At 38.5% G+C, this 288,358-nt stretch overlaps 3 protein-coding genes and 1 long non-coding RNA gene across 9 annotated transcripts in view; 3 read left to right on the top strand and 1 right to left on the bottom strand.

The window, feature by feature from the left end:
* The window catches only part of CNTNAP2 (contactin associated protein 2), a 1,166,415-nt gene extending 1,036,039 nt beyond the window's left edge, over positions 1 to 130,376 (top strand). For all 3 annotated transcript variants that reach the window (XM_040547669.1, XM_040547670.1, XM_040547671.1), the window contains 9 exons: positions 6,244 to 6,414; positions 28,224 to 28,442; positions 31,011 to 31,247; positions 42,397 to 42,642; positions 44,190 to 44,323; positions 57,556 to 57,649; positions 103,827 to 104,057; positions 122,257 to 122,328; positions 123,479 to 130,376. In XM_040547669.1, coding sequence (XP_040403603.1) covers positions 6,244 to 6,414; positions 28,224 to 28,442; positions 31,011 to 31,247; positions 42,397 to 42,642; positions 44,190 to 44,323; positions 57,556 to 57,649; positions 103,827 to 104,057; positions 122,257 to 122,328; positions 123,479 to 123,678 — 1,604 coding nt within the window. In that variant the 3' untranslated portion in view covers positions 123,679 to 130,376. The remainder of the gene's footprint in view (positions 1 to 6,243; positions 6,415 to 28,223; positions 28,443 to 31,010; positions 31,248 to 42,396; positions 42,643 to 44,189; positions 44,324 to 57,555; positions 57,650 to 103,826; positions 104,058 to 122,256; positions 122,329 to 123,478) is intronic.
* Positions 130,377 to 164,776: 34,400 nt separating this feature from the next.
* LOC121066084 lies at positions 164,777 to 169,197 on the top strand. The gene is made up of 3 exons (XR_005817496.1): positions 164,777 to 164,799; positions 165,670 to 165,736; positions 169,160 to 169,197. It is a non-coding gene; the product is annotated as an uncharacterized LOC121066084 (long non-coding RNA).
* Positions 169,198 to 179,243: 10,046 nt separating this feature from the next.
* Positions 179,244 to 229,914, top strand: CUL1 (cullin 1). 4 transcript variants are annotated; one of them, XM_040550375.1, is made up of 23 exons: positions 182,099 to 182,198; positions 184,293 to 184,340; positions 193,323 to 193,613; positions 204,412 to 204,586; positions 205,611 to 205,778; positions 206,847 to 206,897; positions 207,999 to 208,089; positions 208,733 to 208,896; positions 211,786 to 211,948; positions 215,421 to 215,551; positions 218,516 to 218,623; positions 218,710 to 218,816; positions 220,003 to 220,051; positions 220,554 to 220,685; positions 221,220 to 221,337; positions 222,188 to 222,264; positions 223,010 to 223,141; positions 224,467 to 224,559; positions 225,892 to 225,939; positions 226,022 to 226,104; positions 227,293 to 227,398; positions 228,258 to 228,371; positions 229,286 to 229,914. In XM_040550375.1, the coding sequence occupies exons 3-23, from the start codon at positions 193,474 to 193,476 to the stop codon at positions 229,364 to 229,366; spliced, it is 2,331 nt and encodes a 776-aa protein (XP_040406309.1). In that variant the 5' UTR covers positions 182,099 to 182,198; positions 184,293 to 184,340; positions 193,323 to 193,473; the 3' UTR covers positions 229,367 to 229,914. The 4 variants fall into 4 exon arrangements, with proteins under 4 accessions (XP_040406311.1, XP_040406308.1, XP_040406309.1 ...); XM_040550377.1 differs by lacking the exons at positions 182,099 to 182,198; positions 184,293 to 184,340 and adding an exon at positions 179,244 to 179,259; XM_040550374.1 differs by lacking the exons at positions 182,099 to 182,198; positions 184,293 to 184,340 and adding an exon at positions 179,368 to 179,487.
* A 2,472-nt stretch (positions 229,915 to 232,386) lies between these two features.
* Positions 232,387 to 267,118, bottom strand: EZH2 (enhancer of zeste 2 polycomb repressive complex 2 subunit). The gene is given in 21 exon segments (XM_040550378.1): positions 232,387 to 232,709; positions 233,479 to 233,563; positions 233,676 to 233,756; positions 234,541 to 234,622; positions 235,225 to 235,320; positions 236,014 to 236,192; positions 236,590 to 236,715; positions 237,807 to 237,847; positions 243,346 to 243,440; positions 243,806 to 243,975; positions 244,365 to 244,605; positions 245,594 to 245,685; positions 254,668 to 254,831; positions 255,382 to 255,484; positions 256,035 to 256,178; positions 258,761 to 258,881; positions 263,480 to 263,596; positions 266,361 to 266,443; positions 266,446 to 266,488; positions 266,997 to 267,042; positions 267,044 to 267,118. Coding segments are annotated over 21 exon segments (2,238 nt in total). The 5' UTR covers positions 267,112 to 267,118; the 3' UTR covers positions 232,387 to 232,648.
* Between the last annotated feature and the right edge of the window lie 21,240 nt (positions 267,119 to 288,358).

Below are 288,358 nucleotides of genomic sequence, written 5' to 3'. Positions count from 1 at the left end.
AATGTATAAAAACATGATTTTATCTTTATAGAAATTTGTTGTGAATAGACTTTGAAAATGTCTCTCTCAAGCTGCAGGTTTTCCCGTTCAGTCTGAACAGTTTGTATTTATGCTCTCACCACTAGCATCCCCAACTAAGGCTTTCTGCAGAGTCAAATCACAGCATTTCAAATGAAATGTAAAATACTTAGTGATAGACCTCCTCAGTAGACTAGATACAGCACTAAATAAAAATTGGTGGGTTTTGTTTCAACAAAACAGAGACATACATTTTAATATGAATCCATCAACATGTCTGGTTCTGTGTTGTAATTGGTGATGGTAGTCCTACTTGTAGATGCACTGCAGTGATGTTTTGAAGTCTTTGCCATGTGGCTAGAACTTCTTAGATAAATTCACAACTAACATCAGCCTTAAAGACCTTGCAGTCTAAATTTTACTTTAAAAACAATGAAAGTGAAATCTTCTCTTCTAATTATACAAAGAGGAATGGCCAGATACAACTGAAGATTAACTTCATGTAATGGCAAACCTGCACTTTAGTTATGAGCCCTCTTGGTTACGGAGTTAACCCAGAGTGTCTCAGCAATGAAGGTTGAATCTGTATTAAAGTACATGTAATACTTTGAGGGTTGGAAGTTAATTAAAAATATATAAATAAAATATTACAAAATAAATTGTTGTTTCATATAGCAGTTCCTGCTCTTATTTATTTAATTGCAATATTAACGATAACGTTATATTGTTATATAAGGGGGATGGGGCTGAAAGAAGGCCTGTTGGAGCTGTGCCGGGGGGAACAATGGCAGAGCTGGGGAGGATGGCAATGGCCCAGCTGAAGTGCATCTACACTAATGCACGCAGCATGGGCAACAAACAGGACGAGCTGGAAGCCATCGTGCAGCGGGAAGGCTATGACTTGGTTGCCATCACGGAAACGTGGTGGGACCACTCTCATGACTGGAGTGCTGCAATGTCTGGCTATAGGCTCTTCAGAAGGGACAGGCAGCACAGAAGGGGTGGTGGTGTGGCTCTCTATATTAGAGAGTGTTTAGATGTTGAGGAACTTGAGGCTGGGAATGATAAGGTTGAGTCCCTATGGGTTAGGATCAGAGGGAAGGCCAACAAGGCAAGCATCCTGGTGGGGGTCTGTTATAGACCGCCGAACCAGGATGAGGAGATGGATGAGGAGTTCTACAGGCAGCTGGCAGAAGCCACGAAATCGTCAGCGCTTGTTCTCGTGGGGGACTTCAACTTCCCAGACATATCCTGGAAGCACAACACAGCCCAGAGAAAGCAGTCTAGGAGGTTTCTGGAGAGCGTGGAAGATAGCTTCCTGATGCAGCTGGTTAGAGAACCTACCAGGGGAGGTGCCCCCCTAGACCTTCTGTTCACGAACAGTGACGGTCTGGTGGGAGATGTGGTGGTTGGGAGCTGTCTTGGGCAGAGTGACCACGAAATGGTAGAGTTCTCTATTCTTGGCGAAGTCAGGAAGGGGACCAGTAAAACCGCTGTCATGGACTTCCGGAGGGCTGACTTTAAGCTGTTCAGGTCACTGGTTGGCAGAGTCCCTTGGGAGGAGGTTCTGAAGGGCAAAGGAGTCCAGGAAGGCTGGGCACTCTTCAAGAAGGAAATCTTAATGGCTCAGGAGCGGTCTGTCCCCACGTGCCCAAAGACGAGCCGACGCGGAACTAGACCGGCCTGGCTGAGCAGAGAGTTGTGGCTCGAGCTTAGGAGAAAAAGGAGGGTTTATAATCTTTGGAAAAGAGGGCGGGCTACTCAGGAGGACTATAAGGATGTTGCGAGGCTGTGCAGGGACAAAATTAGAAAGGGCAAAACTCATCTGGAGCTCAATCTGGCTACTGCCGTTAAAGATAACAAAAAACGTTTTTACAAATACATCAACGCAAAAAGGAGGACTAAGGAGAATCTCCATCCTTTACTGGATGCGGGGGGAAACTTAGTTACAAAAGATGAGGAAAAGGCTGAGGTGCTCAATGCTTTCTTTGCCTCAGTCTTTAGTGGCAAGACCGGTTGTTCTCTGGATACCTGGTACCCTGAGCTGGTGGAAGGGGATGGGGAGCAGGATGTGGCCCTCGCTATCCATGAAGAAATGGTTGGCGACCTGCTACGACACTTGGATGTACGCAAGTCGATGGGGCCGGATGGGATCCACCCGAGGGTACTGAGCGAACTGGCGGAGGAGCTGGCCAAGACGCTTTCCATTATTTATCGGCAGTCCTGGCTATCAGGGGAGGTTCCAGTTGACTGGCGGCTAGCAAACGTGACGCCCATCTACAAGAAGGGCCAGAGGGTAGACCCGGGGAACTATAGGCCTGTTAGTTTGACCTCGGTGCCAGGGAAGCTCATGGAGCAGATTATCCTGAGTGTCATCACGCGGCACTTGCAGGGCAACCAGGCGATCAGGCCCAGTCAGCATGGGTTTATGAAAGGTAGGTCCTGCTTGACGAACCTGATCTCCTTCTATGACCAAGTGACGCGCTTGGTGGATGAGGGGAAGGCTGTGGATGTGGTCTACCTTGACTTCAGTAAGGCTTTTGACACCGTTTCCCACAACATTCTCTTCGAGAAACTGTCTGCTCGTGGCTTGGACTGGCGTACGCTTTGTTGGGTTAAAAACTGGCTGGATGGCCGGGCCCAAAGAGTTGTGGTGAATGGAGTTAAATCCAGTTGGAGGCTGGTCACTAGTGGAGTCCCCCAGGGCTCAGTGCTGGGGCCGGTCCTCTTTAATATCTTTATCGATGACCTGGATGAGGGGATCGAGAGCACCCTCAGTAAGTTTGCAGATGACACCAAGTTAGGTGCGTGTGTCGATCTGCTCGAGGGAAAGAAGGCTCTGCAGGAGGATCTGGATAGGCTGGACCGATGGGCTGAGGTCAACTGTATGAAGTTCAACAAGGCCAAGTGCCGGGTCCTGCACCTGGAGCGCAACAACCCCAAGCAGCGTTACAGGCTGGGAGATGAGTGGCTGGAAAGCTGCCTGGCCGAGAAGGACCTGGGAGTACTGGTTGATAGTTGGCTGAATATGAGCCAGCAGTGTGCTCAGGTGGCCAAGAAGGCCAATAGCATCCTGGCTTGTATAAGAAGCAGTGTGGCCAGCAGGTCTAAGGAGGTGATTGTCCCCCTGTACTTGGCTCTGGTGAGGCCGCACCTCGAGTACTGTGTTCAGTTTTGGGCCCCTCGCTACAAGAAGGACATGGAGGTGCTCAGGAGAGTCCAGAGAAGGGCAACGAAGCTGGTGAGGGGTCTGGAGAACAAGTCTTACGAGGAGCGGCTGAGGGAGCTGGGGTTGTTTAGCCTGGAGAAGAGGAGGCTCAGGGGAGACCTCGTCGCTCTCTATAGGTACCTTAAAGGAGGCTGTAGAGAGGTGGGGGTTGGTCTATTCTCCCATGTGCCTGGTGACAGGACGAGGGGGAATGGGCTAAAGTTGCACCAGGGGAGGTTTAGGTTGGATATTAGGAAGAACTTCTTTACCGAAAGGGTTGTTAGGCATTGGAATGGGCTGCCCAGGGAGGTGGTTGAGTCGCCATCCCTGGAGGTCTTTAAAAGACGTTTAGATGTAGCCCTTAGTGATATGGTTTAGTGGAGGACTTGTTAGTGTTAGGGCAGAGGTTGGACTAGATGATCTTGGAGGTCTCTTCCAACCTAGACGATTCTGTGATTCTGTGATTCTGTGATTCTGTATCATAGTGGAGGCTACAGCTAAGGAAGCAGGGTCCCATTTTGAGTGGACTTGACACAATAAAACAAAAATATGATCCCTTCAACAAAACCATTGTCAATTCATTAGTGGAAATGATTAGTTAAGACAGGTTTCCAACCTGTAGTTCTTGAGCTGTGTCAGACTCACAGAAGATGTAAGCATGGTACAAACAATGGATTTACATACAGTGGCTGATGGCAGGATGACACTGGCAAGAAAGCTGGTCTATTAGCAGCATCCTGGGCTAGAGGAGGAACCCTGACAGTAGACTCCATTGCAGCTGTGCTGCTTGGCTGCATGGTGATGCAGCTGCATATTCACCTCAGCCTCATTTTGGGATAGTGAGATGACTGGGGAGCCTATCCCTCTGAACAGGTATTTGTCTCTATTAGTATTTGTATATTTTTGGTAGAACCCTTGCAGCTCTCACAAGTCTTTTGTTTGTCATATGTTCTATGTGTTTTAGGCTTATAACTTAGTCAACATTCAGAGTACGTAAAGCTAGAAATCTAAAATACTTATTTGATTTATGAAAACTTGAAAGCATTTCTACAAGGTTATACAGGGCAGCTAAATTATCTCCTTAACAAGGATTGCATATATTCCTGACTTTTTAAGTCCTGTTTACATCATGTGAGTTTATTCAGCAAGTGGAATAAAACCTATCCAAACAGTGTGCCAGCATCTGGCATGTCTTGATCTCCCATGAGAAAGAAATGTAGATGTCCAGGTACATCTGCAAGTTGGAAAGCATATATGGTGTTCCATCTGGATCCTGTACTAAGAACGAGATAATTGCCAAAGCACTCCTTCACCTATATCCTCAGCAACTCTAATATTTAGGAAGTACACTGAAAGGTAAGAGATTGGAAGAAGCCTGGGACCATGAATGAAAATTAAATTCTAGACATTTTTATGTATTGCTTTATCACTACATGTTTTCACAAAGACTTTGCATTTAATTAGCAGACTTTTCTTGCCCAAGCCTGTTTATGATATAAATATTGTTGATATTTCTATAGAAATCATTAATAATATTTAATCTGGAACTTGCCAGTTTGTATAAATGTGGTAAGTAGTAATAGACAAGAAATGTTATTTTTGGCGAAAAACAGGTAATGTTAAAAGTGAACTGGTTAATTCACAAAATATATATACATATGTGTTATGAATGTACATTTACACTGTACCAAAACCATTTGGTCCCCTTTTCACTGCTCACATAAAAAATCTCATATGCAACTTTCTTCCTGGGATTGATTAAAGTAGAATAGAAAGCTGCTTCTTTTTTCAAAGCCACTCATTCTGCATTCTTGAGAGAGGTAGAATTTAGAATTAAATGGAGGAGATGGGATAGAAATATGAAAAAGAAGAGTATGCATAGAATGCTTAAACAGTCTTCTTCCGTTAATTCAAATGTTCAATTTAATTTTGAATAGAGATTAATAAATTACACAAATTATAACACTTCTGACTTGGGTCTGTGCTGGTGGTATTACAAAACCAGTGTTAAGCTTCTGGCGCTTCAGCATGCTCATTCACATGCATCCAGTGCTAACCAGAAAAATAATAGTGTTATCACATAGTTCAGTAATCAAATGATGGAGAACCAATCTCTGGGAGCTATGTCTGGAATAGAAAGTGGTTTCTTACTGTGTTTATTAGCCAGAATACTAAGCACTGGGCTGGACTGAGTTAATGATTGATATCTTAATAATTTCTGAATCTGGACACATATGCATCCTGGTGAAGTAACAGTCTCTCACTGTGACTTATGAAATTTTTTTCTGTTTCAGTCTCTCACTGTATCTTATGAAATTTTTTGTCTTTGGAACATAATGCTACCTTGCATGGAATGTTGACTGCGTTGCTAGCTAAGTACTGTTATAGTTCTTGAATATTGTTAATGATGATGTTTCTCCAGGAAAAATGTGTTAGGGAATGGATACGGGCATATGTTAATTATGTCTGTATTGCTTAGCTTCATTTATTGGATTCTTCCTGTGATATGCATTAACAGACTCTTAATAGACCTGGCTAGGTTTTCAGAAGAAATGGGCATCGTTGTGTAGAGTAAATTTGAAAGTAGGTATGTTACATGAGACAATATATAAATGCAAAACGTGCACCTGAGGTACAACTATATGTTAAGTGTAGTAACTGTACTGTATTGAAGACTTATCTCAGCAATACGTTTGTATGACTATCATAAATTGGGAACTTTTTATATAAATATTAAAAAAAAAAAATTAAGTATAAGTAGTGTGTTCCACTTTCCAGGAAAAAAAAAAAAAAAAAAAAAAAAAAAGGACATTCGGCATTCAATTTATCCAAAAAAGCAAAAAGGAGATAGTAGAAGCAAGGTGGGGTTTTTTTGTTTTGTTTTGTTTTGTTTTTTTGTTTTGTTTTTCAATGTAAACAACATTGTAGCATATATTAACATTAAAAGCTTCAAATTTTCATACCGCTTCCAGGGAGCACTCAAATGTGTGTATTTCCTGTCTGTCCCATCCCTGCAGGAAATTACTGGAATGCAGCTTCTTTCATCACATCATCATCCTATCTTCACTTCTCTACCTTCCAAGGGGAAACAAGTGCAGATATCTCTTTTTATTTCAAAACATCGGCCTCAGATGGGGTGTTTCTTGAGAATCTGGGGAACACTGACTTCATCAAACTGGAGCTGAAATGTAAGTATGTGCTTTCCACTACTCTTTTTGGAACCTGACACAGGTTCATGTCAGGTAACAGGTTTCAAGAAACGTGTATTATTCGGTAAAATGTGTAACCTTGGTTAAGTCAGGAAAAAAAAAAATCACACTACTTGACTTCTTCTCAGATTGTGTTACATAGGAAGAACTAGTGAAGTCTCTTTGGTTTGTTTATCAAAGGAAAAAATAGAAAGAAGTATAGAACAGGTACCACCAGTTAAAAAAAAAATGGCACAGACCTTAAAAGATTTTTCAAAATTGCATGCCAAAGTTTATTTCTTTAAAATGCATGTCTGCAGCTGTGTAGGAGCACTGTAAGGAGCCTGAGCTGATAACTTACCTACAATATCTAAAATATCTTTAAAAATCATGTAGAAATAATTCTTTATTGGCATTATCTGCTAGTGAAATTGCTGATCAAAAGTTAATTTTATTATTAAACCACTTTAAATGGCACAAGAGCAAACTTCGAAGCAAGGTGCTGAAATCCTCAGCTGTACACGAATTCTGCTTAGTGAAATTGAAGCAGTTGAATTAGGGGGAAACAATGTTTTATGTCTCCTGTGTTCTCCCTCGACCCAGTTTACCCTGCCATAAACAGGAGTGGTGACAGACCTGCTATGCTATGTGTGATGACTATTACAGACTCTAGTGGCACATTACAGCAGCATAGTTACATGAGTGCAGCAAACTCCCCGTCCGCACTCCAGTACCAAGGAAAGCATTTTTTCTTCCGTTTGCTGCAGAAGCTACTCACAGAGGTCAAGAACCTGGTTCTAAATATATATTTACAAAAGTCAGCGGCAAAACTCACTAATGCTGAAAGAGATTAATTTATGTATCCCAAATAATCTATTTTTTATGCAGGTTCAATGAGATTTACATGAACGCATCTAATTTATAGAATCATAGACTATCCCGAGTTGGAAGGGACCCATAAGGATCATCAAGTCCAACTCCTGGCACCGCACAGGTCTGCCCAAAAGTTTAGACCATGTGACTAAGTACACAGTCCAATCTCTTCTTAAATTCAGACAGGCTTGGTGCAGTGACTACTTCCCTGGGGAGCCTGTTCCAGCGTGCGACCACCCTCTCGGTGAAGAACCTCTTCCTGATGTCCAGCCTAAACTTCCCCTGCCTCAGCTTAACACCGTTCCCACGGGTTCTGTCACTGATGATAATGGAGAATAGGTCACCTGCCTCTCCACTCCCCCTCGCGAGGAAGTTGTAGACTGCCATGAGGTCCCCCCTCAGCCTCCTCTTCTCCAGGCTGAACAGGCCAAGTGACCTCAGCCGCTCCTCATATGTCTTCCCCTCTAGGCCCTTCACCATCTTCGTCACCCTCCTCTGGACACTATCCAACAGTTTAATGTCCTTTTTGTATTGTGGTGCCCAGAACTGCACACAGTACTCAAGGTGAGGCCGCACCAGCGCAGAGTAGAGCAGGACAATCACTTCCCTCGACCGACTAGCAATGCCGTGCTTGATGCATCCCAGGATACAGGAATTACATCCCAGGAATTTAAAAATATAAAGCCCTTTTTGACAATTCCTGAAGTCTAAACACACAAACAAGAGTGTGGAAATTTAGAAATGACCAGGGAGGTCTTTAAAAAGTAATTAAATTTCCCCTCCAGATAGGAATAAGGTGCCAAGTTCCAAGCAGGTGACAGATTTTTTTCACTCTTTCTACAAGGAATTTAGTTGATGTTCCTTAATCCCAATTTTCTGTATGTTCCAACTGGTGAGAAACAAAATAGTTGCTGTTGAGTCAGATGAAATATATTCATTTGTATTAACAATGGGCATGGCCCTTTTATAATAAAGTGGCAGATACTTCTAATTTCACTTTGAATTTAAGTAGTACTTACTGTCATTTGAGGAGGGTATTTCCAGAGCTTCTTGCTCTTCTAACACATGAAACATGATAGTGTTTCATCCTTAGCCATTATCAGACCAATCTTGCTGTTCACTTAGCTTAAAAGTGACAATAGCAATGAATAAAGGTGACCTGACAGTGACTACAATTATTATGAACTCAACACAGTTTAAATACTAATGACATTGAAGTGGCTCACTGAACAGATGCACCAGTTAAATAAAGCATGTGGCAGTGTAGCCAGAATGCAGTTAAACAGGAGTTTTACTTGAGGCCCTACACTTGGGGCCCACTGACTGCTGTGGCTTGGTATGTGCCTGAATTCAACCACTGCCTCCTGTCCCTGAATCTAAGACTTGGATAACAAATTCTTGATGGCAGAAGTTGAAATATCACCTGTAGAAACAGCTTGTAAGGTCAAATGTAGTATTGCAGTTTAAGGTAGTAAAAAAACCCTTGATTAAACCTATCCTGACTGTATTTGCTAAATGGTACAGAGAACAGTTCATTTGAACATAATTGCATTCAGTCTACCTTTTCTTTCCTGGAAACTAGTCTTGAAATTTTCAAATCCCAGAAAATATTTCTTTCTGTGACTTCAAAGTTATACTAGTCACAGTACAAAATGAGTTAAATGCTGTGGGTTTAGTAACAAAAAGATATTCATTCTCTTTTCTGAATTGCATGTTTATTGCATGGACATTTTTTTATCCAGTTTTCAGTAGTTTGTTTCATTCTAGTCTGCATTTACATTTTGTTGGAATTCAATCAATTTAAAAACAAAGTTTCAGAATTTCAGAAGTTCCTTGCATGGCTTACAATAGATTCTTCTGCTTCTTAAAAGAGTTTGCTTCCCCTTTACAGAAGTCCCGTAAAATTGATAAATGAATTTGTTTCTTAATGGAAACATAAAATTAAGTCAGTAAGATAATTACAGTATTATCTTTAAACCCTGAAGTTTTCCTTTAGCAAACTGTTTTCTAGCTAATGCATCAAATTCTTTCACAGAACTGCTATTTTGTATTAAAAGTTTTTGTGTAACGTCAGTTGTGACATATCTGCGGCAAGCTGCTGCACTTCAAATAATGGCTACATTGTCTTTTCATTGCTTTCTTGTACAGGTGCAAATTTCATTGAAGAGCAATCACTTCATAAGGGGGAAAAAAAAAAAAAAAAAAAAAAAAAAAAACTTCTGTCAATTTCTTTACTTCCTGCAATTCCAAAAGGAAAATATTGAAATCAGTGTCCTCTGCCAACAGACAGTACATGTTCTTTCTTCTTCTTCCCTTATATTTGAAACAGCTGTATATATCTGTAATATACAGTTAGCATAAGCTTTGTTCTACAGACGAGGAAATCAGGAAATGAGAGGTTCTAAAACATCCAGTATTTCAATCAGCTTAATGAACTTGCTAAATATATTAGGAGAACAAATCATTTGGTCTGTAAAGATTCTTAGATTCAAGTCTTTGGAAAGAAGTTTGCTATTGCGTTTTTTATTCTGAGCACAATAGATATCGCTACAAAGTCTCATTAAATTATTTTATTGGTGTGCTGTCTTAAGGTCTAATAACTGCACAGCTTATTTTCCTACTCTCTAGAACTATAAGAAAAAGAGGTGCAATCTTGTAGTATGTAACTTCATGTGTCTTCAGCTCCATATTAACATCTCTGAGGAGAGGGATGAAGGAGGGGAAGAATGTGTTTCTCTGATTTAAGAAACAGCTTTTCCAAACAGGCAAGGAAGACTGTCATGAAAAAAAAAAAAAAAAAAGTGATAAAATGTTACTGTGACTATGGTGGAAATCTTTGGGTATTCCATTTATCAAGCAGATCCCCTGGCAGGCTCTTACTTGTCACCATTCAAGGAACAGTAGGCAGAGAGAAATGTAGAATTATCTTAAAACTCAGTTTTTACATAGATCAGTAAATCTACATATTATTTTTACAGGTGACTGGTCAGCTGACAATGACTGGCTTAGATAGGAGGTAGTTTGATAGGGTGTAAATTTTTCTGTAAATCAGTGCTTCAGGAAACCACACATCTTTGGTCAAATTTTCTAGATGTGTTTTTAAACTAAAAATATTTTTAGGGAAAGAAAAATGTTTTCTCCTTTAGAGATATCCTATACAGTTTTGGGCAGGTTTAATGCTAAATCCAGTCCTCATATGAAGACACCACTAAGAACACCACTTATTCCTTTATTCTAAGGCCCTCTGCCATGGTCATTTTCTTCCTTTAGCCTTGACCTACCTTTTAGGACCCAGAGGAATGTAACCTGACCTGTTCCTTGTCCGTGCTTTTCATAAATGCAATCCACAAAATAGTTTGAAAAAGAGGAACAGTTTGGCAACAGCAAATATCTTTCTCATAACCCCTCATCCTTTCCCCCAGTGTGTACCTAACGTCATAATTAAAAATTAGTATACACTCTCTATATATTTATTGTGTGTACGTGCAACACAGCTGGCACTTGTTCTGCAACATGATAGGGAGTTGCTTACAGTATGCAGTACTTCTGCGAACTGAAATAAACTGAGTGGCCCATCAGCTACACAGATCTACCATAAGAGACCTACTACTACACTGAACCAGTTCAGCTGGCCATTGCCCTGATTAATCCTCTGCCTTTACCTCCACTTCCCTTGGTGCTGAGGTTGGAAGCAGACCTAGCATGATGAAACAGACTAAACAGCAGTCTGTATATCAGACAACAGTGATAGGGATCCTTGAGCTCTTCACAAGATATCTTAATGCTCTTATTTTTTGTAAGCACTCTACTGTCAAATGTTGCCATAAAAAACATGCCAAGAATTTCACTTTGAATTCTTGAAGACTTTCAGTTCGCCTCCCTGCTCAATTCTTCTTTGTAGCCACTCCTTCCTGGAAATGGTAGCTTTGTGCAACTGAGCCTGGCTTGAGCTTCTTGAAAGGAGAGCCATCAGGGTAGAGGGAAATAGGTCTCCAGGATCCTTGTTCAAAACTTTGCAGCAAACAGGAGGCTACCTAAAGTCTGGTTGAATGTCAACAAATCTGACTAGGATAAAATGAGGAAAAGTATGGTTTTGTACATTTAGGAGGTGTTTGTTGAAGACTGCAGAGAGTTATGAATATGAAAATCCAGCTACTGTATACCTGTGAGGTGTTTGTCAAATAAACTGAACAAGAGAAATCCCATGTTTTGGAGAGATGTATTCCTGAAAGCAAGTTTTGAAAGGGACCTATTCTTGATAATCTGGGAGGAAGCATCTACCAATGCTGTTTTGTATTAGATTCCCAGGATCATTGCTCTAAAAAGCCAGTAGTGAGTTAAATTGTTTTCAGAAAACTCTCTTAATGCCACTGTCATAATATTGTAATGAAAAAGATATTCTGTGCATTTCTGTAGCTCCTCTCATCCCAGCACCTCCAAGCAATTTACAGACACTAATGAATTGTATCCCACTGTTATTATTCTGAAATAAGCAAACAGTAAGACAGTTTTACAGCAGGGGAAAAAAAGAAAAGATGAGGCTTAGAAAAAGAAAGGTCAACTTGTGTTTGATCCTGGCATGAACTTGTAAGAGAGGAAGGAGTTTTCTTATTAATTTATTGTAGACAGCTAGAAATATTTACAGCCCCTATATTCAGAGACATCACTTGGCTGCAATGCTAGCCACCCTAAAAGTCTCCCCAAGGAGTGATCAGTGAACTTAGCTGCTGTGAAAAGGATTGCATGGGGTAGCTTGCTAATGAGAGCAGCAGGATGTCTCCAGGATGAGTCTGCTTGCTCTGTGGGCGAGGGATACAAACAGCACTTTGATATCTAACATTTACACTTGAAGAGAAAAGTGCCATACTGCTTCTTGTGCTAGGCTGTTTCTAGGCTACTTAGCTGAGATGTAAGTAACTTTTCCAAAATCAGACAAAGCAGTGATAGGCCAGGGAACATGATTTGCATTGCTGTTTGATTCTTCCTAGACAGCATTAATTCCTCCAGACTTAATGCTCTAAAACATGACTGATTAATCTATATGTTTTACAGATTTTAATAACTTCATCACTTCTTTCTCCAAAGGCATCCTAAAATGGAATTCTACCATATCAATGAATTTTCTTCATCATACTCTAAATTGCCTTATGTTAATGTAAATAATTTATTTTTGTAGCTTTATCTTTGTAGCTGAGTAGGGAAACTGGTGTGACCTTCATTGTTGTGGTTTATTTGTGGTGGTTTTTCTTTTTTTTTTTTTTTTTTTTTGCTTTCCTAGCAGCAGGTCTTTTTTTTGAAAAACAGCCCCATAGGAGAACATGTTGCATAGCCACACATCAAAGAATGCATAGCACACTTAGGAATCCCTTCATCCCAGGGGCCAGTAGGAAGCTATCAAATTAAACGGAAAAAAAAAAAAAAAAAAAAAAAACACATTAAATTTCTTCAGGGAAATTTTTGATCCAAACGTTTTTACAACATTTGCAAACTCTCATCCTAAGACTGAAAAAACTGCAAGCATCATTCTTTTCAACGTAAGATTTCTTTTCAGCTGAGGCAAGTGGTGCAGAAAAGCTTGATATTTAAAAAGGGCAGTTTATGACCCTTCTGAAAACACCAGTTCCACCTTTATATCTAATTTGCAGATGGGGATAGGTGCTCTGGTGTTTGGGAGCAAGCCAAAGGTAGCAAATAAACAACTTGGATGGAGAATGGCTAAAACTGACTGGAACTGGAAATGACTTTCTCCAAAGTCTGCCCTTCTGAAATCAGGGGTTGCGATCTCCCTTTTCCCCCTCCTCCCTGCTTTCAGGATACTGAAATCCACCATTTCATGGTCATTGCAGGCAAAGTTGTCTTTAACCTTAACACTTCTAACAGGCCCCTCCTTGTTTGTGAATATGAGGTCCAGCAGAGCATCTCTCTTTGTTGGCATCTGTATGATCTAGGTCAGGAAGTAGTCATCAACACTTTACAGGAACCTTCTTGATTGCTTATGCCCTGCCATGTTGTCCTTCCAACAGATGTTGGTGTGACCCAAGTATCCCATGAGGACCAGGGCCTGTCAACATGAGGCTGCTTCTAGCTGTCTGTACAATGCCTCATGCATGTGTTCTAGTCAGGTGGCCTATAGCAGACACTCACTGCAATGTCACCCATAGTGGTTTGCTCTTTAATCCTTACCTTTATTACTAATCCTCAATATCATCCCATACTTTGAAACACTATGAGTGACAAAATCTGAAATGGTCCAACCAAACTGCATTGCTTCCTATAACCTGAATCCAGTTGGACTTCTGGTCCTAATTCATTTAGATGCTTTTGGGAATCTTTCTCCTCAGTGTTTAAATAGGGTTTTGGTACCTTGCAATCTACTTCTTTTTCTTTTCTTCTTTTTTTTTTTTTTTTTTCTTTCGGTTGGCCTTTAAACATAAAGTGTTGGAAATTGCTTAGTTAGTCTATTAAAAGTCTAAATATTTTTTTATTGCTTTCACCAAAGGAATACAGTTTTAAAGTAGAAAAATATTTAATGTGATAAGATACAATGAAAGAGGAGGTATTTTTACTAATGATACAATTGTATCCATGATACTTCAAATCTTTATGCACACGATTAATTCAAACTATGTCGACAAATTGATTCAAGTGAATATAATCATTTTTGGATTAAGTGTTTGCAAGAACATCATAAAGTGGTAAATTTTAAATTATCATCTAAAGTTTTGGCCACAGATTTTCCTAACAATTTTATTAAAAATCTAATAAAAGAATGAAATTATTTTTTTAAGAAAATCATAAAAGCAGTTACTATCACCAGACTGCTATTACATAATTTTATGTAATTTAGGTATTTTATATCCTCTTGATCTAAACATCTTGACTTTGTTTATAAAATAGAGTCTGGATCACGGTAGAGCATTTTGTGTCTACTCAAGTACTATAGACGGCTCTCTATCAATATGATTTAGAAATAGCAAATGTTTTTTACAGATATAAATCCTTTCACTCACCCTTTTATGTTTTTACTACTACAGCAGGAAACAGGAATGGGTGTCCTGTTGGCATTACATTTCATGAGACTCATGCATACAGTGAAGCAAGGTAGTTAGGGAAAGGTGTCTGAAACAGGCAGGTCCCTCACTCAAATAGCATTCAAAAATGAGTACATACACCATGACTGTGGCCTTTATCCTCCACCACTGTGTTACAGGAGTTTTCTACCTCTAATTACCACGATGTCAGGGCACATATTTTTACCTCCAACATGTCAGTTCAGTCTCTATGTCTCCACACCAGTCCATGATAGTCCTTATTTTCATATTTTTAGATATATTTTCCTCATGCAGAATAAAAAAAAAATAATAATAATAAACAATACCAAAGACTTCATCTCCATTTTGGGGGGTCCACCCTGAACATTGTCAACAGTAAATAATTATAACCATAGTTTTCAGAGAAAACCTTTGTTTAAATTAAAAAAAAAAAAAAAGAATAAAAAGAAGTCACACTTACCAGGGTCCATCTACCCTGCCCCTACCCTCTTCATATACAGAGTAACTACACTAAAAGTAAACTTATGTCATAGTTTTTGGATGGACTTTACTGTTTTGTTAGTACAGCGCAACAGGGTCCTTACCCTGATGGAGACCCCTGCACAGGCACAGAGGAATAAATAACAGCAGTGAAAAATTGCTTATAAACCAGCCACTACAAATGACAAAAAGCTACATGTCCAGGCAGAAAAATCAATCAACTCATATCACCTTGAGCACCTGGCCAGATTTTAAAAGTTTTCTGGCAGCTACAACCCAGGCATCTGAATACCTTTACAAGTCTTAACCACAATCTCCAGCAGAACTTATACCCATTCCACAAACTATGGAATAAGAAAAACACCACAAGAGGAAGAAAAGCACATAGGCAATGTGGTTTTTCTCAAAATCACACCATAAAAAAATGACAGTCTTGATGTCTACTTTTCAGGCTTGCACAAGGCTATTACAACTTTTAGTATGATGCATGGTTTACAAATGTGACTGATTTTTGTGAGATTCAAATGCAACGTATTTGAGGAGGAGGAGTTGATAAGCACCCAGTCCCATCGCTCAGCAATTTTAGAACCATGCAAACTTCCTAGCAATTTTTCTTATGGAGACTCTTTCTCCTCTTCTCTTAAAAATCTCTGATATTTTACCATGCTCCTACTGTAATCGTATTTCACAAATGTTAGCACATACTTTTGGACACTTCAAGTGTCCAAAGGAGGGCTATGAAGGTGGTGAAGGGTCTAGAAGAGAAGAGGTGTGAGGAGCAGCTGAAGTCCCTTGGTTTGTTCAGCCTGGAGCAGTGCAGGCTGAGGGGAGGCCTCATGGCGGCCTGCAGCTCCCTCACAAGGGGAGCAGAGGGGCAGATACTGAGCTCTGCTCTCTGGGGACAGCGACAGGATCCGAGGGAACATCATGGAGCTGGGACAGGGGAAGGTCGGGCTGGGTGTTATGAAAAGGTTCTGCACCCAGAGGGTGGCTGGGCACTGGGACAGGCTCCCCAGGGCAGTGGTCACAGCACTGAGCCTGTCAGAGCTCAAGAAGCATTTGGACAATGCTCTTAGACACATGGTCAGGTTTTTGGGTGGTCCTTTGTGAACCCAGGAGTTGAACTTGAAGATCCTTGTGGGTCCCTTCCAACTCACGATATTGTGTGATTTTATGACTTTTATTTTGCCTTTTATCCAACAAAAAATAACTGTTACACAAAACCCTTAGAACGCTACATGAGAGAGCTCTGTTTTGATATCTGTGCATTCCCCTTGTTGTGGTGTCTTTTGTTGCATGGAACCAGTGCAGTTCTATGGTAAAGCACTGCAGTTTAAAAAGTTTAATGAAGTATATTAGTACCCACTACAGATAGGAAAGCATACTCCTCCTCTCCTTTTATATTCAGCATACTGACTGCAGTTCCCTTTTTGTGAATCATCTCTCACAAACAAGACCAGAAGACGTTGCTGCTATATTTTTTTTAAGCTTTAGTACTTTCATGAGATCAACAACACCTTCAACTGAGTCACCTTTCCTTTCTTTCTTCCAAGCTGCTAAGTAGTTATTGGAAGAGGGATGTATGGATGGGAGGTAACATCATCTATCTGAAATTGTATTGCCTTAGAAGTAAAGCAAGTAGGTATCTTTTCATACCCTGTTCTGGTCATCTGTTTTTTGACCTTAAACAAGTTCTTTCACGTATCTTTGATTTGGTTCCCTGTTTATGCAGGACTGGTAATGTCATTTTTCATTCTTGATATCTACAGCTGAAAATTGCTATACAAACTAAAATATAACCATAAAAAATATAAGAGTTGTTTCCAAGTGCTTATCTACAAGACAGCTGGAGTGCAGTTAGCATAACTGAAGTAATTAATAAATAATGATAATAAATAATTCTGAGGGCATGTTTGGCCTTTGCATGATAATTCATGAGAAAATTTGGTACTTTCATTTTAATGTAATATTTTTGTCCACCAAAGCAATTTAATCTATTATGTAGGAAGGCTGATATTTTTGTTTGATTGGTTGTTTGATAGATGTGTTTATTCTAAAATTAAATAAAAATATCTGATTCTTAGTCATTACCAAAATCAAACCCCTCCTTATAATAGTCCTCTCATAGATACTTACTCATGAGGAAGGCACACTATCCAGTTCTGTTTTCCCTTCATATTGAGCTCAAGTAGACTTACTGCTTTCCAAAATACTGCTAATTGCATGTGTAAGTGGTTGTCTGCCAGTAGCAAGTCATAGAATTAGTGTCCCTCCACAAGCTCAGAGAAGCCAGGAACATTCTTTCTTACTACCTTGCACCTGGAGAGCATTTAGCCAGTTGCAGGTAGCCTGTGTATTTTGGAAAACGTAAAGACACATTTCCAGTAGTTAAAAATTCCCCCTCAGCTGCAGTCAGACAGCAGGTTAGGCCACCCTATGGAAAATTCAGGGAAGGACTGTAAGTCTGCACTGTTCTGTACTCCAGCTTCTGCTCCAAAGGAGTAATCTAGTCTTGCATATGTGTAGAAACACGTCTCACTGACATAATGGCTTTTGACCAGAAACAAGCTGTAACTGAGAAGTGCTGCATCTAACAGATGTTCTTCTTTATATAACCAACTTCTCAACCTTTTGAGGGCAGGCTACAATACTGAATAGCCCACTTTTAATAGCAGTATTGAAGCATTGCAATTATAATCGTGCACTTGAGGAGATGACTACACAGCATTGTAGTCTGTTACTCCCTTCAATATTGAAAGACAGTGAGGGGAAAAAAGTGTTACTAGCTGAACTCCATGTAAAATAGCAATAAAGAAGCACTGAAATATGTCTGCAAATCTTTTGGATTATATACACAAGCATGCATATTTGCGCAAGTGGCATGTGTACAACAGAACTAAGCTTGATGCTGCAGACTAACCAACAGACTAGCAGAATAATGACCTGCATTTATTTATGTATTTGTTTATTAATTTAGTTATGTCTGTAATTTCTTTGACTTTGCTAGTGAGACCCAAGAGGACTAAACATGCAATAGAGAAAAATGGAAAATGTAGAACTTTGTGATTAGTTTTTTTGGAACTGAAGCATACATGACACAGAAATAACTTGCACTTTTAACCATCACAAAAGGCAGGTCCCAATAGCAAAATCTGTATTTGGTAGACACAAAATCATCTATCCATCTGAAGACAGAAAACCATCCTCTTGCCGTGCTCCAGAAATACGCTTTTACTGCAAGTGATATACTGATATTTGCTATGCTTTTTAGCTTCTTCCTTCCACCTCCTAGGATCACTGTAGCCTTATCTAGCATGAGCTTCAGAAAACAAGTTCACAGTTATGTTCTAATTCCATCCAGAGAAGCAAGCATTCATCATTAAAATGTTAATCGAGAGAAACAGAAAAAAAAACAAACTGATATCACAGGCAAAATACTAGTGCTACAGTGCATCAGCCTTCTTTTCCACTTAAGCTGGTGAAACAATGACAGTGGACTTCAACTAAATCCCAATAGAGAGCTCAGTCATTCTCAGAGTAAAGACGTTTCCAGATGTTCAGACAGAGCCTCCTGTGTTTCAGTTTGTACCTATAGCCACTGCTCTTGCCACTGGGCAACACTGAAAAGTAGCTCCATCTTTGCAGCCTCCCTTCAGGTATTTCTATACGTTGATAGGGTCCCCCCTTGATCCTTCTCTTCTCCAGACAGAACAGCCCCAAGCTCTCTCAGCCTTTCCTCGGAGGAAAGATTCTCCCTCCCTTAATCATCCTCATGGCCCTCTGTCGAACTCTCTCTGGGACATCCACGTCTCTCTTGTATTGAGGTGTCCAGAACTGGGCACACCTCTTCAGATGTGGCCTCTCCAAGGCTGAGTAGAGGGGAAGGATCACCTCCCTCAAGCTGCTGGTAATGGTTTGCCTAATGCAGCCCAGGAGACCATTTCACCTTCTTTGCCACAAGGACACACACATTTCTGTCTCACATTCAACTTGGTGTCCACCAGGGCCTCCAGAGACTTTTCTGCAAAGCTGCTTTCCAGCACATCCTGGTGCTTGGGGTTGTTCCTCCGCAGGTGCAGGACTTTATACTTTTCCCTGTTGAATTGTATGAGGTTCCTGTCAGCTTGTTTCTCCAGCCTGCTGAAGTCCCTCTGGTTTTCAGCATGAACAAACAGAGTGTTTCAGCCTCACAGTTTTATGTGACCAGCAAACCAACCACTCTGTCCCCATCATCCAGGGGCAGATGACAGATTGGATTCTGAACAAGACTGGACCCAATTTTGACTCCAGGGGTACTCCTGGAGCCTAGTTTCTTGGTTTAGTTGATAGTTATCTGCGCTAGTCACTATCTTGTCTACCTTCCATCTTCATTTACTATACTGACTGGGTAAGATTCAAGAAAGTGTAAAGCTGCATGACTTTTCTTGTTTGGCTTCTCAATCTGTAGGCAAACACAGAATGTGTTGTCTGTGCAATGAACCACCATATTAGAGAGATATCTGCACTAATTCTGGAAAGATAGCATGTCCACATAGATCAAGACTCAGCAATGCTGTGTTTGATCCTAGCTGCGGTAGAGCCTCTCATTAGGACTAATTACTTTTGGCACAGCATCATGCTAATGCAGCTGTGCAGCTTCCAGAGCTAGTTCATTTGGCACTTAGCTCAGGGATGACTGCAGTCATGGTCTTAGATGTCCATTGTCATTTGATCAAATGAGTGAAGCTTTTGCTCATTAGTTCAAACAACCATTTCATTTGGGAATTTGATAAATGATGAAATCTTCCAGATGCTTAGTTCAATTGCTGTAAATATGGCCATGATTTTTGACAACTATCCAATTATTAACAGTCAGTCAAGCTACACAGAAATTCCTGCATTACAATCCAGCAAGTTGTATCAGCAATTTCTTTCTGAGATGTTCTTTTGGTGGTTTTAATTTTTAGTTGAGAAGTGAGATGCCATGATGCCATGAGATGTGGCATCCTCAAAGCAGATACTGTGTTCCAATACAGCACTTCAGGGTAGCATCAGCAGCCCTTTCTATGTATTTTCGGCAACCAGGAACAAGCTATCAGCGCTGTTTCAATGTCAGCATTGGAACAGCTGTCTCTCACCCCTGTGCAAATGAAGGTAGCAGGCCAGGTAATTTATAGATGACTTTGTAAGACTACTCAGATTCCAGAGTGTAAGTGAGAAAGGTGGACAAGATAGTTTTCCATGCTATCAAAGCCTGGAAAGTCTTCCTTTCCTATCCAGAGTCTATTAAGTCAATTGGAAGAATTTCAGTGAATCATTTCATTGAATTCTGTCTTCTGGTTTAGTCAGTGAGCCCTTTGTCAAAGGTGTATTTAAAAATAAACTGCCTAAAAAGTTTGGCAGATGTTGCTCTTCCAGAGGTAGAGTATTTACAAGCTGCTGTTTTCATGGAACAAGCAAGCGAGGTGGAGGGAGACAATATCTGTCTGGCACTTTTTAGTCTACAATTCATAGCTTATTGTTGTATGCTGATTTACAGCTAGTAAGTGAGCTCTGAATCTAGCCATAACAAGGCATTTATGTTCTAAGAATGGAATTTCAAAAGGATCCTAAGGAAGCTAGGTTTTCCCTTTGATATAAGTCAACTAAAACATCAATGAGTCTCATTGAAGGTTATAAAAATACATCAGGAGAGTTAAGAGAAACAAAGTACAAGGGAGGGGATGAAAGTATTTCAGAGAAAAGATAACAAGAAAGAGGAAGAGAAATGGAGAGACAGGCATAGAAAACTGACTCTAAGGGGGGTTGTAATTCCTACCCTCCACCCCTCTTTTTTTTTTTCCACAGTTTTTGTGTCTTAAGAACCTCCACCCAGTACCTAGCATTTTGTGAGCACCCATCTGTCTGTCAGCATCTTTTTCTTTGCTGGTAGCCTCGTTATAGGTAGAAATTCTGGCCCATAATTTATCAGCAAGCATCAATCTAGGAAAATAGGAGGAAAAAAAAAAAGAGAGAGAGAAAAAAAAGAGAGAGAGAGAGAAAGAGACTTGAAACACAAAGATTTCTAGGGAAATGGGAAACTTAGCTATTCGTAGATCTTAAGTGACAGAAAAGACTGTTAGATCATTTAGTCTGGCCTCCTGCATAGCAAAGGACATAGAAGTGCATACTACTTCCCATTCTGTTGAGCCTCAGATCCTTCATTTAACTAAAACATATCTGCCAAAAAGCCTTGTAAGGAGGGATCCAAAGAATCCAGAATCCCACAGATGATGTATGTGTCCTTTACTTTTATGGACAAATGCTTCACAGGTTTAAGATAAGGAAACGGTGGGATCTGAACACAACCCAAATAAAAAATAAAAAAATATTAAAAAAAACAAAACAGTAAGGACAGTAGGAAGATCATTTCATTTGCCAAAGTCACACTTCTACATTCTGAAATGATGGCTGACAAAAACCTAAGACCATAGAAAAATGAATTGATGAAAGAAACATGTTAAGATTTAATTATATATAATTGCACAAATGTCCTGGTTTCGGCTATTATAATCTTTTCCTGGTACCTGGTATGGTGCTGTGTTTTGGATTTAAGATGAGAATCATGTTGATAACACACCAACGTTTTAATTATTGTTTGGGGTGGCTGGCCGGGGTTAGGCGGATCGCTGCTTGGGGATGGGCAGGATGTCAGTCAACAGGTGGTGAGCAGTTGCACTGTGCATCATTTGTTGTGTACACGTTATTATTATTGTTTTATTATTATTATTATTATTACTATTATTATTATTATTATTATTTATTTTCTGTCCTGATAAACTGTCTTTATTTCAGCCCACAAGCTTTTACTTTTTTTTCTGATTCTCACCCCTATCCCACTGTGGGGGGAGGTTGAGAAGACAGCTTTGTGGTGCTTAGCTGCCAGCCAAGTTAAAACACAACAAGGCACAGAAATGCTAAAACTAAGTGTAGCCACAAGCCTCCCTTTATTAAGTGAATATATGTGGCAGGAGTACATAAAAATTTGCCTCTGTTCAGTTTTATGGAATTTCCATCACAAAACCTTGTACAAACTGAATATACTGAAAATACTTTTATTTTCTTTTTTTAATTTCTTAATTAAGCAATTTCAGACATTTGTTCAAAGTCTGATCTCCATTCTCTTTTCTTAGAGTTTTGTAGCATTTGGTAGGATAGAAAATAAAATTGTCATTAGGGATGCTCACTTCCTGAGCTACAAATTTACTGGCCAGTAGAAATCTTGGGGATCTGTGTTGCTCATTATGTACATGTTTCTGAAAAATCCAGCTCTGGTCCAGCTGATCAACGATCAGCTTAGATGTTAGATGCTTTTAATCCTTCTTTTTAAAAGTTTGTCAGAATAATACCACTGTTGTGGTTTTATTTCCTAGGATGAAATTGCACCAAAGATGTATTTGTGTTCAAAGGGTTGTATACGTAGACACAGAGAGGTTGAAAAGTAAACCATACTTAGGAAAATAAATAAATAAATAAATAAATAAATAAGCAATACCTTTCCACATAAGTAGTTACACTGAACTTCTGAATAAATTTTATATTATTCTGGATCTGGCTGGGATAGAGTTATCTTTCTTCACAGCAACCAAGTGCTTTGTTTTGTATTTATGCCTACAACAGTCTTGACAACACACCAATGTTTTGGCTATTGCTGAACACTGCTGAAAAGGATAAAGGATTTGTCTTTTTCCAACTTTCTCCCCACACCCCTCCAATGTGTAGGCTAAGGGCAGTCGAGAAGTTGGAAGGGCACACAAGTGACCATTGGCCAAAGGGATACTCTACACTGCCCAACATCATGCTCAGCAGTAAAGCTGGGGTGGAGGAAGAAGGTGAGGGTTTGGGCTTCCAAGGGTTCCCTTGTTTGGAGACTGGCCAGACATCAGTCTGCTTGTGGGATTTAGTGATCCATTTCCTTTGCTTTACTTTGTTTGTTGTTCTTGTTGTTTTTCCTCTTTTCCTTCACCTGCTAAACTGTCTTTATCTTAACACATGAGTTTTCTCACTTTCATTCTTCCTGTTTTCTCCTGCAACTTGCTGGGGGGGGGGGGGGGGGGGGGGGGGGAGTGTGTAAGCAGCTGTTTAAGTGCTTAGCTGCAGACTGGAGTCAACCCACCACAGATGTTCATCCATTTCTGATAAAATGCCAATATGAAGTATTTTATGTAGACATATGTGCAAGTATTTATGTAGACTTTTGTCTCATCCCTGGATGTGTTTAAAGCAAGATGTGATGTGGCTTTGAGCAACCTGGCCTAGTGGAAGGTGTTCCTGACCGTGGCAGGGAGTTGGAATTAGATGATCTTCGAGGTCCCTTTCAACCCAAACTATTCTATGATTCTATTATTCCCCTGGTTGGAGAATATATTTACACTGTAGACTGAAGAATTCATTCAAATGGAAACTGAGACTGAAGAGTCAGAACCAGTAACAGAACTCACGTGAGATGATGCCATGCAGCCTGTGCCTCTGCAAAGATCTTTTCACTGATGTCCTTCATGTTTTTTTTCAGTCTAGCAAATAAGCCTCCCCCCCTTCGGTTTGTAAGAGTCACATTTTTAGGTTGCCTAGGGACAGATCAGCACAGTCCATAGAACCTTATAAATTTCTAACTTTGAGCAAGTCAGAAGGTACATGCACTGATAACAAACCTTTAATGAGAAGATAGTTCTGGAAAGCTTTTCCTTCCTAAACCTTAACTTTCATTATAAAAATATAATGTGAATTTATACAAATGGTACTTTTACTTTCACATCAGAGCTAATAATTTTTTTCAATAAGTATGGATTTCATTATAAAACAAGTCTTTAGACTGTGATACAGTCAGTCTAAAGCCATGCATAAAGCTGGACTCTGCAGGCATAAAAAATTCTACCTGAAATATCTCTATTTGCCAGTTCTCTGCACTTCACTTTCTCTTTTAAAAGAAGAATAATCTTCCCTTATAAAACAAAAAATAGAACTGCTTCCATCCAGAAGTCCAAAAGCTTGCAAATCAAGAAGCATTCTTGCAGAAGTTTTCAAAATCCTGGATGGGTTCACCTTCAAGGCATCCATGTGCAATATCAACGGTGCCATCAGTTGCCTCAGAATAAGAGGAATTTCTACTAAGGAGTTCTCATTTTACAGTCCTTCAGACAGACAGCTTTTGGGAGCAAGTCAAGCCTGGCAGTGAAGAGATTTGAAGGGTTTCTTCAAAGTAAAAATTAATGGACAAATGCACATCCTCTTGAAAATAGACATGGATGTAACATACAACTTAAGTACTGGAGAAAGTATTCTAATTCGTAGCTTATTGGCAGGCCCCCTGAAATTATAAAGCATGATAACACTACAACAAAAGCTTTATTTCTTGAATGGTGAGTTTTGGCACATACATTTTTTCTGTCTTGTAAAGTGCAGAAGGCCAAATAGGCTAAATTCATGGTGCGTGAAAGGCAGTTCATTCAACAAATGAAATTATTTCATTCAGCACAGAACAGGGAGTAAATCAGCAATTAAGTATGCTTTTGTCGTGTTGTGGTTTAACCTGTTCAGCAGCTAAACACCACGCAGCCGTTCGCTCACCCTCCCCCCTCTCTCTCTGGGATGGGGGAGAGAAATGGGAAAGTGAAGCCTGTGAGTTGAGATAAAGACAGTTTATTAAGACAGGAAAATAATAATAATAATAATAGTAATAGTAATAGTACTACTAATAATAATGTGTACGAAACAAGTGATGCACAATGCAATTGCTCACCACCCGCTGACCAATGCCCAGCCTATCCCTGAGCAGCTGGCCCCCCCACCCCAGCAAGCCACCCCTATATATTGTTCAGCATGACGTCAGATGGTATGGAATACCCCTTTGGCCAGTTTGGGTCAGCTGTCCTGGGTCTGTCCCCTCCCAGCTCCTGCTGCACCCCCAGCCTGCCCGCTGGCGAGACAGAGCAAGAAGCTGAAAAGTCCTTGGCTTAGTGTAAGCACTGCTCTACAACGATTAAAACATCAGCATGTTATCAGCGCTCTTCTCATCCTAATCCAAAACATAGCACCCTACCAGCTACTAGGAGGAAAATTAACTCTGTCCTAACTGAAACCAGGATATGTTGTTTCTTTTAATGAAATAAAAAAGGTGCTGTTTGTATAACAAATTTTGATTGAAATAACATTATCTGTGAAACATTTATTCCAGTCTTTCCAGATTGCTTAAAAATGTGCATAGTTTAATTTAATCTGTGAAAATCATGTGGAAATCTACTAGGCCATGTACAAAAATACTCACTGTTTATCAGTGTTCTTAATGACAATGATAATGGAGTGTTGCTTCTACCACGATTTATCAGATGTGCTGATAGATTTTGTATAAGACTTCTGGTAATTTAACCATACAAGAAATTACAACTCTACCACTGAGAACACGATTGGTCACCAGGGATTTTTCAGAAAAATGAAATGGCACTACAGCTTTATTTTATATTTCAAAAACAAACAAACAAACAAACAAAACACACACACAAATAAATAAATAAATAAATGGAAGTCTTAGTTGTCTTTATTTCTGTCTGATATGCTCCTTTGTGAATGCTATCATTGATTACCCATTTTCTAGTAATCATAGAATCATAGAACAGCTTAGGTTGGAAGGGACGGTAAGGATCATCTAATTCCAACCCCGCTGCCATGGGCAAGGATGCCACCCACTGGATGACATTGCCCAGTGTCTTGTTCAACCTGGTCTTGAACACCTCCAGGGATGGGGCATCCACGACTTCTCTGGGCAACCAGTTCCAGTGTCTCACCACCCTCTGATCAACTTAGTAGCCCTCCTCTGGACCTGTTTTAACAGATTAACACCCTTCTTTTGCTGGGGGCCTCAGACGTGGATACAGTACTCCAAGTGAGGCCTCACAAGGGCAGAGCAGAGGAGGACAATCACCTCCCTCAATCTGCCAGTCCTCTTTTGATTCAGCCCAGGATGCAGTTGGCCTTCTGGGCAGCAAGTGTACACTGCTTGCTCATGTCAAGTTTTTTGTCCACTAAAATCCCATGATTTTAGATCAGTGTAATCAAAATGTAGTCTTTCTCTACAGGGCTGGTCTCAATAAGTCCTTCTCCCAGTCTGTACTCATGTCTGGAATTGCCCCGATCCTGGCGCAACACCTTGCACTTGGACTTGTTGAACCTCATTAAGGTTCACATGGGCCCACTTCTCAAGCTTGTCCAGGTCCCTTTGGATGGTGTCCCTTCCTTCTGGTGTATCAACTGCACCACTCAGCTTGGTGTCATCTGCAAACTTGCGAAGAGTGCACTTGATCCCACTGTCTTTATCGTTGATAAACATACGAAACAGTACCAGTCCCAAGACAGACCCCCAGGGGACACCACTCATCACAGGCCTCCACCTGGACATAGAGCCATAGACCACCACTCTCTGGGTGCAGCCTTCAAGCCAATTCCTTATCCACTAAATGGTCCACCCTTCAAATCCATCTCTGTCCAATATGGAGCTTAGGATGTCATGTGGGACTGTGTCAAAGGCCTTACAGAAGTCCAGGTAGATGACATCGGTTTGTCTTCCCGTGTCAACTGATGCAGTCACTCCATCATAGAAGGCCACCAGATTGGTCAGGCACGATTTGCCCTTGGTGAAGCCAAGCTGGCTCTCTTGGATCACCTTCTTGTGTTGCATGTGCCTTGACAGTGCTTCCAGAAGGATCTGTTCCATGATCTTTCCAGGCACAGAGGTGACCAGTCTGCAGTTCCCTGGGTCCTCCTTTCTACCCGTTTTAAAAATGGGAGTGATGTTTTCCTTTCTTCCAGTCACCAGGAACTTCACCTGACTGCCAGAACTTTTCAAATATGATGGAGAGAGGCTTGGCAACTACATCAGCCATTTCCCTCAGGACGCTGGGATGCATGTCATCAGGCCCCACAGCCTTGTACCTGTTCAGTTTCATCAGGTGGTCTCAAACTTGCTCTTTGCTTACAGTGGGAGGGACTTTGTTTCCCCAGCCCTCATCTTCAGGTTCAGGGAAATGATAGACATGGGATTGCCTGTCTGACAGTGGAGACTGAGGCTGATTACCTCAGCCTTCTCCATATCTGTCATTACCAATTCACCCTTCTCATCCATCGGAAGGGGTACACTCTCCTTGACCTTTCTTTTCTGAGCACTGTACCTACAGAATCCCTTCTTGTTATTCTTTGCATCCCTTGCCAAACTCAGTTCCATTCATTCCTTGTCTTTCCTGATCCCATCCCTGCACATCTGGACAGCAGCCATGTACTCTTTCCAGGGCACATGTCCCTGCTTCCACTGCCTGTGCATTTCCTTCTTGTGCCTCTGTTTGACCAAAAGGTCCTTGCTCAGCCATGCTGGTTTTCTGCTCTCCCTGCTCTTTCTTACACAAGGAGATGGGGAGTTCTTGTACTCTGAGGAAAACATCCTTAAATAGTTGCTAACTCTGTTCAGCTCATTTGTCCCTAAGGACAGTGTTCCTAAGGATCTTGCTCCCTAGGTCTTTAAATAGCTTGAAGTTTGCTCTTCAAGGTAACGCTTTCATCTAATGTTTTGCCACTATAAAATAATTTTGAGCCCCTAGTTTTTATAAAATAAATTTCAGCGGGAAACTCAAATAGTATTTCTTAAGTCAAAAATCTATGTATAATCACTTATAGTGATTAATTAGTCACTAATAAGTAATTAGCTAATTAAGCACTTATTAGTCCTTGCATAACCACTAGTATCAATTATATAGTTTGCTGAATATAACATGGAGGAATATCTAGTAGAGGCTAATGGTCATTTGTAAAATTTCTAAACATTCTTTGAATCATCCACTATAAATAGAGTACTATAAATATAAATAAGAAACCATTCTTTTCCAGACATAAATTTTCACACAGTTCTTTACCACTGCTTCATGCATTTTTTAGCTCATTGTAGAAATTAACTGCCACTCAGAAGAAAAAATATAAATTTCATCTGTACCACTTTTTATCAAAAGACATACTCCCTAAAAAAAAAATAATAATAATAATAATAAAAATACAATTCAGAAATGAACTTATTGGTGTTTTCTTCTAAAAGTTTGTGATATTCTAAAACTTTTTGTGATATTATTGAAATTATTAGTAGAAATAAAAAATCGTCTTTGAGGATATAATTTGCTCTGGTTTAATTTTACAAGTCAAACTGATTTAATTTCCATCACATGCTGTAGAATCATTCCATTTCTTGGAAATGTTTTAAGTTCTGTTCAAGTTAAGAGGAATTAAATATGCTTAGAAATTCTGAAAGGTGTCTGAGCAGTACGTATTTCTATTAGAAATTAATCCTTTCTGTTAAGGAAGTGTGTTTATGTTTACAGCACAAGATGGGTTCTCTTTTGCTTGGTGTTTCAGCTGCTGCAGAGGTTTCCTTTTCATTTGATGTTGGAAACGGGCCTGTGGAAATCGTCGTCAGGTCTCCCAACCAGCTGAATGATGACCAGTGGCATCGGGTCAACGCTGAGAGAAATGTCAAACAAGCCAGTCTGCAGGTAGACCAGCTGCCCCTGGAGGTCCGGAAAGCCCCAACAGAAGGGCACACACGACTGGAATTGTACAGCCAGCTCTACGTTGGTAAGATATGGAGTGGGTAACTGGGCTTTGCTGTCACATACTGGACTCTCATTGCCTTGTGTCTTGCCAGTACTAGTTAATTTAACATAGGAATTTGCCCTTCTGGAGTAGTACTTGCATGGCAGAAAAAAGAATCTCCATAGCTGTAGAAATAACAGGATCAACTAAGTGAAAAATATTCTGTGCTGGCTACTTGTCATACTTGTCATTTCTGTCTTTCCCAACCTACAGCTCCTGACAGAAAGTGACTCCAGCAGACAATAGTGCCAAACTTTTTTTTTTTTTTTTTTTTTTTTTTTATGAGTCTCACCCACATATTAACAATGAAATTGAAAAATTTTGTATAGATGGTGCCAGGACTGTATGAGCCTGTGGTGCCTATCCTAACCTCAGCAGGTCTGGTCATTGTCCATGGTTTTTCATTCACAGCTCACTGCAGTCATTTCCCTTTAGTCCCATGGGTTGTTTTCCCATTCAGCGTAGGATAATATTGCATGGTGTCACACAAATGCATTTCCCAGAACCATGATAGTCCAGCTGCTTTCTGGAGTTGCTGGTCTCCAGTGAATTTGGGGCATGCCATTCCAGCAGTACTTCTGTGTCTCTGATTGTGAGCCCTATGGCTCTAAAGTGTAGATATGCCAAATGACATTACTTGGAATCAAACCTGCATAAAATGGTGAGCAATTTCCTATTCCTCTACATATCTGTTAAAGGGAGAAGGGGAGGAGGAAGGAAAAATTAACATTATCTTGTTTTTTTCCAAGTTACTGCAGATTCAAAAGCAGAAATGAATTAAAACAATGTTTAAATTCTTCACTGCCTTGGTAAACAGCACATTGTCACAGCAAACTATGTATATAATGTGTCACCAGAGGTGCAACCATTATTTACAAGCTGAGATTCTACTTTACTGCTAACCATGATCTGAATTAAAGCCTACTTCCAAATCAGCTGAAATGTGAAGTTTGTTTAGAAGAGGAAACCTTAAAATTTTAAAGGAAATACTAAGACTTTTTGTGAAACCGTGAGGAAATAGAAATATTCCAGCTTGAGTTCTTGGGGAATTGTTAGTAACTGTTTTTTTTTTTTTTTTTTTAGGTAGTTTTGAATTAACTGGTACACCAACAATTTTTTGAAATACTTTGTACCTGTATTGCCAAAAGCTGAATGTCTAAATCTGCATCTGATTTTAATTTTTTTCTGAATCAGATCTATTTCATATAACTTGATGAAGGGAGCACACATCTCAAAGAACAGTCTCTGATTTAAATTCTTACCCTGAGTTAGACAGAGAATTGATTTGAGTTCAAGTATCTCAAATGAACACCATGAACATCAGGGCCTGGATAATAACACTGAATAAGAATTGTTTCAGTGCCTCCTGCTGCACTTTCTATAGAATAAATAAATATTCCTTGGGCCAACAAGATAGCCTGGAGGAGAATGACGTCATGTTCTAGGGGCTAGGACACTCACCAAGAGGGAAAAGATGTAGAAATTAGATGTATTAGGATCTTTTTCGTCACCATGGTATATATTAGTTTACATAGAATGGAACCACACCAGAATGACCTCTGCCCTGTGCACATTAGCAGAGACCAAGCATTGTCTCCTCATACTCCAAATTTTCCGGTTAGCGGTGATTGAATTTGAAACAGTTTTTTGGTATGTGTGGTTGATTTGAAGCAGCCTATCTGGTCCGTATTTGGTCCTCTGTCTCACCCAGGTAAATAACCTCTGTGCTCTGCAGAGATGAGCATTCAGATTTCCTCAGGAACAGGGGACTCTTTAGCATCTGTGACACTGCAGTAATCAAAGAGATGAGGGGATGAGGAGAACAGATAACAGCCACTCGTTATTTGCCTGCATTTTTATTATTATTATTATTACTATTAATCAAGCCCTAGATAAGGCTTTCTGAGATGAAATCACATTTTTCAGCATTTACAGGGAAAATAAGGAACCATCCTTAGTGACTGCTAAGAAAAGCCATTCTAACTTAAATTTTCAAATGTAGCTCTTCAGTGTTGTGTCCTTCACTCTATACTCAGGCAGCTAAGCAATATGCCTGATGTTGCTTGGAAATGAGCATTTATATTTCCTACTGCAGCTAAGAAGGGGGTTTAAAATCTTTTCCCTCTTTCCCCACGGTGGCTTTGAAAAATATTAAAGTTCATAACATATTGTGGCATTATTATTAACATTCATAACTACTAATTATATGGTGAGTAGGGCTATACCTTAGTGATAGAGCTAAGACCATTTCTCCCACTGTTCTCTCTAAAAATCTTGAAGTTGAAATTTGAAGTCTTAAAGTGGGGGGCTAGAATCTCTAATCTCTTGTCAGTGTAAAGCAAAGGCACTTGCTATTTGGGTGTACTTTTAGTGAGGTCTGAAAGCTGAGATTTAACCGATTTCAATTTCATTAGGTCATGATAATGCTTCATCTTTACAAAGAAGTTATTTAATTCCAGCTGTTGTCACAAGCTTAGCAGGATATTTCATATACAGTAACAACAATAAAATCTGTTTAGTGTTGTCTTATGGTTTTACGTTCCTGCTCAGGTGCTGCAGGAGGCCAGCGGGGTTTCCTAGGTTGCATTCGTTCATTAAGGATGAATGGAGTGACGCTGGACTTGGAAGAGAGAGCAAAAGTCACACCAGGGGTGAAGCCTGGCTGCTCTGGCCACTGCACGAGCTATGGGATGTACTGCGCAAATGGTGGCAAATGTGTCGAGAAATACAACGGCTACTCCTGTGACTGTTCCAAAACTGCATATGATGGACCATTTTGTATTAAAGGTAAATGCTTTACACAGAAGGCTTGAAGAGTATGGGAAAACAATAGAAACAATTCTTCAGCTTTTGTTAATTAAACAAGTAAATCCTGTTTAATATTTCTTACAAGCAAGTCAGATTATTGCATCCAGGATTTAAAAGTGATGATATGAAACTACATCTCTCAGTACTAATATATATTAACTAATTAAATCAAATAACACAACAACAGAAATATATCAGGGGTACCTGTTCTCATAGCAGGTCTGGCAGACAGTATTGAATAGTTTTGAAGTGTTGAACTTCATTGTTCAATATTAGAATTGTTACCAATCAAAATAAATCTATCATCATAAATTCATTTAAACTTATTTTCTTGCCATCCTATATTGATTAATTATTTAGAAAAAAAGTGTGGATTTCATCAAAATCTACATATTCTGGTTCATAAATATATTTGGAAATACATAGGTCTGAGCTTTGGGTTGAATCTTGTGAACTGGGAGACCAACACTTGGATTAAAAGTTTTATCTATTCATAGCCAGATCACATCTTCTTGAAGTTCCAACTGCATTAGAGATTGATCTTGCTAGGGCAAGAGAAGCTACAGAGCCCCCACATCCATGTTAGTCCTTTGAAATGCATAAAGTGCATTCAAAACAAATGGTTGTAAGAGATCAATTTATTATGGACACATATGCCTTCATAAGAAAGGAAGACAGGAAAGGAGTGAAGGAGAAAGGGATCTTACTTCCTAAAAAATATTAGGGTGAGGAAGCTAGCTTATCTTCACTTTTCTTTTTCTTATTTTGGCAAGAAATTGTTGTGACAAAGTGGTAATGGGAATATAATTTTCCAATGTTTGCGAAGTTTGCAAGTGTTGTGGAAATTCATTCATTTCTCTTGCATTTCATAGAATATTCTTATTTTGTAATAGAAGAACACCAAACTTCTGCCAAAACCAGCCCTAAGCTAAATGTTTTATTTTTCCTGGATATGGATCTAACAGAATAAAAAAATACCATTAGAGAAACAATTGAGAACCTAGCACAGACAAACCCCAGTTTCACTGATCTGTAAGCACTGTTGTAACAACAGAAGTAATATTACACTCATCGTTCACCTTATCAGCCTCCCAGTCTAGACAGAGGCCCACAGACCAGGCATTTTTCTCTTTTCAGTGTCATAATTTTTTTCCCTTTTCAGTACTTTTGTATCAATGCTCAACTTTATGTAGATGCCAAATACCCAGATCCTCCACTGCACCGGAGTGGACATGTACATGCGCAGTCTCAGAAAGTCAATGCTGAGCATCTGTAAGTTGGCTCTCAAACGTCTTCTGCAGATATTGGCCCAAGTCATTTGATTCAGGTCACACAGTCAGAAGTAAAGCTAATAGCTACTACCAAAAGTAAAGCTGAGTGCAGCATGTCCAGGCTTGCAGTGTGATGAGCTTGCAGTATACTGAGCATGCATAAAACTCTCTCTCTGTAAGCCACTGCTGCTGGGCGGCACTGAGTCGTGCAAATGTCCTCATGTTAGCATGGGGATCTCTGTACCACACCATGTTGTGCAATTTAAACAATATATCAGATTTCTGACTTAAATATCAAACCTATTCCAGGCTAAATGTATCTATTTAAATCCTTAAGACTCTATGAAGAAAATACATTTCCATTCTGTTAGTGCTGAAAATCAATGTACCCATCTAGAATATCACCAAGTATTATTTAGTGTGGGTGGCTTCATGGGGCTTCTCTGTAAAAAACAACTGGGCACTGGGATAAAAGTTGAAGGATAAATTAAACACAAAATAGACTGGTTTGAGACCATCCTGTGATCAAAATAATTGTAAAACCTCTGTAACAAATGGTGCTGATAATGAGGTCTTTAAAACAATTCATTTTCAGCCCATTAAATTTTACATTGTAAATTTAACTTGCATTAAGCCTTTTAAATCAAGTAAAGCACTGGAATATCTTGTAAAAGTTGCCAAACTCCCTAGACTTGCAAAAGATGAGTATCTTATTTTTTCCTTCCAATAACAGCTCCAAAAACCTTGTATTATATCCTCTTTGTCCATGAGACAAGACTAGATATATTTTCTAGACACAAAGGGAAAATACACAGTACTAATGACAGTGGAAAAAATACTGGCAAAACATCAGAGTATATTTTATTTAAAGAAAAAAAAATTGTAAAATTTGTTGGAGATCAGGGAATTTTCCCTGCTTTCCCTGTAAAATAATAAAAAGAAAAGCAATTTCTCTTTTTAGTGATATATATAAACAACCCAAATCTGATATTCAGTTCATTTTTCATTAACACCTCAACATTCTCCCCTTCCTAAAAAGCACTGAGACGTCTGCGAACATGTTTTTGAAGACTATATTCTGTTTTCAGCCACTTTCATTGCTTATAGGAAGGACTTGGTTGAATACTGCTGTGTCATTTGTGTTTTTGCTTACCTGTCTCACAGTGTGCAGTTGGATACTGTGATGTTCAGTGAGTAATATGTGGCAAGGGAGATTATTTTCCTTTGTTACCTACACTAGGAATTCAAGTCCAGTGACACAAAACAATATGGTTAGTGCTTTGCATTGTAAACTAGGAGTAAGTTTTGTTACTTTTACTCCTCTGAGTAAAACCTCCTCACCAGGCAGCTCTGACTTTTTCACTTATTGCATTCGAAACAATGAGATTTACAAAGAAATATGCTATTCAGTAGGAGGGGTGGCATAATATAACATCTTTTGATATACCACAGTCTTCTCTTCCCATTGGTTTTAATTTGCCACAGGAAACTCTTATCTCAAAATTTTATTTTGATATTCAATCACAGCCCTGTGGTAAACTTTCTGGGGTTGGTTGCATACTGCAACTGCTAAGAAGTAATAAAAAATCAAAGCAAATAAAGCATCATTACTATACTGAAATCACCATACAATGTTTTATAAGTAAGAAAGACATCTCACAATAAAAGAAGACCTTGCTTTTGCTGATGAAATCCATCCTACGAGTCACTGATTGATGACTGACAAGAAATTGCATTGTTTCCAGACTTATTAGCAGCAGGTCACACGTGTGATTGATGTGGTAGTTACCTGGAAGTTACAATGTTTCTCTAACAATGAAAAAAAAAAAAAAAGTGCAAAAGTATAGCCTGACATCTATTTTAACTTTATTTTTGTTTTGTATCAGGGGTATATGTAACTGGCTTCTGTTCTCCTTTCATTGCTCAGATAAATTGTTCAGAGGAATAGCTGCAGTATTTCTGATGTCCTACAGTTTGCTTTCTGACCCTTCTCTGTCTATTGCTTAAGCATAAATTCTCTTTTTTTTTTACCTCCCAGAACTGTCATCTTGACAGCATACAATCATTTCTGAGAAATAAATAAATTTTGTTCCTTTAAAAAACAAACTATTCCATTCCTTTAAGCAAGAACAGCAAGGGTCAACATGCTGAAAGGGGTGTGCACAGAGCACGTGGCAACACTGTGATGTGGGGGATCCCGCAGGGAGAAAGCATTTTTTCTTTGGGTATTGAACTGCTGTGGATCAACTGTAAGAGAAGAAATTGCCCACCACAGAGATGTGTGGCAAAAGAAAAAGAAAAAGAAAAAAAAAAAGCATATATATATGACTTCTGTGCCTTCAGGTAAGGGTAAATTCAAAGCTCCCCAGTTTCTATGCAATTGCAACAGAAGATGAGCACAGTGTATACCTTTATTTTTCCAAGTAAATTTCACATTCATAGTGTGAATTACTGCAATCCTTTTTGACAATGCCTGAACTGAACTCCTTCATGCTTGTGTTTATATTTGCATGAATCCTGAAAGCACTTACAACAGTGTTTTCATGGTCCGATTTCCTTCTTTCTTGCTCCCTTCTCTGCCTCAAACAGAAAAAGCAACCTTTTAATGGGATGAGTGGATGCAAAAAAAAAAGCCATACCAGATATAGTGCTATGACAGATGGGTGAAATAGCTCTGCACCCTCTCACAGACTCTTAGATTGACACTTCGACTTCAAATTCTGCCCTTGTTATAACCATTCGGTTCCCTTTATTTTGCTGGCTGCAAATACATGTACTTGCTTTGCTGTAAGTAATGGGAAGGTGATTGTTTGAAGGTTTCAAGGTAACTAGCTTCTTAGTTTTCATTGCTTATAATCCAAGAAGCGGGAAAATCAAGGCAACATTCCTGCCCACCCAACTCCCCAGAAAAATTCTTCTATACATAACATGATCATAATGTGCTAACCAAAAGTTATATCAGAAATTTCCTTGGATTGGGAACGTTAGTCAGTCTAGTGAGTCTGAACATTGCAGAAAGTCAGTTTTTTCTACCTGTAGATCAGACTTCAGAACTGGAGTCTTGACCTCTACTGAAAAGTAACAACTACTTCATAGCTATTGAGTAAATACATATACCCACAAAAAACATATAAATTCTATAAAACTATTCCATTCTTCTGTCTCGTTGATACTACCTTATTAAACATGTACAGTTTGTGCTCTAATGCTTTGAAAATTACACTTCACATAAGTTGCAAGAATTATTTTACTGGAAAAAAAAATCATTTTGTTTTTAAACCAGAACACAACTTAGCCATATCACTAACATATCTCAAAGAAATATCAGCAAAATTATAAACAACTTCCCAGGCTATTATTGATCCATAATAAACTACTAATAAAGTGCAAGGATTTCTTATTCTGTATACAGAAAATAAATAAATCAGGGTAATAAATTAAATTCTAAGGCTTGGCTCAGAAAACTCAATAAACTTTCAATATCTTTGTCATCTAACTATAATAGGCCTGCTCTGGTGTCATTGCTCACCAAATGCAGATGTGGTATGAAAGATGAGCACATCAGAAATATTGAGCACTTCAGAAACATTGTTGGCTGCTGAGTGCCTGAGTGCCTGTGCAAATGCAACTGGGGGATTTGAGGTTCTCACACCAGACACCCCTGTGTAATATTTATACACCTGCATGCTATCAGAGTAGTATTGGCACCTCACAAGCTGATAAGGTATTTCTCCTTACAACAGCTGTGTGATGCAAGGAAATGTTTTTATTATGGTAATGCAGAAAGTGAAAGAGACAATGAGGGAAGCAATAAACTGCTGACTTTGAAAGTGGATGTCTGTGCTACCAGAAGGAATTGAAGTCAGATCTTCCCATCATAGTTGTCACTGTGAATACTGTGCAATCATCAAATAGAAGTCTTTAATATTTCTAGCAAAGCTGCAACTTTTTCTCTGTGATTATGTAGAAAACACCCTCAAAGTCTCCCTGGCAGGAAATCATGGAACCTGGTCTGTTGTATATTTAACATTACTTTTTTTTTTTTTTTCATCCATACTATTGTATTCAATTGGAGGCTTTTTAGCCATTGTGAATATTTCCATTAAAAAGGAAGCTGTCTTTTCATTTAGACTCTGCAGAAAATACACAGAGCAGATTGTCATTCCCTTATTCTGAGCCTGCAGTCCTAGACATCAGTTCAAACTGCTGTAGCTATAGAAAGATCTATAGTAATTTCACATCAGTGCAGAATGAACCACAGTTGAGATTTGCCTGACATTTTCAGGCTTTCATTGGCTTGTGCACTTGTCCAGACAGAATAAAGCAGAATAGAAGGTATCTGCTTTACAGGGCTATTGTAGGAGGCTTGATGCCTTAGGATCTCCATATATCTAACGGAGATAGAAATGGAGTTTCCTGGGGAGGCGGTTCAGAGCTCAGACTTACTTAGATATGCCAGGCTGTTTCCTAGAATTTACCTCCTGCCATTACCTAGGGAGGCTTGATGGTGCAATGAATCAGGTGGCTTAACCCCATCTTCTGTGGCACTCATTCTGTTCTGCTGAAGGTAACAGGCATCTTTATATGGATTTATGATCATAATTTGACTGGTTCACATTATTTTACTTTGATTCTGATAGTAATTTGTTCATGAAAGCTTTCTATATGCTGAGTACTGATATTTTCATATAAAGGAAGAAAACACATTGTAGGTTTGTATTTTAGAAATGCCAACAAGCAATTGTTTTATTTTGGTATTTTACTCCATGCATACAAAATTCAGACATGCATCACAAATGATTACAGTGATGACAGACAGAATACGAGATTTGATGATGTAGGAGAAAATCTTTGTGTCCCTACTTCTTCAATTCGCAAACTGAATACTGTGTGCCTGAAAGTAGAACAAAAATTTGAGTGAACTAACCAGATAAATGATAAGTATTGCCATCTTCAGAGCACTCAGAGTAAATTCTCTCCCAGATCAAGACCTGTGAGATTCTGACCCTTTATTGATGCCCTACGGCCAGGACATATCTCAGTAAATAATCTTAATCTTTGTGACCGCAGCCTGGAGAAGCAGAAATTTCTAGTGCTCTCTAGCACATTTTTAGCCACAAGCCAGACAAGCAAGCTATAGTTATTCTATATTCAATATTAATGACTATATAAGAAATCAAAAAGGAAATAAAATTATGCATCAGGAATGGGTTTTATTAAGATGTCTAAATTGCTTAGTACATGCACCGAGTGTCAGAATGCCTCCAGTGATTGGCCTTGGTTACGATTTTGAAAGTGCTGCTTTTAAGATTCAAAATGCCATGCGGGAAAGACATAGTATTGTGCACTGGCAAGCAGCATCATGGAATTATATTTTTGGTTTTCCGTACGTGAACATGGCTAAAGAGGCACTGAAGCCTCCAGATGGTCTTACAGCTATAAGTGGGCATTTCAGTCAGCTTTGTGGAACGTAGAGGAGAGAATCTTTCTCTGCTGCAGTTTTCATATGAGTCCTGGCCAGGCTTCATAACCATCAAGATTTTGTCTCCAGCTTCTGCAAGGCAGTGATTTTACCCTGTTATTGCCTGTTATTATTAATAAGATTGCTTTGAAGGCCTAGCCTCAAAAAAAAGCAAATACAGTAGTACCACAATCAACCTTGTTTTCTCCTTGGTGACCAGATGAAAGGTGACACAAGCCAGGTCTTGAATTTACTTGGAAAAAGTGAAATGACACTTGTGAGGTAGTGATAGCTGTCCTACTGCAGAAGGGAGCTTCCACCTCTCACAGTGCTACTCCTCAAAGTCACTATGCTGAAATTGCATTGTATGCGTGTAACTACACATGTTCCTTGTTTATTTATTAGGAGTAATATGTTCCACTTGATTTGTGACAATCCCCCTTAACCTTCCTATTCCTACTGTCACCTCAGAGGCAATTCAATTCCTGTAGAGAGTACAGAGTTCTGTGTATTCAGATAGAAAGTTTTCATGAAGCTGTGTTCAGCCACACCTGTGCAATGCTGGCAATGTTTTTCACAGGTGAGAAAAATTCATGGAGAAAGAAGTCATATTCTGGTGTGACTGAGCGTATAGCTAGCAGGATCATTATAACTACCTGAGAATAGAAGAAATGACACCAACATTTCACTGACATTAAACCAGCAGCAAAGCAGAAATAGGTCCCTCCTGATATTTTCTTATGTCTACAACACTGGCACAGAAACGTCATGGTATTTTTCAATTTCTTATACTCTGCCTTAGGTAGGATTTTTGCAACGGAAATGTTTTTTTTGTTTCTATTTGTCTTTTTCCTCCTGTGTTTTCATACTCCTGGTCCTAGACAGAATCAGAGTGTACAAAAATAAAAACAGGTGAGTGGGGAGAGAGAGACTGAGGAGATGACCAAAGAATTATAATCCTCAAAATAACTTTGCAAGTTCTGGATACCTTTGCATTTTGTGTCGAAGTTTTTGATTTTCTTTTGCTTTGTCCCTTTTCAAAGAGAAAATGGACATTTTTGTAAAATACATGCATTTCACACTGGGGATACACATCTTGCTTGAAAAAAATCACTGGGTCCACAAATCCAGCTCTGGGTTTTACCACAAAGTTATCCCAAACTGTATGTATTTGCAAAATCTATCAACGGTGCATGACTGCACTGCATATTGGTTTAGAAATATGTATTGCTTTTCAAGGAAAACTGACCTGTAACCACCTCATTCATTCTCCAAGGCTTCTGTCCTGAAAGTGCAGTTTGCAGAGAAACCCTTCACTATGCCTTATGCCTGATATTTCAAGTCTGTACTTTTCAGATAGTATTTGAAATATTCCAGAAGAAGGCAGAGGGTTGTGCATGGAAAGCTTGTCCACATTTCAGTAGCTGTGTTTGTGCTTCATTTTACCTGTTTTACTCAGACAACTTGCATGGTCTTCTGAATGAAGGACTTCCCTCAGAGCTTTAGGAAGATGATACACAGGTGGCCTCCAAACAGGTCATTTCTTCACTCATCACCCCTCAGCATTTCCAAGTCATCTTATACTATAATTTAACATGGAGAAAATTATGCTTTACCTTTCTCTAATATTTCCTAATAGTTTAAACAACTGATTCTGTGAACTGCTGAGTACTTTGCAGCCCTGCTGCAATAAGTACTTCAATTTCATTCACCAAAAACCATAGTCACAGGCTGAACTTTTTTGCTGAGCTGGAACTTGAGGGGATTCAGTACCTTCCTGTAGGAACTCACACAACCAAAGTGAACCTTCCTCTTATCCTTCCTCTTAAAAGAAGTGGTATGTATGTGAGAGAATTTCCAGGTTCATTACAATACCTCACAGACGTGTAACACAGCTATACTGAAAATTATTTTCCCAGCACAGATGAAGTTAAACTCACAGAACATTGCTCTGTCATGAAATCCTTTTGGGAAAAACAAATCTTAGTGCTTCAGAGAGCACCATTTACTTAAAGCTTTCTTTGTAGTAATGAACGTTTAAAGTAGCAATTAATAACATTTACTGCTGTGGAATATGTGTTGCATATTTTTGAACTTTGCAGTTCAGCCCCATGAAAGCACTGAGGTCAAGGACTGAGGCTCCCAGTATTCCCGGTGTGCAAAACCTCAGGCAACCACAGTGATAGGCAATCCCAAAGATTGCTCCTAAAGTAAAAGGGATGACAAGCAGTAAAAGGGCCAGAAAGGGGAAGAAGATGAACATAATTTTGCATCAGTTTGCTGTGTCTAAGTGGAGGCAATGCAGGGGCTACCAGCAGTCCCTGCCAGCAGAGCAGCGGTGTCAGATGGTAGGGCTGCCCAGTGTACCATGACCTATGTAAGCTATAAGCAGAGGTTGAAGAATAATAAATTACTTGTCACAGGGATATTTTTAAAGCCAGTCTTGCAAATACATAGAGCTACAGTATATTCTGCTTTAAGTTTTTAAGTACTACCGCTCATTCTCAACACCACAGTTAACAGCAATAGGCATCACAGTTTGGGGAAGTATTTTCAGGATAGGGTCCTTCACTTTTAATCTGGGAATACTTAAGTTGAGTCCTCTGCAAAATATAGCTGTTAAACTGAATTGCCTCTCCTATGACTGTTTCAAGGTTATTTAAGATTTCTGCTATAAAGCGGCAGTTATAAATATATCAGTGATCACATTATTTATAGCACCTTTGGACCACAACCTGATTCCATGTTTTATGTGGCCACACAGTGACACAGACTATAATAGTTTGCATTTTGGAGAATTTTTATATGGTATATGGAAAATATAATGCTTTTCCAGAACTAGATGTAGCAAAGTTCTGAAAAGGATCAATGAAGTCTGCAATAATTTTACCCATATTCTTACCTCTTCTGTACTCAGTTACTCTGAATAAAGTCTGCAGACTCATTCCTGAATTGCTCTGTATCACTACACAGCTTGTAAGATGGACAACTTGTTTCATTTGTTTTGAGATAAAGCCTTTGCGTAGAATTGTGTGAAGGACATGAAGGCTCCAAATACTAAAAGGGGATAAAATGATGTTTGTTTGTTTTTTTTTAATAAAAATAATGTGTTGATTTTACAAAAGTTTAGATAGGTAATTTGGTACTAATCTGTGGCAATTTTGCATTTATAAATAATGTAGGAAGGTATTAAGTGATGAAATTTTTTATTTTTTTTTTAATGACTGGTCACCTTTTTGAGCGTTGCATACAACTATTTTTAAATACTGTACTTATATGCTACATTCATAGTATTTATTCATCATTCTGTAATCCCTTATGAAATGTTCATAAACGTGCCTCATTATTTAAGTTCACATGTAATTTTAAATTTCCTTTTATGGTGTTGTCCCAGATAGCAAAACATATCCAGCGCCACAGTATCACTGAATGAATGATTGCTATAGGAGACCAGTCCAGCAATCCCCAATAGACTTAGAAGAATATAAACTACCAATGGTAGGGAACTGTGCAGTGATTCCCAAAGGAGGCTGTCAAAGTCAGCTTTCAATAGAAGAATGTCAACCTTGAATTATATTTTTAATGTTAAGAAATAAGCAGGGGTACATTATTATGCAAAGTAATAACAATGCTTTTTCAAATGAAAGTATTAACTGCCAAAAGTAGTTTTATTTTCTGTCAAGAGTATTGAAAGATGACATTTTGTTTCAGATTGAATTGAAAACTGCCTGTGGAGCACCTCCTGTGAGATATAGTTCAGGTGTCTTATGCCTTGTTTCCAGCCATGAGTCAAGCTCCCTTGTTTGTTTTTTTTTCTCCATAAGCCATCCAGATTAGGTTGTTCTTATGAAGGATTGTGCTTGCTATGGATAATTTTCTAGTATCATGTCCAATCCTATTTCAATTTTTTCAGGTGCTGGAATCACCATCATTCGTCTCTGAGATTATTCTAAATCCACTGGAATTTGCTAGTCAGAGTTTCAGGTTTTCCTCTTCCTTTAGAGTGTTTGCTTATTGTGCCTTCTAAATCTCTCTTCCCTGTATCTCCTTCTTTGGAACATTATCTACTGCAAGACCTCAGTGAGAATAAATCTAAAGTGTGGTTCTTCTGATCTGTAGTAGTGGTATGAGATGTGGGTACAGACTTTCTGTGTGACCTAAAGGAAACCTTTCCTCTGTTCTGCGATTCCAGGTATCCATCAATAAAATTGAGCTTATCCTTTTCATTCTTACTGGAAAATAGCGAGGTTCTTAACTACTGGCAAAATGCTTTAAAAATGCAGCAGTAGTAACATGGACAGATTAGTAGTGCTCAACTCAGTAGTAATATGTTTCATTGAAAAGGTGTCAGCACATTCAATTTCTTTTTCCTGTTTTATTTTCTCTTCTTTTCAAGATGTGGGAGCATTTTTTGAAGAGGGAATGTGGCTTCGTTACAACTTTCACTCCCCAGGGACCAGCATGAAGGATTTAGTTAGTCGAACCCTGTTGAGTTCCACAGATCCTGAGACCACAGCAACAGACCTTAACTTGAATAAAGAAGAGCTCAGCTTCAGCTTCAGTACTACCAAGTCCCCTTGTGTCCTTTTGTACATCAGTTCCTATACCCAGGACTTCATGGCGGTACTTGTCAAGCCATCTGGTAAGCAACTGCTCTGGGCTCTCTCCATTGAAGGAACGATTGATAGTAACACCAGATTGACATGCAGCTGAAACTCTGAACTAATAAGAAAGTCTTTTCACCCTTGTTCTTTAAAAGTAAAGTACATGGGACCTGAATACAGGTTCTGCTTTATGAAATTTTGTGTGATGCAACTCTTCAATTCCATTGGGTATTCCACTAGCCAACCTTCATTCTCAAAACAAACAATCAAACAGAATCAATCAATAAATTACATACATATATATATATATATATATATATATATATATATGCTGTAACAGTTAGATTCATGCCATAAACTAGTATTATGGAGAGGACAAGTAGGCATCCACATGTAGGCATGGTAATAAATGGTTCACAGTCACTGAACTCATGGCAATATCACCTGTAGTCAGTGGAAAGTGTAATGCACAGTTCTTCTGGAAATCTCACTACTGACTGAGGTGGCTAAATGTGGATGTAGCACAATATATAATGTCCTAAAAATTTTGGTAATGATTGAAGGTTGGATATGGACCATTTTCTGGTGGAGTATCAAAACACAATATAACTCAATTCCAAATAGTGCCCCCTGAAAATCATACCTAGGAATATTTTACTAACACCTTCCTCTGTGGAATAAGTTAATACAGGTATTCCACATGCCACTGAAATTTTTCCCTTTCTTACCTTCACAGGTAAGAAAGAAGGTGCATGAGAGAAAAAACATGTTGGAATCCAAACTATAGTTTTAAAAGTCTAAGGCTGCTGTTTGGGGCCAGAATATTTCAGGTTTTGATGAATAATGGGGTCTACATTTCCATTTTCAAAAATCCTTCCTTTTGATGGAATGTTAAAATTGAATGAAGAGTAGACATTTCACTTTTGTTTAGAAAAGAAAAATCTGTCTGGCACTTTGTCATGAATATCAATTAACCACTTCTGACTATACTTTTCTAACAATATAACCTGAAGTTTTCATTTCACCATATATTATTAAATTCCCATAAAAGTCCAGATGGTCACCTGTCAACAACAATTAAATCTGAGAGCAGGAAAATCCCTTGTGTAGATTATATGCCAGTGTTAATTGTTGCAATTTTGACTTTATTCAAGGCATATCAATGTTCTATTCTTTAAAAAAAACTCATGCCTTTTATAACGTCAAAGAATTTTTCTGCAGTGAGGATAATAATCTCAAAAATAAAGTGATACTTGATGTGCTCAAATTTGAAACAGTTGTCCATATTGTTCAAGGCATAGCTCTGATTTGTTTGGTTTGCAGTCTGGAGAATTTGCACACACTTTAGTTTTGAGATGCCATTCATTGTCATGCTTCTGGGTAGTAAACTGGAAGCCATTTTCAGCCCAGTAGCTTTATAATCTCAAGTACTAGCCCTTCTCTAAATTTTCCTACTGCGGGTACCAGCTCTGAGAGCAATTTAAATGTAAAACAATAACAGTTGTACATGAAAATAAAGAGGGGAAAGTAGCTGGTGAATTAAGGATCAAAATACCTGAGGGTGCTTTTCACATTCCTTCATTAGGGAATTTGCAAATTCGGTACAGCCTAGGAGGTACCAAAGAGCCATATAATATTGACATCGACCACAGAAACATGGCAAATGGACAGCCCCATACTGTAAACATCACACGGAATGAACGGGACATAGTTCTACAGGTAAGCAGATATTAAAGGTGTTTTGGTTCCATCTAGTTTATTGCTTGTAGCTTGTAACATTTTGTATTTTGATGACCTCCTTTCCCCTGAAGAAATAAGTGCAATTTGGGAAACATAAAGCCCAGTAGATGGTGTTCTGCTTGCAGTTCACACTCCTAGGAATTAACAAAAGCTATTCTCTCCCTCTATTGCATTGAGTCATGTTGTTCTGAGATCCTTGTCCTAGTGTGCTGACAGCTGGGCTAATGCAGGTGTCACTCTAGATGCTCAAGGGCATCAGAGACATCTGGTCTGGTAGATAACATGGGACCTATGATAAACCTGCACCATTCTGGAGCAGCAGCTGGAAGCCAGGAGGGATAATCTACAGCATCTTAAATGGCAGTAGACCCTGATGCACAGACAACTAAATATCATACCGTCAGACCTGACTCTGCAAATAAGAATGTCATTAAATTTAAATTTACCCTACATTCCAGCAAAATCTGAAGAGCTGTTCATGCCTGGAAAGATGAGCAGATGCTTCAGTGTTTGTGTGACAGGAGCCTAAGACAAGATAATGTTACTGAAGGCACATATTTCTGGCCTATTTAGTTTTCAGTACAGCACTGGCAGGAACTTCATCTTCTCATATCTTAGTTTACAAACCTTTGAAGTAATATAATAATATTTAAATAACTGAGGGTAGCTCTGCAAGAAGCAATCAATGTTTCCAGACAGCCTTCTCTCTGTGGTCATTACAGAACTCTGTTTTCATTCTCTGGCTATCCCATCTGCAAACACTGAGATTGCAGCAGGATATGAGAACAGTTTTGTTGGCAGGAGAGTCAGGTGGATAGGATAGATTAGTCTGGATTTGATAGTTCATAAGAAGCAAACCCAAACCAATAACAAATGAAATATAAAAAGAGGAAGTCTCCTTGGGAACCAAGCCAAAAGGTGAAAGGATATTAGTTGTCACGGTATTGTATATCTAAAAAAAAACAAAACAAAACAAAACAAAAAAAACTACCTGACATAGAACCTAGAATCCCTGAACCTAGATCCCTGGCAGTTATTTTTTCCAGGCACCAAAAAGAAACCTTTTCAGTAGATTACAATGTTATGTGACTGAGGGTTTCAGTACTCTACTAACACTGGATGTACTGAAGTAGAATTGTCAGAAAATTAGAAAATTGCAAAATGACAGATATTCTAAGGAGTATATAGCTGATAGATCTAACCAATTTTCAGGTTTTTGGAGGTTGGGGTGTGTACTTTGATATATGCATCTTTCTTGCATGTTGTTGCGTTTGCATTTACTTCTCTCACTGCTAAATGGAAGCTAAACACTACCTGCAGTTAGGTTGTCTTCTGTTACTGAAAGCTTCTATTTTGTGTATGACATGTGTTCTGTGGAGTAAAATCTGCCTGACTTAGACAGCTGTAAAACTGAATAAATTATTTGCTAAAGGAATCAGATGAAATACCTTGCCCATTTGGAAAACATATACACAGTTAAGTATCCCAGTCTTGTACCAGTTCACCTACATTTAGGGCCTGATGATTTTTTCCCAAGTATTTTGAGAGACAGCTACCTGTGTAGGGCTTTCAAGAGCCACAAACATTTTGGTTAGTGTTTCTCTGCTGAGGTAAAAATTTCTTAATCTAACCAGTGTTCTTAGAACACAGCTGGTTTATTTAATCAAAAAACATATCCATTTGAGTCATATTAAACTAGACTCTGTCTGATGCATGTAAAAGAATAGGGAAAGTATTGACCCATAAACAGAAAATTCAGCAAATCCAGAAATCCTACCCCTAATTTATCCTGAAAAAGAAAGTTACTATCAAATGCTCTTTGTTTTCCATAAGGAAGTTGATTCTGGTACTCATCTGGTTATGTTCTGTAAATGAAAGAACTGATATGAACAGAGATGGATCTGGTAAATAGATTGTTCACTTGAAAATGAATCCTACTTTCAGATATAAGCTCTTCATCATGTTTGAAAATATAGATGATAGAGATATATTTTTTCTCAGTATTCAGAGGACAAATCACAAAGTATGAGTTTTCCCTTGCAGATCTGAGCAATGAACATCTGAGTAGACTTTTATTTCTTGCTAACTCCTTCTCCAACCTGATGAGCAGCTGGTTTTCTTGCTTTTAAAGAAGACAGCTTGCTTGCCAGGTGCTGTTGCTCGCACTTCCACACTTCCACATGGCATAAAAATGTCACAGGAAGGATTTATTTCTCATCAAAGTTTTAATTCAAGAGCACTCTATTTCTGAAATCTCAACCGCAAGTTCATACTTAGTATATCTGTCTTTCTAACTTGCTATAATAACCCTGTAGTGCCAGAGAGATTTAAAAAACCTGCAGTGAGGTAATAAATTGCCATTATATAAACTATGTGATCCTGAGTTTTATCATGATTCTCAGGAGTTTCATTTATATATAAGTATAGTAGAGGGCTCATTATTGAACAATATGAGATCTCACCCAGTGTTGGAAGACATGAGAGAACTAATTACTTACATAAAGTCAGAGTTACTGTCCAGTCAATTGGAATTTGAATTGAGCTTTGAAATAAATGTATGCACAATATTGTATCTCCACAACATAAGCAGAAGTATTTGTATCTTGAATTATTTTCATTAGAATTGCATCACTATTCCTAACACACTAAGACAGTCATGACTAAAGGTAGAAGAAAAGACCCCTCAAAAGGGTTTTATATTTCAATTTTCTAAATTCACTGACTGCAAACTAATCAATAATTAGTTTTACATTAAAGAACAAGCTCCCATTTGTGATGTCAGTGGTTTCTCAAGGATAAGATTGAAGATATGTAGTTGATTTAGGTGTCAGAAAAGCAAAATGACATAAATTCAGGGACAAAGGTCTGCATATTTTCTGTTGTTGCAATGAAGGGCTCCAAACTTACATTAGCTAATTGGAATTCCTGTCTCTCACTTCTACTAAAATACCACACATTGAAGGCTACCTTAATTCACCTGTGGACAAAAAAAAAAAAACAGACTGACAGATGGGGAATGTGTTATCCCATCAAATGACACTTCAAGATCTGAGCTTTAGTTTTAAGAAGGCAAGTTCTACTTCATTTGACTTCATTAGAAGGCTTCATGCTTCAGCAGAGTATTTTCCATATCATAAAAACCAGATCACTCTTTACCAAGTTTTCATGGGTGATTAAGGCTATTCACACATCAGTAGTTTTTTCTTTTAAGAAGGTCAAGGATAAGAAACTCCCTAGCAGAGGTTCTGATCTAAAGCTCATTGAAGTCAATGAAAGCCTTGCATTGACTTCAGTAGGCTTCAAATTATACCTTAAAGGACTGTGACAGTTGCTTCCCTAGTGCAAGACTCACACCAGTCTGGATTAGACACATTTTGGTTCTACTGTCATTTATTGTTTTTAATTCTGTTCTGTTACACAAACGCCATATTGGCATGTTACAAAACAAGCAAACAAACAAAAAACATATGATGTGCTTTAATTTTTATTGGAATAAAGGTGATGCTAAACACAATTAGACTGGGCATCTCAGCTTCTATACTAAGATATTCTTATACATGCTCAACAGACCTTCAGTTCTTCATACCTTCTTTAAAGCCATTTCTAGAAATGAGTTAGGAGTCACAGTTTCTAGTGTCTTCTTTGTTCCCAGAAATGATTAGACCTGAGCAATTTCCACAGGACTCCACTTTCCCAAGCCCAGCCATACACTTTCAGGACAATTAGCAGCAGCCTGCACACATAAGCTCAGAAGACCATATCCAAGGATAGCTGACAGTTCCCTCTTTCAGGCTAGAACTGCAGTAGAGAGGGTATACACAACAGTATTGTTGTGTATACAATACCATATGTTCATAATACCAGTTGTTGACCATTCAGAGTGAACATGATTTTGAAGCTTTATGGAAATCTTGGCCTGAATTCAGCTGTTCATAAGATTCAGAATAGCCCTGAAAATGTATTCTGACCTCAGCTGTTAATAAGATTCAGAATATTCTTGAAAATGTATGGATCTATGTTTTCCACCTTCACCAGAGGCAATCAGTAGAAATACCCAGCTTCTGTGAAAAAATAATCACTGAAATATTTGCCCCGACCCAGTTGAAACCCAGAAGAAACAGAATTTTTGCAAGTCCATTCTCTTATTTCAATTTTGAACTCTGTGCTCTGCACTACAGGAATAGAGATAATATTTGTGAACACCTATATGCTTCAAAAATGAGTCATATGAAGTTATTTCAAAACTAATCTGAAGTATAAAATGAAATCATAAACATAATTGCAGTTAAATGGGTATAAAGGAACAAAGCAGTCTGCAAGTCTCAAGCTTAAATGCAATAAATATATCAAATATTTTTGTAAGTATAGATTAAGCTTTGATCTCATTACTAGGAATGGGAAATTTCTCACAGACTTCAGTGAAGTTATAATTTCACCTACTATCACTATTGTTATTTATAGAATCATACCTATGAATCTTGTTTCATGTACTTTGAAGCCTGAGCAGAATATGGTCACTCTGTTTGATATCTTGCTTAACAGGAACCATAAAATTTCACTAGATGATTTTCTGCAGCTAACCGAAAAAGTGATGATAGCACTATAACACATTTTCTAGAAAGACTTTTATCTAGCTTTAAAGACTTCAAATGATAGAAAATTTTCCATATCCTGGCTATGTATGCCAATGGTTAAATGTAATTTCTGGAAAGTATTTGCACCTAATTTACAGTTTGAATTCTGCAGACTTCAGCATTTAACTTTGGGACCTCTATATCTATGCCTGATAGATGAAAGAGTTGTTCGGTGTCAGATATTGTTCCCCTTCACACTTTCCTAGCAATGTTAATTGGAACATCTTTTCATCTTGTCTATGAGAAGTTAAATAAATTAAACTATTTTAGTTTACTGTCTGAAGTCCATATTTTTTGAGCCATAAAACAATTTTATAACTCTTCTCTGAAAACTTTCCCTTTTCAAAACATTTTGAAAACCTTTACCTTAGGACTAGATATGGTAATGGTAGTTATGTTATCAAAACATCTTTCTCTATTTCCTACAGTTTCTAGGCAAACATCCTTTGGGCAGTGCTGAAAACTGTCTGAATGCAAAGAGTTGTTTAATGGCTGGTTTATCTAATATTTCACTGGCTTATGGGGGATGAGGCAGTACAGTTCATGATTTGAAAGAAACCATCTAGAGAGTATCCACAAATTCCATAACAGCTGAGCTGAATAAAATGTTTTAAATACCCAGGATTTTAACCACAGGTAAATATGTAAACCATAGCTAATATCATTGTAATGGTAATCTTTTTTTTTTTTTTCTAATAATCAGATGTATCTATTATATTTAATTAATTTCCAAACAGTATTTTAGTTAAAAGGAAAAAAAATCATTTGTTCTAATAATATCAGAGACCTTACAGCTGAAATAAATTATTTATAATCTTTATATATTTATTAATCTTTATTTTAATATTTAATAAATAAATAAATTTAGTGACCAGTGATAGGACCCAAGTGAATGGAGTCAAGCTGAGACAGGGGAGGTTCAGGCTGGATATCAGAAAGAGGTTCTTCACCGACAGGATTGTCACGCACTGGAACAGGCTCCCCAGGGACGTAGTCACAACACCAAGCCTGTCAGAGTTTAAGAAGCATTTGGACTGTGCTCTTAGTCATATGGTCTGAATTTTTGGGTAGACTTGTGTAGTGCCAGGAGTTGGACTCGATGATCCTTGTGCATCCCTTCCAACTCGGGATACTCTATGATTCTATGAAAATCCTTGGAGATACTTTATTTCCATTATGTATTGTCATTCTGCAGTGGCAATGTATTATTCAAAATGAGAGCAAAAAAGGCAAACTCAGACCACTTTCTAGAGCAGAACTATACATTACTTCTGTGTTTAATGCATTAATGCTCAATTTATCCCTAGCTAGTTCTCAATCAGAAGCAACAAGATTTTTTGTTGTTGTTCAGAGTCAAAAATACATAGCTTTTTTCACAAATAAGTGACCACATAGGATAAGAAGCTACTGATATGAGAAAATTCTAAAATATAACAAAGCTTATATTGATATAGTACATCATTCCTGTAACCCTACTCTCTTTTCCAAAATATAAATAAATACAGATCCTGATATTTACATACTCCAAATTCCCTCCAAGTGTAATGTTGTTATGAATGTTGCAGAAAACTGGATGCTCAGTTCTCAAAAGATTCTGTAAATAACAGCAAGAAACAGCAGAATGATATGCATCATATTCAGAAGTGAATGAATAATTCACTGCTTAGTAATTTACCTACGTGTTCTTTTGTGGGATGTCCATGAGCTACTAGCATTTTAGTTGATTTTATCCTTCATTGAATTTACCCATCTTTTTATTTTACTGTGTCACTTGCAATCTTTCAGTTAAAGACAGCAATATAGGTAGGCAGGAAACTTATAAATGAGCCATTTCTACTTCCCTTTCATGCACAATGGAGTTGGTAAGTGGCATCTGCCAAAACAAGTCGGCACATCCCTGACAAACCCCACCTAGCTGAAAGTCAGACAATATATTTTCATAAATAAAAGTCCGCATCACCAAGTAGTAAATGAGAGAGTGAAATATCCTTATCCTGAAGGTCAGAACACTGGAGTCAGATTTTTCTCTTACTGGGGAAAAACACAATCCATACAACTGCATCTGAGGGTAGCATCTCATCATGTGGTTTCACAGTTGTAAAACCCAAGCCTAGGACAAGGGAAGATGCCCAAGTAAGGATCTTTACAAAAGTTTTTCCCTCTCTGTGCATCAGCTGAGATAGTTTAAAATCTTTAGGACTTCTGGAAGAATATTCTTCTGTTCTGTAAAACCACTCAGTAAGACTGAATATGAGAGGAACTCTGTTACAGATCCATCCTTTTTCATACGTGTTTTCAGTAGAGCCTGTGTTGATGGATTCAGAGGAATTTTTCAGTTGTCTTGTCCCAGACTTTGACTATGTCCAGGTCATATACCATGATAACACAGAAGTTAAATGTCTTCCTCACCCTACACCCCCATTTACTTTGGATATAAAGCTAGTGCATTCAGGGCACAATGGAGCATGGTACAGTCTGATAGGTCCCCACTCTGTGTATCAAACCAAGGCAAAGGCCTGCAGAGAATATCAAATGCTTATCAACCTCATAATACGTGTTGCCAAAATTTGGCTTATGTTGAGACTAGATCCTTCCTCTATAATTTATTTCCAATGGTGAATGTGTGCATGCTTTCCTTGGCCTGTATGATTGTTGTTTTGGCATCAGTTTTTATTTGAATTAAAGAAATAAAGAAAGAACAAAAGAATTATTAAATATTTTCAGGATCTAACATTAAGCCTAGAAAAGTCAAAACTCAACATAAAATAGGTGTTTTCCATTATATGGCAGCACACATTGAGCAAATTAATGTCCTGTGAAAGTCATCTTTAGGTACCTGAGGTACATCTCTTTAATTTTTATAACTTGGTATTATATGACCTGCTATTGCCTCTGCTAACATTTGATGTAATTCACCTATTAAAAAGACCAATAAAAAGTTCACAGAAAGAAGCATCAGAGAATTGTTTCCTTTGAAGCGTCAGAGAATTGTTTCCCTTCCTGTGACGGCAGCCAGAGTAAATGTGTCCCTTTCCTTATCAGTGCCTTCTCTACATTTTAAGTCATGCATCTAATTGGTGGGTTTTCTTGTTGTTTTTCTTTTGTTATGTTTTTGCTTTTTACATTGAGGCAAACTACACCTGATATACAATTTATCAGAGCAACAATGGCTTCAGAAAAATGTAGGACTCCATTGCACATAAGGTATTTAAGTTTTTAAGCAGAATTTTTTTATTATTATTTTTCTGCAATGTATTTTTGTGGTTTTACCTGGCAGGCACACACAGCTGCTCACTCACTCTCCCCAGGTGGTATGCAGGAGAGAATCTCATGGGTTGAGATAAAGAGGTTTTACTAGGTAAAGCAAAAGCTGCACACACAAGCAAAACAAAACAAGGAATTCATTTGCTACTTCCCATCGGCACTTCAGCCACTCCCAGGAAAGCAGGGCTTATCACATGTAATGGTTTCTTGGGAAGACAAATGCCGTTACTCCAAATGACCCCCCTTCCTCTTTCTTTACCCCAGCTTTTATTGCTGAGCACAACATCATATGTTATGTAATATCTCTTTGGTCAGTCTGGGTCAGAGTCCTGGCTGTGTCCCCCCCAGCTTCTTGTGCACCCTTAGCTTCCTTGCTGGCAGGGCAGCATGAGAAGTACACAAATCTTTGGCTCTATGCAAACACTGCTCTGCAACAACTGAAAACATTGTTGTGTTATCACCACTATTTTCATCACAAATCCAAAACACAGCATCATACAAGCCTCTACAAAGAAGATTAACTCTACCAAAGACAAAACCATGGCATGTATTTATGCTTTTCCTGCATCTGTATCCCCTGTCTCATCATGTTAAATTAGAATATAAATTCCAGGGGGAGGGGGGAACTTTATAATAAAAGAGTGCAGTTGACTTTTATTTTTTAAAAAACTACAATAGGTTAATCAAGTGCGTGAAATCAGCAAAACAGATCTGCAGTAGTTTCTAAAACAGTATTAACTGTACCTCTATAGGAAATTCATCTGAAGAGAGCAAAGTGCAGTGCAATCCTTAAGTTTACCTTGCACTGTGCCAGTGAGGTGTATATCTCCAGATAAGTATTGAGGCTGCAGGTCTGTGACAGTGTAAGCCAGTAAAAAATGCTTGTTTTTTGGTCCTACCTTTTTATCTGGGTCTACAATTTATTTACAGCCTCTGGCTTGTCCCAGCTCTGGCTCTGATCTGATCCACAATAACCTAAGTCAAGGACCTTAGCTGACAGAAAATGATCAGTGAAGTACTAGTGCCACACTAAGGAAGGACTTGAATAACAGTAATAGTGGCTTTGATCATCCTAAGGAATTGCAGGGTTGCCACACAAATTTGCTCCTTTTCTGTTGTATTAAAAAGATAAAATATTAAAAGTACCTTCCTGCTTTCTCCTAAATTACTACCGTGCTTAGGAGGAGCTCCGTCTAAACACAAAGAGCCCTTATCCGAGAGTAGACAAGCTTTTTAATATAAGTGATATACCATTATAGTAATGCAGAAGAGAAATATTACATTGGTAATGATGAGAACACATCCCTGTCTTTATCTTGCTATTACTGAAGTCAACTGCAAAGCTCTATTGACTTTAGATGGTGGAAGATTAAGCCTTACAGCATTGTTATTGCATAACATTTTGAAAATCTTTTTTATAAAATGTCTTCAGCATAAAGAAAAAACTTAGCTTAATAACTGTGTACACAAACACACTGGGTTGACAGTGACACAGTGATACAGATATAGATATACCCATACTGAATATAATGTGTGTGTATATATACCATACATATTTTTATTTATTATTTTTTTCTGAGAATACTAAAATGAGGTAGGTGTTATATTTGCCCTTAGATTGATATGTCTGTTAATCTCAGCACTACTGCCAAGGTTAGTAGCATTATCTAAGTGAACAGTAATTTAAAAGAAATAGCATTTTATTGAACTTCTGCTTAAATCTCAGCAACTTCATATAAAGACGGTCTGGTTGGTGTGACGTGACTTGAGAACTGAAGCTGCAGGTTCCTCGGAAACTGCCATCTACTCTCATCTGTGTGGTGCTCAAAGACACACTGCATGTTTATATTAAGCCCAAATGAAATTAATGAGTTTTTAAAGAAAAGTAGCTGTAATGAAAAATCTTAAATGTAATTTTAAAACTGTAATTTAATACAAATCATTACATCAACCTCTGTGTGCAGAGGTTCTATTTAATTTCCATTAAATAATGTAATATATTTTTTCAAATACCATTTGACACCAGTAATTCCTTTTTTATTATGTGTCTTATACTAGACTGATAGTCAAATATTTCAAACAGAGCTTCCAGGTGGCTTAGTTCCAGCTGCTTACACTCGAACACCCACTGGATGGCAGTAGCATACAACTTTGGAAAAAATTCAGTATCATCCTTTAATTCATTGACCTCAAAAAATCCTAGGTTAAGTTCTTCTAAAAAAAATAAACTAAACTAAATTACTACTACTACTAATAATAATAATAATAATAATGTATTATTAATATAATTATTATATAATGCTTGTTTAGAACAAACACAAGCAATCAAAGCAAATGAACATAAATCTCACCATTCACTCACTGTTGTCTTGTGGTGCACCATTTCATTTCAGATCCCTGAATTAGAGAAGTGCATATCTCACATAGTTGGATGTGGAAAGCAGTGCAGGCTTCCCCCATAGTGCAAAGGATGCCAGACCTGGCAGTGGAGAAGGAGATGGTTTTATTGCTAATCACAAATGCTTGCCCTCTTACTGATGATAAGACCAGGAAATCAGTATCAACAGCTTTAAAATGGAGATTTATTTTATCGTGTAATCAAAACAACCCAAAACTTCAAATAGAGTTGTTAACCCCTTAAAATGATTTGTAACTGAACTCATTCTGAAATCTTTCTTTGACTTCAGTGAGATCTGAAAAATATATCCGTAACACTAGGTTCAGTTATTGATTCAGTACAACAGGCCAGTTAACTTCCCTAATCAGTAAACTGTCTGTATCTATTAGAGCCTGAAATGCAACACAGCACTGGAGTCACCTTCTTGCCTTCCCTGACTCCCACTTCCAGTAGGGTCTTTGCTTCTGCACCATAACAATATGCTCTGCCATGCTGGCGTCTCAAATCTCAAGAGGAAACAAAGTTGCCACAAATTTTTTTATTTATCTGGTCAAGACCACCTCTAAGCTATTCCAGTGCCAGGGCAATAGGGATGCCTGGATCTTTGACTCCAGTTTGGCTGCACCAGAATGCTGCATGTTTTTACTGCCAGCAGTGCCCTGCCACAGCCTATCACTTTGAGCTTTGCCACTGAAATCCCATTGGAGGACTTCAGTGTTCAAGCATGCTAATATGTCTTCCTCTGCCTGAGTGCTGTACTTATTCAGGTATGGATTTCCCAGGAACTGGCAAAAGAGAAGGAAAAAGAGAGAAGGCAGGAAAGCGCTAGTTTCCTGCCCTTTGCTGCCCTGCCACAACAGTGACACCACCCCTGTTTTCAGAGACATGGAACCGATGACCGCATGCCCATTTGAAGGACTTGGTGAAATACCATGTCATTATTTTGGGGCCATAGTCTTAGCATGTGAATGACATCATGTATTTTTGCCGGAAAAGGCAAAGTGGGAGAATTGTGTCTGGCAGAACAGAGTGCAGGTTCCAATTCTTCTTGGTTCCTGGTGGATTTTCCACCATGGCCTCAGAAGAGCTTCTTAGCAAATATAGTGTGTTTGATTACCTGAGCTACAGAACATAAGTTTTGGGTGATGGAGTGATAGATTTGATATTCTGGACCCAAATTATATATGACCTTAAAAATTGAAACCTAGACCTCAAAGTTGTTGTTGTACTGTATGGACAAAAGGCAGCCTGCTATCCTTGCAGTGACCTGTATAGCAAATAAACTATAGCTTTACATACTTAAGATGCCGAATTTCTTTTCTTCCTTTACAGGCCAGCATTTCCACATTATAAACACTGTATTTGTGCATGCAAATGCTCACAGTGTTTCATCATTTAAATTGACTTTTCATTTTCAGGTATATCTGGCAGGCACAATTAGCATTCTTGGGCAGGGTTGACTGCTTTATTACTTGTTCCAGTAGTTTGATAATAGACACTTGGACCATGGTTATAGCTCTAGAGCTCTAGGATACCCACAATACACTGGCAGATGAATTGACAGATTGATAACAGTTATTATGATTTACTGGTATCTAATCAGATCAACTCCACCTCTCAGTTTCCATATCACAATAAAAAAAAAAAAATATATAACATTCCCTGATTGATTTTGAAAAAGGAAAAACTTAATGTTGCCAATTTTGACAAGGACCAGAGTACATGGTAGTGTGCAAATTGTTTTGTCACACACTTGGAAGAACCTAAAAGATGAATCCTGTGCATCAGAATGTATCAGAAATAGTACCACTGCAAGCAAAGAAGTTACATGAGGTTAAAATCTTGGCATATGAGAGGCTGGAGGATCAGACTTTGTGCATCAGTCTTTTCACCCATCTTTTCCTGATACAACTCTCCAAAGTCCATATTATTCGATACAGTTTAATAACAGTACAGAAAAACACCATGATAGCTCTGATACCTGAGCCATTTATACTTATCTTCTGACATAAGAATGTTTTGTGACAAGGTAAAGCCAGAATAAAACAAACAATTGTTGTTCTGCTTTAAGCTTGTGTAATAAATACTTAAAGACAAAAAATAACGAAGATAAAAACTCACCCCTTTCACCCTTTTAAACTATGAACATCAGAACTCCATTGGTCTGTACTGAACTATCTTAACAGTGCTATTACTAACATAGGCCATTTTGTTTGTTTTTTTTCCTCTCTTCACATTTTTCTGTTAAAATGCTCCAAAACCAGGAAAAAATATGCTAATATAAAGTGATCGCTGTGCCAGTTTCCTATAGATTAAACTATTTAGCTACACTGATTACTCTAGAATGTATTCTTAGGTTTCCCCATGCATCATCACAATTAAGTTGAATAGCATTTTCAATGAGAAAATAAGAAACGTGAAGGGCAAAAATGTATGTCATTAATTTGTGAATTTTCTGAGATAAGGAGAACAGAGAACACCTGCATTAGTCTGAAATTCACAGCTATTATCCTGTGGGCAAAACATGTAAATCTAGCTTTAGCGGTAATATAGGTCCCAAATTGAAATCTTGTATTAAAATAATAAGCTGTTTCGTTGTTGATGATGTTGTTGTTAATGTTGTTGATGTTGTTTTAAGTAATTATGTGAAAGCACACAAGCAAAAGCTGAAAAGATTCTACAACAACCAGAAAACATAAATGTCCAATATGGTATTTTCCTAGCTTTGTGCACTTCAGAGATGGCAGATGTAGAAGTAGAGGTATAAACTGTTATTTCCCCTTTATTAAAATGAAAGCAGAGCATATCAGGTAGAGTTGTGTTGACATAAACTTCTTAAAGTAGGCCTGATTTGGTAACATGGTAAGCAGGTGGATCTGTTTAAAATACTCATGATTCCTTTTCTCTTTCCACAGCTTGATCACTATCCTCCAACAAGTTACAGCCTGCCAACAACATCTGACATACTGTTCAATTCCCCAAAGGCACTCTTCCTAGGGAAAGTTATAGGTGAGATTTCATTTTATACTTGGTTATTTTATTAGGTATTTTCAGAGAATACTGAAAACTGTAAGTGCATGGGACAATGCTCTGTGTAGTATTTGCACCAGGGCACTCACTGGACATGTCATTCTAGACATGAAGTTAGTGCTACTTGGAGTTATACCTAAAAGAAGGGTATGAACATACCCTTTGTCACATAGACTGACGTGCACACAAATAAGGATCATCTCGCCAATGCGGGGATAAATCCAGATACAAGATAGAGGGACATTTGGAATACCGTATTTGTGCAGTTGCTCTGGACCCTAGACACCCTCTTGGTGTCCAGTGCAGAGAATATGAGAAATCACTGAGACCACTGCTTTTGCAAAAAGATGCTGAAGTTATTTTGAACAGTATCATTCACTGTGAAGTTGTCATATGTTTCATATAATGCCATTATCAGTGCAGTAAGCCTTCCTACACCAATGTACCCTTTTGTGGCACAACTGTCCCTCATCAATCTGATAAAACTACAGCTTCTCACAGTGAGGCCCACCAGCTAGATCATTCAGATATCTGTAACACCTACAGAAACATTCACCCTCTGTACATTTTCTATCCCTTTTATAGACCTTGTTATTTCCCTGTACAGCAGCTACCTGGTCAGCTCCCCAGATTAACTCAAAAAGCAATGCAGATGCATCTTTAACTGCCTTGGCCTTGCTTTTAGGCCATCCTAGTTTCCATTGCTCAATTTCTCCACTACTGCCCTTTCAAATGAATTTTCAGGGTTACTCATTTCAAGAATCAACTATTCCCCTGATATTCATAGCTTTTAAGGGGCGCTCTTTCACCTTTTCAGAGACAGAGGGGTATTGATATTATTTCTTCTAAGTACTTTGTACAGGAATGTGGTTTTCTGAACTAAGTGAAGTGCTTAATTCAGAAAATTGCAAGCTTTTCTTTGTTAAGTGGTATAAGGCAGTAATATGCAAACCTCATGCACTGATTTTTGAAGTGGAAAAGCAATTGACCTTATAGCTAATGTGACTTTTCAAAGATACACTTTTCCATTCGTTTTGTTTTTAAAATTTAATGTGTTGAACTTCTGTGAAATAGGAAATCAAAGGCCTTTAAAATGGTTGGTTAGCAAGAGAGCCATGAACTACTTTTTGGTGTTCTCAAAGTCAGTTCTATATATGATAGAAAAGATTATGTGACATGATTTTGGTGAGTCACTGGAAATCGCATTCATTCTCATCTCACCACACTAAATTCGGGCAGTCAGAATAGAGCTGACTTCCCTACTAAGCCAGGCTACTCTCCTCTTCATTCATTAACTCAAAGCAAGGAGACGAGCATTCAGCAATTGGAATAACTCTGCAGTTATTAAAGAATGGGGCCTGACTTGTTCTTCGTGGGTAATTGTTAGCAAAAATATAAAGCTCGAAAGCTATTAATTTGCTTAAGGGTGTTGCAGTAACTGCAATTAATGGATTAATTGCCAGAGAGGTTCCATTTCCTTTGAGATGGCATCTCTTTGTAAACTTTCATGCACCTAAGAAACTGCTACGTTATGGCAGCACTGCCTCTGCAGTCCAGTCTTCTAAATAAGCTTAACTTTTTGAATGGTTGTTTGAATTCAGGTAAAATTGGTACTTTTCCTATTACTATAATGAGCTGATATTTTGGAGGAATCTGAGCGCGATACATGAGAGAGAATATGGAGATAGGCATACCACAGAGAAAATACTGCAGTGAAAAAGATGCATAAAAGAATGAAGGGAAAGAAAAGGACTGCTCCTAAAATGCAGAAGAAAACAATGCACTGTGCACTGTGAAAAGAAAAAAAAAAAATGGAACAAGCACATAATGAAAGAGAAAAAGAAATACTGTGTGTGCTACACTCTCTTAAAATGTTCTGACTGCAGAGAGGCTAGAGAGTTGGAGGCACCAAGTTGCCTCCAACATACTCCTTGCCCAAACACTGCTTTCTGTGTTCTGTTTAAGTACTCTGATTCTGAAATTCTCTTTAGGCATTCTTGGAGAATAAAGGGGCTGCAAGTACTGGGCAGATCAGATGGTTCATCACACAATCCTTCATGTCTAGGATACTTAAGTACAGCGACTGAAAGGCCTGATCATAGATCCAAATGAAATGAGTTATTGACTTAGTTCTGTTCCTACAGATCTAGACCCAAAACACCTCACATTATTTGCCTCATTTGCAAAAAGTCATGTATGTGTTTGAAAATAGAGTTTTAAGCATCCTCTGACTGTTAATATCAAGAGCCTTATCACAGGATTTACTTTTTCAGAATAAAGAAATGTAAAGGAAAACAATAGCAGAGACCAGTGAATATAATTTGATTTTTGTTATGTCATAAGGGAAGTTTCAAATATCTCGGAACTTATACTTCACATTCCTCTCACTCTTTATAAATAGAGTAAACTGAGAAGAGTGATTGAAAGCAATTTCCAATTCTAGAATTTGAAAGAGTAACTATAGTCCTGATAATATACGTCCTGGAAATACATATGGTACAGTTGAAGATTATCATCAGGAAACATTGTCAGAGGAAACATTGAGGCCCACCTTCAGCTCCTCTGCTAACTAAAGGTTAAGAACAGACAAAAGTATTGCAATATCCTAAAGGAATAATTTGTAAGCAGACTATATTTCTGTTTTCCCATGCTACTTTATGATTTTGAGTCTCTTACAACAGCATCCCTGTTTTGGAAGATGTTGTCATCCATTGTTACAAACATTATTATGCCTTTACTATATATTTTATATCCTCTTGTCCCTGGGATTCGTTACTTCAGTTTTTAAGTGCATAAGGTTGTATTAGAATGGTTCTGAATATGAAAGACTGTGATTCATTTGTTTCCTCTCCTCTGCTTATGTCACTATCTTTTGCTGAATAGGGTATTTTATTAAGTAAAAGAGCAAATCGGTACTAAGGAAGAAAAAAAAAATCTATGTCCTTTTGCCAAAGAAAAAGTGAATTTCACAGAATCACACAGAATCACAGAATCATCTAGGTTGGAAGAGACCTCCAAGATCATCTAGTCCAACCTCTGTCCTAACACTAACAAGACCTCCACTAAACCATATCACTAAGGACTACATCTAAACGTCTTTTAAAGACCTCCAGGGATGGCGACTCAACCACTTCCCTGGGCAGCCCATTCCAATGCCTAACAACCCTTTCGGTAAAGAAGTTCTTCCTAATATCCAACCTAAACCTCCCCTGGTGCAACTTTAGCCCATTCCCCCTCGTCCTGTCACCAGGCACATGGGAGAATAGACCAACCCCCACCTCTCTACAGCCTCCTTTAAGGTACCTATAGAGAGCGATGAGGTCTCCCCTGAGCCTCCTCTTCTCCAGGCTAAACAACCCCAGTTCCCTCAGCTGCTCCTCGTAAGACTTGTTCTCCAGACCCCTCACCAGCTTCGTCGCCCTTCTCTGGACTCTCTCGAATTTATCTCCAGAAACACTGATTTCCTGGTGTAAAACTGTTGTGCATCTGACCATCACTGTTGATCAACTTTACTGTGCAATTTTCAGAGTAATGTTGAATGAGGGAAGAGCACCGTTAACACTTACACCAGTTCAGCAGTTTGAAAGGCAAAGTAGATGCAGAATGCAATTTCTTTAAAGCTTCTAATTTTCACATCATACTGGCTAGACATATTTTAGTGGCCCAGAGGGATTAGCACCAATGGAAAATATGGGTACATATATCAAGTTACAATTTGTACCCACCTGCAATTACATTCTCTAAATGTGCAATATGGGAATAGCATCATAATTTCACTGCTGTGCTGGCATCAGTTGCATTCAATTTCTATTATTCCCATACTATGCAATTCCTATTTGTCACTAAAAATGAAGGCAGGGTCCTATTTTTAAAAACAGATGGGTTTTTGAAGAGCACTTTGGAACAATCTTACCAAGGAACTGATCTTCTGCCTGTCTTATTTCCATTTTTATTAGAGTTATTTGCATAGGAGCAGCAGCTTCTGCCACAGCTGTGCTTGCTGTGATAGCTCATCCAGTACCAATCAGAATGATCACTTGTACAACACCTACCACAATGCAACACCACTCTCTGCTCTAGGTGTTACAACAAAATGGCTGGTTTAAAAAATCATGATGAAATGTCTCTGTGCCTCATAAGAGTTGATAATATTTTCTGTAAATCAGGAGGGTCAGACTAGGAACAAAAATAAATGATTGAATTGCAGTTGTAATCAGAGACAATTTCTTCTTCTATAAGTTGAGGTTTTTTCTGCTTTCCTGAAATATTTTCCAGAAAATGCAATTGTTCACTGGCTTTAAAAACACTGACAGAAAATACTTTCAGTTTTCTGGGAAACTGGAGGTAAAGGTAATTCTTACAGAGGCAAAATGGATTTTTGATTTGAGATATGAAATAAAGCTTGAGGAGGCAAATAATAAACAATCTTGTTTTATGTGAATGCATCATAATAAAAGCACTAGAGAAATGCAGGATTTTGTAAATAAGATAAAAGGGAATTGTTAATGTTTCAAGGAATGTGTTTCATATGTTATTTAAAGATTCTAAGGATTTGATGGCTGACACAGACAAGGTAAGAGGGCAAAGCTGGCTATCAGGATGACCAGTAATGAAGAGAAAAAAAATAAAATATTAACAATATGACATTAAGTGTTACAGTTCAGCTTGGAATCTCAAATTTCATTTGCATTGCAACTTGAAACTCATTACTGAGGCAGAATAGAGCAGAGGTTCAGTTTTCCCTCTAAGTACTGTGGCTTTGGATATAATGCTCAGGTTTGTCTTCACATCCTTTTCAGAGGCCTACAGCAATTACTGTTATGTGAATTTTCTATATAGAGAACTGATGTCATAGTCTGTACTGTATAATTTGAATAAAAGTGGAATACTTATATGGGTTTTAATATGTATTAGGAAAGAAGTAGCTACACAATTAGACATGATTTTGTAAAATCATCATTTGCTGAACAGAAATAGTTTGAGGGTTTCTTAACAGCATCTTTGATTGAGCACAGAAACACTGAGATCAGACAAGAGTTGTTGAGAAAGTGGCAGGGAAGAAAAGGCAATGTGTTCCTTGTCTGTTTTCCATCCCACCAACCACTCCAAATCAAGCGATATCATTTCAAAAACACTTAAATATTCCCTTGGAAACAATCAATATAGTACAAGTCATCTCTTAGCACATTTAGATTATCATTCCAGAACCAATAGCTGTCCCTGCAGCTAGTTAACCTCTGCAGACTCCATTTATGTATCTGCCTCATCCTAGTGTCCTTCAGGTACTTCCAGCAAGAGTAGTAAAAAGGGAAAAAACTTTAACGTCTGCATTCCTTCTTACAAAAGCAGCTGCCATCACTCCACAACTAAAGTGAAATCCTGGAAATCAACAAAAGCACCTAATAGATAAGGAAAGAACCCACGGCATCTCTCCACATAGATATTGAATAATAGGACCAAAAAAAAAAAAATCAAAATCTTTTGAACTACCAGCAAGTACAATGGCAATTTTTCCAAGAGGTAAATATTCTTTACTACTAAATAAGATACTTTCTTTCCCATCAAACAAGCATGACATGTTGACACTTCAATGCTATTAGCTGAGTAACAGAAATGACTTATAATGTAATTCATCCTACCAAAAACATCATATACTTTCAAAAACAACTTTATGTCCATGTTTCCACACTACTGCAGTTTATCACTTAGTGGGCTTGTGTCATACCAAAGCAAGTTGCACTGTCTAAACCTATGAATGTCTTTGAGAACATTTACCCTCATTGAAGAGTGTTTTGATAGCCTTGAAAAATATATATATATTTAGGACCTGGACATTGTCATCATTGGCACTCAGTTTGAGTATGCTGCTTGGTGCTTCCATAATCTGATATGAAGGTAATGTTAATCAGGGATATCACTTACCCAAATACCAGTTAGGTCTCTGATACTGCAAGGTACTTTGCTCAGCTCCTAAATTCAAATCCTAGAAGATAACTCAGAGTCATAAATAGATTACTAATGATTTAAAAGTGTTCTTCTACTTTGCACCTTTGACACGTGTTACTACTTCATGATCATAATGAGGTTAGCACCTTATTGTATGTATCAGCAGTGTGGCAGTGAGAACTCCACTGCTTGTTTGCTCTGTGGCTCCCCTTTATTTTGAAGCGTTGACAGTTAATCCGAGTGCAGGGTAGCTTAGCCTACTTTCACAGATAATGAGCAGAAAATAGCTAGCATGCAGTAACTTACTTCAAAGTAACTCTGCCTGCAACTTCATTTCTCAGCATCAGCATTAACATTCTGTACTGTAATCTCAGGGAGAATGAATATGAATATTGTCATAGTAGGAGCCCTCCTGCTACAGTAGCAGTTGAATATTAAAATGTGCTTTCCTCTGCATGAGTCACGCATGAATTATCATACAAAGATACATCTGGACACTTTTCCTTCTCTTCCAAAAGTGCTTCCACAACACCGCTGTATAGTAGCATTAGTCTGGTTAAAATTCCTCCAGGATTTAATATTGCCTATCACTCTGACCTCATATCTGTCAGTCAGTTTGTTTATATCTTACTCTTTGAAGTGTTTCTGGTAATGGCAGAAATGTTCCACAGCTCTTCTAGTTAAAACAAGAACTAATATATATATATATATATATATGTGTATATATATATAATTGTTTTTTTCTTTTAGACCTCTGAGCTTTTGACCTATCTGGTTTCTCCAAGGAATCAGATCTACAAGACATATTCAGAAAGTAAAATTTCCCATCTACAAGCTCATCTACAAGCCCATGAGAGGGGAGCCCATCTACCTCAGTAACTTCTGTGGCAGAAATCAGGGTAGCCCAAGCAGATTTTATCTTTTGTTTGAGAACTAGACTGAAGAAGTGAAGACAAGACTTATTCATTGGTACAGTTTTCTTCTCATCATTTGTGCTGCACCCTCTTTTCATTTTTCAGAATATTGTAGTGTTCAGTTACTGCTTCACTGGCCAGCTGACAGCTCCAGGGAGGCAGACAAGCTGGAGTCAGCTGGATACTATGGCAATTGCAGTAGTCATGGGTATAGCAAGGTCTGCTCTTCCAAAAACAAGTAAAGCTTAGTGTGTTACCTGGAATTGTCTCCTTCCACTAACTTTTCACTCTTCAGGTCACATTTTATCTCTCAGCCCCTGTCCCATCCTTTGTAGCTGGTGGCTGTCCTTTCACTTCCTTATTGCAGTATTCTCTGCAAAAAGACCTCACTGATTAGTGGTCTTCAGGTCTTCTGTGGGCGTCAACAGCTCCAGAGGGTCATCTACCTCTTTCATTTCATGCTCTTCTAGCATTCATACAAGCCTGTAGCAGGTTGCCAGAGTCTCGTTGTGCTTAAATTGTTCCTTTTTTTTTTTTTCCTTTAAGCTTTAAGATGTCTGAAAATTGTTTTGTGTAAGTTATTCTGCAAAATCTTGCTGAGAGAATAATCCCATTGTTCTTACATTCCTTCCAACGCACGCATCTACTGGTTCTGGAATAAAAAATAAAAAAATAAAAAAAAAAAAAAAGAGAGAGAGAGAGAGAGACTGTAAAGGCTTTAATTTAGTTTATGCCATTTTGAATAGACTATTTGCACAAGTCTTATCTGACATTAAAAGCATGTGAACACCATTTAAAAGTAATTGAATAAGAGCAAAAGTTAAACTTCAGTAATTAGAGTGACCTTTTCATAACTTCTGTATTTTGTTAAGGTGGCATGTCTTAGTTACACAATTTTTCCCTACCAAAGGAAGAAAGGAACTATTTCACCTGTGCTGTGTTATATCTAGTACTATTTTATTTCAAATATATCTGCTTCAAAGGGTCAAGAGGGGAACAGAACATGTTAAGATCACCAAGGACACCAATGAAATCTGCTGCTGCCCTATAAAATTATAATGGCATAGACAGTTAAATCAGAGAGCTGAGAGCACCTTGGACTGTGTATCATAAAACAAAGTGTTATAGAGTCTAAAAATAGAAAGCCAAAAGCATACTTGAAGTGGAAAGTGAGAAAGTTATAATTTTCCTCCAAATATAAACAGAGTAAAAAATAAAAATCAGAATAAATCTATCCTAAATTAATAGGAAGAGAGAACTGACAAATAATCATCATCATAATAATAATAATAGTTACCATGCCAAGTCACAAGACTTTAGATTTTACATCATTTTATCTAACATGGCCAACCTCTGCCCATGGCTCCAAATGCAAAACACCGAAAAAATAATATGAACATTCACCCATGTTTTGACAAGAAACATTTGTATAAATATCCATTCTGGCCAGATTATCTTGGTTGGGGCAGATAATCTACAAACCATTCCTTGTAAGGACAGGTAAACAAATTGTGTCTAATTCAAAACTCACTCATTGTTTGACAGCTGAAAACAGCTTCAATTTTTATCTGATGCTTGTTTCACTTAGGAAAGACAGTGGGGTAAAAATCAGAACAAAACAATTTGTGGTCTGACAAAAACATTGAAGCTAAAACTCTCATCTTTGGTCAGATGAATGACAATGTCTCCAAGAGACGGTGGTGTGCTTCAAAGTCTGCTGTATTTTCAGAGTGCCTGACAGACAATAGAAGTGGCTTGTGTCCCTTGTTTGGGAAGATCACTGAGATCAAGTTGACCATCTCCCTCAACAGCTGACCTAGTTTTCACTCTCGTTAACACACTCCCATGTCCTCTCCTGATCTACAATTGTCTCTTATGACAGAAGTACCAGAGGTTTCCTAGAGCCTAGAAAAAGTTTATTCAGATTTCTGGAGGACCTGGGAAAAGCAAGGAATGTAAAAATTCCTAGAATGTGAACTAGACAGAAATTTCCTGGTGTATGTTGCTGTGCCTGAAACGATAAAGCCTGATAGGACACCAGGACAATTGTTCCTAGTAAATCATGGCACTGATGCACTAATGCACTAATGCATCTTTGTACATTGGGACTCAGAGCTGCGCCAGGCCTGGGCAGTGTTCATTGTCTCACAGGAGTCAGCCTGTCCATGTAAATAGGCTTTAAGCTGTACAGCTCTGTAGGATGACATTCATCTCAGTTCAAAGGCTCAGCACAAAGTCTTTGCACTGCTAAACCCTGTTTTAATCCATAGAATTAAGTAGATCTTCTATAGCACAGGAAGTAAGCCTATATTGCACTGCTGTTTTCTGTACCAGAAAAAGTCTCCCTGTTCTGTTCATCAAGATAAAGTAAAATAAAGTGAAGATATTCTCAAACAAGTAATGAATAAATGTGATGAGAAGTTAATATTTTTATCAGTACTTTATACTGAAGTATCAATTCATGGTCTAAGTTATTCCTTGTGAATAATTTGCTCAAATCCCATTATCACAAACAATAAGGAAAAAAATGAATAAATGTGTTAAATGAAAAGGAAAAAGAGAAATACATTATGAGAAGTAATGTCACTTTTTCACATTAAGACAGACATTTGACTGTAGGCTATTTCGCATTTCTTTTAGAAGAAATGCTCTCATTATTTAAATCTCAGAACCACCAGCTGATTGATATCTTATCATTAGATAAGCCCTTTCTGATAGGTATAATAATGAACTCTCCATCTGCATATTTCAGGGAACAGCTAAAACACTGTTAGTTGCCACTGAGAAGGAACTTATTCAAAAGATTGTTTGTTCCATTTTGAATGGGTTCAGCTGTTTCTGTGCTGTAGATAACATGCATTGTAGTTGCATAAGTGACCTATCTTAAAAGTTGCCATAGCACTATAGTCCTGACACCACTTAACATGGATTTGTTGTCCCGGTTTATTTGCATGGTATTAAGGTATGCCTAGAAGGAATACACTGGGAGCAGTCACCCCAAACTGATCATTGATGCTTGCTTTGTCTCAGCCACCAGTGGCAAACTAGACATACACACTTTATTTAGATTTTTGCACCATCTATGTTTTTCATTTGCAGCTTCATAAATGGTGAAACATGTTTCAGACAAATTTCCGACTGACGCAGTTTCAAGCCGAAACATGGCAGTAAGACACCAAAGTGGGGGAGGCAGTATCTTACCTGTCAGTGAAGGAAGACATTTACTAGCCACTAAAATACAGGAGGTCTGGTCTAACAAGTAGGCCTTTGTATATCTAAGGAAATGAAACAAATTGTCTTAATTAAATAATTTAGATTGTCTCCTGGGTCACATAATAATAGTATGACATTCACTGGGAAACAACGAAACTGTCTGGATCCACACAAGTCTTCAGTGGACAGTTTCCTTGTTTCCTTCAGTATTTACTGTAGCAGCTAAATTTTTTCGCCAAGGTCCAGGAATGATCCAAATTTAGCTGTAAGGGGAAAGATGCTCCTGAAAGGATTTAGTAGTAACCCTCTGTTAGGTGTGTTATTTTGATGGAGGCTTTGAAATGGTTCTCTCATGTCTTTTTTTCATCTTAAAATATGGTCTCTTATTTGCATAATGTGTTTTATAAAAATTTTAGTGGTTTCAAAAATATCTCTCCGGATAGTATTCTTTCTAAATAGCTTCCTGAATTAGATTCGGAGGTTTCCTACAGCATAGTCTATAACACTAATGGCTCCTCGTGTTGCAGTCTGATTGCTTATTCTGATATTAAATCTGACATATTAGTAACATTGCCATAACATTCACCGTGACAGTTACTGATCCTCAGATTTAGATGCCATAATAAATTTCTATTTAATCTGCAATAGAGTGACTAGTTTATAAACACCTCATTTAAATGCAACAGAAATAAACTCATATATTTCTTTTTAGAGAAGCCTGTTTCCTTTCCCATAAATGTATACCACTTTACAGAAAGACTTCCTCAATGACTACATGAACTTACAAATCTATCACAGTGATTTTCTGCTACCAAAATGTCGGGCTGTGCTCCACTAGCAATTGAAGCAGTTGAGTGAGATTACAGTCAACCTCCCACCATAAGAGAATATTTTAATCTTATTTAGTCTGATAATAAGATACCATATACTATCACTGTTTTCATTACTTCTTTCTATCTTTTGCTTTTTTTCAGAGAGTGTTCAGAATTTTACAAGTCCTCGTAGGTGGTTTTTTTTGTTGTTTTTTTGTTTGTTGTTTTTTTTTTTTTTCAGAGGTTTTCAGCTGCCTCATGGTTATATGAAAAAGCTTGCTGATCAACAAAATCATCTCTTGATCCTTCTTCCCATTTGGAAAATCCAAACTGTATGAAGTTTTTACCATAATACATATAGTTCCTAAAAAAAAGTCCAGGAATAGAAGCATATTTGCCATCCAGGGTGTCAGAAAAATTGAATTTTTTAAAATAAGCAAGCTAGAATGACTTCTCCCCACCTGCACTCCCCCAAAATAAATAAATAATTCTTTGTCTTTGAGAATTATTCTTAAAGGGTTTCTTAAGTTGTAGATGATGAGGCACCTCTTAAATACTGATACTGTGAGACATCTTCAGGGACAACCACTATTACAGTGTAGTAGTATAACTCATCGAGCTGTCATAGCTTTCTTCTTGAGCCAAATTTGAGGTGATTTCAGTTTAGCACCTTGAAAACACTTCTTCACTCATTAAATATTCACTAAACATAAAATTGATATAATGTCCAACATCCTTTGGCTAATGGCAACCTCTTTTTGGTTTCATGCTTGCTTCTATATTCTCATGGGATTCTTTGCAAGACACTCAATAATGTGACAAATGAAGGTGCGAACAGTCTATAAGTATGCATTTATTAGGCTAGGAATTAGACTCTTTTTCCATATTTTTTTAGGTAATGTAGGGTTTCCCTATAATTAAAAAATAAAAATAAAAATAAAAATAAAAATAAAAATAAAAATAAAAATAAAATAAAATAAATGAAATAAAATAAAATAAAATAAAATAAAATAAAATAAAATAAAAATAAAATAAAATAAAATAAAATAAAATAAAATAAAATAAAATAAAATAAAATATTAAAAGATGCATTGATTAAGACAGTAGCTAAATTTGACTTCCTGACATTACAGGGTGAGAATCAGAGATTATAAAAGACATGCAAAGGCTAATGAACTGTCTGATAATTCATCTCTTTTATTATGAAAAGAGAATACAGAGCTCATGAGAAAGAACAGTACCCAACCAGAAGACCAAAAAGTGTATTAGTGGCTAGGACTGATCCAAGTCTAGAAGTACAGAAGCTGAACGATTGCAAAAGCTGTGGGAGAAACAGAGGGACACAAACTTCAAATACAGCTTCTCAAACTGTTTTATTTTGTATTAAGAAGGCCCAAATTTTACTTATTTTTTACCTCTTAGTAAGACTACTTTAACAGTTGAGCACTTTCCTTTTCCATTCCCCAATGAAATAAAAATGAAAAAAAGTCAGAAGGTTTAGTAAGCCATAACAAATCTTGGTACAGCAGTGAAGAAGAAGGAACAGGCAATGTTCTCAGAAGACTGTACTGAATTATTTTAAGGTGAAGTTATTGCCTAATTTTCTCTTTATCATTTTTTCCATTAAATCTTTTGAAGAAGCTGCACAAGAGAGCATAAACGACTTCTACAAAGCGTCAAGTGCAAACTAACTTAAAATTTGTGACACTACGTCTTTGTTGCAATGTGGGCCTAATTCTCCCAATTATAAACTGACCGATACCAAAACACAAACCCCAAATACACCAGTACACTTCTTAGCTAATAGTTAATATTGAATATACCGGTGCTATTATGTAAATACACGTTGGTCTCTATACTATATGTTAGTATGTTCATTTATTAAGATACTTTTCTTTTTTTTTTTTTTCCACTAAAGAAATATACTTTTCCCCAATAGAATAACTTCGTTTTGAGCCAAGAACATTTTTCTACTTGTTCATAGGTCTGTTCCTTTTCCTTCTTTTCAATTCAGTGTAGTCCACGGGCCCATCTGTAATTCATCTTTGTGGAATAATAAATAAATAAATAAATAAATAAATAAATAAGACCAAATAGCAGAATGGTATGCTATATTTTGATAAAAGTTTCTTAGCTATTTCTAATATTACTCATTCAAGCCATTACCTACTTTTTTTTTTTTTTTTCCTGATTTCATAGTTTAAATGTGGACAAATAAGACACTCATAAAACTTAATGTAGTGAGGTTTGTGACTTATCACACTTAGAAAGAACCTGGATTTCCTTGGGTTACTCTTTGCATTTTGAGTGATTCCTACAGTAGATAGATTACTCACCATATATTCTAAAAAGCAGTTCTGGCTTTTGGACACTAAAATTTCATAGAACTGTAGGGAGGTTAATAGTGCCAAAAATAACTTTGTTGCAGCACTAACGAAGATGGACTTCACTACTCCTAAATACCATTGCAACCACTGAGATCCTCTGTGACTCTTAAACTAGGTTTTTTGCTGATGTGTTAGAAAAGTGCATAGAGAAAAGGCATGGTGTGCATTGGTACTTGCCACTCGTTTCAGATAATAGAGTCTTAGATCTCTGGCATGTAATTAAAAAATTGCAAAGAATTGCAAAGCATTTGTAAACCTTAACCTTTCTTTTTTCTGGAAAGGTCTGGAAAGCAATACAATGATAAAGTGTATGAAGGTGGACAGTTGAATATTGGTTTAGGTAATCTTCAGATTATCCAAGTTAATTTAAAAGGTTAAAAGATGGGCTGTGAAAAATCCATCCATTAGTTATAGGATTTAAAACTAATCCACATACAATCATCTGTAACGCCCTAGCATTCATGGTAAGATCTCTTTAGTTTAAGTTAGTTATACCCAACATCCCATTTAAGTAGTGTTGAAGGAAAATGGTAGTTGAAAGTCTCAGGTTTATTCCTTCAATGGCTTTTACAGATTTTATTCTCTGTCAGCTGTTTCACCTAATGCTTACATGGATGCATTGTTTCTCAGAGGTTATTCTAATGCTCATTAACTTGCTGAAATAACATAATTGCTAAAATAACTAATAGGTTAAATTTAAGTGTAGCTTTTCTTATGCTGTTTTCATATTAAAAGTTTCTACTGAGACTTTAATGTGCTAATTTAAAAAGGAATTCAGTAGAGAGTCTTGTACACATTGAACAAGAAAACTAGGAAATGTTTACATATAGGAGTCAACAGCTACAGTACAGTTTGAATTTGTCAAAGATCTTTAAAAAACATTTTGAGAATTTGATTCTAATGCACACTGTATTTTGATAAGTGATTCAGGTAATAAAGACTGTGTTGTGTGAAAGGAACTGATTTTCATATGTATTAACTAAGTTTTTTAGTTTTAATCATGAAATGAGATGGAAGGTGAGCTTATTCCACATTAGATCACTATATTTGAAAAACATTTATTCCACCCATAGGAAATATTAGATGACTGTGACAATGAATTGAAAAGTTTTGTAAGGTTATTTCTCCTATCAGAAACTTTAGCATCATCTCCACTTGAATATTCATCTGGATGAAACAGGCAGTCTTTTAAAGCCATGAAATTCATGACAGCAATGAAATCTCTTAAAACTGATCAAGTTCTGGAGAGTGAAGGTCTCAAAGAGCTGTGAAACCTGGTGAAAGCTGTAGGAGCCACTTCTGCCCTAATGACCACACTGAAAGTTGTACCAACTGCGGGGTTCTCCCTTGTTTGGGGAATGGTGGTAAGGCAATATCAGCAGTGAAAACTCCAGTCATCAGGTATGCATGGAGACAGCAGAAAGGAAGTGTGGGGATGCAGCTCAGCAGCTGTGGCTGAATTGTATGAATACAGCTGGGTACCAATCTTGCAGCACCTTTCCATCTTGGTTACTGTGTCACCGTCACCCTGTGCCTCTCTGGATTCCAACCTCTATCATGAAGAAATCCAGAAAATCTCTGTTTTCCCACTAGGGATGCAGAGCTGGGAAAAGAAATTGGCATGGTTCACACAATGCACTTCAGCAGAGCTAATGGCACTGGGCAGGATGCCTCGATAAGGATGTCAGTGGCATCATTAGCAGAGCTGGTTAGGCTTTGCTAACCTTCTTTCCCATGTCTGAGCTCAAGTACCTCTTCTTAACGCTGCTCTGTGCCATGTGGCCTGTAGTCAAGTTCTTATAATTTAGATGGCTGACCTGCCTTCCTTTCTACATCATTTCTAACAAATCGTTTGTTGCCTCATTTCAGCTCTTGGCTGCATTGCTAAATACAAAATTGATGTTAGAGATTTTTTTCCACTTATTTAAGAGGATAGTTCATGTAAAATTTCCTTTTTATTTTTTTCTGGTTGCAACACTATACGCTTGCTGTAGTACTGTCTTAGTCTATGCATTCAACAACAAAATGCAGTTAGTGCATTCCTTCCCCTTGCAGCACACATATAAAATAAACCATTTTCACTGGGCAGTGAGAGAGAGATTTCATGCATTGTAACAGTATCTCATCTGGGGTAAATTTTTTGATTATTGGTGTTCCTGATTGTTTGCTTGTTTGTTTGTTTGTTTGTTTAAAAAAAAAAAAAAAAAGTGTGCAAAAATAATACTAATGATTTTCCTCAAATATTTGTGTCACGAAGAGAATAACATATAAAAGATAACAAATATCTCCAAGATAGTTCTCATTCTTCTTCAATTTATTACCTACATCCATTCCACTAAAGGTAAGATAAGACCCTTGCATTCAGTAAATGGTGCTACTCAATTATTTTCTGGCATTGACTAGATCTAATTTTTGTCTGGTGAAGTCATTCTTTTTCAATACATTGTCATTGTCACTTATAAAGCTGACAAACAAAGTGTGCTAGGGTATAAAGAGTCTAGGCACTAGAATAGATACAGAAGTAAAAATTTTACTGGTATGATAACCAGCACATTTGGAGAATGAATCTTAATATCTAAAGAAATGCACTTTGTCACTAAGATACTGAGCTCTCTGCTGTCAAAGCTACTTTTCTGCTTCATCACATGACACACCAGCAGCCAGAGACTAGAGACACTTTTGGGCAGCTTCTTCTCAATGGTCCCCTCCACTGCGCTCTGCTCCCCCACAGACATGGAAAGGCACTGTCCTGCAGTACCCTGCACAGTCAGTGCAGTCAATGGCATTTCCCTGTACAGCAAAGGATCCGAAATATCTGTTCGCAATACATATGGACCTACAGAGTTTATGCATGAGAATGAGAATGCAGTATTTTAAAGTAATGTTGTAGCTTTCTTTCAGCTGAATCAAATGGATTTTGCACTGGCATATACTCTTTGCTTTGAAAAAGAATCCTAGTCACCAGCTCTCTGAAAAGTGCCAGCAAGTGTTCAGGAGCTTGCGGATTTCTCTCCATTAATGCAGAGAGAACTTAGTAATTGCTTAAGGCTGTTAAGCATCCTGACTTTGTCACAGTAGCACCTCTAGATAAAAAATGAATGCCTGGCTGGCAGCTAACCTTGCATTGCATCTTGTACTGTGCTGAGAACTTTCTGCCAAGGAATGCACTGAAACCAGTGCATTAATTTTATAACACACTTTTTTTTTTGCTAGAAAGGAGGTGATATGCTGGACCCTGTCCTCATACAGGAAAATAAATATTTTCATCCTCTGATGAGGATGCAGTTGCAGTGCATTTTATCTCAGCTATATTCAGTTCAGGAGGCTGCAGCCTGTTCCTGCTGCTGGATTCAGAGTTCTGTCTTTCTGGTGCTCTGGATCCAGCTCCTACTTCCCTGTACTCACCCATGTTTCAGTGTCTCACAGGCCAATATGGGTCCGTGAACCCAGAGCTGTGACATGGTCCATACAACATGGCAGAGCTCTGCAGGGCAGCCTTCTCTAGCATCTTAGCATGAGCAAATTGTATGCACTTCCGCCTTTCTTCCAGAGCTCAAATTGTTAGAAATGTCTATATTTTGGGGAAGAAAAAAAAAAAAAAGTAAAAATTATTGCCAATTGCTTAGATAATTTCCTTTCCATAAGAATAAAAGAGCTGAGATACCTTAGTTCTGAATATCAAGTTTGAAGCATAGAGGAACTAAGATGTTTAACAATTGTGGGAATTGTTTAGTATGGGCAAAATAAATTTTAACAATCCCTTGATTTTTTTTTTCCTGAAATTATCTTTATTATATAAATGAGTCTGAGGAAGAAAGGAAGCTTGGGAAGCTAGATCCTAAGCAGATATTTTTAACAAACTAATGGGATGTTCCAGAGAGAAGTGCAGAAAGCATTGATAACAGTATAGGAAAGCAAAAGATTGGTTCCCCAGAAGCAAAGTCTTAAGACATTGCAAACAGCAACTTGGGCCCAAAGGAGGGAAATAAGTTACCAAATCTCCAAACGAACAGTGTGAAGTGGAACACCACCTTCTGCCACCTGGGCTGTGTTAACTGCTGCTTGAGAAGCTGGAGAGGTTCCATTTGACTGAAAGCTGGCAAACGTCATTCTGATTTTCAAGAAGGGCAAGAAAGAAGACCTTGGTAATTACAGGCCTGTCAGTCTCACTTCAGTGCCTGGTGAAATTATGGAGAAAATTATTCCGGGAGTCATTGAAAAACACCTAAAGGATAATACAGTCATTGGTCACAGCCAACATCGGCTCATGAGGAAAAGGTCGTAACAAACTTAATTTTCTTTTATGACAAGGTCACACACCTAGTTGACCAAGGAAAGCCCATTGATGTAATCCTTTTGGATTTCAGTAAAACTTTTGATACTCTTTCTCACAGTATCCTTCTGGACAAAATATCCATCATACAGCTAGGTAAATATATAATACAATGGGTGAACAGTTAGCTGATGGGTTTTCATAAATGACTTGGATGTAGGATTTGAAGGTATACTGCGTAAGTTTACAGGTGACACTACATTGGGAGGAGCTATTTACTCCTTTGAGGGTAGAGAGATCTTCACAAATTAGAGAGCTGGGTGATCACTAACAATATGAATTTTCAAGAGCAAGTGCTGGATTCTGCACCTGAGAAGGGGCAACCCGGGATATACGTACAGACTGGGGGTTGAGAGGCTGAAGACCTGCCACATAGAAAGGGATCTGGGTGTTTTGGTCAATGGCTAGTTGAATATGAGTCAACAGTGTGACCTGGCAGCGAAAAGGACCAACCATATTCTGAGCTGCATCAAGCATGGCACTGCTAGATGGTTAAGGGCAATGATTGTCCCACTCTACTCTGTGCTGGTGTGGCCTCACCTCAAGTACTGTGTACAGATTTGGGCACCACAGTATAAAAAGGATATAAAACTATTAGAGAGCATCCAAAGGAGGGCTACAGTGATGGTGAAGGATCTAGAGGACAAGACATATGAGGAATGGCTGAAGATACTTGGTTTGTTTAGACTAGAGAAGTGATAGACTGAAGTGCAACCTTATTGTGGCCTACAGTTTTCTTGTGAGAGGGAGTGAAGGGGCAGGTGCTGATCTCTTCTCTCTGGTGACCAGGGGAATGGCATGAATCTGTGACAGGGGAGGTTCAGATTGGGTATCAGGAACAGGTTCTTCACTGAGAGAGTGGTTAGGCACTGGAACAGGCTCCCCAGGGAAGTGGTCATAGCACTGAGCCTGACAGAATTCAAGAAGTCTGAACAATGCTCTCAGACATACAGTCTGATTTTTGGGCGGTGCTGTGCGGATCCTGGAGCTGGACTTGATTATCCTTGTGGGTCCCTTCCAACTCATAGGATATCCTATGATTCTGTGATTCTATACACAGCTACAAGCATTGATCAGCAAGATTCACATTTTACTGCACCAACAGATCTGGTGATGAACACTTGGGCCTACATGCCAATAAGCTGCACTGGGTCAGTAGCATGCACTGTTCTTGGTGACCAAGGAATTAAGGCAAGGGCACCTGGAGGGAAAGGAAAGGGGTAAGAACAGAAGGGGCTGAGGAACAGAGCAGCAGAACCATGAAAAACACAAACACGGGGCACAGAACAAAGCACCACCATAGAGAAACTGGAAAGCTGGCTGAACCTTAACAACTATGCATGGAAGCTGTTAGGTTTTCTTGTGTGTTTTGTTGTTGTTGCTGTTGTTTGATTGATTGATTTGTTTGTGTGTGTTTTTGTTTTGTTTTTCACTGTTCCTACTGCCTGGCCATGAGGCAAAGGAATGAAAAAATACCTGCCTTATCATGGATTGGCTTCTGCACACTAACAAACTCAGCTCTCCAGTGGAAATGCATGGCAACAGTTTCACCTGAGCATATGAGAATTTGGCAAAAGCCCATGCTGTTTTCACAGATCTTCAACTGAGGGTATCAATTTTTGTGCTGGCACATTTCCATCCTCTTGAACTTCCAACCACTGGACTTCCGTACCATAAACAAAGCTAGCAACATGTTGTTATCCCCCTTTGTATGCAAGGCAAAACTGCTGTATAAGATTATGCAATTTTCTTCAGCGCTACTTTTCAAGTGACCTTTAGGGTTTGAGCAGCTGACAGCAAGTCCCCTGCTCCAACCTCCAACCTTGATGCTTTTCTATTTAACTATGCAACAGCCTTTTAAAGCAAAAGTGCCAACTTGTCATAAATTTTGTAGCTATTAAGACAAATGAATGTGGTTCTACTACAGCTTAAATTTCTGCAATCTAAATCCAGCTTTGCTTTTATTCTCTACGCTGGTTCCTGAATCAAACTGCTGTTAGCAATGAACTGGAGGCAGGGAGAAAAGTAATAAGAAAATATTAATATAATTGCTTTTAGCTTTCAGATTGACTCATCCACAAAAATCCCAAGTATAAAAAAAAATGTTTGTTTGTTTTTTAAAAATGCTTGTTGGAAATTTGTGCCAGTATTCAGGTCCTCTTGAAGAATTTCATGCTGAGAATGCTTAAATACAGCCTTTTACAACTATCCATGAAAATGTTTTCTGCAGATGTGTACCTACCAGCTTGTAAAATGCTAAAAAAAAAAATGCATATTGCTTTTACAGCTCACCTATCACTGTTCCTCCAGCTTTTCTGCTGTCTTGCATTCACTCAGCAGCCCAGTAGTAACTCTAAGCAGGTTGCTTGTCACTCAGAAATCTAGGACAAGTCACCACTGCAGCTGTGAGACTAAACTCTGCTTTGTACAGACAGTGAATTGGAAAATGTTGTGGATACAATAGCAGATGCAAAGCTAAATGTTATGCTCAGTAAATTCAGTATATCTAGAATATTTCAGCCTTGGTGTACATCTGTTGATGTGTCAGGCTGTTTTCTTTGTGCATTTCAATGCTGTCAGATGTGTGAGTGTGGCAAATCTCACTATTTTATTGAAACTACCAGCGCACAATATTTAGAATACTTATTTTTGTCAGTGTTATGGGGAAAGGATGGATAGAAAGAGATATTCTTTTTTTTTTTTAGAACAAAAGAATCTTTAATGCTTTAGTCTGTACTCAAATTACCCCAGGTGGTTTCAGTCAATAACAGTCTGTATTTCAGGGAATGGAGGAGGCAGGTAGTATTCCAGAGGATTTAGTACTTCAGTAAAGTCAACATAGAGGTCATGATGAAAAACACTAAGATTTCTGCAGGTACTCAGATAATCCAAGTTTTCCATATTTCTGTGAAGAACTGTTCCAGTGTGAAACAACTGTCTTCTCCCCACCTCAGTCTACAAATTCACATCACCTAGAGGCCTGAACCAACCATCTGATGCTTAAATCTCAAAGAAAAACTTATGTTCTAAGTATCTGAACAATGTGACATGAAAATATTTTAAAATAGTTGATTTAATTTTATTTTTTCATTTTTTTGTGTGTTTACATTTAATTTAATTTTTAAAACCCAGAAAAGAATAGAGGGGAAGTGGTAGGTGTAACAACAAAATAAAAGATTTAAGTGTTGATAATACTTGGAAAAGAACAGGAAAGAAGGAGACAACTGACATGCAAAAGAAAAATGGAGATGTGGAAAAAAAGTGGTGAATAAGGAAGATGGGCAGCAAACACTGACTGGAAAACCTTAATAGGCAGGTGGCAATCTGTATTTCATAAAGGGCATCACATACTTGAACAGAGAGCTCTTGAGATACATGGTGCCAAACGTAGTAAAGCACCATAAACTTTGCTCCAGATAAGTCACCAATTTCTCCTTAAAATCTGCATTTCTCAAACTGACTTATCAAAAACCTCTGTACATTTTATGCAGAGATTTGTTCTTTAATTCCTCAAGTCTTGGAGCTCTTTCTTTTAATATTAATTCACTGGTCTACTTCTCTTATTTGTACTGCAACTGATTCAGCAACATAGGACAGCAAAGATTTGGCTGCTCCACTATTTTACAATATGTGTATTTTATGTTTAGTTTATTTATGTGTATTTTAGTTTACTAGAACTTCCTTAAATTAATCTTAAAACTCTGCTAGAGATTATTTTTACATAGGTATTTTTATATTTTTTGTAAAAACATAACCAGATAAAACAGTTAAAGAAAATGGTGCCAAACAGACTGCTGAAGGAAACTGATTGCCTGCTAGAATGTGTGCATGCTTTGGCATACTAAGGACTGCAGCTTCTTTATCTATTCAAATAGCATTTCTCTTCTTACAGTGAAATCTCATCTGAATATTATTCCATTCTGGAGACTTTACAGTTCATGTATTTCTGTATATATTAATTAAATATCTAATTTTCTAGTTGGGTCTCCAATTTAGATCTAATGTTTTGCTAGCTTATTCATTATTACCCTTTTGATTGGAAAGAATAAATTCATTCCTTGAAGAAGAGAATCATGTCTTAAATATTCAGATTTTTTAATATAAAATCTTATTTTAATTATCTAAGTTTCTTCTCTTTGGTATCTTGCCATAATTAATCCTTTATCTCTTTTTATCCTTGGCACATTGTTTTAGAAATTGAAAGGGCATTCATCCAAGAAAAAAAAATAAAATCTCAAATCAGCAGGAAATAAATCTCTTCATCACAAGTAGCTGCAACATTTCTCTCCTTGTCAAGAAACTACAGTCACTCCAAACAAAGTGAAGTACCTAATTATTATTAGATTTTCTTCAGTCTTCATCCTGTGGTATACTATCAAGAGGCATTTCTGTTACATGAATTTTATCCAGAGAGTTGGGAAGTGATTGGAAAAATGCTTTTACTTCCAGAATTCTTGTTTTATTACCTCCCTCATTGTTTCTGCTATTGGAAGTTTCATATTTTCCTCATCTGCTACATGACACTTTTTGTGAAATATCTATAGTGAAAGTTTCTTGTATTAGTACAAAATCACTCATTGCTGTAGAACACCTATCACAGGCTTGATTTTGAGTCCTGGCAAATGCTGTTCTTGTATTGTGCTCTGAGACATTTTATCACTGCTAATTTCAGGTAGTTCGCAGCCTGATCCACAGCTGGCATAAAAACAGTTTCCTTCTTTCATGCCCTCTACAATTTCCTCTCACTTTTCTATTTTCCTGTTGCACTGCTGGGGCATGTACCATACAACAATCTCATCAAATTCCCCCTGAGTTTACTGCTTTGTTTTGCACGGGCAATAGCTCATCCTTTTCATCAGACTGTTTGGGGGCTTTTCAAGGCTTGTTGAAATATCCACATGATCAGTCAACCTTTACCCTGGTAAACTTATTACACAGGCAGCATATGTTAAATAGCATGAAGGGAGACAATGCTTGAGACTGTCCTGGCAGGACAGTTTTGCAGTGCATGTAATGATGCAGTAAACTGGTCTGCCAGTTTGGGATTCAAGATCCAGAGTTTTAGAAATGGTTTAAAATAGCATAAAACCATCTGTCTTTGCACTACTGCAAAACCTGCAGTAGTAGCAATGCAATGGTAGTGATAAATATTGAAAACCTTTTTAAATAGAACAGTGTAGCAGTCATGTAAATTGCCTCATCAGTTCTGACCTTTGCAAAGAGATTCCACTCCTTGGATAGATAATGAAACATGTCTTTCCATTAGTAGTTAAGAAGTCCACAAGACTCATCATTCTGCTACTATGTTTGAAAGCATAGGTAGCAAGAGATTTACTTCTGATGCACTGATATAGCACAGAGGCAAGGAATAGCAGAAAAACAGTTAGTGTTAGGGGGGAGTCCTGATTTATTTTAGCTCCTCAACATTGATGTCAAGCAAATAGAACTTTGGAAGTGTGTGTTTATAATGAGTATTGCATAAGTCTGTTTCCTATAATAGCTAATGGCTACTGTTTTCCTTTTATCTCTTGAAGAATCTGTTCTCTGACATCATCATAACCCATATGAGAGAAAAACAGTGTCTGTGAAGACACAATGAATAAACAAGGATACTGATTGTCCTACATTTGGTGATTTGCAGAACAGCAAATCTTGTTGCTTTCTAGAAGGCAAAGAAACACTGACTTTCTATTGTTACAGCAGACTTCTAGAAGTTCATTTGGGGTCATCATATGTCAGTAATTAAGACTGAATTTCCTTCTCAATTTGATCTGCATTGGGTATTCATGGTATACTGTCAATGATTGCTGACAATATTGTAAAAAGCTGGGTAAAACATGCCCAAATCCTCCTGAAGTATTTGTTATATTTGTCTATATTAATAATTATTTTCAATTATAGCTGATCAGATCATAAATTACACACTGGCCATAACAGCAATTCAGTTTTACAGTTCTGATAAGTGCATGTAGAGCTCAAACTAAGGTCTTGTATTTTTATATAATGACAGAAAGTTGTATCTGTATTGTAATGGCTAATAGTCTAATAATGAACCAGAAAATTTAAAAGCCATACAGAAAAGCCATGGTGATCTGTAATTGGTTTACTTTGTTTATAAAGGAATGAGAATTTTGGACATTTATGTGGTGCCAGGAAATTTAGCTAGCCAGGGAAATCATATTTATTTCCTAAACTGAAATGTGAAGTCTGGAATTGCCCATGTCTGGAACAACTCACTGTGAACAACCACTAACAACATATTTGAAAGGGCATTGGCCAAAGGTGTAATTTAAGTAAAATATCTTGGTCTATAACTTGATTTTAGGACTGCAATTCATGATCTTTGCAGACAAGAATTAATTAAGTTCTGTGGCAGTGTGCTTTCTGGGGAAACTAAGAATAATTTTACTCCTTAAGTAACTTGAAAGCTTAAGTGGAGCAGAGTTGCCCTAGAACTGCTTCTATTTCAGTGAAATATTTTTATTTTCATGACAGACAACATGTGTGCAATGAAGGCCTCCCTAACTATGTGTCTAGCAGGCTAGCAGTCCTGCTAAAAAGAGAGGAAGAACTGAAGCTTTAGCAGGAATTAGTGAAATGAACGTCCTGAGATCTGCAAGATTAAATATATACAGAAGTCCTTCCCAGCTCCTTTTGTAGGCAGTAAGCATCTCTTTTCTGAAGGATGGGAGTCAAGGAGTTATCACCTTATCCTTGAACAACACAATAGCTTTTAGACTTCTAATTTTAGCTTTCATATAGTCTTCCCTTCTAACATAGAGGAGGAGAGGTGTGTCAGCTAGTGTGATACCAACTCTTGTTATGCATACTCTGTAACTATTTGCATTTACTTCACTGAAAATACACAGATCTTATTTTTTAGTTGACATGAAGGAATGGAAACACTCCCTCTTACAGTCATAGCAATACATCCTCACTGATTTATCACAGACTCTGTGTCTTTTGTAGTGGCTATCATCAGAATCATGTGCCTCTCCTCAACACCTTTTCCTCATAGCAAAGTACTTCCAAATGTATCTATCCTCAAAATTCAGATAAGAAGATAGGAAATGCCTTTCATCCCACTTTATAGTCATTAGTCCAACCTTCTTTTCCAGGTGTACACTCTTGAATCAGGAAAAGAGGAGTGTCACTTTTTCCCCATTTTATGAAATTTATGTTACAACAACAGTTCCTTCAGACACATATACCCAAGTATGAATTATATTTTACAAGCTGTTAATTCGCTCAATCCCTAAAATTTAAAACCAGGTTTGAGACCAGGCTTGGCCTCAGGTCTGGATGGTGAATTGTGCTTCCTCATAATCGGCTGCTATATCTCATCAGTGAAGACCTTCCTTCAAAGATGTCAATAAAAGCAATAGAAACCCACCAGTCAAAATGTTTAAGCTAAATCACCATTCAATTGTATATTATTTAGAATTCCTACGTGTGGCAGGTCAGGGTTTTTTTGTTTTGCTTTGTTTTTTATGGCTTGGGTTTTTTTTCCCTACTGTCAAGTAGGTCTAAGTCAGAAACGTAATTGTCCCCGGTATGCCAAGAGCAACATTGTTTGGCCATGTATATCAGTATTTTCACACCTCTTTTCCACAAAATTAACCTTCAATCTACAGTTCCTGCTTTTGGAACAAGCATACACAGAGAAAAATAGAAAAGAAAAAAAAAACCATCAGTGACAATTTGCTCAAAGTTTCAGTGAGAATGTAGCTATTTCCCAGATGGCTTCCAAAAGGAACCTCCCTGAATTGGAGGTTATTATTTTGGATCAGCTCTCTTAACATCAACTCAATTGACATACTAAGCTTGTATTTGCTAAGGGTATTTTGCAGAACCAATGACCAATTTTTAAAATGATTGATGAGTTTTCTTTCTTAATATATGGAACAATTAGTGGAAGCATATGTCATATGATGAAGAAGATGTTTTCCTTAAATAAATTCTTCCAATGTCTTCTGCAGGCCTTTTTTCATCCCCAGCTAATCTCTCCACATAATAAATGGAAGCATTGTGTTACTAAATATCATATGGCCCTGGAGGAAAAATGGTAAGTTGTCCAAGAACCTGCAGATCTCAGAAAACATGTTATTCCTGAAACTATAAATTAGGCATCAATTCTGGGAGATTAGGGAGATTCTGTGATGTTTCATGTTTGTGATCAGATAGGAAGAAGCTGTGGCAGGAAATACAGCTGAAAAACAGAGATTTGACCCTCAGGGAAGCCTAAGGCACAGGAGCACAAGAGTACCCCAGCTGAAAAAATAAATAAATAAATAAATAAATAAATAAAACCATTAAAAGCTGAACATACTTCTGGAACGGCAACACATCTGGTGATGAAAAGGTATCACTTAATAATGACAGAAGCGTTTAATGAAATGAGTAAGCACTTACTTGTGGTGACTCCCAAAAATAATTCCACTCCCTTCAATTAGAGCAGCCATCAGTTTAAATATAGGTTTCAGAGGAAGTGGGAAGGTACCTCGCTAGACAGCATCACAAAATTGTAACTCTTGTGCTGAAGCACTACTTAACAGAACCATGCAAAATGAAGCAAGAAGCAGAAAATAACAACCTAATCCAAAGCCTGGACCTTTTAAAATAATTGATTCATTCACTTCAGTAGAATTAGTCTTAACTCTCTATGTGACAAAAAAAAAAAAAAAAAAAAGGAAAGGGCTGATTAGAGTAGAAGTTCCCCCCCAAACTATGCTCTGTAGGATGGATTTTTTAAGAGAATCGTTTACTAAGAGAACAAATTCAGTTCCTTTTTTTCAATGCAAGGTGAGTGCTTGCTCAGTCGATTGCATATCCTGTAGTTATTATTCACAGGGTCTTCCAGATCAGAATGCAGAACCTTTCATCAGCCTGAACAATGAAGGAGAATAACTACAGTAGTAGTACCTGTGATTACTACCTAAGGTCCCCCTCTCAGACTGTAACTTCACTGTGGTAGGCTACATTTGCTTACTGGTTTAAGAGAACAGTCCCAATACAATGGCAATATTCTTCAGCCTGTCTTTTATTAATTTTTAACCATCTCTGTTGGTTCCAAAACCTTGTTTGTATAAAATACATCATCCAGAAAAGGCACACATTTTTTGTTTAAAGCCATCCCCTCCTTGGGTAGTTCATTTCAACAGTTAGTCTGATACACCTTTAAAATTGCAGTTTATTTCCATTACATATCTGGCTCTCACTTAGACACTGTGTCCTGTTACGCCTTTTGGGATGCACCCGAGGGTACTGAAAGAACTGGCAGAGGAGCTGGCCGAGCCGCTTTCCATCATTTATTGGCAGTCCTGGCTATCGGGGGAGGTCCCAGTTGACTGGCGGCTAGCCAATGTGACACCCATCTATAAGAAGGGCCGGAGGGCAGACCCGGGGAACTATAGGCCTGTCAGTTTGACCTCAGTGCCAGGGAAGCTCATGGAGCAGATTATCTTGAGGGTCATCACGCGGCACTTGCAGGGCAAGCAGGCGATCAGGCCCAGTCAGCATGGGTTTATGAAAGGCAGGTCCTGCTTGAGGAACCTGATCTCCTTCTATGACCAAGTGACGCGCTTGGTGGATGAGGGAAGGGCTGTGGATGTGGTTTACCTTGACCTCAGTAAGGCTTTTGACACCGTTCCCCACAACATTCTCCTCAAGAAACTGGCTGCGCGGGGCTTGGACTGGTGTACGCTTCGCTGGGTTAGAAACTGGCTGGATAGCCGGGCCCAGAGAGTTGTGGTGAATGGAGTCAAATCTGGTTGGAGGCTGGTCACAAGTGGTGTCCCCCAGGGCTCGGTACTGGGGCCGGTCCTCTTTAATATCTTTATCGATGATCTGGATGAGGGCGTCCAGTGCACCCTCAGTAAGTTTGCAGATGACACCAAGCTAAGTGCGTGTGTCGATCTGCTCGAGGGCAGGAAGGCTCTGCAGGAGGATCTGGATAGGCTGGACCGATGGGCTGAGGTCAACTGTATGAAGTTCAACAAGGCCAAGTGCCGGGTCCTGCACCTGGGGCGCAACAACCCCAAGCAGAGTTACAGGCTGGGAGATGAGTGGTTGGAAAGCTGCCTGGCCGAGAAGGACCTGGGAGTACTGGTTGATAGTCGGCTGAATATGAGCCAGCAGTGTGCTCAGGTGGCCAAGAAGGCCAACAGCATCCTGGCCTGTATAAGAAGCAGTGTGGCCAGCAGGTCTAGGGAAGTGATTGTCCCCCTGTACTCGGCTCTGGTGAGGCCGCACCTCGAGTACTGTGTTCAGTTTTGGGCCCCTCGCTACAGGAAGGACATGGACGTGCTCGAGCGAGTCCAGAGAAGGGCGACCAAGCTGGTGAGGGGTCTGGAGAACAAGTCTTACGAGGAGCGGCTGAGGGAGCTGGGCTTGTTCAGCCTGGAGAAGAGGAGGCTCAGGGGCGACCTTATCGCTCTCTACAGTTACCTTAAAGGAGGCTGTAGTGAGGTGGGGATTGGTCTGTTCTCCCACGTGCCTGGTGACAGGACGAGGGGGAATGGGCAAAAGTTGCGACAGGGGATTTTTAGGTTGGATGTTAGGAAGTACTTCTTTACCGAAAGGGTTATTAAGCATTGGAACGGGCTGCCCAGGGAGGTGGTGGAGTCACCATCCCTGGAGGTCTTTAAAAGACGTTTAGATGTAGAGCTTAGCGATATGGTTTAGTGGAGTACTTAGTGTTAGGTCGGAGGTTGGACTCGATGATCTTGAGGTCTCTTCCAACCTAGAAATCTGTGTCTGTGTCTGTGTCTGTGTCTGTGTCTTTTTTTGGCTTAGTGTAAGAGCTCTTTAGCTCTTTGTACCTTCTTAGAATTAAAACAGTTTTGTTTTTTTTTTTAATCAACTAGGTGAAAGGACTTAATATTTTTTCTTTCCTGCTTTCATATCCAATGATTGTACCGTCCAACTTTTGCTAGAGGATCATATCAAGAGTTTGCACCAAATAGGTTAGAAATTGCATTGGAAGAAATAGCCCTCCTGCTCCACTCTGTGTACATTGCAGCCTTATTTGAACCCATATACAACTCTGTACTAAACTATGCTGAAAATGCATTTTCTGTGATTGGGCTCATCTTACAAAGCAACCCAAGGTGCTTTGTAGGATTTTCCAGTTCTCAGCAAAATTTGTGTTGCCCGCAAACTCAAACAGGAACAGATTTTACATTCTGAGTTATTCATGAGTATGCTGAATAACAAGATACTAATCCCTGCCAAACCTCACAAAAGCTTATGATCTATGATTATTTTCCATTGAGCATGTGCTTAATTGATAGAGTGGACTCTAATTTTATAAATCCAACATGCTATCAAGGCACATAGTCCTTTCAAAAATGTATTGAATCTAGACAGTTATTTAGCTTGACCAAAATTGTATTCAGAGTTTCAAATCTGAAAATTATTTAAATATTATTATTATTATTATTATTTATTCATTTATTTGAATATTTTGTTTGTTTGTTTGTTAATATAGAATTCTACATCATTTCTTCCACTACTTGGAAAAGTGGTATCAGGCTAATTATCCAATAGTTAATCATCACATCCCCTTTGTTTTTTTACTTTTTTTTTTAACAAAACTTAAAGAATCTTCTGGTTTTCTGTAATTTCTCTAGTGCTTAAAGGTATATCAAACACTGTAGAGATAGTAATCTCTTCAATTAACATCCAGGACTTCTTAGAGAAGATATATTCTTCTTCTATATTCTTCTCTAAGAGATATATTGTAAGAAATATATCCAAATAAAGTTATATGTTCTAGATTTTGTTTGGAGTTTTCCTCTAGTTAAAAGAAACATTCACATTCTCCTATGATATTAGCATAAAGACTTAAAGCTGTGGAACCTTCCTATTTGACATTCAAGTTATTCTTAAATATCCACTTCCATCCATGGTTTTCTTCCTGTCTCTCCTCTCTCTGCCGTTCATTATTTGCCTCAGCTTTGGACAATTATGCTTTTTAAAGCACATACATCACATATTGAATGTAATCTGGTCCCTAGGCAACCACCGTTTTCCAGTCCAGTGATTAAGTCATCTTTATCCATCATTATGAAGTCCAAACTAATTACCTTGTGTTGCAGTCAGTAAATTTTTTCGGGAAAAAAAAAAAAAAAAAAAAAAAGTAGTCTTCAAAAATCTAATGATGCTTTGCTACTGGCTGTATGGGAACCCAGCGTAGGTATCCCAACTGAAATCTCTAGGAAATGAGAATGAGGTGTTTTTTTTTTTCCTTTTTACACACGGCAGATATACCTGTCATCCCCTTTTCCTCTTTTTGTAGACCTTATTAGCATATATGCTGGGACATCCATATTTAAAATTATGCTGGTTTGAGTTATTCCCAAAGAGAAACCCACCAATGATGTATATTCAAAGAGTGTTCATTCCCTACCTTATATCCCAAACTGTTGACAGCATCCTGTAGCCAGAAATTAACATTCTTGTCAAGCAAATCGTCTCTCAAGAATGTAATTGAAAGTGAGATGTTTATATACCCTTCGTTTATATCTCAGATTCAGAGCTTATGAATATAACCAGTTAGAAGTTGATTCTTGCAGGGTCTTTTTCTACTAAATTATTATTTTATATTTTCAGGAGGTGGAATAAATACCCTGTACAGAGCTCTGTTCTTCTGCAGCTAACCTGCTTCTAGTGCTTGGGCCAACTCATTTAAATTTAGTCTATCTCTAAATTGCACACTGCGATGCTGAGAAACCTTTCATATTTCTGTTAAACTCTGGGTGCCTTCACTACCTATGTTTGAATGGCTGCTTGCACAAATTGCTTTTTGTCTCTGCTAGAATTATTAAAAATATCCATTCGCCAGTTAGAGATACCTATTTTACTGATTTATTATTATTATTATTAAAACGAGCAGGATCATGCATTGCTAGTGGAGATTGAGAAAACTCACTGTGAGTCTAAGGATGCATGAGGTGTGGGTGTTTTTTTCAAGTACTCAAACAGAACAGGACACTGTGTGCCTGTGCAGAACAGTACTCATTTTCATTAAATCAAACCTGACTTCTTTCAGAACAACCAAAGGTAATAGAACTCAGTAAAATTATGATGGCAGTTGGTTTACATGTCTCAGATTGCAGCCTACTCAGAAATACACAGCTATTTTGTTCAAATCTAAAATCCTGTCAGTTTTGTTCAGCAAAGTCCTCCGTTTCACATTCTTGTTTAATAAATCCAAACAGGAAAGCACCCTTCAGTCAAGTATTTACTGTTGCTGCTATTTTCTCTCAGAAAAGATGAGCCATGCTGAGTTTCTAGTCAATAGGTCACCATCACAGAATTTTAAATATATGCTCATTTTATGGTGATTTAGTGAAGAAAGTGTCTGCTAGTTATTGAAATACTATGGTAAACACTCAAGATATGTTCTTACTGATAAAGCACAAGAGGGGAGTGGAACAGATCAAAATAAAGAGGAAATATATACAGAAGTGCAAGCACTTGCAGTACGAAGTAAAGTACTTGTAATTCACACTCTAAACTGTGTTTCCATTGAGTGATCTCCTCTTCGTATATATATATACATGATAGAAGAAAGTCTAAGAATATGTAAACAATTTTCTAAGTAAAACAGGATTTGCCCTACAAAAACGGAGAGGAGAAACTACTGCTTTTCTTCTGGAATTCATCTAAAAATATTGTCTAAACTATTGCAGAGAGAGTAGTAATGTCTGTTTCTATAGCAGTAATGGCTGGATGATTCAGCAGGGACTATGGGAAGTTTTGCCCTTCTGTACATTTCAGAAACCTCCACGGTCATGATGGGAGGCTGAAACTATGAGTTGAACTGATATGCCCTAACTGTGGTTGCATGCTATGTGAGTGAAGGTCTTAGATCAGGTCCTGCTGATCAGTACCATTAGCTCCTGCTTGACTTGTAGAGCAACAGCTGGTAGGCCTTGAAATCTGAGAGCCTGTGCCATGTTTCCTCCATCCTGATTCCTCCAATATCAATTATTCCCATTATGGCAATTAGGTCCAAGCACATTTCTGGTAAAGTACTAAATTCATTGGCTTTACTTGCTCACTTCTGGCTCCTTCTCACTCAAAGAAAAGCCAAGCAGGCCCATAAAATGATCTGTCCCCTGGCCAGTGAATTTTGTTGGCTGCAGTGGTACTTTTGGTCTGAGTCAGTGCTGGCAGCCTCCTTCCCCCAAAGCCATGCAGGGTCTGTATCCACACTGTTGCCACCACACAGTGAAAGCGGCAGTGAGGTGAGGGGCAGATATCAATGGCCAAGTCCAATCAACCCTGTGATATGTAGCCTACTTTATTGTGGGCTCTTCAGGGCTTATGCCAATCCCTAGATTGCATCTGTCCTCTAGTATGGCACAGTCTGCCTTTGTGGCCTTCTCTCCAGCACAAAAAAACACTCTTTCTGTCAGCACAGGCAATGGAGCAAGGTTGAGGGTAGGAAAGCAGTGGTGCAGTAGGAAGAGGAGTGAGAGCAAGGAGATACCCTGTTCAGCACCAGGGGAGGAGAAAAGAAAGAGGTGTTATCCTAATCTCTGTGTTAATAGATGGAGACTATGTTAGTAATTGGCTGTTTTAACCCTTCTTTTTTCCAATCCCCCTCTGTTGAACAAAGTCCCCTGTCCTTTTTCCAGTGCCCTGTAGGCAGGCACCTGGGTTTCCATCCTTTCATCTTCAAACCAAGCAAATGAAGTTTTATCAGAAATTTTAATTTCTTTAAAACTTCTGATCAGGCTCTTACTTGGCTTCTCTCATCCTCAAGTAAATTGAAAATTGTAGTGGGAGTATGCTACAGGCCACCTGATCAGGAAGACCAGGCAGATGAACTTCACTAAGAAGATGGCTTCACTAAGGGCAGATCATGACTGACAAATCTGGTGGCCTTCTACAACAGGATTACAGCACTGGTGGATAGGGGAAGAGCAACTGGTATCATCTATCTGGATTGGTGCAAAGCATTTGACATTGTCCCCCATGATATCCTTGTCTCTAATTTGGAGAGACATGGATTTGATAGATGGACCACTCGGTGAGTAAGGAACTGGCAGGATAGTCACACTCAAAGCGTTGCGGTCAATGGTGTAGTGTCCATGTGGAGATCAGTAATGAGTGGTGTTCCTCAGGTGTCAGTAGTGGGTCCAGTGCTGTTTAACATCTTTGTCTGTGTTCAGCTCTGGGGCCCCCAGCACAAGAAGGACACAGACATACTAGAACAAGTTCAGAGGAGGGCCACAAAGGTGATCAATGAGCTGGAGCAGCTCTCCTAGGAAGACAGGCTGAGAGTACCTAAGGGGGGCCTGCAAGAAAGCAGAAGAGGGACTCTTTGTCAGGGAGTGTAGTGATAGGGCAAGGGGGAATGACTTTAGGCTAAAAAAGGTGGATTTACGTTAGATTTTTTGAATAAATTCTTTACTCAGAGGGTGGTGAGGCACTGGCACAGGTTGCCCAGAGAAGCTGTGGATGCCCCATCCCTGGAGGTGTTCAAGACCAGGTTGGATGGGGCTTTGGGCAACCTGGTCTGGTGAGAGGTGTCCCTGCCCATGGCAGGGGGGTTGGAACTGGATGATCTTTAAGGGCCCTTCCAACCCAAACCATTCTGGGATTCTATGACTTTAAAAGTATTTGAACTGTACCTTTCAAAACTCATCAAATACCTGAATAACCTTCAGCTATCAAAGGCTACATTTTCCCTGAGCACATCTGCTTATCAGCCCCAGCTGTTGGTGTTGAGAGGCATGTTCTACAAAGATGATTTCAAAGCTTTAATGTTCCTTTAGGGGTGAAACAGTGCTGCTGAGAGAAATACAGACAAAGTGACTGAGGCGGGCCTGTGCCGTTGCCCAGCTCCCTGTGGGCTTCGTACTGCCCGAGAAACTAATAATCAATCTGCGTGATTTTCATGTATTTAAAACGTATATTTTAATGTATGATTTCACTGAGCAGAAGGGCTCTCAGGAGCCCCAGCCCGTCAGGCGGGGGCGCAGCCGGGGCTGGAAGGCCGGCCTCCCCGCCCCCCCACCCCGCTCCCGCTCCCCGGCTGAATCCAGTCCGGGTATTTCCTTCTCCAGGGCTCCGCGCCGCGTTTTCTGCCCGCTCCGCACCTGCCGCTGCCCTGCGGCCCGGCTGCTCGCGGGACCCGGAGCGGGATCGCCGGGACGGGACGGGACAGGACAGGGCAGGACAAGGTGGGCGGGGAGCGGGGTCCCCTCCTCGGGGCCCACTGGGGCAGGGGAGCGGCGCTGCGAAGTGCATGGGTCGTCTTCTGCCGGAATAAAGCTACGAGATCCCAGCCTGGTGTTAATTCTTTTTTTCTTTTTTCTTTCTTTCTTTTTTTTTTTTTTTTTTTTTCCTGACTTCTTGTACGTGCTTTATCTGCGCGTGGGGTTCAGTTTAATCGGGCGGGTTGGGATGCATCTCAAAGGGAAGAAGGGCAAATCTGCTTGAGATCGTCTTCTGAGGCTGACACTTCGACCCACCTGTAAGTTTTTGTTTATTTTTATACCAGCCAGTTGTAAAGAAGCAAGTTAATAAGAAGTCCTGTTGGACATGTCCTGCTGATGTGAAGCTGAATGTTTGAAGCCTAATCTAATAAAAGGTTTAAGAAAAAAGCAAATTACAGGATTTGGTGTCAGTATAGCATCTTGAACTAACTTAATGTGTTGTTTTAATGTATCTCTGTAGTAGAGCAAGCATATATGCTTGCTATAATTCTAGTGCTATAATTCTTTTTATATATATATTTATTTTTATTGTGGTTTAATCAAAGGTTTCCCTTTTCCTCCAAAGAATCCCTTAGGTTTGAGATTAAAAACGTCCAAAGCTCGGTTTCAGTATTTGGGTGGGGGCACTTGCTGCAGCTTGTTAACAAAGCCATTATACTGCAAATGGCATTGTGCCCTCCAACACTATTCCTGAATTACGTCTGTGCCTGCATGAAATAATAAAACATGTTGGTAGTGCACAGTTTGCTTTAGGCCAGATGGAAATGTTCAGTTTACGCCATCTAATGAGATGCAAAGGTTGTCACAGGGTTAGTGCTTGCATGTTGTCTGCTCCTGTTCTTCCATCATCCTTCCACACACCCAGCTCTGTATCATTTTTGTCAAAATGTCTATGCCACCTATTGTCATTAACTCCTGAGTAAGGCTGTGGATGAGCAAATGGTAGAAACTGCAAAGATAGGCACACTGAGGATGCCCGATGTAATATTCTACAATTGATCTGAAAAGCAATAAGGGTCTGGTTATACTCTATATAGGGTATGTGTTATACCTGAGATTGGCAGGAGTGGAAAAGGAAGTATGCTTCTTTACTGGTTCTCATGGAAGGAAATTTGTTGAGCTTTTTTTCCCAACAGTATCAAGCCACACCTCTTTCTTTCATCTCCAGTGTATTTGTAGAACCTGTGGAGAGTTTTTAGTCCCCAGATCATGGTATAATGCTTTTACATTTCATTCTTTATGGACCTGTGGCTTCCACTGCCTAGAGGTGGGGAGGGTCTTCTGCCCAGCCACTGTAACTAAAGTGCATGAAGGCTTTTCTTCTGCCAGTCTGAGAGCTCACCTGACCTTTCCGTCTACCCAAAATACTGTACAGGAGCAACCTGTAATGGTGGAGGTCTGCAGTGCTTTGCAGAATACAAGAAGTTGACAAATCTCATTAATTCAGCAGGCTGCAACCTTAAAATTAGCTGGAAGAGATCATTTGTCACAGAGTGAATAATACAGCGGTGGAAGTAACTGGCATGGGATGTTGTGGAGGCCAGAAACATTAATGGCTTCCAAAAGCATTGGACACATTCATGGAAGACAGTTCTGCCAGAAGCTAAATATAAAAGGCAAGATGCAACCTTCATCTCAGAAATGTTTGTGGGAATCTGAAAAGGTATACCCAGGGAGGATCATTTTCCATGTTCCATGTTGTTATACTACTTCTGAATCATCTACTATCAGTCACTTTTTATTTGAAGAAAGAACAATGAACTAGGTAACTCATTGATCTGATCTGATGTGGCTGTTACGTTTTTATGGTAATTTGATGTGATAATTTGACATTGTCACTGAATAGCAGCAGTTTTCAGATGTGAATTTATTGCACATAAGTGTGTTCCAGCAGAGGAAATACAAGAGTATTCACATATGCATGCATGCATGTAACAAAGAAAAGAAGCAAAAGCCTTCGGTATTTCTTAGATCAACCCCATCTCTGACTTTGAGACATAATAGATAGTTCAAATATAAATTACTCAGCTTCAAGTTGTGAAGCATACAATACTGAAAAAAATAGATAAGAGAAATTGCTGTTAAAAAGAATCAATTTCATTTCTTTCCTGAACTGTCCTAGAATATTTTTTCAATTGTTAAAATAGATGGTGTCTTTCAGTAGTACATATGGATTGTTATTATCTATACAAAAAGTGGATGTTTTGATCCAAGAAAAAATTGATTCAAAATGAGGAAATAAACAGGGAATCAAAATGTTGGAAGAAAAAAAAGACCTACATATTTACAGTATTTATTTCCTTGCTGGCATCCTGCTTTTCATTTTCTTGCCATTTCATGCTTTGATAACTGAAACAGATTTCCACTACATAGACAGATCATTGCTTGTCCATGATGAATATCTCCTGAAAAATATCAGTTCTCCAAAAGTTTTTATTTATATCCTACATTGCATTGAAACCCAATATTGTAGATATAATAGTCGCAGATTTCTATTAAATAAATAAGAAAAAAAATGTGTGGGACTGATGAAGTTTTCTTTTGGTGATACTAATGTCCTTACTAATGTAGTTTCATGACAAACAGATTGCAGGTCCTTATTTTTTTAGATTAACCTTCTGTACTCTTAAAGTTTTTGTTTGTTTGTTTGTTTTTGTTTTTAATATGAGGCATACATGGTATAAGAATACAAATGTTTTTATTGAAAAAAAATTTTTCAGTTTTAGATTCATACCATAAATCTTCTTCAGATGGTTATTCTTGCTCTTCCTCCATCTACAAAAGTGAGATAGTAAGATAAGAAAGAGAGGAGGGAGGTGGGAAGCAAGAGAGGGAATTTCAGCGTACCGACTCTGATGACACTGCAGTTTTATTAAGATATTTGAAGCTGGTTATATGGAATACAAAGCTTAGTCTGAGTGCATTTGCAAAAAGTCATAGAAGTGTACCAGTTAAAACCACCAAATAATAAACAGACTGAAGTTATAGTATTTTAATACACTTTTAACAAATGCACAATATAACTATATTCACTGGAGTTTGGCCAAGACATATCACATTTGACTCCACACTGCAAGACTCTTGTTTGATTATTTATTTATTTGCTTATTTCCTGGCCTCAAAGGTATTTGCTGAGTTATGATACAGTTAGCCTCAATAAGACATAAAAACGTATTTAGACAAAACATATACACGAAATTGGGTATTTCTTTTACATAGTAATGCTACCTTTATGTATTTGTTTTACATTCTTCTTTAATGCTTATGAAAGATTCTGTCTAAATTAAATATCATTGGCTTAAAATATAATGGATTTATAAATTCTGCTGAAATCCTTTGTACCAACCAATTCTGAGAATCATTTTTTCTGTGATAAAAACTTCTGGGTTTTGATAAAAAATTTTTTTTGATAAAAATTTCTCAGTTACTTTATCAGTCATACTGTGTGTCATACTTTTTTTTAATGACATTTTAGCAATGTAATTTCTTCTTCCCCCATCATCCACTTACTCTCTTGCTATTTAGAGCCTGTCTGCAGAGAAAAGTAGATCAAAATGAAATTCCTTTTTGAGGATAAAACAACCTGGTCGCCATCATTCTGCTGCCCTCCACTCGTGATCCCATTACTCCTGCATCACATGGAGAGGATAGAGTACAGGGTAGAGAAAAAAATATTGTTCTTGAAGCTAACTGTGAGATACTTATTATGCAGTTTTACCTTGGAACTGCTGATTTCTGCAGCTTGGGTTAAGCTTTATATTGAGCACTTTGCTTGTCAGTCAAAAGATTTCTAGTAGCCCTCAGGAGGGTTTGCAATTGAAGTACTATTGCAGGCTGAAGTACAGCCTGACTGAACAGTATTAGCATCCTGTTCTGCCAGTACAGGCTATCATCTAGGGTTTGGGGTTTTTTTGTTTGTTTGTTTTTTTAGCTCTCCATACATATGGGATTCCCACTTCAAAGAACAATCTGAGCTTTTTACCTCTCATACAAAAGGAGAAAAATTGGTCATCTAGAGGAGAAATAAAATGCTACACAAAAATATGTAATGACTATATACACCATTGGTTATAAAGGGTAATGCATGGAGAAGTCCCTTTTCACCTACAACACCTGTGGGTTTTGGTCCCACTGTCACAGTGGGACACAGGAAGACTATTACCTCCCACTGAGTGTCTGACCCTACCTGAACTCAAGAGGTCTATGTTGAATGGAAACATTTGAAGGTATCGTTCTTTGACATCACAAGGATCTCTAGAAACATGCAATTTCTTCTCTTTTGCCCTGATTTTGCATAGTTCCCATTTCTGTTTTATGAATGAAAATGCACTGTACAAATTATGCCTCCATCAGTAATATTTCCAAAGTCTTTAGAAGTTTGTGGTGTTTGTATTTTTGTTGTTGTTGTTTTGTTTTGTATTTTTTTAAAAGGCATTTCATTTTATTTTTAAATTTAAAACCAATACCCATACCTTCTTTACTGAGATCTCGAAACATTTGAAGTATCTAAAGGACTGCCATCCCAATTAGATATTAGGGAAAATTCTCTAAGTCCTTCTAAGAGAGACAGAGAGAGTTTGAGGTGAATATCTGAAGTGGCTATCATTATACAGATTATACAGCAAATCAGTACCATTTGTTCCCTTGAAAGACTGGCGTTCTGTGTTGGCCTTAGTTGTTTTTTGTTTGTTTGTTTTTTGACAATTCAATTAATAAGAACCTTGCAGAATAAGTTATTTCATTTTTCACCAAAAGGCAGTGCACATAACCATTATTGGCTCCATAAGGAATTTTAAAATGGAAAATTCCAGGAAATCATACATACTATATACAATCTTGAAACATTCAGTAACTGTACCATAGGTACAGAATAGCAGACAAAAAAAAACATGTTCTCAAAAGCTCTTTATTACTGGCATTGTGAAACTGTTCTGTCAAGTAATGACTTGATTTCATAGCCCTCTTTACAGTACCTTTTTTTTTCTTTCACTGAAGAACTGCAGTCCAGCAGTAGTCTTAATTATTTCTGTAATAATGGAACTTTGATTGGTGTATGTTTCAGATCAGTGATTTACCATCTCCACTATGCAGTGACCTTAAAGCCATAATTCTGCCTATTATTATTCTGTTTTGGAACTGCTCCAGAGCCATCGAGCGGCATAGCTTCCAGGCCTATTTTGCTTCTCTGATGTTATGTGTTTTTTCACCTGGTTCAGTCATTTCCAGTGTGTGCTGAAAGTATCATTTTATAAGGAAATGGCCTTTGTTATACCAACACCAATGAAGCTGCTGTTGCAAATGAAACTTGCTCTGAGCTGTTACAGTTTTCATAAGTAATTTTTCTCTTGCGTGCACCTTGGATATGACCATTTATTAAGTGTCAGACAGCAAGTGAAAGCACTATATGCTTACTGCACAACACTGTTGGCTGGCACAGTAGTTTCTGGCAGAGTGCTTCATACATCACAGATAATATCTTCTCCATATTCAGTGCATGATCAGTGAATTTGTCAGTTTAGACATAAATTGTGTAAACAAAATTGTTACATACAAGCTATAATTTCTTACAAAATGAAACCTGAAACGTTACAATAAGTAACATAAATAAAGTTACCAAAAAAAAAAAAAAAGTTAATATAGCCAAGGAAGGACCATGTCAAACAACAGGGCCATGCTGCAGGCAGTACCTGTCAGGTCTACAAAGCAGTCAGGTGTACGCCTGAAGGGATCTGACTGAGGGATGTGATCAGGGGTCCAAGGCAAAGGGGATGGTGAGTTGTGATACATGCCAGAAGAAGGGGTGGCAGAACAGCAGTCTGGATTTAAAATTTGCTTATGAGCAGGTGGTAGCCATTTGCAGTCGTGTCCTGTGAAGCTCAAGTCCCTGTTCTCAAGGGTCGCTCACCCTTTCGCTGTCTCCAGCACCCCTGTAACAAGTTCTCCATAACATAGCATCTTACCCTGCTTGGTATGTACATGCAGAGAGCAGCATGCCTTTTCAGAGTGCAGAGAGCTGTCTTTCAAGTTATGGATAAAAATAAGGTTCCTGCTGCTTTATACTTGGTTTGTGTCAATTATTGAATTTTAACTGAGAGATTGAAATTAAAAACAAAGGAATTTTGAGGGTAAGTCTTTACAGCAAATAGTTCAATGCCTGTACATGTCCTGCTGCTTTACATCAACTATGGCTCCATTAAACATCATTCTGGGACTGTAGCTTCTTTGCTTCGTACTGTAGGTGTTTAGCATATCTGATACCACACAAGGTATCCACACAGTTAAGTGGCATCAGTATGCTTTTTTTATAGATATCACTGATCTTAAGACAGAGAAAATATAAACAGCCAGTAAGCAAACAGGTGCTTGGGCTTCACACTGGAGGACATTCATTAGAAGAGCTAGGTGATGTGTCAGAACATAGTTTTCCCTTTGTCTGGTGTTATCCACCTTGCTGGGTGTACAATAGTTGTTCCTGATGTGGACTTTTTCACCCTGTGGTTTCAGTCTTGTGGATATTTGATGGCCCAGATAGGTTCTCCCTTAATTTTGTGCTGTGTGTGATTCAAGTCAATTTATTTATTCTCTCTCTCTCTCTCTGTCCATGACAGTCCTCAAGTATCAGCATGTGCCAGGGTTCGATGTTGCATTAAACCACTCCATTTAGGCATCAAATACTGCAAATAAGAGAAAACGATTTAGTAATCTAAGTACACTGTGACTTCTTGAAATCAATAGCTTCCTTTCAGTGGAGTTTAAACTGCACTCCATTATGTGGAGCCTGATGCAGTAACACAGAGATGCTTAAGATGCCTACTGGGCTGCTCTTTTTGCAGTGGGTAATGTAACAAGATATCTTTCTGAGTACAGGGGACAAGAGAACACATGGCGCTTTAGAAAAATCTATTGCTAAGGTTGACCCAAAAACAATTAGTAATTCATTTAATTGAATCAACAATTCACCTGTGCAGTCTATTATAATATTACATAGAAATAATTTAGGTTCATTTTAGTAGAGCTAGCTGAAGGGTTATAGAGATTTATAATGGATTACCTTCTGTCTATCTGCTGAGTGGATGCTTAATCTTAAGCGAAATAGGAAAGCATTCTGGTAGTTCAGCCAGAAATACCACTCTGTGTCAAAGCTGTGCTTCTCCTGCTATTGATACGGCTACTTTATTTCCAGCTTGTTATTTTGTTGTGTTTCTCAGCATAAATAGGTTGTTGTCCTAAATCCAAATGGCTGATTTTTTCACCATTTTCTAAGCAAAACTCAAATGCTGTCTTGTTTAAAATGTGGAAGAAATAGTCATTGGGCTGAGGGATCTTTAGTTGGGCTGCTGAGACTCTTGTTTAAAAGGCACCTTCTGCCACAATCAAATCACTCCATTATATCATGTTTTTCTTGTCCCTGCCCCACTATGGGGTACTTTGGGCAGAGTTTTCCCATTGTCAAATAAGAAAGAAGTAGATGGCTATAACGTTTACTGAGAGCTTTGCCGTGCTAGAAATATGCTTAGGTATGCCCTCTTTCTGCTGTGAAGAACATCACTAGAAAACTCCAAGGGAATTCATAATAGGTTATTTGTTATGTGCATTGTTGTACATATCTATGAACTTCAAGTACTTCAAGTTCTGTTACATTTCCTTCCTAATGGAAGGTAATTCACTATGAATAGATGTCTGAATCCTCTCTGTGTGTATTGAACATTGTGCAAGATTTAGAATTTTTTATAACTGTATCGATCTGCATTTCAGAGTCCTATAAAGAAAAAAAAAATACTGATCAGCAGTATAGAAGAGACATTCAGGACATATGTTTAGTAAAAACAGTTTTTGTAACATTGCAATGAGTGTGCTTCTCTCTACCCTCATGGCTGAATCTCTCTCCCCTCCCTCTTTCCAGGGTCAGTGTAACAGTCCAAGGCCATCTTTCCCCATGTAAAGTGGCTGTAATGGTATGGCACGGTACTGTCCTGGATCATCTTTCTTTGTGCTGCAGAGCCTTGTCTGTGTGTGAATCATTCTAGGATCCTCACATGGGGAATTTTATGTATATAGAAAGCATTTCTGTTTGTCTATCAAAAACCTGCTCAAGGTGGTAGGACCAAACTTTTTTTAGATTGTTTTTTGGTTTTATTTGTTTATTTGTTTCCTGCTAAATCAGGCTGTCATTTTTCTGCAGTCTTTCTAGTTAATGCTAGAAGCATATAAAAAATAAATGCTAGAATTAAACAGAGCTGCCCCCCTCCAGCAGTGCTATAGCCTGTTGTTTTATTAGAGTTGCTATTGCACTTTGAGCTACTCTATAAATCTTTCACTGGTAGATATAGAAAGTAGAAAGGGGAGAGAGACTGTAGGCAAAAACTATATGTGGCATGTGTCTGCTTCTGTAAGTGGATTCTGTCATCATGTGCATGCTAACTAGGTAAACTTCAGTAATAATCTGAACCAAACTGTTTGTTTGTCTTATAATAGTGCCTAGGCAGGAGCCACAACTCTGCATCTCAAGGTACTGTAGTAAGGACAAAAAAGGCTTAAAAAACAGGTAGCCTCACAACACTGAGTAATATTGCTATATGCTACTTACACATTTATGACTTTTGCACATTTTTTTCCACCATACAATATATTTTTGCTTGTTTTCTTGTAGATCCATGGAATAATAAATTTCAACTTTACTGCCTTGTGTCATCAGCTTGCTTAAAAATAGCTTTTCTTTCCATCTTTTCACCTAGGTGGAAAAGAGCTTCTTCAGTAGTAGCACATAATTTTCAGCTGAGAAATAATATTACTTCCATCATTATGTGGTATGTTTCTGCCACAGCTGTTGAAAATAAGCCCTGAAATCAAAACCAATAACAGGATTAAACTCCAGAATCTTTTTGCCATTAAAGAAATAACAAAATATAAATAACAAGTAATTGATGTTAAGCATACATTCAGTGAATGATAGCACACAGGATGTGGCAACAGCTGTGAGTTATTTAAGTATACTATGTAGTTGTTACATACCTTTAAAGGTAGTTATCATGTGAATGTTCAGTGTTCAGTATTTGTATGCTATAGTGCATCTGTGTTAGAATGGGTTCGCCTGCATTGTCTCCGTTTGGTTATCATGGCCTTCATCTCAAATCAGAAGGTTATATGGTCAAGGGAGCAAATGATTGAAAACAGATAAAGTTTAAAAAGGGTGATAAATGGTATTTTTGGAAGTCTTTTATAACAGAAATGCTTGTGGATGGGGGTGCCAGCAGAAGATTGCTGTGTTAGATCTGAAAGCAATAATATTAATATCGCCAATTGCTAATAGTAATACTATATGCTACAATGTTAATTTATACAACATTGTGCACTGAAAATTAGAACAATGGAAAGTAGTTGCATTGTACATTTCCCTTTAAATAATATGACTGTCATCTTTTTTGCTCTCCCCTTTGTTATAGGGAGAAAATTGAATTTTAGTCATGACAACAAAGACATATTTCATTATATAATCATTACACTCTCCAGGGATGGGTTTACAGCAGGCTCAAATACACAGGGAGGCAAAGTATAATGGCCTAACATCAGAATATCTGTGTGCAGAGCCCCATGGGACGTGCATGGAGGAGCATGTTCACAGTTACAGAACTCGATCCATCTTGTTTTAGCACTGATGTGATGTGAGCCGATTGTAAATTTACATGGGGTGACTTGCACAACTGTCATTTGTGAAATGTTTTAAACAAAAATGCAGGTCTTTAGCAAGGTGCCTTGATAGGTTTTTTATGTGGTTTTTTTTTTTTTCTTTAATTCTTTCAGGATCTAGGATCCATCACTTATTATTCACAGAGTATAGATAAGAATGGTGCTGAAGCTGCTAAAGTAGTGCAACCATATTTATGGATTTTTACTCTTGTCATTCAGGATTGTAAATGGGAGGCTATTAACATTGCTGCATGAAGTTCCACAGACTCTGTAAATAAACTGTTACTGACATCAGTTACAGTGTTTAAGGAGAAAAATGTTCTGCTAACTGTTCCTTAGATTATAAGGATTACTCAAAATTACAACCATTCACTGAATATACCATGAATATTTTATTGAAGTAAGAGACAGCGAATATTGTGGTCAGGTATGAATCCTGTCTGAGTGATACCGACTTTCAAACAATTTGACTATTAAATATGGAAAATCTGTGTGTATGTATGAGTTTTCTTACTTAGTATAAAATTTTTGAAGACGATGTTTAATTATTCAGTCAGGCAACTTTCTTAAAGGAGGGCTGAGTGAAAGACTCAAGTGGCATACAATGATGTTAATGAATCTAAGCTAGTCTCTAGGTGAGTCTTGAGCATGTTTCCACTTTGCCACAGGTGACAGCCACTGCTCACTGACAGTTTGTGGAACATGGATGTAATATTGATACAGGCTAAATATTGATAAGCACTGGCAGAGAGAGGAAGATGTTCTCAAATGAGAAGGGAAAGGGAAAATGGGAGGGGTAGAACAGATCAGTTCTTGTACTGTGGATCATATAAGGAGCTAATGCTAGTAATCATCAGATTATGTGACTTCCTTTTGTGTCCTGATGCTAGGTGAGGACTTAAATGTTGCATGTTTATCATTCTGAATTGGTTGCCACAACAGAAAAGGTGCAATTTTATTTTGTGTGAAAATCAAGAAGCTGTTTTAAGTGTGCTCAGGATTTGTCCATTTTTCACCAGCCTTCCCCCACTTCACATTTAATATGTAAATCCCCAAAAAAGCTTGGCTGGAAATACTCTGGTTTATCACCTTGAAACTCCTTGTACATATCTCTTATGCAAAACCCTTAGTACTCATAGAAATAGCACTGTCACATATGGAGTTTTTAGGATGCCCAGTCAGCAGCCCAGACCTCATTGCCTGGAGCATATAATTGGTCCTCATTTGGTTAGAGCTGAACACAAAAGGTTTGTAATGCATTTTCTAATAACTCTTTTTTCTTTTTCTTTTTTTTTCTTTTTTTTTTTTTTGATAGTAAAACTCAAACCCAGATGTGCTTCACTTCCAGCTCTTCCCCCATCTCTTAGGATAAAACTGTTGCACTTTTTTTCCTCACACCTTCCTCAGGAGAACCATCTCCTGTCTCAGCTCTGTTTTTCTTTCTTTCTTTTTTTATGACACAGTCTTGCAATTTATGTCTTTTTTTTTTTTTTTTTTTTCTAGAAACCCCATTCTTCAAACCCTGAACATAATCCCTATCTGAAAAGGATACTTTTGAGCAGCCTGGGCCTGGTTCTTAGTCTCTCTCCCTGGAGTATTGTGTTGCTTTGCTCAGCTCAGTAGTTTTTCTATAGACTTCAAGGGCCAGGCTTTAACACCCCTCCCTGCCAATCCAGGGAATGGAAACCTGGTGAAAGGGAATTTGAAGAATCTCAAGGGCTCTGTAGAAATACTCTGGTACAGCACAAACATGATGCTGCCATGTTCCTTTTTCATGTACTCTCTGCTACCATGGAGGAAATTAAGCTGAATTCTTCACTGCAATGTAAATATTACATGGGATACTGCAGTGAGGTTTTGATGTGCTAATATTCTCTTTAATACAGCTGGATGATAAAGAGTGCCAGTTTTGTTTCCGCATTGTTGTACTGGACTGAGTGACTTCAGCTACCGCAAGAGATCCTGCTATAAATAAACCAGCTGCAAGTGGCCCGCTGATTCCTTGGTCGTTAGGACATGTGCTGTGGCTTATGGCTACTATTTTGGGGTTGTATTAGCTAGTGTTTTAGAAGTGAGGAGAGCTATTCAGGTTTGGGGAGTTGCATCTGTTTCAGCTAGCAAAGGCGGAGGAGGCCTGTGGTCTGCTCATGAAGCCCAGCTACCAGCTTGCAAGCTGGCTGACAGCCACCATGTGCAAAATGTCTGACTTCTAAACTCTCTCTGCTGGCATGGGCTCTGAGGGGAAGGCACAGGAGCACACACACGTCTCCTTAGCAGGAGCGTGGAGAGTTTGCCATCTCCACGTTTTGGAGCCAGTCTCTTTTCAGTTGTGCCCAGCGGCAGGACAAGAGGCAACGGGCACAAACTGAAGCACAGGAGGTTCAGGCTCAGAGGGCACTTCTTTACTGTGAGGGTATCGTTTTAATGATAGCATAGCAGTGAAAACAAGTCACATCAAGGCCTGAAGGTTTCCCTCTTTAATCTGTAATGAAATAGAAAGAAGTAGGGTCTGAAATGTTCTCAGTCTTCAGTCTCCTGAAACAGAGACTTCGGAACTGAGCTCTGGGAACTGGGTGTTAAGACTGTGCTTTCCAAAGCAGTGATTTGTTTTATTTTTCTTGATTTCCTGTAGAAATCGGGAAGATTGACCAAGATATATATAAATACAACACACCAGGATTCACTGGCTGCCTATCAAGAGTACAGTTCAACCAGATTGCTCCGCTAAAAGCAGCTTTGAGACCTACCAACGCCTCCTCTCACGTCCACATTCAAGGGGAACTGGTGGAATCCAACTGCGGAGCATCTCCACTGACAATCCCACCAATGTCGGCTGCAACTGACCCGTGGCACTTAGATTCAGGTAAGGTAGGCTTTGTTCCACGTTAACTCAGCTGGGCAGTTGAGAGAAAGAAATACATTCACCCTCCTCTGTAAGAAAAAGTGGCATAGAACAGACATAATGTATAAATGATTAGAGGGCAATATTCACAGTAGGAAATGCAAAACTGGAGTGACAGAGATCACTTCTAAAAGAAGCTGCAGAATATTTTCTTTGCCTTTTTTTAATCATGGTTACATTTGTGAAGGAACATTACAGCGTTTCGGCAAGTGGGAGTGGTTATCAGTTTCCTTCTTTCTAGTACCCCTAGATTAGAGTTCAGTAATGCAGATTAGTGTCCTGTGTTCATTATGCATTTGCATTTTACATGCATTCATAATATATGTGCCACCTCTACATTTTTAATAGGTTGAACAAAACTTCAGTTTCAGGTTTGTACTGCTTTTCATCCTGTATGTTGCATTCTTAATTATAAGTAGAAGAGCCTGGGCTCAAAACACTACAGGAAACTTTAGATATAATCAGAGTTATAACACTGAAGTATTCAGCTTTACTTTTCTTTTCTGTAAGTCTTACACTGTTTGATTCTTGAGTTTTGCGCTTGCTGCTATAATAACACCTTGTAGTATTGGATACATAGTAAGCAGGACATTGCTAGTATAGATCAATAATGCATGGTAGAATTTCTTCTGCTGAATTGCTAATAAGTGAGTATATTGTAGTCAGCTTCATACAAAAAAAGTAAATCTAATTTTAGGCATAAATGTGTTTATAAAGTGCTGATTTGTTTTGTGAAATGTCTGCTTTCCTTAGGCTATGTTTAATGGAAAATCCCATTAGTCATGATTGCATTCTTCTCATGCTGGAAATGCTAGAAAGCCAAAACAATTTGCTGATCCCAGCAATCTTATCCTGCTTTATGACTGGCAGTCTTTGAAAGTGTATATTATAACTTACTTTAGAGGGATTTTTTGCTTATTTTTTCTTGCTGCATGGGTGTCATTTTTTTAAAAAATCTGCTCCCTTTAAATTCATATTCAGGGGTACATTGACACATGTCTCATATTTTGGCCTCACTTATACAGGTGTAAATTAGAACGCATCTGGGCAAGCTGATGACTTGACAGTGGTTGCCTGTTGTGTTTGGGGATCCATCTAGCTGTCAGTTTTGATGTGAGAGAGGACAGGTTCCTGTTTTCCTTAGAAGCATGTGCCAAGGTCATATCTTTGTCATTTTTTTCTCAAAATCTCAAGCAATCCTTTGTAGCCTTTCTTTTCAGCTCTTCTTCAATAGAAAAGTAGGGCAGAGGTTTCTAAGGAGAGGGATATATTCTGGGTCTGAGGGTCCCAAACACTGATACAGGCAGTATCGTATTCTAAAACCATTCATTCCCTCCATGCTACCACACCTTCGTAAGACTTCAGTGTATCTCTTCCCCATTTGTAACATGCAATCTCCTACTTGATTTTTTTCATCACAAATCTTAGTAGTCCATTTATTCTCTGAAATTATTAGGTCGGTTTCTATGCGAAGGTTATGTTCTGTGCTTCTGTTTCTATAAGAGCACATAACCTGGAGGATACCTCACTCACTCATGTCTTTAAAAAATGTGCCATAAACTTCTTGAGGATGAACTGCTGCAGTGAGTCTTACACAGCTTATGTGGTTTGGTTGTTAATTTTGGTTGGTTTCTTTTCCTTACAGATAATTTGACTGCAAGCTAATAAAATATTGTCTGGATTTACTCAGCATAGCTGAACTGTTCCTAATAGCTCCTGGTGTTAATAAAGAGGAGGTTTTGTTTGTCCTTGTTGTGTGCTGCTATGCTTGACCTTGTATTCATTTGGTATTGTACTGGAAACCTTTGCTGAGTCAATTCAGCTTTGATCTAACAGATTAAAAATACATTTCTAAATTATACATTTCTTCTTGATTAGTTGCAGTACTCAAGTCATGTAGCCATCATGAAGGATATCAAGGAAAATGCAGTATGCAGTTAGCTTGGCTCAAGTGGTCTGTTAACTTCAGTCCAGTAAAAAAAAAAATCTTATTGCAATAGTGGGACTTGACTGTTTCAGTCTTGAGCATCCAGAATATGATGGCCAACCTTCACTTCTGGTGATGAGAAGCTTCAGTAAAACTGGGATCCAGGGATTCCTCCTCTTGTCCTCTCCAGTGTTCAGCAGCAATAGAGGGAAAATATCATATTGCTTTAAAGACTGCTTGTAAAGAACTGCCGTAAACTAAAGAACACAGCGATGTCAAATCAGTTATGGTGTGTTATGGGAGTGGTGTTTCACTGGGGCAGGAGTGAAAGGACATTCAGCTGTGTGTGAACAATTCCAGACATTCGCTCTTGGTGAAATATCTGTGATACAAAGAGGAGGTATCACAGCAACTCATTTAGTGATGTCAGATAAGAACAACTCAGGCTTTGTAAAATTATCTCTGGTGGTCTGACACAGCTGGCTCTGTTTCAGCTTCAGGAAAAATATATACTGTAGACTGCATTAAGTTAGACGTAGATGATGGTGTCTGGTAAATTAAAGAGTTTACAGTGTCACTTTGCATTAGCAAATCAGCAGTTCGCACTTTTCTTTTTTTTTATGTTTCACAATACCTGCTAGAAAACTTCTAAACAGTTTTACGGTTTTTGTGAATTTATTCCTTCACTAAACTGGCTGAAGGGGCAAAGGGAAAAACGTCTTTGGAGACTCACAGAAACACTTGTGGTGCCAGAGCAAAAGGTGCAAGATGTTCACGCTCACTCTGCCACAAAGCAAAGAGCATGCATTTGAAAGCAGCATGTAATCCATTTAATTTTAAATAGATCTTAATAAAACATAAGAGTTGAGAACAGGTGATTAGTAGTGAAAAGAGAAAATGAGAAAAATTATTTGGAAAGTATTAAATGGTATAGATGGTATGGGTCTTATTTGGTGATAAGCTGTGCACTTATCCTGATTCATATTTTGAATTAAGTGTGGATTTATACCTTTGCTTGTCAAATACCATGAAATAGAACTTTGAAAATTGAAACACAGTGAAGAAGAGAGTCAAAGATATGTGTCTAAATAGGACAGGTACCCCCAAAGGCAAATACAATGGTCCTTTCACCTCTAAACTGCAATAATGGATCAGACCTTATGGATAGTTACTAGATGCCAAGCAGGTTCTGCCTGACGAGTGACCTACATGAAATATTTGCCTTAAACTCGTTTATGTACTTACCACATGGACACCTCCTGCTAGCTGCGAAACAAAGTGGATGCCCTAACATAAAGGGGGGAAATCATAAAGACACATATCAGTCAATTGCAATTGACCCTTAAAGTTTTTGTCAATAGGAAAGCTTATTGATTTGCTCCCCAGATAAATGGGCCATACAGCGTCTAGATTCACTGTTTTGCACTTTCTATTAGTCTTGAATTCACATATATTTCAAATTTACAATATTAGTTCTTTTATTTTTTTGTTGTTGTTGTTGCAAAAATGCCACTTCCCTCCCTCCCCACTCCTGCCTGGCATTTTGCCATCCTACTGCAACATTATCATAAACCGTTATCTTGTTCAGCTTGTGAGTATTTCTATAATGCATAGTCTTTTCCTGTTGCTATGGTGATCCGTTCTTGGTGGTGATGAAGTGCAGAAATTCAACAAGTCATTCTTTTCTAGAATGTGACTTTGGTGATTTAAAATGTGACTTTAGTGGTTTAAAAAAAAAAAAAAAGACAATAATCAAAACCAAGCAGGTCATCAATATAGTTTCTTTCCTGTGTTTTCCTCCCATCTGTATTATCTCAGTTCATGTGAGACAATTGAATTTGCCTTAGTTACATCAAAAGGAGTGTAGGAAGGAGGCAAAAAAGAGTTTGATCAATGACCACATTATTTAAAATATGTCCACCTGTGCATATTGTCTAAAGGCAGTGAACTGCCTGTCTGGCATGTATTTCAAAACAAATGTTAAAATTGTATTTATTTAATTATATTAGCATACATTTTAATATCTATTACTGTAGCATATGTTAAAAAGTTAGTAAGTTTTATGTTTTTTAGTATCTCTCAATTAAGATTAGCTAAGGTGTATGTCACTGAGAAATGATACTTCGCTCTGTCTAGGGAAGCAACAAAAGCCACAAATGATTTTTGTAATTTTGTAGTAAACAAACTCCCAAACCTAAAAAGCCTTGTACACAAAATTGGAAGATTCATATTACTAGGGTGGGGTTGTTCAGTTTGTGGGTATTTTTGCAGAACAACACAAAGGTTCTGCAATGTACTAATGAAGTTTCACTTCCAAACTTTTCTTCTTTATATAAAAGATACAGCAAACCTACTACATGTATGTACCTCTCCATTTTAGGTAAAAGGTGTTCCAACTTGCCAAACTACCTTATTTCAAATTTAATTTTTTTAAAAGTATGAAATACCAGAAAAGATGGGATACATAGTAGAGTTTACAGACCATGCTTTAGCACCTCTAAGCTGCCATCATACTACGTGGCTGTGAGGTGCATTTATTCTCTCGGTATGAACAAAATGGCATCTAGAGTATTTAATACAGGGTTTAATTAAACCCACATTGGCTTCAGCATCATTTTAAAAAATTAAATCGAGTAGGATTGAATCTGCAGTGTTTTTTCAAGTAGTGTGATTTTTTTTTCTGACAATGGATTTAAACCCTAAAAGCTCTTCACTGTTTTTGTAGAAGGTGAAAGGCCTTGCCTTTTAAGAATTAACAGCTTGACATCAAGAAAAGAATTAACAGCTGCTTTGAAATGTATATTGAGCATGTCTGGCAAAACCATTGTATGAAGGCATGCACTGTTGTCATTAAGATCAAAATGGCTGCCTGATGATTAACTCCCTTTTTGTTACAAATTCATCCTTCTTCCTTTAATAAGTGGTGACAGGAGAAGAGAATGGGAGGTCTGAATGCAGGCCATATGATCCGTGCTCACCTAATAGGCAAACGGATTATCTTTGCTCAGCAAAAGATAACAGGCATTTTCTGGGCTAAGAAAGTGTCAGTGGTGATACTGGTGACAGTGCTGAAGGTCACCCTCCCGGTCCAGGCATCATTAGTTAGGTCCCCATGCTGTGCTCTGACCACTAGGTGCCCACGTGTCAGAGGGCACAGTGATGGTTTTTGAGGAGAAGCTGTGTCAGAAGTGCACTGGCATGGATGTGGCTACAAAGATGGGAAATAACTCTCGCCTTTGTCAATGAATTCACAGTGGGAAGAAAGGACAAAAGTGTTACTTGCTGGGGCAGGAGGCAATTCAGACCTCAAAACTGTCTTAGGTTATGGACAAGTGAACAAAAGGGTCTTTTCTTGGCTGTGGACATTGATGGAGTATTGATAGCACATCCTGAGCTTAATGTCCTGTATGCATCAGTGAATTTAACAGCAAAAGGATTAAAATCAATGGTAATGTGAATCAGCACTCATTCTCTCCTCCAAGGACAACAGGAGAGCAGATTCCTTTCTCCGTGCTTCCGGCAAGGGGCAAGCAAGTGGGGATGAGGGGGGGATGAAAGAAGAAAGAGGCGCATTGCTTTTGTTTGTGATGTGGCCTTACACATCTAAACTCTATGTGCTAGCAAAATTAGAAATGGATGTGAAGGCAGTTGCTAGAATAAAATGATGCTCTTCCTTTTTCAAGCATAGCATACAGGATTAGTTATCTATACTGCGATCAGAGAATGATGCCAGATTCTCTCTTTGAAATTTTCAATGATTAAAGGTGTTGTTGTTTTTTAATTAACATAGCCAGCATGTAAACATTGGGAGGCTTTGTCTGCCAGTAAGCTAGTTTTATATTTATACTTCCTATACGAGAGATGGAAGAAGCATTTGCAATCTTCTCTGGAGACCAACAGATTTTTCCCCTGTCAGATTCCAGTACATTTCTGTAACCACATTTTCTCTGCAAAGAATGACCAGCATTCATCCCCAGTTCTCCCTGGATATTGTCTCAGAAGTACATGGCCTTTACCTGATTTGTTTACAAACAGTAAATTATCATTTTTTCAGACAGCCAGGGATTAAGTCTAACAGAAACTCATACCTCAGTTTCTAAGCCCAGAGTGTTTTTTGCAGGCAAGAAGGTTACGTGCTAAACATTGAGATGCAACAGTTTCTATTTTTGTCCTCTCAGTCAAGCAGCTAACTAGGAAGAGCATGTCTGAAATTTGGCACAATCAGTGCTTCCTCCTTAAATGGCTTAATTATGGTGCTTGAATTGCTGTAAAACTCTATTGATTGGGAATAAAAATGCCTCCTTCAGTCTCATGTAGTTTCTTCACACCATTGTGTGAAGCTTTCTCATATCTTTAAAAATACATCATTTCAGTGTGAAGTTTCTGACACTTCGTCTAGCATATCAGGCAGCTGACAAACTGCCAAACTGGCATTCATTGAGAGACCAGCATTGTAGATCTCTCATAAGCAGTGTTTTGCATGTTAATGCTGCTATCTGACATTAAGGCAATAAGGTAGCAATATTAAGAAGAGAATGCTTTCCATCCTCTGCAAAGACTGTATTTTTTCCACAAGTACTAACATTAACTAGGAACATAGTAATGACATAAATGAGGGGGAAAAAGGGGGGAAAGAAGCATTTATATACCTAAGCACTTCATGTAACTGCCTTCTTTTTCTTTCCTTAGGCTGAAAAGCACTTTACTTCCTGTGTAAGAGGTTAGACTATGGTCAGCTCATTACTGCTATCAAAGTTTATTTTAGATTTAGACTGTGTATTCTGACCAGTTCCTCATCCCCAGTCCAACCTTTCTTTTTTTCCAGAAGTGTGTGAATGCTAAAAGTGTAAAACCTGATCTTGTAGTTCATATCCTGGCTGTGTGAACACTTTTCTTCCAATGACCTTAATAGAGTCCAGCTCTTTTTTTTTTTTTCTAATTTTTTTCAGTGTCGTAAATTTACAGATGTGGGAAACTGAGTGAGAGAAGAGCTTCTTTGTTTTATAAACATGTAGTAAAAAGGCAGTCCCACCCCTCCCCACCAGTACCCATGAAAACAGTATCACAGCCTTTTCTATCACAGAGGAATGAATAGGAGCAACTTTTAAAGTGATAATACACAATATCTGAGTCAGCAAAGACAATCTATCAATGTTAGTATCAATTGCTACATTTATTGTTTAATGTGCTACAGGAAAAACAGATCCATCCTGTTATTTGCTCTTGCCATAAGGATGAATCTTTCTTTACTTAAGGTTAGTTCTTTGTTCCTCTTGTTCATTGGGCTGGCTATTTTAGTTTTGTATTTTGTTTCATTCAAATATTCCCTGTGGGTCCATTATCAGTGATTATCTATATAGAGCTAGGCTTTGATCAGCACTTAACTCTACTGTTCCTTTGAGAGCACCGAAGTGTTTCATAATCTACGTTAATTATAAAAGGAAGCTTTTGCTTGTCTTCCTTAACAGGTGAAATGTAAGCCCTGTTCATAAAATTTTCATGAAAGTGATAGCTTAGGTCGGCATTACTAATACACTAGTAGTTCTTGTATGGAGTCATAGTGAGACCCAGTGTTGAACAGATGTTACTACCAGGTATTAAAAGACGGATGAGTTTATGTCTTTGATGAATGGGGGTGCTCTGATGTGCTGCAAATCAACTGGGAATTTGACACAGAAAGTGTTCAAAATAATACATCTGGAACAGGACTTGGTGAAGTTCAAACTTCAGATAAGTGTTCCAAAAGTGATCTTAACTATCTGCTGTCTTATTTTAAAATAAAGAAGAAAATTCTGCAGTATAGAGGTACTAGTTATTAAATGTAGAAGGTGTTTTGCCTTCCCACTGCTTTGTACAATTACTACCTTGTGTGCAAAAGAAAGTAGGAAAGTCTCATAAAAGTACCATACAAAGGGATAATCAAGGGAATTGTCTAACCCATCCCAGTGAAGGAATGTACTCCGTGTTTGGTATTTCATCCAGGCTTGATCTGAGGGAGTATAAACTGCAAGGATGAATCTCCTAATAAGGCACAAGCTTTTCTGTACCTTTGCCAGGAAATTTGCTTTTTAATACCAAAATAAAGAATATTGTACTGCCCTCTCAGAGCAAACCATTCTTCATAAAACTCCATTTCCTCCTCTGCTTAAGAGTACGGACAGCAAAGTTTGCCTGCAATATGAAATTAGAAGGTTGATAAAACTCTTGACTGGGAAGCCCTGATCTTGACTGATTGTGAAGTTGACTCTGAAATCTAGTGGTGGGAATTTGCATTGTAGCAGTTCATTGACCACAGAGTGTTCACTGAATTTTCCCCGAATGCTGTCATTGTTCATTGTTTGCATTTCTATCGTTCATTCCAAAGTTCATGACTTTTTAACAGAAACATCCAACTATTCGTTCTTCTGTAATCCTTAATTACTTTCCCACACTGTCCCAGACTTTTGTACACAAAAGAGCTGTTCAAAGGACAATGTTTCTGTTAAGTCATCATTACAGATGTGTGTTTTTTTTTAATTTATGATCATTTGACATTGGAATAATGGCATGATTGGAGAGATTTCAACAAGTTAAAACACAGATTTTGAGTAGAAAAACTTAAGTTTTCCATAGTCTTTGTGCATGTCTGTCTCTCATGCGACTGCTTCAGCATGATGATTGGACAAGATGTCTTCCAGAGGTCCCTTCTAACCTCAGCTATTTTGTGAATTCTAACCTCAGCTATTTTGTGAATATGTCGTTCATTAGAACTGACCTGTGTAACTGGTATTCAAAACACTAAAGGTTCAGTGAAAAACTCTTACAAAAATGAAACCTTTCAAAATGTTTTTCACCTAGCAGAAAATATCTAACATAGATTGGTTTAAATAATCAGTTCAAATAACACTACTATGTTAGAGGAGTTTTTTGTTGTTTGTGAATGTTTTTCTGGTCTCGTTCTCCTTCCCTCTCACCCTGTCCCTGCCCTCCCTCTTCCCCACCCCTGCAAGGTTGCAGAGGATTGAAGAAATTTGTGGATTTTGATCCAATGTTGGGAATTTTGTATTCCAAATAACTTACACTGTTGGACACAGAGACAAGGTGATTGTAATTTTAAAGTGAAAAGCCCTATTTATTTTCTTTTTTGCTCTAAGCTGCATGTGTACACCTGTGTGGGTGTACTCTTTTAGTACCCTGTAACTTAAATGAAAAAAAAAAGTTAATTGTTAACAATCTGTGAATGTGAAGATTCCCATTTCTATAAAGACAGGAGAATGATTCATATTAAGGATACACTTGTAACCCTCTAACATTACGGATAAGGCATCACTAAAAATTCAGAGTAATGACTGATCCTTGTATAGCATGCTAATACAACAGTGAACTTCTACAAACAATATGATTAATAATATATTTTAAATATTTTGTGGGTAGGTAAGTGTGGACTTTAAAAAAAAAATGTCGTGTTTAATATTAAAAATAATGTCGCTTCTCTGTTCTATACTTACACTGATGTCAGTGAGACTTTAAACTCCATTAGCAGAATTTACTTAATGTTAAACATTCCTCCCTCAGAATCTTCTGTCAAATCCCTAGAAAAACAAGGGTCTTCTCCCTCCTTTTTCTGTTTTCAGCTTGGAGAAGTAGTATATAAAGACAGCATATAAAGATACAATATTTTTAGTACTGCTTGAGATTTTTTTCTTCTTTTTCTGAATTGCTGTACTTCACTTGTCTTGGGAGCTCTTTATAGCCTTGTGCTTAGGCCAAGAATGGGGAGGGTGTAGGCAATGGGACAACCTAGATAGAGCAACTGAAGTCTGTATGTTGTGTTGTATACCTTTGATGAAGGACTGTGTAATAGAGTTGTTGACTCCTGCTCAGTCATTCATGTGTATGCGCTTTGAGTTTCTCTTGTAATCTACTCCCTTTGGGAAGGAGAATGAAACTGACTGTACATTAGTTTCTACAATCAAGAGTCAAGCAATTAATGAAGTTGTTTATGTACTTGCAGTCTGTAATAAATAGCACTCTGTCATTTGAAGCCATAATAGTACAGTCTCACCTGACTGGCAGAGTTGATATAATTTAACAAGCCCTAGCCAGAGAGCTTATTTTAGTTTTCCTCTGTGTTATGGTTTTGTGGATATATATTAATGAATGGATCTGGTCTCAAATGCTTTCCCAAAATCCTAAAGTGTCAGTGAGTGTTTGCTATCTCTTGTCAATTCCTAAATACCTGGATGTAAAATAGAATTAGGAAGAAGGAATGATAATAGAATTATAAAATCCTAGAATATCCTGAATTGGAAGAGACCACAAGGATCATGGGGTCCAACTCCTGGTTCACACAGGACCACACAAAAAATCAAACCATACGTCCGAGAGCATGGTCAAAATGCTTCTTGAACTCTGGTAGGCTTGGTGCCGTGACCTCTTCCCTATTCCTGTGCCCAACCAACTCTTGGTGAAGAACCTTTTCATAGAACCATAGAATGGTTTGGGTTGGAAGGGACCTTAAAGGTCATCTAATTCCAACCCCCCTGCCATGGGCATGGACACCTCCCACTGGACCAGATTGCCCAAATCCCCCATCCAGCCTTTCCTTCAACACTTCCAGGGATGGGGCATCCACACCTTCTCTGGACAACCTGTTCCAGTGCCTCACCACACTCATAGTAAAGAATTTCTTCCTAATATCTAATCCAAATCCCTCCTCTAGTTTAAATCCATTCACCCTTGTCCTATCAGTACACTCCCTGACAAAGTGTCACTCCCCAGCTTTCCTGTAGGCCCCGTTTAGGTACTAGAAGGCCACAATAAGGTCTCCCCAGTGCCTTCTCTTCTCCAGGCTAAGCAACCACAACTCCCTCAGCCTGTCTTCATAGGAGAGGTGCTCCAGCCCTCTGATCATCTTCATGTCCCTCCTCTGGACTCGTTCTAATACTCCCATGTCCTCCTTGTGCTGGGGGCCCCAGAGCTGAACACAGTACTCAAGGTGGGGTCTCATGAGACCAGTGTAGAGGGGGACAATCACATCCCTTGACCTGCTGGTCATGCATCTTTTGATGCAGCCCAGGGTATGGGTGGCCTTCTGGGTTGCAAGCACACATTGCTGGCTCATGTTCAGCTTCTTGTTAACCAACACCTCCAGGTTCTTCTCCTCAGGACTGCTCTCAATCCATTCTCCACCCAGCCTGTGTGCTTGGGATTGCCCCAGCCCAGGTGCAGGACGCTGCACTTGGCCTTGTTGGATTTCATGAGGTTTGCACAGGCCCATCTCTCAAACCTGTCTGGGTGACATCCCTTCCCTCCAGCATGTTGCTTGCTTGGTGCCATCAGAAAACTTGATGAGGGTGAACTCAATCCCACTGTCCATGTCACCAACAAAGATGTTAAATAGAGCCATACCCACTACTAACCCCTGAGTAACACCACTCAGCACTGATCTCCACCTGGACATTGAGCTGTTCACCATAACTCTTTGAGTGCAGTCAGTTCCTTACCCACTGCGTGGTCCATCTGTCAAATCCATGTCTCTCCAAATTAGAGACAAGGATATCATGCGGGACAGTGTCAAATGCTTTGCACAAGTCCAAGTAGATGACGTCAGTTGTCTTCACCTATGCATCAATGCTGTAACCCCATCATAGAAGGCCACCTGTAAGGCATGATCTGCCCTTAGTGAAGCCATGTTGGCTGTCACCAGTCACTGCCTTATTTTCCATGTGCATAGTTTCTTGGAGGATCTGGTTCATGATCCTGCCAGACACAGAGCTGAGACTGACTGGCCTGTAGTTCCCTGGGTCTTTCTTTTTTTGCTTTTTAGAAATGGGGGTTATGTTTCCCCTCCTCAGTCACTAGGAACTTCACCACGCTGCCATGACTCCTCAAATAGGATGGACAGTGGCTTAGCAACTATATCTGCCAGTTCCCTCAGGGCCTTTGGATGCATCTCATCAGGTCCCATGGACTTGTGCACCTTTAGGTTCCTTAGATGAAGATCCTTAGATCTTGAATCTGATCTTCTCTTACAGTGGGCAGTTCACCATTCTCCCAGTCCCTGCCTTTTCCTTCCGGGAGTTGGGCTGTGTGGCTAGAACTCTTGCTGGTGAAGACTGAGGCAAAAATGTTGTTGAGTACCTCAAGCTTCTCCAAATCCTGGGTAATCAGGTATTCCATTTCCTTCTGGAGAGGGCACACAATTTCCTTAGTCTTCTTTTTATCACTGATGTACCTGTAGAAGCCTTTCTTGTTGCCCAAATTTAATTCTAAAAGGGCTTTGGCTTTCCTAACGTGATCCTTGGCTGCTCGGATAATGTCTGTATCTCCCCCAGGCTATCTGTCCTTGCTTCCACTCTCTGTAGACCTCCTTTTTCTGCTTTTGTTTGGCCAGGAATTCCTTGTTCATCCATGCCGGTCTCCTGGTGTTTTTGCCTGACTTCCTCTTTGTTGGGATGCATCACTCCTGAGCTTTGCGGAGGTGATCCTTGAATATTAACCAGCTTTCTTGGGCTTCTCTTCCCTCCAGGGCTTTGTCCCATGGTACTCTACCAAGCAGACCCCTGAAGAGGGCAAAGTCTGCTCTCCCAAAGTCCAGGCTAATGAGCTTGCTGTGCTCCCTTCTCACTGTCTTCAAGATCTTGCGCTGCACTATTTCATGGTCACTGTAGCTAAGGCTGCCGTTGACCTTCATGTTTCCCACCAGCCCCTCCTTGTTGGTGAGAATGAGGTCCAGCACAGCACCTCTCGTCATTGGCTACTCTGTCACTTGGAGAAGGAATTTGTCATCCATGCATTCCAGGAACCTCCTGGATTGCCTATGCGCTGCTGTGCTGTCCCTCCAACAGATATCAGCGTGGTTGAAGGCCTTCATGAGGATGAGGGCTTGTGATCAAGAGGCTGCTTCTGTCTGTCTGTAGAGGGCCTCATCTGCTTGGTCTTCCTGATCAGGTGGCCTGTAGCAGACCCCCACTATTTTGTCCCCTGTCCCTGCCCTCCCCTTAATCCTAACCCATAAGCTCTCTGTCCATCCCCAGGCAGATCTCCATGAACTCCAGCTGCTCATTGACATAGAGGGCGACGCTTCCTCCTTTTCTCCCCTGCCTGTCCTTCCTAAAGAGCTTGCTCCATTCCAGCACTCCAGTCATGTGAGAACACATCTGTCATTTGTTGTGACTTTTCCTTCATGAGCCCATGTTGGCTGCTACCAATGACCTCATTGTCCTTCAGGTGTTTTTCAGTAACTCCTGGAATCATTTTCTCCATAATTTCACCAGGCACTGAAGTGAGACTGACAGGCCTGTAATTACCAAGGTCTTCTTTCTTGCCCTTCTTGAAAATTGGAATGACATTTGCCAGCTTCCAGTCAACTGTATCAGCTGTGTTGTGCTCAGAGTTTACACCTGGCAAATTGAGGTCACGCATAAGTACAAGGGCATTTGATCTAGAGAGAATGATAGTTAACATAGTTGCTTTTATTTTTTCTCTCACTTCTACCTTTAATCAATGTCTTGACTGCTGGGGATTTTACATACCTTGTGATCACCAGATCTAGTTGTTCTGATTGATACTGTAGTTCATATTTATGTAAAAACAGGACTGGTCTTAAGAATGAGAGAACATCTGCTCTTTCTCAAAATTGTAGGCATCTATAAAGCTGAAAGGTAGCACTAGGACATATGTATCTGTTCTAGGCTGAACAAATCTATTTTCTAGTATTTTCATCCATTGTTTGTTTTAGACCTGTGATCACTCTCACTCTTCCATTTTTGAAGCGCATCTAAATTGTATCTTCCTTTATAGGTTGGTGTTTTTAACAAAGACTTCACAACTCAGTAAAAAAGTTCAGTTTAAAAAATAGTTTCCAATAGCTTATATGTAACACTCCTGGTAGTATATGTCAAAATGAGATTTACCTTTTAAGCTTCGTTATTGGTTCATTTTTAGACCTTTGGTGCTGTTCTCTAGCTGAAAATTCTCCACATAGCTTTTTTTTTTTCATTTTTCCTCTTACTGAATAGCCATTTGCTGATTTCCCTACCCAAACCCACTTCCTGGACCACTTTTCTACTTTAAGAAAAATTATTTTGCATTTCAATTTTGTGAATTTGCAAAAGGCTTTTATGTGGGATCTATTGTAAAAAAAAATAAATAAACTTACTCTGAAAATTATAGATGCAAATTCTCAGCTACTATAATGAAGCTAAATTATCATTCACTTTGTTGAATCAACCACATCTGTCATCTTGAATGTCCAATCCTATTTATGGTCTGTTCATCCAGTCACATCTCCCCTTTAAATTCAATGAGTGCTTCTGTATTGCAGCTGGCTGTGGCAGCAGCCATGCTGAGCATGCAGGATGATACCATTTCTTGTGCCACATTTTTGTGGTGAATCAGAATTTCAAATTTCACTACAGTGAGGGCCAAAACATGGATTTTGCCTGCAGTCAACCCTTAATCATCCTTTTAAGTGCTGTTTACCCTGAGACTAGTAACAGAAAGTTTAAAAGTACAAAACATAAGTTTTTACTCTGTGTTTATTGAAACTATGGCCTCACAAACAGCAGTCCATGAAAGAAAGAGATAGCAAGGTATGCTGTGTCCTTTCACATTACTTAGCTTCAGGATGACCTTATATGAAGCAAACCCAATGGCTTGCTGTGGGAAGACAGGGTATAAAGAACAGCATCATCCAGCTTGGATCCTGGAAGGGAACCAGATAAATTAATATTAGTAAGCCATAGATGAGCTTAGCGTTTCCTGGTACGGTTCAGTGCATCCTTACAATAACTGTAGGTTCTAGGAAAATATCTTTTGGTGTGTTGGCTCTGTGCCACAGAGGAGCAGAGAATTTCAGAGAACTGGCAATTCATCTCTTGGGCCAATACAGAACTGTTTTCCAGCACAGATTGAAAAGCTTTTAACTTTGTTCTTCATGTTTTAATTCACGGAAATGAAACCCTGGCTGCTCAGAAAAACCTGGGGAGGATTCAGAAAAAGCTTCTAAGGCAAGGAGACCTTTTCAGTACAGTCCCCAAACCAGTTGGGAGTCAGCTGTTCCAAAGCTACCTTTATAGACCAGATAAAAAAGGAAAATGAAATAGCACTATTCATGACCTCAGCTAATAATTAGGTTGCACGGTATGTAAACCAAAATTCCTGCAGTGTCCTCCCCACACCCACATTAAATTACATCCACAACTCACTTGCTGTCCCCAGGGGAAAGAAACTTACTTTGGCTTTTCAGGGTAGCTACATAGAGTAACTGCAGCTTCATGACACCTATTTGCTCTGGGCAAGTCATGATTTGAAGCTGTTGAGGTGCAAATATCAGGCAGTGAGACAGGTCTTGCTGAGACATGTAGTTAAAATTAATGTCACAGTGATAATGGAAGATCTGAACAAGAAAGAGGTGTTCCCAGCTGTGACAGAGAAACGAAGGCACACACTTGTCCATTAGCAACTCATCATGTGCTTCAACTGCATATTATAGCCATGCAAACTAGTTATTATACCACTGTGATTTAGATTCTCATGCAACACGAGAGTCACTAATAACGATATTCATTTCATCTGACCAATCATTTTAAAACCTCTTAGGAGTTACTCTTCAAAACCTGTGAATGGCACTCTGTATTCTTCTGTTCTTCCAGTATCAGTATTACTGTTGCCCTCTTGTCAGCCTGTTCTGACATCTTTCCTCATTTTGCTCCTGAATTTCAGAAGAAAGAAGCTTATTATTTGTCTTCTTGACAAAGTTACTTAATATTGTTGAGGAGCGTAACTGTACTAAGATCAGAGACTAATCACCACATTTTGAATGATGTAACTGCTATCTGAAATACCTGCACTTGGTGTCTGTTGGAGACCGTACTCTCTTGTTAAGCTCATCTTGAAGCATCAGAGATGTGCCCTCGTATGTTCTCTTCTGCCAAATTGCTGTGGCAGGAGTTACCCTTTTACAGTTCTTAAACGCTTGTTTTGTAGAAGCTACTGCTGTTCAGAAGAACTTCAAGGAAACTCCCAGCTATAAAAGAAGACAGTAATGAGTTCTTTTCTTCCTCCTGTATCCATCTGTAGGAATAAGTTCAGTAAAAAAACTGGTAGAGACACTGCTGCAGCAGAAGCTGTTCTATAACCCAATGTTTGGCAGAGATTTTAGATGTATTTTTTTAGTCCAAAAACTCCTATCAAATCAGATCAGACCTCACACCAGCACAAGAGTAATAGAATGGGAATTCATGAATTATGGTGATATCTGCTAGCACTGACATAGGTGCTCTAAAAATGATACACGAATTTCTAAGCCCATGTTTTTACTACAGTTTTCCTGGTACTCCGGCAGTTGCAGCAGAGCACAATTTATACTACACATTATCCAATTTGATGGTCAACGTTTTTGGAAATGGGTTGTCACCTGACCCCAGACATGTGTTCCTATTTCCTCTTTGTCAGAGATGTTTCGAGTAAGTCAAATCTTGTTAATCTAATATAATTCTCTTCCTGAGTATATATGACCACTAGATGCAGTGGAACGCAGCCCTGGATGGAAGTATTATCAGGTCCACTCCTAGCAGCAGCTCTCAGACAAGGTCAAGGATGCAGTTTTGCATCATGCTACATGTTCTCCATTATTCTGTGGTGTACTTTGGTGGCTGTTAAACATAAACTGTGGTCTCCATCTGCCAGGATTCCCTTGCAGCATAGCTGTTGTGATGTGACAGCTCAGGAGGGATCATGCTGCCATAAACCAGCAACCTTCCTCTTTCTTCACACTTCTCTAGTGCCATTGCCCTTAAAACAACCTTTGAAAATAAGATAAAAGGTACTACCCAGTTGTAAGGGAAAGGGGAACTGTGATCGTTGCTGCTGCTAAGATTTCTTTTGTAGGGACAAGGTAGAATAACTTCAAACCACAGCAGGAAGTGGTGGGACTTGTTACTGGCTGCAGCAATTTGGCAAACTTTATACTTTTCTAAATGGAGTCATTTGGATTTCAGATTTTATGTGATGGGTTGAGGGAGTAGGTTTAAAGTTACGGTTTATTTTCCCACTGCCAGCCCTTCCCTTTCATTGCTGCAAGGATAATATTAAAGATACTGTGCCAAGATGTCTCTGTAGGAAAAGTGGTATGGAATCAGATATTTATTTATCTCTTATATTTTTAGACTGTTGTTGTTGTTGTTTTTGAGAAGTGCAGGAATGCTGTTTTCAAAAGCTAGAGTACCAGCAAATGTTGAAGGGACAAGTGCCACTGACAAAAACTGCTGGCCAAGCCCCCTCCACTGAGTCCTGAGAAATGTTCTCTTGTGTACCCCGCAGGCGACCAGCCAAACACTAACTGCTGCACACACAGCTGGTTCAACTCTGCCCCTGAGTATACATACAACTCCAGCCCCAAAGCTCTTTACAGGCCGCATGGCGAGCTGAAGCCATTCATTCTTTTGTGCAGCTGCTTCACAGTACAAAGGGGACTTTATTACGGTTTTTACTCCATGCTAACAGAAATCCAGTTGAATTCCCTTAGCCATTTTCTGAGTATAGTGAATACATCATTGGCCTGTAAAAGCAACTTATTACAATATCACCTAATCCATTAAACAAGGAAAACACATCTGGATTTTAAATACTGACATAAGAAATAACTCATGTCCTTGATTATTTGAACCGTCTCTATTAAATACTTTTAATGACATTCTATCTATTCCAAAATCAATACCATAGTCCTGTGGCAAAAAAAGGTATGACTGCAAACACTCATCTAGCTTACATAGTCACGGCAGCATCTAGTTGCTATGTCTGACTATTCAGAAAAATGTGATGACAGGTTGAATGATGAGATTGTCTTTGGAAAGCCTCTGTAATGTTTTCTTAAGGTTAAAACCAAGACCATCATACCAGTGTGTGATCACACACTTTTGAAAGAAAGGTTATTGATTGCTTTTGTGCTAAAGAAACTGACTGAATTGATGTTAGTAGAGTAACAAAATGAGTTGCTGTATTAGCAGCAGTGCTTATTGAGGGTACCTCCTTTGTTTTATTTTTATTTTCTTTAAGAAGAGGAGGAAGCAAAAAGCTATCAGGGATTAGATAACAGTGAAAGATTTTTCTTTCATATTTCTTTAGATAAATAGGGATCACAGTTTTCCTTTTCTTTAAATTGTATCTAAAGATGTTGGATGTATTTCTGAACTGTTGTGGAAAGTTTCACTGATGTTACAACATTAATCTTGAATTTCCTATTTACAGCCAGTGCTGATTTCCCGTACAATGGTCAAGCTATAGGAGATGGAGTTAACAGAAACTCTGCCATTATTGGAGGTAGGAAAAATGTCTTCTTTACTAAGTGACTTTGCGGCATGACTGTGAAGGCTGAATTGCAGTTGGTAACATATTCAAGCTCTTTGCTAAGAATTGACTATGTGGGAAAATTAAACCCGAACAAAGTTAAATAGACATTTATGTAATTCTGTTCAGGTACTTCGTTCTAGTGAAATGTTCTGTTCTCACTTAGTTTGTCCCCTCAGATTCAGTTTTAACCAAATTAAAATATTCATATTCGTAATCAACATATCAAGCATGCATGTGGAGAGCTACTGTGGAATTACTTATGTAATTAATTCCCATGAAATGTCAAGAACACTTTTCCATTTATAGCAGATCCAACGTGAATCTATGGCAAACACTGTTTGTTACACTCTTGACAAAAATCACTTATGATTTGCCTTGTTTTTTAGGGGCCAGGTTCTGCTATAATTTATGTGCCTGGGAGTCCCACTCAGTGTGATGGGTTTCCAGGTGATGTTAAGTAATGCCAGGATTAGCATTAGCAATGGTTCTTGAATTATCATTCAGCTGAAGACATTCTACCGAGCTCTCTCCAGATGTAAGGATCCTGAATATATTACGAACGCATACAATTTTCTCTGCCCTGTCTGTTCATGTGAAAGTGTTGCGCCCTACGTCTCCAGGGAGAGCTTTGCTAGTACATCAAATTCCAAATGCATATAAAAATGTTTTAAAGATCACCCTAATATATTTCAGTCAGTTCTAGGTGCATATAAAATGACAGACTGGTGGTGTGTTGTTTTGTTTTGTTTTTTTTTGTCTTGTAAAGCAACACTGATTGTAGTAGTATGTGCAGTCTAATGGAATTTCTTGTTTCTTTTCCCCAAACCCCAATGTTTTGGGAGCGCTCAGCACCCTCTGCCTCATGGTCAGCAAAGCTCGCCTATGTAACTAGGTATTAATGTCAAAATCTAAATGATGGGGTGAAAGTTACTAGCAGACTCCTCACACTTATTTTTACATAAATATTAGAGTAGTGGAAACCAAGCAGCAGAGGTGACATTTATCTGCCGAGGTAGCTCAGATCCAGGTTCAGCTCAGAGTAGCTGTGAGACTTTCTTTGTATCAGAATCTGTAGGTATTCTCCTTTCTAGCGTCATCTTTTCTTTCTTCCTTTGCTCAGGCGTCATTGCTGTGGTGATCTTCACCATCCTCTGCACCTTGGTGTTCCTGATCCGCTACATGTTTCGCCACAAGGGAACCTACCACACCAACGAGGCCAAAGGGGCAGAGTCAGCTGAGAGTGCCGACGCTGCCATCATGAACAATGACCCCAACTTTACGGAGACTATCGACGAAAGCAAGAAGGAATGGCTTATCTAAGCCCACAGGGAGGGGGCCTGGGGTGGGATACAAGCAGGGCCAGGGTGGGACTGGGATGACTCTTGCAGTGGGGAGAGAACACTCTGCGTTGGACGCTTGAGCACATGTATGGTAAAAAGATCAGCACAACTGGAGGAGCAAGTGACAGGAAAAACTACTGAGACTGCAGGAAAAAAAGAATATCGCAAGCATTTAAGAAAAATACTTTTTAATATTTATTTACAGAAAATTGCCCCTTCTGTATTCTCACCACTACAACAAAGAGCAGTTTTGCAGCTTCAGCATTGGTTAAAATTTTCAGTAATAACTATTTTTTCTGTATGTGTCTAGAGGCGTTCTAAAGAACAAGAAACAGGGCCATTTTTTTACATTTTTTAAAAGCTGTTTAAAATGGGGGTAGTTCTGTCCTGAGAACAAGTCACAGACCTTTGTTCCCAGCATTGTGTTCCTTCATGGCTGGCCACTTCCCCGCAGGCTGCCGTCAGCCCTGCACCTTCACTTTATCATGGTTCATTTCGGCGGTGTTGAACCAGGGGTTCAGCGCTGGGAGTGGGACAGAGGGGTGAGGATGGATGCTTAATGCAAATTATACTTGCCGGTTTTTCAAAATGTTGTCAGCCTGTGCCAACCCTGGCAGGATCCATCTTTTTCGACCCAGACACTTTGTTGATTGTGGACAACTCTCATCAGCTTTTTAAAAATACTGTTATTATGACTACTACTACTACTACCAGAGAGGATGATCATAAAGCACAGGAATCTTTTTTTTTTTTTTTTGGTTATTATTATTTTGTTGGACTCTGAGGAAGGATGGTGCCATGCGAGTCTGTAGACCAAGCCTGTTCCTGTATCTTTGGCTATGGTATTGATGATCAGAGGCACATGCCAGTTTAAGCCCAGCTCTGCCTGTGATGTTCTGGTAAATACTGTCCTTAAGCATAAGCATTGTAGTAGGGAATTAGAGCCAGATGTTGTTTACTTCTGTTTCTTTTTTATAGGCTGTCTCAGAAACATTAGTACAGCTCTAGTTTAAACTCATGGACTTCACTATCACTTCATGATACTTTTTACAGCTCTGGCACAGCAATTAATATTTTAATCCCTTGTTTTAGTACCTTTCTGAAGAAAGTCTCTGCTGGCAAAATTCACACAGGCAGGAAGGTGAAGCAACAAAAGCTTGAAAGTTCTGCCCGGAGAGAAAAGCGCACAGCCCTACAGAGGAGTTACTTTTCAATACGTAGATTTTCCTGGACTATTACTTGTCTTTGTAAGGCATTTTCAAGAACAGCAAGGACAATGCCAAGTGCAGCATTGTACCCCATGTCCTCTCTCAGACCGGGGAAGTTGCTGTTGGCACCTGAGAAGCAGACAAGCAGCTACAGGAAAGGCAATGGGGCAGCCTGAAGACCTAATATCCCTTGATGGCAATAAAGTAGCTTTAGCTTGCCCTCTGCATATGTGCATGGTTCTCCAATGGCCTGTTTTGGTAAAAAATTAGGGTCTTAATGGGCAGTTTTTGCAGCGGAACAGAATAAATTAATGAATGTATTGCAAGGCATTTTCTGTGTGCTAAAAGAACAGAAGCAACAACAAGAGTTTCCCTTTAGAAGTATTTAAGCTTGTGACAGTCTTAGATTTGCTTTACCTTTAATATTGCTGGGTTTAATATGCGCAGATTTAATCCATTTTTCTTTACAAGAAAGATTTATTTTTCAGATCCAAATCTAAAATTTACTACACTGACCAGTGTGTTGGCATCTTTAATTCCCTTATCCTTTTAATTGTATTTTTCATTATTTTAGTTTATGTTTTAAAATAAAGAAAAAATAATAATAATGGAGAGGGAGGAGATATTGGAGCCTTACCTGACAAGAAGTTTGTAAGCACAGTTTTTCAGACAGACACACACAGGGCCAGATAGTTTTGTATAAGGGTGGTAGCATAAAGTCCTCTGCTAGATTCATTGAACATATGTCAATGTTCTTTTGACCAAATCAAAGCCATGTATTTCTTCTGTTTATGGATTTGGAATTAGCATACAAAAAGTTGCCAGTTTCAAGGAAAACTGTTTCTCAGGTAACATTGTGTGGCAGAGGGGTTCAGGTAGACGTGAAAGCCACTTCTGTCACTCTTGTGCTCTACAGTCTTTTGCCTTGCCTCCAGGATCAGTATCTCCCTCTCTTGTGCTTAATTAAGTGGATGAGTCACTGTTCATTTTTTCTTATGGATGTAAGATAAGTCTCCACCCCTTTGGAGAATATCAGCTTGGGATAGATCTAGCCTGCACCACTAACTATTCAGCAAAATACTTTGGTTGTTCTATGCTGCACAAATGTCTATCTATGACTAGAAAGATGTTCTCTTTTTTGTACGATTTTATATATTTTGATTTTGGTCCACTCTGAAAAACATCCATGCCTCAACGTCAAGTTATCAAGAGAAGTGAATATAGCATCATTTGCATAGGTTGGAATTTGGCTTGCAGCAAAAAAAAAGCTACTTACTAATCTGAATTTAATGTCAGGGAAGGGGGATCAAACTCATGTATCCTAAGACACTGGAATCCTCTGATGCTAGAGGATGTGGGAGAGACACACTTATCAGCCACAGTGCAAATTTGCCAAATACCTCAGCATGGTGCTAGAGGGGAAATATGGCTTGGTCTCTGTGCCTAGCCAAGTCCTTGGCTAAGCTAGGGACTGTTGTTGGATTATGGTAATGGATTCTGACATCTATTCATTGACTTTCTGAAAGATTACTAGCTAATCTCTCACAACCCTGCAAGCAGAAATGTCTGGAAAACAACCTTTGACCATTGCACGTGCAATAGTTGTAAATTTGTGTCTTGAACTTGAAAGACAGGATTTACAGTTCTTAAATTAGGTTGCAAACATCAGCATCTCTCCATTGACTCGACACTGTGGACCTCTTTATGCGAAGCCCAGTAACGCTGTGTTAAAATGTTGACAGTCTTTGATCTTGTTGCAATTTTCCTGATACAATCACTTTCTTAACTCTAGAAACTCTTTGAATTAATTATTAGAATCCTTCCTTCCTCTTATACTGGATCTTATACATGATATTTTAGACTAGCAGCTGATCTCTGTGTAGGCTTTTCATGACTGTAGGTGAATTCCTGGCTTCCGGCTTTGTTTCTAATTTTTTGAGAATGCTGTATGCTTAATTATAGGCACTGGCCATTAAGCTGCCTAGGAATGAAGCAGGAGCAGGCTCAGAAAAGTAGCTTGTATATTTCTGCTAGCACCATATCTATTCCGAGGAGTTTTTCCTCTGTGGGCCTATTATTGGAGGTTGCAACAACATCCATAGTTTATTTCACCTATTCTTATTTGTGCCAAAAATCCATATTATTTGACAGATACTATCCAAATGCCTGTTGTGGGAAAATCTGATGAGGAGTAGAGTGGACCCTGCTTTTATAAAAATCTGTACTTTCCCCCAGAGAATATTAAAACAAGCAGTCTGGTATCACCTGCTTTTAGCTGTATTACCTATCTAACTGCACAGGAAAATGTAGCCTCTTGCACTGGTTGGGGAACTAAAGTGTCCCAGTTGTGTTTATAGCAGGCTTGTTGTGATTCCCCTGGAACTAATGGTAAAACTGCTACCACATGTTGGGAGAGCAAGACTGGGCTGGAGACCAGGAGTCTCTTGTGTTAGCAATATTTGGATATTCATTCACAACACATGCAGACCACTAGGAAACGAGTTGTAGAGCTCCAAAGAGCCAAAATGGTGAAAAACTAATCTCAATGTCAACCCAGCCTCAAGGGGAAATCTGCAATCCAATCTGTTGGTTTTGAATCAAGTCTTTCACACACTGCTTATTCCATACTTACTGATAGAAAATTCAGGTGTATTAAATAAGAATATGCATCTTTAATTGGTACTGGAACATTTCTGCATTGTATTTTTCTTGTCTTAAACCTTACCTATACCTTTTATATCTCTTGTAGCAGTTACCACTTCAAAAATATGGCAGTATTTTAACATCGTGCTCTAGCTAGCATGATGTATACAAAAGGATGGTTATTATAAATATTTTACTATGACTGCCAGAGCAGTGGTGCATATATACAAGTTTATTGTAATAAGAATTCAGTATAAAAGAGTCTAGTAAATAATTACATTTTAATTAAAACAGTGTCCTTTAATGACAGATGCATCTAATCACTGGGATATCTGTTGAAATAGGAAGCTATCTCGGTTTGACAAGCAATAGCTTTTAATTTGGTTTCTCCCTTAAATTATTTCACATTCCAGTGAGCATGGTGACTCTGAAAGGTTGTCATCTTTAAAAAGAGGAATCTAGATTCTGTTAATCAGATTTCATTGTCCATCCTAGAGATATGAAACAGAAACCTTGCCTTCTTAAAGCAACAGCATGTAAATTAGAATGAACAAAGGACAACATGTATGTACGCCTAATATCTTGTGTGAATGTCTTTCCTTTTAACTGAAGTTCTATTAGAAATTGGATTGGTAAATAAAAAAAAAAAAGAAAAAAAGAAAGCAATTCTAAATAGTTTTAATTACCCTAACAACTTATTCTTTGGGCTTTGTATGTTCTGATCATTGTCTACATTTTTCCTTCTCTAGTACCAGGAAATCAATTCAAAAAGACAGAAGTTGGAGAGGCCTTGTAAGAAAGACACAAAGTACGTGAAAAAAGGGACTTCAGTATGCAGTTATACATAAAAAGAGAAAAAATGAAAACCAGGGAAGAATTACTAAAATGCATGCATGCTCCTCCTGTGTCAGGCAGCCTTGATTGTGTGTTATGGGTGAGAATCATAGAATCATGGTATGGTTTGGGTTGGAAGGGCCCTTAAAGACCGTCTAGTTCCAACCCCCATGCCATGGGCAGGGACACCTCCTACTAGACCAGATGGCTCAAATTCCCCATCCATCCCAGCCTAAAACACTTCCTGGGATGGGGCATCCACAGTTCCTCTGGGCGACCTGTGCCGGTGCCTCACCACTAATAAAATAAATTTCTATAAAATACATAATTTCCCTATATCTAATCTAAATCTACCCTTAATACTGAGCAGTGTAAATCTGTACCTGTTGAAGTGGACTGAGAGTCTGAGCATAGAGTTTTGATGGAGTCAAAGTGACTACCTTTCTAAGTTTTTTCCATTTTTGAATGCTTTGCAGATAGCAGCAAGCAGTCTGTCACCACTTCTGCTCGTTTGTTATTGCAGATTCAGTGGCAGTGCCAGCTTCACAAAAGCTACACACTAAAAATGACTGGGTGTGGGTTGTTTGCCTTCCTTTCCTACCACAACTCTGTCCTTTCCTTTATGAAAGTGAGCCTTTTATTGAAGTCAGCAAGAAAAATGTTTGCCCAGCTTAACAGACTTGTGTGATTCATTTAATAAACTACCCTAACAAGCTTTATTTTTTAAAATTTTTTTATGAGAAGCATTTTATGAAAGAACTACATTAAGTGCAGTTGAATAACAGTGTGAAATCTAGGCAAAGAAGCACCAGAGCAACAACCACCAGAGTCAGAGGGGCTGTGATTGTTCTAACCTGTTTCTTTCTGCAGCATGAATTGCTTTAACCGCTGTTCCAAAGCCCTGACCCTGTCCGAGACCTTAACCTACTTTGCAGAATATAACTGTGGCAAAGTCCAGTGATGCCTTGTGACCATGTTTTGACTGTTCATTTGTACTGACTGTTGAAACCTCTAGAAGGAGAAAGAGTCATGCATTCTACAGGTATATTTCCATTCCCCTTCTTTTCCCCACAGATCCCATTTTCAGGGCTGTAGGCTTTCAAAAGGCTTTTGTCTGTAAAACAGACTGAAAGAGTCACTGGAGCAAGTCAATGAACTCTTGAATCAGCCAGAAAGCAATGACTTCAGGTGATTCAAGTCAGGCTGAAGGAGGTATGTAACATAAATAAACTTGTCTGAATAAAGATGAGGTAGTCATCCCCTTTATGCTAATATTCAATCTCTAAACTGTGCATCCTCACACTTACAGTTAGTATGTCACTGAAGCAGTCTGACCTTGGCACAGTCAATAAACCATTCACAAGCTGGCCCAACAACCTGTTACTCTTTTGTCTTAAAAGTCTATGTTAGGTACATGTTTAAAAATAAATGTATGGCTTGCCATCATAAAGCACTGACCTTTATTGAGGTGACTGGACACCATATCAACAGACAGTTGTAGTTTATTTCTGTTACAAAACAAAGGTCTGTCTGCAGATTATTTTTTTTGTGTGTGTAACTTGCACTAACATGACCTTTAGCCCTGAATCATAAACAAATGCAGCAAGGCAATGTAACTAAAAGAAATTTTCCTTTTGTGCACATCTTGAAACACAGGCTGTAATGCCCCTTTCATTATTAAATTGCTGCTACAGGAATAAGGTCTCTGCACACATCTCATTGTTTCCAAATTCCTTATCCACCTCTCCAAGGCCATCATGGAAAGAATTTGGCTAACAGTTTTGTGGTTTTTTTTTTTTTTTTTTTTTTTTCCCCATTTCTTCCTCTACTTTAGAAATGTTTCCTCTCACTGATAAATTCCTCACCTTTTTCTGTCAGGATACATAACTCCTTTACAGCAATGCTGGCTACTTTGACTAAGGTGAAGACTCTTACCTTCCTAAAATGTGGCTATTTTATTGGGAAAAAATGACAATAAATTCCTGTCATGTGCTATATTTGCAGATGTTTTTATCTGTTTGTAGTACTCATTGACTGAAAGTAAAAGTTTGTTTTCTGCTAGCTGCAACATTATAACTTGTTTACATTCATTCCAAAATCCCAGCACTGTCTCGTCTAAAATCAATACAAAAACAATACATCCGCACCTCATTCCATTAAGCATACTCACTTTGGGTTTGGGGTTATTTTTGGTTCATATTTTTGCCAACACATATAAATACTAAAATAAACATCAAGCAAAAGCTAGCTTTTATTTTCCTTAGGGCCACAAGATGTCAGAATTAACTCTCAGCAGTCTCTTTCCCTTGTGCTTTTGCTATGTCTTGCACATATACAAGGCCAATGGGATCCTCCAACGGAGGACTCAAAAACAGTGATATTATGAAAGCACTGACTCTAGAGGTTTTAGTCACGTGGAGTTGTAAAGGTCTATCTCAAAAGCGGCAAAAAGTCAGCACCCATACAGACTTTGATTATTAGCACATCTAAGGAAATTCTCAACACCGGTGATTAAAGAATTTCATTTTTATTGGACCAGCATCTCAGACAGGAAAAAAAAAAAAAAAAAACTGCTTTTGTATTTGGAGTTCCTGAGATACTGAACTCCCTCCATTCCAACTCCTGCATGATGTCCAGTCTTTTGAAGACCCAGCTACCTAAGATATGGGATCAAAGTCACTTTTAAACAAAGAAGACTACGTCATCACTTGATTCCCTTTAAGTCTTTGAAGCACAGGGAACTGGCTTTCCACAAATCCACTTCACGTGGTTGATCTCTTTCATATATTGGTAAGGAGGATCTTTTATTCTGCTCTGCTCTTCAGTGGATCAGGACACTTCAGTGAGCTGTGCAGGTGTGACACAAAATATCTTAAGTCCTAGCAAACTGAACTGTGCATTGAGCAACCTGAGTCCAGGCAGTTCCTCTGATACAGCAACATGGTTTGACACAATATTCCTGAAAGGCTTAAGCTCCTTGACAACGACCCCACTTGACTAGTGCTAATCAACAGAAGCCTGCTATAAATGATTTGTACTGACTTACTCCTACATGTGGGCGTTAGCCCTAACTAACAGCACTTTGTTTTTTGGGATTAAATAGATTCCCCCCAACAGAGTGCTTGGGATGTGCTCAGTCTGAAGCTTCTTACTGACATATATAAATAGAGATATAGAGATAAATAGATATTTTTATGGAGACATTTTATAAGTGCCCTTTACTTTGTGCATGGTAATTATTGCCAAACTCTTGTTATTTAGGAGCTACAGAATGGCTGGTTCTGCAGTCTTTAGAAAGTAACCAGCTGTCTCTGTTGCAAGTGGGATTTGGGTTGTGGACTTGGGTTTTGATTTTTATTATTCAGGTATAATTTGCATGGTTTGGTTTGTTTTTTGTTTCAGTGTCTTTTTTTTTTGTCTTTTTTTTTTCTTTTGTCCCTTGGTTCTCTGGCAGGGACACATTGGGCTCAAGCAGGAACTTATTTCTCAGTCTCTGAGAGATGGATTGAAGTCATCAGTGTCATCTAACACTTCAGAAACACCTGCTTTGCACAGGTGACATTGATCAGTCTGATGGCCTCAATATACGGTTTCTTAGAAAGCTATTGAGGGTTTCACACTTTAATGAGGTACTCCTATTTCTCTAGCTTTGCTTGACAAGATAGCAAGCTAGCAATAGCTGGCCTATGGATACAGTCTCGCAGGCAAGACAAAGGGTTAGCAGAGACTAGGAGGTGAATAAGGATTCAGAATTACATTCATAAATATAACAATACCAAAAGATTATCAAAATTGCTACTGAGGCAGGCTATTTTACTCCCGCTTTACTCTCACACCTTTGTATCTTTTAAATACTCTCAGTGTGCCATGTCTGACTAATAGATATCTACCAGCCGGCCAGCCTGCTGTCAATAACATGGGCTCTTGGTTAGAGGTAGAAGTGTGCTTTCCTTTCTCATTCCCATTGCTGTAAAGTAGTCTGTACCCAGGAAAAGACCAGGGCCATTAGCTAACAGGAAAGCTAAACCAGCATTCCACCCCTTCCCTCCAAATCAAGCCAATCCTAGGGTTACGTGCCTACAAAGCTGGTCCGGGTTCTTGGTGGGTGAACCAAGGTGTTGTCTGTCTGCAGCTATTCTAGTCCACGGGTTTCTTTCTTGAGCACAACTTTCCCATGGGAAGAGAAAGCATAATCAGGATATGACAGTTGCCCTATTTAAACAAAAAAGTGTATATATATTAAAAAAAAAATCCTAATCTGAAAGTATAGTGTATCTGAGATTCCTCTGTTATAGACATTTAGTCTACAGATTTATGGCTACATTTGCTATGTTATGCTTGAATAAACATATAATTCATTGAAATACACAAGACAGATAAAATTAATATGATCTCTTTAAGGAGAATAAACTGTTTGTAAATTTATAAAGAGTATAATCTGTTAGGCCTTATTTGAAGTATGTACTGTGGTTTGGTAAAAGTATGATATTAAAAGAGCCTTGCCAGATGAAGACTGCTTTTGTGTGTGTGTGCATGTATAGATGCTTTTGAATATTTTAAATCTTGATTTAACAAATACAAACAAACAAACAAAACCTTTACAACCCGCATATATAAAGGGTGTATAAGTCTGAGATGATATGTAGAGTGCTCTTCAGATTTCTGTGCATTGATACTCAAGGGTTGTGACAGATTTTATGAATTATTTGGATACTCCCCCAGTTAAATTTTGTTTAAGGTTCTTTCTGGAAACAAAAACAGCTGGTAGAGCCACTGACTGGCAGGAGATTTTTAAATGAGAATTTGAAAAAATGAAATAATAGTACTAATTCAAACTGATGGTGTCACTACTCATCCCTCTTATTTATGGTGCCTATTTAGCAGGGGAAAGATCCAGGAAAGATTTAGGCACTCCATAAGAAGAGCTACTATAGAATATGCTACAGTTTCACATCTCTTTCCCCACACACCCCATACACATCTGTCCTGTTTGGATGGATGGAGTGTGTCCATCCCTGCCCAAGACCAACAATACACATCTGAGGCTCTTCTAGGTTGCCCATTTCATCCCCAAGAAGTGCACATGAGCAGACCTGCCAGGGAACTAAGTATGCACTATCTGGGGGCCAAGACCACCAAGCTGTACTCTACCCTCCTCAGCCAAGAGATAAAACACTCAGCTCCAGCTCTGATCCCAGCAGAAGGTTCCTTGCTCTTTGGACAATTACTGGCCAGCACCATGAAGTGCTTTATTTTGCACAGCTGGTGACTTTTTCCCCAGAATTACTCTCTTCTGTAAATTAAAAAACTTAAGTAAAGCAGACATATTATGTACTGCTTATCAGCTGCACTGTTCATCAGCTTTAAATTAAATGATCACTGGTGTGTTGAATAATGACTGGTATTGCTTATGGGGTTGCTGATTAGAGTGAGAGACAGCCCTGAGGCTGCTCTTCTTGCAGGTGTGCTCCAGCCTGGCCCTGCGTGCGCTAGCAACAGCTTCGTGATGCTTGATGGACAAGGACTCCTGCTTCTTCTGGCAGCTCCTCTGCACACAGCTTCTGTGACACACCTGGGCACTGAAGGCACATCAGTGCTGCCCACAGGACAGGGTGACATGCTGCCATACACATGAAGTGCTAGGGTGCTCGCACCAATGTGATGACAAAGGGGGCCTCCTAGCCTGATGCCTCTTTGTGCAAGGTCTTTTTTTCTCCTAGTAAAAGACTTCAGTTGGCTCCTTATCACAGGCAACTCCACCATTGCCCGCCCTTAAAATTCAGAAAGATTAAAAAAAAAAAAAAAATCCCACAGATTTCAAGGGAAAAAGAATTTCATCTCCCACAGCCCTTTGATTTATTAATCAAATCTATGGAGTTGCCTTCAGCCTTTGAGTGAGTAAGGAATGTCCATGATAGGTCAAATCAAAGGTACATCTCTTGTCATAGTCTATTTTTGTACCCAAAATCAGAGATGCCTAGAGATGGTGATAATAAGATAAGTGGATATTTTGTCATATCTAGATAGATATCTAGTAGATATCACACTTGTGATACTTTCTTGGAATAGTCTCTCAGCTGCAAACCATTTGCAGTTTAAGGACTTTCAGGGCCAGGAGTGTTTTTATGTGCTTAATCATCTCTTCCTTCCCTACTTGCTGTGCACTTGTGCAGAACAAGTAGCATCTCTTCACCACTCCAGTCATTTCAAAACAGTGAGTTACCATGATATTTAATTTAAAAAAAAAAAAAAAAAAGGCAACTGAGCAAGAAGGGAAGGGGATTTTGTTTTGTATCTCTGTTAATGGAACAACCTCATCATGTCTTAAAGCATAGATGCAGAAGAAATTTTTCAAATCTAATTTGTGTTCTGCACCAGCCCCAATTACATCTCTGTACATGCCCATAAAGATAACTGCATTTTATAATGATACATTGAGGACAGACTCTATAGCCCTGATATCCAGATAAATCTGCAGCCCTGTGTGAATTTACTTCTGAACAATACTTCCTGTCATCGTTTAACAAGATTTACAGCATGATCCCTTGTTGTGTGTACATAGGAATTATTTTTTGTCTGTGACTCCTCATCTATCAATTTCCATGGATAGCCATGTTTCATTTAGGAGAAACAGACGTTTTGCTTCTCACAGCTGACAGCTGATATTCCCTTGTTTAAAGCGAGACAGCATGTCTGCTAGCTGCTTTACCCTACAACTTTGGGGGGGAGAGGGACAGATACCCCTTCCCCCAAAGCTGTGCAGTGTGTTCTGCCATGTATGCCCTGGTGGTGTGCAGGGTGCATGCGCAGAGGGGAGAGGCAGCACAGATAGGGGCTGGGATACTTCCTGGAGGAAGAGCAAGACAACAGGCTTGAGGGATGACAGAAAGAAAGAGATTTTTCCCAACACCCCAAAAGAGGCTTTGTCAGGTTTGTTGCAACACAGAAGGGCCTGGGAAGCTGTTGAAATGAGAGCAAGAATGAAAGAAAGGGGCCAGCATAGGAAGGTAGTGCAGGCAAGAGAAAGATCTGCATTATATTTACACTGAATTCCCCACCAGACCTGTATGGTTGTTTTGTTTTGCTTTGCTTTATTTTCAGAAGTTTCCTGTTGCTAGTTTGGTTTTAAATGAAACTTACTCCTGAGTCTGAAAAGCACTCCTGGTATACTCACATCAAGGAAAAATTAAAGGTATTGATATGTCCCAGTCTTGGCTGACTACTGGTCCTGTTCCCAGACAACCCAGAAAAGCCACAGTTTCCTGACCTCTTCAAACAATGACATTTCTCCTTTCCTTTACCTCAAATTACCTCTGCAGTATTTTACAAGGTATTCCCTCAGAAATGTCTTCCCAGGGTATTACTTCACCTTTTGATTGGCCTTGTTTGAATCCCACAAGTGTGGCTGTACGCTGTAGGGGTTCATGGCTAGCTAAGATCCTGGTTCAAAAGCCACTGTAGGAGAGTAAAAGATATCAACTCTTAGAGTTTCAGTTATCCCACCAGCCATTGTGCTACTCCTCTCATACCCTACACGCCTTTTTGTATGTCTCCATTTTGTTAGTATACTAAAGCACACACCAGAATAAACAGCCAGAAAAGTGTCCAACACACCTCAGCTTCTGTCTGCAGAGTAAAAAGGTGAAAGCCCTGAAGAGTTTCAGCTACTCACCTCCCTTTCAATGTGTATGAAATGCATTGATGCTGAAAATGCATCACTGCATTGCCTTCTCATTCAATGATGTTGGGTTTTTCTGACATCTTTTTTTTTTTCCAGGAGTGTTAAGATGGAAACCCTCAATAGCTGTAAAAAAGGGGTCCTGTACCCTTTCATTACTGATCATTTGGTCACTAAGCTGAGGCAAAAGAACTGCATAACATAAGCAGTTTCAAATTGCTAAGTATCTGAGCAGGATATGGTAAAGAGAAGGGTAGAACCTAGGGTATTAGCTGCTTGATTTGATTTTGTAGGGACTATGACAAAGATACGTTTTAAATCCTGCCAAACTCCAAGCCTCAGAAGTCAATGAGACAGATTTCCCTTTGCAGAATTGTGCTGGGTAAGCCTGTTAATCTCTAAATCCTTCAGTTGTTTCACAACAGGATATGGTAGGCAGGTTAGTGTTACTGGATTTTCTTGATTTCCAGATGTCTGAATATGTTTATTTAGAATCACAGAATCATTAAGGTTGGAAAAGACCTCCAAGATCATCTGGTTCAACCACCCCCTACCACCAATGTCACCCAGTAAACCATGTCCCTAAACACCACATCCAACCTTTCCTTGAACACCCCCAGGGAAGGTGACTCTACCACCTCCCTCGGCAACCCGCTCCAATGCCTGACTACTCTTTCTGAGAAGAAACGTCTCCTAATTTCCAACATGAATCTTCCCTGACACAACTTGAGGCAATTCCCTCTAGTCCTGTCACTAGTTACCTGCAAGAAGACACTGACCCCCAGCTCCCCACAACTTCCCTTTACCAACTGGATTTCACTCCATTCACCACCACTCGCTGGGCCCAGTTGTCCAGCCAGTTTTTAACCCAGCAAAGTATGTACCTGTCCAAGCCATGGGCTGCCAGGAGAATACTTCTTCAGGAAAATACTGTGGGAGACTGCGCCAAGGGCCTTGCTGAAGTCTAGGTAGACTACATCAACTGCCTTTCCCTCATCCACCAGGCAGGTCACCTGGTCATAGAAGGAGATGAGGCTGGTCAGGCAGGACTTGCCTTTCATGAACCCATGCTGGCTGGGCCTGATCCCCTGGCTGTCCTGCACATGCTGTGTGATTGCACTCAAGACAATTTGTTCCATAACCAATGAAGTAGATAAAGTAAAAGTGCTACTTTTTTATGTAAGGGATTTGTGGGAAAATATTTTTTACAGTTTAGAAAAAAAAAAAAAAGGCTTAAATGTAATGCTTAATTACACAGGGTAATTAACCAAAAGATGATCAGAGGGCTGGAGCACCTCTCCTGTGAAGAAAGGCTGAGAGACCCGTGGATATTCACACTGAAGAAGAGAAGGCTCAGGGGTGAGCTTTTTGCAACTTTTCAGTACTTAAAAGGGGCTTGTAAAAAAAGATGGAGGGGACTCTTTGCTCAATCAGATAATGACAGGACAATGGGGGAATGGTTTCAAACTAAAAGAGGGGAGATTTAGTTTAGAGGTTAGGAGGAAATTCTTCATTCAGAGGGTGGTGAGGCACTGGAACAGGTTGCCCAGAGAAGCTGTGGATGCCCCATCCCTGGAGGTGTTCAAGGCCAGGTTGGATGGGGCCCTGGGCAACCTGACCTAGTGGGTGGTATCCTTGCCTAAGGCAGGTGGGTTGAAACTGGATGATCTTTGAGGTCCCTTCCAACCCAGGCCATTCTATGATTCTATGATTTTATGACCTGCAAAATGTGCTCAGCAGCAGGCAATTGCCAGGGAAGGGGCACAAGTCAGGAAAGAGAGGGACAGAAAAGGAGGGGAAGGGTGTCACCTAGGCACCAAGATGCATCACTAACTCTGCTTAGGAAGGAATACCACGTTTAGATTGGCCTTTTTGAAGTTCCCCCAGAGGAAACACTTCTGCTCTCCTTTGAAGCTAGTCTCATTGATAACACGGGAGCCTTGCAAAAGCAGGAAAATAAAAAGAAAGAAAAAAATGCCACATGATACAAATACCTAGTCTGCAGACAGACTGCCTAGCTCTGTTGGCACCGCTGCCCCTCATTCCAATTTTAATTCTGCCCTTGTGAGACTGCCAGCTTTCCTGGACTGCTTTTCCACGGAGCAGATGTGCCCTAGAGAACAGGATTCGTCACAGAATCACAGACTGCTTAGGGCTTGAAGGGACCTCTGGAGGCCATTTGGAGGGGACAGATCTGGGCACAGTATTCCAAGTCCACCCTCACCAATGCTGAACAGAGAATAATCACCTTCCTTGACCTGGTGGTGATAGTGTGCCTCATGCAGCCAAGAATACCTTTGGGCTCTTGGCAACAAGCATATATGTGCTGGATTTCTAAGACCCATTCGTCAATGGCTGAATGACAGCAGCTGCAAACAGACCTCCATGATGCTGGGATACAACCAGAACCCATCCCATAACAGCGAAGACTAGAGCCATCTTAGCACTGTTTAAATGATGCTGAGGAAAAGCCAGTTCAGGCCACCAGCAGGGCACTGCCACCCTCTTTGTAACAAGCAGAAGGGCAATAGGTTTCAAAGACTCCTAATAAAGCAAATTATTTGTCTGATGTTAGGGTTTTCAGTCCCAACAAGGCACTTTTTATAGCCCAGAACAGATTTCTACACCTCTCTTTCCATCTTTCCAGTTTTCTCACATCTGTAAAGTCCACAAAGAATCTTTTGCTCTCACACTGACACAAAGAAGAATTGCTCTGATGTATTGTAGCAAGTTGCAAAAAATTGCATAGACTTTTTTTACTTTCTTTAACCCATTTTCCTCCCTCCTCCCCACCCTCCCCCTTCTGCTTCTTATACAATTGATTTCAGGACCAAGCATGCAATAACAATTTGCTCACAGTATCACAGCAGGGTCTGTATTACTTAAGGGAGAGGGACTGGGTGAAAATTATGACAGATGTGATTGTACACGAGGATCACCCATCATTTTTCTGTCAAGTTCTCATCAGGGCTGCATCAGGCAAGAGTGAGTCTTGCCTGGGAACTATAAATCAGGTAACAACATTTGGCTTTGGTCAAAGAAGCCTTCAAATCCCAGCCTCTTTTCACGCTTCCAATCTACTCTTTTGAAATTATTAAATTACATTTACATTTGTTCATAATTTAGTATGGTGTTGTACCTAGCCCTAAGAAAAGATTCTCTGAAGGTCCACTACAGCTTCATACAGTTCTGAACTGCTTCTAGGCAGTTCTAGACATGCCTCATTTCTGGGCATGTCAAGCAGACATGGGCTTGAATTTGAGGTAAAAGAAGGGTAAAAGAGGTGTGATGTTATTGTGGCCTATTGCAAGTGTCATGCAAGTGTCTGGTGAAGAGAAGGCTGAGAGGGGATCTTATCAATGTGTATAAATATCTGAAGGGAGGGTGTCAAGAGGATGGAGCCAGACTCTTTTAAGTGGTCCCCAGTGACAGGATGAGAGGCAACAGGCACAAACTGAAGCACAGGAGGTTCCGGCTGAATATGAGAGGGCACTTCTTTCCTGTGAGGGTGACAGAGCACTGGAACAGGTTACCCAGAAAGGCCTGTGGAGTCTCCTTCTCTGGAGATAGACAAAATCTGCCTGGATGCCAGCCTGCGCAATGTGCTCTAGGTAATCCTGCTTGGTGGAGAGTTTGGACCAGATGCTCTTCAGACTTCCCTTCCAACCTCAACCATTCTGTAATTTTGTGTGATTCTGTGATTAGCAATGGTATTCAGAAAGAGGCAGAGGAAGAAAGGCAGCACAGATGATAGAAGGGTGGCACTCATCACAGAGAGAACGGCAAACAGCTGGTAGGCAGAGAAAAGATGAGAATGGAAGGCAAAGTGGGTCTGCATGCAATCTAGGACGTGAGCAGTCATCTCATTTCTAAGGGCAGCAAGGATGGGGTAAGTTCTTTCACACGGTTAGTCACCAACGGCCAGAGTTTGTGTAAAAGTAACAGAAACCGTTTTCCTGCATAGATGGTAGTGTAAGGTATTATCCAGTACCCAGAGGAGTATTTGGTGCAATACAACAGGCAATAAGAAAGTTTAAAGAAGGACAGGGAGAATAGAATAGAAATGCAAAAATTTCTGGAGTCAGTTTAGAAACATTTAGGAGCTCTTGGAGGTGCCATTGGACACCACATACTCTCTAAACAGCAGCATATCTAACACTACTGATAGGTATTGTCACTAGGGAGTCAGCCTCAAAAAGCACTATCAGCTTGCTCTCAATCTCACATCTTCCATTAATATTTCAATTTGCTGCAGAGGATGCCCTTGAGATCTATGACTGTACAAAAAAGCAATGGCATTTTGGATTTCTGTCAGGAATTGCATTTTGTTACAGGAAGCTTAAGATAAATTTTAGGATAAAAACAATTCATTAAATCTGTTTTCAAAAAGAAAAAAAAACTAAATTGAAAATGATTTTACAAAGCTAGTAATCAAATCACCATCAGAGATGATGATTCTAATAGCAACTCATTATTATCTTTTGCACACTGACTTTGACCTGGGATAAAGACTTTAACTTCTTTCCCCAAAAACCCTCCACATGAGTCAGTAAGGAAGAAAGAAGGCAATCCTGGTATATAAAACATACTGGCTAACAACTCTTTTCAGTTGTTTTACATCTCTGTAAATCACACCACAGGTGTAAAAGCCATAGATTCAAATTGTCAACAGAAACTTAAAGCATGCTCTTTGCTTATAAACAATTGCTATGAATCTTTTTTTTTTTTCCCAAAATATTTCCTGCTGTACAACAGAACACCTGATTTTGAGCATTTATGACTGTAACTCCCTGACACGGGTCTGAGTAAAATGAGAAGGAGAGTTAGTTATTCCCTTTCCACACAATAGCAATATTGAGATCATCTTGTACACACTGAATATTCATTCACTTGCAAATGACTGGTGCGTCTGTTAAACCACATGACAATCTTTGCCTTTCCCAGCACAGGCACAGTGTGGCTGTCATCCTGATATCACTGACATGATCTGATGTGTATAAAGGATTTGCTGTAATGCTGAGTGTGTCAGATTATGCCACCAAGTCGTTGGTTTTCCTTAACCATGTCACACAAACATTCGATCGCTGTATGACTAAGCAGCAGTTCCTAGACAAGTTTCACAACTTCAACAACAGAGACAAAATTAAATTGGGCTGGCCATCAGCTTTCTGGATTTACTAGTGGCCGTGACAGTGCATTGGCTAAGCATCTCTGTGTGACGAGGACCTCAGCAGAGTCAAAAGGTATTCCCACAGATGGAGCTGACAGTCCCTCCAGATTGCTGTGAATCCAGAAAAGCTCCTTGAAAAAGAATTTCACAAATGCAAATTTAAAAATTATAGTTAATAAATAAATAAATAAATCCAGGCAAAAAACAACACCTGGTTTATTTTTCCAGCTGCGTGTGAATTCTAACAAATGCAGAGCTCTCGTATGAGCTGTTGAGAACAAGGGCTGAATTTTGGTGCTTTCCTGGGCCTAAGCAAAACCCCAGTGAGGCCCCTTTTGAGCTTGGTGTCCATTTGCAGAATTGCTCAGCCTTGCCAGAATATGCTTCCAGGAGGATCCCAGTGCAGGCTTGTCGTGCTGGCCCATGCTTGTCATGCTGCCCATGACTGCATGAAGGTCAGACCCTCCATCCAGAAACCGTAGCTCCAAGATTTACGTGATTATGGGCTGTAAGTATACAACTGAAGATGAACAGGAACTTCAAGCCAACAATTTCTCTCAAAGTAGAGAAAAGCAATATCTGCTAACACTGTGAATGCAGGGAGGAAAAGACTTCATTCTGGCAGCATCTGTAGGAGAAGCCAGACAGGAAGATAAAACCGGAGACAGGAAAGAAAAGACCAAGCAGAGATACAGGTCCGGTCCACACAGTCCTTGTGTGAGTTTGTGTTTATTCCTGAAAACATTTCCCTCTTTAAAAAAATAAAATGATAGGAGAAAAATTATTATCTCAGGCCATTATTATATTGGGAACATGTTAGGGAGAATCTGTAAGAAATGCTAGTTCTTGTGTTGGCACTGGGTGTTTTCATCTGTACAAGTCACTAGGTAGTCTTGAAAGATGTGGTTGGAAGGCAAGCTGGAGAAAGTAGATTACAAAAAAAAAATTCAAAATGCAGAATTAAAAAGAGGGATGGGAAAATTGGAAACAGTGCTGTGAAACCCCAAACCCTGGAAATTCTAGATTAGAATTTGTCTTCACTATTTCTTAGTTTTGTTGTTTTTTTATTTTAATTATTATTAAGGAATCTAAGTCAAACTTCAAATAAATGGGATTTCCTGGTGTAAATATTTTGTTGAGACCCCAATATTTGCGTGTGTGCAAGTGTGTCTGTTTGTATTAATATAAAAATTATTTAGAGCAAGTTAATCTAAAGAGTGCCATCTACTGCTTTTAAGAATGAGTCACACATTCAGCAAAGTTGTTTGCTGGACGTGGTTTCCTGCATGAAGATGTTTTTGTGGTATGAGGAATTGAGGTATCTCAGACTGTTTTCATTCCTTCTTGGAACTAAACCAAAGCTGGCTGCAGGGACCAGCAGTCCCAGCATCACTGCAGCTCTTCTCTCAGCAAATTGAAAATGATTGTTTGATTTTTTTTTCCTTAGGTTAGTATTGAGTTCACCATCACAAGGCAAGTTTAAACTGTCACTGATGCATCTTTTATGTCTGTGCTCTTATGCCATCCACCAGCATGGCCTTCTGAAAGTACGGATGTGAGAGGGAAGACCTCAGCATTGCTGTTTGGTATGCTGCTCAAATAGCAGTCTGTACTCAAGCAAAAAGACCGTAAATTGCCTCTATGCCCCTGTCATTCTTCGTTGGTCACTCACAGCTCTGAAGCTTGTCACAGAATCATTATGTGTCTTATCAAATTCTATTTGTTGGAAAAACATCTACTGGTGCTTCCAGAGTGTTTCAGCAAAGCTGATGCTGCCTATCTGCAAATAACAAATTGAAACAAGTATAAATGTATATCTTATGATATCAGTTTATATGTTAAAGCACAGTAATCTGAGTGGATTTCTGTGGGCAGAATTTTTTACAGAATAGCTCAAGGTGTGCGGTGAGAGACTTCTCATCTGGCCCTAGTATTCCATAAATAAGTGTTAGACGTCTCCTGTTGCAACTGTGATCACGAACTACATGCATGACACATTCTACATCCACATGTCATAGAATATAGAATATCCTAGTTGAAAGGGACCCACAAGGATCATCGAGTCCAACTCCTGGGTCCTCAAAGGACCACCCAAAAATCAGGCCATGTGTCTGAGAGCATTGTCCCTGGGGAGTCTGTTTCAGTGCTCAACCACCCTCTCAGTGAAGAACCTTTTCCTGACACCCAACCTGAACCTCCCCTGTCGTAACTTCAAGACATTCACTCAGGCCCTATCGCTGGTCACCAGAGAGAAGAGCTCAGCAAAGTAGGGAGTTGCTGACATATACTTCCAGTAATGAAAAGGAAATCTTTGTATGCTGCCTGAGGAAAACACCCTGAGGAGGTATCTTAAAAATGTCCAATATACCCCTAACTGGAAAGCTTGGATCACTGTTCGATGAATCAGCACATATTTCCTCTGTTAGATGAAATGGCTTCTTCTGTAGACAAAATAGATTTCATATAGTCACTCTTAGGCTAGCAATTGTTGAAAACTAAACTAAATACCAGACATACTGGAAATAGATACTGATGTTAACTATATTCCTTGTCAAAAATAGGGCAGGAAGGAAACCTCTTTGGAGTAGACAGCAGTTTGCATTGAAAATGTTTTCTGAGTAAATAGACTTAATTCAAAAGGCTCCGCTTCCAATAAAAGTTTTAAGCATTTGTCACTGAAAACCCCTGGGGAAAAAATGTAACAAAAGTCCACAGTCACTTGCACAGGAATACAAAACATCACCTGATTTAGCATTACACTAATGAGAACTTCTTGTGGTGCTCAGCAGGCCAGGTAACTCGAGTACCTGTGCATTGGGCTTGGAACAACCAATCCCAGTCAGTTCCAACTGGTGAGTTGTTGCAATTTCTGTTCCAAACAAAAGAACAGTTTCCAGCTCTTCTTTTGGGAAATGGGACTTCATATTCCTAGGGACCCCAGCAAAGTAACAGTGCACTGTGGAGAAGGCCCCTAAGCCTGGCACACTGACCACCTGGGAAACACAAGCATCTCGACTGTGTAGTGGCTTTGCTGGGCTACTGGAGAAAGGCACAGGGGAGGTGGCAGCAGGTTACAAAACCTTCCCTTGCCTTTCCTCTTCGCTTCTTGTTTTGGTTCCCAACACCACAGCAAGGTAACGGACCATCACCCTGATCATCTGCTGTTCACCAGGAAGAGACAGTCCATATTTTTATGAGCAATGCAATGGTCTCCAGGTTGTTTGCTTATCACATCTGCTGTCTGGCAAGCCGCTGGAGCATGCCAGGTTGTCCTTTGGAGTAAATCAGGTACTGTGAAGAGGTAAAAAGGAGCAAATATAAAGTCAGGTAAGAAGGAGCATCTAAGCATATCAAATGGTTGGTTTCAGTCAAATGGTTGCAATTAACTGAAGTAACATGCCAGCCAAAGAGATAAAGGAACTTTAGCTCTCTGCAGGTAGCTGCCTGCAAGTAACAGCAATCAAGGCAGCAAATAGTGAGACGTAGATGCAGTAAGTACAGGAGGAAAAGTGCAGCAAGGCTTGAACTTTGGCCTAGGCAAAAACTGTTCCTTCAGCTTTTCCTGTAAAATAAAACATTTCATCATTTCAGGAACACTAAAAATCCCCGTTTGGTCAAGAACTAGGGGTTACTGTGTACACCAAAAGATTAGATGTTACTTCGGTGTTTCTGTGTGATTACAGGCCTATGTGAACAGTAGTGGGAAATTTAAACAAACAGGAGTAGTGCTGGGAGAATCGGACATCTGATGGCGTGGTCATATGTACAGAAGTCTTATTTACAAGAAAAGGAGATGAAGCACCTTCTTTCCAAGTCAAATGTCCCCGTCCCAATTTCTAGACTTGCTTGCAGTCCCTTGCTACCACTCAGGCTTGGTGTATAAGGCTGGTTGTTGGTGTGGGGTAGGAGGACACATGGACACTTGCCAGTGAGGCTTTCCCACAGACCTCTCTGTGAACCTTACCCAAGCACTGTTTTTCTGCTAGAAGCACACAGAAGCACAAACACCACCTGTCCCACCTGAGGATTTGTGGTGCTGGCAGGCAGCAGTTCCCTCTTGTGGGGACAGAAAAACTTTTGCCAAAGTGTGTGATAAGCTAAGGAGGAATGTTAAAACACAGCAAACTACAGTCATCTCTAAAGGAGGCTCAGACACTTCTGGGGGAATTTAAGAGACTTTTCTAGCAGAGAGAAGGTCATTTTTTTTCCTTCCGCATTAAGATTGTCTGAAGAGGTCTCATAAAGACAGACAATTCAGGTTGTCGGGAAACTACAAGAGTTTTTGCAGATGTTGACAGTACAAAAACTTGGCATTTGCATACACAGAAGCACATAGAAGCTTGTGAAGGTGCTTTTTTGTTTTGATTTTTTTTCTTTTTTTTTTCTTTTTTCTGCTTACACCCACAACATCCACAATTTTAAAAGGAGAAAACAGTTCCCCCAGGATTACACCATAATGATTCATTCTAGCAACTATCCCCTGCAGCACAGAGCATTGCTTTATTGCTTGTGGTATATTGACACACGATGGCGGGAAAGGAAGTTGCAGCCTAGGAGGTGAATGCAGAGTCTTGACTGAAATGTTACACTCAGTGGAAGCTGACAACAAGAGGAAGAACTGCATGGAAGCAAAAAGAAATCTTGTGCCCTTCAGATATTATTTTCTAAAGGGGTAATTTGGCATTTTGTATGCTCTGTTCACAGCAGTGCAGAGAGGTTTAGAGGCCACCAGCATTTGTGGATGGAGTTCCCACCATGTTATCTCCCAGTCCCAAGGGCACTCAACATCTAAATCACAGAAAGAAGCATGTAGCAGCGGGGAAGCAGAGGAGGGACCTCTTGAGGAAGCAAACACTTCTGTGAACCATCTACAAATGACAGATGAACCTTTAACTGCTGTTCTGCACACATATGTTGATTGAGCTGCTGGATGTTTATCACAAAATGCAAGAGTCACTGCTTTCAATTATCCTGAGGGCACTAAAGCTTTACTTGCCCCTTTTGGCTTTGAAAGACATCCTGCCTGTCTCCTCATAGAGGCTGTTGGCTCTGAATTCATCAGATCACCACAGCCTGAGCAAATCAAAGTTGCAGCTGACTCTCAATTTTCCTAATGGGCCATGTAGATGAATACACCAATCAGGTGTCTTTAGACATGCTCTGGTGGCCTTCTGAGAATAACACCAACGGACTATGGTGTGCTATCTTACAAATACACACAAATCATCACAACCACTGTTTGACCATCAGGTTTTCCCTGACGCAGCTGAGAGCCAGCTGTGGCAAGGTGACCAGGGCATGCCTGCCAGCCATAGCACAGCAGGGCTGAGCAGGGACACACTTTTATCTCCCACTTCCTGGGCATAGATTCTCTGCTGATCTGCTTGTCACCCTTCTGGAGTAAAAGTGTTTCAGCTATGTTCAAAATATTGAAAAATTAAAGCCATAAGATAATGTTCAGGACTACTGCATATACAAATCCAGTGTTTTTTTCCAGTCTATTTCCTTTCTTCTTAATAATGTGGTTTGTGTATCTAGCATTGAAAGGTCTTGTTCCTGATTTTTCTGGGTGATCTTAGAGTCAAACAAAGCATGGGATCCCAGTCCTAGTCCTTACCTCTGTGAATGCTTTTGCACCAAACCACAATAAAAATTACGTCAAGCCTAAAGTTAGCAAGGAAGGAAGCATTAGCATGGAAGAGAAGGCCTGGATTAAAGAATGATGGAAGGTACAAGAGGCATTAACCTTCAGGGGAGCAATATGGTCTGGCAAATAAACAGTAAGTTTGTCATCAAAGATAGGGGATCCCAAGCCAAGTTAGAGAGTCAAAGAAGATAGGTACTAAGGGATGTAGACTAGAAAATGGTCACAACGTATCTATAATTTTTTAGGAAAGGCTGGAGGATTTTATCCTATTGTCTTCTTAATTTTTAACATCATTTAAAAATAAATAAACAGATTTTTAAAATCTTATTCCCTTTATTATTTACTTTTAAAAATATTGCATAGCCACTTTCTTTTTTATTCTTTTTTATTCCTTTTTTTTTTTTCTGTAAAGACAAAAAAATCTTTTGGGTTGTTAAATACTTCTGTTAAACAGTATACCCACAAAAGAATCAGCTTGGACTTCTTCCACTGGATAAAGATTAACAAGAACATAATCCAATATGAGTTGCTTTTATATGTTTTATATGTTTTCTTGCCAATTGCCATGTTAGATTTTTTAGCCCAGAAATTGGGCTGGAGTATACACAAATTGAAAGGTTAGAAATTCTGGCAACATGGGATGGGAAATATCACATCACTCTCTTTCACATCATCAACCAAGGTTTATGAAACCATAAATCTATAAGGAAATGCCTCTTCTTGTCTGATTTTATGCTACTTCCAGCTTTCATCTTCCTACCCTTCTCTTTCCTATTCCCCTTTTACCCCCAGGGCAGTGTGTGTAGACTAGCTGTAAACACAGATAAACTGGTTAACAGTGTCAGTCAAATCATAAGGCACATCCACATGACGCAGGGAGGTATGAAACCATCCGCCCCATTGTGCTCATGAAATGCTAGCTGTGACTTTAGGTATTTGCAGCCTTGAGTTGGCTTGTACAAACTACTGACACCTGTACTGCTGGGTCTTCATGTTCAAAACACGGGCCACAGTCAAGTGAAATGTGCCCAAGCCCCTTTTCTTTGCTTTTCCTTGTGTTTTTTTTTTTCTCTTCTTCATACCTACTTCTTCTAAAATACCTCTAAGAAAAACAAAATTGAAACCAATGAAAGAGAACTGTGTACATCTGAAACAACTCTGCACGATCATCATGTAGAAGGTATCTTAATAGCTGTCCTGTCCATGCTGATCACACAGGTTGCATGCACTTTCAGACATGAAAGGTCTGATCAGTTTATACAGCCACCCAGCGTGCCAGGACCCTTAGATTTATTGAGTTTGGTGTTTGACCTTTGGGCTTTTTATTCATACACAACTTACACGGAGAACAAAAGACATACATCCTTGAGACTGCCTTGATGAGTAGATTGGTATTGGAGGCATGTCTCATCAACAGGCAAGACAGAGGCAGCACTGAAGTAAGGGGCTTGGTTAGGTGCTTTTTTGAGTGTTTATGGTAACCACCCCAACACCATACCCTGAGCGTTTAAACTGGTTTTGCTCTGAAAGAGTCAACAGTGATTCCATGAAAAAGAAATATCTTTTGATGTGGTATCAGTTAAAATATGTTTCAGAAATTACAGTGCTAAACAGCTACTGTATTAGGAAGAAATACCAAGTTCAGTTTGTCCTTCCCCCCTCGTCCTCCTCCTCAGAAAGGAATTATATCAAGTATTTGCAGTGCTGCCACAGCCCCCAGCCCACCCTGTTCCTAAGTCCATCACAGCAAAGTTTTAGTTTCAAATTGATCTCATTGAGCGGGTCACTAAACACAAAATATGCTTGCTATCTTTTCTCCTCTGTAGCCAGAGAAACTTGGGCAAAATTAAGCAGCAAGCAAGCAAATCCCCCGGTACTTTGGTGGCTATGGAAAGGAGAGGTTTCTGCATAGTACTGCCAAATTGCAGTCTCAGTTTGACTTTAAATGAACTTCATTTTACCATAGCAAGTTTGCAGACCAAAGTAGATGTGGTAGGCAAGAACCACTGCAGGTGACTTGTGAGACTGATCAGAGTATTTAACTCAGTGATGTGGAAATGCACCTACAGCTCCTCACTTCCTTATGTAGTGGGATTTTTCAAAGGACTGGTTGAACTGGTTGCAATGGCTGTTTTATGTAAGCAGAACAGTGAGAATTAATTATTGTAATGCTGAAAATTCACCCCAAAGTGTGGATTTACCCTGTGCCTGACCACATAAAAGGAGTCCTTTTTCAGTAACAGTTCTGCTCAAAGAGTGTGTTCAAGCACATCTACTGACTTAACAGCAAGGCTCAGCTAGATGGTAACTTTCTCCTATGCCTCCTCAAAAAAGTTGCAAGGGATTTCCCAAGTGCAGGTTCAGCCAGGGTGTGTGCAAAGCTAACAAAGGGAGCAAAGGTGTCTGAGTGTATCTGAGGGCTTGTTTTGGTCAAGCATGGCATTAACAATAAAAATAAATAAATAAATAAATGAAGTGATAAGAATGTAAGAATGCAGTCAGAGTTCAGTGTCCTTGGCTAAGTATACAGGACTTAGTTAAAAGTATATCTTTACAAATGGCAGAAGGTAAATACATCAGACTCAACATTTTAATAATTTAATAACTATGATAATTTGATAATTTTAGAGTATCAAAGTCATCCAGAACTTACAGGTTGTGTTACAGATAGCATCACCACTGGCTAGGTGACCTGGGACTCAGGGGATCAGACTCCCATACAAGTGGGAGTTCTTAAAGATTAAACTCAAAGCTTGCTGCTGTACAGATACTTATATTTTAAGGTGTAGAGATAGTCATTAAAATCTGTAATGAAGTTATTCCGCAATACCAAATTTCCAAAGTTTGTAAATTATTTCAAATTATGCAAGTTTAGACAAGTGCAGCGCAATGTCTTTGTACAAATCTTTATAATCCATCAGGAGATATTCTTGTGATCTCATGAACTAAATATTTTGCTGTGATATGTGGATTTAGTCGAAGAATAAATTATTGAGCAGATGTAATGGGTGAATGACCTTTTTGTGATTCACTACACAGTAATTTAGAAACTGTAGCTCCTACTAAATTCGATTATTTCACCTGCAGCTTTTAACTAAGAATAGTCTTTAATGGTGATATACTTCTCTTACATGCAAATGACTCTCCTTCTGTCCTAGAAGAATTAAGAGAATTTACAGGATGCAGGTTAAGCGCTAGTTGGGCATGTCATCTACATTAAAATCAGGTAGCATAAACTGCAGACAAACAGCTAATAAGATGCAGAAAAAAAAAATGTTTTAGCTCTCACATATACACCGGTTCATCCCTGAATATTTTTAACTGTCTTTGGAGGGTTTTTTCTTTTTTCTTTTTTTTTTTTCTTTTTTTTTTTCCCCAGTTATACCACTAATACAGACATGTGAGTTTAGCATTAAAGTTTAATTAGTAGTATTTTTTATTATTTTAACTGACAGCATTAGGAACATAATTTTCGCTACCGTTATTCATTATAAATACACAGCTGAATTCCTGGTTATTGCACCAAAAACTCTGAGCAGTCATTATGTAAAGTTACAAGCATTACTAGGAAAATGCTGACTTGGATAAGAGTGATATGTCCACTGAGTAAACCAGGACCAATTATGTAATTAAAAATGCTTATATACATTTATCTCTCGTAATATTTTCTGACTGTTTTTCTATACTTATAGATGTTCAGAAATGTATAGGATCTATTCTTTTATTGTGGTTCCTGCAAAACACGCCTGCTGTTACCAGTATGGACTCTCTGAGGATTTAAGTGCTTTTCTGTTCTGGTCAAACTGACTTCAGGAAAGTTACAGAACACAGTCACTGCCACGACAGACACAGGTGCAGCAGGAGTTGTCACCGTGGGAACTGGTTACAAGTGAAAGGAAAAAAAAATTTTAAAATTGAAGACAAGATCTAAAGCATAAAAGTAACTTGCTTTCTGCCTTTCAAGGAACTGCAAGGATATTGTGTCCTGACAACTGGTTGGGAGTGCTTTTTCCTTTTGTCAGTTCTGTAAAGACAACTTCCATGTAAATTGTTCCTTTTAGGCTGAAAAGGCAGGCCAGTGTAGAAGGAATCGGGTTGTTAAAACAATTCAATGAAATTTCAGAAGAGGTTAAAAAAAAAAAAAAAAAAAAAGGAGAATCCTCTCTGCAACTTTTATTTAAACTTCATACACAATGCATGTGAGAACCCCTGGGGAAAACACCTTGGTATTTAACCCATAATTTTATGGCTATTAATCTAATATGTGTGTAGTGGTTTAGCCCGGCTGGCAGCCAAACACCACACAGCTGTTCGCTCACCCTCCCCCCTCCCTCTCCGGGATGGGGGAGAGAAACAGGAAAGTGAAGTCTGTGAGTTGAGATAAAGACATTTTATTAAGACAGGGAAAATAATAACAATAATAATAATAATAATAATAGTATTAATAGTAATAATGTGTACGAAATAAGTGATGCACAATGCAATTGCTCACCACCCGCTGACCGATGCCCAGCCTATCCCCGAGCAGCCGGCCACCCCCTCCACCCCGGCTAGCCACCCCTATATATTGTTCAGCATGACGTCAGATGGTATGGAATACCCCTTTGGCCAGTTTGGGTCAGCTGTCCTGGGTCTGTCCCCTCCCAGCTCCTGCTGCATCCCTAGCCTGCTCGCTGGCAGGACAGAGTGAGAAGCTGAAAAGTCCTTGGCTTGGTGTAAGCACTGCTCTACAACAATTAAAACATCAGCATGTTATCAGCGCTCTTCTCATTCTAATCCAAAACATAGCACCCTGCCAGCTACTAGGAGGAAAATTAACTCTGTCCTCACTGAAACCAGGACAGATATCCACCCTTTATTCCATACCATTTATGTCATGCTCAGGTTACACTCTTTCCAATACCTTCTAATTAATCACCATTTTCATCTATTATATTTAGCAACCATGGTAGTGATGACATACAGTGTTATATGATAATTAACATACTACAATTCAACTCATGGGCTATTCTCACCCAATATTAGGTCCCCTTGAGGTACACACCGGACCTCCCCATTCTTTTGCATTACCCACCAAGTGCATCCAGGTCCCCGGGCAAAAGCAATCCCACGAATGGGCTTGCCTTTTCCTGAGGCAGGAGTAGCCCAGACTGTCTTACCCAGCATGTTTCTTACGTGCACTACAGGAACTTTATCCCCTTCTACAGTGCGTAACAGGTTTGATTGGGCAGGTCCAGCTCGGTTGGCAGATCCTCTAGTATTGACTAACCAGGTGGCCTTTGCCAAATGTGTTTCCCAAGTTTTGAATGTCCCAGCACCCATTGCTTTCAGTGTAGTCTTTAACAGTCCATTGTATCGTTCAACTTTCCCGGAGGCTGGTGCATGATAGGGGATGTGATACACCCACTCAATACCATGTTCTTTGGCCCAAGTGTCTATAAGGTTGTTTCAGAAATGAGTCCCATTGTCTGACTCAATTCTTTCTGGGGTGCCATGTCGCCATAGGACTTGCATTTCAAGGCCCAGGATAGTGTTCCGGGCGGTGGCATGTGGCACAGGATATGTTTCCAGCCATCCGGTGGTTGCTTCCACCATTGTAAGTACGTGGCGCTTGCCATTGTGGGTTTGGGGGAGTGTGATGTAATCAATCTGCCAGGCCTCTCCATATTTGTATTTCAGCCATCGTCCTCCATACCAGAGAGGCTTTGACCGTTTGGCTTGTTTAGTTGCAGCACATGTTTCACAATCATGAATAACCTGTGCTATAGTGTCCATGGTCAGGTCCACCCCTCGGTCACGAGCCCATCTGTATGTTGCATCTCTACCTTGATGGCCTGAGGTGTCATGGGCCCATCGGGCTATAAATAATTCACCTTTATGTTGCCAGTCCAGGTCCACCTGAGCCACTTCAATCTTAGCAGCCTGATCCACCTGCTGGTTGTTTTGATGTTCTTCAGTAGCCCGATTCTTGGGCACATGAGCATCTACATGGCGTACCTTTACAACCAGGTTCTCTACCCGGGCAGCAATATCTTGCCACAATGCAGCAGCCCAGATGGGTTTGCCCCTGTGTTCCCAGTTGTTCTGCTTCCATTGCTGTAGCCACCCCCACAGGGCATTTGCTACCGTCCATGAATCAGTATAGAGATAGAGAACTGGCCACTTTTCTCGTTCAGCAATATCTAAGGCCAGCTGAATGGCTTTCACTTCTGCAAACTGACTCAATTCACCTTCTCCCTCAGCAGCTTCTGCAACTCGTCGTGTAGGACTCCATACAGCAGCTTTCCATCTCCGATGCTTTCCCACAATACGACAGGACCCATCAGTGAACAGGGAATATTTCTTCTCGTTTTCTGGTAGCTTGTTGTACAGTGGGGCTTCTTCAGCACGGACCACCTCCTCCTCTGATGATATCCCAAAGTACTTGCCTTCTGGCCAGTCCATAATCACTTCCAGGATTCCTGGGCGACTGGGGTTTCCTATTCGAGCCCGCTAAGTAATCAGTGCAACCCACTTGCTCCATGTAGCATCAGTTGCATGATGTGTAGAGGGGACCCTTCCTTTGAACATCCAACCCAGTACCGGCAGTCGGGGTGCCAGGAGGAGCTGCGCTTCAGTACCGACCACTTCCGAAGCAGATCGAACTCCCTCATATGCTGCCAATATCTCCTTTTCGGTTGCAGTATAGCGGGCCTCAGATCCTCTGTATCCCCGACTCCAAAACCCCAGGGGTTGACCTCGAGTTTCCCCAGGTTCTTTCTGCCAGAGGCTCCAGGTGGGGCCATTCTCCCCGGCTGCGGTGTAGAGCACATTCTTTACATCTGGTCCTGTTCGGACTGGCCCAAGGGCTACTGCATGAACTATTTCCTGTTTAATTTGTTCAAAGGCTTGTCGTTGCTCAGGGCCCCATTCAAAAGCATTCTTCTTACGAGTTACTTGGTAGAGCGGGTTTACAATCAGACTGTAATTTGGAATATGCATTCTCCAAAACCCTACGACACCTAGGAAAGTTTGTGTTTCCTTTTTGCTAGTTGGTGGAGACATAGCTGTTATTTTGTTGATCACATTCATTGGGATTTGACGACGACCACCTTGCCATTTTATTCCTAAAAACTGGATCTCTCGTGCAGGTCCTTTAACTTTATTTTGTTTTATGGCAAAACCGGCCTTCAGAAGGATTTGGACTATTTTCTTCCCTTTCTCGAAAACTTCCTCTGCAGTGTCACCCCACACAGTGATGTCATCGATGTACTGCAGGTGTTCAGGAGCCTCCCCCTGCTCCAGCGCAGACTGGATCAGTCCATGGCAAATGGTAGGGCTATGTTTCCACCCCTGGGGCAGCCGATTCCAAGTATATTGGACTCCCCTCCAAGTGAAAGCAAACTGTGGCCTGCACTCTGCTGCTAGAGGGATGGAGAAAAATGCATTAGCAATATCAATTGTGGCATACCACTTGGCTGCCTTTGATTCCAGTTCGTACTGGAGTTCTAGCATGTCCGGCACTGCAGCACTCAGTGGTGGCGTGACTTCGTTCAGGCCACGATAGTCCACTGTTAGTCTCCACTCACCATTAGACTTTCGCACTGGCCATATGGGACTATTAAAAGGTGAATGGGTCTTGCTGATCACTCCTTGGCTCTCCAGTTGACGAATTAGCTCATGGATGGGAATCAGGGAGTCTCGGTTGGTGCGATATTGCCGCCGGTGCACAGTTGTGGTAGCGATTGGCACTTGCTGTTCTTCAACCCTCAGCAACCCCACAACAGAAGGGTCCTCTGAGAGACCGGGCAAGGTAGACAACTGTTTAATGTCCTCTGTCTCTAAGGCAGCTATGCCAAAAGCCCAGCGGAACCCTTTTGGGTCCTTGAAATATCCTCTTCTAAGATAGTCTATGCCAAGGATGCACGGAGCATCCTCGCCAGTCACAATACGGTGCTTTTGCCACTCATTTCTGGTTAGACTCACTTCAGCTTCCAATACAGTTAACTGCTGGGATCCCCCTGTCACGCCATAAATACAGATGGGCTCTGGCCCTTTACAGCTTGATGGCATTAGAGTACATTGTGCACCGGTGTCTACTAAAGCCTTATACTTCTGTGCGTCAGACGTGCCAGGCCGTCGAATCCACACAGTCCAATAAACTCGGTTGTCCCTTTCCTCCCCCTGGCTGGAGGCACGGCCCCTCTAGTCCTGGTCAGAATCTTCATTTCTGTGTTTAAAAGACTGCCTGCTAGAAGTTGGAGCAGCAAACTTTTCAGAGAACCCCTTTCTCCCGATTGTTTTCTTTTGCAACTCACGTACCCGTGCCTCTAGGGTCTCAGTAGATGTTCCATCCCATTTTCTCATGTCCTCTCCACGGTCACGTAGGTAAAACCACAGGGTGGCGCGGGGTGTGTACCCATCATATTGTCTTCTTTGCACGGATGCATGTTTACCCCTAATAGCCGAGACACTGGTTTGTACAGGTGGGGAAGAAAATACACTCTCTTTAAGTTGGTGGACCTCTTCAGAAAGTTTCTCCAAAGTATTCTCTTTTAGTTGGTGGCCACTGGTTCGTTCAGGTGGGGGGGAAAATAAATTCTCTTTAAGTTGGTGGACCTCTTCAAAAAGTTTCTCCAAAGTATTCTCTTTTAGTTGGTGGCCACTGGTTTGTTCAGGTGGGGGGGAAGATAAATTCTCTTTAAGTTGGTGGAACTCTTCAGAGAGTTTCTCCACAGCCGAGACGCAGGCCTGTAGGGAAGAGGAGAGATTTCCTTCGTACTCCCGGAGTTGTTTAGCCATGTCACCCACTGTGCGATCTTCACCGTCTTTCCAGGTTATTATTGTCAATGTGCTGGCCCATGACGATGGTGCAGTCCGTACAAACTTCCGCCACATGGGTCGAGTACACTGGACTTCATCTGGATCTGTGGATGTTTGTGCGTCGTCTAGGTCCTTATAAATTACTTCCCGTACGGCTAATTCCCTCAGGTACTGAATTCCCTTCTCCATGGTGGTCCACTTGACTGGTAGACATACAAGTTCTTCCTTGTAGGGATACCTTTACTTCACAGCTAACAGGAGACGCCTCCAGAGGCTGTGAGATCATGCTCCACCTCCAATTGCTTTGCCAATGCTTGCATCTCTAGCAAGGGGTCCCAACCGCCTGGCTTCCCTGCCCTCTAATTCCACACCATTGGCTCCAGTGTCCCAGCACCGGAGCAGCCAGGTGACAAGCTGTTCACCTATACAGCGACCAAAATCTTTTCGCACATCTCGTAGCTCACGCTGGTATAGGGTTCGGGTAGTTACTGTTGATTTTCTGACATCCTCATCCTCATCTTCATCCTCCTGCACACTTGATGGCCCAGCCTTGTCTTCTCCACACCCAGACTTAGCAGAAGACTTTCTGCGTTCTAAACGACCTGAGTTTCTATACCATTTTTTCACCTTTTCTACAGGGGCAACTTGCACTGCTACAGCTCGCCTCTCCGACCCAGCCACAGGGTCTGCCACAGGGGTTGGAATACCCTCTGCAGGGGCAACTTGCACTGCTACAGTTCGTTTCTCCGACCCAGCCACAGGGTCTGCCACAGGGGTTGGAGTACCCTCTGCAGGGGCAACTTGCACTGCTACAGTTCGTTTCTCTGACCCAGCCACAGGAGTGGGAACGGCTGCAGGAGCTGGAGCAGCTGCAGGGGCTGGAACGGCTGCAGGAGCTGGAGCTGGAACAGCTGCGGGAGCTAGAGCTGGAACGGCTGCGGGAGCTGGAACGGCTGCGGGTGCTGGAGCCGGGACGGCTGCGGGAGCTGGAGCTGGAACGGCTGCGGGAGCTGGAACAGCTGCGGGAGCTGGAGCCGGGACGGCTATGGGAGCTGGAACGGCTGCGGGAGCTGGAGCCAGGACGGCTGCGGGAGCTGGAGCTGGAACGGCTGCGGGAGCTGGAGCTGGACCGACTGCGGGAGCTGGAGCTGGACTGGCTGCAGGAGCCGGGACTGGAACGGCCGCAGGGTCTGTCACTAGGTTGATAGTAGCATCAACTGCAGCTCGATAGGCACAAGCCAGACCCCAGCACGCCACAGTGATTTGTGTCACTTTGGAACTGCCAGAGTCATGACACCTTTTTTTCAAGCATTCTACCAGTTTTTTAGGATTTTGCAGTTGTTCAGGGGTGAATGTCCAAAACACTGGAGGTGCCCACTGCCCTAGAAACCTGCCCATATCCTCCCACACTCCGTGCCACTCGCAAATATCCCGCCTCAAGACAGATCTCCGGATGAGATTCCTAAGTAGTTGTTTAACCTTAAACAAAACCTGAAGCGCATTCAGGAGACATAACAACAAGAACATGCTGGTCTGAGTATCACAAGGATATTCAACATCTTGGAGAGCTACCGTAACTAGCTCGGGGGATAAGAGGGTGGTGAAGGAGGAAGGGAGAGTGAACAGGTAGGAAAAAATATCTTCCCCTGTCCCCTCCAGAGATTGACTCCCTGATGAAAAAAGGCAATAGGTGTAATTGCTAATAGTTTCTGAGATATGGTTTCCGAAATATAGAGTCGACGACAGTGCTGAGTACAAATACCAGGTTAGAGTCATGACCAGATATCTCATCATTTCATAAGCCATCGTTACACCACACAGTACCATAACAATCTTAAACCAGGGCCCGGAAAGGATAAACAGCACGACAGGGAGCACATACAGAAAGTAACTTGCTATAAAACTCAATTTGGGAAACAGGCACAGCAGACTTGAGATTAAGGCAATCAACATTGTGACTAGCAACTATTAAGCAGGTCGAATACTTATACCAATTTTAGTTTAACACACTCTGGTCAAATCTGTCGATATCTCAACCCTTCGAGCCCCACGTTGGGCTGTTGTGGTTTAGCCCGGCTGGCAGCCAAACACCACACAGCCGTTCGCTCACCCTCCCCCCTCCCTCTCCGGGATGGGGGAGAGAAACGGGAAAGTGAAGTCTGTGAGTTGAGATAAAGACATTTTATTAAGACAGGGAAAATAATAACAATAATAATAATAATAATAATAGTATTAATAGTAATAATGTGCACGAAATAAGTGATGCACAATGCAATTGCTCACCACCCGCTGACCGATGCCCAGCCTATCCCCGAGCAGCCGGCCCCCCCTCCACCCCGGCTAGCCACCCCTATATATTGTTCAGCATGACGTCAGATGGTATGGAATACCCCTTTGGCCAGTTTGGGTCAGCTGTCCTGGGTCTGTCCCCTCCCAGCTCCTGCTGCATCCCTAGCCTGCTCGCTAGCAGGACAGAGAGAGGCTGAAAAGTCCTTGGCTTGGTGTAAGCACTGCTCTACAACAATTAAAACATCAGCATGTTATCAGCGCTCTTCTCATTCTAATCCAAAACATAGCACCCTGCCAGCTACTAGGAGGAAAATTAACTCTGTCCTACCTGAAACCAGGACAATGTGGTAGGCTTAATGAGTAACATTAGCACATGATAAGCCCATGAGAGCCCCAAGAGCTACTGGAAGCAAGCAAGCAAGCATTTTTGCAGTATTTTTACAGAAGGGTTGCTAGTTTATACATGAGGTGCTCCTGGCACTCACACAGCTTTGAGCTAATCTGTGGCATGCCTAAACTCAATCAATGCCTAAGCTGCAACTCGTGAGGCTCTCTCATCATCTTGGCTTCTGCCATTCAGTTGTACAGCCACTTATACTCTAACAACACTGAGCAGTTTTGAAGCATATTTTGGCCTATATCCCACTGGAAGTCAAAGGGCTGTGTATGCTGCTGACAGAACTCGATATTAGGCTTGCCTACACACATGGTATCCTAACAGCATGGTGCATCTGGGAGCCATTGCACCTTATGTATACTGCCCAGTTAATGTATTAAACTGGGAAGTCAGGTAATATATTCTTTTGCTAAATGAAGTCCTAAGAGGTGAGGAGGGCAGAGTGTGTAGTGCATGGAAGATGCTAAAAGTCTCAAAGAAAAGGTCACCAGAACTCTGTAATGTGATCAAAGCAGAGTATTTCTCCCTATTTCTGTTCTGTACAATGGCTTCATTATTTTGGCTAAAACTAAAACACTCTCTTTCTGTAAATGCTTTTGTAAGTGTATGTATTGTGTGCTTGTGTGTATGTCTGCATATGTATATACAGACGTGTATGTGTTCATGTGTATACTTGTGTGAGAATAGGTGTGCATGTTCACAAATGCATATGAATGTATAAAAATAGGTGTGTACAAAATGTGGACATAAAATGGGCAGTTTGGGCCAGTTATTTGTAAGTAGCTGATCTCCTAACTAGAGGTAATGGGCAACCTTCATCAGCAAGGAAATAATCAGTGCTTTGTGAGACACTGTTCTGGAGGCTGCAATATTTGTGTTACAGACCAACAAAACCAGCTTTCACTCTGGCAGAAATTACAATATCGGCAAGTTATCAATATGGTGATAGGCGCTTCATATACACAAATATATATATTTATATATAAGCTGGGTCTGCTGCCCACTTTCAGAGGTTACACACACTTTTGGTTCTTTTGACACAGTCAAGTTTTGCTTTTAAACTTGTCAGGAATATCTTAAGCAAGCACTTCGCATCAGACCTATTGCTAACCAGACTACTCTTAAGCTGCTGCCGATCACATCTGTTTGCCACTATATGGCCAGCCCCGTACAAAACACGGCCCTGTGCTAAAAAACGGTTAAGGGGGGGGGGGGGGGGGAACTCAGGTATACCACTTATTGCTTTGCCCAGCAGGCAGTAAGGCATGCTGTGGCAAAGCTGACCCTCCTCCTCTCCTCCCAGCATCCCTAGCATCCCTAGCACACCCCAGCATCCCCCAGCACCCCCCAGTATCCCCAGCATCCCCCAGCATGCCCAGCAGCCCCAGCACCCCCCAGCACACCCCGCCACCCCTCCTGTCCCTGCCCGGGCTGCCTGCGCCTGACCCGCGGCACCACCAGGCGGCGACCCCGGCGCGGTCCCGACAGCTTGTTTGTTTCTTTTTTGTTGTTGTTTTGCTTTGTTTTGTTTTGTTTTTAATGAAATTTGAAGGAAAGAAGTCTGCCACGTGGAAGTCCGAGCAGAGCCAAAGCACTGACTGACTTCAGCGAGTTACGGTACCCGATCCCTTGCTGCAGCGGTTGGCAGCGGTTTTATTTTCTTTTTCCGTAATTATTTGCCAACACAAGCAAGAGAGTCTGGCAAAATGTCCCTAATGTCTCACCCAACCATGGTTTCCTCGCAGAGGAGTTTGATGTGGGATTGGAAAAGCTGTTTATTTCTTCCAGCTGCCTGTAACCAAACAGAGATCAACACGTGTTCTGCAAACATAATACACTGGAAACCCTGTAGTTCGTGTCAGTGATGCTAGAAAAGGGGGAAGAGCATCTTAGAATGGCCACGGGGTCTGATTTTCTGGTCATCCATTGCCAGCATACAATGAACTGAAAACACCTGGCATGGATGCAGCTTCAAAAAGGCAAATACTTGCTCTGCAGAGTCGTCTTAGGAGGGCAAAACTTCCTGCTGCCTGCTGTGAGACCAACGAATTGCCCGCAGGAGAGAGAAGACTTCATTACTCCTTTTATTCCAGAACAAGAAATTTAATAATGTACTTCCAGGATAACCCCCCTGAAATTAATAATAATAATAATAATTTTAAAATCTCATGTTACTCTCTACTCACCTTAGGTAGATTTAGGTACACTGAGGAGATCTGCATGGAGATTACGCTCCAAGGGAATTAAAACACAAAGTATCTTGCTTTCCTCTGTGGGAGAGCATATTGCAAAATACAGATAAGTTATTTGCATCTGATTGACAGCTCACTATTAGAAAAAATATCTGGAAGTCTGTCCATGTTTGCCTTTCACTACTAAGTGTCTTTCTATTCTTCTGTATTGTATTTTTTTGTGAAATATAGAGTGAAAAATACTTTGAAAATTTTTGTTATGGATAAATGCACATTTGCACACATCTGTGTCTGTGTGTAAAATACCATAGACTTGTTCTGCATCTAGAATTGTCCTATGAGTAATTTTTTAATGTATTTTTAAAATAGTAATTTTAACTTGTTTGGTTTTATTTTATTTAGCATCTTAAGAAGCAATTATTGCATCAGTAGTACTCCTGAGTGTTGATTTTTTTTCAGTTTTACTTGAACCTAGTGTTAAAAGTTAATCATTTTGGTGGATAATCAGGGAAAAAAAATAAGCCCTCATCTTTATTGCTTTGTGTAAAATTGAAAAAAAGTTTTTTCCACATAGGAAGGAATGTGAACTTATAGAAAAAAAAAAAAAAAAAGAAAGAAAGAAAAAAAAAAAAAGACCGCTTATAGTAGCCTAAATTTTGTAGGAGACAGGTCCCTAGAAATATGTTACTTCAGTAGTCAGTGAAGGGACATCTGCAGAGCTGGTCCTGCCCAAAGCCAGTAGCTTTCAAAACAGGCTATTATAATATAGAGGCAGCTGGTATTGCCTTTGTCCAAAGGGCACAAAGCTGGAAACATACACAAACTGTCAGCAGGAGACAGCACCACCTTTGAATTTGCAATGAAAGTTTTAGAGAACTACTTCCATTTCCTAGTTAAAAACTGTTTGTATTTTAAATTATCACTGAAATGAAATGACAAGCAAAAGTGAAATATGGAGACTGGAAATGATTCCTCCCAAAACTGTGCTGACTTAATTCAGTACTGGATCATGATTTTGTTTAACAAGGTTCACTTTTTGACAGCATTTTAAGTGTAGTGAATTTGATTCTCTCCTATCGCCATGCCAACAAGAAGACTTCTAGTCTATTATTTGCACCAGAAAATTTCCAGTTACTTCCCTTTCTGCATTACTGTCTAGAAAGTGAGACAAAGAAAGAAGATTGCTGGTACACAGTTATCACAGCATGTCTCCACCTGCTTTCAGATGGTTAGTCAACAGCTAATGATCTTCAGGTTGCATGAATGTGCTCGCCTTAAAATAATGAAGAGGACTATGAGGATCTCCTTAAAATAATATTAAGGATGACAGTTTTGTGTTTGTTTTAAAAGGTGTCAAAATTTTATGTTCCAAAATAACTATTTCACTGAGAGTAAAATCAATGCACATACACTTATTGCATTTTGATTTTTTTTTAATTTTATTAATAATCATGTAGGCACTCGTTATAGAAACTTAAAGAGCACTGATTATGGAATAAATGAATTGTACATATTAAAACTAATAGTTTTGTTTTCTATTCCTGAGTGGAAATAAAATATGAATGCAGCCATTTCTAGAGCACCTGGAAAGAAACAAGGGATTGAAAGCTCTGCAATGCACAGTGTGACCAGCAAGAGCTTTCTTTGTGCTCACATCAGAGCATGCTCATATCTTTTAGCACCTTCTTGTGCACTCAGCGTATTAAGGACTGGACTTACCAGACTTGTGTAATAGACTGGATGAATAAGCTATAATTTGCTAGGCAGATGTATTTCAAATTCTTTAAGTGTGGTAAAGACAAAAATTTCTTTATTAGTGGAGAGCTTGTGGGTTGTGTAGGTTTTTTTCTGTTTTTGGTTTTATTTTTTAGAAGTGTGAGGAGACATGCTTATGCCCAAAAGTTTATCCATAAAGAGAATCATTAAAATGAATTGCCACTTGGTGAGATAACATTATGGTTTTGATCTTTTTAAAAAAAAACATGAAAACGGTAGCTGAAAATGCTCATTTAAGCCACAGCTTATTTAATTTTTGTAAGCATTCATTTGTTCTCCATGTTAGATCTAGTAACTCTTTGAGAATGAAAATTATTTTGCCAAAAAAATGGACTACTTCCCACCTCCCTGGGCTCTTTCCCAAGAGGAGCTTCCCAAATCTAACAAAATAGATGTAGATACCATATTGTCACCTGGAATTCATTGCCGCTTGCCACAGATGTCAGTGCAATCTCTTCTGCTTAGCCAGATTTGTACTAGAAAAAAACATGTATCTGAAAAAGCTGGAATGTAGCAAGGCCTAAGACACTGCCATTTTCGCAGGTGCTGCTTTTGAACATAGGAGTTTGGAGACGGACTAGTTTAAAGTTCGCAGGTGGCTTCACCTAATAAAATAGTTGCCATTTGACTTCTCCTTAGCATCTGGTACCCACCAGCAGGTGCGCTGTGAGCCGAAGGCAGCAGCTGGGCTGGCAGGGCCATTGCAAGGGAGCAGATGAGAGAAGGGAGAAGATCTGTTGCTGCTGCTGTGGAGCTCCAGGCACGTTTAGACTGGATGAAGCCAAAACCACTGAGCTAATAGGCTTTGTACTTTATGTTTTCATCAATACAAACTGTTTTCGTAGCTCGTGCATCAAAGATGGGCAAAGTCAAAAGCAGCACTGTGCAAGTCCTTGATGAGGAATGCTAGTCAGCAAATCTGAAAGCAATTCCCAGTATTTGATCATTCCACGTGCAGTGGCTTGCTTCTTCAGTGGAAGGAAAAAAGCTTCCACCCAGCCAGCAGTACATATATTGAAGTTATTACTGAAACTAAAAGTATTGGTAGTAAAAATCGAAAAAGGAAAGGGAAGGGGAAAGGGAAAGGGAAAGGGAAAGGGAAAGGGAAAGGGAAAGGGAAAGGGAAAGGGAAAGGGAAAGGGAAGGAAGACAATGTAGCTAAAAATACCTTGTTTGTAAACCTTTCTAAATGTGGGCTTATTGAACTGTTAACATCTATGTGGAAACAGCCAAGAATGGATCAATCTGGGCTTGTGTCTCAAAGAAGCCAGTAATTCACTGCAGCTGTGGCCTGCCCAGTACACTGTACTGGGTCTCTGTGAGGACACAAATACTAACTAAAAATTGTAGGAAACATGCATATAGAAATAATCTTTAGTATCTTGGTAATTACGTGTTAACTTTTATTTTTAATTTTAACATTGCAAAGAGAGGAAGCAAAACTAATACCATGCCATCTAACACAAGAACTACATCCTGCCAGCATTTAGAGCTGCCATCAACTCACTCTTCGCTGAACTGGTCTCATCATCAAGTGTTTTGCCAGAGCTGAGCACTGGCTAGAGGAGTTCAGATTTATATATCCATTGCCAGCTCAGTATTTCTTGCCACTGCACGAGGCCAGCAGTTGCAACCCACCTGCTCTGCCTTGGAGTGACAGTGACCCAGGCCTCTGCCCCGTGGCAGGTCCTTGGGACACTACAAAGCACCTCTGCCAGAAAAAACAGGCACCCCAGTATGGGTGTCATGCTGGGTTTGCCCTCATAGCTGACCGATCACCAATAGCTAGTTGTAGTCATACAGGTGAGTAATTCAGCATCTTTGAGCATCTTTTGTAGTATTTCAAAAAATATCTTCCAAGCACTGCTTGAATTGCTTTAAGGTAATAAGTTTGTTCTTCCTGTGCTACTTTGAGTCTGTTTACAGATCTGGTTCAAAGTAAGAGGGCAGTATTCTGATTTGCTACTCTCCTTTCACTCTCACCTCTCGAAATCCAAATTCTCCAAAACAACTTAGTCAGCTAGGTTATACCTGCTTCTGCTTTCCACTCCACCTCTGCTAAAGCCTAAAAAATGCCTCACTGCTGAGGTGAATTGTGAACTGCCCCCTGCTTCTTACTCTGCTCCTCCTTGCGCAGTCTTCACATAGGTATCTGCTGAATCCTGTCAAGGTGACACCTTGTCTCCTGAGGCTGTATCATCAAAGGCAAGCGAGTCCCCAGCACATCGCCCTGCTTCCAGACCTGTCCCTTGTCTGCTGCTGCCACCCAGCCTCCCTCGCCCAGCTGACTGCCAAGGAACTTCCCCGCATCAGGAGAGTAGACAGATCCAGCACCGGCTGCTGGACACAGCCCAGACCCATGACCCCACTTCTCTGGACTTCATTTCCTCCATTTGTAAAAAGACATGATCTTTTCACCTTATATTTGAGATCTGGGAAGGGATTTGAATGAGCTATTGGTCCAGGTAAGCAAGAGGTCATTATGTACGCATAGCTTTCAGATGATACAGAGCTAAACTGAAAACAGGTCCAGCCACATCCTCATCGGCCTCTGCCATGCTACTTTAGATTCTGTAATGATATTTCTACATGCTGAAACAGAGCTTGCAATGGAGACACCATACAAAAATGTGAGCATGCTGGATTCAAAATTATTTGCTTGTTTATATTTTGTAAAGCTATATATAGTGATACGTAGCCAGATGTGATTAAAACCACTTCAGCCTGTCCCATGATTAAATGCTGGAAATCCCAGATTTGAATGACTGCTCTCCCAGGTTTTCTATGCAATTTGAAGCTGGCTCTTTCAGTTTAACATTTCAAAACTGATTGCCTGACATTAGCTACTCTAATGAAGTTGGTCTGTTTTCCAGAGCCACTTAGTCTGGTTCCTGCATTAAAGTTGTGCAAAGACCATGAGTCCTCAGTATCTCTGAAAATCAGCCAGCTTTTCTCTTCCCTTAGGTTACTAAAATGAGGTATAGCTGAGTACTAACAGAAATTCAACTTTGTAACCCTTGTTCTCTGTTTGCATGCAATTTGCTGTTAGAGACAGTAATCTTATATAAGCCTATAAAGTCCAAGTGGATATCAAGTACAAGTCCAAGAATAAGGTTTTCTTGTAACTACCACATAACTATGGTATAACTATGTAAAATGCAGCTATGGGTATTAACCTGAATCACCAAAGGCATCAATAAACATTTCCATTACATTTTGTGTAATGCTTATCTTCTGCTTGATGTTCTCCAAGATCAAAGAATTTTTGATCAATGAAAAATATATCCTGACCCTAGTTTTCACACCAATGATATTTTCTCTTTTTTTGTTCCAAGGGTTGTCTTTCAGTCTTTGATGTTAACCGGAACATTTTCCATCATGTGTCACTCATGATTCTCAAAGGTAAAGTTTATAGGATAAAACAGAGGGGACAGAAAAAAGGGAAGTTTGAGATGATAAGAGGCAGTAAAAAGAAAGACAGAGGGAAAGAGATATGGAAGCGAGCAATAATAATAGAAAAATCCATAAGAAACAAAATATCAAAGAAAAGTCTGCGAATTAAAAGTATCCAGAAAATCAATGAGAAATGTCCAGTAAGAGCTTTATTTACTTGGATTTTGTTTTTTCTTCTTTTTAAATAGGAAATGTTATTTGGCCTCTTAAAAGTTTACGAATAAAAACTGTGAAGAAAAGAAAAAAAACAGAGGACATGCAAAAAAAATTAATAAAGACAAAAAATTGAGAGAGAAGAGGAAAATAAAATATATATGGTGACTTTCTTCATTGTTTCAGTGATAGACATAAAAGAGATAAGGGAATTACAAAGAAAGATACCAGCTATTATTTAAAAAGGGTGTGATTACTATACAACTTAGCTGTAAAGGACCCCTCAATAAATAAAATCATCACTATTCAATACCTAATAAAGATCATCATATTATAAAGTAATTGCAATAGAATCATAGAATCATATCATAGAATCACAGCATGGCTCGGGTTGGAAGAGACCTCAAAGATCATCTAGTTCCAACACCCTGCCATGGGCAGGGATGCTACCCACTAGATGAGGTTGCCCAGGGCCTCATCTAATCTGGCCTTGAACACCTCCAGGGACGGGGCATCCACAGCCTCTCTGGGCAACCTGTTCCAGCATCTCACCACCCTCTGAGTGAAGAATTTCCTCCTAACCTCTAATCTAAATCTCCCCTCTTTTAGTCTAAAGAAGTTCCCCCTTGTCCTATCACTACCTGTCTGTGTAAAAAGCCACTCTCCATCCTTTTTTATAAGCTCCCTTTAAGAACCGAAATCTGTGATTGCTGTGTAACAATAACAAAACATCTTTTGTACGTCTTCCAAAATGCAGGCACATAAGTCTTGAACTTAATATTTTTATGATATTAAATGATATTATGATATTAAATGATATTATGATATTATAAAATGATATTATATTAAATTTATGATATCCTGTCTCAATGTAAGATTATGATTTTTCAGCTTCTGCTTAAAACAAAATTCCCTCTCCTGGGCATATTTAGCAGCTATGCAGATGTCACCATTTCCTTGTTAAACTGTACTTCCCAGTACCGGAGACAAAGTTCATAACCAGGTGGAAAAGGCTGCAAACTGACAAGGAAAATACCTTCACAGGCTGATAGAATCTATCTGGCTGTACAGAGGAATAACTGTTCCCATTCCTATGGGGTTTTATCCCATTTTCCATAGCTAGATTGGGCTGGGAGAGCTACAGGGCTTGAGCAATTTCATTTGCTTGGCAGGGGAGGTGAAATTTGCATCACTTGGTTTTAGCAATGTGAAGGTTAGTTGTCTTGTCCAAGGTATTCCTCTATACTCTGTCTCAGAGAAGGAGCATTTGACTTCTGCTGTCAATTGTTTCCCTTAAACTTCCAATTACCCCTGGCTAAAAGGGGGATCAAAAACGTGGCCAGCTCACCGACAGCTGGAGATGAAGCACAGCCTCCATTTACAAACGAGCTGTGTCCCCACTGAAATGGATTTCTACATCTAGTAATCTCCGCACAGCATGTGATGCTCAACTTTATAAAAATTTGCTTTGCATCAACATTTAAACATAGAGGTAGGGAGCAGGCAGAGGTAGGGAATAGGCATTTAAAAGGCTTAATTTTAAAAAACAGCTCTCTACCCATCTCTGTCCAGCATGGACCAGACAAAGGTTCAGGTGAGGAGACTATTATATGTTACTTCAGCATGTACTGTTCTCTCTGTTGCTTCCATCTACTAGGACATAGCTTGTTAATTAGTGTAATACATTTCTCCTCTGACTCACTGTATTTTTCCAAATGATTTCAGTACTGGAGGTTTCTCTCTCTATATATTTTTTTTCTTTCTCTCCTGAGTAAATCCTGTTGAACTAGTAAGGAAAAGACCATGTTTGGCATTAAATAGGTCCCCACTGTACTGTACTTACTATTCAGTATTTCAAAACTGGACACACTGCAACCATATGCTAGAGGCAATTCACAAAGCTTGATGTTCATGGAGTTGAGCTGAGCAGTGCTGGGGGCTGCGCAGCTCACAACTCTGCTGGCATGATGGGATGATACACAGACTATGGCCAGTGCAGGCACAGATGGTCAAAACTACAACTGAGGAAAAAAAAAAAATCAGGTTAGGAATTAAATTAGGAAAAGGGGTGGGGTGGGGGGGAGGTTGCTGTTTCACTAGGGATTTCTGTGAGATAATCAGCTTGATGTCAGATTTTTAAGAATTCTTCTATTTCAACTTGCAAATAGAAATGTGGATGGCATTTGTAACAGCACATATGAACCTAACTTCTGTTAAAAGCATGAAAAAAAAATCAAAAAATCTCACTGTGTACATATCTTCATCTTTGGATATAAAAAAAAATAGGATGCTTGAGTCTTTCAAGGCCTCTGTTTCTCTTACAAAAATAGTACTTCCCTACAGTATAGATGTATTGTGAAGAGAACTGTTTACAGTTCTACAAAATTACCACTGAGAAGTTCTTAGTTTCTTGTGAGGGTGTTATAAAATAAACAGAAGTGATAACATATCCAGTTAGCTGTAACTGGTGTTTTTTCCCTGTTGCTGATCTATTTTGATGTATCAGTTGCTTTGATCTGACTAGCTGGTTGCTTTCTGTTGAAGATAACTTCTTTGTAAATACTTTTGGTATTTTATCCTTTATAGAAATTGAGGCCATGCATGCTGCAGGCATTGTGTGTTCAATTCCCTTCTTTGATTCCTTTGCTTTCCTCTAGCACAGAGGAAAAATTTGCCTCATCTAAGAGGTCAAAGTCTTCTAAATCACTCATAAGCTGCTTTAAAAATTTGCTTCATAAAGTTTGTGTTTCCATTAGTGACACATAAGAGAAAGGCAACTAGCTGTAAGGAGCACATCACAAACAAAAAATACGTTTGTTATAAAGTGACAGAAGAATAATCTTATCTTACAAAGCTTCTATGCCTTTTTTTTAAAGGATCAAATCTTCAAACCTGGATCCATAAATATTTGGCACTTAAAGCACTTTAAGTAACGAATACCTACAGCACACATGGAAATTTACATTTGCTTAGCACCATGAAGATTCAGTCTGCCTATAATTCTGTTGCACAAATAAGGAGAATTTTGCCAGTTTTGAAAATCTGTGCTGTGCTACATAATAGCTTTCCAGTTTAAAAGTGGGACATTCAAAAACCTACAGCTATACTGAAGTGGAAGCTATGCTTGTTAGGATCCTGTTCTTGAAAGATTAATTAGGGGAACCTCCCCATTTTCTCTTTCCCTCTCCCTCAAGCAATCCACTATCTTTGGAAGCACAGAAGCAATCCATTCTAGATGCCACTGAATACCAATGGAGTGACATCAATGCATTAACAGCCACTTCAAAGACCAAAAAATTTCCCAATAGCCAGCTTACTGGAGCAACGGAGAAGGCAGCAGCCTCAACTCTCCTCCAAGCACATGACCACTGATGGCACACATGGGCTACCCTACATACTACAGCCAAAGCTCAGCACCTACCCACCATCTCCTGCCTTCACAGCATATCTACATTTGGTCCTTTGATGGTTGAGCAACAGCAAAAAAATAATGAGACTGGAGTTTTTGAAGGTAGAAATGTCACGGGCAGCAAACAAAAACCATCACGTCCTTGAAAAAGACCTCACAAGTCTTCTTACCTGTCTGGCCAGCTTCCCTAATGTGAAGCAGGTGAGTACTAGCATCTCTGATCCAGTTCATTTGCAACGATTTGTGAAAATAACTTTCCCAGCATAGTAAAGGAAAATCTGTAGGGGTTTTTAATGCCTACTGTTAATTAAGTACTCAAAGTCTTAACAAGAAGGAATGATGTTAAAAAGGGACAGTTATGGTAATAATAATTAGCTTTATATAGCTCCTTAAATCAATAAAATGGGAGAGGTTGTTACAAAATGGGAATAATCTGACTTGGCATGTCCTTTATAAGGAAGGTGTTTTTAAAACAAATAATTAAAAACTGATATATGAATTGTTGTGTTAGAGATCAGAATATTTTTTTCTGTTTACTTCATCAGAAGTAAACTGAGAACAGATCACAGTTCTGAACTAACTCTGACTTTGATGATTGTAATTGAGTCACTTAAAGAGCAAATGCAAATTTCTGTCTCAATAGAGTTTAATTTAATAAATGTTAACTTTTTGTTCTTCCTTACAGTGTTAGTTGCTTCAAAAAAAAATGGTTTCACTTTAAAATTCACAGCAATGCACAATTATACATCAGAAAAATAAAGTGAGAAAGTGGGTTCAAAACAGAACAGAAAAAGAGGTCAATATTTACTTTATTTTGACAATAATAGCTTAATGACTTAATTTTATGGATATTTATGGACTTCGGTATGCTCTCCATATAAGCAAAGAATGGTTGTCCTCTGTTACTGAAAAAACAACAACAAAAAATCCATCAGTTGGACTTCCAATATTAAATAACAATATTAAGGATGTTTTAAACAAAATATGAAGTTTTTCACATTTATACTAAAAAGCAGCAGTGTCTGTCATCTTGAGCAAATATGTTTGTACCAGCTGATCAGCTTCTCTATGTAGAACCTCTAACATGGTACAGCTTGTCTAGAGTGGTACATCAGTTATTATCAGACATTGGCCAATTATGTAGATGTAAAACATTAGGCAAAATCAAAGTTGTTCACCTGGAAAACTAAGTTGTACCTAGCATTTTATTCACTTATGTGTTCTAATGTGTTGTATATCTTCCAGTTTAGACAATACATTACACACGAGCTTTCATCTGATTTATTTCAAATTTATTTCATTTTATTTATTTATTTGAACACAGCAAGGTCAAAAAAATAAAGCCTGAGCAGTAAGTCCAGCACACGTTGTTGAGACCATCTTAGTAATAATTACTTCCAGTTTTATCTCATCTTACACAGCATAGAAACAGAAGGAATAATCAGCATCATATTTAGTGGTGATAACCAGATGAAAATCGTTTCCAGCCCATTACTTGGTCTGTTTTCAGCCTACAACTTTACAGATTGTGAATTACCCATTCACAGCATGTACAGCGAGGATCTACAGTGTATCTGTGTGATTTACTGACCTCTGTGTCATTAGAATTATTTTCAAATGTTTTCATATGTTGTTACTTAGGGATTAGTTGCCTTGGGAATCACTTGTATTACTTAACATTATTTTCCTCTCTGGCATAGCATGATCTTGACAGATAGCCTTAAATGGTGCAGGGGTGGGGGCAGTTTTTGACCATGAGTCTGTTACTCTGATTTAACAAAATTGCCATGATATTAAACAAAAGTAATCCTTTCCAAGTATACAGTCAAGCTTGTGTCAGAGGATCAAAGTTTATGCTGTTTTGCTTCTCCAGCTGAAAAAACAACAACAACAAACTAGCAGGAACAGCAAATTGATCTGCATGGTGCCAAGGGGCATGCACAGTAGTATAGCACTTAACCTTGGTAACACTTAATCTGGGCCTGAACACTACATGTAACTCTGGACAAATCATTTAGCTTTGTTGCTTTTCCATGTTGTGTAACTGGAGTCCATACAGTTCGTACAAATGGGTGTATTAATACTGAGAATACCTTGTGTCCAGATATTGGCATATTTATATGATATTTGAAATATGGAAATCAGAGTAAAGTGAACACTTTTTCAGCTTTTGGGGATATTTTTTTTGTTTGTAGAGGGGATGACTGTGGTTTGGTAATGCCTTTAAGTACATGGCGTTCTAAATGGTCCTAGCTTTTAATCACATTTAGTGCTATCACAATTTCTGTGACAAATTTCAAGGAGCTGAGGCATTGTTTCCTGTAATTATCATCCAGTGTGCTTTTAATGGCTTTTTGGAGCACAAGGTTTTTCACATACTAATATTACCATTATTCATTTTATGCAGTCTTTTGTTTAGTGAAGAGATAAAAGTATTTGTTATCCATCAAACTAGGCTAATTTGCAATAATACGTGGGAGACCCACTGTAAATTACTGAACAAAAAAGGAAATCATAATAACAAATAACTAAAAGCATCAGTCACAAATAACACAATGTACTTGGTTTATTTTAGCAACAGTAATTTTAATTCCTTCATAATTGACTTGTAAATTAGCTTTCTTTTCAAGAAAAGAAAAAAAAAAGTACATCTTCTGTTGCTATCTGGGCTTGAAAAGAACTTGTACTTGGCTATGAAAAAAACACCAGAGAATTAGGGGAAAACTGATTACTTTCTCTACTGAGTGTAGGTCTACCACTTCTTCCTCATGACGTTGTGAAGGTAATTGTGATTAATCAACAAAATAGGTCTCCTAGCTATAAAAATTCATTAGGTTTTCTCAGACTTCTGAGATAGGAACATTAAGGCATTCTAGCAGATATCTCATTATGCAAATTACTAAAACGTATCTGAGCTAGACAGAAATCACACAAAACATATTTTTGGATATTTGCTAACTCTTATTTATATTACCTTAAAATAGTAAATTAACTCAAGATTTTAGCTATACTAGACCTTAAGAATCTGGAAACCAAGTGTTGTAAGTTAAAGTATTGGATTCCAGCTATAATACTTTTCAACGTTTGGTTTAGCAGTTTCCTAGTTTCTGATGATACTAAAGACAAATTCTTGCTACAATATTGTTTAAACACCAATTCAGACCACCATTAAAGTACTGCTTTCCCAGCTTCCTGAACAGTTAAGAAATTAATCAATGGTGCAGAGAAGCTGTGAGTCACTCACCTAGAAGCGTTTGCCATCCTTTAGAGAAAACGCATAAACCGGTGGTGCAAAGAGGACTAATGTCCTTATTGATGTAAGTCTGATGTCATGATGTTCTTTTGTGGGAGTTCTTCTAGCAGCCACTGACGCTTCAGCACACCAGGTCCCTTCTCTGCCTACAGACATCAGGGTGAACAGCTATCTGCCTGCAGCTATCAGGTGGAGAGCTAGCAGGCTGATGAAATCAGAACCAAACTTACACCCGTCTTCTGCAGCCAGAATCAGAAATCCTATGGCAGGCTCCTTACTTTTGTGGCAAGGATGTTCATTACAATCACAGAATGGTTTGAGTTAGAAGAGACCTTAAAGATCATCTAATTCCAACCCCGCTGCCTATGGGACACCTTCCACTAGACCAGGTTGCTCAAAGCCCCATCCAGCCTGGCCTGGCATCCAGGAATGCTGGAATTCACTGCTGCAAACCTCTGATACAATCGTTCAGGTGAAAAACACCTGGTAGAGAACAGCAAAATCAGAAATCTTGGGGAGAGCTACAACCCTGTGCCAATCTTGGTTATACAAACAGAGAGAAATATTAATATTGGCCTGCAGATGCCTATGAAAGAAAATTCAGCAGATTAACCAAAGATACCGTATCTTTGCAAAATCTTTTCTTAAATTCTGGCAAATAGTCACAACACAAAAAGAGGTAAAGCACTGTAGTATCATCTATCACTGATAGATTCTTTCAGACATCTTTGAATTTGGAAGCACAGATGATCTCTTATTTCAGATAGTTTACATAAACATTCATGGTAGACAGTAAGCCCGACATTGATTTACTAGTAATGATGGCCAATCCTGAAACTCAAACTTTCTACTCACCAGAAAAGTTACAAAAATGGATAGCCTCTTCCCAGTATGTTCAAATACTGAACTCAATCATTTATCCCATTCCTGACCAAGTTTTTTTCCTGTTTTATATTTCCTGTATCTTGGCTTGCAACCCCTCCAAGAAGGAACAGCAAGGACAAAAACATGACCATGCCTCTCACTGTTTCAAGCAACAGATGTTCTCAGAGCTAGTGTGAGTTTGCTACAGAGCAAATTGTGCTCAGCCTAAAAGCAGGAATAAAGTCCTAAAATGGCAAACCCTCACTTATGAGCTTATCAAACACTTTTTACTGAAACATTGAGAAAAATGAATCTCCCAGAAAAAGCAAGAGATATTCAATACAGCCAGGCAATCTTTTCCAAATACAAGTGTTAGTGCAGTAATATGGTATAATATAGAAACAGCTAGGTATTAGAGGCCGTGATTGCATCGCTTCCTTAAATCCCTGCTCTCAAAGTGACCAATAAGAGGCAGATTTGATGTCACTCACGAAGACCAACAAACCAGCACAAAAGTGGCTCATACCACTTAAGCACTTAGTCTCAATTTTGCTTTGTTTTGAGAATCTCTATCTGACATTAAGCAAGGAAATTGAAAGACACAAGAGGAGAATATTTTCTTTTTCACTAGAGGTAAAGCATATGAATAAAAAAGGTTACAGGCAGTGGGTATTTCTTACGTCAGCTTTCATAACACTGCTTTCTCACAGCACTCATGACCATCCTTGCTTTCTTTGGCAAATGTATTAGGTGAAAAAAAAAAAAAAAGAAAAAAAAAGATAGCTATAGATCAGTCATCTCAAACTATCAGCAAATTTGAACCTACAGGCAGGAGGTTGCACCTCCCAGCTGAAGGGCATCATAGCTTGAGAATCTCTCCCACCCTTTTTCACTTCTACAAAGTTCAGTATGTGGTGAGCCTGAGAAAGGCTTGGGCTAGTATAACCAAAGCCTAATGCTAGTTGGGAAGAGCATTCTCCTGGTAAGACAAAATGATGGATCTCTCAGAGAGAGAAAAAGAACTGGGCAATACTCTAACTCTGACTGAAAGGAAAACAAACTCTGTATCTAGTATTCACAGACCAACTACTTCCTTTCAGGTCAAATTACATGCTTTGTGTCAAACAGACTGAAGATCAAGGAGAGGAAGGGGAACAGAAAGGGGAAGAAAAGAAAGGCGTGGAGAGTTGTTTTGATCAGAAAAAAAAAAAAAAAAAAAGAAATCTGTGAAAATTTACATCTGCATGATATGCAACAATTTATAAAATCAATTATCCACACAGACTTTCTCCCGGGGGGGAAAAAAAAAAAAAAGACTACTAGGAATGTCATCAAAAAGAGGTAATTCAAAGCATTCCTCCTTGAAATTGTTAATGCCAGATTCAAATACAAAACACTTGTAGGATTGAGATGTAATGAGACTTCTGAGAAAGCAGTTTGCTTTTAGAATATAATAACTTTTTACCTCTAGGTCAGAATATTTCAGTTACATCACTGACAGGGTCTTGTTGTCAGATGTGATTAACCTCCACCCTGTAGTTCAGGGAGTACTTTTCCACAAAGAAGGAAAATATCACAACACACTCGTATCAAATTTGATTAAAACCCACAGGCTTGAAAGCAGAGGCTAGCAGGCCCACCTCCACATCATGGAATGAAATAACTGTACCAGATATCATGTTATTGAGGAAAAATAAAACAAAACTCCCTCTGACTATTAGGAAATGGCTCAAACATATATATATGTATATATATGTATATGTATATATATATATATTTTTTTTTTCATGTTTACTGGGTGATTTATCAGGCTAGTGAGGCAGTTGCAGTCCCCTTCCCATTAACACTGCCAAGCGTGGCAGGACTGCTCAGGTCACACGTTACAAACTCCTGTGCGCAGCAAAGCCTGTGCCATCAGCTTAGTGCTAAGTCTACTCCTGAGGGACTTTTTCAGCTAAATCTCCTCCCTCCCTTCTCTACCTAGCTTGCATATCCTGATAAACTCTTTCATATTTAACGGATCCCATTTAACAAATTCATTTTAGTTTCACTAGCCATCCCCTCAGAGTATGACTTCTCCAGACCTTTCAAAGTGCAAAACTGTGAGTTATAGCTGTACAGACCTGGTGATTTTCTCTGTTTAGATGTATTCCGAAGGCCAAATTATCCATTAATAACTTATTTTTCCAGCTCTATTACATTATTGCTCCAAGCAAATCATATTAACGTTGCTTTTCTTAGTGCCCACAGCATCTGAAGGAATTTTCTGGCAGAAAGTAAATAGCAGGCTCCCTTCATCATTTTCACTGACCAGTTGCATACTTAGAAAGCATTGGACTAAGTAACCTAGATGAAAATAATACTAGTTAATGTTTTCAGACCTTTAAGACTAGTCAGATGTGCAGGTTAAAGTTCTACTTCACATATAAATTTGTCACACTTTGAGGACTGAAAATATTTAGTAATTACATTTAGTTACATTTTGTAATGCATAAAAATCTGCTATAATTCATCAAATAAATGTATTGGTTAGTGAAAAGTGCATTGTTTAGTTTAAGTATAACCCCTGTAACATAAGTAGGAGTGCAAAATGTTGTTATCTAGCATGGTTTTGGAATATGTCTTTGAGGGAGACTTTCTGACTTGTGTCCCATTTTGTGAGCACACTGAGTGTAGCCAAAGGAGTCTGAAATACTAACGAGCTTCTCACTGATTAAAAAGTATGAATATGCTTATTCTCTTCACTAACTTTTATGATAGATGCAAACCTAGCAGTGGCCTCTGCTGTTAGCTGCCCTCTCATCATATACTCTCTGTGAGCGGTAGTACAGTCTCGGTGTCTAGACCTTTGCATCCGGGCTAGCTACTGTCATACACACCCGCTCATTTCAGCTAGCTCTTCAAAAACTATTGCTTACAAGATTTAATAAAGTGCTTTTTTTTTTTTTTTTTTTTTTTTACTTTAGGTCACTATCATAATCAAAGAAATATTTATATTCAGGATCTAGCTGTAGTTTCTACAAGACATTGTAATGCAGTATGTTTGACTGCATTCACCAGTTTTGCATATCTTACAGATTCATGCAATTCCACAAAGCATGTTGGCTGGGTAAACATTTTTGCAGTATTGTTTTTTGGTGGTGGTGGTTTTGTTTTTGGTGGTGGTGTTTGTTTTTTTTTTTTTGGTTTTGCTAGCCCAAGGTAATGGTGCACTGGCAGTACAGCAGAACTCGTATTTGGCAAGAATGTGTCATGAAATCTAGTTATCTTCTAACCTTAGTTGGTCTCCCTGGCTATGTTGAGAGGATGATACTATTGCTGTTTTCAGACAACCACTGTGGATATCACTATCAGGGAAAGTATCCCTGCCCAGGCAGCCAACCTCCTCACAGTAGTAATAAACTGGCACTGCTGCTCTGCGTCTTGGAGTGACTCAGGCTTTTCCTCTTGGCTAAGAAGCCAACTGCAAACGGCGCTTCCTACTTGCACCGACAGCACACATTGTCATGTTTCTTGCTTGATGCCTGCTAATTCATTGCTGATGCAACAAGTGAGAAACCTGCAAGTTACTTTCAAAACAGGCCCCCCTCAGCAGCTTTGTGAACTCATTCCGGTAAAAACTGATTTGATTTCTCCCATAAAGTTTGTCCTTGAACTTTTGGCTGCCTCTTTCTCTAGGGGAGGTATCTCTCCTCTCATGTGAAGTACATAAAATCCACTGGACAATTTAAAGTGCATTAGCCATCCTGCTGTGAAGAAATTGGTGATATTTACTTTGGCATCCAATTCACTTTTATCTCTGTGACCACTTATTGTGAAATTGGATTTTTTTCAATGGATGTATGAATGAATCACATTGTGCATAGTGTCTAAATCTTCTAGTGAGGATTTTTTCATGGCCTACGTTTTCAGAGTGCCAAGCAAGTAATCATGAATAAAATCAGAGGACTGTACCTTGCCTCCTTAAAGTATATACAAATCATAATGCAGCTCTTGGAAAATAAACAAACAAACAGAGCTACACATTCATAATTCTCAGATCTCAAGAAAAAAAAAAAAAAAGAAGTCTAGTGTATATTTTCTTCCCCTTCTGCCATTTATTTTCCACTTTCTTTGCTTCTCCATGGCCCTATCTTCCCTTCATTTTAGGATTTTAAACCAATGATGGTTTTACCTCTGTGTAAATATAATTGTTTGAAAATACATCATTAAAACTTACTTTCCAAGACTGAAAAATCAGTTGTCACCTCCCCCCCCCCCCCCCTTTTTTTTTTTACCACTACATTCTCCTTTGGATTTGGTTCCTGTCTCCCCCAGACTATTTCGTTTGCCCTTACTCTTCCTGGCCTTTATTGTATCTTGCAGAGCTGGCCATGCTGATGCAGCACAAAGCATGACTAACACTGACTCTCCTCTAGCACAACCCACATTAGCAAGCCAGGAATTTAGTGATGCCTAGGAATGGTATTTGCAAACTATGTCTACATGGGCAAAATTAATATAAGTGCTGCGATGCCACCCAGCTGACTGATACAGTGTTCACGCTCTGAATTAAACCAGTTCCTCAGACAGTGCTTCTCAAGTGTTTAGCCAGAACTGTTTCATTAGAAGAGCTGTGTCAATGACTTAGCTTATGTCCATTTCACTAGGCTGTGCTGAAGTAAGGCGTTATTATACAGAGAAATACTTTTTCAAGCACTTAGGTGACTAAAGGCCATTAGCTTTGAGAAGGCCAATTTTTGAAAATGGTGCAAAGCTGGTGGAGCCAGGATGCAAGTGAAGCATTTTGCAGTGCAAACAAATGTTTTGTTTCGATTGCTTCCCCATTTCTCTCTCTTTTTTTTTTTTTCCTATGAAGCTATTGTGTTTTCTGGGTAGATTTCTTAAAACTAATGTAAATGATAAGACTTTTTTATGACTTCGAGTTGCTTTACATGTCTTCTGCTATAATTCAGATCAGTATTTGACTTCATCTTGGCAGGGAAAATCTGCATGGCTTGTGAGGGTACAGTACAGATGGCCTTGACTAAGCAAAATACTGAGGACTTGTCAATTCCATTCTTCTTTGCAGCACAATTCCATGAATATTTATTCCTAAGGACTGTGGAATTGTAGGACAGGACTAAGTCCAAAACATTACTTTTCTGAAACTTGCCTTAATTTGGTATGATTTTGCATCACCTATTTCATGGTGTTAAAACTGCAGTCCAGATGAAGGTGATGCAAACGTTAAGAGCTTGTATTTTATTTTGCATTAAAATTATCTACGCTAAATTTGTTCATAGATTGCAAAAAAGTTCTGCATCGAAATTAAAACTGCATTAAAACTGCATCAGTCAGCCTTACACACCTCCCAACCAGCTCACAACTGAAATATATATATATATATATCAAAGAATTTCTACCCTGTTCTTTCTGCAGTGTGGTTTTCTGAGTGTTTTGGTTTTTTTTTAAGTTCATGATTATAGAAAGATTTCTAATTATTTTTAGTCATTATGACAGTCGCACTTCAATTGCCGTCTAAGTTATCACTTCGCTGAAGCTAATGACTCTTGATGCAATACAGACGAGAGCCTCTCAGTTTAGCTTAATAATGCCAGACAAGGACCCTGCCTGGCACAACTTTAGCACTCATTGGAGCTCTGGGTACCGTGTAGTTCAGTACTGCCTAGGACAAGCTAGGAACCAGAGCTCCCAATAAATACAAAAGCATCAGCCGTTTGGTCGTGGACGGGTCCTGACACTTCAGACTGAGGAGTAAGAGGCCAGTGCTGTGTCGGCGGGGCACGCACGGTGAGCCCAGAGAAGAACGCGGGTCCCGGGCCCAGGGGCCGGCCGCAGGGCTCATTCCACTGCGGGGCTGCTGCCGGGCCCTGCCGGGGCACGGAGGGGCGGGCCGGGGCGGCGCCTCGGCGCTCTCCGGGCCGCGGCGCGCCGGGGGGAGGTGGCGGCGGATCCGGGCCCGGCGGAGGCGGAAGGGGCGGGCGGCCGCGGCCTGACTCTGCGGGACGCGCGATGCTGGTGAGCGCGGGGAGGCCGCGCCGCTGTGGCGCAGCGAGGCCGGCGGGGAGGCTGGGACGGGCCGGCAGGAGGGAGGCCGGCAGGGAGGGAGGCCCCGCCGGGCCGAGCCGGGCCGAGGCGGAGCGGGGCCTGGCCACGAGCCACACCGCGGGGAGCAGCGGCAGGGAAGGCCGGGCCCGGCCGCCTTTCTTCTCCCCGGCGCGCAGCGAGGGAGGGAGGCAGGGAAGGCGGCGGCGCGGGGATCCGGCCTCCGGGCCGGGCGGGGAGGCCTCGGGCCGGGGGCTGAAATGCGCGGAGCCGGCGGCGGGGAGCTGCGGGGGCCGGGCCGCCCCGCCGGGCCCTCCTGCAGGCCCCGGCCGTGCCGTGCCGGGTTGGGCTCGGCCCAGGCCTCCGCTCGCTCGTCCCGAGGCCCCTTGGGCTCCTCCTGGGAGCTGCCCGGCCGCCGTTTTCCAGCGTTCAGCCGCCTTCTCCTCGGTCCTCTCCGTGCCCCAGCCGTCCCGCAGCCATAGCGGCGCTCGCGGCTGCCCAGGAGCTGTTGGCTGTGCCCAGAGAAACCCTGCTGTGTCCCCAGCGCCGTGGTGTCTCCCTCGGAGTGCTTCCCTCCTTATCACCTTCCCCAGGTCCCCTCGCAGTCAAGGACTGTGTGCTGGACTTTCCCTTGTTGCCTCCTGCTGTTGTGGTGCTCCCAGGGAGGGTGCCCCCTCAGATAACCTTTTATCTGTTTGCTTGTTTATGTATTTATTGCCTCCATCCGGATGGCTAGTCCTGCAGTCTTTTGCCACTGCAACTAATCACCTCATTCATCTCCCAGTAACTTTGTCTGCCGCTGAAAGCTGACTGTGTCCTTACTGGGATACTTTCCAATCCTTCTGATTTCCTCTTACCTATATTCCTTAATCATCATTGTTCCCTCATTGCTTTTCCTCTTTCAGTTTTCTTCCCCTCAGTAACTGTTCCTGCACCATGATTTTTTGCCCTTCTGATCTTATTTTCCTGTCATTAAAACCTTCCTTCTGATCTCACCTAATACTCTTTCCCTTTGACATATTCCTTTCCTTTGTAGACTCTCATGCTGTCTCCCCCACTTTGTATTTAAATCCTCCAGCTGTGCCTTTGAGGAGAAAGGAATTTAACCCTAGATTATCTGTACACTTGTCAGTAAGCACTAGGAGGACACAGATTACTTGCTTGTTTTACCTCTTTTGTTCTTGTTTGTTTGTTATTGGCTTCCTTAACAACCTTGTTCTCCTATATAGTGTTCATATATAGTCGTGTGTCTTCACCCTAATACACACATACCCTAATGCTAGTCTAGAAAAAACTTCTGTCGTAGGCCGTTCCTCTCGGTCCTGCCAAAAGGCTCTCCATGGGGACCAGAGATATCCAGTGTCTGTGTGCCTTAAATTAGGCCAAATATTGTTTGTAGTACTGTACTGTGAGTTGGTACTTGGTTGATATGGGGTGCATTTGGGAAGCATTTGCTTTAGGGAAGTGGTAAGATACTTCTGAAGTACCACAGTATGTAGTTTTTACCACAGATATGCTTGTAGTGAACAGCTGCAATGTTGTGTGGTGATAGTTAGGAGTCTGTGTTGCACTTAAACTTGGTGTGTCTGCTGGCGACTACTGGAAAACAGGCTTTTCCTTCTGCTTCGTGATTTCCCTTGTTTCTCAGTATTTTTTGCCAAATTTTTTATTTTATGTCTGTCTGAATTGCTTTGGTTAAGACTGGTTACATTTCATGATCATACTGTTGTAATATATTTGAGGTGCGATTTAAACACCGAATATAGCTGCCCCAGGGAGGTGTGGTGAATACGTTGAATCTTGGGAGTACTTTGTACAACTAACTTTAGAATCCAAGTTTGGTGTCTAATGTTAAAAGCTTGTTCTTGTTTTTCTCAACTGCGTACACACAGATCCTAGTAACTTGACAACATCTCAGAGCAACTGAACTAGGCTTCTGATCTGAACTACCCCTCTAGAGGAAACTTTTTCGATTTGTTGATCCAGGGATCATATAGAGAATGGTTTAATAGTTTAGGCACCTTAATTAGGCAATACTCACCCCATTGCTCGATTGACAAAACAATTGCACTGGTTTAACTAAATTACTCTCCTTTTACTACAGTCCTTTTCCACTGGTTTAAACTTGCCTTATACTTTGGGCCTGTTGTTTAAACTATGGGCATGAGAAAATTGCATTGCTCTGATTTAAATCCTTTAAATTATTTTAAGCTAAATTGATGTACACTCTTAGTTGGATACTGATTTGAGGGTAGTTTTTTTGAATTTAGCTTATTCTCGGTCTTGGGGTAATGTCTTACATTCTAGCTATGCTGTTATGAAGATAATACTGGGTCCTTTGAGGAAGTTATCTCAGATATTCAGCTTAAAAAGTGTTTTCTTACAATTTATATGTGAAGGTCTCTGAATATTGCTTTTCATCTGTTATCTTTGTCAAGTAGTGTCTAGTTTTGCATAGTCACACTTATTTCAGTAGGGCCCGGTTTAATGATGAGTCACATCCTGGGTGTCAGTTGTTATGTGGATTGGGTATACCTGGAGTTTTCTGACACTGAAACTTTTTTTTTCTAATTTTCCTAGCAGAAGAAGCAGCTTTAAAGATGTTTCACTTGCTGTTATACCACTTTTAACATCCAAAATATGCATCATGAATGTGAAGACTGAGGATTGCCAGTATGCTATAGGTGGATAATGATGTCATGTGTACTGTACTTTTCAACCAGGATTTTCTAACTCGCTGAGGGCAGAAGCAGATTAAAGTGTAAAGTGGTTGGATCATGGCCGTGCCGCTGTACTTACCATGTTGTCTTAACCTGGTTTGTCTGCTCTGAGGGGAAGGGGCAGGTGTTGAACTTCAGCGGGTCTGTGTCAGGAGGACGTGCATGGGCAGTACTAGCAGTGTCTAGGTTAGTACAGTCTTTGTGCTCCACAGAGCTCGAAGGAAGATTGAGCATGGAAACCTTGGAAGTTCAGCTGTTACATAACTTGTAGCCTTACTTGGATGTTCTTTGTGTGCTTTAGGAATGCTTGAACCTGTTTTAAACTGACTACATATGTACTAGCATTGTTTTCTTTGGAAAGAGCAAACTCATAAACTTCCTAATTATTGTATTTTTTTCAAGGTAATCTCCATGTAAGGAAATGGTTGTTGGAACCAACATTTAGAGGCCTAGGTAAAAGTTGTAACCTTTATAGGGTGCAAGCAAATTTTTAAAAAATTGTTGTTGAGACCACTGAGTTTCTCTTACTTGCTAAAGGGGAACATTCATTAAGGAAGAGACAAGAAAATCAAGAAAATTTAATGGTTGGAAAATTAAAGAGAGCTGTAAAACATACCTTCATTTGGATTTTTTTTAAGTCACTTGCAATTTTATTATAAGAGAGTTTTTAAATGGAAGAACTACTACAGATTGACTGTTGATGGTTCTACAAGAATGCAGTTCCAGCCTTTTACAGACAGGATTAAATAACGTGGTAATAAAGCTGTCCTGACCTGATACGCACCACTATGGTGCAGTAACTCACAGCCTTACTTTAATGTAACTACAGGGTTGGAACACTGTTAGGTTTAAACACTTTCTGTATTACGAGTAGATATATGAGGTTTTAATCGGGGATTAGTTGCAGTGCAGCTTGTGGGAAAACACTGTTTTAGGACATAATCTATGTTCCAGTGGGTAATTTTCAGAGTTCTCTTTTTACCCACAGAACCTTTGATGTTACAGAGTCACAACAGTGAACTGCTTCACGTTGTGATGTGACCTCTTCTTATAAATGATGCTGCTCAAGGTCAAATATATGCAATTTTTAACCAAATATTTATTACATTCCCCTTTATTTAATGTAACAGTTCTCAAGTCATTCTTTACCTAAGAACCTTGAAAAAATGGCAAAAAAAATGAAGCTACTGTGAAAATAAGAAAATAATGACTCCACTTTGTGGTTCAGGAAACTGATAGAGAATCATATCGTGTGGCAACTTTGTGCAAGAGTTGGGATTTCTTGTATTTTATTCTAAAGATGGCCCTACCTTTCTCGAACAAACAGTATAATTTTGATGTGGTGCTCTTCCAAAAACTAACACAAAAAAGAGGAGATTGATCTTTTTTTTCTTTCCTTTTTTTTTTTCTTCTTTCCCTTTGATTATTCTGGCTTTGCAGTCAGGAGGTTCACTGTTGTAGGTTGGTCTGGCAGGTATGAGGCATTGCTTGAAACCACTACTAAGAACAAAGGATCAAATACATATTTTCTATGTAAGATCTTCCTAGTTGTGCAGTAGGTTCCAATAGCACTTCAATACCCTTGACATCTGTTTTTTATTAAATTAGAAATACCGAGAGGTGTATAAAATGCTTGTTGACCTTGGTTTCATTAGATTGGCTCTGGTTAATGTTGCTTTATGTCTCAGACTTCGTGTTACTGTGAAGGAGAAACTGAAACTTTTTTATCCTCGCATAGGACACTGAGGATTGAAGGCTTTTGCCATGTGGGCAGCTTCTCACTCTGCTCTGGTAATGTAGTGATACTTGGAAAACAGAGATGTGCTTCTCTTCTCCCGTTTTCGTGAAGGTACTGGTCGCCTCAGTTGTGTTTGAGTCATTAGCATACAAGGTAGACAAAAATTAGTGCCAGGATCCTTTTTAAAAATAAAGCAGGAAGGTATGAGAATTTGGGTTGTTAGGAATTGAATTTCAGCCATAGCTGAACTCGAGAACCTCTTGTTTGTATTTTTAATTTGCAGCTGATGTAACTTGGCTTTTTATTGTTATGTGTTTAAGGTTGGACAATGTCTTGATGCTGATTGGAATTCAGAAATGAGGCTAATGGTGTGACCTTAGTTCACCCTGCTTTGCTCTGTATTTTAAACTTAATTTCATATGTAAATTTGCAAGCTTCTCTAGTGTCACAGTGGAAACTGTCATCTGAAAACTTTATCTTAAGTTTGGAGGACTTAATTTCAGATAGGGGAAGAAGAAGGGTTATAGGGAAACTGTTTTTGTTTTGTTAGGCACTAGTCTTTCCATCTTGCTTTTCGTGGTAATAATGTCACAGGCAAATGTTTTGCTTGCTTCTGGGTAGTCAAGGGAGATTTTTTTTTTCACCGTACAGTTTAAAACACTCATCTTAAGAAAACACAGATATTTTTAAAACAGTCTGTTCTCTTACTGTGCAGGTATTTTTCCAAAGTTTTACTGTCTCTGAAAGTGCCATCATTAAGAGGACTAGCGAAACACCCAAATGTATGTGCTTAAGCAAATTAATTAAAATTGATTTTGTTAAAGCTAAGCCTGTACTAGTACCGAAGACTTCATGGTGCGAGCTAAATCAACAAGAAGTGGGATTTAAGTGTGGCTGCTAGCGGTGCGCAACAATTTTAACTTCTACAAAGTTAAACTGTTTCACTTCTGTACCAGCCATACCTGTTGCAGTTATTGGGAGTCAAAACTGATTAAAAAATAGCTCAAGACAATGCTGAATTTATATGAAACTCCCTTTTTGTACAGTAGAAATTCTTTGCTATGAGGAGATTAGATTTAGGGTTTTCACAGTTCAGATAAGTTATTTGAACCAGAAAAATCATGTATGAATCCCTTTTTAGGCTTTAATGAGAGCATTCTCAGTCTTTTTCTTGCTCTCTCTGGAAGTAAGTAGCTATGTCTTGTCAATTTCTAGGCACCTGGAATGAGCTAAACAGGAACTTGACTCTTTTTTGTGAACAGTGTTCACAGCACTGTACGCTGTTGGAAATGTGCATTGCTAGCAGATACATCAGTGCACATAACGTGGACTTAAGGTTAGGCTGGATTCAAATGTAGAATGTAAGCCTGAATGGGAGGGGAAAATGAATGGGGGGAGCAGCTTTTGCACAGCAGTGTTTTTTGTCACATGCAGCAAATAAATGCAAGTAATTGCAATGTTCTTTCATTTTGTTGACTATTTTAACTATATGAGTTGGAATTCTCATTGCTTCTGAATGAAAGATTAGTAGGAAGGTTAACATAGGAGGAAGCTTTTCAGTATTTAAGCCATGCACTTGCGATATATTTGGTCATCTGAAAACTTCAGACTGTTATAAGACAAATTAGTGTGGCCATAATCATTATTTTTAAACTGAACTTACAAACTGCATTACTTTGATTAGATGAGCTCTTGCAAAGGTAAAAAGATCAAAGGTGCTGTGAAATTAATAAGCTATTGGGAAGAGATTCTACCCTGAACTGGCTGACTCTTGTTAACATTAGCCCTTGCTAAAATTAGAGATAAGAATCACCACTGTCCAAGAGCAATGTGAAAATTTTGTATACAAATGTTATTACAAGTAAAAACTGCTATTTGACTCTTAACAGGTCAGTATGAAATCATTTGCTGTGGTGCACTAAATTCTGTTACATTAGAGAGGGATTTGTGTTGGCATTTAGAAACTTGCCCTGAACCTTCTGACAGAGGGGATACTGACTGAAGTGGCCTGTAAGTCCAGACCAAGACTTTCTGGGTGGAGATCTATAGGATCACCATAAAATCACCAAAAATAAATAGGATCACCAAAACCAGCTTATTCAGTTGGTTTCGGGTAAAGTTTTGATGGTAAGCAAGAGCTCTCAGGAAATCAGTTTATGTAAGAATTGGCTGTACAAGGTCATTAGGGTCTATAGGCTGGCCCAAGATATTTCAGAGTTTCCAAAGTCTTCTGTGCTTGTTCGTGCTAAATTGAATTCGCTACAACTTCCCACTGCTGATTTTTCTTTGTAAGAAAAACAAGGTGCCTTATTCTGTCTTCTGTAGGCATGTTGAGTACCTAGGATTGTGGTTTTTTGACTTCTCCACCCTCGTTTCTCTTTGTTGCGTCTTCCAGACTGATTCAAGAAATGTAATTTGATACATGTTGTCCATCAAGGCATGTGTGTGTTAGAATATTCCAATGTTTCTCTTCTGGTATTGATGTAATTTTTGGAATAACCTATAACTTTCTTTTTTCAGTTGTTGTGGTTTCATTTTGCTGGAGCACAGTGGAAATATGTGCTGTAGACAGATTCTCCAGATTTTGTTTACACATTTGTAGTGTGTGTGAAGTGCTAAGGACACTATGCTTGTTCCTAGTCTTCCTGTAGGGATTGAGTTATTTTACATGTGTAAACTGCCTGCCTATTTTAGTGACCTAAAATACTTCTGGACAGAAATGTCAATACTATAAAATGTCGTATGCAGGACCATGGTTCAACTAAGCTATGTTATATTATAGTTTTGAGCTCAGAATGGTAACCTCCACTGAAGTCAGGTAAACACAAAGTAATTCATTTGGAGGCACATGGTTATAGAAAATGTCTTTGAAGTCATAAATTGTGAGTGCAAGTGATCATAGAGACAAAATAGAATTATTTCTTCTTCCTCTTTCCACCACATCAAATATTAATATGTGCCAGAGTGGAGGCCATGTCCTTTAGGATTTGAGAGATGTTTAACTTGGAAAAAAAAAGTCTAAGAAACAGTTTATATAACTGTTAAAGACAGAAGTAAAAGGTGAAAGTGAAGAGAATTTTGTAAGTTTCTGTCCTCCCTCCCCACAAGCCAATGTTTGTGTCTATTTCACAATGGAGATTCTGTCTTACCTCCCTCTACCTCTGGTTAATCTGTATATTGTTCTCAGCTCTGTGCTTTGCGTTTTCATGTCTTTACAAGGAGTTTGTGCTTACGTGACTTCAAAAGGAGTCCTAAGACTGCTTTGTAGGATTTTGCAATGTCCTATCTGTGGAACTGCCCATGTTTGGTAAGAGGGATATAAGAATAATAAATTGACAGCTTTGGTTATGAGATGGGGTTGGTTTATTTTTTGGTAAGTTTAGCCTTGGTGTAAAGCAATAGATGTGCATGTGGATGCTTATTGTAAGGCAAAGCCTTGCCAAGTAGTTTGATGTGGTAATACTTCAGGGTCACTTCAATTATTGTGATTTCAAGTTTATTGTAGCTAGAGTTAGTATCTTAAATCATTTTTAAAATAAGTACAAGAGCAAGCAAATAACTACCATGTTAGAATAAAGGTAGTGTTTAATGTCCTTCTGATTGTGTCTTTTGAAAACACTTCATATGTTGTTCAGCTGTATTGCATATCCTGGGTAAATAACTTAAATAGTTGCCTCAGCTCAGTGTAGAGGTAGCAGAGACTCTAGGAGAGCAGAACTGGTTGGGAACCTTTTTGAGAGCTGCTGCTCTTCTTTTCAACAAACATCTGTTGAAATTCTGGATCAGACATGCTGAAATAAAAGAGGGCAACAGGAGAGCAGGGTAAGATAAGACAGAAGTTGAGCTGGAAAAATGGGGATGAAAGAGTATGGCAAGAGGAATTTCACTTTGCATTTGTAAGTGTGTGGTTGTATTAAACTTACTACTTTTTCTTGTCTTTTGAAGCCAAAGATTAAATGTCTATTATGCTTTATCCTTTGAGCACAGAGGGCTGTTCTGTTGCTTTTAGTGGTTATTTAAGTGAATGTGGTCACTGCACCAATTTTTACCAAAGATAATAAACTGTAGTTAGTGTCCAAATGAACTTGTGATGTACTTTTGTTACTGGCAAAATTTCTTTCATCTTTAGAAAATGAATTTGAGGTGTACGGGGGAAAACTTTGACTTCAGTATACGTTTGAAAAATTTGGAAACCTCAATAACGTTGAAGTCTGAACTTTTAGAATAAGATATCAGAGTGGTCTCCCTCTCTGCTATGCGCTGGTGCAGCCACACCTTGAGTACTGTGTTCAGTTTTGGGCGCCACAGTGTGAGAAAGACATAAAGTTGTTAGAGAGTGTCCAAAGGAGGGCAACAAAGATGGTGAAGGGACTGGAGGGCAAGACGTATGAGGAGCGGCTGAGGTGCCTTGGTTTGTTTAGCCCAGAGCAGAGCAGGCTGAGGGGAGGCCTCATGGCGGCCTGCAGCTCCCTCACGAGGGGAGCGGAGGGGCAGGCGCTGAGCTCTGCTTTCTTGGGACAGTGACAGGACCCAAGGGAATGGCATGGAGCTGGGACAGGGGAGGGTCAGGCTGGGTGTTAGGGAAAGGTTCTGCACCCAGAGGGTGGTCGGGCACTGGGACAGGCTCCCCAGGGAAGCGGTCACGGCACCAAGCCTGTTGGAGTTCAAGAAGTGTTTGGACAACGCTCTCAGACTCACGGTCTCATTTTTGGGTGGTCCTTTGGGGACCCAGGAGTTGGACTTGATGATCCTTGTGGGTCCCTTCCAACTAGGATTTTCTATGACGACTTTAATGGCATTTGTTTCACCATAGCTTATTACTGGAATTAGACAAGGGTTGACTTAGAAATAGACAAGGGATTATTACTTAGACATGACTGCGTTTAGGTCCTGTGTCTTTACAGGTCTGATAGCTTTTTTTTTTCTTTGTAAGTTCTTACTGAGTCAAGAAGCTATCAACTTTGAATTCTATCTGTACTTGTTTTTACTGTTATTGAAGTAAACTACCTTTAAATCTGTAGTTTAGAAATACGTGGTTATGAGAGGACAATGGGTGGTGCATAGGCTGTGTAGCTGTGAAGAAGAAAGCTGTGTTGTATTCAGACATCAAAATAAGGTAGCAACTCCAGCATATATCTTGAGATGCTGTAGTCAGGTGTGTTTTATTGTGTTTTTTAGATAATCTCTGAAAATTAACCCTACTTTCTTGGTATAGGCCTCATTCAACATACGCATTGTTTTCCTTATATGGGGTAGCTAAAAGAAAGTTTCTTAGGTCAGCACAAACGAATGATGCCATTTTTAAGTGAGATTTCATGCCTTGCATATGAGGTGTGTTCCTCCTCCAGCCCCCAGTAACAAGAGGAGAATAACATTTCCCTCTGTCATTTGAGGGCATTGTTCTAAAGTTTGGGGAGAAATATTACTTCTTTTTGATGTTGGCATAGGCAGAAACGACAAGGTTCTTTGACAGTCCTGTTTCAATTATGTTGCTGGAAAGCAGGGTTAAGAAGTGGGCTGTTGAAAACTGTCATATTGCTGCATGAAGTTGTCTGTATCAGCTGGAAACTGCAGAAGTAATTTTTTATGTAATTGTCGCTGGTCCTGGAGACATAATGCAATCTGAATTCGCTGGTCCAGAGCTACCGAGCAGGTGGTGTAACTTGGGCAGGTGGTCCTGTCTGTGGCCTGGTCATCAACAGTCCATTTGCTTTGTGGTTGAGCGAGAAGGTACAGTGACAGTCAGTTCAAGTCTGGCTTGTACATACTCCTGCTAACATCACTTCCAAAGGTGAGAAATCTTACCGATGAAAAGGTTATGACTTAATGTTGAGCTTTCAATTCATCCGTAGCCATGTTTGGCTCTTGGGAGGGCACCTTGCTCTTGGAGGTTGCACATAGACTGAGCTCTGGGAAATGGTGGACTTCTAAACTCTTGTTCTTTGTTATAGTCTCTGCATTTATTACTTTGTTTTCTATCCCCCAAAGCAGTGAGGATTGCAGCAATGGATTTTTTGTTGTTGTTTTTGTAAAATGCTGAAAGTCAGAGTATTGTATGATAGCAGGTGGCATGCATGGTGTCATGTTATGTAAGTTCTAAAAGCTGAAACCTCTTTAGCTAATGAGAGCTGTTGCAGAAGTGCTATAGATGTCTTATTGTCCCTTCTCTTTATTCTCCCTTGTAAATTTAGTGATAAGGACCATGGGTAACGAGACACAGCGTAACTAACGTGGACCAGACTTGGTGAGGTTTTGTGTGCATGAATCACAAAAATAATTTTGAAAGTTACACTTATCCATAGCAGTGAAATAGAACTTCATATTTTCCCTGGGTGCTTGTGTGTAATAATAACTGTGCTATGCAACAAAGCCTCGTTTTCTTTTTCTCTATACATGTAACACCATCTTAGTTGAACAAGTAAGTGCAAACATCTGCTTTTATAAATATGCTTTTGTAACTATTCTTATGCAGTGAAACTCCTGTTATGGTAATATATTAATAATTCCCTTTCCATTTTTCTGCATATGAATAAATCTGGAAAAAAAAGTAGTTTGGATCATTATTCATCTGTTGCGTTATTTACCAACTGTGTTAACCAGTAACTAGAAGAAGTAAATGTTTTGAATCTATGCGGTTAGTAATACGGTAACATTCCATAGGAAGTTAGTGATATGATGTTAACATTCTGTAGTTACGCCTTTAATTGTAAAATTCAAATTGAAAGATAGCCAAAGGATGGTGATGTAATGTCACATACGGTAGAAATTACTGTTTCTAAAGAAAATATATTTATATGTAGTGGACTGGATGAAAAAATAAAATGAAAATCAAAACTAAGTTCTTTCTTCATGGCATTTTTTGTTAATGGCTACATCTTGACTTAAACACAGATTATTTTAGGGGGATGCTAGGGAAAATCAGTACAGTGTGAATGAGGAACACATTGATTTTAAAAGATTATGGAAGAAGGCAGCATTTGTAGATGCACCAGGGTACGTAGCAAGATTAGGAGGTGCTTTATTAGAGAAGTTACATATTTCTGTCATATGTACGTAACTGCATCTGTTAGGCCACTGGTTACAACAGGCTTGCATGGACCTACTGGCGCCTAGAGAGACACCAGAGTAAGAACCCTGGGTGTTGCTTCTCTCTGCAGCCTGCCTGGGAAGGGACCTTGTCCCACCCATGAATGATAATAATAGTTACTGTACTTTCTTTGACCTAATAAGGGGTTGGTCTTCTCTTGTGAACTTTTATACATGAGTGAAGTGTTCTGTATTAGTTACACCAAAATATTTTTACTAAAATACATTCTAATTCCAGGCTGCTTGCTTTTTACAGATTAGCAAAAGTGTCAGGGTCAGTTACATTTTACAGGTTCTGATAGAGAAGGAGAGTTGGTAGGCTGGTTACTGTGTCCTCTCTTGCTTGTGTGGAGAGTTGAAATAGTACTAGGTTTAAGGAACCAAAAAGTTTCTTTTCTCTTGGATTCAAGAGAGAAAGTTAATTTTGTTGCTTTGTATTGCAGTGCTGACCTAGGGTCATAGTTCAAGGTTGTGGGTGTGTTACATGCACTTCAGACCATGGCCATTCTCCTGCAGTAAGAGCCGAGCGGCCACTTGTGGACCTTTGTTCTTCCTGGTGTTCATTGCTAAGTTGTGGAAATCCCATCATTTTTAGTTTTGTGGCAAGTTTGTTTTCCAGAAATGAAATACAAATAAGGTGTGATCTGTTTTACAGTGCAGCATGGTGATTCACATGTCTCTAACAATCAGTTTGCTGTAACTATAGAAGCACAAAACAGCAAAGTTAAATTTTAAATGTACATTTTATAAGATACATATATTGATTGTATTCTGTTTTTTCTCTCCTAATTTTCCAAGTAATTTTTGCTCATGTTAAAAGAAAAAATAGCTACAGAAGCAGTTTCTCTGATTGCAACAAGTACTGTCTCATTTTGCAGATTTACATCATCTAAATAATTCTACATGTTTTTTACTTAGAATTTGAGATTTAAATACTTGTGGGTGATGGATAGTAAATGACTATGAGGAATGTTAGCTTATGTGTTATTTGGGTAAGGACTGATTTGCTGACTGAAAAAACTGAATGTTGTGTGTTCCCCTTTGCCAATAATTTGCAGGGGGAGCAGACAGGTAGGGTATAATATTATCTTTAATCTTAAACTGTGGAATCTGGAGTGCAACATAAAAAGTCTAGAAGTGGCTGTGACGAAGTACCTATGATGTATTTTGGATCCTGGAAGTATATCTTCATCTTCCACTGCTCAGATGTCAAAAACTAGTAACAGGGTTTATCAGGTCTTGGCACATACTATCCTTGAACTTACAGAAGGATTCACATGGCCCTTTGCCAGCAGATTCCATTACAGGACAGGTTTATCGTAAGGTTGTATTCTTTTTTTCTGTAGAAGCATGGCAAAGAGTAATGATATGTTTCGCTGTGTTTTGAGTATTACAACATTTCAGTGAATGCACTTAAGGGTAAGTTGATCCTGATTTATTACAACTTGATTATTGTGAATTATTTTTTTTAATCATGTTACCTCCTTTGTCACTGTAGGAAATCTTCTTTATTTGGTTGCTACAGAGGATGAGCCATATTAAAATTGCAAATAAATTCGAAGGACTTGTAAAAATGGATCTTTGTTCTGTGCATTCAATTAGTTGTTCTTTCTTCTGACCATTATTGGCTGCATGTTCTCTTGCTCGTACAATGACATTCAAGGAAGTGATGTTATTTTACTTAACACAGAAATTAATGTAAGCATGTATCTACCAGATACAAAATTCTCTGCTCCCAAAATACCTTGGACTTTCAGATTACCTGTGATAGAATCTCGAGTCTAGAAGAGTTTAGTGATAAAAGAAGAAAAATAATGATATTAAATATCTTGTGGTTATCTTGGATATGTGTCATGGTGTTTGTTAAACCATGAGTTATCACAGAACCATGAGTTGGTGTGAAATAGTGGAGGGAGGAAACACTGTTGTGTAGGGAGCAAACACTTCATGTCAGGATAGTGTCTGCTGCTTGGAACAATTATTTCTGTTACATTTTTTTTATTAGTGTTAGGTTTTTATTGTCAACTGTGCTGACAGAGGTACCTATAGGCTTTGGACAGATCTGGATACTAACAGTTGCGTGTTGTAGTGAATTGCTGAATTGCAAAATTAAATTCTTTTGGTTCTGGATCATGGATTTCTCATCTATGTAAATGAAAATGTTCCAAAGAGATCACTAATTTTGTATTTTTTACTCTAGTACTAATGAATTTGATTGGACTGTTTTGTAATATATGCATCTTTTTTTTTTTTTCCTTTTGCAGATTTTCTTCCTGGGAAGCATTGCTGTTTGCATATAAAGAATATCTTAGAGTTACTGCAACTGAGTTTAGAATGTTGCTTTACTTGTGATTCTGATGGAGGAATAACCAGATCTCAGGCTGCTGCACTGGAAGACTTTGCAGGAAATACAAAATGTCATCTAATAGGAGTCAGAACCCGCACGGACTTAAACAAATTGGTCTTGACCAGATATGGGATGACCTAAGAGCTGGAATTCAACAGGTTTACACCAGACAAAGTATGGCAAAATCCAGATACATGGAACTCTACACGTATCCTAGCATCTAAGCCAATTAGTACTTTCATTCTTTCGTTGTTGGTAGATTAAAAATAGTTTTTTACATTTTTAAATTCAAAATTGCTTCATAACTAGTTGATTTAGTAATGTTTAAGAATATATTTTTATTTTGAAGATCAGCCTTTTCTGTTTAATGATCAGCCTTTTCTGTTTAATCTTACTGGCAAGTAAGCAGAAAGATTCATTGTTCTGGAAAACTCTTAGTTATGTATACTTCCAAATTTCAGGTTTGATTGTGATTGTTTGATAGAGCACATATTTAAACTTTTTATTAATTAACTTTTTTTCATTTATATGTTAGATTTTGGCATTATTTTGTGGATCTGACTTGTAATGTCCAGTTACCTTGAAAAATTTGCTCTTCTGAACCTCAAAATAGTTCTTTAATCTGAGTTGTTTTTATGATTTTTCCAGCCGGTGTGAGGATGTGCACAACGGATTTCTCTTGAATTGCTAATTCATATCCAAGAGCTGTTGAAGTTTTCCAGCATCTCCTATTCTGTAGATTGTTGCTGTGTTCATCCTTGTATGTGTATACTGAACTACTACTTGGAAAACTTCAGGAAACTTGTTTCTGTCAGGTAGTGTGTCAGGACTGAGGTCAAGGAGTTGAAGGTAACTCCCAACCTCTACTCTGCTCTTGTGAGACCTCCCGCTTGGGGCACCATGTTCAGCTCTGGGGCCCCCAGCACAAGAAGGGCATGGGTGTATTAAAGCAAGTCCAGAGGGGGGCCGTGAAGGTAATCAAAGGGCTGGAGCACCTCTTCTATGAAGACAGGCTGAGGGAATTGGGGTTGTTCAGCCTGGAGGAGAGAAGGCTCTGGGGAGACCTTACAGCAGCCTTCTGGTACCTAAAGGGAGCCTACAGGAAAGCTGGAGAGGGATTCTTTGTCAGGGAGTGTAACGATCGGACAAGACGTAATGGTTTTAAACTAAAAGAGGATAGATTTAGATTAGATATAAGGAAGAAATTCTTTACTCTGAGGGTGGTGAGGCACTGGCACGGGTTGTCCAGAGAAGCTGTGGATGCCCCATCCCTGGAAGTGTTTGAGGCCAGGTTGGATGGTGCCTTGGGCAACCTGGTCTGATGGGGGCATCCCTGCCCATGGCAGAGGGTTGGAATTAGATGATCTTTAAGGCCCCTTCCAATCCAAACCATTCTGTGATTCTGTGATCTTCAATCACTGATTTTTTAAAGAGACATGTGCCTCTTCCTGTATTACAGATTCAGTGTTTAACTTAAGTACATTGTTTGGAAAGTGATAAATCCTGCTTTTGTGCCTTTTGTAAAAAGTGACAGGCAGTTGGATTTGACGAGGAACCACAGTAAGATGAAATCACTCACCTGTTCTCTGTTTTGCATCTCTTGGTCAGTATTCATTCTAAGAACCTTCTACTGCCCAGTAGATTTAAGTACTGTTTAAGAAGATTGTGGTACAGCAAAGTGTATAGACATATGACAAAAGAAATTGAATGGTTGTATGCATTTCCTTACTTACTTCAAGTAATTCTGATAGTTTTCTTAATTTTTGGAGATTTTTAATAAAGGTTATTATTCTGATACATAAATTAATCTTAAAATTGTTGTTGGCACTTATTTGGAATTGTGCCTCAAATTTTAGTCTATTTTTGTTAACTTATTTGAAGAGACAGCTTAAGAAAACAACAATGCAAGGCAATATAAGTCAACTAGTTCTGTGGTTCTCTGGACTTTCTAAGGAGACAGAAATGTTTGTTTTCTGCATGCATAATCTCAGAGCAGGTGTGTAATCTTACATATGCTTGCAGAATCCATGCTCCGAAGAAGAAAAAAAGCCCTGCGGAGTCTCTCGATTGTGTCTAGGATTTTTCATTAGAGGCAGGAAGATGAAATAACATTTGGTTTAGGGTCAGAACTTTTCCCGAGACTTGAGATGACCGAAGCCTTGTTGCTAGATCCAGTGTTGTTCTTTACTGAACTAAACAAATCTGCAGAAGTTCAGTATTTGCAAGAAATCTGACATGCACTAGAACCTCTGAGGGATTTTTTTTCTTCTGAGTGCCTTTAACATATTCCTGTGTGTGAGTTCTATCAACAAGTTCAGCTGAAGACTGAATACTTGGTGTAGTAGTACTCTTAAAGCATCTACTTTTTTTCCCCTCTCCATCAGATGTTCTCAAATACTCATTGGATGAAGCTGTGAAAGGGCTATCTTGTAGATTAACTACTCATTTGCTTCATGCTGCTTCAAGTGAGTTGTTGAGCCTGAAATTTAGGTGGATTTTGTTTCTTCCATAAGTGAATTCATTTGATGAATAATTTTGGTAGTTGACTTTTATATTTATTTGTGGATTAATTTAATAGTCTGGTACCTCAGAATATTTGGCGCTGGTTAGGCTAGGAGTTTTGAATCAACTATCAAGATGATAATGCACTTTACATCCTATATCAAGTGCAAATGCTCAAAAGTTGTGCTTGAAAGAAGATTTATCCCCTTTTAGATGCAGTATTGGAAACATTTGCTCAGTCATCACATACAATGAGTCTAGTAGATTGACAGACTTTTCAAGAGGCTCTGAATAGCTGGGTTTGGAAAGCAAAACAGATGAGTTTCAGCTGAGTGTAAGGTCTAAAGATCAGCCTTACTTCCGAGAAGGCTGAATGTGACACGTTTGGAAATCTTGTGGAGTGGACAGTTCAGTCACTTCCTCATCCTTTTTTGTTGTGTGCAACTGTCTTTGCTTCTGTATCTGGTATTGAACTTTTAGCCAGCATTGATTGGAGGTGTGGAAGTTCTTGCTGTGCTTTGTTAAAATGAATTTTAGAAAGTAGAGGGAGAGTTAAGCAGTTCAGACAGTTTGAACCCTCCATCCTATCTCCACTCATTCTCTTTATCCAGAGAGTCCTTTTGAGAGACAGTGGATTCAATCTCTGTTGAGTATAGGTCAGAGCTGGTATTTAAGTTTTCTTTATGCTTTCTTCTAGCAGGAGAATTAATAGGTTGATTATTCTGGGTGTTTTCTAGATCGGAGAATATTGAAGAGGTGAACCAAGAAATCTTGTTTCTGAATGGTAGTTCTAAAGACTTCAATCCCTGCTCTTTCAGATTCCTTTGTGCTTCTGATTTCAGGATGTACTTTTTTTTTGGTCAAATGAGACCATGACCAAATGTTTTTTTTTAGCGCAGCACATACTCTTGTGATTCATTTTTGTCCTACCAGCTATGTCAAAGCACCTAACCAGAAGAGCAGTCCTTTAGAGAAGGTGTGATATTTTTATTTACTGCTCCTTGCACAGTTATGATGGATTGTACTGTAATTACTTTTTGATATATGTTCTTTGTTTCCTGTTGAGAACTTCCTTATAGAAACAAAATTCTTTTAGAATGGTACTTGTTGTTTTCCTTTTTTTTTTTTTTTTTTTTTCCTTTAGCAATAATTAGTTTGGAGGCTGTTAGGAAAAGGACTAGGTTGTAAAAGTCAGTTCTGTAACAGTGATGAAGTTTGTGGAACCCTGGAGAAAACCAGCAAATTTTGATATCACTGCACATGACAATTTTGATATCACTGCACATGAGAGGGTAGTTTACTGATAAGTTGTTCTGTCTCCCTTATACAAAGGGAAAATGAGCTCAAGCCACCATTCTGTAACAAAAACAACAAAAGAGGAACCCCACTTGTTGCAATAAGTCAGGGAGTAGTATTACCAATGTATGCAGAGTATTTCTCCATGTCATTTGATCTATTTTGACACAACTGGCAGTGGGTCTGTCCAAGAAAGCACCATCCTTGCAAAGCAAGTTGTGAGCTTCTGAATTCTTGATGGAACACCTATTACTTTGTTTACTCTTATAACAATACAAATAAGAACAAGTCGAATAAGTCACTTATATTCATGGCCACCTCTTCCCAACATCCATCTGGCAATGGTAATATATTTGTACATCTTCCATTTTACAATTATTTTTTTTACAGAAGCTGTTGACAGTTTTTTAAACTATTTGATAAGTCTGTGATTTATTTTCCTCAGATGATTTGGGATTTCCACACATTCAGATTTAAATTCTGCAGTGGAGGGAATGAAAGGATTTGGTAACTTACCCTGTTTTATGTATCCTAAACAGATACTCAGACCAGGTATTAGACTATCAGAAAACTTTCCTGCACTATATTGAACTAGCATGAATTTTCACAGTGGCTTACCCAAAAAGCTGAATAACTTCTTGAAGTTATTCTTTTCTTCCTCAAAGAAGTCTTCAATGATTGATGAATGGAAAGCTCAGTGGTTCACCATTATTTCATACCTGTGTGCTTCTTATTTGAAAACTCAAGATTTTTTTGTCATAAACTCATGCTCTTACTGTCTTACTTTACAAAACATAATCTGGAAAGCATTTATAGATTATTTTTAGGCAGTGTAATTATTTTATACGTATGTTGAACAGAGGAACCTTTTTGTTCATTTGTAATATGTAAGGAATGTGTTCAGCTGGGGAGAAGAACTGTTTAAGGATTCTAGGCATCATTACTGTGAATAAGATTTCAGTCTACGTGAAGCAGAGAGAGAGAGAGCTTAAAATGTTTTAATTGGTAGTAGGAAGAGTACTATGGAAGGTTTGATTGTTTTACTGAAAAGTGCATCTGCAGTGTCCAAATCAACTTTATTATATTATTGTCCCTTTATTAACAACTTGGCAATTATTTTTGAAAAGAATTATATGAGGTATTTTAAAGTAAAGATAAGTAAAGGTTAGGCTTTTCTGTCTAATTTCATTATTTTATGAACATCTTTCCCTTGCTTCTAAATTTGCTTACTGTGATTCAACTTTTTAAACTTACTTTAATGAAATAGTAGTTATTGATTATCCATTGCATGAAGTAATTGTACATCAGAAAAGGTTATTGTGGTTTTGTCTCTTATTTTAGCACACAATAAGGGAAAAACATTATTATATACATTGTAGTATATTTACATTCTAAAAATGCGAGACAACTCAGGATAATCTCCATGTTCATAAAATAAAATATATAAATACATGAAACATGTTTTTGCCTGTGGATAGATTCAGCATCAGTAGAACATTTTGCCCAAGGAGAATCATGAAGTTATTGCTTCTTTTGTAGTAGCCCTTGTTCTAATAGCTTTTTACTGAAATTCTTGTAAGATTCTTTAGTTAAGATTTTTAGTAAGCAGAAGTACTTTAAAACTGTAAGAATCTTTTATTTACTGATCCCACGAATCTGTTGTTACTGGGCAGTACAGCATCTTTTTTTTGTTGTTGTTGTTTTTTTCTTAACGGACCTTATTCTTTCTGTACAGAAGAAGATACTGGGATGCTAGGGTATGCAGTTCTTAAACCTCAGAAACAGTTCCACTTTCTTTTGAGATTCTAAGCTATCCTTTCACGTTAATGGCAAATTGAGGTTGCTCTGCATACATCAAAGCAGCCTTCACTGTGCTAGTAGTAATCCTATTTACATTCAATACAATATTTCTTAGCATTTTTTGTGTGCAAGTTAGAGTTTATGTGGAATGTGAAGGTAGAAGTAAATGCATTTGTGGTAGAAGTAAATGAATTTGTTTACTCTTTTTGAAGGGTACACATGGGTATGCAGAAACGTAGGTATAATGGTACAGTCTTGTGTATACTTACAAAAATTGCTGCTTTGGTTTTAAAGAAGTGCAGAATATATTTATATTAGTGTGATCAGTTCTTTATTTTTATATCTATGCTGATCGCTTGCTGTTCTACTTGCTTGTAGTAACCAAGAATATTCTGTACAAAATCAACTTCTGTCAATGCACAGAACTTTTAAACTTAACCTCAGTTATGGTGGTTCTTACACATTGACATAAAGACTACACTTTGTGTATGTATTTGAGTTTGAAAATCTGTATTTTCCTTGTAACTCAGTGCTTCTCTGCTATTCTTTTGGTTTTATGCCACGCAGATGGAAACAAGAAGTTGTCTATTAGTCTTTAGATGGCTTTTGCTGGAAGTTTCTCAATCTCAGACTTACATAAATGTATGTGAATTCGATTATGCCTGGATTCTCATAGCAGCATGCATGGCTGATTCTGTAATAGGTCCTACATTCACTGCCTCAGTCTTTCCCTGATTAACATGGGTATAGCTTAACAAAGCAGTAGTATGTCATATAAAGACTTAAATGTGTAATTGATCATAGAATAAATTGTATTGAAACTCGGAGAATGTGTGGGGCTGGAGCCGGTGTCTTTTTTGTTTGGCCTTTGTTTGAACTGCTTTGTGGGGTATCTGTAACCTTTCCTAACAGAATTAACTTAAAAATGGGCTCTTGCTGATACCTTCCTGAAAAGAATTAAGGCTTCTGGTTTTATTTTTCGGTCAGTTGTTTTTTTGTATGTTGTTTTTTTTCCTTCCCATTGCTATTCTTCAGAAAGCTGAATTTCAGGTTTAAAGCACTTGTTCTGAAAAGTGACTCGATCTTGGCAACCTCATCATTTCAAAAACCTGTGCAAAACTTCATTAATCTGTTTGTTTTATGAGGTGTTAAAGTCATATAGACATGTATACTTCTCTTAGAATTTTTATTTATGCATGAGATGATTTTGTGAAATTCACCCGACATAATCTGGACATGTGAGTTGAAATGACTTTAATCTGTCTGAAGAAAATGCATAAAGCAGTTCTCTATTGAAAATGGTAAGCTGAACTGTTTTATTGGAAGTGGTTTTACAAGAATACAAAATTTCCATAGCCTTTCCTAGCAAATTTTTTTGTTGATGTTTTCAATAACTTTCTATATGTTGTTCTTGCATTACTTTGGTATAATTAAGGAAAATGCAAATTTTTGACAAATCTATAACTAATCTGAACTTGTTTGTGTCGACCTACTCTTAAGGTGACAGCATTTGGCATAGAGTTAATTACTGATTTAGATATGTAAAATAGCAAATTTATGCTTTATCTTCATTATAAAGAGACTGAAAGCAATAACAGAAAAACTCTGGTTAGAAGGTGGTTTGGCTTTGTCTTCTTGTTGTAAAAGCTTTGTGGTCATTTCTCTGCCATAAATAATGTAGCTTTGTGCTAAATTATATTATTTCTGCTTCCCTTTCACTTCCTTTTATTTTTACATATCTGTACTCCAGCTATGCTATTTTCATAGCAATATGGGAGAACTGTGGGGACCCAGCTGTGCTACTGAAAGGGGAATCAGTTATTACCTCAGAAGCACAGCTTTCTTTATATAAATTTAAAATTAGAGACTCATGAAACTAAGTAATTCACACCCCTTGGCGTAAAATCTGAGTGTTTTCCTATTGTATTCAATTACAAAATTGATACTTGTCTCCCATATTTTGTCTGCACTTGCTCCTTGAGGAAAAAAAGCTTCATGAAGTATTTTGGTACTTTTCTGGGGAAGGGGTTAGTTTAGAGGTGACCATAGCACTCTCAAGCTTACTGTTTTCATGGTGTACTTGCTCAAAAAGTTTATGCAGTACTGCTGAAAGACTGTTTCACTTCCCCTGTGCTGACACAGAAGTTTAGAACCTCTCAGCATATGATCTGGGAAAAGGAAAAATGGTTAGTTGTCATGGCAGTTGCTTCCTCAAATCCACACTGAATGTCTGCATGAACTCCTTTCCTACTAGAAAAGTAGGTGGCAAGGATGGAGATTAAGCCTTCCAGGTGCATTTTGTTTGTCAGGATTGTTTCCTTCAGTAGTTATGTTGTACAAAGCCATGAATTCATTATGAAATGGTAGCTGCTTAGCTCTAGAAACTGAGTAAAGGTTGCTTTAAAAGCAGTGTAAATTGTATTGAAGACAAAGATGGTAAAATTAATTTTAGTCTTTGGATGCTTCTTGAATCACATTTTAGAGAGTTTTAGAGAAGAATAAAGTTTTGAAAGATTTTTCATCTCAACTTACACAATACTGAATAAATTTACAAACTTGCTTTTCGTCTCCTACCTCAAATCTTAATTTTAGATAAATAAATCTAATTCCTCTTTCACTACAAAGATGACAGAAAGATTCATCTAATCCTTAAGATGGTTTGTCCTCTTGCTGAACCAAGCTTGAAGTTTAGAAGCCAGAAGCTTTGGGCACAATGCAACTTCACTGTAGTGTAAACTATTGATAAATTAACTTCTCTGATTGTTGTAATATGTAAATCACTATGCAGAACTGTGCAAACATCCACAGAAATGTTTCCTAATAGACATTTGGGTATGTACTTGACTTCCAAAGTACGAGGCAGTTGAAGGGGATTAGTTTGCTTTCTGCAACAAAGAAATATTTTTATAGCATTCTTCTTGTGATTCTCAGATGGACTGGCATGTACTTTGCTGCAGGCAGCACATCTCTGATTTTGTTTTGCATATGTCAGTCTTTCTGTCAGTGGTTGGCTTTACCAGAAGGGGATGCAGATTGTAAACAAAGCCTAAGAGAGTATTCTTTTATGCATAATATGTCAAAGAGTTGTTTGCACTTACAAACTGCCTTCTGCACAGGCAAACTGTAACTTCATTTTGACTTGCGTAGAACAACTAAAATAGAGTATTTGGAAAGTGCCATCTTGGACACTTTGGCTAGTGAGACTCAAGCTGGAACTACAAGTAAAGGTGGCTATTGCTGGTATATTTTTACTTCATCTCTGAGATGATTACTGTAAGGAATGGACAAAAGATCAAAATCTTTCTCAGCATTTACTTTACAGGAAGTCCTGGATTTAACAGTAAAATGTATGGGGCTGAAAAAAAGCTTATGTCTTCTAGCCTTGGTCTTTTATTTTTCTGAAGGCTGTTGGGATGATTGTTAGAGAAGAGCAGAAAGAGTATTATTATCATCAGGCTGTATTCACAAAAAACATAAGAATTACTCACCATCTGGGCTCCTTGTATTTTTAGGCTTGATCAAAGCCACTTGGGTTAGGAGAGCTACGAGAAGGAGGAGGCAAAACTCCAAGCTCAGTATTTATAAATCAAAACCCTAAATTCCTTGCATCATTATGGAGGGACTTCCCATACACAATCCAGAGCACCTTAGGTTAAATATTTTAAAGTTAAACTGTGAGGTAAGCCCTGCTTTTCTTCTTCGTGGGAGGGAAAAGTTTTGTATCCAGAGAAAATTTGTTGTACTGTATAGCATTGCTCACTTGAATGGGGAATTCTGAAATTGGAGTCTAGATGATAAAAGTAGTGACAGTGCCAGGAAAGTTGAACAAACAAGTAGCTAGGAGCTGAAAGAAATCGATAATGTTCAGGTAATAAGTGGCTGATAAGAGATTAGGAAGCTGATAAAGCTTTGGTTACTAAGCACAAATAAAGGTTTCAGACTGTTGTTTGCTATCACTATTTGGCACATAGAAGAGGTAACAGGTAAGGACTGAGGTTATAATATACATTTTCAAAAATGGTTAATTTTTGGCAAAGAACATTATCGTTTTGGGCAGAATGAGATGACTTTCTAAGCAAGCATGTGAGTATAGGATAGAAATAGACTTTTCCTTTGAAATTCATCAAAAAAAAAAAATGAGTCTCTTTCCTTGTAGAGTACACTCTGAAGCTGAAAACCCAGTTTAAGATTCTGAGTTGTTTATGAAATATTTCTTAAAGAAATTGCAAAGGAGGTAACTGAGTATTTTTCAGATTTTTTTCTGCTTGAGCTTTACTGTTTAAATACCAGCAGCAAGTCTGTTATGACTGTAATGGACTGTGTATTTTGGGTTTCTAATTCCCTTGGTATTTAATCACACTGATTTCTTTCATTTTATTGTGCTGGTCTTTCAGAAGGGGACGAAAAAGCCAAATCTCGGCAATATACTAATTTCCTAATGTGCGGCATACCATGGGCAAAGCCTGTCTAGTGGTTAAAGCTTGACCCATTAGTTAAAACACAAGTTAAAGCCAAATTAGACCTTTTAGATCACTTATTACAACATTGCTCTAACGAGAGATGTGACTCAAAAGCCTGCCCTTAGACTATCAGTAGAAGCATGACTGCTCAGTACCTTTCTTCTTGTTGGCTAATTGTTTATTGAGTGAGTCATCACAGTAACTTTTGTTATCACATCATCAATGTCCAGTTGCATTCAGTGTTACTGACCTAGGTTGTTTCTTTGTGGAGTGCAGTTTCTTTTAGGATGCTTTCTTCCATGAAGTGTTTCAAGCAATGTGATTTCCACGTAGTACTTTGAAAGAATTCTGAATATTTGAATGTTTGGTGGTGGTGGTGTTTTTTTTTCTTCCGGAAAACAGAATGTTCTCTTGAAATGTCATGCTAACAGATACAATAAGTCTTCCAGGTTGTACTAATATGAGAGGAAAAAGTACTGCAAGCAGATAGTTCAGTTACGCTTCTAGCTGTAAATTGGGTTTCGGTGAATCTCATCATGAAGCTGTCTTTATGTTGAGGAAAGTGTTGAAATTTCTTTCTGTTCATATGAAAGCTTATGTATGTTTAGAAAGCCATTATAATACATCAGATAAATTCAATTTAAACCTTAAAAACAACCTTCTCAGAAAATTCCACTACTTCATTTTGTTAGTGGTCTTGTTAGGTAAATTTAATGTTCCTATCAGTATTTGCAGTGCAGTCCACAGTGCACACTTCTGCTACAGATAGTTCTGCTTAAAATTACTTTATTTTTCTTAGCTTTGATTTTATTTTACGTGAGTTAATGTAATATATGGTGAAGTCATTTACAGTAATACAAAAATAGTTTCTTTAAATTAACTTGATTTTTTTATTGTATTCTTAATGTCCTGTGCTCACACATACATATTCCTTAACTTCCTTGTCAGTCACGTTTATAACTACTGTACTAGTGTACACCAGTCTAATCAAGCACGTGGAGCTGGAGTACCTCCTTCTAAATCAAAAAAGGGCCAAACACCTGGAGGTGCTCAGTTTGTGGGTTTGGAGTTGTACAAACGCCTAAAAGAATTTCTGAAGAATTACTTGACAAATCTTCTTAAGGTAAGATGGAATGTTAGATCAATTGGTGTTTGTAGTAATATGGGCTGACTTGAGGAAAAACTTGTACCAACAAAACTGGAACCGTGTGCAGTCATTGGAAGTAAATTGAATGATCTTGAAATCTGCTTTCATCTCAAGCATTACATTAAACATTAGAAGGTATTGTAGGCTTTACCTCGGCATAAGCTTTTTTTCCCCCTCTTCCTGCCAAAGGGATGTGTATGTGTGTTATAAAAGTAACGTTATATGTCATCTTAAATTGTCCTGTAACTTGAACAAGTATAGCCAGACTTTCTAACCTGTTAACCAGCATATTAGTAGTGCTGAAAAAATGGTTGCCTGTAATGTTGAAAATGCCTGATGGTAGACCTTAATTTATTATAATTGATACATTACTAATAGAGCAATGGGCTGCATTGTAAGAGAAAATTTTCCTATTTGCTTTTGGAAAAGGGTTCAATATTAAGGAACCATGCTTTTGATTTTTAGGATTTTAGTTTTGAGCAACAGTAAAAGAATTCTTAGTCTTGAAGTCTACCTTGTAATTAATTTACATGACTGCATGAAGGTGTCTCAAGGTTTTATTCAGAATGCATTCCTGTTTTATTTCCATGTCAATTCAAACTGTACTGGTCCAGTTTGGAAAGATACCTGAATTTCTGCATAGTACTTCTCCCTCGCCCTAGCACACTCATCAGTGTAGCTGTCTGTTTCTAATATAGAGCCATCTCTCTCTTTCAGGAGAGAGCGTCTTTGTCTATGCTTTCCTTTCATGATTTTTGTGTTTTTTGTTTGATTTTTTTGTTTTGTTTTGTTTTGGGAGTATTGTGTTTTGTTTTGTACTTTTTTATTGCAAAAGTAAAATTATTAGTCCTGTTTCCTATAAATTTATTTCATGGCATACATTTATTGTATACCCTTATGTCTTTTTACCTTAAATACTACTTTTTTATAAAAAATACTACTAATTTTACCCAATACTACTGGCAAACTTTTGGTTGTTTTTTTTTTTTTTTTTTTTTAGGACGGTGAAGATTTGATGGATGAGAGTGTGCTGAAATTCTACACTCAACAGTGGGAAGACTATAGGTTTTCAAGCAAAGTACTGAATGGGATATGTGCCTACCTCAATCGACATTGGGTTCGTCGTGAGTGCGATGAAGGTCGTAAAGGAATATATGAAATTTATTCGGTAGGTAGCCTTTTGAAGTGAGTGATTTGTCCATTTTGTCTGTCTTATTTGCACTCTCATCCTACAAATCACTCCTTGAAACTTGCTGTTTGTAGGACATTTACAGAAGTTTTGAAGTGGGCATCATAGAATTTGTTAAAAGAAATTGCACCTCTTTCCTTATCCCCCACGCCATTATATTATAAAAGTTCGATGGGTCTAAACGTGAGGATGTGTAATCCACTTGGTACCTATTGGGACTACCAGTATCAATCTGACAAGAGCTGTCCCTTCTTGATATTTGCTGCTTGTACTGTTATCTGTATGTATCTACGTAGCCTTGTCTTTCCACTTAGAATTCAGTCAAGTGTTTCAAATACAAGACCAGGAAGTGAATTGCCTTTTTCTGTTAACTTCAATGCATCTCTACAAATCTTTTAGCATTCAAACTGTCAAGATTTAGACAACATTTGGTTTGTAATATCAGTCTGGAAGATTGATATGTGATCTTGATTATTTTTTTTTAAATTTTTTTCAAATATAATAAGAGAAGAACATGGTTATCCAAGATGAAGATTTTCTGCTAAAAGTACGTTTTTTTTATAATGGATAAGTATTGTCCTTGCTGGAGATGCATTAGGAAATGTGTTTTACTTTTTCACTGAAATAACTTTGTGTAGGGTAGAAAAACAGTTGATATCCTTACTTACCTCCCTCTCCACTGTTCTACCTTTCACTAGTCTAGCGCTAAGGGATTGTGCCAGCCTGAAAAATCATTAACAGAAAAAGCAGTATAACGTCAAAGTAATATGCAAGGTTTGTTATTTTTCAGAGCTGGCAGTGGATCACTGTCAGAAAAGGGGACACCTTAGGTAACTCTACCTTAAGTAGAGTTAGCAGTAAAGCAAAAGGTAATTTTTCTGTGAAACAGTTTTATTGCATGAGAAATCTGTGTGCCAGAACATAATCGTAAAAATAAGTTCTGATTACTTAGTGTACTATATCAATTTTCCTTAAAGAGTTATGCTCTGTGTGTGTACAAGTACTTTTTTCTTTTTTTAACTCCATCTTTCACCTCCCTTCCTCTAGCTTGCCTTGGTGACCTGGAGAGACTGCTTATTCAGGCCATTAAATAAACAGGTATATTTATATACATATATGTGTGTGTGTACAGATTGTATAACTATAGCATTATTTTAGATGGTTAATTTTATATATTCTTGGTGACTGCTCCAAGGAGAACTAGGGGCACAAAAAAGCCCCAGAAAATAAAATAGATTTCTGCTCCTTTTTTGTGATGTTAAGAAGATAAAATATTTTGAGGGAATTAACCTTCCCTTAATTTTATTTATCTGTTTTTAGTAGTTGAACTTTGATATCAACACTGCTCCATTATCTCTTTGCTTAGAGGATCCTTGGCATTCTTTAATGAAGCTAGCCTTAAATGAAGTAACAACTTCTAATATTTGCAGGACAGGCAGGAGTACATAGTGACAGTGATGTCTTAAGGTTTGAGAAAGTCAGGATTTTGAGAGAACAGATAGTGACAAGGCTGAGATTTTGATCCAGATTTTGATCTCGTGTTACTATGGATCTTTTAACTTACTCTGATGCCTGGGAGATTCAAGTCAACCAAATATTTTTTAATTAGTGAGTCAGTACAATATAAAACAAGATGATTCTATCACAATGAAATATTGTGTTTATGTATATTTCACTCTTATTTACTAGTTTTTTATGATGAAAAGATGTACTGTATAATGAAAGTGCTAGTTGTATTTCAGTGTAAAGGAGCAGTAGTTATACCACGGTATCCATCAGCATGAACAGTAGCTTTCTTTTAGAGTACAGGTGGTTGGTTAGCTCTTATTGCAATGTTTTCTTGTATTTCAGGTATAAAGCAAACAGAAGTTTGGTTTGGGTGTTTTTTGAATTAAAAAAACAACAAAAAAAAAAGAACATTTGAAGTAAATAAAAGGGAACAAACAAAAAAGCCTAAGCACATTCATACCCTTTTATAGCTCACCACTAATTGTACTGTAATCACACTGTAGAACTTACAGGTGTAGCATACTCTCAGTGATGTCTGTAGAAATTTTATATATTCAGGTATCCTTAAATTTTGTTCTCAAGGATCTTGACTTGTCTTTAACATAAGAATACATTCCTGATTAAATACCCATCTGGACCTACCAGCTGTTTTTTCTGTGTTTGACTTGCTTTTAATCCCTCTTTTCAAAGGTAACAAATGCTGTGTTGAAACTGATTGAAAAGGAAAGAAATGGTGAAACTATCAATACCAGGCTGATCAGTGGAGTTGTACAATCTTATGGTAAATGAGATATCTTTAAGGTTTAATTATTTTCTTTTTAAAAAATAGTGATGATAATCCCCTATCAGAACTCAGAAGTAGACTCCTGTCTCTTCTCCTTGGATGTTCAGTAAATATCGTTTTAGAGTAAAATAAATACAGTAATATGAAGTTTAACTTCATGTATGTAGAGACGCTGGATGCATATTTACAGGTAATAAATATTTGTAAAGTTTGAAAGCAAAAATGATAATGTTGATTGCATATGAATCAGTTTTAGAGAAAAAACGGAAGGGTGAAAGTAGCAGTTTACAGAGTAGAGTGGGATTTTTTTTCCCCATTTGCATGAAGTTGAGAGTTTTGCCATGCAGATTAATGACCAGTTTCATAACTAAAAATAAGTATGCATATAACGTGTAACTCTTAAGAGGGGAAAATACGGAAGGGGGGATTTGAACTATATTTTGAGAGAGTGGAGTTTTTCATGTCCTTGTGCTGCTTTTAAATGCTATAAATATATACTACTTTTTTAAAAATAAAAAAAAAGTGGTGCTGATACTGTCCCAGTTTATTACCTTCATGTCAGTTAGGAGACTACCTGTTTACTTGCACAGGGCGATGTAATAAAAGACAATTTTATTAATATTTGCTCTTTTTTTTGTAGTGGAGCTGGGACTGAATGAAGATGATGCATTTGCAAAAGGACCTACATTAACAGTCTATAAAGAATCATTTGAATCACAGTTTCTTGCTGACACAGAGAGATTTTATACACGAGAAAGTACTGAATTCTTGCAACAGAACCCAGTCACAGAGTACATGAAGAAGGTAGGTTATTTAATGGCTTTGTGGTTATTTTCTGGTTAGAGTTAAAGCAATACTAAGTTTTTGACTTTTATTACTAGTTTCTTAAATGCCAATTATTTTACAGAAGCAAAACAATTTAGCTTTTTTCCCTGAGGTGATATGCTTCTATGTTTTACTTTTTATCTGGTCTGAAGTTTGTCTCCTTAGTGATTTTCATTAAGTAAAACAAAAATTTGAAACTTTCTTAATTGGCAAAACAGAAAAGGAAGTTAAAATAAATACAGATTTTTGTTAGACTTGAGGATTTGACACCAGAATAATCATTTTGCTTTAGATCTGCAAGCTTGCTATTCCTGTACCAGGAACTTTGTGTGTTAGCACATTATTGAAATCTCTTCCTGAGCAAGCTGGCCTCCACAGAGGAAGTAGATCATTAATCAGCATTCGTTCTTTCAGAATAGTTTCATTTAGTGAACCCTACGTAGTCACTCTCGTCAACAGAAGCAAGGTTCAAATTCTTGGTCTCTTCTTGGTCTCTCTCATTTGGAGGATCCCAGACAGGGTGATTAAGAGCAACCTGAATAAACAAATTGTATTTCCAGCCCAGTTATTGGGTCAGTCTTAGTGAATTTGAAAATTGTATGTATATATATATTTAGTACATTTCCTTGCTTTCTGAATAGAGGTTTTTTTCCTTTGTTTAATTAAAAAACAGAGCTTTTTGAATATGCAGTATGCAGGTACATGTAGCAGTCATGTCTCTTGCTGTAACATCTTTGTGCAGCTCTTTGCCAAGAATCAGACGTTTCTTCTGTGGCATTAGTTAATGATTTACTGAATAATAAAAAAAAAAAAGTGTGTGTGGGGGGGAACTCCTAGAAATATTACAGTATAATGAATCCCATTTTCAGTGTATTGGGAGAGTTGCCTGGCATCAATTGTTCTTAGGCATTTCTGTATTTACATTTGTGTTGATGTTGAATTCATTATTTTTGGTGCTTCTCTTTCAATTTGTCTTAACTTTCCTCCTCTAACAATCTATTTTATCTTCTGAGATATAGGTATAGATACAAAAACAGAGTAAGGGAATTTTAGTCATTCATAATGTGAATGAATGGCTCATCCAGGGTTTCTTGGTACAGGACAGTAAAAAGCTGTCTGAAGGTCATTGCTATTTCAAGAAGTAGGGATTAGTAGCAAGTAGAACAAACTTAGTAGTACCTCAAGCGATCTTAAAAACTTGAAAAATGCACAGAAGAGCAACTTGCTTTGCTTGAAGCTTAACGTTTGCTTTTCAGTTGATGCTGAAAATGTATAGAAAGCTATTGGAAGGCAAGGGAAATCTTCAGCAAGGATGCATGTAGCCTTGCAAGTCTGATCAGTTGTATACTAATATATGGTGTGTGTGTGTGTATATTGTGTGTATATATATATATAGGAAGTTTTGTCTATCTTAGTGTCTTCTAACTGATTTGGGATTTAACTGATGAAACTCAAGAAGATGTATTATAGACTCTATAGTAAATGTCATTATTGGAGCATTTTAAATGGAGCTAGCAAAAATGGTAAAAGCTTGCAAAATGATACAAACTAAGGGATATGACCTTCCAGAAAGGGGAATTACCGAAGCTAAAAATTTATTTACTGGAATAAATTGTCTTGACTGATTTATCTGGTCTATGTGGTCTACTGGAAGGATCATGCAAATTATCAGAACTATTTATTTATTTAAAATTCAGATAGGTTTGTTCTTCAGTTTTTCTTACCTCACTGTGTCAGGAGTTCTTAACGTATTTTTTGACTTACACAAAACTGTCTTACAATATTTGTCTTAATTTTTTCTGTTTGGGTATTGTAATCATGCATGCCACTTAAATGCCTGGAACAGAATAGTACTCTCCATAATTATTACTGACGTCCTGATACAATTCTTTTCTGTTACGAAAATTAATAAATAACACTGAAGTGAAAAGCTGCAAGTTGTCAATCAGTCACGTGTCATCCTGGCAATAAGAGAATCTTAAGTCATCTGTTGGAATTATAAACTAGGAAAAGTAATCTGTTATTAGTACGCTTGACTTTCCCATGGAAGCACTGTGCATTGAGTTCTGATTGGGGATAAATAGTATCTTGGTGACATTATTAATTTAAATAATCTGGGCTAATAAAGGGACATATGTACCTTATCCCTAATAGCGTATTACTCTTACATGTGCCTTACAAAGGGAATCTTTAACACTTTTACGAACAAAGTAGAGGTCATTGTTATATAAAAAACCTTCGGTTTTACATTTTGGAATAAAGTAGTGCTTCTCAAATGACACTTAGAATTTTCTTTTTCCAGAAAGATATGCATATGTAGTATTTCATATGCTAAATCAAATACTGGTACAGTTTAAAGTGATTGTAGATTATTAGGAAGCTTTTCTGTTTAAGAATGTATATGAGAACATTCAAATAAGTTTATAACGGGTGTACTGTTAGATTCTAGTTTTGTGCCTTGTAGTTTTGTGCAGGCATAAACTGTAGCTGGAGAGCTTGATGATGCTGAAACTGCAAGCATTGTATGTCAGCGGCTTTCTCTGACAGCGTATTCCCATCTGAAAACTTCTTATTCAGAATCATAAGGGAAGACAATTTTATTGTGATTCTCCCCCTTTTCAACAGTGTAGGATATTATCATCAACATCGACATTGATTCCATATGTATATAGTGTAGTGTGGAAGGGATCACATCATGATTCTCAGAAAAATAATGCTTACAGTGAGGGTACCATAGCACTGCATTCATGAGAGATTAGGCATTTTTTGTTTCTTTTCTAGATTAATTTACTAAATAGACATCTGTTTTCTACTATATTGGATCTTTGCCTTCCATACAGGTTTCATGCCTGTCTTTCTTTCCTGTAGGCTGAAGCTCGTCTTCTTGAAGAACAGCGTAGAGTTCAAGTATATCTCCATGAGAGCACACAAGATGAATTAGCACGGAAATGTGAGCAAGTACTTATTGAAAAACACCTGGAAATATTTCATACAGAGTTTCAGAATTTGTTGGATGCTGACAAAAATGAAGGTAGGTTAATTAAGACATTGGTTTTAGGCTTGAGTGTTCTTCCCTGATGGTTTGTGAATGACATAAATTCTGTTGATAGCTAAACATGATTTTTTGTGTTTTTTTTTTCCCAGTCAGATTAAGATAAAAGATAGACATCAAATTGATAACAAACAACTTTTGATTAAATTGGAACAGTTCAGGATATTGCCTCAAGAAGCCCATTCCAATCCTAAATACTAAGGCAAAACAGCACTAATTTTAGCTTGGCTGGAATGGCTTCAAGAGCACTTGAGCTATTCTTCCAGCAGGAACGGAAGCTTTCACGAGTCTTGAGACAGAAAACAGATCAGTAGTCTCACCAGCTGTTTCAGTTTATTACATGGACCTTCCTGAGTCAGCAATGAGAATTTTAAAATCTAAGTTGTCTGGAATTTAAAAGAGGAATAGAAGAAATAAAAAGTAGCTTCTAAAATATTAAATAGAACTGCATATAGAGCACAAAGGTACAAATTATTACTTGATGAGACTCATTTTCACAGCTAAAATCAAGTGAATTAAGTTTATGCCTTCACAGAGAACAAACAGCATAAAGGTTTCTTCAGTAGTTCCTCTAAAATAAGTTAAGAGTTTGGTTATCTCTAAGGAATTATCAATTGCACTGATTACTAAGAGTTTCTTCAGGAGTTAATGCTTTGCACAAAATAGTCAGAACTAGGGTCAAATAATGCAGGTGATGAAGAAGAATGGTATTTCGGATTTTTTGCAATAGAGGAATTAATTAAAACTATAGGAAATCAAGATAAGGCTCTATAGCTGAAATATGGCTTATAAAGAAATGACAGAATTGAAGAGATGTAGTAAGTTAATATTGACAATACTGTTGGTTTGATAGTTGTGCATTGCAACTATGACTCTACATATCAACCTTAAAGAGCAACTCTGCATAATTACTATAATTATGTTTATAACTAAGAGACACTTCAAAACAGGGCAATTAAACATGATGAGTAGATCAGAAATTACCTGTTACAGATGCGAATAGAAGATTTTTTTTGTCCTGTAGTAGTCGTTAAAGGTCGGATGTTTTGTTTATTAATAAATGTACTTAATCTATAATGGAGTTTTTTTTATATAGAGATAGGTGCTGAATAGTAAAATGGCATCATAAATATATTCTGACAATAGAAATAGCAGAAGCTCAATCAAGAAAACTTGTCTGGACTCAGGAAGCCTTCCTGGTGTGAAAAGGAAAAAAAAAAAAATACCTTGAGTCTTGGGTACCATCTTATGTTTTATTTTTGGTGTGTTTCTTTAACTTTCACTTGAGTTATATCAAAGACTGATGAGGTGTTTTAAAATGCCTGAATTTTCTTCATTTTCAAAATGCTTCCTTTTCTCATTTCGGGCTTCACTTACTCAAATGACAGTAGTGTTCCTTGGCCCTATTGAAGTCTCATGAGTAGAAACATTTTATTTTGATAGTGATTAAAGAATGAAATATAAATTTTTAATCAGTTCACTCTTAAAGCACTGGACCTAAACTTTGTGGTATGGTTAGGATAATCTACAATAGGCTATTTAAACTCATAATAAAATCTTGATTGCTCTTGATGAACTCTTTATTTTTTTGCTCCTGAAAGCATACAGGTTTTGAGGTCCTCCTAAGCGAAGTGTATTAAGCATACTGTATTGCAGGACACACCTGTTGGTATTCTCTAACTTTTTAATTGCATTGTGCAGCCAGTTAGGTTGTAAGAGCATATTTTTCATTTGTTAACCTATTCAAATCAGTATTACACCTATAGGAAATAATTATATTTATTGGGAACAGACCCTAAGATAATTTAGGAGTAATTACATTGTAAATGGTCCTTTGTTTTGTAGCATCTCTTCCATATTTCACCCAATACAGACATCCTGATAGAGCAACCTGTGACCCCTGAGCAGGATAGCAGTTTGTTACACTTAAACATGTGCATGTTTTTCCTATCTCTTTTATAAAATTCTGTAGGTAAAGGAAAAGCATTTCTGGGTAGTAATAAAAATTTAACATCACACTGAGAATGTGATTTTTCAGAGGGGGGAAAAACTGTTCAGTTTTCAAAAATGATCAATACAAAAATTAAAAACTTCACAATGTTCTAGGGGACTGAAAGCATTATATGGAAATTCTGAATAGAGGTGTAATTGCTTTGCTATTAAAGGTATCAAGCTCTGTGTTGTATTTCAGTGTTAGGTAGCAATACCGCTACTTGATTGCTCCATTATATTTAATAATCTGAAGGTGGTAATAAATTGCTCCTAAGCCTTCAAGAGAAGCCCTTATACTTTTAGAATACAGCTAGATGTAGCTGACAACCTTAAGATCAATTCAGTGAGGTGAAATATCCATATTTCTTTATAGTAACTCATTTGATGGTTTGCTGTTTTACTAAAGCGTCTGTTCAGTAAGGGCAAGTTCACTAGAAATACCAAGTGTTTTTGTGTACCTGGTTTGCCAATATAAAAGTTTTGAGAGTTTTTTTTGTTTGTTTAAATGAAACAAAAGGTGGTTAGGGGATGGGGGGAAGTTGAGTCCTGCACTAGGAAAGCACAAAGAATCTGCCCTGCTTAAAAGGAATAAGAACAATGCCGTCTTTAATGATGATATCTAAAATTACTAACTGGCCGAAAACTGATGATAATTTAATATGAAGATTTGATATGTGCAAAATGATGCCCGATTTTCTTTCTACCCTCAGTAGTTTTATGCTGTGGGGATGAATTTCAAAACCTTTTTTTCTTCCTTGAGGTAAAAGAAAATCAATTGATATTCTAATCTAATTCTAAATATTCTATTGGTAATCAGATAGTTAAACACTGTTAGTGTTGGTTTCTAATGTTACAGAGTATCTGCCAGTGGTCTCTTCGGTGTGTGACGGTTTGCCTTAAATTTCCTGCAATTTCCACTGTTGCTGCCCCAAATAAAAATGTTAATATAGAATAGGCTACAAGTGATGTCATGTCCCTGAAAACTGTCCTGTTCAAAATAAGATCTAAGGGATGGTGATCAAGTGGAGAATTCTGTGTTCTTGGCACAGCTAGCAGTAACACTAATGCAAGTCCTAATTAAAGGCATCACTTCAAAACTTCATGTAAATAAGAACGTTTAATTCCATTTTTAAACCATTACACCTATTTAAATGTATGGAGACTAGAAATCAGAAGTAAATGTATTTCTGTAACTGAAGTTTCCTTTTTTTTCTTATTGATGTCACTGTGAATGTAAAATGTGTCTTAATATTTAACAGATTGTTTTCTCTTGAACTCGTAGCTTTCCAGGTTAGTGGAAAAGTTTACTATACAGAATTTTTTGCTGTTTTTTTCTGACTTCTTACAATGGCAATTGCATGTAATGAATGTTTAACTTCTATTGGCAATTTATACATGAAAAATTGGAGTCATAGCTAGTACAAATAAAAAATATTGGCTTTGTTTTGTTATTTTTCAGACTTGGGACGTATGTATAACCTTGTATCTCGAATCCAGGATGGCCTTGGAGAGCTAAAAAAGCTGTTAGAAACCCACATTCATAATCAAGGTCTAGCTGCAATAGAAAAATGTGGAGAAGCTGCTCTAAACGCAAGTATCTCATTAAAATAAGTCCATATATGGTTACTGCCAATTTACATCAGAAACCCTCCTATAGTGTAAATCTTAATTTTTCATGTTTTTTCCTTCTCACTCATTAACATTTATGAAGAATAGAGAATTCTCAGATGTTTATGGTAGGTTTAGAACAACAGTTATATTGCTGTGTTATTACTACTTGTTATTACTACTTTTCTGTGTTTTTATTTTGTTTCTGGGGTTTCTTTTCTTTCTGAGTTTTGGCTCCGTCAGGATGTCATACTGCTCAGAAAGCTGGCTGTGCAAATACAACATACTTGGAAGTCCACTCTAAGTGGTGTAGTATTTTTGTTACAAGAAGCATTGTTTCCAGTGTACTCTATTTTTTCATTGTTGTGTAGACTTCTGACTTGGATGGGACAGTTCGAAGAAAGTCTGTTTTTAGTATTTTGGTGAATTACTTCATTCTGTTTGGAAAAGCATGAGAAATGGTAAAGGAAGAAACAAGATGACAACTGAAATGGATGGTTAGGGTGCAATGTAAGAAGCAAGTCACTTCTTTCACAGCACTGTGGTCATTTAGCCGTATGATTGGCCCTCTTGATTTTGTTACATTACAATTCCAGGATTAATTTTGTATTGATCTCAGTAATGTTAAGAAGTTGTTTAAAACCTTTAACCCTTTTGAACATAGACAATATGACACTAACTATCAAAAAAAAAAAAGAAGGCATTGCGCAAAGCAAAATAGGGATAGAACATAGATTTCTGGTAAATTTTGTTTAAAACTGGGTTCAAGTTTTGATTTCTGACAGAGTTCAGTTTTAACCAGTTATTGGTCACAGATATTCTTGAAATAGTACTAGCAATAGAACATACTAGTAAATACTAAAACAATAGTCTGTAATAACTGCATGGACAGCAGTAAAAACTACAGGTTTTAGCAGAGATTAAAATGTTTTACATGTCTGTAGTTTCATTTCTGTAGTTCTAAGCACCTAGCTTTTTAGCAGTAGTGATGCTTTATGAATCATAAAGCAACTTAAGGAGTCTTCAGTTTCATTCATAGATGTCAACTTAAAATTTGAGATTGGATATGCTCCATAGTAGACGTATCCCTCAAGAAGTTGTCACTCTCAGGTTTCTTTTTACCTAGACCTTGAAGTTCCCAGAAAAATAAAAGCTTCTTTTTCAGCAGTTTGTCTTCGAGAGTGAGGAAGCCTGAGATTTATATGTATTCTTCTAACTCCAGCCACTTAAAGGAGAGAGAGGGAAAAAAACCTCTATCACAGCACTTTTTCTTGTTTCTTAAATGTATGTGCTTTACCTTTATCTTTTTTTCCTTTTCTGTATATTTGTTCTTTATTTTTGTAACTCTGTCTGGTTTTCCTTGCGAACCATCTTGTCTTTTCTTCCAATATCCATTACTCCGCTGTATTACTTGAGTCATTGTCTTGTTTGTCCTCGGTCGCATTTAGGTAGGATTGGTTCTGTCTAACTTCATTTATCTGTACTGTGTCTAAACACACTAACAGCTGAGCAAATGTGTCTCAGTTTCTCTGTAGTCAGTGGGGATAATGGCCATACCAAATTGACTCATCTGACCTATTTTAGATTCTTATTGCTGATTGAGTTGTGTTTTAAACTCCATTAACTATATTAACTGGACTGCTCTTCAGTCAGAGGACCACTGTTTTTAGTTCCTTTTGGTTATCTGTTTTGGATTTGTAAACAGGACACTCCTCTTTGAATGTCCTTCAGGTTCTCTTCACAATTTCTTGCTGATGAGATTCTCAATAACCTATCAGTTCTATGTTTTAAGCACAGCCTTAGACTGGTGGTCTGCATAGTCTGCGTCTGTCTTCAGTGGCAATAGGAAATGTTTTTCAGGATCCTGATGTAACCCTGCCCATCTTTTGCTATTTGTTCCCAGCATCCAGAACTCTTATGGTAGGGATTTAACAGTAGTACTTCCATGCCCAATCCTTTTGTTTATGACAAACTCTGTCCTTTGAGTTTGCTTAATCCATTTTTGGACCCCCTTATAATCTCTGCTTCCAACAGTCTACTGTGGCAGCAAGGTACAGAAGTTCACTACCTTACACGTAATGATATTACATATTTTACCTGTTTTAAACTTGTTTCCTATTAATTTCATCAAGTACCCTGCATTTTTAAAATGTGGTGTTTGGTGAACCTTCATCTTTTCACTCATCCTCACAATTTTCTAAACCTTGGCTCAATGTGCACTTTTAAACTTCATATCTCCAAACTGAAGACTTCTAGCCTTTTTAGACACATGTAAAGCAGATGTCCTGTCTGCATGGTGTTCTAGTTGCCTTCCACTGTTCCTACTGATTCCACTACATCTTTTTTGAGATGCGGAGGTCAGTAATTGCAGGACTTGTTCTGAGTGCTGAAAGTTGGATGCTTGTTGGCATTTGAATGCCACTGGGTGCTGAGTTGATAATTTTTTAACTGTCAGTGGCAACTGAGGTCTCTGCACTAAGTTGTACCTATTGGCGATACACTACTACGTTCTTGCTACAGATTTTTTTTTTTGAGTGTTTCTTCCAACAATTGCCACTTCATGATTATCCAGCTCTCAGGTCTGATTGGAATTAAGCTCGTGTCTCTGGAAATATCTTTCCATAAAGTATTTGCAATGGCAGAATTACTGGTTTTGGTTTTATAACTGATTCTGTTTTTTGTACTATATAATATAGTTACACTCTGCACTGGTTGCAGTAAATGAAAACTTGCAGTAATAATTGTCAGTCCTGGAAGCAGAGACTAAACTAGTCTGGATAGATACTACCTCTACTAGTATCTAAAACTTTTAATACTACATCAAATATTTCTAATATTTCTTACATTTTGCCATAAAAACTTGCCAATGAGTAGCTTCTTTTTAGAGGAAGAAGAAAGTAGAAAGCAGAAAGTCAGTGGGTTGCAAACAATCTTTCTCTGTTACAGGATCCAAAAATGTATGTACAGACAGTGTTGGATGTCCATAAGAAATACAATGCTTTAGTCATGTCTGCATTCAACAATGATGCTGGTTTTGTGGCTGCACTGGACAAAGTAAGTATATGTAATGGCATATGGTAACCATTTTCTCTCCTTTTTTTTTTTTCCCCCAAAATTTCACTATCTTTTGTGATTTATAGGCTTGTGGTCGATTTATAAATAATAATGCAGTGACAAAAATGGCTCAATCATCCAGTAAATCCCCAGAGCTACTGGCACGATACTGTGACTCTTTGCTAAAGAAAAGGTACGTCTTCAAAGACAAATTATTATTCGAGGTTGGCTTTTGTTTTAAAACGATTTAGACTGTGAAGTTTTATTTTGTGTATTCAGAAAGAGAACATAACATTTGAAGAAAAATTAATTATATCAATTCCTGAATTTAAACAAACCAGCCAAAGAATTAGTAGGGCCTTTCCTAAAGATGATATGTAGTTTACTTTTCTTTTTTAAAGAATGGCAGGAGGTTGGGAAATAAGAAAAGAATTAAGATCTTTTTTCTTATAGAAAACGAAGTTCTAATTTTTCTAAGTTCTATTCTAAGTTCTAGGTGCCCCCCCCCACCCCCCCCCCAGTAAAATTGAGTGGTGCAGTACATACATGTGGCAAAGAAACGAAGCACAATCCCTTTTTCCATTAAAGTTCTTGCTTTCCTTCTGTTGTTCTCTGTATGTTCTTCCATCTGGGCAGAAATTGAGGAGGACAGAAATTGCCTTCTAAGTTCTTATAGTTCATAAATTAATTAAAGTATTTAGCTTCAAATAATTAAACGGCACATAAATTGAGTTGGTACCAGTCCAGTTCATACTGGATTGGTGTCGTTTTTGTCACTGACAACTTTAGGGTGGGAGGGAACAAAACCAGAAAAACTTGCTCACTTCTCACTTCCCATCCATCCCTTTTTTCTTCCTGCAAAGGATTTATTTTTCCCCTTTATAGATACAACCCTTCTATAGCTTAGATTTGGGTTATGCCTGATGGACAAGCGTGATATGGAGAAAAACAATGTGTTGCCACCTTAGCTTTCATGACCCAGCTATCTGAGCTGTTTCCTTTTCACTATATTATCTAAGAAAAGAAGTGAAGATAGCGTTTAGCAGCAGAAAAGAAAGCAGGAAGAAAGAGACCCACATTTAAGCCCGTATATCCGGAGAAGTATCAGGCTATCAGGAAATCACAAGCAATTAATGGTACAGGAGTTCAACCTATTGTTTCAGAATCACATACTTTAGAAGTGCTTGCATATGTGTATTTTGTGGAGTAAAGAGAAAAGCATTCATTTCATTACGCTGTTTCCTCTTTTGAGAGTCTTTGATTCCAAAACTATTCAATTTGTTTTCCTTTGTTTATGAAATAAATTTCCATATACTTCTTTATTTTGGCCTAATATAGTAGTTTGGGGAATCATAAAAAATTCACTTGTTTCATTACAGCTCAAAGAATCCAGAAGAAGCAGAATTGGAAGATACACTCAATCAAGTGGTAAGACATCTGTAAATAGTTAGTTCTCTTCTGTTTTAGGTCTCACAAGTTAGTAATATTAAATTGTCACATAAGTCAGATGAGATCAAACCTTTTACTTTGTATGTTTGATGTCATTTGCTCTTCAGTGATGGTCTTTATCTCTGAGACTTGTTAATGGTATTTCGTTGTACATATTTTTAATACAGAGCACTTAGTGTATTTAAAATGACAAGGTAGAATTTCCACTTAGTTTAGTTGATTTATATATACGTATAACAGCTCGTACACTGTTTTTATATAGTTATATATATATGCTATGTATATTAACGCATAATAAGACTGTTTATGTGGAATATACCGTTAATGTATTTAAAATTGTGTTCACATTTAAAAAATAAAAAGGAGAAAAAACAAAAAAAAAACGCTGTGAAATTTGAAGTGTTATTGAAGTAGGTCCTGTTAAAGCTTTTCAGAACAAACGCTTAATTTTCTTTCTCACAAATTATCTTGGTTTTTCCAGATGGTTGTCTTCAAGTACATTGAGGATAAAGATGTGTTTCAAAAATTCTATGCTAAAATGCTGGCAAAAAGACTTGTACATCAGAACAGTGCTAGTGATGATGCTGAGGCAAGCATGATCTCTAAACTAAAAGTGAGTATTCCTTGTTTGTCCCAAGATCTACCATATTGCACGTCTTCACAGTACCTTGGATATCACTGCTGTATATACTTTCACTTTGTTTTTTCACTTATTTTATGTACAGCAGAAAAATACACAACCTAGTTCTCATCCATTTCTGATTTTTTTAACCTCTTAGGAACTTGTAATGCATGTCTGTTTGATGGAGTTAAAGTTTATTCTTAATCCAATAAATAACATGGATATTGTTGTCCAAGTGAAGGACTTAATTTCATTAACTTAATTTCATTTGTTAGTACAATGTCAAGCAAAATAAGATTTAGTGATCTTTTGGTAGTCTGTTTCATTTTGTGCTTTTGTTTCATCTTTAAACTAAATTTTCACTTTTTGATAAGTTGAAGAACACATTTAGTTGGGATCTATAATTCAGTAAAGGAAATACTAAACTTTGTACATCTTTTAAGAAAACAAGCTCCTATGCTTTGTTTTCATTCTTCAGTGTCAAACGTGTTGTCTTGTGCTGACATACCTGTTTTTAAAATACAGCAAGCTTGTGGTTTCGAGTATACGTCCAAGCTGCAACGGATGTTCCAAGATATCGGTGTAAGCAAGGACTTGAACGAGCAATTTAAAAAGCACCTGACCAATTCAGAACCACTAGATTGTAAGTAGTATGTTTACGTGCTAACTATATAAGGGAAACATTTAGTTGACATATCATAATCCCCAATGGTTAGAGATACTATTTTGTCCAAGATAGCCAGGATTTTTAAATTAGTCTTCTGTACTTCGTCTTCTAATAGCATTTCATAGCTTTTTGTAGCTTGTATTTGGGTATGTAATGAAAGTAAGTTAAATGCTGTCATTTTTTTTAAATTGAAAATATGATTTTCTGTAAATAGCTTTGTTTTTGAACACAACATGGCTTAGTAATTGTAATTCTATAAGAGTATTAAGAAAAAGGATACTGTGTTACATTGTTAGAAAGCCTTATCACTTTCTTTTATGTGTTTATGGCTTTTTTGTTTTTGTTTTTAATTTGAAACGCATTGAATCAAATCCTTTCAAAAATTGATAATTATTTGTTGGATTACATTAGTTTTGTATTTTTATTTCTTACCGAATTACGTGATATGCCTTACAAATATAAATGTATAATTTTTATTCTTGCTATGTGTTGTGTTTTAGTTACACACAGAAATGTGCATTTATAAGTTTTTTATACTTGCATGTTAAAAGAGGAGTCTGATAGAAGCAGGGCAATTTCTGCAAATGAGAGAAAATTGAGTGTCACAAACCTAAACCTATCCAGCTGTACCATCATCCTTCATGAATTCCTTTGTTCTGTGGTCTGAATAATAATAATGTATATTGCTTAATGACTTTTCATTGTGTTAGTTTGAGCAAGACAAAACTATTTCTTGTGTTAGAACACAAACTGCGTGTTTGAGCAGTGAGTGGAAGCAAGGAAGATAATGCAGTCCACCCTATTTATGTGCATTCTTCTCTTTCAGTGGATTTCAGCATACAGGTGCTGAGTTCTGGATCGTGGCCATTTCAGCAGTCTTGCACATTTGCTCTGCCCTCTGAGGTAAGGTGCTGCACTTTGTGCATCAGAGCAATGAGATTACTAAACAAGAACAAGGCTGGTGTGTGTGCGTGTTTTGTTGTGTGTCAGAGAGGACTGGAAGGTTCTTTTCTGTCTAGAAGTTTTGGATGTGGGGTTTGGCTTTTTGGCTGAAGGATATTGGGAATAAGATAAGCGAGTAAAGGTAGTGGGAGAAAATTATGTGAAATACCTAAATTCTTTCTTCTGTAGAAAGACAATTAATGAAGCTTTCTTCAAAACATTCCACAGTAACTGAAACAAGTCTTCGTTAGCGTATTTTTTTGTATAATTCTATGTAAGAAACTTTTTGTTGCAGTTGCTTCAGTTCTGTCCAATAAATTCTTTGGATATTGTAATCATTATTTTTGATAAGCACTCAACAGAAAACTAGAAAAGAAATGAATACTTAACATGAGAAGCAACTGCTGTTAAGTGGAGGATCAAGGTAGTTTAATCACCTTTCTAGTCTTACCTAATATATCATAAGGAAGAATGAAATTTAGATGCTTGTTAAGGGGTTTATTGTTAATGACGTTTTAAAGGGGAAACTCATTACAAAGGAAAATTTTCCATCCAATCAGAAGAACTTGAATATTTCGTATTTCAGACAACGTTGCAGTATAGGGCAATCAGATTTGATTCTCATGTGTTGGTTACAGAGCATATTCTAATAAAGGATGAAGAAAAATAATATTCTTGGTTTTCTTATGTTGTTGTTTTTATACAGTTAGAACGGAGCTATCAGAGATTCACTGCATTTTATGCCAGTCGTCACAGTGGAAGAAAACTAACGTGGTTGTATCAGCTGTCGAAAGGGGAACTGGTTACCAACTGTTTCAAAAATAGATACACGTTACAGGTACGAATAAAGTTGTGCCAGTAGAAACACTTGGTGATGTTTGCATTTTTAGAGGGCTGGTTGCAGCTGATCACTTTGGAGACATGCATTCATGCTCTACTCCACTGCTTTTATGTATTGTAGATGAGCTGTACAACCTCTTCTCATTTGGAGATAACTGGTTTTCCCAACATTAAAGGATAATTGTGTAGATAAATGTGTTTAAAATGGCAAGGTGTGTAGATGGTGAAATAGTGGAGTTCATGTGAATACCTGTGCACCCATACAAATTTTTAAAAGATAATACAGAGACTTAAGCTGTGTTTTATTTGTATGTCAAAATATTCATTAACAGTATGTAATGATATATCGCAAGTGTTTTAAATCATTTGGTTCATTAATTGTTGCATTTGTGTGTGCATGTACATGTATACATATGTATGTGTTTAGCTACTAAGCATTCATTAGCTTTACTTGTGTACAATGCTACTGGCTGAAAAAAAAAAAGAAAAAAGCGCAGGTGTAAGATCTGATGATTGAAGGTATTCTGGGTATTACTAATGTGAACAAATACTAGCTCTCCACAGGTAGTTGTTGGTGTTATGGTAAATAGAACCTTTATTATATGTTTGATTTATTTACTGTAATGATACTTAAGATTTGTTTAAAAGAAATTTGATTTGGAAAAGTGAATATATTACTTGGGGTTTAAATGGTTGTTGAACTGGGTTATGTGATACAACAGACTGTGTTATGGAAGATCTCATGCATGTCATGCTTTTCTGTCTGCGTTCTCTCAAAGTAGGCAGGGGAGGGGAGTTCACAACGGTGAGAAGAAACAAGATAATCTCAGACTCTGAACTTGTGTAATCAGCATATGTTAACCCAACGGTGATAGACATGAATAAGCCACTGATAGCTGCTTGTTTATAAATTTGTTTTCATTATTCTGTTAGATTTGAGAGGGTTGTGAGAATGAATTCAGTAGTCCGTGTAGGTTTTTAATGAAGATTAAATGAGTAAGAGTCAGAGAGTGATGGGAAAACAATTAAAAATTGATATTAACAAGTGAAAAGATAAAGCTTTGACGTCGTAATAGAAGATATTAAGTATCTGCAGCTAGTTCAGTGCTCATTATCTTAGGGTTTATGTTTAGATAATGCTGGAAGGTAGAGTTCTGGTTATATAAGTAGTGTCAGACTTCCTGTATTGTATAATGGTTAGTGCTAGTTGGCTATTTTCCATTGTCCAGTTATTTGAGTATGTGTGTTCATGCTAGTGAATTCCAAGCTGTTCAAGTTCAGTAAGTATGTTCATTCTCATTTTCTGATTTTTGTTTCTGGTAGGCATCCACATTCCAGATGGCAATTTTACTGCAGTACAACACAGAAGATGCCTACACTGTGCAGCAGTTGACAGACAGTACTCAAATAAAAATGGTAGTGATTTTGCACATTTAACTGCACTCTTTGGTCTTCAGGGCTCTTCTGCTATCATAAGAAACTGGGATTAGACATGCTTGAAGCCAGAGTTGATTTCTGTCCTGAAGGAGCAGATGTGCTCTATTCTTGGTTAACTATCCTGGTTTACTTTCCTGTAATCATAACTGCATAATCTTCTAATGAATCTTAGCATGTCTGATCACTAGAGTGAATCGTGTACGTTCCTGCTGAATTGTCATATCAAGTTTTCACAGTTTCCCTGCATAAATCTTTAATATTAAATACTGTTCTTCCTAGAGAACATCTTATTTCCTAAATGATTGTGTTTCGCATTTCTGTTTTTCATTGCATTTCAGTGCTTATATACATGAACGTAGTAACGTCTGTATATCATAGGCTCACTATCTGTTGTGAAAAAGGTTCCTTCTTCTTTCCAAGTAGCCTTTATAATCCACAGTTTATTTAGCATTTTTTGTCTTTTCCTAGTAGTTCTGAATCAAGTCTGCTGGGACTTCTGGAAAGTTAGGTAATACCTAGTCAGTGAGGTTTTTTACATTTTGATTTCAGAAATGCAAATCGAGTAAGTTACTGCTGTTGATGATTTACAACAAATTCAGAAGTCTTAGGTATGCTGCAGGGTTACCATTTATTACAGACGCTTGCTTGCAGATACCTGCAGATAGATAAATGCAAACGGACATTGTTATATATATATATATATATATTATATTATAAAAATATAAGTATTTGGCCCAGATCATGGTTGGACCTGAATAAACCTCTTCATTCACATGAAACTTAACATGAAATCCAGAAGACTTTCACTGTGTTAAAATAGCAGCTTTGCAACCTTGCACAGAGCATTGACTAGTGTAGCCATCTGGGTGTCTGACCAGTGACAGTAACCAGAACAGACTTCTGTATTGAAGACAAGAAAAATACATTAATCAGAAAACAGAGGGTGCTTACTTTTGAGGTTTAAGCCTGGCATGGTACTTAAATTTGCATGGTTTGAAGGAAAAATATTTCTAATACTTAGGAGCGATTTTGTAAGCAGATTTGTAGAACAACAACTAGAAAGATCTTTTGTTTGGAATTAGTCTTTATAAAGAATTTGATGGTATTTGCCTACTACAGGGGAATGTGTCCTAACACCCAAAAAGGACCTGACTACTTTTTTTAATGTTAACTACATTTTTAGTGCTTCTCAGGTTCATTTTGGAGTGCTCTGCACTCAATAGTTCGTAGTGTAAATCTGTATTGTTGTTAGAGGATTTTAGGTTAGGGAAAGGAGCTGTCTGTCTGATAATATTTTCTGTAATTTTGTAGGATATCTTGGCACAAGTTCTACAGATACTGTTGAAATCAAAATTACTTGTAAGTACCCCTTGTTTTTTATGATATGCCTAACATTCAGCAAAATGTATTGGTTAATGTTTGTTTACTTTATTTCTTGCAGGTTTTGGAAGATGAAAATGCAAATGTTGATGAGGTGGAGTTAAAACCAGATACCTTAATAAAACTGTATCTTGGTTATAAAAAGTAAGGAAAACCTTCAGCTGCCTAGCTATTTCACTTGTATAGAATGGCTAGCATCCTGCTTCTCTGCTTTCAAAGTTTGGGTAAAATATAATATACATGGGATAAAAGCTCCAGGGTTCAAGTGCCAGTACAGATGTAGATCCATATACCAGCCTTAAAGGAGACAGCTAGTAAGGGGATAGAGAAGATTTCAGCTCTCTGACTTTCTCGTAAAGTCTGGCAAAGCCTTAATATGTTTTCAGATCTCCATTTTGTTCCTTGATTCTTATCTAATTCTTGTATAATTTATTTCTGGCAAGATATGCTGCTTGCCAGTTATAATTGTGCTGTTTTTTACAGGGGTGCATAACCTAAACGCAGTCTGCAAAGGACATTATATTTTATAAAGTAATGTACAGTGATCAGCAAAGGCCAAAGACTTAAGTGTTCATCCAGTCACAATAACATGAGAAGATCAGCAGGCTCATTTTAGAACTTCAGTGTGGAAAGTGCTGTGAAAACTTAAACATGATTCACAGTAGTTTTTCTTACCTACTTTAACCAGCGTTGTTTTCAGTGTTTGTGTATTTTAAGCTGTTCTCACCACTGTGCTGACTTCTTATCATGTTAACCAGAGCATAGACACACATTCAATGAGGAATTCAGTACTTCCTGAAGATAAGATCTTAAGTGAAGGAAACATTTATTTTAAAACTTGTCCTTGTACCTCCCTCTTCATCTGCTTTTTTTCTCCTCTTGACCAATAAAAAAAGGTTTGAGAATTCATTGTCAGCTACATCAGTGTAGTAATGGAAACACTTGAGTGTTGCTGCATTGTGTGGATTGTAGGCTCCCAAATTACAGCTCACAGGACTGCTAAGTATGTAATGGAATCTGTCCGCTGCAGCACTTCCAAGTGTGACTGACAGGCTGAGCACTGAGACACACTCACTCATGAGTGCCCTGGTGCTGTGGCTTATTTCCCGCTCGTAACACAGCATGATACATGTTACACATAGTCATGGGCCCACCGCTTTTCTGTTTTTTATTTATTTATTTATTTATTTTTAACTTGAATGAGATTATTTAAATCTTTTGGAACTGATAGTCTACTTTTGTTGTTCAGGTAATTGTGGGTAGTTTGGTGAGCTTTTTGTTTTGTTTTGAGAACAGGCTAATTGTTTGATTAACTTCTATTTTTCTTTGCAGCAAAAAATTAAGGGTAAACATCAATGTGCCAATGAAGACTGAACAGAAGCAGGAGCAAGAAACTACACACAAAAATATAGAGGAAGATAGGAAACTACTGATTCAGGTGACTAGTATTGCAGAATATTACCACACAGTGCACTTGAAATTCTAACCCTGTAGTCTTTTACTGAAACATACTATGGGATTTTCTTATTTTTTTTTAATAAAAGACAATGTGTAGTTCCAGTGCAATGGAATGGAGCTAAAAATGTATTTACAAAGCTCTTGAAGGTGCTTCCAGTGAAAGACATGATAGCATACTGTCCCTCACATAGTTTTAACATGTTGGTGAGTGTTTGGGTTCCATGGAGGCATACACTCACCAGACCTCTATTCTGGGTGAAAATTAGTAATATCTAGGCAGAATGAACTAGAAGGTGTTTTTCTATCACTTCATTTGGAATCCACTTGAGAAGCAAGGAGGGCAGGGGAAGGAGATAAAATAGAATAGTTCAGTTGGAAGGGACCTTTAGAGTCCAACTGCCTGACCTCTTCAGGGCTAACCAGAAGTTAAAGCATATTAATGAGGGTGTTTTCCAAATGCCTCTTGAACAGTGACAGGCATGGGGCATCAATCACCTGCCTGCTACATAAATGTACTACTAAGAGAATGTCACAGTAAGGTTAAATGTTTTTGTAAGGTTAAATTGCTGTTAGTACCATCATCCTTATTGACCTTAAGCAGAGTAGTTCTCAAAATTCATGTGTCAAAAGCACTTTTGATGACTGTATGCTATATAGAATGAGTTATGAAAATCTGTGTGAGTAGTTGGCACTTGTAGGTACGCTTCTCCCCATCTGCTACTGAAGTAGTTTGTAGTGATGCTTCTGTGCTAGCAAACATCTGCTGGGGAAGTGAAATGATTCTATGGAGAAGTCCAGTTGTATGCACTAAAGCACATCTTTCTGACTTTGCTTGGCAGGCTGCTATTGTAAGAATCATGAAAATGAGGAAGGTTCTAAAACACCAGCAACTGCTTGGAGAAGTGCTAACACAGCTATCCTCAAGGTTCAAGCCACGAGTTCCAGTAATTAAGGTATGTGAAAATCATTGCTCTGAACCAGTGTTCGGGGAGTGAGGAAGATAAAATACATGCTTCTGAATTAAAAAGGTAAACTAAAGATGGGATGAGTAGGGACAGAGCTTCAAAGTTGTAACTAATCAGTAAATATTTTAAACAGAAATAAATTTCTGTTTAGATTAGATAATAGATTAGTTTCTCTAATGTATAATATTTATATTTTGTATTGTTTTCAATGGTAAAATAGTAGCTTGAGTGCTTTTATTTTTTTCTATTTTTTTTTAAGCGCCAGTGCCAGCATACAGCAACCCCTTCTCCAGGCTTACCTCTTGTTCCTGCTCTCACACTTGTCAGAGTACCACTGTTTACAGACCTGCTTACTATAATAGTTTCCTGATCTCTTCTAGAATAAAGATGTTGGGAAGGGGGCATTATATTTAATTGTTTTCCTGATTGGTTGGTTTAGTGGTACCACTTTTTCTTTTTACATCCAAAACCCAGAGGGACAAGTGCAGCGTGGAACAGCCAGTGGAAAGCCACTGTATGAACAGGCACCAGTGCTGAAACAGATGCATATAGACAAGTCATTAAACAGGCCACTAGTTACTGCCTTAGCAATCTTTAGTAACGTTACAGTAAGCACTCTACATCTTGGTTTAATTCTTTATTTGCTGTCTTACTACCAAGTTGCTGAGCATACTACCATGGAATGACATCAAGTAAGCATAATTCAGTTCAGTGGACTAGTGGAGTGTCTTCAACATGGATGTGGTCAGAAACAGGAGAGTGAATTGCCTTGGTTTGTGCCCTTTGCCTACTCCCATCTTCTAATTGGCATGAAAATCAAAGGCCAAAATTGTTCAAAGCTCGTAGCAACCACGGAGGGTTTCTGTCAGTGTCCCACCACTTACCTTTGTTTCTCCTCACAGAAATGCATTGACATTCTGATTGAGAAGGAGTACTTGGAACGTGTTGATGGTGAGAAGGACACCTACAGTTACTTGGCTTAACATTTTTATTAGCAAAATTTCTGACTCTGTGACACTCGGCAAATAGGTATGTGATGGAAAGAATGAAAGCAACGGAACTTCATAGCAGCTACCCTGCTGCCATTTGGACCTCCCTTTTTAATAACTGAGACCAGGACTCCCATCAGCCAGTCTCAGACTTACATCAGAACTGCTCAGGATTGATACATTTCAAGTATGTAAATATGGACACCAATGCCATTTAACCTAATTTAAGAACAGAAAGGAATCAAACCCTTTTCCTTTAAGGGTTGCATGCTACTGCATTTAAATCAATACATTGGCTATATGATAAACAGCTGCCATCACAGGCAGCACTTATAAATGTTGGCAGCACTTTGAGAGCGAGTCTGAATGGACCCATGTGTAATCTGCTATGAAAAACCATTTGTATAGTGTGTTTCATTTTTTAATGTGATAAATAAAAAAAAATGAAAAGATTTCTGTACAAGTTGCATTTGGTTTTATTGTTTTAAGTTTCATGACTTATCTTTCTAAATGTAAATAAAAGGTATAATGGTTATGAAAGCTATAGAAACTTGTTTCGCTTTTCCTCCTTTCCCATTTTCCAGTGATTTAAAGCATACTTTGTTCTCTGAAGAGATTAATTTTCATCTGTAATCAAACATAAGTATTATTTCTTTTTAAGAGGAAATGCCTGCTTTGAAAAGAGAAGAAAACTGTGATTTCACAAGATAAGCGGAATAGAAAATGTGAAATATGCAGAAATACTTGGTCATCTGAAATTCGAGATATTTTTAACGTATCCCATCACACTTGCCTAAGTATTGCCTTGAATAAGGTTTAGTCTGCCCCTTTCTTTGAATAGAACAGAAAATTGAGTGTGTTCCTAAAGATTAATTCATATTAAATGCAACCTGTGATGGGAATAAAATATTTGTTCCTATACATACATTGATTGACCAAGCTTCATTCCATTATTTTCATGTTGTATATTCATCAAGTACATGTGAAATGAAAACTGGCTTACGTATGTTACAAGCAAAACGCTACAGTTCTCACACAACTCAATCTTGTTAATTATATTTTTTCATTCTTGATGGTAAAAAGGCATTTGCTTCTGTAGCCAAACCCTTTTTTCCCCTTAGAAATGATCAGTTTATTTTTTATGTGGCATCAAGAGAAGGGAGGCAGGTTTGGTGTTGATAATATTTTTCTCTGTGGGAATCTAAGTTTTGTGGTTATAACTAGGCTTTGACCTACAAAACTGCTTGGTTTAAAAAAAAATCCTAACTCATTTGGAAAATGGATAAAGTCTTATGAATTTGAGATTTTCGAAGCTTCCTATTCCTGTACTGAAAGAACTTTAATTGCACTGAAGACTGCCTGTATGATTAAATGCACCTTGCTGCTTGATTTTTGAATTGCCTTTTGAAGTTCATAAGATTTTTTTTCTGCAGGGGGATGTAAGGGTGGTATGGCACTAGAGAAGCATACCAAATGGTCATGTGGGATGCCAGAAATAACCTGCTGTGAGCTGCCTTTCATAGCCTTGTTGGGCAGCCTAACCCATCACTGGTTAAAGCAGTACTGATTTGTATAGCTTGTATATTATGTTGTGCAGAGCTCTATTTTAAAAAGCCCATCTGCTCTCAGTCTAGCTCTAGGCAATTGAAATGCTTTAGCTAAGCAGGGTGAAAATAAGTTTTGACCTTGCAGAAGTAGAATAGCTGACTGGTCACCCATGTTACAACATGGGGAAGGATGGGGACTGGAAAGCAAAAATGACCAGTAAAAGAGACTTTCTCCCCTCGCAACTGCCCCTAAAGGTTTGAATGGTTCAAGCTGTATTTTTCTTATCAGTAAGATGAGGGGTATGAAGTCTTAGTTCTTATTCCTTGGGTCACTGTGTAACAAGATGGTATTAAGCACTTGATACCAGACTGCAATATTTCAGCTCTGTCTGAAAAGGATCAGTGAGTTAGAACCTCCTCAGTCCAGAATGCAGTCAGTCATTACTGACAGGATTTCTTGAAATCAGTTTTGTAATACTGTTTTCCTGTCTGTGCCCTCCTAGCCCAGCTGTTTTGACTACCTATCAGAGCATCATGTTCTAGCAGTACACCGTTGGCAAGTAAGAAAAAAACATGACAGCTCTGTACAAGACTTAAACAGATGAGTATCTGCAATCTAAAATTTTGGATGAAACTATATAAGACATTGTAATAAGAGCTAAACATTTGTACCAATAAGCAAAACAGTTGTTACTTATATCTAAGCCAGTTAAGAGATGGAACCTAAGTGGTCTTGGGCTGGTTGATGCACATGAAATCTGTACATAATTACTGCTGCATCATTCAGGTTGCAGCTTAAGAGAAGCCACAATTCAGGGTAGCAGTTACTGGAGTTGATAGAATGGTGTTTGTTCCCTTATCAGATGACACATGTGGCCTCTTCAGTGTTTTTTTCTACACAGAGATTCATGACACCTGTTTGGAGAGCTGGGTTACTATTAAGCTGGTATGTGTCTAGAAGAAAACCTTGTAACATTAGGCACCACATCTTAATATTTGTCTTGAAAACACTTTGCTTCAGAAATAATCACAACTATACTTAGTCCCCTTCCCCTTTTAGTGTCCATCTGCTGCTAATGAACTGTTAGGACTTAGTCTCTTGTTAAGACTGATGAGATAGATACAGTGAAAGTAGAGGAAGTACAGTTGATAGTATGACAAGAGGTCAGCATAGATGGCCTCCAACCATCACATTAGAGAACCTGAATGTAGCTTCACCCTAAGGGTGCATGAAAACTGAGGACCACTACTCTTTTACTGAAGTGCTACAGTTGAAATTCCTACAATTAGCCTGACAGGTCAGAGAGATGATTGTATGTAAAGAATTTAATGTAAATGTGACCTGAAGTAACAAAAACAGAACTAGGCAAATATTGGCTGCCTTTATTCAGAAATTGAAAGCAAGTCGCCAGTTTGCTTCTTCAGCTACCTAGCACAGAATTCCAACTCCATTCCAGTAAAAATGAAGAAGTTCAAGTATCCTTTATTCAAGGTTGAAAAATGTACCACACCACATTATTGCAAAAGGTCATAGGTACAAAACACTTTGCAGCTGGTGAGAAGGCAATAAAAAGTTGTTTTTTAAAATTTGTTACTATAAATTACTGTTACAGTACTTTGCAAATACAGAATTTCAAATTGCATCATTTTATCTTTTAAAAATTGCCCACAGTACTAGAAATTCCTGAAGATAAGGCAGCTGTATGTTTAAAAGAAGAGGTAGCTGGTGTCAAGGGATTTCCATTTCTCTTTCTATGCCCACATACTTAAGGGCATCAGCTTGGCTATATCTGAAATAAAAATAAAAACAAAAATCATTAACACTGAGCATTTCAACTTCACTGTTCTGACCTAACAACACAGGAGCTCAGCCTGGAATACCCTCAGATTTGCCATAGTTTTCCTACTACTAGGGCCTTTGCTTCCTCTGTGAATTTGCAGATACAGAACAATGCAGAACATTCAAGAAATTGCTTTAAGAAAAGCATAATCCAAAGAGGGGGAAAAAATCCACACTCTTCATCCTGCATCTCACAGTGAGAAAGTTCATTTTAGCTAATGGAAGGAAATTAAGTCACCCTTGAGAAATGCAGTTAAATAGTATTGTTTTCACTGGACAGATAAGTTTTCTTCTAGTAATGATTTTAAAGGAAAGTATGAACACAATCTTAGCAAGCACTTCTCAGTAATAAAGCAAAAATATTTCTTGCCCATTTCTGAATGATGGTAGAGACAACCTGTACTGCTACCTAGGGAACTCTACCCAAAGAAAGTTTAATGGCTGTCTGCCTGAGAACATTATGCAAATCTGTCCCCCTAAGTATCATTTCTTTTCTTGATACAAGCTGCTGTTGAAGGTTTGCAAGGCTCTTGGCCAGCTGCTTTGCTTAAGTCAGTCTTACTATTGTTATTTGACTTAAAAGAAAATGCTCCAAGATTGTCTCTCAATTACTGTGCCTTGCAACTTCAGGTCTCAGCAGCTAATTTTGAGCTGGCCAAGAACTACAGCTAGATAATCTAATGTGTGATAGGAAGAAGTTACAGAAAACATCTACCAACCTGTAGTCAAAGAACAGTTCTTCACCAGTCTGAATGGCTCTTTTAGCAAATATTCCTATTCTGTGATCACCATTAACCATCATAACTGTTAAAAAGAAATATAAACTCATGTTAACACAAATACTGAAAACATATTCTGAACTAGCATCCCACAGCATTTAATGTATTGTTACTCTAAAGGTGAATTTAAAACTTACCTTTTGCATAGCAGTTGGGATTTACTGAATGGTTTGCAAATCTAATCTTGTTGCCCTTGCGTGTTGCATCAACCACAAAATCTAGGAAAAAAGACCACTAGTGATAGATAGGTCACCTACAAACATTTTTTGATGTTTATTTAATACCTAGTGTGCTTAGATTTTAGCAGCTGGAAAGATAACTGCTCAGCTTCCCATGTGGAAGAGCTTGCACAGTCTCTTACAGTAGCTTTATTGTCCTGCAACTCAGAATGTTCCTGTTGCCCAACACTGAGCAGCCCATTTATCTCCTGCCCCAGTAGCAATACCTTAGTTTCTCATTTGAGGCTTCTCTAAACTTACTCCACAAGGACAAGTTCCATAAATATACTAAGTTAACATTTACAGAAGGCAGCTTTTTTCTTTCACGTATTTTCTAGTATTCCATAATTGACACAGTACAGTCAGTGTTTTTCCTCTTCAAGCAGCAGTAGCTGTACATTTGTGTGGCTCCCTCTCCTTTTCCTCCCAAATTACCTTCATAACTTACTGCTAATTTAAGTCATAGTAAAATTATTTCAAACAATAGCTAGCATGACTTTTACTGTTCAGGTTAGTTTACTAGTGCTTCCATGTAATTTTACTCCTTAAAAATCTACTTCTACCCTACACATCTTGCATAGTTGGCTTGTATAATAGGCTTTACTACTACTATCTATTTGAATAGTGTTTACATTAAACACTATCAGCACTAGGAACCAAGAAAATTACTGGGAAAAGATAAGGAAAAAAAATTGCTGCTGCCTGCAAAAGAACAGGGCTGAAGGATATTGTGAACATACATATTTTATTTATGTTGTAAGGATTGTGACTTGTAAATACTTACCATTATTCAAGTTAAACAGAAAGCTGCACATGTACTTGTCATATACTTTTCCTCTTCTGTCTGCCTCATCCTGAGAAATAATCTGAAAGGAACAGTATTTGTAAAGTAGACCACCTCTCCCCTTTTGTAACCATAAGAACTTAAGGTTGGAAAAAATAGAGGCCTTACTTATTTATTCTCTGGCACTGAAAACATTCCCAAATATAAAATACTCTTTTCAGTATTCTGGAGTTATCAAACAATCATGGATTGCTCTAAGCATAAAGAAGTTCTTTCAGAACAGGAAGAAAGCCAGAATTGCTTCTTATCTCAAAATCAAGACTGCATATATGATTCAGTTTTATTATTATTTATTACTGTGGAATATCAGTTAATGAAAGTGCCTACTGAATTTTAGTACTATATTAAATGATTTTGCACAAAGTTTCAGGTGTGTCTGAATTCAAATTATATCAAAGATAAAAAATGACACTTCAGCACTCATTCTCACAAGAAGCTATGTCAGTATTTTTGTGACATTTCAACCATCTGACTCCTGGGTTTGGAGTCTCTGACAGCAATAAATACATACTTAGTCAATCACATTTGTCTCTCTAAAGAATATCACATCACATTATAGGCAATCTCTTGGTTCCAAGCCAACATGCAACTTTACCAATTAAGTTTATACATAACCTTCTTTACCTCACCACAGTATTCAGAGATGAATTCATTCTTCTGTACAGGATCCTTGATGAATATTCCCCAGCCTGCCACATCTGAAGGTGCCAACAGCAAGTGCTGTGGGAGCAGGGTGGAGAGAAAAAAAAGCTTAGACACCATATACACTATGGACTTCAAACTAGAAAGGTCTGCTGACAGGAGTATAATATTAATTAGTTCACCATTTGACTGCCTAGTTGGTGGGAAGATGCTCCAGACCAGAAATTAAGTTTTTGTTTTGTTCCTTTTTTTTTTTTAAAAAAAAAGCTGAACAGGCTTTCCAGATATATTTGGTAGACTGTGTATAAGTTGTTGCATTAGAATCAACAGAATCAACAACTTAAAAAAATAGCAGTCTCTATGTCTGAGCCAAGTTTTCTTATCCTGAAATAGAGGCAGGCTTACAAGCTACCACTTTAGAACAGCAGACTGTTTGCAAAATACAAGAGAAATCTGACTGGGAGAAAGAAGAGAGATCTACCACAGTATTATACAGAGAACACTAAAAACATTAACGTGGTAGTGGTATATGATAAAATGTACAAGCTTAACAGCAGCACATAAGCAAAGTAACATAAGTGACAGCTACCTCTCCTTCTGTTTTGTTTTTTGGCTTTTTATTGTTGTTTGGTTGGTTTTTGTTTGATTTTAGTTGTGTTTTTTTCCTTTTTGAAAGCATAAAGACAAAAATCCATATTCTGATATGAAAATATGAAAATACCTCAAAAAAACAAAACAAGGCAATAGGCATGTAATTGCATATCTACATACTTTTTTGGATCCTCTCTGAATGCTGCAGTTCTTGCAAGAAACATTTTTGCTGTCCCAGTGGTCAGCTGCTCCACATGTTAAACAGAGATCAGGATCACATTCACGTACAGCTAAGTAACATGGACACTGCTTAGTGTTGCATTGTGCTTTACAACGACATCCAGGAAACCTGTTTTGGCCTACAAAGGAACATAGGAAAAACAAAAAGGGCAAGTATGAAAAAAGTACCAGGTAAAAAGAGATTATAAAAGAGACAATAGAGGTTATAGCATATCAGGACATTAAAAAAACAACCACTGATCTTTTTATAGGACATGTGGAAGTACTAAGAATTCTTGCCTTCTCTGATTTTACTTCACTCTTCCTCAATTCTAAGCATTAAGACTTTGACTTTGTTCAGTAGCTAACAAGAGGGCAAGATAAAACTGAATATTGTGCTGCTTTTATTTATTTTTGTAAACACTGTTAACACTATTTGCTCCTCTTGCAAACACTGTCTGCAGTAGGGACAGAGAGCTAGTACAGAGACATTGGGACAGTGAAAAGAATTTATAGATAGCTCATATTTTTACTTACATTCTGAGCTGCACTGACAAAACTTCTCACAGAAGTTTTGAGCAATTACACATGGGCATGAGCTGTCACAAGGCTGACGTGGATGATCACATGGCTGATAGTTGTAAACATGATTTGATGACCCATCTGAATAAAAATAGCAACATTTTGTAATAGTGAAAGGTATAAACAAACAATATGCAGTTCCCCTCATTCAGTGTAAGTTCCCTTTAAGTCCCTTAACTAAGAAACCCCAAAACCAAACAAGCCCAATACTACAAAGCAGCGTAGGTTTTTTTTAAAAAAAGATACCAAACCAGAACCATAACATTAGTAAGGTGTTTGACACCATTAAATGCTTATTTCCTCGTGCACTTCATTCTTCCCGTTACTTAGCTACTTAAAAGTATTCAAAGTTGGAAACTTTCCATTGTGGAAAACTGAAAAACAAAACTACAGTGGTATAATTCCCTGCGTAAATATGTGGTAGAGTAACCCTGGTATTATTTAAAGTAAATTTGCTCAACCACCCCCAAATCATTTTTACACTAGAGCAACAGTCAACTTTAAAACAGGTAACACTGGGCAAAATAATACTTGGTCATTATACCACTGTGCTTTCCAAAGTCAATTTTCCAATACAGACAATGCTAACATCTTACAGGCTAGGAGGGGACTACTAGTGGAAAATCTAGCATTACCTGTAGAGCAGCTAGGAGAATTTGGTGCAATATAAGTTACATTTGCTGTTAATACTCCTGAGCTTTTGTTGGGTTTGCATATATTTGCAAAAATGCTCAACCAGCAACAAAAAAGGTGAGAGAAACAAACTGATTATTCGTTGGTAAAAGTCCCAACCATTCTCAACAAATTTTCAGAAAACAATTTCTATAATAAGCTGTTTTTTAAAAAAAATGCTGCTTTTTACTGCAGCTCCTATTTTTGATACTGTTTTATGTATTTTAATGACACCATACTTAAATTGTAAATTCAGCCTCCTACCATTTTCATTGATTTATGGAGTATTTCCAATAAGTTATTTAAACAATGTAGTATATTTTATATCCATACTATGTCTGTAATGAGATTTATTTACTTCCCCTATGATCTCTAGCTCCCCATGGAATGTATATAATGACCTAGGCATTAAAAAATACAAACAAATAAACAAGCAAACCAAAATAGCAATAGTAGGATCTTAAAAGTTCAGGACATAAATTGAATGGAAAGATGCTAACCCTTTTTCAGCTGTATCTTTCTGCAATGAGCAGCCCATAACCTGCAAAAACACAAAAACAAACACAAGAAGGTTGACAGGAACTCTTCCTGCAGTGGGCTGGGAAAGATATCTGCATCTTGCACCCATGCTTGATATGAAATGGGTGAGTTTCTGGTAACATGAACATCCGCTAACTGCACAGACATCAGACATGGTTGCAGCAGAACCACCTTGTTCTAGTCTCTTGGAGCTGACAAAACTCAACACTCCGCAGGCTAATCCCTCCCTCTCCCCACACCACTGCATTACTCTAGTCCCAGAATTGTACACATGAGAAGCCCCCACCCAGCCCAGGCTAGAGATGATTTAAATTTGGATGGCCTTGAAGGAACCCTGCAAGGAGGTGACTGCTGGAACTGCTTCTAGTGGGCAGAAACAGCAGCAGCAGGTATCAAATTGCAGATATGCAGGGGCACATCTAAATAAAGGAGTGAAAGTCTGTCAGCTGTTTGCATCACAGGACTTGGGCTCAGCACCACACTAGTAGTCTCCTACAGATCACAACCAGGTATTACCCCTCATCTGCCAATCTCCAAATATGTGACAACATGAGATCACACTGCTAAGCCATTTCCCTTCTATTTCAAACTTTATGTGCATTATATGCCTTCCTCTGACATAGTTATAGTTTTCCTTCAGTGTCCTCTTTCTCTGTTACCTTACCTAAGCAACGCTTTTGCAAGTTTGCTTGGGGGCAGGAGGTTGGGGTGTTTGTGGAATGCGTCTTTGTTGGAATAACATGTTTTTGTTTATCACAGCATAGCTTGCTACACTTGCAAGTTCTTGCAAGTTATGATTACCCGTTTTCTTTATTTTGTAGCCATTTCAGGTTGCAAATTTTGTGGGCAAGTAAAATATTATCATGAATAGCAAAGTCAGACATAATCAAGCGAAAATATCTGTCTGGACCTCAGGTACCAAACACACACTTAGAAAATTTCAGCAGCCTTAAAATTAAAAGTAGAAATACATTTTTTTTTTTTTTTTAGTTTTTGTTCAATTCTATGCATTTTTGTTAGCAGCTGAATTTCAGTGAATAAAAAATTTCTAAAAAGTTAAATTGGAGTTAGGATTTTCAAAATTTGATACTTGCCGTTTATTAGTACATTATATAGCAACATCAAAGGAATATAGAACAACTCTCACTCCCCAATGAAATAACTATGAAATATGCTGCTAGCTGCATCTAGCAACTTTACTTTGTGCAAATTTACTTCTTATAACTGGTCTGAAATACTAGTAAACACCTGTACTCAAATTCCTCAGCACAGAACACTTACACAGCTGTACTGCCTTTCAGTGAATGCAACAGTCCAAAGTCTGTGTTCTGAAAAATTATCTTCTGCTGTACCTACCCAAATAGGATTTTTTACCTGGTACTTTCTTTTATATAAGCTTTGTCTCAATTTCTGCTTTAATTCAGTTGTTTGCTGCCTCCTCCTGTCACATGCAATAGTTTTAGGTAAACAAGATTCTCTGTGCTATTGCCCTTTCAAAGCCTTACTGTTTGACTTCATTGAGCTATCAACAGCTAACTTTCTTCCAAACATTTGTAGAAACCCATACAAGTTAGAAACATCCAGAGACAAACTTATTCAAGTTAATGCAGTTGAGGAGAGGGCAGTGAAACGAAGACTATCAGAATTACAGAACACTATAATAGATGACATTCCTATTAAGGATGAATCACTCTAGAAGAGAAGAACAGGGAAAAAAGATGCCAACATATATTTTTGAATTATGAAACACTGACTTTATATAAGAAGCCCATTCCCATATAATTGGAAGGAGTATGATTTTGACTTAAGTTACTGTAATGCATAAGCTACCTTTATTTTTTTTTCCTGGCTGGTATTTGGCAAGTATAACTTATATGCTACTTTTGAACAACTCTTTCACAGAAATTTGTCTCAGCTTTAGGTAATGAGGACCTACCAGCATACCAAACCCTTCAAGGCTTTCTGTGTGGATACACTCCTTAAAAAACTATTTCATTAGCAATTAGTATGAATATCTATAGATACAAATATTTAAGTTAAGCACTATCCTAATACCTTACAATAAAATGCCACTTGCTGACTAGTTGCCTGCTGGGACTTTTTGGTTTTATGCGAAAGTGGATTGTATTGACATGGCTACCTGAATATGACAAAGATTGCCATTATCAACCAAAAGTTCAGAATACTAACAACTCAAGATGGATAGAAAATTCTGCATGGAAATCACAATGACAAAGGCATCAGTTTTGTCACACTTGTAACAGAGACTGTGTCGTAGGCTAAGAGACCTCAGCAAAAAAGGAACTCAAGGCATCCTGTGTGACCATGACAATGACAGGCAGCAGCATGGAGCTGCCAACACTGACCAGTTAGACAGGAGGTTTGATTAGCACAATCAAGTATCGTGATCATTTTCTTGCAACTTTCAAAAGCTGCCAGGAAACACTGTAAGTTCCCCTTACTAGTAGTACACAGAACTGAAGCCTGAATGAGTACCCTGTCAGAGGCAGATTGATGTCTTCATCTGCCCTATAATCTGCTATCTAAACCAGAAATATAAGGCAAGATCGGGCCTTGTGCACCAAGAACTGAAGGGAAGAAGACAAAGTTGAGGAAGCACTTGCAACACAAGGTATCAAAAAAATAAATTGGAAACTCAGTGGCAGAATTCTGAATAAGCAGGTGGATTTATACATCTGGCTGCTAACATCTGTAGGATAGCCAGCTTAGAAAAGAAGCATTTCCAGAAGCATTATGACATCAGCTGTCAAAATGAGTTTTCTTCTTTGCTAACATGCATCTTTACAACATGAACTCTAGGCAGAACTGCATTAGCTACTCAAACACATGTAGTGAGCGAACAGTAGTCTAGGGACAGCAGGACGAAAATGAGAAAATATAGAAAAAAAAGAAAATACTTTCAAATACAGTTTAGTAAGTAAACTCACATCTGAATAGAGGATGGGAAAGGGAAGGGAGAAAAAGAATAAAATCAAGCAGCAGCATTACATGGCAATCGATAACAGATCCCTAACAATGCAGAGGGAAGAGTGCTGATTAAAGCAAGTGCAGTTCAGTTCCCAGCAATGGAAGAAAACATATACATAAGAAAATGAACAGTACTGAAGAATTCTTTATTCAGATTTTTCTATTGTCTGCTTCTTATGCAAAGTACTTATTCTGCTAGCAAAGCAGAGTTGTCACAAACTGCCAAGTTAATCTCTGATATATAAGACAAGTTCTAACATTTACCAGCTCTCCAAAAAATAACTACCTAAAAAGTTCTCCTGTCACTGATCAGGTCTTATTACAGCTATCTAGCTAAAGTGACACTGGAAGGAAGGTGAGAGCATCTTTTACTATCCCAAATGGGTGCAGTCATGCCAGCTAGTTGCTCAGTATGCCTACGTGAGTACAAACAAGGCCACATGGGAAATACGCCGTTCAGCTAACAATGGCAGCTCCACTCACAAAACAGAACTGTCATTTTATCATACTATGTGGATATTTAAAAAGAAATTCAACAAAAAGCCTTATAAGAGAATCTGCTATCAAATCAGATAGAAAATGTCATTAAGTCCTCTACCACTGCTTTTCTCTTTGGTAAATGCTGCTTTTCCTTAAAAGCTGTGTACCACATCTGCACATGTAAAACCTGCAGACCAGCAAGTCCCTTGCAATGGGGAAGTGCAAAGAGAAGAGAAAGAACTATCCTGCCTCTAGGACTGGATTTACTCGATGACTGAGTAAAATCAAACTGGACTCAGCATAAGAACCAGACGAAGACTTCAGATGGTTTTCCCAATTACTAGGATCATGCGCCATCTTTAGACAGTGCTCAGATTACACTTGTACGTAGATGGGCTAAAAGGTTTTCCTTTTATGAAAGACTGCTGCACATAGAGTGGAGACTGCTTGATTGCCACATTCTCTGAAATCAAGTGAAAAATTTAACTTCTTCCTTCACTTAAGGCTAAAAATAATTAAAAGGCATTTCAAAACCAAATCACTGGCATACAAGGTTTTTTTTGTTGTTGTTTATTGGCAACTAGTAGGAAGAAAGGAACATCAAGAAACCCCACATACTGGTATATTCTTTCATTTATTTAAAACAAAAAAGTCCTCAAACTCCTCCAAAACAATGTCAATCCATTAACCATACAATCCATTTCAGTTTAAAATTAATTTGAGTACTTTTAGTTGCACTTTCCAAATAAACGTAGTGCCTCTATTTTTATAGCAATTTGCATGAACCTGAAAGCAAGCTTCCCAACTGAATATTCCAAACTTACACTGTGGCTAATAACTCCAGATTTAAACAGCCAAGCCCAAAAAATGCCCACAAACTTGAAAGCTATGCCAAAAACATTAAATCAATGTAGGTTTTGCTCAGAACAGACAGAATCTCTTCCAGATGCTCACCAAATTTTTTCCTAGCTTACATCAGCTGTTTCTGTGCTACAAAGCAGAAACATTCTACTCCAACAGTAGGTTTTCAACCAACATTAGGAATTTCATTAACCCTGAAAATAATAAATATACCTAGAATTACTGGGAGAAGAACTGGAAGAATGAACTTGGGGGAAGATAAGGAAAGTTAAAGGGAAAAATAGGAAATATGGAAAAAAGTGTACTTATTCCTTGCAGAAAGGAATGTTCTTGCTAATTTTCAGTGATTTATTTATTGATTTATTTCCTATTTTCTTATCCCTGGGAATAAAAATGATCACAACACACAAGTTGTCACATTTTTCAAACTTCAGGATTCTCAACAAAGAAGATTATATTTCACTGACATAGGACAGTAAGTTTATAACTTAAACAGGAATTGTTTTAGGTGGTCTTTCTAGCTCCAGCAAATAGCTTTATTTTGTACTTAATTGAAGGTTCTTAATTGCAGCCACACTTTAAATAATACTTCATTAACTTGTTTCTTCAGTTGAAGTTTAGTTGATAATGACGCTGAGTGCAATAGAGGAATTACCAGTGCCACCCCTCCCAAAAATGCAATCCTAGTTTCCTGAAACATTTTTCTTACTGATCATCTGAATAGAATTTTGATGAAATATATTTCAACATAAAACCATAGATTTTGATTTGCAAAATAACAATCATTACTGAATACCACAATCATGCTTGTAAATTTATTATTTATTGCTGAAACAAAATTATACTGAAATATTCTGAATGTTTTAACCATCTGTATAGATGAGTATTTCTAAATTAAACTTGATTATTTGCAACAATAAACCTACCCAGAATCTGACTGTTTAAGAGGTTAAAAAGAAGGGGGGAGGGAAGGGAAGTGGAAGGGTTATGCTTGCCTACATGGTAGTGCTTTTGTCTGAAAACAGCACACTTTCATTTTATTGCTGCAAATTTTGCTTTTGAAAAGAAAAGGAGAGGAGCTGCATGATTTTTCTTTCAAAATAATTTCTGTTCTGATCCCTTGCATCTCCAATTTACTGTTATGCTAAGGTTATTTAGTAACAAATTTACCTGTGTTTCCTTTTCTTCTTTCTGGGAGGAGTATCAACATCTTCAGCAGGGACTGGAGCAATAATACTAGATTCCTTTACTCTAAACTCATACACCTAACAAGAGATACCATAATACATCCACGATAAATCTCTCACTAGTAGAAAGTTGCTCATTTTCTAAGTTAATATGATTTCCTCCAAACAACATCTTACAGATTATATCCAGTCATAGTCTCTTTTCAATATATTTAAAGTTTATTATTTTTCTCCTTAAGAACAGATAGTCTGACTACAACTTCCTGTAAATTTAATTAAAAAAATTTAAAACTAACTTTTATATGTGTCACATTCTGTATCATAGCATTCTTAGGAAAAACAAGAAAAATAGTTAATTTTCTCTTTCAGTGCTAGTACTTCTGTACTTCAGTTTTTGAAAATAAAATACTATCATCCTTAGTAATAGTTTCCCCCCTCCTTACCTGCCTGCATGTTTTGGTCCCAATCAGTCTAGCAATTGCACAGAAGTTGTCATAGTAGGTGCCAATAAGAACTCTAAACATTGAGGCTTCTGCACCACTCCATTCCACATTCTCTGGAGGCTCAATATTTGGCTTCATCTTTATTGGTGTTTGACACCTAGAATTTGCTTCTGTAATAAATAATTATTGAAAGCATGGATCAATGTAAGGTTATGTTTCAAAATTTTTCCACAGCCTTTACAAACATCAAATTATTAACCTATTCAACTGTAGTTAAAATAGCCTGCATTTTGGCTTGTTTCTTTTAAGTACTATAACAGAACAGCAATTTTCACACAGCTCTTGGAAAAGATTAAAATTAGGTAACTGTGGCTACTCAAACTACACATCTAACTTCTATACATAATTGAGACAATCTGTACAGTTTTTTTTACAGGTTTCTATTAAACTCATTGTTTTTTCTCTGATTTCCACACATTTCAAATACATTGTTTCTAAGATTGCATGGCATAATCTGGATTCATGCTCTCAAGCACTGGAAATAATTAAAGAAGCTTACCAGAGGAACTAGATGTTTCATCTTTCTTTTCTTCTTCTTCTTTATCATTGTTTTCTCCTCCAGTTTCAGTTCCAGCTTCCCTGTCACTGTCTGTGTCTTTTGATTCCAATACATTTATTGTTGGTGTGCTGGGTCTGCTGGTGTTGTTTGGAAGTCTTCCCCTTCGGCGGCCACCTGGGCGCTTTGGTGGTGTCTTTATACGCTCAGCAGTCAAGGCAGCTGCAAACTCCTTTGCACCTTCCTAAACACAAAACACTACAATTTTCAGTAAAGAGTTTAAAGGTGTTTTCACCTCTAGCCTGGGGTTGGCAGATAACAGATTCTACTTACATACTCTACAGGCTTGCGTTATTCTACATTGTTCTATAACTTAATCATATATACATAAATTCCAGTTAATTTACTCATACCGATTATGCAAATTGTTTTTAATGTCTGTGTTCAAGTTTTCTATCATGAACATGAATATTTCTGATGTTACCATGAATAAATCTACATTTACAAAGTATTTATTTCAATTCTACTTTCATTTTGGCTGCCAAGTGAAAAATAATTCAGTAGTAAGTTTCCATCTTCCTAGGTGACAGAAGGAATGAGAATTTCCCAATGAGAATGGCCTTCAGAACAAGAACTTTTCTTGCCTAAACAGTACACATTCTACACTTTTCAAAATACAATCAGTGGCAGTTTGCCTTCTAGAGAAAAGGGATACGACATAGTACGTTTTCAGATTGGAAAACTAGATATGTAGTTTCTCACATTAAAAAATTTAGGGCAAGTATGAGAGAAATTTGAAATCATATTATTAACACTTTCCCCTTAATTTCTATCAGGTTGTTTCTTAAAAACACAAATACTGGATATAACTCTCCTTCAGTAAACTAAACCTGTCCAATTTTTAGTTGATATGTAACTTATGAGAGCTAAGTCTATAACACTCAGTTAAGTTAGACACAATGGTAGCAACGTGTCATTAGGAGGTAACGATCTTGCTTCCCTATAACTACGTCAGACTACATCTAATAGAGTTAAAAGTTATTCATACTCAGACTTTCATTTGGTGATTAACACTCTCCTTTCACAAAAACTGAAGACAACAGATTTGACTCCAAGTGGCCCACAAATACAGGCATGTTTGCATACCTAGCATGTCCTAACATTACATGCAGCTTGCTATTTTATAAGTATTTCTGCTTTAGTGAATTCTTACAGTTTATTTGAAATCTTACCAGATGTTGATAACAGTGCGGTCCACAAGGCTTATTATCTAATGCTGTTTCTGTATTCTTTCTTTTGTAAGTATTAGGAGTTGCATGGAATGCTGTTGAATCAAAAAATAATGTTTTTAAATCTTAAAAAAATGCATTAGGTAACTTCAAACAATATTCAAAACACAAAGTTTACCGAAAAAAAGCATAAAAATGATAAAAACTAGAAAAACACAAAATATACTCCATCTACTGACATTTGACTTACCACTTAATTACACATGGAAAGCAGATGGGTAAGTTTTGCATACGCCTGTTTATATCAGTGAAGGCAATCACCACATTTGTTTCACATGTCAAGGAAGACTTGCTCTATCTCCCTTCCCAACAAACAGAACAAACTTGATTACCAAGTTAAACAGAATTATTCAGGGTTTCTCCTATTAAGTGTTCATCTCTCTAGCTGTAAGAACCACATTTTCCATTTCTATCTTGTCAAAAAAAAGCCATGCACTTTACAAATGCGACAGACCCACTTTTCATTCTGGTTAGTGAGAAGGTCTTACAAGCATTTTTACTCTAGTATTTACTAGCACCACAACTAAGCCAACAGGCAGTAGGAGTCCAGTTCCTCTAACCTAGCTGCAAGGTAAAAATGAGTTAACAGCACACAGTCACTACAGATCAGAACAGCCACAGTCAAGTCTGCAACTTGCAGAGAACTATTTCTTCCTGTATCCTGATGGCATCTGTAGAGCACTTAAGTTGCAGAATGGTGACCCACAATGAAGCCGAACTGGATACGCTGCAGATGCCACATTACCACCTTTACAACAGGGTAACAAAGTTCCCTAGCCATTCCTTTGCTAGAGCTTGTCTCTACTAGCTCTAGCCTCACTTGATAACAGCTTCCCAACAGAATGTTTCCAAAGAGACTGATTTTCCTGTTTTCATTGGAAGCATCAGGAACTCCTCAGTATCCCCTACTTAAGTAAAGTCTGGGAAACCTGTAGCCAGACTCACATAAAGTTACCAAGTTGTTCTCTCTCTGTTGTTCCCTGTTGTATTAGGAGCTTTTCAAAAATACTATCCTTAGTTTTCTGCAATTTTCTGTAAAAAAACCAAAACACTATCCTCAAAGATTTTTTGTTTGTTTTAATACACATAAATAGCTTAATACAGGAAATAGCTTCTTCCCCTAAATGTGGTAACAATGACATACACAACCTTCAAAGAACAAAAATGGAGAATGTACTCAAGTTTAAAAAACATATAGGACTCAGTTCTAGCTTTCCTGTTTCATAATGCTCCATGAAGGCCTACAAGAGACTCCTGTTTGAAAATACTGATTCCCAAGCACTGCAGAACTTATGTTGCAGTTTTACCACAGTTACAGTTAAGCAACTGTAAGTCACAGTTAAGTTTTTCATCACTTGGTGAATAAACAGTGCTACTGTGTGAACTGAAAGAACAAATCTCTCCCCCTCACCCATATTAATCCATAAGAAGGGCTCTTCTGTATTAAGAAAACTCACATCTTTCTTCAACAGATCACCACCATAGCTTTTCCTACTCATTTCTAGATTCTACGAGGCTTCTCTTTATAATAATCCACTATGCCTTCAAGATTGAACATTTTAAATGCAGTTATTCCCCTGTTAAAGAAGAATATCTGTCAGCTGTTATGGACAGAGCTCACATGTCTTCAAAGAAGGTTTTTAAAAGGAAATCATGTTTCAGTGATCTGGTTTGCAACATAGCTTCACAAGCACTTGATTTGGCACCCACAGGGAAGGTGAGCTAACGAGTGCTTCTTCAGGAAGCTCCTCTGGTGAAATCACTCCATCTTAAAACCATCACTGCATGCTCCCCTCTCCCATAAGGGATGATGTGGTAAAAGTTTCATTGCAAATTCTGTAATTTTATGCCTGTATTGATGACAAGAGTACATAGGGATTTCAGGGAAGCAATGTATTTTCCCAAAGCTGGGCTTAAAAAGGTATAAAAGGATACAAATATTTCACTAATTAAATATTGCATCTTTTTCTCCACAGATATATATTACATTTTATAAATTTGGAAAAATAAAAAAGCTTCAATTTACCACTTTGACATATAGATATGTAAAAATTATTTACACACAAGTATATGGATGTAATTTATGCACATTGCTGCTATTAGCATTTCTTCCTCTCTTCCCCCACATTTCAGTTAAAATCTTTTATGTAGCATGTCACTTCTCATGTTTCATATATCCTTGAAGAGTTCATGTGTTCTGTAGTTAAAATAATTTAAATAAGAAACCATGCAATTTAATGCCAAGTTATTCCACCCTTTTCCAGCTTTTGAGAAATGAGATGATGGGAGTTTCTCAACAAAAAGTGGAAAGGAAAAGGCACATTTTTTCAACAATGCATCTTTAAATTTGCATCGTATACCATTTTATTCATTCAAGCTTGACTGTTTTACGCTCTCTTCACACCACAAGGAAAATGATTTTGCAAAAATGCAAAAACAGTAAAACATTTGCTAGCCACGATCCATGTCAGACCACTGCAACATGCAGAAATCAAAACTATTTTTACATATGCCACTTGGCAATACAAGTATTTCTCTTCCAAGTTTGTGAGGTCCTAAAACAAGTTAAAACAAGTGCTTACTTATTAAAATTTTCTTTTCCACTAGATAATAAAGAAATCCTTCTCATTTGTAATGCAGTGAATCAAATCCTTAGACTTTTTAAACCAACCAGACAAAAAATATGCTATACCTTAAAATTAATCTTCGAATTGTATCTTGTATTCTGCTATTTCCAAAACACACAACAGCATATAGTACTGACCACTATAACCAGAATCTACCACAACAGTTGCAAGGTATTTGTGAGACTTGTTACAAAAGAAAGGACCAGGGCATGATATAAAACTTTTTATAGCTGTATTCTGAATATTGCAAACAATTTTTTTTTTCCAAAACAGATGACTTTGTAGAATTTTCTAAATAACTAATCTCATTTTCTTTAATAATTTCCTTAAATTAATTCTAAAATTATTCCACTATGAATGTTTTCCATCTTTGTGATCCCCAGCGGGCTCAATTCTCAACTTTTTCATGAAAGCACACAGGCAATAGCTTAACCTGAAATGTACATTTGCTTCACAGTCAAGCTATTTGGGAAATTCTCCCTACCTGATATTTTTCCTTCTTCTAAATTCTTTGTTAGTCCAGACACTTAGGCATAATTCCTTGCTGTCAGCAAATGAAGTCGGTACACAAGTTTTTTTCAGTAATGTCATCACCTGCACATAAAGGGATCGCCAGCTCATGAAGGGGACTTGACATATTAGAAACCTAATGATAAATTTTCCAATATTTAACTCAAACTTTCCGCAATGAAGATTTGAAACTATATAAAATAAGGATAAACTTAACAAAAACAGACTCTAAGAATGGGAGTTATAAGATCAAAAACAGAACTAACAGAATTCTTGTACTTTTTATTTTTCAATTCTCTATGCCTTCTCCAGAGATTTCTGCTTACAAATTAGATCCCACGAGTGAATCCAACGTGTTTAGACTAACAGTCTTAAAACTTCACAAAAAGCGAAGAGGTCATAAAAGTGAATTTTCTCAGTTCCTAAATTCCTACCTCTAGTCACACATACACACAGGGGAAAAAAATAAATCCTCTTCCTTTGCTCTCACTACAGAAAAAAAGCAGAAGGAAGCAATGCATCCAAAGCAGTGACCAGTCATCGTAGAGGTGGGATTTATTGTAGAGGTAGGATTTGGATTATGTCTTCAGGGAATGGTGACAGAAGCATCAGTTTACTACACCAGTATCCAGTCTGGTTTACTGCATAGCAAACACAGTTTCAAAAGGTCTCTCTGCAATGATCAACTAGATTTTTTTTAAAAAAAGGTCAGCTACAATGAACATGCTGCATGAGCTGTCATGAAAAGCATAATCATTACAGGTAACTTCACATTCTGTCTTGACACATAGCTGTGTTCTGAATGCCTCCACACTGAAAACATTATTCTTCCTTCTGTTAAGGCCCTGAAAATCTGAAGAAATTCATCATAGAGTAGTTTGGGTTGGAAGGGACCTTAAAAAATCCATCCACTAGATCAGGCTGCCCAAGGCCTCATTCAGCCTGGCCATAAACACCTCCACGGATGGGGCATCCACAACCTCTCTGGGCAACCTGTTCCAGCACCTCACCACCCTCTCAGTGAAGAATTTCCTCCTAAACTCTAAACTAAATCTCCCCTCTTTCAGTCTAAAACCATTCCCCCTTGTCCTCTCATTATCTGATTGAGCAAAAAGCTGCTTTCCATCTGTTTTATAAGCTCCCTTCAAGTACTGAAAAGCTGCAATGAGGTCTCCCTAGAGCCTTCTCTTCTCCAGGCAGAACATCCCCAGCTCTCTCAGTCTTTCTTCACAGGAGAGGTGCCCTGATCATCTTCATGTCCCTCCTCTGAACCCGCTCTAACAGCTCCACATCTTCCTTGTGCTGGGGGCCTCAGACCTGGACGCAGTACTCCAGGTGGGGCCTCACAAGGGCAGAGCGGGGGGCGGGGGGGGGGGGACACAATCACCTCTCTCTACCTGCTGGCCACTTCATTTTTTGATGCAGCGCACAACGCAGTTGGCCTTCTGTGTTGAAACACGCTGCTGGTTCATGCAGAGCCTTTTGTCCACCAGAACCCCCAAGTCCTTCTCTGAAGGGCTGCTCTCAGTGAGTTCTTCTCCCAGTCTGTACTCATGTCTGGGATTGCCCTGACCCAGGTGCAGCACCTTGCACTTAGACTTGTTGAACCTCATTAGGCTCACATGGGCCTGCTTTTCTAGCTTGTCCAGGTCCCTTTGGATGGCATCCCTTCCTTCTGTTGTATCAACTATACCTTGGTGTCACCTGCTGACTTGCTGAGAGTGCATTCAATCCCACTGTCTACGTCATTGATAAAGATATTAAATAGTACCAGTCCCAAGACAAGACTCCTGAAGGACACCACTCGTCACCAGCCTCCACTTGGACATAGAGCTATTGACCACTGCTCTCTGGGTGTGATCTTCAAGCCAATTCCTTATCCACTGAAAGGTCCACCCCTCAAATCCCTGTCTCTCCAATCTGGAGATCAGGATGTCATGTGTGACCATGTCATAGGCCTTACAGAAGTCCAGGTAGATGATATTGGTTGGTCTTCCCTTGTCAACTGATGCAGTCACTCCATCACAGAAGGCCACCAGATTGGTCAGGCACAATTTGCCACTGATGAAACCATGCTGGCTGTCTCTGATCACCTCCTTGTCTTGCATGTGCCTTGACATTGCTTCCAGGAGGATATGTTCCATGCTCTTGCCAGGCACAGAGGTGAGGCTCACCAGCCTGTAGCTCCCCAGGTCCTCCTTTTGACCCTTTTTAAAAATGAGGTATTTTCATTTTTCCAGTCACGGGGGACTTCACCTAACTGCCAGGACTTCTCAAATATGATGGAGAGAAGATTAGGCTACTACATCAGCCATTTCCGTCATGACCCTGGGATGCACATCATCAGGTCCCATAGACTTATCTGTTCAGTTTCATCAGGTGGTCTCAAACCTGCTCTTCACTTACAGTGGGAGGGACTTTGCTCACCCAGCCATCACCAGGGACTCAAGAGATGTTGGAAGCCTGACTGGCAGTGAATTCTGAGGCAAAGAAGTTGAGTACCTCAGCCTTCTCCATGTCTCTTATTACCGGTTCTCCCTTCTCGTTTACTAGAGGGAAGGAATAAACTCTCCTTGGCCTTTCTTTCCTGACCAATGTGCCTATAGAATCCTTTCTTGCTTGTCTTTGCATCCCTTGCCAAGATTAGTTCTACCTGTACCTTGGCTTTCTTAATCCTATCCCTGCATATCCGGACTGCATCCCTGTACATCCAGACCACATGTCCCTGCTTCCACTGCCTGTGCATTTCCTTTTCACACCTCTGTTTGACCAGCAGGTCCTTGCTGAGCCACGCCCATTTCCTGCTTTCCCTTCTTCCTTTCTTATACATGGGGATGGAAAGGGATGGAAAGCTCTTGCACTCTAAGAAAAGCATCCTTAGAGGGTTCCAGGGGGATCTTGCCCACTAGGTGTTTAAACAACTGCAAGTTCACTCTTCAGAAGTTCAGGGTTTTGCCAAACCCATATTCCTTGAGAACACAAACTCAACCAGGGCGTGTTCACTGCAGCCCAGACTGCCTCCGATCTTGACCTCTCTAATGAGTTCATCTACAATGGTGAGCACCCGGTCCAGTAACACTTCTCCTCTGGTTGGTTTATCTAGTACCTGGACCAGGAAATTATCCACAACACTCTGAAGTATGTCCATGTCTTTCTTGTACTAGGAGCCCGGAACTAGACACATTGCTCCAGGTATGGTCTCACCAAGGGTGAGCAGAGGAGAAGGATCACCTTCCTTGACCTGCTGGCAACACTTTGTTTAATGCAGCCCAGGAGACCATTGGCTTTCTTTATAGCAAACGCACATTGCTGGCTCATTTTCAACTTGGTGTCCACCAGGACCCCCAGAGACTTTTCTATAAAGCTGCTTTCCAGCTGGGTGACCCCCAGCAAATACTGATGCATGGGTTTGTTCCTCACCAGGTGCAGGACATCGCATTTCTTGTTGAAGCACACCTGATAGTCCACCTCTCCTGCAAAGCCTGTAAGGTCCCTCTGGATGGATGCGTGGGTCAACCAATCCCCCCAGTTTTGTGTTGTCCATGAATTTACTGAGTGCACTCTACCCCACTGTCCAGATCATTAACAAAGATGTTAACTAGGACTAGACCCAGTATTGACCCCTGGGGTACTCTGCTCTTTACTGGCCTCCAACTAGACTTTGCACCACTGACCACTACCCTGTGGGTCCCACCATTCAGCCATCTTTCAATCCACCTCACTGTGTGCTCATCCAGCCCATACTTCAACAGCTTCTCTTTGAAGATCTTATGGGGGACAGTATCAGAGGCCTTACTGAAGTCCAGAAAGACAATATCCACTGCTCTCCCATCATCTACAAGGCCTGTCATTTTATCATAGAAGCTTATCAGGTTGATCAAGTACGATGACTTCTTAGTAAATCCATGCTGACAACTCCCAAGATGTCTTGTTGTTCACATGCCTGGAAATACTTGCCAGGATTAGCTGTTTCATCATCTTTCCAGGGATCGAGGTGAGTCTGACCTGGGTCAGCTCCCTGGGTCCTCCTTCTAGCAGTTCTTGAAAATAGGAGTGACACTTGCTTTTCTCCAGTCTCTGGGCACTTCTCTGAGTTGCCACAGCTGATCAAAGACTGAGAGTGGCCTTACAATATTTGCCAGCTCACTCAGCATTCACAGGTGTATCTCAGAAGGGCCCACAGACTTACATATGTATGTTTGTTCAGTTCTATTTCTAACATTCTTCAAAAATGACTATGAAAGGTATATCTATATAAAAGCAGATCTACATGAACTATGTTAATAATCGAGTATATGCATATTCTTAAAGGAGCCCATAACTTCAGTGAAAAACTCTTCCGAGTTTATAAAAGATACTGAGAAAAATGGCCAAAAAAACACTGCTGCAGAAATACCTAAAATCTTCTAGGGCACTACTGTAAAAAGTTTGTTCTCAAAGCGTCTGAACAGTGCTTTCTTGTTGACTTAAAAACCAAAATGCTTTTGGAAAAAGAAAACTATACTGACATTCAAACTCCCTGAGACTACTGACAATGTCAAATCTCCTTAAAAGAAATTCCTGACTAATATATTTGCCAAGAGGTAGCATACAGCTTCACTTCCCTGTCCTACAGACTACAGCTGCACGCAGAACACTTCTTGAAATGAGTCATTGAGGCAACTAAGGCACTTTTAAACAGTACCTATAGCTTCACAGGACACACAATGTTGAAGCTGGCTGGACAAGACAGCAGCTATATCTACAAAAACTTATTTTCTTAAACACTGAGAGGTAAGAGCTTCTCTGCATGTATTTTCAAGCTAGACCTTCCAAAAGAATACAGGAAGAAAGTGAAACTAACTGACCTAACTCCAAAAGCCACAAATGTTGATGAAACTAGAAGTTTCCCCACCCCTCCCCATGTAAGGACAACGCCATTTCCTCCTCAAACTAAGAGGCAACTAAGGGATACTAAAAAGCACCAGCACTGTGTAAAGCCTTCTGGATGAAGTACAAATACAGGCAGAATGCACGCATGCTGCATGAGGAGCTGCTGACAAAGCATGAAGATTTCCAGATGAATATGCATTTATACTTACAGTCTAACATACGTATGAGCAGTTAAGTCAAAAGAGAAAAAGTATTTGAAATAAAGGGCATCGTAGTATTTAACTAAGGTCCAAACCAATTCATATTTGACCATTAGGTTCCCCTTTACCTTTGACTCCATTCTCAGAGAAATAATTGTCTCAATTAGCAGTTCCGAATTTCTCTTACTCTTCATATTTTGCAAATGGAAACTAATGTCATTGCTAACACTTTTTGAATTCCCCAAAAGTGTGGGTCAACACAAAAGGAATTCAGTGAAAAGGATATCACAGTTACTAAAATTCAACTGTCTGAAACTATTCTTTTTCAAATCATCAGGCAGGTGAAAGTGACCTGAGAGAATGAAAGATAAAACTGTTTGTGGATAGATATTCATTCTCCCTCCTAGAAGACAAAGCAAGTCTGTTGAATAACCAAATATTTTTATACAGAATCATATTCCATTCTCAGTTTCTCTGCACAAACCGCAAAGGTGTAACACAGAAATAGTGGGAAAAAGGGTAGTTCTCTTGAAGACCAGATAAATAGAAATAACATCACAGGCTGGTCTAAGCCTGCAATTCTACAAGCATTCCTAAATGCAAAAAGCATAAACCCCAAGCAGGTGCATTCAATTTTCTGAGGTGTAGTTTTCCCTACAAAATAGTGTCAACATGGACAAATTACTTTTGTAAACTTTAGTGATAGTAATGCTTTCATTTCTCTTTACTTCCTTCTGTATTGCATCTTATGTTAAGTTTTCTGACTTGCAAAAAGCAAGAGATACAAGCACAATACAATTGTACTTACGATGCAAGAAGCAATCATATTTAAAACAGCGCCTACAGAAGAGTGTGTGAAAAGAGTGTAGGCTTTGCTCCCTCTGAACAGATTTAGCGTTTGGTCCATCAATGTTTGGTGTGCATTCAGGAGGAAGAGCTCCTGGAAGCTGCTGCTCAGTGAGTTCTTTGTATCTTAGGAGAAAGAAATACAAGTTGTTTATTCAGTACAATGAAAAACAAATTTTTACAAGTACCACTCTGTTTTCAGTGACTTTTTTTTTTTTTTTTTTTTTTTTTACAAAAAATGGTAGGTAATGTGTCAGCTAGAAAGGTTCATCAGCAAGTAATATGACACGTTAGTTCTATACTCATTAACACAAGTATAAAATTGCTAGGAACACATGCATTTACTTTGAAACTCACCTCTTCATATATATTACTAACACGAAAAAGGTGGCTTTTTTTAAACAGCTTTTATTTTGCCACTTCAAGAAAATGGCATTAAGCACACACAAGCAACCACTTTTCAGTAGTTTGAAAAGAAAGCTAATAAACCTCTATTTTTTGGCTTAATTGGAGAGAACAGTCAATTACCTTCAAATATCACTTGCACTAGTTACACAACAGTCACAGAACCTCGAAGCTAGGGGGACCACTCCTTATCAACAAATACTTAATGAAGTCAAGGAATCTTTGTTTCATAATTCAACACAGCAATATATACTAAGAAATACTTTCTTACTTCTCTTTCAGTTCTTCTGCTGTACCCTTGTCTGGAAACATTGAAGAAATGGCTTCAAATATCTTGTCAGAAGGAAACCTCCGAGGTGGATGACTTTCTTTCTCTGTCAAAGAAGCAAAATTTTGGAAAACAAACAAAAATTATATTTCTGCTCCTTTGCTACTTCAAGGAGGTGTTCAAAGAGGGACTTCGCCAAAATCCTAATAAAAAAGAAACAAAGGTTTTTATTTCTAAATTACTGAGAATTTAAATTAAACTCCTTAAAGTGATCTTTCCTGCTGACAGAACTGTACTAATAAAATTTGGAGAAAACATTATTTCACCAGCAGATGGAGATGGCAATTCAGAACTGTCTACTTAAGAATAATATTATTTCATTTTCTGAGGCTTACCAAAGCATTTATTAGACAGATTCCCAACTGATTTTTGAGCATTTGATTGTCTCAATTTGGAGAGAAACAAAAGCTGACAAAAGCATTTTTTGTAGTATTCTCTGTAAATTTCTTGAGCTATATGGCAAAGAAAATGATGAAGAAAATGATGTTACTTTAGATCTGAAAACTATTAAGTTGAAGGGTTTGAACAAATTTACCAAGTGATTAAAAAAAAAGCTTTTTTTGGTCTTAAATTTTAAGGTCTGCAGACAGACATACCCATCCTGTTACCTTCCCGATCTTTTTGCTTGTCATCTCTTTCATCAGGATTGTCATCTCCATCATCATCATCTTCATCATCACTATATTGACCAAGTGCATTGACCAGCTCAACAAATATTTCATCATTGATAAATCCACATTCTGAAATTCAGCAAAATTGGGAGTGAACAGAAAAGCACATGGTATATATGAAATATTTTTAATCCTCCCTACACTTGAATTATGGCAAAAGCTGTAAATTATGAAAAACAAATTTGTATTTTTCCTTCTTCGTTTCAATGTATGAACTCAGAAGAATTAAAAATACTTGGTATTCATTTTTTAACCTGAGAACCAGGATGGGGAGAAAAATTTTTGAAAATTCTTTTTCAACTCCCCATTCTTCATACCAGTAAACAAGAATAAATCTCTCTTCCTTGATAGATTTTTTTTTTAAAGAGTAGAGTTACTAGCTAGATTAAGAGATTTTATACCAGAATCCCAATTCCAACATTGTTGGGTTAAGCCAGCCTTATGCATGCAAAGACAGCCAATGCATGCAAACAGACTACGAAACTATCCTTAGACAGATACGGAATCCCCAGAAAGACTTTTGGCTGGTAGTTTTAGCATCTATTTCCACTACTGTAGATGTCACTGGCAAAGAAATATAAACACAATTCACAAGAAAACTCAAGGAGACAATGCCATGCATCTGCTTGTTTAGCTCAGATTCTGCTGTGAAACTCACAGGGCAGCACAGATGCACAAAAAGGCATTTTTTGCAGAGAGGAAAACTGTACATTAACATACTGCTGTTACTTCTCAAAAATAACTGAACCATGTGGCAACTGTAGTGCTTTCACCCTGCTTCTGAACTTGAACAGGGGTGGATGTCACACTGTAACTTGAAGGAAGCTCATAGATTTATTAATATGCATATAATGGAAAGAGGCAGGTATTTGGATGTTTTAAACAGACTCTCAACATACCCACATAGATTAGTGAGAATTTCTCTCCCAAAAGTGCAACTACAAAACTATTTTATAATTATGGCTCATTATATATACACGAGAAAATATATATATATATATATATATAAAAAAGGAAATGCCTCTGGATTACAGATTTCCACAGCATTTAAATTTCATTATAGCCACACAAACAGTTACTGGAAAAATAAAAAGCATTCTTTTGACTTTTGATATACAGGTACGAAGGACCTGAATTATTGCCATCATGAACGTGGGACTCAAGGCAGTGAAAGGAGATTAATTTTAAAGCTGGACTCAATAATAAATTAAATCAGTAATATAATACATTTATTAGTAATGTCAACATTTTGATCTAATCAGTTCTCTGACAAGAGTGTCAACAATCAGTAAATTTGTAAAATTATCCAAAGGCAAAAACCAGTGATGTTCTTCAAGAAATATAAAGGCACCATCTATCCTGAAGACATTAGCAAGACTGATGTAGGACTGAGTAACGTTTACTATTGAATCACATGCTTAACTTTCATGAGTGACACAAAATGTACTCAGAAATGTAGTTTTCCTCCTTAGTCACTCCTGCAGTAACAGGAATGTAAGAAGTAGCACTGCAAGAAATGATTCTGCTTGGGACAGAGTGGGCGGGGAGCAGAACAGGACAAATGTTTTTGTGAAGGGGAAGCAGAATAGTCAGAGAAGCTTTTACAACTATAAAATTAGGCTTGTATAAGCCATTCTGAGTGGATACCCAGAGCAAACAGATCTACTGATTCAAGAAAAAACTACACATGTGAATACATATACATACTGTAGATAGGTACATATACACTGACTGGAAGAAGGGAAATAACTCCCATTTTTAAAAAGGGAAAAAAAAGACCACCCAAGGAACTACAGGCCAGTCAGTCTCATCTCTGCCTGGAATGATCACGAAGCAGATCCTCCTGGAAACTATGCTAAGGCACATGGAAAATGAGGTGATTGGTGACAGCCAACTTGGCTTTACTAAGGGCAAATCGGTGACCTTCTACAACAGGGTTAAAGCATTGATGGATACAGGAAGAGCAACTGATGTTTACCCGGAGTTGCGCAAAGCATTTGACACTGTCCTCCCCCCACCCCTGGAAGTGTTTAAGGCCAGGCTGGATGGGGCTTTAAGAAACCTGGTCTAGTGGAAGATGTCCCTGCCCATAGCAGGGGGGTTGGAGTTAGATGGATTACTACAGTCCCTTCCAACCCAAGCCATTCTATGACTCTCTGATACAATTAATTTGTGATAACCAATGAAAAGTTATTTACACCTTGAAGGTAAGGGAAGAAAATCAAAACCCACAAAAGGTTGTTCTACTGAACGTAATTTGTAAGTGTTATTATAATCAGAGTTTTGCATGCCTCTCCTGCCACTTTCTGCTAAGCAGGACACACATCTGGATGTTATACTATTATATTCAAAAGCCCTGAACATCGAACACCAAAAACTTCTCCATGTTTCGCTTAGACATTATGATGAATCACTGTATGGTCTTGGAAAAAAAAAATGCATTTAATTTCTCCATACTTGAATACTTTGTAGCCTTATGAAAATGAAAGTCACTATATTTATGTAAGGATTTCTATTATATCCAACATTTACACAGCACAGGCATTCTAGAGATACTATTGTAACAATCAAGTATCAGGCCTTAACAAATAAAACTGACAAAAATTATTTATAGAAAGAAGTGATTAGTATACCTGAGTGTTTGGGCTCACCTCTGTCTCCATGTACTTTCCCATCATAATTCTTGATAAGCTCTTCAATAAAGGTACCATCCTGGTCAAGCACTTCATCTCCCATATACGGAATGTTATGTAAAACAGTTTCATCCTCTACCTAGTAAAATCATTTGATCATAATCGTTGTTAAATTGCATGTTCAGTTGGCCATATCAGCACTACTGCTTTCATAATCTACAACTGTTTACATAACAGTTAAATTGGCTTCACCACTTAGCATATTCACAGTTAACTAAAAACAAAACCCTCATCTTTATTTAACAACTTTTTGCACTAGTTGTGAAAGGCTCAAGATGCTGACACCAACTCCTAACATTAAGGTCAGCAGTGTGTTGCAACAAAACTTCTACTATAGAAGCACAATAAGCTACCTAGCTTTGGGAAGCTTGCACTGATAAATTCATTCTCTCTTCCTTGCTTCTCTCAGCAATGTGAGATAGAAATCACCCTTTCATTCCTTTGCTAGAGATAAGAAAACACGATACAGAAAGACTCTAAATTCAAGTTGTCTAAACAGATAGCATAGAAATATGCCTCACACTATTTAATCCAAATGCCATTCTCAGATTTGTTTTGTCTATATCCAGACTTACCACATTAATAACCCGAAGTTTTATCAGTAGAATTTACAGACCTTGATACTCAGCTGTGTTTTCCAGCATTTCAAAAGAGCCTTCTATTGTTAGGAAAATAGACAATGCAATCCTGCCGATCATCATTCTGCAGCAGTGCAAATACCCAAATACTGACAAATTGAAAGCAAGTAGAAAAAAGTGTGGAAGAACTCTGTATTTACACTGATAAAACTAGTTATTTAAATTGCTTTGTTGTGATTATCATCATAACCATTTTAGCAGAAGCCTTTGTATACAAAATGCTGTGACAAAGATTTGTAATAAGCTAAGCTTTTCAAGTAAGTCAAACACCTTTATCAGAAATCTAACATTAGAGCTTGCATATACAGTAAAGCTAATTAGAAAAAAGGCTGAACTCCAGTTGCTATGAAATCACCATTACATGGGGAAACTATTTCAGAACTGAGATCTCTTTAGTACATAAGAATTATTATTCTGCTACAGGTATGTTGGTCACTTGTCTTACGTAAGGACAGTCACATCCCTCAGAAAATATTTCTCATTATATTAAATATAGTGCACCTAAGAAAAGACTACAGGTGATAGTAGCAAATGACTCTTCTGAGAGAGAGGTACAGAGGCATCCATCTGCTGACCTGATCCACTCGAGAGAAGTCTGCTGCTTACCAGGGGCTCGTATCAGGAATATCACCAAGAGGCTGCCAAGCCTTGGAGACTAACTACCATTATCCACTGCTGCTGTTTCATGCGGCCATCAGTGATGCAGCCAGGAGCAGTCTGAGGAGCATCAAGAGGGATTACAGAGCCCTGAGAGCAGCAGTGAAGGACTCAGGAGTACAGGCAGTTTTTTCATCAGTCCTCCCAGTCAGAGGGAAGTGGTTTGAAAGGGCCAGTTGAATGTGTCAGATCAACAGATAGTTACAGGACTGATGCTACAGCCAGAGGAGCATAGGACTGACTTTGAGAAAGCTGGTGAAGAGGGCTTTAAACTAAAGTTGCCAGGGGAGGGGAACCTCAGCCCATCCCGCTCCTCCCAGTCTGATGTTTGTGTTAGCAACAGATGCCCAGAGCCTGAAGAAGGGTCACGGTTCAGCAGGAGAGCACCTGAAGAGCAGCAAAAGAAATTCCAGCCACTGCAGCCAGTAAGTCAGCTTCATCAGGGGCCCAACTCAAATGCCTCTACACTAATACATAGCGCAGGGAACAAATGAGGAGTTAGAGATGCACACAGGCCTGCACAGCCATGACCTCATTGGCAATACAAGGATGTGGCAGGATGGCTCTGAAGGATACAGGCTCTTTAGGAAGGACAGACATGGGAAACAAGGAGGGGGCACCACACTACATCAGTGAGCAGCTGGAGTGCAAGAAGCTCTGCCTGGGGACAGATAGGGAGCTGACAGAGCTTGTGGGGCAGAATTACAGGAGGGCAGGGACAAAATAGTAGGGGTCTGATGCAGGCCACCTGATCAGGAAGACCAAGCATATGAGGCCCTCTATAGACAAGATAGAAGCAGCCTCACATTTGCAAGCCCTGGTCCTCATGGGGTACTTCAACCACCCCAATATCTGTTGGAGGGACAGCACAGCAGGGCACAGGCAATCCAGGAGGTTCCTGAAATGCATGAATGACAAATTCCTTCTCCAAGTGACAGAGGAAGCAAGGAGGAGAGGCGCTGTGCCAGACCTCATTCTCACCAACAAGGAGAGGCTGGTGGGAAATATGAAGACCAAGGACAGCCGTAGCTACTGTGACCATGAAATGGTGCAGGTTTGCATTCAGAGGACTGTGAGGAAGGAGCACAGCAAGCTCACTAGCCTGGAACTTTTGAGAGCAGACTGACCTCTTCAGGGGTCTGCTTGGTAGAGTGCCATGGGACAAAGCCCTGAAGGGAAGAGGAGCCCAAGAAAGCTGGTTAATATTCAGGGATCACCTCTGCAAAGCTCAGGAGTGATGCATCCCAACAAAGAGGAAGTCAGACAAAAACACCAGGAGGCCTACATAGATGAACATGGAGCTCCTGGCCAAACTTAAGTAGAAAATGGGTCCTACAGAGGATGAAAGCAAGGACAGGAAGCCTGGGAGGGATACAGAGACATTATCTAAGCAGCCACAGATCATGTTAGGAAAGCCAAAGCCCTTTTAAAATTAAATTTGGCCAGGGACATCAAGGGTAACAAGAAAGACTCCTATAGGTATGTCAGTGATAAAAGGAAGACTAGGGAAATTGAGGGCCCTCTCCAGAAGGAAACATAAGACCTGGTTACCTGAAATATGGAGAAGGCTCAGGCTCTCAATGACTTTGCCTCAGACTTCACCTGCAAGAGCTCTAACCACACAGCCCAAGTCCCAGAAGGCAAAGGCAGGGACAGGGAGAATTGTGAACTGCCCGCTGTAAGAGAATATCACTTTCAAGACCATCTAAGGAATGTAAAGGTGCAAAAGTCCATGGGACATGAGAGGCATCCAAAGGCCCTGAAGGAACCAGCAGATGTTGCTGCTAAGCCACCATCCATCCTTTTTGAGGAGTCATTGTAGTGCAGTGAAGTTCCCAGTGACTGAGGAGGGGAAACATAACCCCTTTTAAAAAAAGGAAGACAAGGAAGACCTGGGGAGCTACAGGACAGGCAGTCTCACCTCTGTGCCTGGAAAGATCATGGAGCAGATCCTCCAGGAAACTATGCCAAGGAACACAAAAAATGAAGTGGTTGGTGACAACCAGCATGGCTTCACAAAGGGCAGACCATGCCTGACAAATCTGGTGGTCTTCTACAATAGGGTTACAGCATTGATGGACAGGGAAAGAGCAACTGACATCTACCTGGACTTGTGCAAAGCATTTGACAGTCTCCCACCATATCCTTGTCTCTAAATTGGAGAGACATGGATTTTATGGACGGACAACTCAATGAGTAAGGAATTGGCTGGATGGTCGCACTTCGAGAGTCAACAGTTCCATGTCCAAGTGGAGACCAGTGCTTAGTGGTGTTCCTCAGGGGTCAGTATTGGGACCACCACTGTTTAACATCTTTGCTGGCAACATGGACAGTGGAAACAAGTGCACCCTCAGCAAGTCTGCCAGTGACACCTAGCTGTGTGGTGCTGTTGTCACACTGGAGGGAAGGGATGCCAACCAGAGGGACATGGACAGGCTCAAGAGGTGGGCCTGTGCAAACCTCATGACATTCAACAAGACCAAGTGCAGGGTCCTGCACCTGGGCTGGGGCAATCCCAAGCACAAATAGAGGCTGGGTGGAGAATGGATTGAGGACAGCCCTGGGAGAAGGGCTTGGGGTGGTGGTTGACAAAAAGCTCAACATGAGTCAGCAATGTGCACTTCCAGCCCAGAAAGCCAACTGTACCCTGGGCTGCATCAAAAGATGCATGACCAGAAGGTCAAGGGAGGTGATTCTCCCTCTCTACTGCTCCTGTGAGACCCCACCTGGAATACTATGTTCAGCCCTGGGGCCCCCAGCACAAGAAGGACATGGACATTTCAGAACGAGTGCAGATGAGGGCTACGAGGATGATCAGGGGGCTGGAGTACCTCTTCTTTCACCTACAAAGAAAGGCTGAGAGTTGAGGTTGTTCTGCCTGGAGAAGAGAAGGCTCCCTTCCAGTACCTAAAGGGGGCCCATAAGAAAGTTGCACAGGCGCTCTGTCAAAGAGTAGTGATTGAACAAGGGGTAATGGTTTTAAACTAAGAAAGGAGAGATTTACATTAGACATTAGGAAGAAAATCTTTACCCAGAGGGTGGTGAGACACTGGAACAGGTTGCTCAGAAGCTGTGGATGCCCCAGCCCTGCAAGCGTTCAAGGCCAGGTTGAATGGGTGCCCAAAACAAATCTGATCTAGTGAAAAGTGCAGTGGGGTTGGAATTTGATGATCTTTAAGGGCCCTTCCAACCCAAACCATTCTATGATGAAATTAAATACTGTAAGGCTTTATTTACAGCAAGGTTGTAGAGATACTGAGGGCCATTAAGAACACAGGTTTACTCTGCAATTGGTAATACCTTTTATTAGTGTTTTAGAAATAAAACTAACCCCCTCTCTTTTCACCATACATTTCTCCTAGCACCACCTTTTTAAACTTACCATAAAATTTTGTTGAAGGGGTGACCAAGAATACATTATAGGCACAGAAGCAACAGCATTGAGAGTCTTTAGTGGGATGACTTGTTTTGGAAAATCTATGTCACTGGTAACAGAGCACTGAAATAAAAGGTTGAAGTTACACTTACATAGCAATTTCAGGGAAAAAAATCACAGAAAAATCACTACAACAAACAAAATGGTGTTTGTCAAAATTTGACAGACCTGCCTTTGAGAAATGCTTCAGATTTGTATGGCATAAGAACAGGTTTAGCAAGAAAAATATGCAGGAATTATTTATGTTTTAATACCTTTATCAATAGAACATGTGTTTTTTTTCCTCCACATAATACTAAGTGGCTGTGTTAGATACTTAGTATTTTATTCAGACTATTCAGCCTGTCATATAAACCATTTTTTGTACCTCAGAAGAGATTTAGTACCTGCTGCTGCTACACTGGTCTTAGAGTATTTACTGAAGCCAGAGGGGCAGATGAAAATTCCCTTGGCTTTAGACAATACACTGTAGAAATCATGTATGATACATGTTAAAAAATAAAATTTTACTTTAATGACAGCAAGACATCTTATGGAAATTGATACTTATGTCTTGTTAACTCCTGCCCTGCTTACCCATTACTGTCTGCATATCTTTATACTATACCCAAATCTTTAATTATGCTCACTGTTTACAAAGAGCAGAGGAAAAATTAACATTTTAATATGCAACTCTGGACATGTCAATGAGTTGTTTTTTTTTTTTTTGGAAATTCTAATGTGTATGCAGCCTCCAAAGGATAAACATGCCACAGAAATACAAACATTCTAGGTTATTCTTGCATTGATTCAACAGATAACAGATACAGATCAGCTCTTCTCAACTAGTTGAACAGCAGCATGAAAAACTCCTAAAAAATGTTACAGACAAAAGCAGATAGGAAAATACAACGCTAGGGAAAGTACAACAAGGAAGCTTTGGAGTTAAGTAAAACAAAATGTAGAACAGCTATCATAGCTACCTGAAAGGAAAAAAGGAAGTGGAGACAAAAGATCTTTCTCCTTTCCAGAAGGGAAAGATGAACAGAGCTTCACATTTCTAAAGAAATACACAAAGTAATATAACAAACAGTATACAGAGACAGTACCCCCGTAGAATGATACAAGCCAGGTTTTTTATTTTATTTTAAATACGCAGGCAATGAAGTTAGATTTTTGCTCTGTATATCAATACTCAAGACACTCACTGTGTTATGATAGTGCTTTATTGCCATTTCAGGTTAACATTTAGTTTTCTAGCTAGCAGCCTTCTAGCAAATTTTTCATTTAAAGAAAAATACAAAAGTAAAAAATCATTACTTTTATCTTTGGAACTAGAAATCTCAGACTGTCAAAATGACTCAAGGTGTTTAGTACAAAGTCTCAGTTATGTTCCCCAATTGTTTAGGTATGAAACTCAGCTTGATGTTTATTAGGCTACCACACATTATAGTCTCTCGTTGATGCTAACTGCACTAGGCATTGGAAGAAACCTATGTCATCAGCAACGCCCTACAGACTTCATCAAGAACATCAAGTTTCTCAAATCCTTTCTATCAAGTAACTTAATTTCTAGCCATCACCCTATACAACTCTGAAGAAATTTAGCATATTAAGAAAGAAAAAGACTTAAGTAATCTTTCAACACCTCCCATACTACTTCTTTCTTTCACTTCTCCCACTATAAATTATAGCACTCTTAAGTCAAGTAGTAGAGTTCTTCTAATTCATGGAGACAGACTGGTTTTGAATGCAGTAATTAGTGTGCTCCATCAATTCAGGCAGGAAATCAATTCAGGCAAAGAAGTAAAATAAAAGAATAGTAAATCAAGCTACAAAAAAAGAGAGCAATAGAGGAATGGTGAGACGTGATCTATCAAAAAATGAAACTGGATGTATACCTCTCAGTTATTATGAGAAGTTCTGATCCTACAGTTCCATATAATGTGTAGAGCTGCACATTCAATCATGCTTAAAGGAAAACAGTCAGGCACAAATGCACCTCTGATATAAAGAGAATCAGCTTCCTCTAATTTTTTTGAGAAAAGAAAAGCCTGACAAGTTTCCTTGAATAGGAAGGTGTTTTTTTTTTCTTTTTATAAACCTGTACACAGTTATGTCTTCATTCTCAGCCTAATGAAAAGAGTTAGGTTTTCAGATAATTACACATGAAGCATCCTCAAACTGGCTAAGTTTGAAGGGTCTAAAGAACAACTGACAAACAAGATAAATTAAGCTGGGGTGAATGTTGGAAGTTGGAGTGGACTTCAACCACTGTTTCAGCTACCAACATGACAGCCAATTTGGGTGTTCAAATCAGCATCAGAATCATGGAAGCTTTTTTCACAAATTTAGTATTTAGTCTGAATATGCAACATAAGGGTGTACCAACTCCTTTCAGAACCTGTGTGCTTAAACAACTGTAAGTATAAAGAAGACTTATTCAAATAGTTATGTTCACAGGTTTCATGTGTTTTAACTCAGTAAGAACTAAAGTAACTAGTCATTTGTACCAAAAGGGATCAACTCTGATGGAAGCAACATTAGACTCCCAATATCAGTGAGACAAAATGATTAAAGGATGCTGAAGTACAATCCACGTATTATCAGAAGTTTTGTCTCATGGGACACTCAAAGCTAAGTAGCCTACTATTTAGTGTTTTCCAGACAGAAATCATCTGGTGGAAGTAAATAATAAATAACTCCTTTACTTGTAAGAAAATTGTTTAGTTGCAAAGTCATATCAAGCTGGTAAAAAAAATTAAAAGAACAGCCAAATTTCCTGTAATAAAATTAAAACATGCTAACAACCTTGTAAGGGGAATTACCACAACACATGTTAACCAACCTCCCTGGTCCCGCGCAATGAGCTCACAGAAGTCATGATGTGTACAGGCTGTATCCTACGCTGTTTCCATTCTTGATTTAAATTTCAGTTCTTTCCAGTATCTTCTGACGATTAGAATTAAACATACTCTAAAAATTAATCACAATTGTAAACATTATAAATAAATCAAAGACTATGAACTCATTTGCTAACATCTTAAGGTATCATAACATATCTAACACCAAAAAATTTAAGAAATGGCTCAACACTGAACTGTCCCAGTTTGAGTGTCAGTCAGGCTCTATAATAGATTGTTATCCTTTTCTTTGACTAAAACCAAGTTCTCACATTTAGAGCCTTACAGGTTTAACATGGAATTAAGTTCTAAAGAAATTAGAGTAAGTGGCTAAAGGAACTGCCATACTTGCTCTCCAGTCTCTTCTGATACTTAGCACACTGAATTCAATCACGTACAAATGTATCACACCTACTTTTAATATCAGAGTTAAGACAAGATTCAGTATGTTAACAAAATATTTCATTAAACTTATTGCAGTTGTTAACTGTGGGACAACTTTCATAGTCAATCCAACTCATACTTCAGACGAAAATCGATTTGATATCAGTTTTAAACAATGGAACCAAAAGATAACATACCTTTACTTCATCTGCACGTCGGAACCTCTTGAGCTGCCTCAGCCTCATATTCTGATTTCACACGCTTTCGCCAACAAATTGGTCCCTTCTCAGATTTTTTTCCGGTTTGACCCATGATTATCCTGCAAGAAACAATGTCTATTAATACTACCAAACCCTTCCCCTCTGCTTACAAAGGAAGTTGGAGTGATGGGAAATGCAGGATAGAGATATTCCTTAATACCTATCATACCTAATTCCTTTCAATCATACACTTGGAACACCATTCCAGTCTAAGTAACAACAACCACCACCATCCATACTTCAGTGATAGACACTGAAAAAGTAATTTTAATTAAGAATCAGTGATAGACACTGAAGAAAAGTAATTTTAGTTACAAATCATGGGGACCATTCACATTTGGTTTAAGCACTCCTAATAGCTACATAAAAAAAGTATCTGATGTATTTAAAGGAATAAAGCAGAACAAATTAAAAACCCCACTACAAATAGAGGTTAGAATCCATACAAGCAGTCTTGTAAATTAGATTCTTAGATTCTGGGCAGCAATGTTCAAGACAGACAAATCTTCCCTCCTCGCAGGAATGGTCGTTAAGATAGTAAATCCTGCAATAGGCTTCTAGAGTAGATTTCGAGCGCACAGATGTACCAAATACAGTCTTCCTAGTCAGGCACTCAATTGCCAAGGAGTTCTAGAAATTCAGACAACATAAGAAGTTTGAGACAGACCTCGCTCTTTTCTCAGGTACTCATGAACAACTAAAGTGTCCAGCTGTTTGCAAACAAGACAGATTCTACTTTTACTGATCACCCTGCTAGCACCAAGTGCTTCATTTTTATGTTTCACAACCATTGGCACTGAAGTTGTATTTTATATTATAGAAACTGTTAGAACAGTAAACCTGCTCAGAATTTTTCAAAATCAAGGACCATATACTGCACCCATGCTGACAATTCTTTTGACAGCATTCAGAAACAAAGCCACTACCACATTGAAGACTTGCTTCCTCTCCAGAGTCACGCTGTAACAACCTATGATATTTCACTGAACAGCTCACAATAGCCATCAGAGGCTGAAAGGCTTAAATGTCCAGTTGCCCAAGAAAAAATGCTTTCTCAAACGAGCATAATCCATTTGAGCAAACAATCCTAGCCTTTTTATCAAGGTACAATATAAGTAAAGATGAAAAATGTACTCTTCAGGCTTGAGTCAAATGCCCAGTGCCACAACTTCTGCCACACCACACACCTGGCAGTCATGAGTAAAGACTTATTCAATTTAAAAGATCTTTGTAGGCAGAGCTCAATTTTTCAGCAGTTTTGTACCAAGTGGATTTTAGTTTCTACCAGAATCTATGATAATCTTGACAAGAAAAATCAATGCAGAACCTGTTTGTTCTCAATACTATGTCGTAATTTACATTAATTACAATGATTACATTGTAATCATTGAACAAAAAGTAATAGTCTAAGAGCCTCACACATATTTGTATGTAAACATTAATATTTTGAAAGAAAACATGCCGGATATTCAGGTTGAGATTGAAAAACAAACAGCAAAATTGCTAACCCAAATTATGGGAAGGTATCTTTGAGGGAGAAAAAGGCAAGCATACATGATGTTTCCCATAATGCAAGAGAACCTGACTACACAAAGGAAGGACAGTACACTAGCAGGGAGAGGTCAACCTAAGCAAGGAGTCAAACACAGCTGATGTGTTTCCATGCCTCAAGGCAGCAGGTAGAATCTACCTGTATTTCATTTACTACACACAAGTGATTACAGGAGAAAGAGATTAAAGATAATAAAAATGAAAAATCACAATCCATTCATGTTAGAGTACAGTAAAAAGAATCGGTGATTCAAAATGCACTATGATATTGATTAGAGAATGGCATAAAAGCATTATAAAAACGCAAATTGCATTGTATTACATGCTAAACTAAGCAAAGGAAAATATGGAAAACATCCCATTAACTGGAAATAGAAACAGAATAAATAATAGAAAGACAATCTCAATTTTTAGGTAATATAGAATATCAAAATCATCTCAGTTAGGGTTCAGCCAAAAGACATGTTAAAAGTATGAGGAATTCAAAAGATAAATGAAACCAGCTGACAACACTAAAGTAGCACATCCATTAAAACCAGAACAAAGCACAGCTTTGTTTACTTCAATACTGCATTGAGCACAGTCCTTTTAATTTTAGATTTTGGAAAATCGTAAGTGATTCAGGTCTAAAAAAAAGCATCCTCAACTAAATTAAATTGCCAGCTAAGCCCTAATCAAAAGTATGCCTGCATGGAAAACTTATATGATTAGGTTAATAATAATAAAATAAGCAGAATTCCCATTATTCTATCACAGATCTGAAATACTGCCTCAGAAGACCCAGAATTGGGGTCTAAGACCAGAGAGAAATATCTCCATCTAGTAAACAAAACAAGTATATTCAATTTACCCAGTAATGAACATCATGATTACATGATGTGCTAAAATGGGGAGAAAAGTAATTCATAATTTACAAGACAAATGCTTCCTTTTAAAATACTACACACTCAGGTCATTCATCTGATAACAAAGAGTTATAAAAACACACACACTCATTTCAAGCTGCTATTTGAGGCACAACATGGACAACTAATTTAGCATTGAAGGTACCGATTAAAAATCCTAGAAAATAAAGAAATACACTACAACCTTAGTATAAGCAACAGTAGGAAAACAACTCAAGATAAAGTAATAATGTTAGTGTGCAAAGATCATTGGGATACACACAATGCATTAAGTCAAATACATACAACAAATTAGAAACATCCTTTAAATGGCAAGTCCATAGTAAGACAAAAAGCACTGAGTAGAAAAGGAAGAATACACATGTATATGTTAAACAAAAATTACAGCTAAGAAAAATGCGAAGTGTTATGGATACAGGGTTGTATAATATCAATTTTGAAAAAACTGTTTCAATTATTGTTGCTTTATTTGGCAGCAGTTTTGCAATCCAATTGTAAGTTTCTGAGCAGTTGAACATTACCGAAGTAGAATTACATTACATTTTAACAGATATACTGTTTTGTTTTTTTTGTCCCCATGTCTCAGGAGAAAGTCTTAATGCATTTTCATAGAGGACAGAGTTAATTCCCATGGTGCATCTTCATATTAGGACTATAATAAAATGCCATAGACAATTCCTAACACCAGATGGAAGGTCCACCAAAAAAAACTATGCAGAAACTAAGCCTGAGAAACTGGGCTAATAAATTGCACAGACAAGGACAGCCTATGCTGGGTCATTGCTAGGAGAGGAAAAAAAATCAAACATGGATTCTTACAGAAGGATGCTGGACACCTGCTTTCAGGGATGTAGGTAATTTAGAGAACTAAAGGACTTCGGAGAAACATCAATGTAAACTTGGTTTCTGGAGCAAATCCAAGAGTTGTAAAGGTGCTCTCTCAAACCTACTGTTCATTCATTTGCACTAGTACCTCTGTGTAAGGAAAACCTTTTCCAAATCACCTTCTTCTACAATTTCTGCTGTTCACATTGTATGCAACTCTGAGCTGCAACAAACTACACTTTACTACACAAGAAAAAAGCCTGTACATTTTCATTAAATGATTTGTACAGGATTTGCAGCTCAGGTTGCACAACAGAAAAGCTAGGGATTTTTAAGACTGATTTGTAAAAACTATTCAACTTTTTAATGAAAAGTTCCCAAATATTCCCTACAATATCACAAGCCAAATTCCATCTAAGAATAGTTAAAGCTGTCTTAAGACAGCATAATGTTAAACAATTTACATTTAGCAAATAAAAACATGATTCTAGAACATCTTTGTGCAAGAGTCTGATTCAGACAGCCCCCAATCGAGTCCTTCTCGATTTTCCTTTCTGAATCCTGCTATTTCTATTGCTTAAAATCTTTCTTTCCCATTTGTTCATCCTCTTTGATGAAAGAGCCTGCAGAAACCGTGTAATTGCTCAAGATCTCAGTCCTGAGACTTTTTTCTAAAAGAAAGAGACTATACAGTCAACTCACTCATTATTTATAAGCAGATTATCTCATCTCCAAAAAAAATGAGAAAGAAAGAGCAACTCTAAAGCAGTTATCTTGTCTCTAGAGAAAGCTCATTTCCCAAAGCAGAGAATGACTTCCTTGCAGAACCTGAGCTAACCTTGCCTGATCATACCTGGCTTCATACTACAGAGAAAAACCCTGCCAGGGCTCCTGCACCTATTTGCAGAAGAGGGAGCACTGGGAAATGCAGTGAGACAAAGGAGTTCTAGCTTCAGCTTGGTAATGTCAAAGATGGATGAACTCTCCCATTCCAGACTGGGCAATCATCCTGACACCACAGAAAACAAGGAGATGCATATGCCCCACCTAAACAAAGTCCCCAGGTCCAACACAGAGCAGAAGCTATCCAGTCTTTCCACAACACAGGACTGCAGAACTCAAGTGACTCCACACTGTCTACTCCATATAGCAGTGTCCCTACGCTCTTCTCTCCAGCTCTCACACCATCCCTATTTTTCCCATTACCAATAAAATTGCTATAGCTCAGGGAATTAGTTGTGATATTATAGTATTAACTGTGCAGGTGGGTAGAATTGGGTGTTAATTATATTAATGGAAGGACCAACACAATTTGAAGCAGAGCATCATCAAAAGAAAAGTAACAGAAATAATGCCTCTTTTTGACCAATGAGGAGCCTTAACTATGGTATTAGGAATGAGATATACCAAACCCACCTAACAATGACCAAGAAAAGCCATACAAAAAAAAACAGACACAGAGGTGTTCTTTTCTGTTTCCATTCATGCTTGCCTAGCTGGAAACGAAAAACAACAAAATACGCAAGTGTCCTAGAGCATGCATGCTTGTACTAAATAAACTCCATTAAGCATTTCATAATGAAATTTTGTACAAGATCCGTATGCTTTACAGTAAGTTTTTAAAAACTGCATGAACTTAAACCAGACAACTACTAAATGTCAGCAGCCAAAGTACATACAATACATCTAGAATTCACAACAAAAGACAATTAAGTACAGAAAAATATCCATTCATATTGCTGTTTTGCCTACAGAACATACAAATAGCTTTATTTAAAAACAACATCCTATTTTTCTTCAATCGCTTTGGCAATACCCATCAGTAATAAACAATCACGTGGATAATTCTCTAAATTAGGCAGTCTATTCAAGCAGTCATACTGCTGTCAAAGACTATATTTAAGCTCCTCTGGCTACCCTGCCAAATTTCAGGAAAAGTTAGAAATTGCAAGCATGACAGCATAAATGAGGGGAGTCTGCCCTTATAAAGATTATTATTAATTCTGTAACTATGCTTAATATTACACAATATTTTAAGCTGTAACAATATTACATTATCTTCTGACAACTCAGAAATTCTTTTTGGACATATTTAAGAATTAAAACATACTGTGCACAGCACAACTTCCAAGTCTTTTTTTTTCTGGAATTTCATATGTGCTCAAAATGTTATTCATATACTTCAGTTGTATGTATACTCTGAAACAATAGTGCACTTTGGAGCACTCTTAACCAACAGTTTCAATGCTGAGGGTGAGGGGAAGAGAATACAAAACCCAACAGACAAAGTGCCTATGCAACTTGATGCAAACCAATGAACAATCAAGTCATAATGCTTTTGTTGCCTAGAGTAATGAAAGAAAATAATTCAGTTTGGGGAGGGTGGGAGGAAATACTACTTCTAGAACCTCACATAAAGCCAAATGTGAGAGCTTTCACATTCGCTTCTCAGAACCTCGAGAAGTAGGGGAACTTACTGAACTCCACAGACCTGCTCAGCAAACTACATCCTACATCCAGACCTCTCCCACCTCACTGACAACATGAACGCGGTGACATACTGTCATTACATTCTTTGGACTGATGCACTAGTAAGCTCAAAGCATGCATCTCAGCTAGCTTTGTGAACCGTCAGTTCAAATGGCATAAACTTATTAATTTAGATTCAATACTACATCACAAAGATACTCATCCAAGTTGAGGGATGTGATTCTCCCCCTCTACTCTGCTCTCATGAGACCCCACCTGGAGCCCTACACAACTTGTGCACAGCTACAAATCAGGAGGGAATTGTGAGGAACTTTGGGCAACGCTGGGGTCACAGGGGAGGAAATAGTGCGTACCATTATACCATAAAGAGGCGGTGGTTTTATACATCAGTTTGCTCTGGAGCAGCAGACGTGCTCTTTAGCTGTAAGCTGTTATCAGATCCAGACAGCACACATGTCCCTCAGACTACGCATATTCCGTTTTACTAATGACAAAATTACTGTATATTAAACCCTATCTGAAGTCATTATTGAACTTCTTCACACATCTACAAAACTTGGGTTCAATTACAAAAGCCACACCTTCCATGCTATTTTCTTCAAATTAGAAAAAATAAAATTGTTCAGGCAGCATGATTTAGGACAATTCATGTTCAACCCAAAAAGCAGAATTTTAGCAACAGGAAGGAGAAAGGATTAAAGACTTCTCCATAAGCCTAAACATACAAACAAAAAACCACAGCCTCACCTTCACTAGAAAAGAAGCAAGACAATAAATGTCAACTACCAACATCAATGCATTCACTGTATACCTAAAGGTCTAACTTCACAGAACTTTTAACTTTCCAAGCCCATCTAATAAAAACTCAAATGATCTTCGTATTATAGGATTTTACACAGCACAAAGTAGTATAACAACGTAATATATAAATACTACTAAATGATTGCTCAGCTACAGCCAAGTATATATCAGCTATGTTAAACCAAACTTTATTACTTAGAAACTCTTGGAAATGTATTTTTAGTATTTTACTTCATGCAGTCTAAATGCAAAACAAGCCAATACTATTTATGAACCTATTCTAAAGGCCTTCAGAGTAAGCAGTTTCCAGCAGACTCTTATTACAATTATCAAGCACCTAAAAATAAACATATACATATTGCCAGACTTCAAAAAATGATGTCAAATTTAATTATAAATAACTGCTGTAATCTGCATCCTTCATTTATTCCAAACTTTTATTAACCGTGTAGATATTCATGAAAACACTCTGGTTAAGAAAGAGTATTACTCTCTCAGGCAAACTAAGAAAAATTGTTTACTTCTGTGATTTCAGAGCTGCTAACTTCTCTATTAAGTTATAGAAGTTAAAGGGTGAGGGGAAAAGACACCACAGCACCTGAATGGCCTTTTTACCTGTGCTATGAGCATGCAACATGTGCTCGTAGCATATCGTCTATGCCTAGAAGATTTATAGCTGCTTGCTACTCTACTTTCTGCATTTTCTAAAGAAATACAAAAATAGTTGTCTTTCAAACTTATCTGTGTGAAATAGCATGTTCTCATTTCCATGGGAAGAAAAATACTCTCAAGGCTGTCAGCTCTCCACTGTCAGCTTCTGCATTTCAGACACCAAACCACATTGACTAACTAAAATCTCTGGGTCAAATACAACATTGGAAAGATTAGCATAGTTTATTAATAATCTTCCACTACAGCGCATTCACTCTACAAAATTTGTCATAGTGATAGATGAGAAACTGCAGTGTTTTTTTACTGTAATATCTTTTAGAAACATGGTATTTTAAGTTTATAGTGCAATTCAACTTGTTTAACCAAGAAATACTTAAATTCCTATCTATGCTTTAAAACATACTTCATGTTATTCCATATGCTGAAGATCTTTATCATTAAGAATATTTAAGTTTAGGCATAAGACTTTTAATAAATGTTATCATCAAGTTAAACTATCTTCCTCAGACATTATTTGGTGTCAGTTTCGCCTAGAAAAGACATCATTTATCCTTTGTATCAGTGGCCCCACATGCCTCACCTCCACTTCTACTCAGCCTTCTCTATTGTAAGACCTAAGTGCTTATGATTCTGTTAATCAAACTAGGTCAGGAAAAAAAGTCTGACTGAACAGCCCAGAAAATAAACACACTTAGGTTTTCAAATACAATTTTTCAACAAAATCAATTCCACAGGCAGGTTTGTTCAGCAGCCACAGGAATACTTGAATCAACACGAGGGAAAGGGGTAGAAACAAGAGGCAAAGAACTGAAATTGGAGAGTCTAGGAGTTTACACCAGCCTGCCTTCAACAGAAGTGTTTGTCAAGCCACACTGTATCACTGCCACAGTTTTACCAGTACATATATGTTAGGCTTGCCAACCAGAAACATTTAGTAAGACACCCACACCAGACCTGCCACTCTTTGGCCACATAAAAGCCAAGAGGCTTGTCGTGGCCTACAAAGACTTAACCTCTATTGCACTCTGACAATATCTAAAAGAAATATTTATTTATGAATCTAGGCTATGTAGGTAACTCTAAACAGCTCATCTGTCCTTCCTCACTCTGACAGTGATCGGTGGCTGTGGCTGATGTAGGCTAATATAACACTCGTGACCATTCCGTGTTCTGCAAGAACATTCTTGATTACTCAAGAGATGGAAACTCTTAGAGAAGCTATCATCAAATACAAAACTAATTTTAACAATGTATGGAGAAGAACCATCAACTTCTTCAGATATACCAATGCCATAACCCTGAACTAAAGAGAAATGTCTGTATGTGAAAGTAAGCATCCCAATCTCAGAATGACTCCTTTCCCTCTACCTTAAAGTTCACAGCACACCCCTGGTTTACACATAGAATTAAAAGCCTGTGTTTCAATAGCAGCGTGGGCACCAACGCATGTTAGCACCAGCCCTAATACCCGGACAGATGGGTAACAGCCATAGACAGACCTTCCAGGTAATATGGCAGCACCAAAAGCAGGTCTGCTGCTATAAAAAGACACTTTTCTTATGAGCAGTCTCATCACAATTAAGCTCCTATTTATTATAGTACTGTCAGTTACTTGCAATTAGCATTTGCAACACTAGAATACATTTTTAGTGAAATCCTTTCAAAACTGGCAGTCTGTCGCTACACTATTGTTTCTTTGAGATAACAGCTTAAAAGTTGTCACATTCAAGGCCAGTGCACTCCCTCCTCCCCAACATGCAAAGTCATTATTTGCTAATGTATTAACAGTTGCCTAATACAATTTAATTTCAAGGAAGAACATTCCAACTTAACCACGACTTAACAGCACATTCACATAGCCATTTGCTTTTGAAAGGTGATGACATATATCCTAATGTACTTCTTGGCTAGAACTAGGAAGGGCAATGAAATCTTAAAACGGCATACATTTCTTCTCTTCATTATCTGCCTACATTACCTCTGCATCTCTGATAGAATTTACAGGGCAAATACGCTAAGTTTGATTGTGATGATTAATTCTGCTAAATCAGACCTTTTCTCCCCTCAGAAGACACTGACTGGTCTTGAACTGGACCAAAAAGTCAAAGTTACTCATGCTGGCAGGGCTAGCACACAAACTGGCAGGGAAGAGCTGTGCAGGCAGGGTCACAGGTATGAAGCAAAGCCTCTTTCTGTCGATACCAGCAAACTGCTTGAGCATCTCCTCAACTTACCTTAGACTGGAACATTTATTTTCCATACCACATGTAACATACTATTCACACTAATTTTTTTCTTTACAAGTCTATGCACAATCAAAGCAGTTAACATGGCAAAGTACTTCTGTGTGAGTAGTTTTCAAGAACTGTGCTTCCTGCTCTCGCTCTATCAGCTAAAGATTGCCCTGAAAAAGATGCAGTGAGTGGCAAAACAGTCTGTAACTTGCCTCTGTTAGCTGCCAGTGGAGGACAGGTATAGAAGATGTCTGTAACAAATGAGAAGTTAGTGCAAGCTTTCCAGTTCAGTTTTGCCTCATACATCCCATGACAGCCATTCACAACAACTCTATATTCAAATCAACGGTTAACAAAAGTTATTTTCCATTTCCTATTATTAGTACAAGTCTAAGGCTTCAAGATACATTTGTCTATTCTTAAAAAAAATAGAAGAAAACTACACAGAGGGATCCAAACTCCTAAACAGCCTCTTTTAAAGATGTTACACTTTCGCCTGTTTCATGGCCTTATCAAAATTGGAAGTCATTTCACGAATTTAAACAAATACATAAAAATTCCACGAACAGTGTGCTGTCTCGTACAAATCAGCACTAAACCCAGATGACCACAGAACTTGAGTACTGCTCTAGCCCTTCTATGGAGGCATGATAATCTGTGCTAAACAAAAGTACAAAAGGCAACAAGCAAGTCTCAGTGAGGGATTTCACTTCAACATACAGAGAAAACACTTCACAGTGAGTGCAGTCCAGCACAGGAACACATTAAGCAGAGAGGTTCTGGAATCTCCATTCGCAAAAACATTTTAAAAGTGGTCTGGAAAAGACACTGAATAGCCTGATGCAATTTCAGTGTTGGCCTTGTCTGAACGGGAGACTGGATCAGATAACCTCCAGATTTCCTTGCCAACCTAAACTATTCTACGAGCCAACAAAATTCTGAACTGGGCCTGCCATCTGAAAACCAAGGGCCACACTGTTTTTAAAGCTGATGCTACCGAGCTTGCTTGCTGTTTAAATTCCAATTTAATATTTCAGAAGATGAAAATATTCACCACTACACTCTAAAATTCTTGATATTTCAGTCAGCTACACGTACAATTTGGGAAGCAACAATATTAAGGGAACAGTAATCTCTGAATTAAAGTGTTTAGGAGCTTAATCAGATTGCAATCTTTAGTTTGGTATGTTATCACTGGTTGTTCTCATCAGTGTAAACACCCCTTGTGCTAGAGTCTCCTTTAACAACTCCATCAACTCATTAGTTCACATATTCCTTCCCACTACAAGATTGCATTTGTTCATTTAGAGAGTCGTCTCTGCTTAACAGAGCAATTGGAATCTTTAGCTCCTCCTCATATAAAACATAAGAGGCAAAGAAAGCTCTTCACTAATTAAGAAATGTATTCTAACCACAATGCTTCACACTCTCCATAAACTTACCAACGTTTTTAAAATAAAGAAGTCAAGATGCAGCGTTCCTTTCAAAGCCAGACAAAGCAAAAAGATCACTTTTTCTAAACCCAGAACAGAGTCGAAGTAGTAACTTTGCAAGTTCTACTTCAAGAAACCATCATTCACTGTCTGAATTAATGTATCAGAGTAACAGGCTCTCACTCAACTCCAAATAAAGGTGTGTTTTGTTGTTGTTTTTGTTTTTCTTTTTCAAAAGGAGCAGGACTAGAGAAATGAAGGAAAATGAAAGAAAGTAAAGGGAAAATTAGCTAAGAAAGACTTGTAAAGGGCTGTTTTTTCAAGTGAGCCTTCTTCATATTCTAACAGAGTTCTTCTTATAGCCCAACTTCTGTGCCTTTGAAGTGTCATTCTTTGCCAACCTTTTATTTACTGTAATTTAAGTGAATAAAGCTTTACTTTGTTCTTGGTGTGGTTAAGACCAGGAGCCCAATCTTTACCCTGGAATGTTAAATACTATTTTTTTCAGTTTTTTTTTTTTAAATAAAACCTAAACGTATTCTAGAAGCTATCAATGAGCAAGGAGTACATGTACACAGTAAGCAACTGCTCTGACCTGCTTCCCTGCAAATGAAAAGCTGTGCCTTCTCAATTATTTCTTCCCAAGCACAATGCTCTGTGGGCCTTGTTACTATCCCAGCAGCCCCTTAAGTTAGTAGTTCCCAGTTGATACTTCAGGATATTCAAGATTCACAATTTTTTCTATATTCTTTAAGCAAGAATTTCAGCTCAAAGTTCAAAAACCTTTTTCTTTGCTACTTGAAAAAATTTTCACCCTTTTACAGCTACCTGTAAGGTATTACTCATCCAGGAGCATATTTTCACCTTGTCAGCAACTGATTTTTTTGCTTTCACTTCCAGAATCTTTCCAGTCCTATTGCATTCAGTCTGATGCTAAAGTCACCAGCTTCTTTTTACCGCGTTTGTAAATCCTTATAGCTTTAAAAACATTGAGTAATTCTGAGAACACACAACAGCAATTTTTCCTATTAAAAAAATCAATTTTACATTTCAAGTTTTAAAGTTACTTACTCTTCTTTGTTAAACTGGTCCCTCACCCTTTCACATTGCTTTATTAGGAATAATCCTTTACATCTCATCACTCTTTCAAAAGAGGTTTAAAAAAACACTACTTTGCAGCATATTCACTATTTTGGCTATCACGTGCTATCTTGATCCACATAGCCATCATACACAAAATTACTATATATGTCATTTTTTCTTACAACTATACGAATGGCTATGATTGAACTACGAATAGTTTCATGATGTATTTAATCCAATTAAGCTACATACTTCTGTCAAAATTGCCAGCCCACTGTTCACTCACTTGTTCATACTGTTACCTTTTGTGTCCTAGTCTAGAAATTGCATGACGATATGCTGAATAAAGTAATTAGCTTTAATGCATACTTGTTTATTTGCAGTATTACTCCCCAAACTAAGACTAGTTGGGAGTAGTTACTAATTCACTATAACATAGGAAAAACCTTGTAACTGAGCTGATCAGTGTAATCAGTTTCCTTTAAATGGCTGATTACAGCCTTCCTATGAGAATAAGGGTGACAGCCTCATTCTGCATCCTTTACTGTAACTTCTGATACAAATGGCAAACATAAATCATGTGTGACATTGCTTAGAGATAACTAAGTTAGTTATGCTTTCTGCAACGTACTCAAAGGTCTGCAAGTGCCCTGGCATTATGAAATGTTGCAGTACAAATTCTTATTTTATGAAAAACAGAAGAAAAAACAGAAATCATTAAAAACATGCAGACGCTGACTGTCAGCAAGACGCTGACAAACCTAGCAGCAGATTCACTGAGATGCCACTGTAGTTAACCACAATTCAGAAGACTCACTGACATGACATGCCTGTTCTCTGTCCCAGCCACATAACATAATTATATACGCTACTTCACAGTAGCTAGTCCTGCACTGCATCCCTAGACCTTGCTAGGATATGCTTTTATTTTAGATATTAGGAATTCTAACCTTCAGTCCAGTTACCAACCGGTTAGAAAACCCTGTTTTCATCCCCACGCCTAACTCATGACTTCTGCTTGCTTTGGACACATCTGCTGTCTTTAATCATCATTTCTCATCTATTTTTAACATTTAAGTGAACCTTTTCAAAAAAGGTTTCTCATCACTGACCAAAGATTATACCAGACAAAACCTGTACAGATGGCTTGGACTTTCAAGTATCACCGCTACTTTCTGCTGGCATTGCTACAAAAAGACTTTTACCTGCCACTTGTTCCTGCATCTGTGCTATCATTTGCCTCCCGACACCATGAGTATTTTTGTAGCCAGTCACTGACAGAAGCGAGAAAGTCCTTTGGCTGAAAACACCTTATGCCACTTGACTGAAGAAAAGTGAGCATCCACTGCTACTGTCCCCACCTAACCACACTGTAAAACTCCGGCCTTACACATTCAATTTCCAACTCCTCCTGAGAGCGCTAAACACCTAAGACTGCAGATCAATTTCTGAACGCGCTCAACTCATACTAAAACTCATACCACTATTTTCTGAGATGCTTACATCAGAGTAAATCAAGACAGGAAGGAAACAAGTCAGTTCTAGTGCTCTAAGAACTGACATTTTCTTCAAGCATTTTCTCCCCCACCTGATTTTTTTTTAAATGTATTAATTTGCCTCCCACAGTATTTTATTTCTTGCTTTCTCCTAATAGTTCATTCTCTCTTGCTTTTGTCTAATAGTTCATTCACACAGTTTAACACTATGTTGCTTTATATGTTGCTATATCCTTTTCAGGAGTTTCTACCACTATTATAAACTGACTATACACATATTAGAAAACCCCAAACAAAGAAAAAAAAAAACACTGCCACCTTTACCAAGGCATGGAACAGGGAAAGAGAAGAATGAGGAGATCTTGAATATGAAAGAGGAGGAAACACTCCTCCACTCCCTTTTCCTTCCTGGAAAAAGGGGAGAAATCTTAATTTATCTTTTTTACTATTTTTACATTAGAATCTTTTATTTTCTGTGTTAGAAAGCTATCAAAGGTAAGTAACAACCAGTTATTTAACATCTCTTTATCCTTATCCCTTTATCCTTATCCACCAGCATGTTAAACTCAGAGTTTATAAATAACCCAAACATTCTGTAAGTACTTCATAAAATTTATCCCAAATGGTTTTTTTAGTATCTAAAATAATTGTAACCAATCTACTTCAAACATGTTTAAGAAAAGACAAACGAAACAGGGAAGAATACACATGGTCTTGACAAAATTCCCCAGTTATTTTTAAAACTTTTCATGCCAACTACAGATTGATCAAACTTGAAGCACCTGAGTAAAATCCAACAACAGAACTGTACCAGAAATGCAGTTTATTGCATATTTTCCACCAACCATAAGGACGAAAGACACCGGTTTGAGGACTTTTTTTTTCCACTGCCTTTGGATTTACATTTAAACCATCTCACTTGACAGAAGTCCTTCATTTAGGACATTTACTAGTAAAGACAATGGAGAGAGTTTCATTCTCTTTAATAAAGAAAAACACAAATAGTCTGTTAATATAAAATTTCAATAGCTTCTTAATATACTTCCTTAAATATGAGTAGGACAAAGAAGTTTGATTTGTTTTCAGACAGCCATTAAATATATGTAAATATAAATCTTTACTAGATTTCTGAAGCAGTTCGCTCATGCTAACCTGTAGCCTTCAAAGCTTCCCTTCAAAAATGAATTCCTTCCTCTGTATCCCAACAGTTTCAGGGTGAAAAAAATAAAATTAAAAAAGAGACAAAGTGTAATTAATGAATACCATGTAAGAAGCAATCATTTCAATGATATTTCTCCCAGAACAATTAAACATATGATACTTTTAGAAAAATACTATTTGAGAAATAAAAATGACAAGCTTAAGTACTTGGGGATGTGGGGGAAGGTGAGCAGAAAACAGGGAAATTATAACCACCAGGGATTTTTTTTTTTATTTTATGAAAGATCAAACCAAAATTGGAACTGAAATCTCACTTCAGTTAAGGCAATATCAGCAAATCACCATGTATCAGCTAATAAAGCTTTTTTATTTTTATCTACTCTTATGTTTTTAACTATATTTGCAGTCTCTCTTGCGCCTATTTGGATCCCCCCCCCCCAAAAAAAATGTAAAACTCCAAATAGAAGAACAGCAATGAGTTTCAAGCCTGATTTTTATAATGTTCTTTATAAGTCACCATTAAAACCATTCCACACCTCTAACATAAGATGAAGCCTGGCTGTTTGTTAGGAGACAGTAAAGTTTTAGACATAAAACTTAAACTTTTAGTTGCTCAAATACCTCCAAATCTTTCCCCTCACACTCATTCAGATGCCCAGATGAGCTGGATGACTCCCTTGTACATTCCAAATAGCCTCTGCTGCCTAACACCTCCACCTCTTAAAATTCAAACCTTTTTGATACCCTGAATAAATCTGGCAGAAAAAATAGCACTTGCTGCAAGCACCTAAGGCATGTCTACACAGGCAAAATAATTTTGGGTGTGAATTGGGAGTTCAGTGACTATTCCAACCTAACTAGTTTTGCGGACACACCTTTTTTGTTTTTACTCTAAAAACATTAAAATATCTAAAAGTTCTTCAGTTCAATTCACACACACAAAGGCAATCCACACTCCAAACTGAAAAAATCCTGCCACACAACAATTAAGCAGTTCAACAGCTATAACATACTTCTTCCTCTGCATAGGCAAATAGCTTAAACTTTCAAAGACGTTACACGTCCATGTATGCAGACAGTTCATATAGAATTTATTGCAGATAAGTGTGTCAAATTTTGGAGCTGAATGTGTATTTAGAATATTTGTAAGTTGTCTGAGAAAATCCAAAACAAACTTCAAACAATGAAAGCAACCGAAAGAGTTACTTAGCCAACTCTCATCCTTAAAGCCCTCAAAATAACTGGGTCTAATGCATAGCATCCCTATTCTAAAAAGCGTACAGTGATTAATCCATCAGCAGATTAAATATTGCTTATAAAGGGGGGAAAAAACAAAGATCCTACTTTTCTAGAATATTTATTTAAAGAATAAAGAGAATTAATGAGAAACAGTTTAACTTAAAAAAATACACTCCAGTGAAAACTCAGCCCACTTAGTCTACAGATGAGAATTACAAATAGTTCCAAGGCTCTGGGACCAGTTATGTCCCCGGGTTTCAAATCAATGATATACTGAACACCAGTAATGGTCAAACTATTTTAACACTAAAACAACATATGTCAATCTTCTCTTCCAATAGAGAAACAATGGATTCAACTTTGCACTAAACACACTAGTTAAAAACACTAAAAACGTGTCATAAATTGGCAGACAGATAGCTGAAAGAAGTTATCGCAATGGACAGACTTTATATTCTTCCTAGTTATAAATTGTATCATAAAATCAGAGAGGATAACTTAATGACTAATCCATTTGCCATGGTATAGTTTTTGCAGGTATATCAGGTCTTTCTAAAAGAAACCTGATTTCTCACAGAAAATGCAAACTAAGTTCCATCTAAAATTTCGTCTTATTAGTTAAAACTAAGATCAGACACCTACGCAGCGGAAATACACAATTTACCAGATCCATTCACCCTAAGAAACATGGAAAGGAAAGCAGCTCACAATTAAAATACACACACACTTACTAGTAAGATTTGAGTTTCCTTCCTTTCAAATACTTTATTTCTTTAAGTTATGTCTAATGGCTTTGAGATTTAAACTGAACACACAGGCTGTGAAAGGGAGAATACACAGCAGAGAAACAGAACCAACCACGAAAAAGGCAGAATGAAAGAAGGAACCAGATGCAACAGAAATTGACAAAGGAAACAGCCTGGGTCTAGATTAAAAATAATAAACACATAAGGAAATCCCACTCTCCTGCAAATATAGTTTTAGTTCACATATTAGAAAGCCCAGAGTGTGGACTGCGATGTGCACCACTTTGCTTGCATAGCTACACATACATCATTTAAGCCAGCACCATACGCATATATAAAAGGCGAAAAAATAGCAAATTCGTAAGTACTCCTGAAATGGCATATCAAAGAAGTCTTTACTTGCATACAGAATGACAGCAGCACTGACAGCTTTATCTAAGATTATATTAACAAGTGAGGTATCTGAAAGACAAGCTTTTGAAGTACTACATCACATTTTCAAGCAATTGCCAATTTTGCACTGATCCACTCACATCACTACATAGTTATTGTTATCTGCAGCAGTTAGAACATGCCTGGTATCTAACTACATTTCCAGATGGTCTTCTCACCTTAAAAGTACTCCTAATTTTACCATTAGAAAGGAAGCACTGTATGCATTATGAATCTTTCCACGACAATAGTGCTCTTCGCTAATTGAACAGAGGTACAATCACCAAAACACTCTACATCCACACTTCAGCCAGGTAACCAAAAGATTCCTAAAATAAGGAATCCACAATAATCTATTTTTTTATACTTTTTTCTGGACACAGTAGTGACATCTAAAAGACATCCTCTTCTGTTTTTTTTTTCTTTAAATGGAAATCAACTTACAAGCCTGTGGTTAAATAATTAGTAATATTTAAGAATTTTTCTTTTTCACTATTTTTTAAAATTATGTTGAAATTGTCAATGTTATATGCAAATGAAAATTTTACTTTTCACTCCTCTTAGAGTTGCCTCTACCCAAATTTACCTTTTTAATTTAAAATACTTACTCCAATATTGGAGGCAGTTTTCTCACCGTCATTTGAGGACCCAGACCTCAAGCCCACAGTTTTAATGGGAATCTAGGTGCACAGCTAGAACAAGCCTGCAACAAACTACCTACCTACTATTATCAGTTACAGAAAATTGCATTGCTACTGTGTTTTTAGAAAACTTCAGTGCTGCTTGCTTGGACCTCAACAGAACCTACTTCCTCCTTCAAATTTCACCTCATGCACAGATAGCAAGCAATACACAGCTTCATCTCAGAGTCTTTAACTGATCTCTGTGGGAACAGACAGAATACCTATTTAATAGTCCTTTACATTGTTTTCTTTTCAATCTTTAACTCAACAAAAATCTTGAGCATATACTTAGAGCTAAAAACCAAATCCAAGCAATCTGCTAAATTGGAACTGACATCCTTGTTTTTCCCTTGTAAAACATCTTTCCATTTTACACAAGGCTTTGTTTCTTCATCTCACCTTTCCTTCTCCCAAGCACAAAGCTTAACTGAAGTTACTACCTGAGCTATGTCATCACTAGACCAATTCAGCCATTTAAAGACTGATTTAACACAAATATCCTAGAATAGCAAGTCATGGATGTTAAATGTACAGATACACATATAAAATACATCTAGAGATATAGACAACACAGATGCTGTCAGCCATCATTTCAATGAGCTTAGCACCACTCTCCACCTCCATACTATCAGCAAACTAGAAGGCTGGTAGCAACATTACCATTAGAGAACATTACAGTTAAAAATAACCTTCCTATTATTGTCCTACAGCTTCTGTTAACAGTGGTCTTGTTTCCTAAGGTAAGTCCTATTCAAACAATTCATGAAACCATTAAGAATTATATTCACAGTATGTAGCCCATTTCTTCAACTTTTTTTTTTTTTTAAAGTCTGGTACAATGAATTTTCCTTGGGTGCGTAATTCTGTAAAGATGACCTACTTGATTCAGTAAACTTCTGAATATTCCTTGCTTAGCAAAGGCCACGTCCTGTTCCTGAGATTTTCAGGATCTCTGCTGGGGAAAATTTTATTCCCCCTAAAATTTCTGATATTTCTCCAAGTCAGCTACAATGCATTGCAGCCAGCCACAGAACTACAGAACATTCATAGGACAACACTAAAGTTTTCCACCTTACTTTTGCTCAAGAACAACATATAGCAAACATTTGTTAAATATACCTTCTGACAGTATTGCAGCCATTTTTTAAAATAATTTTTCCCCATGACAGTAGTGTTGCCATTTAAAAATGTTGTTCAACTTTAACATTACAGCTGTGAATTTATTAGAATGTATACATGACGTATACAGCTAAAGAGGCAGAACCTTTTTGTGAATGGTGACAAGAAGAGGTTTATTTTATTTTTTATTAATTTCAAGAGGACTTTTAGAGTGCACCAGCTATTCAGGGATTACAGAAAGTAGCAGTTAGCTTGCACTCTCCATTTATACAGTCACTGCATTCACTAATGTACTACAAGAATTCCCTGCTCATGAAGCTAAAGTTTCCTTGCAGATAAGCAGAAGCACAGGAATATATTTACATTTCACCTATGAATGCTGCAATGTTACAGAACAAACGTAAATCCATTTAAAGGCATATCTTCAATGAAATCACTTACCATATTTCAGCTTGTGGGCAATTCTAGCTACTAGAGAGGAAAAATACAAGGAAAATAAAGTTTGAATTTCCAGTCTCCAGCCTAAGCTGACAGGCTACTGTTTTAGCTCAATTTAAACTGAGCTAAGACATTTTACGTTCTTTTGATTATAGAGATTTTCAGTGTCTGTCACTTTTCAGGGTAACATTACATATTAAAAGTGTCTTAATTTTTTTCTCCCCAATTTTTGTCCTAAATTACAATCTTGAATTCTTACAATGATCCAGAAGAAAACAGCTATTGACACCTCATAGGACATTTTACTATCACAGATTTCTCCGTACATTCTTTAGCCTTTAAATTACCCTTCAATCCCTGCTATCAATAGAGGAAGAAAAAAGTATACCTTTCCTCTTTTTTTTTTCCAGGAATACTCTGTAACAAGAAGTGTAACATTTTGATGTAATAAACTTACAGCAAGTAAGTGATAAACCACTACCTATCAAAGTTCAAACGCTCGACACATCACATAAAACTTTTCAGTCCTATCTCCTGAAGTACTAGAAGCATGCTTTCTGAAAGACATCACACATCTTTAATAGTCATATTTTAATAATCTAACCTAAAGCAAGAGTAGCTATTGTACATTGTGGACAAATAATACTCACCCTTCTGAAGATGCTTTATTGTTACCACAAATAAACATTCCCCGGATTCTCAATTTGATATAGACACTGGGGACAAACAAAGAATGACTTTTTTTTTATAAAGACTTATAAATTTTTGTAAATCACATAAAGAATCTGAATGTGCCAACCCCTGAGAAAGAGAGAACCTAGCCGTGAGGAAATCCAAGTTTAGAAGTGAAGCTTTCACTAAAAGTACTGGTAGAACCATCACTGAAACACATGTTAATAAGAACCAAATTCGTAACAGCTGGATCTGCAGCAGCCAGACTTACAACAAAGGCAAATCTATCCTGCAACAACTGAACAGCTTCATTCAAATTGTTACATGCTTTTTCTTAGAGACAAAGCATCTGAACTTTCAGCCCCATAGTTAAAAACAAAAAAAAAGAAAAAAAAAACTTTTCTCCAGTTCCAGTAAAATAAAGACAGCGCTTTGTAACTTTGCGTAGGTGACTTCAGAGAGGCACAAGCCCATTATTCCACTCCTGCTGCGTTACGTTCAGCTCGCTACTACTAATTTCTGAATCACCGCGAATACCTGGTGACACGAAAACCACACACACGATGCTACTACAACACACAGATTTCTACATCGTTCTCGGACCACACGCGTGCTGCTCGAGGACAGCCCTGTCCAGCACCCTCCTTCACACCTCCTGCCTTCAGAGGCTGCTCTGTGCGCCCGTGGTTGGCCGCGTTAGAGCTAACCCCAGGCACCCAGCTATGAACCCGGGCGCAGCGCCCTAGCAGACCGGAGTCCCCAGGGACCGGGAAGCCCGCCGGGGTGACCGCCCAGCAGGCGCCCCGAGCCCCTCGAGGCCAGGAGAAGGATCCCGACGAGAGGAGGCGCCCGGCAGCAGCTGCCCCGCAGGACAATAGCGCGCGGAGCCCCGCTGCCCCGGTTTCCGGCACGGCGCGACACACGCGGCCGGGCGGACCCGTGCCAGCCCCAGGGCTGCCCCCGGGGGGGCCGTGCGGGCTGCCGTGGCCCGGCGGGCACCACGGGGGGGATCTCAGAGGGGTGAGGGAAGGGGGGGGACCCTCGGCCGTGCCTGGGGCAGGGCCCCGCGGGAACGGCGGCGCTGGGCCGGGGCCAGAGCACACAAAGGGCGCCCCGCGCACGCCTCCTCCGGCCACCGCCGCGCCCGCGTCTCCCCGCCGCTGGGCGCCGGGGCCGAAGGACGGCTCGCCGCGGGGCCTCGCCCCCTCCCCTTCTCCCGCTGCCCCCCTCCCCGGTTATATATAGCCGCTCCCGCCCCGCCGTGCGGCTCGCTCGCTTACTCACCCCCGCCCCGGCCTCTCGCCGCTGCCGCCGGCAGC

The sequence above is a fragment of the Cygnus olor genome, chromosome 2 (assembly GCF_009769625.2).
Source record: "Cygnus olor isolate bCygOlo1 chromosome 2, bCygOlo1.pri.v2, whole genome shotgun sequence".
In the NCBI taxonomy this organism is placed as follows: Eukaryota; Metazoa; Chordata; class Aves; order Anseriformes; family Anatidae; genus Cygnus; species Cygnus olor.
The sequence above is the reverse complement of the archived record's forward strand: the minus strand, read 5'-3'. Positions and strand labels throughout refer to the sequence as shown.

Coding starts and splice junctions, on each gene's coding strand:
- CUL1 (XM_040550377.1), top strand. CDS start 193,474: ATGTCATCTAATAGGAGTCAGAACCCGCACGGACTTAAACAAATTGGT. Junction 215,552..218,515: donor GTGGAGAAGCTGCTCTAAAC/GCAAGTATCTCA, acceptor TCTCTGTTACAG/GATCCAAAAATGTATGTACA. Junction 220,052..220,553: donor AAGATACACTCAATCAAGTG/GTAAGACATCTG, acceptor TGGTTTTTCCAG/ATGGTTGTCTTCAAGTACAT.